The sequence below is a fragment of the Amia ocellicauda genome, chromosome 9, assembly GCF_036373705.1.
Source record: "Amia ocellicauda isolate fAmiCal2 chromosome 9, fAmiCal2.hap1, whole genome shotgun sequence".
Lineage (NCBI taxonomy): Eukaryota > Metazoa > Chordata > Actinopteri > Amiiformes > Amiidae > Amia > Amia ocellicauda.
In genome coordinates, this window is record NC_089858.1 from 8,718,367 (window position 1) to 9,006,724 (window position 288,358).

A 288,358-nucleotide genomic window follows, 5' to 3' on the forward strand; every position below is an offset into this window, starting at 1 on the left:
CTTTTGGATCCCAGAGCTCGCTGGCTGTACAATGTTTATCCTGCACTCACATGGAAGGAGTGGAGTCCGCCCCTAGAAATGTCTTCATTCGCCATAAATGCACGATGGAAATTGGCTGGCAGGCAGAATTTACCAGTGTCGTGGTGGATTTTCAAAAACTCATGTTTTGCTTTTAAAGAGCAAATCATAATAATCAATAAAAAACACAAATTTCAGAAAGAAAGGGAAAGAGAGAGAGAGAAAGAGAGAATCTGACCACATTCTAGAACGCAGTGCATTGCTGAAGCAGTGGAACACATATGTGACGTGTTAAAACAATGCTGCTGCTCCAAAATCATGGGTATTTGGCCATACAGCTCCACACAGGTGCCAGAAGCACATTTTGGAACTGGACAGAGGAGAACACTTGGCTAACCCAGCAAAAAAGAAAATACACCTTTGACTTAGAAGATTTCATTCTGCTTATTTGCTGAGCCTTGTTTTACTTTGACCACTATTATTACTGTCAGGCACGTGCACAGGTAAGGCTCAACACTTCAGCGGCTCCGCGCCAAACCCCCCCCCACCTGGATTGCACTTCGGCGGGTTCCCCCCCCCCCAGACCGCACTCAGGGTGCCCTTTTTTGGCTTGAGCCCATGCCCCCCACAATGTCTGTGCACGCCACTGATTACTGTCCCTGTCCCAGAGCGATGGGCTGTTATCCAAAAATGAAACATAAAAGGAAAAAGCTTTGTCTCCCTAGTTACTGTGTATTTACATAGTAGGTACTCAGTAACTACATCTGTAGTTACTCATAAGTACTGTGTAACTATGCATTATTACAATGTACTTAATGTGTAAAAAGTGGGTCATGCACAGTATAGCATGCCCAGTAGCCTCCCAGTGGGTATCCTTACCAGACAATTGTGTACTTATATATACCATTAATCATTTTTAAACATTAAGCACATTGTAATAATGTATAATTACACTGTAAATAGGGAGATATATTGTAAAGTGTTATCAAATTACACAAACAAATAGAATCCCACCTTTCAAATATTGTCTCACTATTAAAAGTCCACTCTAATACATTGACCACCTAATTTCTTTCTTGTTCCCCATGTTGCCCTAGACCTTAATTCAGGTAAGTAATTTTTAACTTTATTAATTTATATCAATGTCCTCAAAGCCATTTTAGTGGCAAGGAAACATGGTTCTGTTCAGCTAAGAACATGACTGCTTTCCTTGCCATGTTATGAACCAGCATCACAGTTATTCATGCATGGCTATTCAGAGCATTATTTTTGAGAAAATGCACTAGAATCCACCTATAAAAACTGTTACTCCATTTAGTTTGTGTGTCTGAACCCATTGAAATTCTACCATATCCCATTAAGGAGGGGTCAAGGTTCAAACTCCCAACTGCCCTCGAACTCTACCGCTCTCTACTGTCCACATTCTCCTCCTCTCTCACCTCAGCCAAGAAGTCTTACTTTCAATCTCTCTTTGAATCCACTGTCAACAACCCTCGCAAACTCTTCTCCACCTTCTCCTCCCTCCTTGCCCCCCCTCCCCCTCCTCCTCCCCCATCTCTCACTGCTGATGATTTTGCCTCCTTCTTCTCCTCCAAGATTGCAGATATCCGCAGGCTCTTCAATACTCCACCCTCATCTCCCATCACACCCAAACCTCCCACCGATCAAGCTTCCTTTTCTTCTTTCTCGCCTCTCTCAGATGTTGAAGTTTCTGCTCTCCTCCTACGTCACAAACCCACAACGTGTGCCCTGGACCCTCTCCCTTCTCGTCTCTTCCAAGCGACCGCTCCTGATCTTCTCCCCTTCATCTCCTCCCTCCTCAACTTCTCACTCCTCTCTGGCTGTTTCCCCTCTGCATTTAAACAAGCTGCCGTCATCCCACTGCTCAAGAAACCAACCCTTGATGCCACCTCTCCTCAGAACTACCGCCCTGTCTCCCTACTCCCCTTCCTCTCAAAGACTCTCGAGCGTCAGCTCTCTGACTTTCTGTCCCAACACTCACTCCTTGATCCTCTGCAATCCGGCTTCCGCACAGCTCACTCCACTGAGACGGCTCTCCTGGCTGTCACTGATTCCCTCAGCTGTGCTCGGACGGCCTCCCTCTCCTCAGTCCTCATCCTCCTTGACCTCTCCGGAGCATTTGACACCGTTGATCACTCCATCCTCCTCTCCTGCTTCGCTGACCTTGGAATCTCTGGGACTGCTCTCACCTGGTTCTCCTCCTACCTCAGCGACTGGTCCTACCAAGTGACATGGCGAGGTTCCTCATCCACCCCCCAGCCTCTCCTCACAGGCGTTCCCCAAGGCTCCGTCCTGGGTCCCTTCCTGTTCTCTCTCTACACTCGCTCCCTGGGCCCCCTCATTGCTTCCCATGGTTTCTCCTACCACTTCTACATCTTTTCCCTCTTCTGACCCTCTCATCCCCTCTCACATCTCTTCCTGCTTGTCTGCTATTTTCGCCTGGATGCAGTCGCACCACCTCAAGCTCAACCTCTCTAAATCGGATCTCCTCTTTTTCCCCCACTCTTCCTCACCTTCTGCTGACCTCCCCATCTCGATCCCCTTGGAATCCACCACACTCTCTCCTTCTTCTTCAGCTAAAAATCTACGAGTCACCCACGATCCTGCGCTCTCCTACACCCAGCACATCACCACGCTGACACGCACCTGTAGATTCTTCCTGAGCAACATACGCCGGATCCGTCCCTTCCTCACCGACTACTCGACTCAGCTACTCGTCCAGTCACTGGTCCTCTCCTGCCTGGACTACTGCAACTCCCTCCTGGCCGACCTGCCTGCATCTATTACCCGCCCACTCCAGCTCATCCAGAACTCTGCGGCTCGTCTGGTATTCTCTCTGCCCCGATTCGCACACGCTACTCCACTGCTCCGCTCCCTCCACTGGCTCCCGATAGCAGCACACATTCAGTTCAAGATTTTGACCCTCACCTACCGCTGTCTCGACCACACTGCACCAAGTTACCTTCAGTCACTCGTCTCTCCATACATCCCCTCCAGACCACTGCGCTCCTCCAGTGCCAGAAGACTAACTCTGCCTCCTCTGCACTCTCCTTTCTCCAGAGCCGCTCCTTCTCATCCCTGGCCCCTAAATGGTGGAACAACCTGCCCACCAAAGTCAAAACAGCAGAGTCCTTGACCTCATTCCAGCGCTTACTCAAGACGCATCTTTTCTGTCAGTACTTGTAATATTAGTCCTCTATTCCTGCTAGATAGCACTTCACAGTTTTTATTATGCTTCTCGCGTTCTTGATTGTTTTCCTCCTTGCTCCCTTTCCCGTAGCCCTTGACTGTGACCCTACATCTTGACAGCACTTAGCTTTCACCGTCCAGGATGTAGGAAGTCACTTACTGTACTTGTGTAAATTGTAAATTGGAATTTGTAAAATGTATTATTTTGAATTGCTATTTTAGCTAAATTGAATTTGTAATGATTGATGCCTTGTACTTTACTGTATTTCTGCACTTTGTTTGCACTTATGTTGTAAGTCGCCCTGGATAAGGGCATCTGTCAAGAAAAAATAAAATTAAATAAATAAATAAATATATATATAATAATAATAATAATAATAATAATAATAATAATAATAATAATAATAATAATAATAATAATAATAATAATAATAAAATACTCATATTGACATTACGTCATATTCTCTCTTCACCCTATTAGACATTAGCTGCTGTTGAAGGCATCCTGAAAGGAGAAGAGAGTATGTATATATGTTCAAGCTATTGAACCCAGGAGGTCAGGACTAAGCTGGATTATTGTAACATTGCTTAAGCAGGGGAGCTATTCAATGGAGGTCACTGTGCCCAAGGATGTGTTGCGAAACTTAAAGGTGACTTAACAGTTCTGGGCACAATTGATTGAGAGAAACCAGAGTGCTGGGTAGACATGAAATCGTTTTTGGGTTTCCTCAGTTTTTCTTGCAAGAAGGTCACCTGTGGCTGGCTTAGGCACCTTTGAGCTTAAAGTGCTATTTCTCAAAACTGTGTCAGTTTTCTTTCTTACTGCCTACTGTTGGCAGTGAGATGGCAGTGTAAATTAAGGAGATGGCTCATTTCAGAGGAGCAGTTTGTCTTCATTTACCCTGTGCTAATGCATAGCAAAGTGACTGTGATTCTATTCGTTTTTTGTTCTGTTCTTGAGGTAAATTAAGTTATCTTCCTATAGCATTCTAATGTATGCTGTTATGCTGTTATCTGAGATTCAGTCAAAATACATGGCCACAAAGCTCCCACAACACCTGGCTATGATCATAATCTTTAGCATTTTCAAAAACGCCCTTAGCACACAAAGAAACAACGCCAGACGATCTTCCCTTCCTATGGAGATAATGTGATCTCCAGTGAGCAAAAGTTAAAGTATTTAACTCAGCTGGGCTATGAGGGGAACTAGCAATCTCCCAGATGGGGGTCTAAAGAATTGTGACTTTCATTTGATGATTGAAAAGAAACAGGCTTATCATTGTAAGTTTCAAAATACATACATACACACATACTTAAATGTATATCTCAATATGTATATGTATTAAGAAGAATATTTAGATTTGGAAATAACCTGAATTCAAATTCACAGCAAACCTATTTGGCAAATGCCATTTATAAAACTGGTACTTTATGTCATCTGATTGGGCTTACTATGTAATATCTTCTTGGTAGCATAACGTTATACAGTTGATGCTGTGACTATATTTTGTCCTTCTCAGTGGTCTCACCACAGTTTGACAAAGCATTTCTCTCACGAGAGGAGTTCCCACAACTGGCTTCCAGGAAGTGCCCAGGGAGAAGTGAACGGATCTCCTACAAGCCTATTTGTTTCTGCAAAACAGTAATCAGCGGCACTGCTATAATGAAAACTCTATCAAATAATCTAAATTGTTTTTGTCCTTTTATGTCTACTAAATTGTCACAGCCTCCTAGCATATCAACTCAGCATGATTCATGGCTATAATCTGTCTCCGCAGCCTGGGAGGGGTGCAGGCAAAGCCCACCAGCGCTCCAACAGTAGGTGTTCAGATGAATATCCTTTGTCAGGTTTGTCTGCTCTAACCCCTGTGATGCTTGACCAATTGTGATGCCTTGAGATCTCAACCCCAGCTGCCTAATTGAATAGCCAGGATCTGAACCGCAATATCGCCTCTCCGGCACACTGATCGATCACATGCTTTTATTGGATGAGCCCTTCCAGCATGGGAAATCATCTTTGAAGGAAAGAACAACAGAATTCCTATAGTATGCCATGGACCATGTAGAAAGTCACATAACAAGAACATAAAGATTTACTCAAATCAACAGGAGCTTGTTTTACACTGTGACCTTATTTTTCCAGAATACCAGAGTTGTAATTATTCCACACGAGCCAATCAAAATGCTCAAGTTAGTGGAAAAAAACAAAACAAAGCATTCTCTTTAGGCTGAGTCATAAACTCACCAGAGGATTGTTCACGCCAGACATCTCACAGTATTTTAGCAATTATGATGGGAAGATTGATTGTAATAATTGTATTTGTTTACTCAAAACGCAGTTCTTAGATCTTGCTCACAATATTTAACTGCCATCAGTAAAAAGAATAAATAAAATAAACAGATCCAAGTGTTATGCAGTAAAAAGAGGATTTTCAGATACATAATAGAAATTGAAAAGAGTTCATGCGTTTAATGATACAAACTCAAAGGGAATCCTAAAGATATAGCACTTTTTAATCTTTAATCAACTATAAGCCATAACAGATAAGATGCACCACCTCAAAATCTAAGGAATATCTTTAGAAACCAAACAAAAATAATCATCAAACTGAGACTTAACTATATAAAAAATCACAACTCACTGAAAATGAAATCCAGCTCTTCTTTGGAAAGGTTCCAAAACCAAGAATATCTGGATCCAAAATTATGTGATTGAAAGCAACAGGAACTGAAGTAAAGTACAACAATTTCCGCTTTGGTCACAAATCTTAAATTACACCCCCCCTTTCCTACCAATGATAAAGCTATCCTCTGAAGGGATTGCAGCTATGATTCTTTGCATAGCATAACATCATTTAATTATGAGGATGTATAGTAGAGTAAATAGGATCAATCATATTTTGAATTTGTAGGTTTGTCTGGCTGTAAGGGTTAGAAAACTTTCCAAACAGATTTGAGCAAGGTCCAAACCTCACAGAGATCTTCTCCAGATGAATATGTTGTTGTGTGACTGAACATTGACAAATGTCTTGACCGAAAGGGTGAATTAATGGATTTTACAGATAATCCCTGCCGCTTGTCCAAATGTAAGCTATACTATTTAATCTAACCTGTCCAAATATGGAAGAATGAACAAGGAACTTTAACACAGCCAATCAACAATTTTCTGTACAAATCTCTCTTTAAAGAATTTCTTAATTGATGTAGAGAACAATTACAGTGGAACCTGGAGAGAATTGCTGCCATACGATACTGTAAAGTAACACATGTAAATACCACAGGCTTGTATTTTACATTTGCACTGCATATGTAGCGCGTGCAGGTCGGAGCACCCACTCCCCACTTGGGATTTGAACTGCAGTGCATCAGCTCCACCCAGTGAAGTGATAAAACCGCAACACCGCTAAACACGCAGGAGGTTTATAACTGTACTGATTTTACAGAGGGGTTATGTTACCTCAACAAAATCACTTACACGATGAGCTCTATTACACATAGATCTGCATTGATAAGGCTATGCAGCTATATAACAAAACTCAAGCAATATGTCAAAATCTGTCTTGTGTTAAAAATTGAAAAGAAGACGTTTCCAAATAATAACACACAACACAAAAGAAAACGATACAGGACAAACACAAACACAGACACAATATAGTACAAAGATCACAGGTTTGAATCTGGACTATGTCATTAGCTGACTGATACTGGTATTCCCCAAGGGGCAGTGGACAATTGGTGGAGTGCCACCATAGCAGAGTGGACTTAAAGTCAGGCAGGTATTTTGTGAATTACCACAGGACAGTCACTCCTTGGACTCGTCAAGGCCCTCTGGTCTTGCAGTGTCAGTGTTATCACTGGTTCACCCATCTCTTAAGCTCTGCTGACATTGCTGTATGCTTAATATGTGAGGATAAGAAAATTACCTGACAATATATTTTAGAGGACATGTATGCTGTGTTTGTCGCCTCTTTTTTTGTAAGAGCCGTGAGCTGATTTGATAACTACCTGACATTTCCCCATAAATATGTATTATATAAGAGATGTAAATCATCCACTTTGCAGGCGTGACATGGAAAAGAGAAGCTGTAGATGGAAGAAAGTGGAAACAAGTGGGGAGGCCTTCAACCAGCAGTGGATCGATATGGGCTGATGGTTATATATATATATAGCAACCTTGTTTGGCAAGTTTTCTTGTTAGATTCCTGATTAGTTCTATACCAATGTTTAAATATATTTTCTACATTTTCAATAAATTACTTTTCCTCTGATGCACAGTTTTTGGTATGTGTCCGAGTAGACCCTTTTTCTAGTCAAACGCAACAAGTAGAATCTTGCAGGCCTGTCAATCATGGGCACATCACAGAATTATATTGAATTCTGCAGATAACCTATTGCTTTTAGCACCAAACATAGTATTATCCAGTCAGGTTCAATATCTCTCGAAGATGAAGGTCTTTGGGTCCGTCTGGACTTCTTGTCAGAAGGTTAAATCTGGTGAAAAAACTTGATTTTATTCTCCCTAGAGCTAAATACATTGAGGTGATTCCATCCAAGTGTTCTATCGTCAGTGAATGGGCTGAGGAATCTTAAATATATGTAATAATAATTACATGAAAAGGAAGGTTAGACTTTGTTGTGTCACCTCCCCTCTACCAACCAATAGGAGACGTACCAACAGTGTAGGTTTCGTATAACCTAATGCCATATGGAGCAAGCAGTAAACAATGCCATATCTGATTCTTCAAACACAGATGGGACTGGGAGACCTTTGCAGTGGAGAAAATTTGATGTGTTATTGAAAGATTTGTCTTTCTATCAGTTTTTTAACATCCTATAATGTAGCCTGTTCCATGTTATTGTAGCTTATACTCTGTGAGAACTTCGGCATATGCACATGGTAATAATTAACAATTAACAAGGGGAAAATGCACATTTTATGTGCCAAGTATTCTAAAATTACCCTCTGCTGTAATTTATGTTTTATTTTATTTTTTTTAAACTGAACTCACTGCAGGCAGTCCAAGTACTGAAGCTATAGACACCTGAGCCAATATGCTTGACTTATTAATGTAATTTTGTATGCCTTTTTATTTATTTTTGCCTCAGTTTACTCTTAACCTAGTAGTCTTTGAAAATAAACAAAGGCACTGGGCCTAATCTTCAAATGAAATATAATGTGCAGTTACTCTGTAATTCCTTTGAAACAAAGTGTACTTTTGGTTAAAGCTGCCCTGCTAAGAGAAAGGAAATCCTAGTCTAAGGAGGTACTACACACTTAAAGTCATAAAACTTTCTCTCTTGCTGAGTATTTTTTTAAGATTGATGTGCTTAAAAAAGTTAGTTTTTTTATAAAAACTTTCATAAACAAACATCGACCCACAAAAATACAGTTCTAAACATATGGTTTTACAAATTCTGGTATTATAATTTTGCTTTTGTTTGCAGCTTAATTGCCATTGAGACAATTTGTTCAGCCACAATTCCTATCCCATAGCCAGATTAACCAGGGGCAAAAAATATTTATTTTAAATGAGGTTTTCAACTTAAGGCCTTAAAAATCCCCACCTTATCTCCTCCTGCTCTTATGTAGGTAGGAAAGCACCAATATAATCTTAATATTGCCTGTAGGAACAGGGCTGGCACAACCAACTTTTGGCCCAGCACCATAGACACAAACCAACACGTTACAAAGCCAAAAACACAACTGTTTTAACTTAAACAATACTTGCTATAGTATAGTCTATGTCTATAGTCTGTAATAAGTAAAGATATGCATCACACAATTATAGTTACAAAGACTGGGCTGAAGTACAACAAAATATGGCCTCCTAAAACCCATTCAGCGAGACGCTTCATGCTGTGGAATTTATGAACACAAAAAAAAAACCTCCAGCCCTGGAATCATAGGGGGTTTATTTAAACTCCATATGGAGACAACGTGTGCATTACCTGCTATGCTGAATAAACGTCTGTCAACCTTCCTTTGAGTGGTTGAACCCCCCCCCACACACACATCCCTCCTACTCCCCCTCTGAAAAGAAAATAAATGACTTCAGCCATCCACATCCCCTCTGAAAGGTAACAACTACAAGAGGGTTACATTTCATGAGACCTCTGCCGAGGATTTACACACCCTAACATCAGTCCGCAAACCAATGGTGATTGAAAATCCCATGGGACGTTAGACATTTCCCCGGGCTAATGTATCAAATCCTGTTCCTTCCCAGATCCAATGGCTAATTCCACATCCCTAGAGTTTGCAAGTCTTTATATTCCATTAACATTTGATCACAGTAAACAGGAGTCTTATTCTCAGATAATCTTCTGTCAGATTCTGGGTGTGTGTGTGTAATGTAGGGTACACTTTACCGGCAACGTGACTTTGATTACACACAAAGAACTCCACGTACAGACTTGATTGTTCCCCATTTTGGTAATGGTTAGGTACATAGGTGTAGGTTTAGTGGGGGATGCTTTGACACCTCCCTTCCTCCTTCCTGAACCCTCCTTGCTCAACAACTTGTCGCCACCCCCTTCTGAAACAAAAGTTATTCCACTGGTTAGGTATGAATGCACTTTATTTAGGAAGGTCAATTTGTAAGCAGCATTTCACAGTGGCTCGCTCACAATGTGTGTGGTTAAACAGTGGATCCAAATTACACTCTTACCTCCAAGCACTTACATATTTCTGGTGTTACTGCCCCCTCTGAGCCAAACTTGCATTCCTTTCTACTTTAATGCGGAAAGCATGACATTGAATGAAAGAAATGGATGATGCCAAAACCTGCTATTGTGATACTGTGAGGAGTACTCTCTTGAAAATAATAAAAAACGGCATGCAGGAGTGAAAAGGGAACATACATTCCTCTGCCCTCCTCTCACCTAATGCAGCAGAACAGCCTGTCAAACTGTCAAAGCTAGAAACATCTGCTGACTTCCTGCTTTGTCTGAAGACTGGGGCTATGATTTGGGGGAAAAGCAGACATCTCATAGTAAAAGTTATGAAAACAGGACCCAGTTTGAAAAGTCTGCACACTTAGAAAACTCCCACTCTCTCTCTCTGCTGGAAAGCTCCTGAAATCCAAGAACTTAGAAATGGACAATGGATAGATTTGAAAAGTTGCCCTAATACAAAACTGCAGAGCCAATCTGCAGTTAAAGGAAAACATCAGTTCAAGTTACTGCAGTGGATTCCCAACCAAATCCGCCAAAGGAAAAAATGTGCATTCCACATAGTTCTGATGGACCACATCTTTTGTCAGCAAGTCCAGTTAAAATTCTCAGTATTTGTGTTTGATTCAGTAGTGTTTGAATGTATTCAAATAATGGAACTATAGACAGTGGCTAAATTTGAATTGCATATTCATGTTATGCATTAAACTGTGTATTTTCCCAAGATTTAAGAGGTAAAATGTGGATAAACAGCCATAAAACAATGGAGACAGTTGCACACTTTTGTAGCATATTTAATTTCTTTATGCAAATGGTTAGCTCCTCCCACAATGTCATCACATTGCCCATATTGTTTCCTACAATACCATTTTAATGGAAACCCAGCTTAGAGGGAGGTAATGCATACAAAGTTTACAGAACATAAGATTAGACTCAGTCAAGGTATTGTAATTGAAACATCCAAAACTGAATACGCTGAAATACTGAGAATGCATGTTTTTAGTTCTTCCTTTACAGTATTCAGCTGATACGAAGCCCATTCGAATGCAAATAAAATGTTCAGTTTCAAAACGCATTTGCAGACAACATTTAACACTAAGGCACTTCAAGTGTACAAAAATAGGAAACATAATACATACAATTAACATTTTAAATATATAACAATTACATGCTAGCTTTGCTTTGCATGGAGGTTTGATACCCAATAAGAAGATAATGAGATTTAATTGGAGGGAACAAGCCTCTCCCACTTGCCAACTACTAATGGCTCAAATATTACAATAATGAAAGTTTCTTATCTTCAAATTAACATTTAGTAAATTACAGCAAAATAAAACTAACGTAAAAAAAAAAGATAAAACAAAAATATGCGGATGGTATTGTTATTTGCATACCACAGCTGTTTCTAAGCTAGGACTTAAATCTTGAGATATTTAAATGTTCAAAACATTTAATTAGAGTTGAACACCATTTGTTCTATTTAAACAAATTTAGTCTTTGAGTCTTTGGAGTAATGAACATGCAGAAAACCCATAATTGGTGAAGTGCAAGATTTTGGAATTGTTACATCATATAAATGATACCTCAGATTCACAGAGCCAACTTCTTGACCAAAAACACACACTACTGGCATAAGCAGATATTCTTTACTGTACACACATGTCCATTAGGAAATATTTATATGAGTTATGATCAGCCTCTTTTCTGTACATTCATTTTATTAGCAAAAGTAACCAGATAAGCCTCCCTCAGGCCATATGCGAAGTAGAGATAAACACATTGTGAACAGCCATCATTTGGAAGTTGTGTGTGGTCCCCAAACATTTGGAAATACTGTATAGTGCATTTTCAGTTCACAGTTTGAACTATCTTGGCACTTGGGATTTCCCCCTCATCAGACCTGTAGTCTCTGTCATTGGTTACTAGTTTTGCATTACTACGTATCACCCCCTCTCCTGCCCCCTCCAACACACACACACAGACATATGCATGCAGATGCACAGACGCAGAAGGATCAGGTATCTAGAAAGTAACACAGAATAAATCGAAAACTTGGAAGAGTTAAGAATCCGTCTTCGACTGTAGGCCTCCTGCTGATGAGTTTACTGTCAAGATGAAATGTGAAAGAAAAATGAATTATATAAACTTAAAATGTTATGGAATTGGTTTCATATCCATTGAAAGAGAATGTTTTTTTATGAGAGAGAGAAAATACGAGATAGAAAATCCAGTGATGCCTGCGGTCCATACAGCCACATGTCCTGGCGAATGACTGGCCAGGGCCGACACGACTTGAGGGCGGGGCTGCCCTGGCCGGGGTGGGGGGGGCAGGAGGTGTCAAGCAGTTGCACAGACGGCCAGGAGACTGAGACAGAGGCAGGCACACCTGAGGACGAGTCACCTGAGTCCGAGAGGGGGCCGAAGCAGATGAACTTGAAGTCTGCATCTGCATCTGGTGCTCCTTGATTGCGGCTGAAAGCCTACCCTCCATGCAGAGGGTATACGTCAGCAAACAGGCGTCTGTGCGAAAGGGATTGGCAGAGATTAAGGTAGCAAGGGGGTTAAGGACAGTTGAAAAGCTGGTATCTGAAACAAGCCTGGAAACTGAGCTGTCTGGTGGCTGTTATACCACAGATTATTTATTTAATCTTTTAAATTTAATTCAAATTTGTATTGTTATTGTTACTCCAGTCAATACAAATAATGGCCATTTGTTTCATGTTTTAAATGTTTAAACATTTTAACCCCGAAGACTTTTCTTCCAAACTTAAGCAAACAAACAATGAATACACTTAAGTTTATGGTAATTTTTCCAAGAAACTCTTCCAAAAATGTAAATGTATATTAATCAATGCTTCTCCCAGTAAGTTTGATGTGCCCTGGATACTACACATTTATTAACATAATGATGAATCATCCAAAAATAACCTTCAGAATAAAAAAAAAAACTATGACACACAAACACTATATCTTCTGAGCTGATATGTTAGTCATCATTATTACAATCGCGTGTGTGTGTGTGTTTGTATGGGGCCCTTCAAACAGTGTAGGTATTGATACTGACTGCCCAATAAGATTCAGTTTTGGTGTTTTCATTATTGAACTTCTTGGAGTAAAGTGTCCAAACGAGGAAAGTGAATGCACAAGTATAAAATCTTATTTATAAAATTACTATGAAAACAGAAAGAAAGATGTGCTGGAGGTAAGTCAAGATTTCAGATGGCACATCTTTGCATATTGCAAATCCTTATGGATTTTTGTTGAACAAGAGGCTTTTGTGACAGATTGAACAGGACAGGATGCCTTTTCAACAGCTTCTCAAAAACATGTGCATGAGACCACAAACGTTTAGTGAAATTATTCTCTTCTGCTTTGTCAAAATCATCTGCATCATGTAAATGATAAATTAAGATTACGGCTTGTACATTTTACTTGTTCTTTTTTGAGTCACTGGGATGTTTCACAAGCAACTGGAGTGAGGAAAGGTTGGGGGGGTGGGGGTTGTCTAGGAAGGGGAAGCATGTTTGCAATAAAATCTAACACATATTTTCCACTTTCCAGTGCCCAACCCAATCTTCAAATCTGCATTTACCTAATCCCTCTAATATATTCTCCAGAGACTGCCAAGTTTCTCTGATTATGACTTATCTGGCTGGGGCACCACTGGAGTAACCCTCTTTTCCCCTGAAGCACTAACTTTTGTTTAGAAAGACATACCACTAACATTAGCTCACCGTGCAGCAGCCGTGTTTAATTTACAGGCACATGGGACCCCCACCTGCATTTTCATACTAGGTCAAACTTTGGGTTTTGGCTACTGATTGCACAGAGATTCAGATATTCCAACAGATTCTATTTTATAAACAAAGAAAGTCACATAAAAAAACGTTTTAACTGAACAGTACCAATATATCTGTTACATATCCACACCAGTAATGCGAAATGTAAAGTGGTTGTTTTTCCTTTTATATAAATAAAAAATCTGGATGGCAAGCTTTGTTTGTAGATGGAAATCCAAATTTTTGCCTGGTTTGCACTCACGTTCCAGGCAAACCACATATATTATACATGAAATACAGCCAACTAAGAGCTCCTTAAAGCACTTATATCTTTGGAAACTTTGCTCCAAACCGAATGTGTGAGAATTAGTTTTCATTTATTTAACATATTGGAGTCATTTGAAAAGGATTATTTATTGTATTCACTGAATGTTAAAGGGAAAAGTCTCTCATTTCCCTGTCTGGAATCCCAACTTCTGTTTTCCTCATCCAGACAGTAAGAAGAAAAAAAAAATACCATGACAGTAAAGATGTCTGCTGGGAGTAAGCAGTACTGCTTAGTCTGTGGGAGAGAATTGGTTTGTGTCAATTTTTCCACATTCCTGGAAAGTGACCAACTCTCAGACAAAGGGGAGTTATCAGTACCCACTACAATGAAGCCACACATTGGGAGTACTGCACCACAACAAGCACTTTGGCCTACAATCCTTTCTTCTGGGCAGCATTGAATAAAAATATTCTAACTGAGAGTTTCTGTTTCAGCTACATTCTTGGACATTATTATTATTTTGCAGTGTTTCCAACATTTTTCGTCTCTGTTTACAATACCTCAAACAGTCTTCTTTCTCCCAGCCTCGTTACCTGCTACTTGGTGATATAAATTGCCAAAAAGATTCTCTAAATGTTTACTAATGGCTGAATCCTTCCCTCAAAGGTTTATGCAGAACAGATTATACTTAGCTTGCATTTTCTTCTCAATTTCATAACCTGACATGGGTCAAACAAAATGGCAATCCCGAAAATATGTCCCTGGAAAGGCATTATCAATGGCACTTCCAAACTTTTTGCGCCAGTAAAATCCGTCTCAAAATGATATCCAGTTAAAATCTGGAAACTAGCTTTAAATAGTTCCATTTGATCTCTCTATTTTCTTAAACTGTGTTGTCTGTGCCTGTACACCTTTAATCCTGAGGAGCACTCAGCTAAACCTCATTTTATTCCATCTTTTGGGATAACATGCAAATCGGAATTGGACACGCTTGTTGGCTGGATAGTAATGCTTGAAGTGAGTCTAGATGATGAAGATGATGCTGATAATAATCATTCTCCAACACTACTTGGAAACATTCCTCTGAGCAGTAGCAATTCTGCCAATAGACTTCACAAAGCGCTTCACAATTGTGTATGTAACAGAATTCCAGTGTAATGAACCGTTTTTAAACAAAACTAAAGTGAAGTAACATTATTTTGAACCTGATATCTATGAAGACTTACAAGTTAATTTCCCTTTCTTTCCACTAAAAGGTATTAAAAGAAATCTTAAACTTTGCAATAATTGTTTTTAATACATAAATAAAAATCTTGAGCCAGTGAACTGTGTAACCTTTGCTGTAACTGTACAGGAATTAATAAAGAAAAGGTCAAGGCACGACCTATATGTATTCTTACAAAAACCTTGAAAGACTGTCGAGGCTGTACTTTGAATGATGAGATCCGGCACGAAGGGGAAAAATCTAAAAGTTTTTATGTTTCCTCTTGTTCCTGGGTCAGTCCATATCATCTTCCACCAAAATAAGGCCAGTGGGCCACCCAGAACGAGGGCCTAGAAGTAATGGGAGGTTTCCAGGGACCTCTCCTCCGAGGAGTGTTTGTCCTGCAATCCCACACAGCCCGTGGCTCTCCCTTGTATGATGAGGGATGTCCCAGGTTCCCCGGGCTGCAAGCCAACATCCTGTAGGATTGCCCCCTCAGACAGCATGTTTTGCATTTCTCTAAACAGCCCGCGACTCTGCTGGAGCAAACAACCGGAGGAACCAATGAACATAAATCATCAGGGAGCGGCTGATAAACACACAGTGCCGCCTGGAAGTTATCATGCTCCTCGGACTGGGAAACAAATATGTCCATTTTAATAGAGTACACATGCTGATCACAGTGATTTATCAGAACAGCATCCCCATAGTTAGGGTTCACTTACATTCCACATACTATGAGTCTTCTCTCCAGCAGTAATCACCTAAAAATGTCTGCTCTTCATTCTGGTAATTTTGGGATCAATGAGGAAGAATTATTGTCCCTGCAGTGTAGAAGGCAAATTTCCATTACATCATTTAAAGACAACAATTAGGAACACTAAACCTGTAGAACCAACCTTCAAATTTTCTCTCTGCTCATTGAATAGGTTTAATCGCTTTGAAATGAAGCCTGAAGGATTAACGTCAGGTAATTTTAGTTGGGGGAATGTGATGAACAGGGTTTCTTGTTCTTATGTTTTAGACTTTACAAACCTTTTTAACAATATGTGCCAGTAACAGAATGTGTACTGTAAATGTAAGATATGTAAAAATAACACACTTCGTATGATATGTTTTATATATTTCATTTAACATGTTAGTGGATATAGATACATCAAGATTCATGTGATAATTGACTGAGCATGCTGTGTTATTGGTATACAGTATGTTAAAGTATTTGGATATATAGAGATTTTAAGTGAAGCATGAATTAAACATCAGGAACACTGCGGAGGAGGCCTGATTCAATTTGGTTGCTCAGCTTCCAAATATAAATAGTTTTCAAGTTTAGGCAAAACTCTGAATTTCCTGACAGACACTGTTGTGGTCATTGTGGTTGCCTAAACACAAATCAATAAATTGGATTATTCAGATATAATCAGTAGATACAATCAGTTTAAATAGCCAGATTTATTATTTACAGCCCAGATTATTGGAAAAATGTCTTACTCTCTACACCTTTGAACTTTTAAAAGCATAATGAATGAAGGAAACATTGTATTAAATCACTGGCTCACCCTGCTACATTAATGAAATGTTGATTTCATTAATCACTGATCTGATTACCTTCAGTCCTAATGGTTATGTGATTGAAAAGTTAGATCTCAATCACTCTAAAATTCACATTTAAAGTTCAACATGTTTGCAAACTTTATTTTTAATCAAATGTTTTGAATAAACAGCACATAATCTCAAACAAATCCATTTGCTTAGATCATTTGTTTAGCTTAAAAAGTAGTGGGAGCAAGAAATAAGAGGAAAAAAGTCTTAATTCCTTTACCAGGCTCTCAATCTTGTAAACAAACAGACAGATGGCTTGACCTCAGCCGAGTGATGGACTTGCCAAGCTTGAATTCTGCCTTCAAGAAGCCTATTGAACATAGGTCCTCTCAGCCACCATTCCTGGAAACTATCAGCATTCAATTTCAAATCAGCCTTGCAATTTTCATCATCCCACCAATTTAAAACACACCAAACACAGTCAGAAATGGCTCAGTAAGTGCTGGTCATGAAACTGTTTGGCCTTAATGAATACTTCTTCTATCTATGTTGGTATTTTCTTTTTTGCATTCTACCTTGGTTTCAAAATAATATAAAAAACTGTTTTGCAACATGTCGCTCTTTCCCCAGCAACACGTTTGATGTTTTTTGTAGGTTGGTTGGTTTGTTTGGTTTTTGTTTTGTATTTGCCTTATGTCATATATTGTTTTAATGTAATTATAAAAATAAACAAGTACCATAGAGCTTTGCGAATAAATTCTTGGCTCATGAAATTCTTTGATGTACTCAGGCACATTTCAGACAAAAAAGAAAAACCTAAATTAATAAAGTCCACCGTGGAATGCCTAAAGTCCACAGTTCTTAAACTTTAAAATTAAAATAGGTTACAGCTGAATTGTATTTTATTATCACGACTTACAACTGTTCAAAACTGTAAGTGAGTCAATGGTTTCAATTATGGTAAGGTAAACAAGGACAGATTAAAAGCCTCTTAAAAGTACAAAAATAATAAAAATAAAAGATGTTCTTCAGGATTCGTAAAGAATAGCAAACCGCAGATGAGAATCAAAGTAAATTTAGCTTTCAACATTGAATTAATTTTGTACTAAAGTAAAAACTTCCTTTGCAAATCCCCTTTAAACAAGAGTAATTGGCATCGATAGAGGATTTTGCTTCCAGGCTCTTCTAGCTTCTTTATATGGCCTATTCAGTCTCAAAACACTGTACTGATGACTTCCATTGGTCTCCATATTAAGGTGTTTTTCTTGTATAGACATTTCGAGGAGCTTTGGCCCCTGAAATGGCCCTCAGTGGAGCCCATCTGTCCAAAGCTGGCCAGTTCAGCTCATGTTTTGGGATATGATGTAGTCTTCCATGATCTAGATTTGGGCACCCCTTTCTCTTATGATGTAGGCAGACCTTGTGCATGGGACTCAATCAATCAATCAATTCTAATTCATTAAAGCTCCCATTGCAATAAGTTGCCACAGAGTGCTTAACCCTTTGAGACAAACAGACAAGGTACACATGTACATTAAATCACCAACAATAATGATGGGACTAAATTAAGTAGTTGTAATACTAAAGCCATTTTCTGCATGTGAATCATGCCCATGACCGATGCCAGTGTGAGGTTCAGATTAAGCATTAGTCTTTTGGTTGCCAAAGTTGTATCCTATTTAATTTTCATCCAATTGTACATTACACAATGAATTCTGATGTGAGAAGAGAAAATGTTTATCTGAATCAGTATTGTAAGCAAAACAATTAAGCAATAAGTGAACGCCCATAATGTAATTCCTATAGTATAACCATTGTGCCATATTGAGTTAGTTTGTCTCTCCCACACCCCCTACCCCACCACTCTTTATTTGCTTTGGAAAGGGTTACAAGCTTGCAATTTAGAGACTGTCAAAAATAATATAAACTTGCATTCTGTAGCTATAATCAAGATACTAAACAGCACCAACATTGCCATCAAAATGTAATTTAACACTGATACAGCTGAACACACTGGTCTACAGATTTAGACTATTATTTGGCATAAACCATAGCTTACTGTCTTTCACTGATTCATTTGGGATTACATAAAATGAGGGGGTTCTATGAATAATGGAAACATTTCTTCAAGTAATTTAACTTATTCCATAAAAAAAAATCACAAAGCAGAAAGTGATTTTATTAAAATGCTGTGTTTTAAAAGCCCAGAGGGACTTCAGTTTTTAACTTTCTGTAGTTAGCATTATGCCCTTCAATAAGGGAGAAGCCGGGAAGACTAAAATTGAAAACTGATATTTGCCACAGGATATGCTTGATCAAAATGTATATGTATGCTACATATATATATATATATATATATATATATATATATATATATATATATATATGAATACATCTATTTTTCAGCAGTAACCTGGAAAAGAGAAGCTTTAGACTGACACTAGTGGAAACATCTTGGGCAGGTCCTCATCCATCCTGTAGTGGAGAGGCTGCTCAAAGGCTGATGATGTTGATATGTATTCCTCCATCCATATTCAATCAGCTCTTCATCCAGCACAGAGTCATGTTGAGCTGGGGTATACTGTGGGCGGGATGCTAGAGCATCGCAGTGCAGCACACACCCACACACAGCAATTTAGAGTAGCCAATCATCCCAAGCAGCTTGTCTTTGGGAGGTGGTAGGAAACCGGAGCACACGGACAAACCCACACGCCAGGGGAAACACCATGTAAATTCAACACATGTAGACAGCCAAGGCCAGGATCAAACCTGGGTGCCAAGAAATATGAGGCAGCATCACTTCACAAATCAACACAGATGGAGGTCTTATGGAAGAAATCAAAAGAAAAGTGAAAATGGGATGGTGTGTATTTGAGAAGAAATCTATCCATTTGCCCGAAGAGAAAAGTATTTGATCAGCGTATACTGCCAGTGCTCACTTATTGTGCTGAAACCTGGTCTGAACATCCAAACAAGTGGAAACATGTTACGGCGGCCTTCATCCAGCAGTGTGTTGATAAAGGCTGATGGTGATGATGACATACACTTTAGTTTGTCTGTAGAGACTGCAATAGAAAAAAATCTTCTGGTTGTGAGTCTCATTTTTAAAACATGACAGACAACTATCCAGAAAATCACAAAACGGGGAAGAAAAGGATGAAGGATTGAAAGGCTATGTTAGTATGGAAAATGTAATTCAGTTTAAAAATAATCCATATGATTGATAAGATAAGTTGTTTTTCTAACTCCATATTGTGCACATCTAAATACTTGACATTGAGATGGTATGTAATTCAAACATTTTATTCAGCTATCGAGAACTTTATTCACCATGGTAATAACTCATAGTAAAACATTACTGTGCCTCTGCAAATGAAATACAACAACATTAATAATAATAATGCAATTTGACATGGTGAGTTGCTGAGAACCAAATCTTTTTGTCAATTTTACAAGGTTCCAATCAGTATTATATTTTATCAGCATTGTATAATAGCAAAAACACAGACGAGTGAAGCTGTTTGCCTGCTATGAGTTTCATTCAACATCCTACTGTTCATTTAACATCCGCTTTTTCTTCTATAAGGAAAATTAAAGTAACTTAACATTATGCAAATAACTACTGCTTAAAGAATGTCATTAATGGAGCCATGATTTTTAAATAAAAACATTTACTGTCAGTTTTTTTTTTAATACTAAACAGTCAATCTGCAGAAAAGAGTCCATTTTGTAACAGAAATTATATTTACATTCCCAAAGGCCATTTCAGCTGTTCAGTCTTGAGTTTCCTCCACCCCAGCAATCTGCTTCGTCTCCAAGTTTCATAAACTTTACTCTCTGCCAACACTCATTAAACACAGCTTGAATAAAAATGTGCAATTGTTCCTTTTTTGTTGCTGCTGTATCATCTGTATCCTTGTATATAAATTTATTTCTTGCATCCTGATTCCTATCCTTCTGAAAGAAATGCAATTTACAGTAAGAAAAGCAAGCTATGTGATCCAAAATCATGCTGGGAAACTATTGACCTCTGACCTTCGGACTACAGTCATCAAACAAAGGCAGCATGTTGGTTTTCAGGGATGTCGTGGCCCGAGTAGAATGCATTATATAATGACAACAAGATTGTGCACAATTTAACCGCAAGGTATATAAACTGGAAATATATTAAGCAACCTCCTATAGGACAAAAATTAGTCCTTTATTTTAATCTTATTATTATTTTTATATTAAACCGCAGTTAATGGGGCAACAGAGGAGTCATTCATTGCAAAGTAGAATCAGTTATTGTTCTTTCATGTTTTGTATGACGTTCCTTTAACAAAGACAGATATGATCTGATATCCATGTAGTTTCCATTAAGGAAAACCTATGTTAGTAATCCTGTTTAAAAATCACAACTTCACTCATGCCTTAAGATGTAACCCAACTATCCACGACTGTGCTGCCTAAAGCAAATCTGCCTCTGTGGAATCCTTCCAACATTCAGGCACACCCCATGACAGGAAAGAAGCAGAAAAAGGTAAAAAAAAGAAGTTAAAATCACAGAAACAGAGGAGAAAAAGAAAGAAAGAAAGAGTGGTGTGATGGAATCCCTTCTGAATAGGATACGTACAAAGTATGTGCAGCTGCATTTAAGTTTTGTTTTCCTAAAACTGCCCTCAGCCAATAAAAAAGGCAGCGGGACTGTGCTGTCCTTACAAAAGAAAAGTTAAAAAAAAAGTCAAATGAAAATCTGGAAATAGTTTTCGTACAAGCCAGTGGAAAAAAAAAGAGGGAAAAAAAATAAAAGAAACAAGAAATACTGGAGCCGAAAGGAACAAAGAATTAATAGCATTTTTCAGTGCACCATGAATCCACCATCCTCCCTCTGGACCCTCTGCATCTACATATTATGTCAGCAAGCATATGTTTCTTGTAATACATGATAGGTTCTCAAGACTGTATAGGAAACTGTTTATCTCAATCCGGCAGGGAAGAAAAGGAATCTGACTGCTGGTAGGAATGACTCTTTCCCTCTACTGGAGGCTTTCTTTCCTTTTTTTTTTCTAAACGCTTAAACCTTTTTAACTAACCAGCTGCTGCATTCCCATAAAAAGAGAGCTTAAAACACAGGGTTATGGCGAGTGTGGGGGGTAACAACTTCACACTGTACCGATTGGTAGAATACTAACAGAATCTGACCACATTCGTCAGTCAGAAACATTTTCCAGTGGGCGCTTTTTTAACCTGTTTCTTGATTAATCAAATAGGAAAGCCTTGTTAAAAATAAAAATAACAAAGAAATCTGATTTAAAATGTCTCTGAACCACACAATACCCTTTCAGTTTCTATAGTATATTCGAACATTACCTTATAATATATATATATATATATATATATATATATATAAAGGAATGACTTTGTGCATTTGTTCTCTTCCCAGTTTGCACAAATTACATAATATTAACATTTGTATGAACAAGTTCATCATTTATTTTTAAGAACTTTGTTTCATGTAACTGTTAAGAGTAGAAGTCTCACTTGAGTTGTTCCTCTTCACCAGGTTGTAACAACTTAAAACATAATGACTGTTTTTGGGCATCTTCAGTTACTGAGCAGACAGTTTACACATTTCTGTAAACAATGAACACAAAGTCACCTGACAGCCTTGGATTAAGTCATGAGTATATTTCACGTAAATATTTGCTGTGGTTGTAAACCAAACTTAGTGGCTTTCCTACAAATACAGCATATAAACTTGTTTTATCCCTCTATCAGGGCCATAGAGTGACTTCCACAGTAATCCTGTATTTGCCCTTTTTGTTTTTTGTAGTTCAATTATATTCATTGTATGGGTGTTAAATCGGTGTAGTGTGCAAATCAGTACATTGTATCTTATTACTATGATTGCAGCCAAATCCAATTAGAGCTGGAAACCTCATCTGCATTATGTTTTTATTTCAGACTTGTATTTTTTCTGCATGGTTTACAGTTAATTTTCCATTTTAATTGGTTATTGTGTATCATGTGTATCACTTTTCATGTGTAATGACCTTTGTTATGTCATCTCCACGTGTTCTCTGGAGTGGGCCAATCACCCCAATCATGGGGGCCAGGTTTTTAGCAGGTCTGATGCTCAAGAGGTGTGCCTGAGATCGTGATTGGTGAGTAGCTTCCCGGAGAGGATGAGCATACATGTAAGGACCAGTTTCAGTTTTAGAAAGCCTCACAAATGTCCGTCAGGTCGTTCCAATACATCTTTTGGGCCACGAATCAGATAGGGCTTTCCAAGAGGGGGACAGGGCAGATTCTATGGCTGAGTCTCGTCCTGTGTGAAGTCTTGCCAAGCCCTGGCCCTGTCCTGCTGGATGCTTTCAGGAGGAAATTGGAAACATCAAAAAATCTAAAGAACAGAGAAGACATCTGGAGGGACCTAAGAGCGCAGACTCCAGTACCACTCTGCTCTTCATTAGTGAAGACGCATTGATGAGAGGACTAATGTTCTTAAAATACTCTGTTAGCTATGTCATAACTATGTTTGGTTATTGGAGATGAGTTGAGAATAGGTACTTCAGGGGTTCACACAGTACAGCACAGCTCAGGGGGGTTGGGGGATGGGTGAAAGAGTTCTGTCACAAGGATGACTATTATGGAGAATTCCAATCTAGTTCCTATATTGAACACAGAGCTCAAGGTGAAAGACAGGATTCCCAACTTCCAATCAGCTGCTACCATGAATACAAGGTCATTCACCTTTCAAGCTTGCAGGTTCACTTAATGCATTCCCTTTGACAGCACTGAAGTACAACAGACTGCTTGTGAAACATATTGTGTCAAATGTTTTTCTGTAGCCACTGCAGAAAATGGAGCTTTAATGGTGTTTAAATTATCCAAACATCCGTATCTGTGCTCAACACCAGTGATGTCATTGTGACTTATACAGAGCTTTTGGATCTTAAACAGTTAAATCTTAATTATGAATATGCTGCTTAGATTGGTAAAGTCATTCTTCACAGCTAGATATTTTTCAATCTTTTCTTGCTGGTCACACTCAGATTTCTTGAAAGGCAATTTGATTCACACAACATGGAATCAATCAGGCAACTTCAACTGCTGATGATGTCACTGTCATAAGATTTGAAATCGTTTTGTTACAGATGCCTGGATGTGATTTTTCTAGGCTGTTAGCCTGCTTTCTCACAGAAAACTAGCAACAATAACTGACACCTCATGCTTTTGCTTCTAGATCTCTGACATGGGCCATCCTGTGTATTTGCTGAATTCTGACAGCAGTGCCCAACTAAAGTAAGAATCTTCCATTTTTTAAGGTAACTTTGTTGGGAGAGTCCACATCAGACCAAAAATGTTTGAATATAATTTGATCCATTTACTTCTACTTCATATATGGTGAACAGTAAATATTGAAAAGATGTGAGCAAAGAAAAAAGTAGTATATTATGTCATTCTATAGTCACGGTTCTTGTTGACTGAACAGACACAGTGGAGACAGACAACAGAGCGAAGGACACAGTGGCTGGGTTTATTTTGTATTTGTCCTTTCAATGACAAATGCTGGGGAGGTTTATACAAAAAGATAAAAATGAAAATAAAATAAATTAAACCACTGGTCCAAAGTTGTAGCCAGTCTCTCCTCACAAAACAGGGGGAAAAAACACTGTTTAAAACACATATCTGCAACCCTGGTTGCTTCTCCTGTCTCTCTCCAAAACCGATTACATTTGCTGCAGGTGCTGTCTAATTCACCCCCCCACCTTCATGACTCACACCTGACTCACACATCTCCCAGTTCTCTGTTAATTAAGGGAAGCTGATTTCAGGGCCTGATCTCATGGTGTGTGCTGGGTCTGGTGTCTTCAAGCCCCCCATAAGCTCCTCCTAGTGGCTGATCTGTGAACTGGCTCACATTCCTTCCTCCTTTGCTTCGGTATAATCCTAAAACAGGGAGAAGAAGTCAATTTAGGGAGTCGTGACATCACATCAGCATTAACATGGTCTTTACCTGCCTGGTGCTTCACCTCAAAACAGTAAGACTGGAGAGCCAGGAACCATCGCCTGAGACAACGGTTTGAATCTTTTCCCCTGCACATCCAGAGCAGCAGGGCATGGTGAATGTAGAGGGTGAAACAGCATCCCCACAAATAGTATTTCAAGCTCTCTATCACCCACTTAATTGCTAAACACTCCTTCTCTATGGTTGCATACTGCTGTTCCCGGGGCAAAAGTTTCAGGCTTAGAAACAAGAGGGGATGCTCTTCACCCTCAAAGTTCTGTGCCAGTACTGCCCTGATACCTACTCCTAATGCATCAGTTTGAAGTATAAAACCTTGGGGTTCCTCAAGACTGGACTGCAGGGCACATTTCAGGTCCTGAAATGCCGCTTCACAGTCCGGGGACCACTGGATACAGTGATTCTTATGACCCTTGGTCAAATCTGTAAGGGGTGCAGCTCTGGTGGCAAAGTTTTGGATAAACTTCCGATAATAGCCCGCTAGTCCCAAGAAAGCCCAAACCTGCCTTTGGGTAGTGGGACGAGGATAATTCTTCAGGGCATTCACTTTAGTTTCTTGGGGTTGTATTAACCCCTGCCCCATTGTGTATCCTATCAGAATTTAAAACCGCCTGTAACCTCTGTAAATGATTCGGCCAGTCCTGACTAAAGACCACCACATCATCTAGATAGGCTCCAGCATATTATTCAGCATGAGCCTGTCCATCAACCACTGGAAGGTGGCAAGGGCTCTGTGCAGACCAAAAGGAAGGACCACTAATTCAAAAAGACCCTGAGGGGTGAAGAAAGCTGTTTTTTCACATGAATCTGCTGATAATGGTACCTGCCAGTAGCCTTTGGTTAAGTCTAGAGTGGAGTTCCCACATGTTCTAGCAGCTCATCCACTCTAGGCATCGGATAGGCATCAAATTTAGAGACCCCATTCAGTTTTCTGTAATCAATACAAAACCATATCGACCCATCAGGCTTTGACACCATTACCACTGGACTGCACCATTCACTGAACGATTCTCTAATAACACCCAGTTTCAGCATTTTCCTCCACCATGGCTTTCCGTATGACCGCCAGAACCCATACGTGCCGCTGATTCACTTTGACCCTGACTCTGTTATGATTTGATGCTGTATGACATGAGTAATCCCAAGTTCCTCAGAAAAAACATCAGAGTTAGCAGACACCAATGCATCAAGTTCTTTTTGTCATTGGGCATTGAAGTGCTCCCCTCAGCTAATATCTTGTGTTGGTGCTCGTTCCTTTTGTCCTATATATCTTTCCCCATCTTCCAACATAAATAAGCACTCATGCTCTTTCCAGGGCTTTAGAAAGTTAACGTGGTATATTTGGTGGGTTTTTCTTTTACCTGGTTGGTGAACTTTATAATTCACTGTTTCCACTATATCCACTGGGCCCTGCCATTTTGCTACAAATTTAGGTGGGTCCGAGGGGACAAGCGCTAATACCCAGTCCCCCGCCTCAAACGTCCGGACTCTTGTTCCCCTATTATACCGCCTCTCCTGATGGGCCTGTTCATTCCCTAAATGGTCCTGTACCAGTTGGGACATTCTTTCCAACCTGTCACGGAGTTGGGTTACATATTCCACCACGCTGTCCCCTCTTGCTGGCTCTGCCTCCCATGCATCCCGCAAGATGTCTAGCAACAATGTCTTCCAAACAGCAACTCAAATGGGGAGAACCCTGTGGATGCTTGAGGAACTTCTCTGAAAGCAAACATCAGATATGGTAAGGCAGTATCCCACTCATTCAAAGCTCCCTGTGCGACCCTTTTTAACATACCTTTCAGGGATCGTCTGAATCTCTCTACCAACCCATCTGTCTGTGGGTAGTAAACAGAGGTTCGGATTGTCTTTACTTTCAGGAGACAGCACAGCTCTTTAAATATCCATGACATAAAGGGGGTTCCCTGATCAGTAAGCACTTCCTTAGGGAGACTACCCTGCAAAATATTTTCAATAATTCCTTAGCTATCGTTTTTGTAGCCATGTTCCTTAAAGGAACAGCTTCAGGGTATTGGGTAGCATAGTCTACTAAGACTAATATATATTCACATCCTGATTTAGTTTTAGGCAAGGGGCCAACGAAATCTATTCCAACATCAATAATAGGGAGGGGAACTAACGGCGTTCATGGAGGTTTTTTACTCGCCACTTTTTGACACTCAGGACAGGACTCACAGTACTTCGTCACCTCAAGATGCACCCCTGGCCAGAAGAACCGAAGCAAGATTCGGTCCTGGGTCTTGTCTGTGCCCAGGTGGCCCCCTAATATTTGTGTATGCACCAATCTCAGAATGGTGTTCCTGTGTGAGCGAGGCACAAATAACTGGTGGGTATGTTCTCCTTGGAGAGCACCCTGAATGACCCGGTATAATAACCAGGTGTAGAAGAAAGTGGGGAGTTGGTTTGGTCTCACATGTTCTCCATGTTCTCTCTTTACCTGCTTCTATGGCCTGTTAAAATGCATACTGCAAGTTCGGATCCTCCAACTGAGCTTGCTTAAAAAACGGGACGATCTTGCAATATTGCGGGATTCAAAAAATGATCCTCTACATGATCTACTGCCTGGGGAGAAGGATTTCTAATATCAGGCAAGGTGAAGGTGCTTAGTTTTCTCTATAAACTTTCTTCCCTCTCGTTTCTTTTGGGAGCATGTTTTTCTTTCCCCAGGTGGAGACTCGATCTCCTCCCCACTAAATGGAAACAAACCCTCACTCACTCTTTCCCCATCATTTTTTATTTCTTGGCAGACCAGAGGTAGAGGGCTGAGGGTCCTCCTTTTCTCCAACCAGTGTGGCTCCAGTTTTAAGAAGCTGACTAAAACTTCCACAGTTCTTCCCTAAGATGACTGGGAAGGGGGGAGCCAGATTTACCCCCACCTTAACATCAAAAGATCTACTATTGATCTCAATATTAACCATTACTGTAGGATAAGCCTTTATATCACCATGTACACTCAGTAATCTGATATATTTCTGTACCCTTTCATACCCTTACTGACCAGAGTCTCTGTGCTCCCTGAATCTATCGGAACGATGATTTCCTGACCCTCCACCCTCACCAGAATTACAAAAGGATCCGCACTCACCGGGCAGGCATGCCCACATGCAATACTGCGTCCCACTTCGACTTCCATCGGTTCGACATCATCCTGCTGACAGTGTCTTGCAAGGTGTCCAGGTTCCCCACACCGGTAACAATTGAGGAGGCTGGGGACTGGGTGAGCCTCGAGTTTGTCCCTCCAGAGTGCTTTTGGTGGGTTAATCTTCTTTGGCACCCACCAAGTAGCTGATTGGGGAATCCATGATGTGGTTTTTCCAGGACCATCTTTGGGGTTTACCTTTCTTCGAGTGTCCTTAACAAAAGAGCTTGTTTTTTTTCTCTGAATGTCCTTAAAAGGGGACAGTCGTGGCCTCCACATCCTTGGATAGCTTCGGCCAGGCTCACGGCATCGTACAAGGTTGTTGCTTCATTTCTTTGGACACAGGCTGCAACTTTCAAAGGTAGGATTCGACATAGCTGTTCGATCACAAGATGGTCTGTAATTTGCTGGACTGTACTGCTCTCTGTTTTTAGCCACCATTCATAGAAGTACTGTAAAGGTTGAGCTGTCACTCTGGATTTAGTCCCTGCCAGGATGGTATAACTTTGGAAGCGGAAGCGGTAGCTTTCTTCTGTGATGCTGAGATGTTGCAATATAGCCTCTTTCACCTTCTTGTAATCCTGGGCATCTGTGGAGTTCAATGCTCTGCAAGTGGCCTGTTCGTCACCTGAGAGACATGGAGCCAATTTCAAAGTCCACAGCTCTTTTTACCAAGCCGCTGCTTCTGCCATTCTTAAAAATGTTATCAAAAATGCTTCAGGGTCATCTTCTGAGGTAATCTTAAGAAGACAGTCATCTTGGTCATCTTGTCCACTGCAGCCTCTATACCTCCTGGAGAGGTCATTTTCTTGTGAGCTGGCTCACAAGATATTAGGGTATTCAAGTTCTCAACAAACAAATCTGTTTTTCCCTATGCTTAGAAGCCAATCCAGCATAAATATATTTGTTAATTTCTATGGAGAAGGATGCATCACCTAGTGAAAAATGTGTAAAAATGTAAACAGATGAAGACAGTCAAATTCTGGCAAGGTTTCTGTCTGTGATCTCTCTGATAACAATATATTCACACAGAAAACATTTCTTAGAAAGTACTGCCCAGAATAATTATATCGGATAAACATAGTATATATAATCTTAATATGCGATTTTCTCTCAGGTTGTCAGTGCTGAGTTTCATAATTAGCTTGATGGCATTCACTTTGTGAACAATTATATAACTTTGCAAGCTTTTGAGAAGAAATTGTGATACTCATACTGACATATTATTTCAGTTTGTGTGTTCCACATGAGAGGCTATTGAAACTCTATCTGAAAGTACCAACATGTCATAGAAAGTAGACTTCTGATCTCTTGCTCAGATGCAACCCTCATTATTACAAAGCCCTTTAGAAAAATATATTTTCCCAATTATAATGGTGATAATGATAAGGAAGGAGGAAATCTAAGGTAATTTCCTCTGATGATTTCTGAACTTTTAAAGAAGAACAGGTTTAAAAAGCCGCTGAAATGACAGGTGCAAAAGAAAGTACATGTAGAAAGTATGGGGGGAGTAGTGGTTTTAGAAGGCAGAATGAAAATAAACCTTCCAATAGCTCATGTAGTGGGAGATATTTAAAACTAGGAAGGAACATTCTATATTCGTGTAACATAAGTCGATTAGTATATTCAGAGTAAAACAATGAATTACAGTGCATCCGGAAAGTATTCACAGCGCTTCACTTTTTCCACATTTTGTTATGTTACAGCCTTATTCCAAAATGGATTAAATTCATTATTTTCCTCAAAATTCTACAAACAATACCCCATAATGACAATGTGAAAGAAGTTTGTTTGAAATCTTTGCAAATTTATTAAAAATAAAAAACAAAAAAGCACATGTACATAAGTATTCACAGCCTTTGCCATGACACTCAAAATTGAGCTCAGGTGCATCCTGTTTCCACTGATCATCCTTGAGATGTTTCTACAACTTGATTGGAGTCCACCTGTGGTAAATTCAGTTGATTGGACATGATTTGGAAAGGCACACACCTGTCTATATAAGGTCCCACAGTTAACACTGCATGTCAGAGCACAAACCAAGCCATGAAGTCCAAGGAATTGTCTCGAGACCTCCGAGACAGGACTGTATCGAGGCACAGATCTGGGGAAGGGTACAGAAACATCTCTGCAGCATTGAAGGTCCCAATGAGCACAGTCCATAAATGGAAGAAGTTTGGAACCACCAGGACTCTTCCTAGAGCTGGCCGCCCGGCCAAACTGAGAGATCGGGGGAGAAGAGCCATAGTCAGGGAGGTGACTAAGAAACCGATGGTCACTCTGACAGAGCTCCAGTGTGTCTCTGTGGAGAGAGGAGAACCTTCCAGAAGAAAAACCATCTCTGCAGCACTCCACCAATCAGGCCTGTATGGTAGAGTGGCCAGACAGAAGCCACTCCTCAGAAAAAGGCACATGACAGCCCGCCTGGAGTTTGCCAAAAGGCACCTGAAGGACTCTCAGACCATGAGAAACAAAATTCTCTGGTCTGATGAAACAAAGATTGAGCTCTTTGGCCTGAATGGCAAGCGTCATGTCTGGAGGAAACCAGGCACCGCTCATCACCTGGCCAACACCATCCCTACAGTGAAGCATGGTGGTGGTGGCATCATGCTGTGGGGATGTTTTTCAGCGGCAGGAACTGGGCGACTAGTCAGGATCGAGGGAAAGATGAATGCAGCAATGTACAGAGACATCCTTGATGAAAACCTGCTCCAGAGCACTCTGGACCTCAAACTGGGGTGAAGGTTCATCTTCCAACAGGACAACGACCCTAAGCACACAGCCAAGATAACAAAGGAGTGGCTACAGGACAACTCTGTGAATGTCCTTGAGTGGCCCAGCCAGAGCCCAGACTTGAACCAGATTGAACATCTCTGGAGAGATCTGAAAATGGCTGTGCACTGACGCTCCCCATGCAACCTGATGGAGCTTGAGAGGTCCTGCAAAGTAGAATGGGAGAAACTGCCCAAAAATAGGTGTGCCAAGCTTGTAGCATCATACTCAAAAAGACTTGATGCTGTAATTGGTGCCAAAGGTGTTTCAACAAAGTATTGAGCAAAGGCTGTGAATACTTATGTACATGTGCTTTTCTTGTATTTTATTTTTACTAAATTTGCAAAAATTTAAAACAAACTTCTTTCACGTTGTCATTATGGGGTATTGTTTGTAGAATTTTGAGGAAAATAATGAATTTAATCAATTTTTGGAATAAGGCTGTAACATAACAAAATGTGGAAAAAGTGAGGTGCTGTGAATACTTTCCAGATGCACTGTACGATATAGTATAGCTTATTTTGTAGACGTGCAACAATACTTCGATCCTTCTTACTTCATGACTGTTATGCAGTTTGCTAGCTGGATCGTAATGCACTACAGAAACCAACTGTTGAGAAGAAGAAAGGAAGCTAGTGCTGTACCATTGATTATCATTGTTTGGCCTACAATTTATTAAAATTTATAGAATTTACAGGCCTTCAGGATACACACGTAACTTTCCTGCTATCCATCAGTGATACTAATACCATTTGATACTCATCTTTGAAGCTGACTTAACCTTTCACCTTGCCTGGCTCTTTTAACACAAATTTCAGGTTTACAGAGAACCTTTGAAAGAGCCAGGAAAGAAACTGAAGGGAGATTGAAAAGGAAACTACTAAACATGTAAGTTCTAGGACACATTGAGTCCTGAAACATTAGCACTCAATGGTGATTCGATGGAAACAACTCAATACCTTTGTATAGCTGAGCCAGTATGCATTTGAGTTACACAAGCTACAATGCACATCTTACCCTTATTTACATCAGGTAGTGTAACATTTTAATGTAATTATATACATTGTACATTAATATGTATGTTGTAATTTCCCTATATATCAATATAAATCAGTATTGCACAATAAAACATTCAGTAGTATACAGATGTGTAATGGCAGTTGAATTTCAAGTTTGTGTCTTCGTGACCTGAAGACCTTAAACACTTTCTTTTGGTTTCTTGACAGTACTTTTATATACATAATCATAAAAGTAGCACAAAGAAACACAACTCCCTTTCCTTTCTGTATGTAAGTCAGTTTTCCCTTTTTGTACCCCGCTAAATATGTCCAACAACTGCTTTTGGTTAACCCAATCAGATTCATAGAGTGTTCCACATTTTCCTTGCTTCTTGAGAAGGAATGCATTTTCCCTCATTCCTTCGGCCCCTTCGGAGCCCTTTCTCCGAGCTCTGTGATATTCACATTCCACAGTATAGTAATCTTCTGCCATTGTCACTGCCACATCACTTGCCCGGCTTGTTATTGGGACACCACAAGCTCTCTCCACACTCCCAAACCACTACAGCATCCAGTAATCAGGGAACACAGAGTTTCCACATGTGAGTTAAACAACCCTGAATATTTGCCAGCACTGTGACTAACTGAGCATGTTAAAAGGAGTGGCGTGTTTTACACAAGATTTTGTATGTACAGATATACTGCAATATATGAATGATTTGTTAAACAAACAAGAATCATTAGAGGGGTTATTAAAATGTCTTGAGGACTATACATTTATAATTTCATTAGCAATATTTAAATTATGAAGTTGGTATGAATGGTATTCTATACTAAAATAAAAGCTATACTGAAAGGAAAAAAAAAATGATATTGATAAATATATATATATATATATATATATATATTTTTTTTTTAACAGTATTCAAATTAAGTTTGAAGCAATCCAACTAGACTATCACCAATTTTGTTTGATATGTATTTAAATTGCCTGCAGTTTCACATTGTGAATCTTATATATAAGAAAACAAAGGTATCTCTATTTAAGCTGTTGATTATCTTTGCTATTCAACCACCTTAACTTTATTTGACCCTTCAAACTGAAGGCAGAACCCACCTTAATCTTTGGGAAAAACTCACTTACCACAAATAATGCCAAGATGAACCAATGTGCCACATAATCAAAAATGTTAGAAAATGGTGGCTAGACATCCTGGTGTGACGTTTAGGAATAATTAGGAATCACAAAGGCTCTTAAAAACAAGTACTGTTCTACATACACATGTATCTAAGTTTCAAATCAGAGAGATTTTTATTTTCATGTAAAACAAGTGGTGTGAAGGATTTTTCTGAGAACACCCTCCTCTCTGTCATTCAGTGATGGATGCAGTCTGCAGTGGCACAGCATTGTCTACATAATATGTAAAAGCTCACTACCCCTTTTAATGATAAAGATAAATGTATATTTATATATATATATGAGAACATAAACTGAATGGCTCATACGCCTGATTGACCTATGACCCAGCAGAACGAACCACAGCTGGATCTTATCAAAGCATTTCCAGCCGCAGTGAATCACCACAGAGCGCTGCGAGGAACTTTTTGTTAAAGCATTCCCATAGTAATTATCAGGAGATGCCTCATTCAGATCTAGGTGGCTTCCCACATACTGTAAAATGCTCAAATACTAGATCCATTGGATGGTTTTGAAATGTGTAACTTTTATTAATTTAATCATTTTTTCTATATATTTTCCTGGTACTATACATATTACAAATTGAAGCACTTTGTAACCCTATTATTGAACTTAAAAAATGACAAAGACTGTGCAATGGGCCATTTATGGTTTAAAACATTTCCTGTTTTGAGATACATGCAACCTCTTTTAAAATGTCTTCCAGCCTCTAGTCCCCATAGAAATCTGTTTTCTCCCCTTGTAATTTTCTTAATAACTCTTGGAAACTGCTTAATTCTACCCTTCCCTAAGTACATTATTACCCACAGTTTTATTTCAACATTAAATGATTTACAGCCTTTTAGTTTATTTATTTTTGTTTTACTAAACTCCATAGCAGGAATGTACATATAGGCACAGTGGGTAAAGACAGAATCAGAATTTTTTATTTAAATAACTGTTTAAATAAACTGTTAACCAGTTAAAAGTGAGAAGAACAGTTTTACTATCTCTTGTCTATTTTCCTGGCAACGCAGCATGAATAATAGAAGGGATTTAAACAAGAGCATTTCTGTATAAAATCTAATACTCACGTATACATATATATTTTTAGGGATGGCTGGTAGTTTAGCAGACCGCCACACATCTGCTGGATGCTTAACGAAACAGACAATGAAGGAGGGGGCAGGGCCTGTCTAGACTCTTCCTGCCGTGCCAGGCCAGTGCACTTTGATGTCTGCATTTGCGATGCTCAACCGTACATTTGGGGCATGTGTGCTTACTTTTTTTATGAACGCCATCCAAATCTCAAACTTATCATCAAGGGTTTATCTTCAAAGCCTCAGCTAAACTCTGAGGTTTCTGGCAGTGGCTGCAGATGAGAACCTTTCTTTTGTCCCTCAGTGCCGTTGTGTCCTCTTATTGCCTGGGCTGAGCAGCTACTACTGAGAGGCAATGGAGGAAAATGTCTCAATCAGGCCATACCTGAAGTCTCAGCTGGAGCCAGATTATGTCAGCTTTAATCTAGTAGAATCCATATTGCTCCACTGTGCTAACTATAGTTGAACCCCTAGTTGCTTTGGACTGCTGTTACAAGCACCTGAGCTGCACAACTGCAAACAATCCACAAACTCACAAGAGGTTCTAGCAAGTTCCAGCTGTGGATCAGTCCAAAACTCTCCCCAGCTAAACTCTGCAGCAATCATTGTCAAAAACTTTCTTATTCTAAGTTATGGCACAAGTCTTGTATATGTCAACGAAGCTTGGATGAAACCTCCATTACAAAATCACCTCCCAAACCACATAATCTAATCAAGGGACAATTCTACTATGCCAAAAGAGTGGTCTCCGAGCATGGGGCATGAAGTTACAATACTGGCTCATACACACAAACAAGAAAAACAGAAGTAAAGCTGTATTACGAAGGCCACACACTTACAGCATTCAAATAGTTTTAAAACAAGAAAAGCTGTTTCTGAAGCAGATCTTAAATAGGAAATGGTTATCCTCAACATCTTTTGAAGTTGTGTTTGCATTATCAACTTAGTATTCCACATTTATTTTTCATGAATATCACATTGGAATTCTTTGGAAATGACTCGTACTGTGAATTACAGAAGTCTATTCAAATTCCCGTTTTTACTCCACCGCATGGAATTTCTTAATGTTCTGCAAATTTTATACCTTTTCAAAACCTTCTGGCTCCAAGACTGCAGCATCGCTTTAGAAGAGGCAGGGGGGGTTGCTCACACATCATCTTGTGGTTGTCTGCATACTTAAGACATTGGCTGTCTCATATGTCTACATTTTAATAATGATTTCCATGGCCGTATAAACAATATGGGTTTTCCAATATAAAAATAAAATAAAAAAACTTACAGGACTTACTTGCGAATGTTCTTTTCCCCCCATTTTCAGCAAACTGTATATATTTACTTCAAACCATCTGGGATTAAAATCTCTCAGAGAATTACATTTACCATCTGTTACATGACAGCCACTACCCCCAAATGGTATTCATTTGGTTAAAAAGAAGAATCCATCGTTTATGAACTTTAAGTATCCAAATAGTTTACAGTCCGTACACTAATCAAACAAGAGTTGCACAAATTGTACTGATTCTTTTCCTTTTTCTATTTTTTAATCACTGTTATCATGGTTTAAAAATGGTTGCTTTAGGCGGTTGTGTTTAAAGTTTCCATTCAGCTGTTGCCAAGACTGTATAAGAAGATTGAAATGCATCACATCAGATGGAAAATGAATGAAATGGAATAAATAACAAGATTATGCTGACAGCTGAACAGCAGAGGTTAGCTATCCCAGTTTACTTCACTGGAGGGAGATACATTTGAAGTGGTTCTTGGGTGTTTTCTCACAGGCTTCTTACATCAAAGGATGAGGCCGTTTTCACAGTGATAAGCAATATGCACAGAGAAATACTATACTACACATGGTGTTAATTAATAAACCAATATGCTCCTCAAATTGATGCTTGCATATATGGACACATTTATCCTGAATCTATGAATGATTAAATCTGTATATATATAAACAAAAACAATCAGACAAATAGAAAATGTACTGAGCGTTATCTTCCTCAAGTTATCTTACTTCTTCCACTGGGAAATGTTTCAGGTTAGTCTTCAAGTCCATGCAGAATATGTTTAGAATGAACAATGGTTAAAATATGTAAGCTCTTACAATCACCGCTGTGGGGACACAATTATTAGTATGACTGACTCTGTTACCAGTTTGCTTTCTCTTGTCAGTTGGATTAGCAAATGAGTCTGAAACAAATCACAATATGAAATATCAGTAATCTGCCACAATAGAATAATATATTCTGCGTGGGAATGATGGGCCTCATTGTGTCACAACATTAGAGTCAGATGGTTAGTATCACACCACTGAAAAAGATCTGTGGGATTTATGTGAAGAATGACACTAGAGAATTTCAAGGGCTAGTAACTAGTACAACTGATGGGGTTCAGAACATGGAAGGCTAAATGAGGTCACACTTTAATTAATAAATCATATAAGCACTGCACATGTTACTTTAAAGTTGTATAATTTAGTTCATTACACTATTTAATGTTTGTGACAAGTATAAATACCAAAGGGTATCATTACATTATAACAAGTACCTCCCAACAAAAGGTTGCAATTTGGTCAGCTGTTATTTGTGTCCACCGATGTCACAAGAATGTCTGAATGGTAGGTCTAAAGCATTTTGATTGTCACCAGCTGGTCTTCAATTATTTTGTATAAAGCTGGGAAGGAAACTACCTGATATTAATTAGTTTGAATTACAGCAAATAAGTTGGTTTTAACTTAATTAAAAACAGAATTCAATTCACAAACATTTAAGGCCATAGGACAACATGGATACATCATTCAGTAATTGTGTCCTACATAACCTAGCTAATGTAAACTCACCCAAATTGTTTGAATAAGAAGATTTGTTTAGACTTGTGAAATATGAGTGGTTAGTTAAGTGAAAGGGGCGGCTTTGGTAGAAACTTTCTACAGGATGAGAATCACAGACTTTGTCCAGCCTCCAGACTCCACCATCGGCCAGTCAGAGAGCAGTGCTCTGAGCCAAGCTGGCTTTCTAGTCAGCACTGTCACCAAATAAAACAGGATGTTCTGTCAGACCTTTACAGTGATTATTCTTAACAGTTCAAAGAAGGATTTAGCAGTTGTTTTAAACCCAGGTCACAAAACAGTTCTCCACGTTAAATTGGGACACTGAAATTTTAAGACTGAAACTCCATGAAGAATAGAAAGAAAATTTCAAAATAAAGGAATGATAGCACCTAAAATAAATGTAGTTAATTTAGCCAGATGTTCTATAGTATTCTACCACTGTGGATGATGCTAAAATGATTAAAAGCTTCGTCCACAGTGATATAATGAGATTATTATGTATATTCTCTCTTCCTAGGTACTTCACATATTTTAAGAATTCTAACAAGTTCAAGTCAAATGTTTTAAGGATAGACCTTCATACAGATATATAAAATAATGTATATGAACATCTTCATTTGTTGCATCGAACATAATAAACCATGAAAGCCTAAAATTAACATTTTCAAAAAAGCCTTGTACATTTTATTTGTTTGTGTGTATGTTTGTGCATTTGTATTTTTCTAAGGTCTAATACTGTATCCTGCTCTTTCAGTATGGGGCTGACTGATGTTGGAAAGATAACTGATAACAGATAATTGCAGCTTTTGGTCATGTAGTTTATTTTCTTTGTGATCACATCTTGAATCCAATTCTCTGGCAAGGTGTCTCTAACTGCAAGAATTTTAGATGGAGACATTATGGAGATGGAGTCGAGTTTCTATGTATAAAGAACTATCACTTATTCAATTAATATTTCAGAATATTTGCGACTACTTCACCACAACTTTCTCCAGAGTTAGGCTTGAATTTCAAATTAAACAAAAGCATCTACTGACTTAAATGACAATATTGGTCTGGTAGAAACAAAAAATGTACTTATGTAAATGTCCAGAGAAAAACATGAACTGAGAACTGACTAAAACCATATGTAGTTAAAGAAAGAAAAATCATCACCAGAACACTGTTCCATGTTTCCAATGGTAAAAATGCATGAACACTGAAAACTGAAGCATGTTTAGCATGTCTAGCATTTCTAAGTAAACACATGTAAGTATTGTGTTTGGAGCACTTGACCCGTTACATCTTTCAATGATGACTTTAACTGTGTAAGATGTTTGAGGGTGGTTTCAGCTATTCTGGCATTGTTCTGTTATGAGTAAAACTCATGTTATCAGTCAGATCTTGGACTAATAACACATTCAGCCAGCTGTTGTTTCAAACATGTAACTTCAAGTTCAGATGATACATTTGTATCATTATAAAAAGGACAGTATGAACATAAGAGACAAAGATCAGACAACCTTGATATAAAGAGGGTTTGAAGCTTTTACCTCAACAGTGCCTAGTATTGTTTAGGAAGAGATACAAGTGTTAATGAAGCCGGCTCTAAGGAAAGAGTTTTAGGAAGGAAATGGTTTGCATATTTAAATGGAATCCCAATGGAAACCTCCATAAAACACAGGAAAACGTAACTCCCTCTGTACTTTGAGGCCCCAGATCTGGGTCTGCTTAACAGACTTCTCTTTACATTAGATGAACAAATACATCCATATATCGGTTGTCAAAACAAAACCACACTGCCTTGCGTTCCTTTACTGCTTTGTCCTTGGCCGAGGGGGGTTGGGGGAGGGGGAGAGAGAAGGGGCGGGTGTGGGGAGAGCGATGGTTACTCCAACCAAATGTTTCCTGGCTTAGAAAAAATAAAAAAAATACAAAGTTTTCTGGGATGAATCAGAAAGCCTCAATAGATTTGCCTCATGGTCTGGAAATGTTCGGTTTCAACGTGTGGTCGAGCATTATAGGTAGTGATCAGTATGGCAAAAATACGTATTGCTGAGCTTTTCCCATGGTTAGGGTAATGCGATGAGTAATATATTTGAAGTAGAATGTCTGTATGTTTCTTGTAAAATGACAGGAGACAGGCATAATGGAGTAACCTGGGTCTCCATTAAATGTGTCACAGAACATTTACAGGTCAGCAAGTGCCAGTTTTAAATATGGCACAGAAGGGTCTTGACTAAGCATTATTGCATAGTTCCCCATTTCTCCATAATGTGACAAAATTAAGCCTTGATTCACAGGAACCATCTGAGCAAAGTTAATTTTGAACTGTGTTCCATTTTCATATGCTTCCTTCTACTTGGAGATGTTCCCAACTCAAACTAAGTCCATATTTCATCAGCTTGGTAAAATGTTTATCCAAAATCCATTTCAATGTGTGTATCAGGCCCAAAAAGCAATCCAAGGTTCCAAGGGATATTGCAGACCTGACTGACACATGTATTCAGTCCAAGAAATTCACATAAATGATTTGAGACGATTTCACTGAAAGCACATTCTAGTTAGTAGGTTCAAAGTCGTATATATATTTTTGTCACTTGGAAAAGGTGTTTCCAGCACTTCATAATACATGACAAAAAAAATCTGTGTATTGAAACAAAAGATTTCCTTTGAAAGACACATCAAATGAATGCAGAAGAAACAACTGTTTTGACATTTTCAACCATAAAAAATAATATAAAATAGCCATAAATACAGGCTTTCTTTTTGTGTAGATGTTGGAAACAATCACTGATTACAGAGAAACACAATCTTTCACAGATTACTCAGATGGACACATATTGTTTACAGGAACATGTCTCTTTTCCAACAGTGAATATGAATACATTGATTGTGGGGTTGGATGGGGACTGGATGCAAAATGGGATTAATGCAAATGCTTAGATAAATGTGAAGATCCATTTAATGAGCTCAGAAGGATCACAGTGTGCTCCAGCTAGAACACGTGAAACTCAATTGTTCCATCTGACGCACACACTCCGCTGGTCATGTGACCCACACTTCTTCATGGGCCTTTTGATTAGCTTTTCATTTAGTCTTTATTATAACAGCATGTCTGAGATGTTTCATTTATGACATCAACAGCAACAGCTTAAAGACATTGAAGGAAGGAGCGATCTGCCAAAATGGCAAGCTGGGTCCCATATGTCAGCGCGGGGAATTTAATGGGGGCTACTTCAATAAACGAAAAAGGATATTCAGTTCATTCGGCAGAAGAAGATAGAAGATAAACCTGCTTCTCTGTCTGATGCTGAAAGGTAATTATCTGTGTAGCTATGGAAGGTCAGCTGGAGGAGGAGCTAGGCCGCAATGTGCAGCCCATGACCCTCGTAGGAGAAAGAATATCCGCTCTTACGGGAAGATCAAAGGCCCCTGTGAGCACTGAACCCTAGATCTTTTCTGGACATCTGGAAAGCAGATTGTGACCAACGGACCTAATTTGTCTTTGGAAAGGGGGGAAGGATGCAAAAGTAAAGTGGGAGGGGGGATTGAAGGAGGTACGGTTATGATTTAAATTCACCCATCACTGCATCACTGAACCAAAAGCATCCAGCTGATTTCATTCCAGGATGGGATTTTTTTTTCTCTCTCTGTGTAGGGTGGAAAGTGGACTTGAATGTGGTCCTGACTTCAAGATGGAAAGTTCAGCTGTGGAGTGCATTTCAGTGCTTCAAGCCAGCAACCTCTATTTCCTTTCCTTGTGGTGGTTTTTATGGTCCTGGCTCCTGAAATAGACCAGGGGTTCAGACTGAACTCACATACAGACTCCTTCAAAAACTGATGTTTTAATGATAAGCCTTCAGTTGCAAAACTCAGATGATGCAATTCATGAGCTATTAAGGTTTGGTGTGTTCTGCCTTGCAATAGCATATCAAATGGTGCCTGTTTCTGTCAGTTGGAACTGTTTATTGAACAGCATTTCTGCTTTTGTAGACCAAACATAAGAACAGCCTAGAACAAGAAAAGGTCAATCAGCTAATTTGCATATGTTAATCTGAATTTATGGCTTTGTAACTCTGATCCTTTGAATAGGTGGTATAATTAATGGGGTATAAGAAAAACATGCTAACCTGTACTAATTAAGCAAATAAATTATCCAATTATGTCACTCACAGCTCAGCTGGAATGAAAACCAGAAGACACTAGATTCCAGACTATGAGAAGTCTAACAAACCCTCCAAGTATTTGTCACTCATGATCCACTTTTTGTGTACAAAACATTTTTTACATTGCTACATACTTGCTCAATCACGCAAATCAAGCCGGGGTTAACTGTTGGAGTCAATTATTTTTCATATACATTTCCATCAAGCCATCGTTCCCAAAGTTCCCAAGTTTGAAAAGACATGTCTGAATGAAGGTAATCTTTTTGAAGAAAAGGTTGGTCTCTCAGACTGTAGGATATGTTACTAGTGATGGGAAAGAAAGATTGCTACATTTTTAATTTCTAATACTGTTCCACAACTCAACAATTTATGCTCCTTGACCTATACTTTGGGTGACAACATCCGAGCTTCCCCACCACATTTCTCGTTTTTATTCCGTTAGTTATTTATTGTAAAAAAGTCTTATTTATCAGTATTTTTTTAATGAATTCAATATATATATATATATATATATATATATATATATATATATATATATACACATTTTATTTATATTGTATAACTATTTCCCCTCACTCCTTTGGGACAAAAAAAAATAATTGCTAAGATTTAATGTATTATGCTGAAGATAGAATTTTGCAATGTGCAGAGTCGGGTATTCACTATTCTGAATTGAACCCTGATTGTTGGTGGTCAAAACTAGTGTGCTACCCTGTTTTAATTAGAAGCCCCAGGCCGCCTGGGAAAGCAGTCATTGGCAGATACTTATATCCTTGGAACAGTACCAGAGAGCATGTATGATGCAAATTCATAAGTCAGACATTTAAAAGGTCCTTCATTAAAATGGGTTGTGAAATTCAACCAGACCTATACCCAAATGTTTTCATTATTAGACTCTAGTACAGAGATACACATATATGATAAATAGTGATCTATGTTAGCTGATGTCACGAATATTGAAATCCCTGGAAGGCAGAGAAAATATTTTTGGAGAGTTCAGTGCTGATGACATCTTATAATCATCTGTAGCTTTCTTATTGCGGTATTGTGTTCAAGTTCAAAATGACTAAGACAAGCTGCTGAGACACCACAAAATTTCAGGAGGTCCTTGGTACACTGCCCAAAACCTAGATGTGCAATAAAATGTATACTAATGAAGGCATGTTTTTTACAGCACTCTTTAACTATAGTTTACTTGGATGGCAATCAGTGAACAGATTTTAAGGCAAAATTCCTTTGAAGACGATCATGTTCTGTAGAATTTCCATATTGATATTCATATTGAAAGGTTAATGCATGTACATTAGTGTTTGTGAAACAATAAGTCACCTTGGATAAAGGCATCTGCTCAATAACAATAATAATAATTATTATTATAATTATAATAATTATAATAATATGAAGAAGAAGAAAATAATAATTATTATTATTTCAAAACATTCTCTCACTTGAAAACTAGCATGTTTTCTTGAAACTTACATTGTCACAGTTACTGTAGTATTTTCATTGCATGCACTTGTAAATACACAAATACTTACACAGATGGAGAGAGGGGTATAGAAAGACAGAGATAATTAAAACACAATGCTGTTAATATATACAAGATATTTTTCTTGACTGTCTAAAACACTAATTGAAAAACAAACATGCATGCTACATGCACACAGATGTACCAAAATCATAACAGTTTACTCAATTAACAGTATATCATTCTCTGTTCTTATATACAGTCTCATAGCCAGTAGGTTTGGCGAGCTGCTTGGAAAAGCTGAGCCACCTTTCTTGTATAATAACAGGTCTATCATATGCAAGATGTTTCTTTAAAACACAAGTATAATCATATATTTTCTATCTTATGCCATATAAGAGCACAGAACATTACAGACTTCCTTGTGATTTTGATGTGGTTATAATAAATGTATCTAAATATAGACCATGAAATAAATAAAACACATCTATATTTAAAAGTCTTTCAAATTAAATTATTTTACAAGCATCCTTTAAATCTGTGAGAAAACAAAACAAAATATATCTTGTTTCCAAAGTGCATTCTTAGAGTAAGCAATTAAGAAACTTGCCCTTTTTTAGCAGAAACTAGAAAGCGGAACATATTTTAGCTGTAAAATTCTAGGGTTTAAAGATGACAGATAATTACCCTCCTTGCTAAAAATATTCCGACAGGGCGGCATAGTGAATTAAGGGGTGTTTCTGGAGACATGGTTAGTTAATATTGGAGACTATAGATGCATTTGGCGTGTGTCTATGTGTGTGTGTGTTCAAAGGTGGGTTTAAAAGACACATAAATTAAATATTTTGATTGAAATCAGTATGCTCTTACATTCACACAAATATGCACATGGTCAAACTAGGGGAAGACGATAAAACAAATTCAAACAAATCAAAAATTTGACTAAACCAATCTTCAATTTGGGATACAGATCATGGTATTGAATTGTTAAATTTAGGTTGATCAAAAAAGCATAATAATTAAGTTAAGAGACTAAATTAGGATTACAGTTTGGTCTGGGGCAGGGTTAGGGTTAGATTTGAATGTAATGTTAGGCATTTGTTAAAGTTGCTGTTCTACTGACCTGCTGATGTCATACAATGTTTAAATTGAAAAGTTTCTCCTTGCTGCGTTGCATTGCAGTACCAAAATTCAGCATAAAGATTATATATATGATTTAAGTGTGAGGCTAATTATATTCCATATCTGTTTATTCACAAATTTGGATGTTGAAGAAACAAATCACAACTTAATATGATTTTAAATCCCGAAAAGCGAAAATGACAAAGCTAAATTTGAACATGGGATACAAAATAAGAAACCTCTTCGGATACATTTACAGCAGTTTTTGGTATAATTTACCACATTTCTCGACACACCTGTTTATGCCTGATGGCACTCCATTACAGTTTGATTATTTGCAGAGGAATGTCTTAATTGCATTGTCAATTACTGCAACTTTTATATATTAATGTTTATCACCCAGCATAAGTGGTAGGTCAGTAGAAAAAATGTGTAGGCCAGACCTATAAGAGGCAATTCATCCACCACGGAGGGTTCTTCATATTCACCTTAACCTGTATCCTACCTATCATCACCCATTCTTCCTGTGCAGAGATGCAGTTAAGTGCTGTGATGAAGCAGGATTCTTAAAGCAATTTACAATATTATTACTACACTGCTAAAAAAAATTAAGGGAACATGTAATCATCACAGTATAACACCAAGTCAATTAAATTTCAGGCATATCAATCTGTCCAGTTAGGAAGCCTAAGCGATTGCACCTGTTTTGGTGCAAATGAAAGTGACAACAGGTGCACTGGAGAGGCAACAGCAAGACAACCCCCAAAAAGGGAATGGTTTTGCAGGTGGTGGCCACAGACAATTGCTCTCTCCTTATACTTCCTGACTGATTCTTCTCTAGTTTTGCGTTTTGCTAGTGTCCTTGTCACTACTGGTAGCATGAGGCGGTATCTGCAGCCCATTCAGGTTGCACAGGTAGTCCAGCTCCTCCAGGATGGCACATCCATATGTGCCGTCGCAATAAGGTTTGCTGTGTCTCCCAGTACAGTTTCAAGAGCATGGAGGAGATACCAAGAGATGGGCCGTTACACTAGAAGAGCTGGACAGGGCCGTAGAAGGGCATCAACCCAGCAGCAGGACCGGTATCTGCTCCTTTGTGCAAGGAGGAACAGGAGGAGCACTGCCAGAGCCCTACAAAATTACCTCCAGTGGCTACTGGTGTGCATGTTTCTGACCAAACTATCAGAAACAGACTCCATGAGGGTGGCATAAGGGCCCAACGTCCTCTAGTGGGACCTGTGCTCACAGCCCAGCACCGTGCAGCTCGATTGGCATTCACCAGAGAACACCAGAATTGGCAGGTTCGCCGTTGGCGCCCCGTTCTCTTCACAGATGAGAGCAGGTTCACACTGAGCACATGTGACAGACGTGAAAGAGTCTGGAGACGCCGTGGTGAACGTTACGCTGCCTGCAACATCATCCAGCATGACCAGTTTGGCGGTGGGTCAGTGATGGTCTGTGGAGGCATATCCTTGGAGGGTTGCCCAGACTTCCACGTACCCTGATCCAGGTCTGGGAGAAGATTCCCCAGGACACCATCTGCTGTCTCATCAGGAGCATGCCCAGACTTTGTCAGGAGTGCATACAGGCACATAGGGGCCATACACACTACTGAGTCACATTATGAGTTGCTGTGATGAAATTCACGCAAGTTGGAAAAGCCTGTGATTTCAATTGTTTACATTGATTTTCAGTGTGAGTTTGAATCCAGCCCTCAATCGGTTAGTGATTTTGGTTTCCATTGACTGTTGTTACATCATTTTGTTCTCAATGAATTACACAATGTACAGTAAAGATTTTGATCTTTATATATTATTTATATAATATATTTTGTTCATCGAGATCTGATGTGTGATTTAAGTGTTCCCTTAATTTTTTTGAGCAGTGTATTACAACTTATTCTTGTTACTACTATTGCTTATTACTACTACTTATTATTACTATTCTTAACTGTTCAATTTGGAAAATAAGTTCATAATATATAAAGAAGCAGTCAACAGTATTGTTTAAATGTATTCTGGAACTGGAGCTTTAACATTTCTTAATGATTTCTCATCGACATGCTTATAGGAAAAGCATCTCTGTCAAAGACCCTATAGTCTGGCTTCAAAAGTACAGCTGATTAAGAAGGGGTATTAACTCTGCCTAGATGATCCGCCCATTGTTTTGACCGATAAAGGATTCTGCTTGTCATATGCACTTTGCAAAGTGTGTCCATGAAAATGTGCAATTCTTAACAGTAATGAACATTATAAAGAGAATGTATACCTCCCCTTCAAGTAGGAAAATAATGCAAATGAAAGAACATGATCAAAACCATCTGCACTCAATGAAATGATAGATAAGAACCCAGATCCATCTTATCTCTATGGGGTCTGGGGGCTATTTTCTGTTATATCTTTTACGCTTCAAAAACAATAATTTTAAAACATAAATGTAATTATATACATGGAATATCACTTAATTCCGTAAAGCACTGAGTGAGTATTCATTTATCTGCCAAAGGGGGCTTTAATTTAATGAATTGTAGTTCAGTACATGAAAACATTTTAGCTTTTCAATTCCACCATCACTGTAATTTTATTCTGAATTTTGTAGTCATCTGCTTCGAGCACTTGAATGGAGGTTTTAATACAAAAAACAATCAATTTAAACAAATAATGTCAAACAATCCTTCAAAAACGTGTTAAGAAACTGTAATGTATGTAATGTATAGCTGTTTTTGATGCTGATATATTGAATTGTTATTTTTTATGTAATGTTTTGTGTGTGTGTGCACATCAGTAAGACTAGCACATTGCCAAGGCATCAGCTAATGGGGATCATATCAAATAAACAAATAAACAAGACTCATGTAAGAAAACGAGCTGGCAATAATTATTGTTTTCACATGCATGTCTGAGGTCTGTGTTAAGGTTTAAACAAAAAATATGAAAAGTTTTAACTTTCAAGAAGAGAAGGGACAACTCCAATTTTTGCTGTGCCCATGATACTCACATAAACAAGCAACCTACAAGTCAAACAAACAAACCAGACAAGCCTAGCAAATAGAAAACCATCATTGGCATACCTTGGCATCTCCCACTAAGCAAATTGCATCCTCTCACCACTCAAAGACTCCTCTTTTTGTGTTTACACTACTCAATTCTTATTCAGCCAGTTTAGATAGGACTTCTCTATTTGTCTAGCTGGGATAGAAAGGCCTAATATAGAGAAATCAACACCATACGTTTTCCTCAGTGTAAGTCTCATAGCTGTTTAGTGGCAGTGCAAAAAACGAGGGACACCCTTCCTATATGTTCTGGCTTGCAACCCCCAAATTCACATCGGTTACCCGATCGCACAGGTCATGCATTACAAAATAATTATTGCAGGGGAGTCACATAAATGTGGCAAAGACCTAGAGCAAAAATAATATGTCAAGAAAAGTAATACACTTTCCCCCAGTGCTTAATTTATCTTAGCTCAAATGTATGCTAACCAGCACAGACTGTTGGACTTGGAACTGACTAACAAAACATCTTGCGGCATTGAATTTTAATTCAAAGAGCATAATTATAACTACTGTATAATCATTGTATGTGTCACGCAGCAGGCCCCCTGGTTTCCTCAATTTTAATGGTTAAAACATTTATTAGAGGCTGGGACATTTTCTACAATTAATAAGATGAGTAATCTATACCAGGCCAGGATAAAGCAGCTTGTGGATATATCATTATTGCAGCTGTAACATGCAGAGACTAACAAATGCATATGATTTTAATGTGACTGTAATTTTGTTTCTCTAAACATAACAGTCAAACAAACAAACAAACAAACAAACAAAACATTAAAACTAAGCTTCACCTGGGCTCACCACAGAGTAAAAGCAAATGGAGTAATTAAAAAAGCATTAACTATCTCCATGTTTTGCACCAACTATATTTTCCATTATTCATATCCGGATAAGACTGTTTAACTTATAAACCGAAAGACCACTGCAATTGCTTGCACAATGTCAGCTTGCATTTAGAGATGTAAGCACATAACACAGCAAAACAGACATTTTGGAAACTAAAGAATATTCACTGATAGAGACTTAATCATTGCTGTTTAACAAAACCTTCTTTTTATAAACACTATTTCTGGCATTGGGGTCTTTATGGTAAACTCACAAGTGTCATGAAACACAGGTCAGCTAGAGAGCCCTGAGCAATTATTTTTGCACAGTGATTGCTAAAACGTGGAAGCACAGATGGTGAAATGGGGGCAGGATAAGGATGCTACCAATAAATTTGGTGGACACTTTGAAGGAAACAAACAAAAAAAAGATAACAAAAAGGGATACATTTAAATTAAAAAGTACAGTTTATGTGTGTTGTTGCATTTTGCATTTTGAGCCACTGGTTGATAAAATGTTAATTGATTACCGATAGCAAACTTTCAAATCAATCTTGTGTGCACTGGCGAAACAGAGAATTGCGAGTTATTACATCTTACCTTCTCACTCTAGTATATGCGTGTGTTTTCAGGCCTCAACGTGCCATGTGAATGCCTCCAGATAACATGTTTGTGCCACAATGTTTTTCAGATTGACTGTGTTGTACACTCTTGCTCACAATGGATGTTGGTTTATTAACAGGGCCAAAGCATTTAACTACTTATTATGTCTGACAGGTAGTTTTGTGTATGCCCCTAATCTTGGAATTATGGGGGTTACCCTAGTAAAGACTGGGTTAAGTATATTCTAAGCACATAATAAAATAACTATCCCAAAAGCTGCATAGGATGAATAGCTCTGGGACTATTTGATCAAATGTGGTCGTTATATTTATTGTGTCAGTCATTTGAGTTTATAATTGATGAGAATTGCTTAGGTGCTTCTGTTCTTTTTGTTGTTACTCACATCTTCAGAGAGAGACTGAAAAAAAGTTCCTTAATTCCAGGAATATACTGCCTGATAAATCTTAAAGTTAAAAATGCAAGCTTTCTTGCTTTAGCTGACGAAAAGCAGAATTACCTGATTTTGGACTTGTTTTCTTTTGGAAATTGGGAAGAGGTTAAAAAAAAAAAAACTCTAAAAAATATTAGGTGCAAGATCCTGAACAATAAACAAAGACAGATGCTTTACTGCACTAAACTTGCATCCGGCATGCTATCTGCCATGTCTCTTAGTGCTGTGATTTATTACCTTCTGTGTGACTGTCCCAGTATAGCAGTGGTGTTAGTGCATGCAGCGGGCTGCTAATAAAACTGGACTCTGGTCAGCATCACATACCTAATATTTGTGTTGCAGTGGCTGGGAGGCAAAATAAGACAATATTGAATCTGATGAGAAAAAGGGCTTTGCTCTTGAAGAATGTTAGTTCACTTGGGAGTGTTGCCTTCAGACTGAATGAGGCTTAATTTGCTGCATAGCTTTCAGAGGGTAGGTGATGAAGCTCTCTGGGTATCGACAGTGCACAGATGGGTAGAATATACATCACCTAAATGTCTCAGACCTTATTTTCAACAATAGCACAGAAGTGATATACAAATAAGATTAATTATAAGTGTTGTTAACATGAGCTTCCTGTGGGGAGAGTTTCATGCCTAATTGTATGATGCTAACTGATGATTTATCTCTGTCCTTCTGAAAGGTTCAATTAAACCTGGTTGAATTAGTCCAACAGCACCCCCTACAGTTTGGGTCTCATGTCTTTGTATGTACTTCACATTGCTCACAGTGGGAGCTGCTCTCTAAACTGTCTAATAGATTTTATCATGAAAAGAAGGTAGAATCATGAAAAGCCACTATTCTGCCATTTCTGCCTGATAGTAGTTTGGATTTCCCTTTAAGTCCTTTAAAAAAAAAAAAAAACATGAGTTATTACCAAAAAGCATGAAACACCAGTTCTAATTAAGACTCTTGAATACTGATTAATGTTTTGGTTAAGGGGCAAGTGTTGAATATATTACAATGGATGTATCATGTTGATTTAGTATGAAACAATAATAATAATAAATCTTATATATCTATAAATAAACAAAAAAATATGTAAATAGCAATAATAATAAGGATGTGCATGGAACATGATACATTTTCCATCACATCAGGATTAGACTGGAAATTGCTGTTCTGCATTTATCCATTTGAATAGTAAAATGTGGTGGCTTTCTATTGAATCAGCAAAACTTTAATTTAATTCCACGTTGTCTGCCAAAACCCATGTTTGAGAAAGTGTACTGTAGCACAAGCACGTTTTCTGTATGGAACAATGCCATTGTAATGGTGTAAAGCTAAAAATATAAACCTTGCTGCTTGTAAACTGGTAGAACTGTTTTCTTTATTTTAGAAATAGTTTTTGCTGTGCATGGCCACAGCCCTGTAAAGCACTGCAACTCTGTTTTAAAGCTCAGTGAGCATGTTTTGAGTAAAGTTAAAAACTGTATTAAAAATAAGTTAATTCCAAAACTATGCTGTTACTATTTGTTATACAATTATAAACTTTACGTTGTTGTTGTTATTACTCACATACAGTGAGGGAAAAAAGTATTTGATCCCCTGCTGATTTTGTACGTTTGCCCACTGACAAAAAAATGATCAGTCTATAATTTTAATGGTAGGTGTATTTTAACAGGGAGAGACAGAATAACAACAAAAAAATCCAGAAAAACACAATTTCAAAAAAGTTATAAATTGATTTGCATGTTAATGAGGGAAATAAGTATCTGACCCCTTCGACTTAGTACTTGGTGGCAAAACTCTTGTTGGCAATCACAGAGGTCAGACGTTTCTTGTAGTTGGCCACCAGGTTTGCACACATCTCAGGAGGGATTTTGTCCCACTCCTCTTTGCAGATCCTCTCCAAGTCATTAAGGTTTCGAACCTTCAGCTCCCTCCACAGATTTTCTATGGGATTAAGGTCTGGAGACTGGCTAGGCCACTCCAGGACCTTAATGTGCTTCTTCTTGAGCCACTCCATTGTTGCCTTGGCTGTGTGTTTTGGGTCATTGTCATGCTGGAATACCCATCCACGACCCATTTTCAATGCCCTGGCTGAGGGAAGGAGGTTCTCACCCAAGATTTGACGGTACATGGCATTTGTCCTGTCCCCTTAGCAGAAAAACACCCCCAAAGCATAATGTTTCCACCTCCATGTTTGACGGTGGGGATGGTGTTCTTGGGGTCTTTCCTCCTCCTCCAAACACGGCAAGTTGAGTTGATGCCAAAGAGCTCGATTTTGGTCTCATCTGACCACAACACTTTCACCCAGTTCTCCTCTGAATCATTCAGATGTTCATTGGCAAACTTCAGACGGGCCTGTACGTGTGCTTTCTTGAGCAGGGGGGCCTTGCGGGCGCTGCAGGATTTCAGTCCTTCACGGAGTAGTGTGTTACCAATTGTTTTCTTGGTGACTATGGTCCCAGCTGCCTTGAGATCATTAACAAGGTCCTCCCGTGTAGTTCTGGGTTGATTCCTCACCGTTCTCATGATCAATGAAACTCCACGGGGTGAGATCTTGCATGGAGCCCCAGACCGAGGGAGACTGACAGTTATTTTGTGTTTCTTCCATTTGCGAATAATCACACCAACTGTTGTCACCTTCTCACCAAGCTGCTTGGCGATGGTCTTGTAGCCCATTCCAGCCTTGTGTAGGTCTACAATCTTGTCCCTGACATCCTTGGATAGCTCTTTGGTCTTGGCCATGGTGGAGAGTTTGTAATCTGATTGATTGATTGCTTCTGTGGACAGGTGTCTTTTATACAGGTAATGAGCTGAGATTTAAGAGAGTGCTCCTAATCTCAGCTCGTTACCTGTATAAAAGACACCTGGGAGCCAGAAATCTTGCTGATTGATAGGGGATCAAATACTTATTTCCCTCAATAACATGCAAATCAATTTATAACTTTTTTGAAATGCGTTTTTCTGGATTTTGTTGTTGTTATTCTGTCTCTCACTGTTAAAATACACCTACCATTAAAATTATAGACTGATCATTTCTTTGTCAGTGGGCAAACGTACAAAATCAGCAGGGGATCAAATACTTTTTCCCCTCACTGTATGGCTGGGATGATAGTTTTCTCTCAGCAGGGTCTATAAATTGGTAAACTCTTGGATCCATTTTGCTAATCATCTCAAGATTTCTACTCACGTGTGTTGCTTAAAAGTGTGAGCAGCGGTCAGAGATCTGAGGAAACTAAAACTGGCAGCTTTCTCTCAACTCTTTGTCACTTATGGGCTGGGCACAGTATGGACATATTGTGTCTACTATAATTCAAATGGCTTGGATTCATTTACACCGTTGAGCTTTAACGGAATAATTGGAAGCATGTGTGGACATATTCTTGCTTATTGGCTGAAATATCTGAAAGATCCTGAAAGAAGAAATAGTATGGCCAGCACTTAATCCTGTTTAGCCTCTCCCTTTGATAATTTAAGACTAACAGCAATAGACACAAAAGGAGGCTAAACTACTTGTGTATTTGAATGACCAGGTGTACAAAGTGGGAGGGATTGTGTATACGTGCCTTTCCAACATATTGCATTGTATTTAAGCACATGATGATGTTCCAAAACAGTAAAATACCTTATTTAAAAGCAATAGTTGGAAATACATTTAAAAACTCTCTGAGCAGTTTGTAATCTCTAGAAAGTTATTTTGTGAGCAAACGTCTAACAGGAACAATGAGGGAAATGAATGCAATCAGAGAGCTGACCCGATCACATATTGTAAGTCGCCCTGGACAAGGGCATCTGCTAAGAAATAAATAATAAAAGAGTTGTTAAAGTGATGGATAGGCTATACACATTTTTGGGCTGTACTTTCCCTGACATGATCCAAAGACTGAATGGGATGAGGTTCAGTTCAGGACAGAGATACTTAAAGTAAATCTCTGCAACCTGCTTTACTGTGTACATATTCAATTTGTATTCAAATGTAAAAGATTTGACCAGTAAAGGAACAGGCTGTGGTGATAAAGCTGCACACTGGGCTATTGTGTTATCAAATTTTCTGACATGGCTCAGGTGCAAACACTGTTTATAGGTCACATCCATATATTATACACTCACCTAAAGGATTATTAGGAACACCTGTTCAATTTCTCATTAATGCAATTATCTAACCAACCAATCACATGGCAGTTGCTTCAATGCATTTAGGGGTGTGGTCCTGGTCAAGACAATCTCCTGAACTCCAAACTGAATGTCTGAATGGGAAAGAAAGGTGATTTAAGCAATTTTGAGCGTGGCATGGTTGTTGGTGCCAGACGGGCCGGTCTGAGTATTTCACAATCTGCTCAGTTACTGGGATTTTCACGCACAACCATTTCTAGGGTTTACAAAGAATGGTGTGAAAAGGGAAAAACATCCAGTATGCGGCAGTCCTGTGGGCGAAAATGCCTTGTTGATGCTAGAGGTCAGAGGAGAATGGGCCGACTGATTCAAGCTGATAGAAGAGCAACTTTGACTGAAATAACCACTCGTTACAACCGAGGTGCAGCAAAGCATTTGTGAAGCCACAACACGTACAACCTTGAGGCGGATGGGCTACAACAACAGAAGACCCCACCGGGTACCACTCATCTCCACTACAAATAGGAAAAAGAGGCTACAATTTGCACAAGCTCACCAAAATTGGACAGTTGAAGACTGGATAAATGTTGCCTGGTCTGATGAATTTCGATTTCTGTTGAGACATTCAGATGGTAGAGTCAGAATTTGGCGTAAACAGAATGAGAACATGGATCCATCATGCCTTGTTACCACTGTGCAGGCTGGTGGTGATGGTGTAATGGTGTGGGGGATGTTTTCTTGGCACACTTTAGGCCCCTTAGTGCCAATTGGGCATCGTTTAAATATCACGGCCTACCTGAGCATTGTTTCTGACCATGTCCATCCCTTTATGACCACCATGTACCCATCCTCTGATGGCCACTTCCAGCAGGATAATGCACCATGTCACAAAGGTCGAATCATTTCAAACTGGTTTCTTGAACATGACAATGAGTTCACTGTACTAAACTGGCCCCCACAGTCACCAGATCTCAACCCAATAGAGCATCTTTGGGATGTGGTGGAACGGGAGCTTCCTGCCCTGGATGTGCATCCCACAAATCTCCATCAACTGCAAGATGCTATCCTATCAATATGGACCAACATTTCTAAAGAATGCTTTCAGCACCTTGTTGAATCAATGCCACGTAGAATTAAGGCAGTTCTGAAGGCGAAAGGGGGTCAAACACAGTATTAGTATGGTGTTCCTAATAATCCTTTAGGTGAGTGTATATCCATATATTGTGACTATATATATATATATGATATAGGTGCTAATTTGATTTAATTATTTGATTATGTTAATTACACAAACCTTTTATTAAAGGTATAAAGCCTATAAACAATGGGACCACCACCTAGGCACAACCATAACATAAAACATGGCCTTCCAACCAAGGCAATTTGCAGGTCTTTGGACCACTTCTCTGGAATAAGCCGGACCCAACACGACCGCTAGCTAACATATCAGCCTTTAAAAGAGCTGAACACAAATATTGTGGTTTTGTATGTATGCTACTGTGTATAATGTGTGTGCTTCTGTGATGTGTTTGGTTGTGCATGTGTGTGTGTAATGATGGCTATTCTGTGTATGCTTTTGTGTGATGTGTTTTTATCTAGATGGCTGTCACACGAAGTGTAAGTTGTTACTGATTCTATGGAAGCCAGAACTCCAAGTAAAACAGTTACAAATGTTACTGAGTGGACTATCCTGGCTAAATAATATAAATAAATAAATAAATAAATTGAACTTTATATACAGCAATCATTTGCATTTAATTATTTTCGGTAAAATATTCCATTAAAACAGTATTATGCGATGGCTGTTGCGATGCATGCCGGGACCGACGTCGTACCTGTTGGACGCTCGACCAGCTGTGCGTAAAGACGTCATGACGCACAGCGGCCACCCGGGGAATGCAGGGCTGACTCGCACGCCCAGCGGAAATGGCGTCATTGGTGAGCAGAAACGGTGTCTTGCTTTTGCCTTTTTGTTTACGTTTATAATTTAAGGGTTTCCACTTATTTGTATCATTGATATTGATTTATTATTATTATTATTATTACTACTACTTCTAAAAAATACAGCATGTATATAGAAGCCAGACAAATTATAAACATTAACTTGTAATGGAAACCATGTTGAGGTTTATAAAGCAAAGGCGCTTGAAATGTATTTATTTTACACAGTGAACTTAAAGACAACCTAGAAAAGCATTTAAAGCACGATTGCAAAGTGTCACGGGTTATTATCTATTAGGTTGTCTAATTGAAATTACATTCAATTTAGATGGGCAAGTACTAACATTTTGTTTAATCAAAAAATAATATCAAATGTGCATCATACTCTTTATTTTTTATTACAGTTGTACTATTGTTACTTTCTGTTTTAATTAATGAAACAATTACTATAGTTTTGTTACCCTTGTAAAGTTGTGTATAATGTAGGCCTAGCCATGTTTGTATAAAGTTTGTAAAACTTTGTAAGTTTACACAGTAGTACATGCATATCTGGCACCAGCTATAGGCCATTTTCCAAAAATGTTACCAATACAGTGGCCCATTAAACAAAATATTTTATTAACATACTATGTACAGATAAGTGCATTTATTAACCATTACAATTTATATTAAATATTTTAGGGTCTTTTTTTTATTGCACATCCAGTAATAGGTGTCTGGTTGTTAAGTTTAGGCAAGATGCTCCTGGCAATATGTAAATAAAAAAGACAAGCCAATCTTCTTTTTTTACTGACATCTTCTACATTGTATATTGCCAAGCAAACATTTTTGCATTGACAGTGAAACATGGTCACAGTTTCTCCTGCATCTGATATCCATCTCATAAGCAGAACGACAAAACGACTTACAAAACGTAAGAGCGTTATAAAAGTGCAATACAGTCTAGAATTGCAGATTAAAGCATAGTACAAATTACAAGTTCTAAATCACATAAGTGCATATGAGAAATAGTTACAGTTAATACAAGTCCTACATCCTAGATTTGTGAGCTAATAATTACAGACAAGATGTGAAGTCTTAGTTCATAGCTCAGGGGAATGGGGCATAGGGGTAAACAATATAAACAACATGAGTACTAGCAATGTAAAAACTTGTTTTTACAATGAAAACTAGATAAAGTGCAATTTAACAGAAGAGCTGAGCCTGACAGGGGAAAAACAGCTAAGTTACAGGTACAGTCTGAATAGGTGTGTCAGGGACTCTGCTGTCCTGATTTCAGTGGGAAGGTTGTTCCACTACTTAGGGGCCAGGGATGAAAAGGAGTGTCTCTGGAGGAAGGGGAGTGCAGAGGAGGCATTAGTCTTCTGGCACCTGAAGACCGGAGAGGTCTGGAGGGGATGTACGGGGGGTTGAGGGTCTGAAGGTAGCTCGGTGCAGTCTGGTCGAGACAACGGTAGGTGTTCTTTATAATCCTTGTGATGACAAAGACACTTACCACAGGTACTTTCACCAACAATATGCGGATTGAGGGAGAGTGGGATAAGATAGCCTACTTGAAAAATACAAATAAAATGTATTTTTCCTGTCATTCAGGAGTTGAAAGTTGGTGTTCTTGTGCCACATAAATAATTTCCTTTGTGGAGATTAGCTAAACAACATTGCTATTTGCTAAACTGACATAATTTTTAGAGCTTTCAGGATACTTGTGATTTTTTTTATTTCTCAGGGTTTGGCTCTTGATGTAAGTATCTTTCGCCCACATATGGGCGTTGCTAAGCAACAGACGGAGGGTACACGGTGGATATGACGACATATTGTTTATTTTATTGCCATGGCTAACCCCAGGAAACTTAAGACGACGATCCATCTTGCAAACAAGTCAATAATTGAATACTGCGTATTGGGCAACAATAAAAACAATTCAAGACATATTATTGATTTGTGATCGTTTGGGGTTGTGGAAACATCCCACTTTGACGAAGAATGCTGTAGGATCTTCATTTGGTCATTTCAAAAGAGCATTGTGCTGATGTGGACATTGTCGTGGGGTTTTAGTCTCTTCTTGGAAGGGTGCCTCTTTGTGGTCAAACTGTTTTTCCCAATAATAAAGACTTATGAAGGTTAAAAAATTAGGGATGCTCGTGCTGCCAGATTACTTGCCTGCTGTCTTTGACTCTCTTTGAATTAACTCTTGTTTTCCAAAGGTACATTTTATTTGCCTGCTAAAATCACCACTTTTCCTCAGGAAAGCTTTTTTGTTTTTAATGCAGACTTGGCCCAAAGTTCATATGAATTTTAAGTTATGTCCTGTATGTGTATGGTACTGAAAAAGCCATTATTTTAAACAGGAAATGAATTAGTATTCCCTATTTTTCCCCCTCTAAAACCTGGCACTAAACAGAGACAGATTCCTGAATGTTAGCAGCTGCTCCTTTTATATTTTCAGCTGGTTTGCAGAAGAACCACTGTATTAAACTGTCTGATACGAATGAGCACACTGCTCTGTGTCAAGGTCCCTTCAGGAATCTCTCTCACAAACACAATATCATGCCAAGTCATTTAAATACTACAGGGAGCCAGCATATTCTTTTACCATCTAAATAATGTCCTTAAATCTACTGTAACATCTAGATGGTTACATATCACCAAAAACTCCCCTTTTCCTTCCAGAAACAACTTGTGTGCCAGTTATAACTGCTTGATAATCCATTCAGACGGCCATATAATATGATATTTGATTTGGGCAGCTCATCTGTTTACTTTCTATTTCATATTTAAAAATGCTTGCCCAACAGAAGGCTCCTTTTTAGGGGGCTGTGCTACCCTGGTTTTCATGGACTGAGGACTACAAATGATGCAAGGCAGCACATCGGCAAGGAGAGTTATAACAGCCAACTTGATGTGAAGATGTTAGGTTGATCCAGAGGAAGAGGAATGACGTAGAAAAGTAGGTGGCAACATAGGTGGTCATACACTGAAAAATTGAGAGGAGGTCTGATAGGAAAATGGAGGACGAGTTTTCTGGTGGCCCCTAGCAACTATTCAGCTTGCTGGCACAGAATGGCTTCTGCAATCTTCAACCACACAGGTGGCAACAATTCACAGTGCTTGTTGGCACAGCTGGTTCCATCCTTAAGAATGAGCTGGGCTCCTTAAATGTGATGAACAGCACTGTATAATTGTAATTTGTGTTGTTTGAAGGGAATGAAAGGGTTGTTCAGATGGCAAAGAGTGAGGGGGGAACAAAAGGTCCTCCTGACTGTGGGCTGACAACATAGTTTTCATTATTCATTATCAATGGCCAAACGTATTCGTTTTTCATTTTATGCAGCGTTTTATGTTGTTGACAGTGTGATAAAAGCTTGTAATCACGAGCTTTATAATGACTTTCTATTGATTACCCCTTTTGTTAACGGCACTCAGCACCACTGACTAAAAGATTACTGAACATTAGGATTACACAAACCTCCCTGTAACTGGCAAACAAACAAATAAAAAATCATATTCATCCTCAGGGACATCAAATTATATATGAGGTTCCATAGACAATGAATGTGCTACTTAGGCTAATATTTTTTAGGTATGAAAACATGGTTGCAGACTGACATATGATTTAGCTAAATAATGTTATTATGAGTGACAACTTATTCAGATAACATAGATACTCATAATAATAATATAATAATAATGAAAGTAACATACATGAGTTGTTTTAATAATAATAATAAATCAAAACAATAATCAATTGGACACAGGTTTATCCATGTACACAGCTCATATCTAGTGTTATATATTGAGTGATAAGGCTGTGTTTCCTATGCAACATAGGAAAGGGCGTTTAAAGTGTGAAAGCATAGTAAAATGCACTGAAAGAAGAGCTCCAAATATAACTTTAGGTAACCATGTTCTAAATAAGAACATCCTTGGAAATGTCAAAAGATCAACACCTGCTCTACCCAATGTGTTCCAGTTGTCACAAGTGTCACTGCTTTTTCCTTGCACTTTTACTAGAAAAGTACATATCTTTCAATTAATTTAGTTTGCCCTCGAAAAGAACAATTATACATACATTATTGATCTAAGGTTACCATATGGATAATATAAATATAAACACACACATTACTTTTATGATGGGTTTCTTATATACTCAGATGATTAAAAACTGCAGCTGATTTCAATATTTAATGTATACTATTTTAACATAATACTTTAATAACTGTCGTGCCATCAGTTCAATGCATCTATAATTAAACTATTAATCTAACATTCTATGATTACTAATTGTAACGCAAAACCAAATCGTGATGGATCAGTTTTGCTATGTGATTGAACGCAAATGCGATGCTTTGTGCACAACTGTGTTATGGAGTAGTAGAGTACAAACTCATAGTTTGAATCCAGTACTGCAGTGCTGGTTCTGCTTTCCTGTTTGTTTGTTTTCTGGAATGTAACATGACAAAGCTGTAAACCTTTACAAACGCTTACAACACACTTAACCCGATTAAACGTTGATAAAGTTTGCGTTTCCCGCTGCAAACGCCTCTTTTGGGGAGAATGAATTTGGTTGGAGGGCAGGGACGCGAAAGCAGTCGGTGTCTATCTAATACAAAAAAATATTCTATCTTGGGATGTAGGGGGTGAAACTTTCTCCAAACTTTTTTTCCCCCTGCTCCATCCAATGAAGAAGGCGGATTTCCTTCTTGGGAATTCTGATTTGCTGGTCTTTCTGGAGCATGTTGTGAATGACAGTCTCCGGAAAACTTTTTTTTCCCTTTATTTCCAAGATCCTTCAGCGCCGAGTCAGAGAGGGGGCATCACTTCTGATCATAGCCTCAGAGTCGAGCAGATCAGAAGACCGGAGAGGGAGAGAGAGAGAGAGAGAGAGAGAGAGAGAGAGAGGCAGGGCGCCCCATCCATGAACTAACCCCTGGTGGAAGCCAGCCTTGCAGAAACTTATGGCTGTATGAAAGTAACTTTCTTTTTTTCTTTGTCTGGGATCTTGGCTACGATTACTCTCCTGAACAGCAGTTATCACAAGTACTTTGTTTTTCTAATCCAAAATTAATCGATCCACATTTTTTTTGTGGACGTAGATGGTGGTCATGGATACCCATATAAGATGGAAAATAAAACGTTGGATAAGTGACTTGCACCTTACTTTAGCCATAGTTCTTCTGTTTGTAACTTCGCAAGCCAATTCAGGTAAGTGGCACCACGTTATAACTATTCTTTCACTCTGCAGACTTCACTGATCAATGGTTTGTTGTAACTAAAGTTCATGTGTCCAAATCCTATTCTAGGTACTATGTTGCATGCACTAAGCGACAGGCCGTTTCTTTGCTACAGAAAATGGGGTCTGGATTGTTCTAGTTTACAAAACGTTTGTTTAGTTTTGTCTAATGCATTCCAAGCTTTATTTTCCTGAGTAGGTATGATTGGGGGCCCTCTATGGGCTTTAAACAACGTTTTCACAACGTTCATTTGAACTATTTTCTTCCCCAGTAGGAATGCCTGCACTTTCCCCGAGCATAAATATAGGTGATGGTTTTAGATCGTGCACTGAAATGTCATTTTTTGCTGGTGCAGGCAGCTGAAAGAAGTGTTTGCAAGATGTGCAGCTTCCAGTTTTGTTGCTAAACTTCAAAGGAATGTTGCTGCCCACCAGCTTTTCTTTTCTTTTGCTCTCCACTATTGAACCTGGAAACCTGCGCCACCTATTGTACAAACTGTACTGAGCTTTGTTGAAGAAATACATCTAGACATTAATAGTCTATTAGTTTAATTCCCATGTTTTAAGAATACGAATTAAACGCACATACTTTTGGCGCAAGTGCTTTAATTTTTCTTCTGCTTGGACTATGGTATAGTGGGACCAGTTCATAAAGGCAGTCCAAACGTTTAGCTTCATTTCCCATATTTAATAAAGAAGCAAACAAACCAAGACATAAATAGTTCTTAATCAGTATTTGTAAAATAACAGTAAATTAAGTTTAATTTAATATGATGTTCTAAAACATTTATTCAGTTATAAATAGATCACAATTATACATGAAATGTGTTAATTTTAAAATCTAAGGGACAGTGTTCAGAAACTTGTCACATTACTACCTCTTCAGTATCTTATTATTATTAATTTTTTTTACTTACAATTATACAGCACCTATGTTATGGTATATTGGTGGCAACTCAATGAAAACTGTAAGTTGTACTGTCTTTAAGGAGTGTCTTCTGTTTTTTGTACTTTTTGTAAAATGCAAAAATAAAAAACTTCTAAATACAGCTCTTATGGGACCCCACTGGATCAGAATCTAGACAGGGAAAAATCCAGACTGCCATGGGGGGTTTACATACCTGGTTTCCAGAAAGAAGAGTGTGCAGTGAATTAGAGACGGGTGTGAACTTTGTTATAACGGTGCAGGGTGTCTTTTTAAATTATTTGAGAGACATTTGAAAGATCAAATTGCTTGTTGAAAACTTTATTGAAAAAGGTAACCAGACAGAAATTATTATTTCAATGTGTATATGCATGTTTTAATTAATTGAAGTTTAAATTGGCTTTAAGTGAGGATTCTTTGACTAAAGCGAGCAAAACGTCCTCTGAAGTTTCGTACTGGCATTCACAGTAACTGCAAACATTTTGCCAAGACTTAGATGGGTAACATTGCCTGGTCAAAGCCCGGTATGATTATGAACAGCACAGCTGAAGGCAGCAGGGTGGAGTTGACTGCATGTCTGTTTAATAGGTCAGTCACTTTAACTGCACAGAATGGCTTTTAACACTTTCCTAGCAAAAATGCTTTTGATGATAAAGAACAGAATGGTCAACTTAAGTGGGGTGGCACAAGCCTTTTTTTTTTAAATCAGTCTTGGATTTCTAGATAAAACGAAGATGGAAACTAGATATTATGTTGAAAATATGATGAGTAAAGCATGGAAAGGTTCCTTGAGGATACATTCCAGAGAATATAATGCTGGAGAGAAGGAGTGAGGGAGAGGGAGACAGGGGGAGAGAAGGTTTAAGGGTGGAACTGACTAGAGTTCCTTAAATGGCTAATCAGTTTCATGTGTCTCTGCCTGCTGTAATATGTAAAGGAATGAAAACCACCCCTTTTGGAAAATCTGTACAGTCTCATTCCCCTTTTTAAATAAAATCAAGTACTGCAATTATCCCAATGTATTGCGTGGCATCAAAAAACATTTGAAGACTAATTGTTTCCTACATTATTTCAGTGTTTCCGTTTAGGCTTGCATTTCACAAGGACATCTAAATTAAATCAAGTGTACAAGATCTTTCAGCCACACATTTTGAAGAAGTTGAATAAATGTTAAGTTAACCAAGAACTAAATTTAAAAAATGATCCAATTGATGATGGTTATTTTTTAACTGCAAGTCCTAACACCTTTTCCATCTGGTTCCAATTTAGGCATTTCCTTGAGGGTTGATGGATAGCACTTTCTTTGCACTATTGCAATGACAGACGTTTTTTTTCACTGCAGAACCCACTGAGACATGACTGTTTGTGTTGGCTCCTTGCATGGTGATGTCATCATGTACCTTAGTATGAGTTGACTATTCCAACATCCTTAAGTGATTGTTTGAACAGTATGTGTAGATAATAATCCCTACAGAAACCGACTGGCTTCATGTAGTAAAGCAAGTAATGATTTAAATGTACTTTTTCAGATTCAAAGGAAAAATTGAAACAATTGGAATATGTCAGTATGTTACAGGAATCTGGACAGTATATCTCAGTCTGGGGAAAAAAAAAAAAATGTCACTGGTGACTAGACTTGGAACTCTTCACCACAGTGTCCCAACCCTGATGTATGCCAAGTCATTGGCTTTTTTCCAGAAGAAGTATCTTGCAGGTACAGGACACACACTCTGGTCATGACTGTTTTATATCTAGTTTTTATGCATTCTGGAGGGGAAGGAACAGGATGAAATGGAGAAGACAGACAGTGCAGGTTATTATTGGACTGGGCCCCAGACATGAGATATTCTTTGGATTGTTATGAATAAATATTGGACAGTAAATCGGTGAATGTGGAAAAGCAAATATAGAAGCAAGACAATCCTTGGATATCTGCAGCCAGAAGAACCAAGGCTTCCTTAAGTACTTCTCCTCCCTGTGCCATGGCTTAAAATGCCCATGTGCCTTCAAAAAATAGCTTGTGTAGAATTTAGAGGGCTTTCCTAGCTATTTTTAACCTAAGCTCACATGATGCTTCAGATGACTGCAATGGGATTTTAAATATGTGACTCTTTTAAGAACCTTCACACTTTCTGTGACCAAATCAAATGTTCGTGAATTGTAACCCACCAGAAGGAGTGCAGCAGTTTTACATGTATTCATAGTTTTTTCTCCTGGTAAGCTGAAATATCCTACAGTTGCAATGGAATGGGCCACACTTGGCTAGTTTCTCTCATGTTTTTTTTGTTTTGTTTTGAAAATGAAACAAGAGCATTAGACAATGATCAAGCAGAATCACTTTCACCTGGATTGTGAGAGGAAGCTTAGCTTAATTAGGTGTGTGCTTTAGTTTTTTGGTGGTCTATTGATTCCTGCTGATGTCTCAGCTGGGTTTGATCCCATAACCAAATAAAGAGAACCTCAAAGCGAAGTCTTTGACAGCTATGTGGAAGCCTTGTCACTAAAAGTGGCACGTAGTACAACCTATCCAAACATCCTGAATATGTAGTTCAGATATCAAATATTGTTCAGCATTGCCAATTGGAGTTTTTTGTGACAGAGTAATTTGGTAAAATATCTTTAACTTCACACTTCTTCTATAAGTAGGTTGCTGGATCAAGACTTTGTACTGGCTTGACACTTGAAAAATACAAAACAGAGAGAGACTGTTATAGGCTTTATGGCTTTATAATTTAATAAAAAAAGACCACTGGACTCAAAGTAATGGCAATCTTTGAAGATACAAAACCTCCTGACATGAGTGATGTCTTTCTGTTATGTTGATTTGACCTAATGTTACTGACCTAAATAAATAAATAAATAAATTGCAGTTTTGCTTTTAAAAGCAAATTGAGTAGATGGTTTTTCCTAGAATTTAGTCACATATAGTATCATAATAAAGCCCTGAGGGAATTACTTCTGGAGTAGGAGATATTTTTTTTTAACTAACACAGACATTGCCCACAGAAACAACATGAAAGCTGGGGTGGGGCAGGAGATATACTTTTACACTAATTATGTTGAGAGATTTTGGCAGGCCAGAATTTTTAATTTGGCTAACACCCCCACTGCAGAAATATGATGTGATATCTTGAATGCCAATGTGGACCCATGCTTGGTGTAATGGCTCATTTCAAAGTAGTGTGGTGTTTTAAGTGGTAACATTCTCCATGGCTATGTGATTACACATTAATCTGACAGACATGGCCAAGCTGTTTAAACAAAAAAGCTGAAAACAAAATGTAATAAAAAAAATAAATAGAAAAATACATTATATTACTCACCATTAGAAACTTATTGGTGCATTTTTTTCTAGCTTTCCTGCTGGTTGATTGGCAACTTTTTATGAGCTCTGAGCTTTCAAATGGTGTTGTAAAGGAAACTCCTTAGGACATGCTGCTGGTGTGTGTCCATCAAGGGAAACACATTTTACAAATGCATACTAATAAAGGGAGTCTTTGAATGCATGATGATTTTTCTCATTTCATCACTTCTATCCCACTGTAGTATCCTCCCTCTTAATATTGCACAATTAAAAATGACTCTATATCCTTCACACTTTTCTGCAGCACACAAACCACATGCACCTTTAGAAATCTGGTCAACATTTCAGGAAAAGCCAAAACAATGGTGGACATGAAAACCAGCAGCACACAATGAAAAATGTGTCTTTATCCAGATTACATCATCATTTTGAGTATTGTTTAAAAAAAAATAAAAAAAATAATAATAATAATAAAAAAAAAAATATATATATATAATCAAAGATTATAGTTGATGCCAGCTTTTCCCTCCAGTTAACATGCAGTTGTTTTTTAAACTTTAATTGACAAGTTGGACTGATATTACCCTCATAAAAAACAAACTATGAAACACATGAAAGTCCCAGAACCATAAAAACAACAGCCCTGTGAACAATATAAGAGGCACAAATGGTGCTGGCTTTTGGTTGGTTGTAATTCCACGCGCCAAGCATTCTTAAAACTGTGGCATATAACCCCTGGGGTTTTTAAACTGGAAAAGACTATACTTTTCTTATTTGCTTTTGAAGCCCAACCTTAGTTTTCCCAAATGAATGCCTTGTCGCATTGGGCCGGCATCCCTGTAGATGATCCTTTCATTATATATCTGCAATAATTAAAGGGAGGAACAAATGCAAATGCTATGTTACCAAATAAAGAGCACACTTTTGCTTTTGTAAAATGCGCCTTAATGATGGGGCTCCTTTGACTGGACACCTGCTTTGTAGGTCAACCTTTCCCTTGACACTTAAAGGGAAACTACAGTTTATTGCAAACTTCTTTTTCTACCTATTTTCTGGTTTAAGTGTATTGCCGTAATTACTTAATTGGTCTGTTCTTCCTCCATGCTTCCCTGTTTCAAAAATATACTTTTCCCTTCATACCTCCAAGTTAACCTCCATGGGAACCTCTCACTTTAGCTAAAAACACAACCATGGGTTCTTTCAATAGTGTTCAATAGTGTAGTAAAGCACTACAGTGTGTCTTGCCATGACTTGTTTGGCTTGTTTGACTAAAAATTGAGGTGGTTTGTTTTAAGAAGGTGATTTCTTCATTTGAAAAAGGTCTAGGGAAGCCCCTTTAATTTGAACTGCCACAAGGGTATGCTATGTTTATTGGGAAACATTTAAGTTGGAGCTCTTACACAGGGACCCACTTCTTAAAAAAGAAATAAAAACAACTTTTGGCCAGATATTCTTGTTATTTCAAAGCCATGGTTCACCTTTTGCCCTTCCTGAAAAAGGAGAGAGTACCTTTTTATTACTTATTTTATTTTATTTTATTTTTGAGAGCAGAGACTATGGAATATATTTGTTTTAATGCAACTTGATTAAAACTGCAACGAATACAGTTGATCCTGAATTACCCTGTAGTTACATTTGTTACAATGTCAAAGATAAATTAGTAACAAATGCTAATCTCAGGCTATTCATAATCTTTGTATAGAAACAATACATAAGCACCTCAGAAAGAGTGAAATATTATATATTTCTGTAAGTGATGACCTGCATCATAGGTTCAGTTGATTGGCTTTGGTTGTCCCACTGGTAGACAACTCAGTTATTTTCACATTTCAAAGAATGTTTTTACTTTTCCACAGTCTGTTATTAATAATTTAAATAAAGTTTTTAAATGGACTAAGCTGATCTAAAATGTAGAGTAGAAAGTTAATAAAGGTCTGGAACAGTATAGTCAATGTCAAACTATTTTATTCTTTGAATACCTTGTAAATGAGAGATTTGTGGACAGCATCAAAGCTACACCTGCATCACACCTTAAAGAGACATTATTGTAAACTCAAAAGTAATTAAAGTTTGGATCCATTCAGTCATATTATTATTTTTAATCATTGTGACTTTACACTCACCTAAAGGATTATTAGGAACACCTGTTCAATTTCTCATTAATGCAATTATCTAACCAACCAATCACATGGCAGTTGCTTCAATGCATTTAGGGGTGTGGTCCTGGTCAAGACAATCTCCTGAACTCCAAACTGAATGTCTGAATGGGAAAGAAAGGTGATTTAAGCAATTTTGAGCGTGGCATGGTTGTTGGTGCCAGACGGGCCAGTCTGAGTATTTCACAATCTGCTCAGTTACTGGGATTTTCACGCACAACCATTTCTAGGGTTTACAAAGAATGGTGTGAAAAGGGAAAAACATCCAGTATGCGGCAGTCCTGTGGGCGAAAATGCCTTGTTGATGCTAGAGGTCAGAGGAGAATGGGCCGACTGATTCAAGCTGATAGAAGAGCAACTTTGACTGAAATAACCACTCGTTACAACCGACGTATGCAGCAAAGCATTTGTGAAGCCACAACACGTACAACCTTGAGGCGGATGGGCTACAACAGCAGAAGACCCCACCGGGTACCACTCACCTCCACTACAAATAGGAAAAAGAGGCTACAATTTGCACAAGCTCACCAAAATTGGACAGTTGAAGACTGGAAAAATGTTGCCTGGTCTGATGAGTCTCGATTTCTGTGGACACATTCAGATGGTAGAGTCAGAATTTGGCGTAAACAGAATGAGAACATGGATCCATCATGCCTTGTTACCACTGTGCAGGCTGGTGGTGGTGGTGTAATGGTGTGGGGGATGTTTTCTTGGCACACTTTAGGCCCCTTAGTGCCAATTGGGCATCGTTTAAATGCCACGGCCTACCTGAGCATTGTTTCTGACCATGTCCATCCCTTTATGACCACCATGTACCCATCCTCTGATGGCTACTTCCAGCAGGATAATGCACCATGTCACAAAGATCGAATCATTTCAAATTGGTTTCTTGAACATGACAATGAGTTCACTGTACTAAACTGGCCCCCACAGTCACCAGATCTCAACCCAATAGAGCATCTTTGGGATGTGGTGGAACGGGAGCTTCGTGCCCTGGATGTGCATCCCACAAATCTCCATCAACTGCAAGATGCTGTCCTATCAATATGGGCCAACATTTCTAAAGAATGCTTTCAGCACCTTGTTGAATCAATGCCACGTAGAATTAAGGCAGTTCTGAAGGCGAAAGGGGGTCAAACACAGTATTAGTATGGTGTTCCTAATAATCCTTTAGGTGAGTGTATATGAGGTGTCAAATGATAGTCATTTTTCATTCAGTAAGCAAAATGGAAAAATGATAAAATGTGGAGAGTTCTTGGTAGATGTAAAGTGCTCTTTGTCCTTATGCACACATCTGGAGCAGATATGTGCCATTATACTCTGTGTATCAGAAATAAATATGTTCAAGATGTCTTTTATTCCTCTTTAGTTAGAGAGGGGACTACTAGAGCAAAGACAGTTTCACTTAAAAAAAAAAAAGAAATCAACTTACATTGGAAGGATTTCCAGATACCTCCTGGAATCATTGGCATTGTATTGCAGATGATTTGAGTGGACTATGCATGTCATAAAAGCCTACACATTTTGAGTTTGGAGAGAGTTATAAGTGTGAATGATAGACAACTAGGCATTTATAGACATATTAGAGGTCATCAGATGGAATTAAATCAAGTGCTGTTGGGTCTTGTACAATACATAAATAAATAATTACAAATCTAAGATTACTATGTGTTAAATGCTGAAGATAGTAGTACATACTACAGTATTTGGTTAAACATCATGAATATAATGGCTATATTTAGTTTGTCAGCTTAGGTTGGTTATTATCTCTGTGTGTGTGTGTGTGTGCATGCAGAAAATGCATTCATTTTTATGCAGTTTTTTTTTATATTTGCTTGAAAAAATGTAATTTACATAGTTTGCTTTTTGAAGCTTCCATTCTAATAAGGGTTAGACTAGCACTTAAAGACATGTTAAGATTCAATAATAATTAGATTATTCATAATAATAAAATATATACGGGATACTATGACAAGCAAGGATTCAAAGGGTTATTTCTGGCAGTGCTGCACTGCAAAACAAGAACAAACAAACCAGGAAACAACATAAGTACTAGTGAACAGTTATGTCAATAGCATCGATGATTATTGGCATGGAATGATGTCATTGTGACTTATATTTTAAACGCTGAGCCGAGTATGCAGAGGTTTGACTAAGAACTTGGAGCCGGCAAGGACAAATTCCTTATTCCACATTCCTAAATCCACAGAAGAAATTTGATAAGAAATGAAAGACTGTATTTCCTTATCAAGTTCAACAACAACTAAAAAAATCTGCATGGACCATATTGGGATGAATAACAACCAGCCTGCATGGCATTAACTGTTTAAGCTGATTAATCAATTTATTATAAAACCTACCATACTAGTGGGCACTGTGCCCATACAGTACATAAGTGTCAGGCCTTCATCACTCTACCCATCTTTCATTTTCCCCCATTTCTTTAAATGAGAAAAAATATCCAAGCTCTGAAATATTCTCTTATTGCAGTGAAGGGACCCTTTGTGTGTTTCCTGAGACAATAAAAAAGCATACAGAGCTCCTATTAAGAATCTCAACATAATGCTGCAGTGGACCTTCACTGCCATGATGCAGTGTATCTGATCTATGAAAAGACTCCTGTTAGACAAGGTTAAGAGAAGAGTGACACGGGGCTGATGGGAATTCCAACACATCCACTCCAAGTTGACTGGGAGACTGTGGGCCTTGACGGAAGTTCAAGATATAACAAGGTTAGGTAAAGAGGGAAGAAAGAACATAAACGACCCCTTTCCATGCCACATGCCAGGCTTTGAATTAGTCTGAATTTCAGTACCTTTTGTTCCCATGAGTTCAATAGTGTTCAGGCATTCATTGGGGCAAATTCAATAAAGTCTTCAACTGCTCAGAATACTAATACAAACTAGAAAGTATACATTAGGTTCCTTGAACCCCCCCCCAAACCCAAATGGTGATTTCTTTTTTTTTTTGCATGAGTTTTTAAATAAACAAGAATCCTTTGTCTATAGGAGTATCATAAACCTGGATATCACTGAAGCTCTGATTAAAAAGCACACTGCACGAGTAGATATGGTAGATAAGGCCCATGTAAAAACTTATCTACATATCTGTTTTTCATGGTAAAGGAAATATCAAAAGTTTTGAAGTTCAGAAAGCGTGTGCAGTGCACGGAGTTTAACTGGGTGGGTGTCCTTTACACATTGTGATTTAGAGTGGAGGAGCTGGCTATTTAAGGAGGGTGAAACATGAGATATCTGTGTTAACAGGTTCTAACTCTTGGAACTGATAGGAATTTAAAAAAAAACAGCAACTGAGATATATGAACCAAATTGGCACCAATGGAAATTTGGCGTAGCTCCGTCAGGCACGACTGAATGGAATTCATGGCTGAATGCTGGAATGTCATGTAATTTTATATCTCTATCACTGGAAATCTATGAATGATTTGACAGAAGAAGCTTCCGTAAATAAACAGTGTGTTGTGTTCTCTTCAGGATGGAAACTTGGAAGAAAGAAAAGCATTTTCTCTGAAACACATAGTGATATGATTGTGCAAATTGTCTTACTAAGCTGAGACTCTTCTTTACCAGTATTTATTATTTAAGCTGAGAACATGTCAGCAATAATATCTGATATCCACATCCACACTTTTAGTCTATCACTCATTGAAATCCTTTGACAGATGTTCACTGTAGATTGGGTGTCCCACCGTTATGCATTTTGCTTTCTTTAAATGATTAGTTTGACCATCTTTCACAAGGTCTGTAGTTAAGCACCTCTGCTGCAGACATATATGCTATTTGTTGCTGATGTCTTGGCAAAACATAGATATGGCTCCCAGGTCTTAGTTGAATTCAGAACAAATGTTGTCTACAAGTCTTACATCATTGCTTTCCTACAGAATCTACCACTTAGGTGCAGGGATTCAGGCAATGTCTGAAGTTTAATCACAAACAAGTCAGTATGGTAGCACAGGGGCTCTAAATAAATATCTGTCTGCCTTTCTTACAAGTCCTCTGTCACAAGTACCTTACAGCCATTTGGGGGGTTTCTAACAGGAACACAGGCTTTATAATAAAGACTATTGTTTCTCTCAAATCATGCTTAGCAAATGTTGCTTATTATACTAAATGCAGTTATATCATAAACATAAGGCACTTTTTAATGTATTGTGATGTAGTGACATGAACACAAATATGACTTTTTATTTAGTTATTTTCCAGATAGAGCATCTGATTTTTCACTACACTATGTTCAAGTTTTTTGTATAACCATTAATTGTATAACACGTTTTATGAGTGTTCTTGTTTGGCAACTCAGCTGTAATTTGTATGCATGAACTCAGTGGACTGTTAAGCATAATAATATGACTAACAACTGCTGGTTATAATGGTTGTAACTTATTGTGACTGAATTCAGCTTCTTTTTGATTTTGCCAAGTTGCATACATTTTCTTTCTTTACAGAAATGTATCCTTTCATTAGCAGAATCAAATAGAAAATATTATTGTATTATCAACCTTTATTCAACCTTGAAATCCAAACTGTGTGCAACAAATCTATATGTATGGCAATCCTGGCCGAATAACCAGTGGTAGATAAACTAGTGATAAAGCTGTGCTCTGTGGTATCTGCGGTATCTCAGTCAGACCGCGTCAATCCTTGACGCAACCTCTGGACACTGTTGTGCACATCACAAGGAAACTCACTTAAACCTGGATCAATAAGGCTTTTGTCTCTTTTACAAAATCTGCACCTTTAGATCAGTATTAAAAAGTGCTTCCTACACGGTGTAATCCAATGTATTAAATGTATTCTGTGTCAAAGCTTTAAGAGTAGTCATGGTTTACTGCCCCCCCCCCCCCAACTCCAGAAGTCAGGCCTGAAATGCTGTCCTCCCTGCGCCTAATGCATTCCCAAGATATCCACTGGCAGGCACTGACTTTTACAGAGTGGGCACCTCTGAATCTCGGGATCACTTATTTCAGGGCTATTGGGCTTCTCTGTGTAATACTACCACTAAGCCTGCCAGTCAATGGATGTCTGTACTCTGTGTAAACAAGCTATGGCTTCAGTCAGGTCCTGGCCCTGAGAGACACTTTAGGACCTATTGAATTCAAGGTAAAAGCTGAGTATTTCTTTTGGAAAATAGATGACTAATATATACTTAAGAAGATGGTTCTGTATCCCAGAAGGACAATAAATAAATAAATATAAAATTTTCAGTAGAACTATAGCTGTTACATCTTAGCCTTTGCTATACTGCCTGCTATTGACGAGGACAAAGCATCCAAGCACTTCTTAGTGCATGTTAGTTTGATGTGGAGTTACTCATCCACTGCAACTTCAATTCTTAGGCCCAACAATTCTTAGGAAATTAAGGATGCTATTGTAGGACCTGTTTTTCATCTAGCAACCACATTTCTATTGCATATACACAAATATTTATGTATATATCTATACATAATCCTTATTTTAAGTTTAGCCTTGTGTGAGCATGAGGTTAGTCTTGTCTGCAAGCCTACAGCTTAGTGAAACAGCTTCATGTTATCTCAGTTCAGGAGCCCAGCAGGCACTTTTACAGCTGCATGGGACAAGAGGAAAGTGGCATTTTATCTGGTAAGAATTGGGTAAATAGTGGTAGAAAACACGACTGTGACTTTATTTTTTATGGTGAAGAGATGAAAAAGCAGAGCAGCAGAAAAGGAAAAAAAAAATAGATGTTATCTGACAGTATAAGAAAAAATTGCTCGCCTGCAGGCAGACTGAAGCTGTCTATTGTGTGGGAATCGAGCGTGCCCTGGGACGAACAAAAGCAAGAGGCTGACAGACATGAAAAGACAGTAAAATGAGACTTTGGCTTTGAGGAGGCAGTGCAATTAGATATTACACAGCGAAGAGCCAAATTGCAGAATAGACAACTTCACTGTAGATTTTTGTTTTAATCATGGTTTCACATCATTGCTGTGTTTACTGTTCTAGAGAGTAAAAACCTTTTTTTTCAGTCTTTTTTTTAACTGCACCTTCACTTTGCTTTTTGAATTGTATTTTCACATGATGATGATGATGCATATTGCACTTTAGGCCTTTTCTCTCTCTCAATTTTCTGCATTTTCTCAATAACCATAATTCGTTGGTTGTTTTTGAGAGTGTTTAGTTGTTTTTTAGTTTCCTTTTTTAAATACTGTATATATAATTTTCTCTCCTTGTTAACCCACTCTGTAATTTCTGACATGTAATCATTTGTTAAACAAACCACAAATTTGCTTACAATTCAGTGGTTTTGTACCATGTTCAGGGATTTAGAACAGGAAAGAGTAACCAATGCATGTATATTTTAATGTATAGCTCTAAGCCACAAAGGAATATATATATATATATATATATATATATATATATATATATATATATATATATATATATTACAATTTCTGCAGGGAAATTCTGTGTTGTAATATAGCTCCCAAATATCCTTGATATGTTGCTGCAGATGTTATTTATCTAATTTGAAAATAATTGTAAGTGATTAATTGCTGGCATCAAGAAAGGCAGCATAACATCACAAAATAGGTTAGATTTTACTTCATAATATATAGTACCAATGCTACAGTCATCACTCATTAACATCAGTCTTGTAGAACTGCTCTTGACATTGAGCTTAAAGAAAATACTGAAAGTAACTTGTAATTGAAGGCCAGAACGATAATCACTTAGCAGGTGATCATTATATAGGGCTAGCCCGAAACAGCGCTTTCACTTTAGTCATCAGTTTACTGTACAACCAGAAAAGCTGCTACCCAGCAGGACACCAGCAGCTCATGAAAGTAGGACAGGAAGTCGTTGCCATAGAGATATGCGGAAAGATTCAACATATTTGAAAGGGATCTCCCGGAGAGATTGGGAATCAAGATTTGTGGCCAAAATCTCTACAATTTTGGTCTGTTTATCTTCCAACAATACAAAAGCAATTTATTTCAGTAATATTTATCTAACATTTCAGAAGATAATGTAATATAACCTTTCTGATACTCATCAAGTCTTTAACATTTTAAAACAAGCATTTTGGCACATGGGGTTTTGTAATTCACTTTATTTTCAATTTTTTTCATATAACTAAATACATTTAACACTGCCATTATTGATCTACAATGGAGTAAGCACTACATTACATTTGTTTGTAGCACAACAGTGATATTCCATCCTAAAATGTACATTACTACTGCAGAATTGTGTTCCAGTTTGCTATAAGTACCCTTAGAGCATGTTCTTGGAATACATTATGTGTAGTTTATTTTGTAGACCACAACTGACTCTGTGCATATCCAGTTTCTTGCTCTGTGCTGTTTGTTTCATGTATTTTGTTTTGGAAAAATTTTGCAAAATCTGAAACTGGAGGAAAGCATTTGGTAAATGGGGCCTGTCTTCTAATGATCCGTAAAAAAGAAATCCTATTGCAAGGAAAAAAATTTGGCATTTGGGAGCCTTAATAAATCGCCAGCTCTGTATAAACATTTCTTACATCGGGTCTTTCATAGATTTGACACTAGCCAGTTTATGTTGACTATTCTTTAAACAATTGCAAATTGTGTCTCCATTATTTTCTTTTTCAAGTGCATTAGCTAGCATGGTGAGAAATGCTGTTAAGGAGACACCCTTTGAATTAAACTGAATTGAAATGAAAAGCCTCTCAAAGTAAGTCCCCTATCACTAACTATATGGAGGTCTGAAAAGGACAACCAAGGCACTGGAATGATTATATTGCTTTTGTGTGAATAACAGAAGAACTGGAGAAGTTTAGTTGATGGAACATTCACATTCCTTTGCCACTGCAACGTGATAAAAGTGGCATTTAATGTATTGAACAGTAATGCCCAAGATAAACTGTGAAGCTCATTAGTCTAACTTGTTCTGTCGATGCCAGGTTTTGTTGCTTTTTTGGTTGTTTTCTTTGTGTGAGTTGTGTGTGTGTGGGTGTTTGTGTTTTCTTAGACAGTTAGATGTACAGCTGCCTCAGTGGCTACAAAAATGTCTTTAAAGCAAGGGGAAAAAAACATGACAAATCCTCATATCTTTCTGTAAGGGTTACAACACTTAGAATATGGTATTTCCTTAGGCCCCGTAACAAATAAAAACTTTTTAGGTTTTTTTAAACTCTGCATTTTTCTGAGACTTAATGCACTTCTGTAAATGCATTGCTCAGTAATACTACATTAAATGTAGCAAGCTTATTAATATAATGTGCATAACTAAAGATGACAAAGTATGTGTCTGCGGAAAAATATATGGTGTCAATTATCACACAGTCTCATTTTACCCTATTTGTGTATTAGTGAATACATTCCATCAACAACAACCTAAGGTCATTTTGTGGTGGTTGTAGGTTAATGGTTTGCTTTAAAAATGGGTTGATAGTTTTTTCCTCCAAAATAAAATAAGACTTGAGAAAATCAATGAACAACTTTGATCCCTCTACTGGGATTTTAAGCAGTGTATTATTTTTCCTCAAAGTAGTATCAATTCATTCTAAAGCCCACTTATATTTTCCACAAAAAACAAAGGAATCTGGTTGTTTTTGGCATTGTGTTATCAACTGTATTGCTTTACTGAAGTGAACACAAGAAGAATGGGCAGATCCAGTTCCGTTGGAAAAGATTGAGTGAATACACTGACTACTACATTTGTTTGGAAGAATCTTCCAAAATATACTACTAATAAAATATAGTAATATATACTACTTTGTGCTTTTCTGATATCCCTATTCATTACTGTTACTGTTATTATTATATCAGTTTAAGTTTGCATGGTACTTTTGCTCACTACTCACGTTGTGCATTACTTTGGTGCATGTGATTGTGCAGCATTTCAAGCTGTGTAGAAATGTAATATCATATAGTTTCTTTGAAATCCTTGTGGTTATGTTTATATATTTTGTTTGTCTTGGGTTGGGTAAGACATAGATGTCAATGAGTAAGATTTATAATCCCCTGCCAGAACAATCTGGACAACAAATAATGTATGGGTGTACTGTACTTGTTGGGAGATGGATATCAATATATGCAAAAGACATTAATAAGAATATTTCACAACACATGTTGGAGTGGTACCCCAGTGTGAGGTTCTTATTCATGGGATTTACATATCCTAAACAGTACTCCTCTGTCACTTGAAAGCTTCCTAAGAAGCATATTTCTCCAAACCTTAACTGCAAAAGATGGCTATATCTGTATTTGGTGTTTTTCTGTTGGTGTCATCAGGTAGATGGCAACCTTGAAAACACATCTCTGAATGGATACAACCTGACATTGTGAAAGTGACTGTGGTGGTTTTATACCTTTTCATGATGATAATGACAATTCATGAGCAAGTTACTTTAATACTTTTAGCAGCTATAGGTGATGCAAAATGCTATATTTATCTTTTTTTTTAGGTTCCTACTACTTGCTGTTTTAATCTCCAATGTGATTTTGTCCTAATAGTCCCATCTTCTAGTAGTGCATTGCCAGCTGTAGATGATCGAGATCACCATACATTATTGACCATCTCATGCATGAATATCTTCTAATCCAAAGTATGTTGTTCATTGTCTTTTGCTCAGCATCTTTATCATTCAGCCCAGGAAAGTGTAGAACAATTATCGCTGTCAAATGAATGTGACCAGTTGTCAGTCAAAGCAAGGGCCTTGAGTTTCTTCCAGTCACTCACTTCCATCCCCATCGTATCTGACTAATCTGAATTACTCGGTTGATTGCACACAACCACTGTTTTAGGGTTGGTTTAGTAATGATACATTGGTTCACCCTCCCATTCTCCTTATTGAATTAGGTTCAGAGTAATGTATCGAAATACACTATTTTTTACTCCTTTGTTGCCATAGAACGTGACCTTTGTGCTTTCTGACTAGTAGTTGTTGGAGGACTCGGTGGTTATTTATTATGAAGGCGTATCTCTATGCTGAAAGACAACTTACTGGAATTTGCCATAGAGAGAAATCAAAAGTAAACTCAAAATGATGTTGAGAAATGCCTGGTAGAATGGATAGTGAAGCCCTGAAAGACACTGGAGGATCCAAAGGAAGCAAGACTGGAGAAGAAAAAGCCATCTAGCTAAGCGAGTGTAGCCTCCGGAGTCTTGCTGTAAACCTAGCATTAAAAACGGCACCCCAGATGCCTGAGTCAGTTTTTCCATTTTAGTCTTCAGTGGTAGACAATGATTTATCTGTCCTCACTGCACAAGCCTGCTAAAGCTCATTCGACAGACAATGAAGTAAACCATATGGTATCCCCCCTGTTAAAATAATAAGCACAGAGCTGAGCAGATAAACAGAGATTGGAGTGCACAAGATATATATGTGTGTTTTTTTTCTCTTTTCTCTTTTTTTTCTTGAGCTTCTTGTGTCTGTGTGTGCCTGGAAGTTTTCATCTGATAACATTTTTATGGTATTTTGTTTGACTGATTGAAATCTCAAAGGAGAGAGGCGATGAATACAAGTTGGGTTGTTAGTTGATACTCCAGATGAGTGAACCAGTGGAAAGAAAAAGATGTAGAACGTTCCCTGCAAAATGGATATATGTCTTACTCTTGTAGTTGGAAGATCAAATACCATAGTCTGGGATAACCACAAAGACAAATAAAGGGTTGGAAAGTTTTTGTTGGCTATTGCTATGGCATGTAAAGCCATTCAGAATAGGTTAGGTCTTTATTCATACCACACTAGGTCAGTTTAATTTTTTTTACTTAGAGGAATGTTTGTTGCTATTTTATATTGATCACATTAATGATAGTAACACACTTTAGATTTAAACAAAACAACTAATAATAATCTTAAATTAATATAACCATTTATTTAGTAAAAGAAAAAAAAACTATTCAATTTGTCATCTCACAATCCCTAAGTGAAAGGCTATTTCTGACAGCATTGGCCATCAAACTACAACGACTGCCATTTTTAGGTACAGTTTGGTGGAGCTTGAAATAAGTAAAGTGGAAGAGAGTAGTAATCCACACAGAGGAGCCAGTGTAAACACAGTTGGTGTCTGGCTGTCAAGGCTTTGCTGCTTTAGAGTTCACACTAGACTTAAGTGGGGATTTTATAGCAAGTTAAGCGAAATAATTATTGGAGACCTCTTTACTGTTGGATATTGCATGGGACCGTAATTGCTATCAGAACTCTTGAAGTAAAAGTTAGAAAAACTAACCAGGTCACCATTCTAATCATGCCCTATGGCTAGCTATTACAAAAAAAACAAGATGAAAGTTAGCTGATTATTCTGGTTGATGGTTACAAAAAGATCTTCATATTAAAGCCTAGACCAAAATACAGATCAATTCAGATCATGAAATGAAATGAAAACTGGATTATAGTTTGACCCTTGGTGCTGCTGGCAACATTCTGAAGATCCGAATCTTTTGTTTGTGTAACTCTTTCCTTGCACATTGCATAGTTCCACAGCAGCAATACTTTCTGAAGGCTTATTCTGGCTGTGTATAATGCTAGTACATTTTGATTAATTGCAGCCGTTAATGATAATTATCCAGAATAACAGAATGTTTCAGTTATTTGCCAGGGTGACTTTTTGTGTTACCATTTTTTTCCCCGATTCCCTCTCATAATGGCAGGCTACCTGGCACTCCTTTTTTGGAGGCAGACTAGTCCACTGTGGTTTCCAGGAACAAGACAATTTTGTTTGGAAGTCTGTCTGAGATTTTTTTTTTTTAAATGAGTCAGGCTTTTACTTCACAGTCTTTTGTTCACAGAAATTACAGAACTCTTTGAAGGGACAGCGAGTTAAATGTAGCATGATTAATGTCCAGCCTCTTTATGCTAACAGTAGGGGTCGGCCGCACATTATCCAGCTTGTATGTTATTCTTTTTAATAGAAACCTTCTTTTTGTTAAGGTGTATTTGGAAAAATGAATATAACTATTGCAAGCTGATCGGCTGCAATAAAGCAGTCTGAAGCATACCATATTGTAGCTGATATTATGTTACAATTAATTCTGTCCTTTATTTGATTTCTCATTACGAAGCTAAGGCTCAGCTTGAATCAACAATGGAAAACCATCATCAACAGTTGGATTTGGAACTTGCTTTTGGCAGTTGGGCCTGGGCCTATATGTTAAAATAACAGGGTTTTGGTACATTACCCATTCAGAGTAGCTTGAAATTACCTTTCCAACAGATAATAACTTAAAATTCTACCTCTACTAAATGTGACAATAGCCAAATGGGGTATCATAGAGGGAAAGGCTGTTTTAGATCAACATTTTGTACTTTGTTTACGTCAAGATTTACTTTTTCTGCTTAAAGAATGCTTATTTACATATAAAATCCATGAATGTGTTTTTGTCACTAAAATTAGCAATGTACATCAATGTACATAAGAGCATACTACATTGTACATCATTTTATACACATTCTTGCACAGCCCTTATTCTCCTACCCTTTCCTGGAGGGATTAAATGAAACGGTTCATTCTTATTTCTATGCATTCGTAACCACTGACACTTGACAGTTGTTCAGTTTGTTAACTAATTACTCTTTGTCCACAGTTCTGAGTTAAGTATTTTGTGAAGAAACAAAGCTGGCTTAAAAAAAAAAAAAAAAAAGTCTAGAATGTTAATCCCGGCCTTTATAAACTCATAATTCAGTCAATTCGCCCCCTGCTCTGAGACACGGAATTGATTAATTTGAGTGGAACGAGGGTGGCAGCCTCTTGTTTTGTGGTGGACTTGGCGCCTAGCCCCAATAAGATTAAAGCCTGGCTGATGGGGCCAGTCATCTTGAGGAAAGTTTGATAAGAGAAGAGAAATGTGTGGTGATCATTATATTACCTTATTGTTTAGGCCACACATTTTAGACAAAATAGGTTTATAAGAGTCTAAATAATAGCAAACGATTTGAGTAATAGAACGTTTTGTAGCTCAACGGTTATTTTATGGCTGTCTTGGAATATTGCACTTTAAAAAGTTCATGTAAAATCCCTTCTAATTAAAGTTGTAAAATAGTGTTGAGACTTGTTACAAAGCCAACAGTTTGTAAGAATGATCTATTTGAATAGAACCTGCAACTTATTTTATTTGTCAATGCTACTGTAAATATTTTTGTCTAAGATCTTCAAATAAACCAGATTGTTATGTTTGCTATATTAATTGTGTTTTAGGTTGCCAGAAAACCATGTGATGAAAAATATGCCCCCCATCCAAGACTCAAAGGGAAAGATAATAATAATGCTGTCTTTATATTTAAATAAAATGACTGCAACTAGATCCTTAATCACTTTCACAGCACAGAAGATATAACCATCTGATTGAGTCTGAAACTCAACCAGTAAACTTTGCTTTTGTCTCCAGTGACCCTGTGGCTTTTTTGATCTTTGTTAGAGCTTGAAAGTCTCTTGTAGCTGTGGGATAGAACATGTAATTAAACCTTGGCACAGGAATACCTTAGGCAAATATGTCTGATTGCTGGGGTTGTGTGGAAGTATATGCGAAATAAAACATGTAGTTGACAAAAGGAAATATATACATTAAAATGAAATAAAGTAGTGAAACAAACAAAATCTTTGTGAGCACAAGAGGACGACAAAACAAATACAGTTTATTTGTAAGACTTAAGCAGGAATTTCTTTAAAATGTCTTGTAACAATCCTTTAAACATTGAAGAGTGTGTGTGAAAGACAGATGTTCTTTGGAGACATGTTTTGGGTGCAGTGAGCTTCATATGCTATTTATTATCAGGAATTAGAATTGCTTATTGGATTGACATTTCCTCCTCTAGTGAACTGCTATAACCCTTATTAATACACATTTCAGATCGTCCAAAGGTTGTTCTGTGGTTTTAATTTATTCCTCTCGGCGCAGGCAAGGCAGTGCCAGCTTCCCTTTGGTATGGGAAATAACGATCCAAGTGGCGAACCACTGCTGTGATTGACAGGCTTTCCAAAAACACTGTTTGTGATGGCAGGTCAAGCAAATGTGAGGCAATTCCCATATTTGGCCAAGAAAGAGACACATTATTAAAAGTAAATCAGTAGACATTGGTGTATGTGGTTCACTTACTTTAGTAATCAGAAGAGATATTTTTGTCTCTCAGAGCCACATCCAGATATTGATAGGCTGAAGTGTTGGTTGTGCTCCTGCCCTCTAGAAGGTCATTCATCTTCCAAGTAGATGCTAAACAGGGAGGAGGCTTGCGTTCTTGTATTGTTCTCTTCCTTACTCTTGACATTTGGCGTTACGCATTTGAAATGGCTCACTGTAATTAGCTGCTGATTTTTTCCAGGCACCCACCCGACACACACACTGCATGTTCTCCGAGTCCCCGAGATGCTGAAGAATAGCGGCACTGTTTTTCTGTTGAAACTGTAAAGCTGGGAATGATTTGACTGGCTCCTGTGGCTCTGTTCCACAATACGACTTGACAGGTGTAAAAGAAAAAATCCACCTCCATTTTAAATAACATCACTATCCTGTCACAACAGTTAGTCATAAGGGTGGCCAAACCTTTCTTACCCATTCTTACTGCTCTTAGTGAGACAAGCTTGTGCCACCTATCATAAGTTAACATGATATTTCCAGAAATAACTGGTAATATCACAGTCAGACAGTGTGATTTTGATTTTCCTTTGTTTATATATGGAGTCCATAGTCAACTGCTAACCCCTTTGTGATATAATTTAACACAAACCAAAAAAAATTTGCAACCACCAGGCTTTGAAAAAAATATATATGTGAGTTGTTTTAGGTGTTTACATGGGTAAATTGTCTATAAAGATCCTTTTAAGGTCACATAAAGTTTTTATTATAGCTTGGGCATCAACAAGAGCACAATTTTATGGAGTCTGGAGGGTTTCTTCAGCTGCATGGGAATAAATGTTTGTCAGTCTTAATGATGCCACCAAAAACAGCCCCTATTCCCCCTGACACCTGGCTAGGGTGTTGGCAGATGCAATAATATGGTGCTATTTGGGATAGTCAGTGGCTGTGACAATGGCAAAGCTTCAATGCTTCTTGACTACTGTTCCCTACTGTGCCTTTTGATAGCAAAATACCCCCCCTGTGCCTGGTGCTTATTCAGTCACTCAGGTCTATAGAAACACAACCCATCCGTCTTAGAAAAACATTCCTGATTTTATCTTTTGACCATTGGACATGGACTTGAGAAAACAAAGACAAAATTGAGGAAACCGTAAAAAGAAAAAGAAAAAGAAAAAGAAAATGTCTAAGGTCTAGAGTTTTTTTAAGTGGTGGTCAATTTTAAACTCCAAAACTCACCAAGGAATCATTTTTCTCACAAACGCATAATGTGAGAAGTCTCTCCAAATCTAACATGAAGTAAAATATGACCTTGTGTTTGTTTTGAGATTTATATTAATCTAAACATTTACAGATTTTCAGTTGCTGACAGTATTCTCTAAATAGGCTATATCGCTGTATTTATGTATCTATCTATATGTTTATCCTGGCAATCAAAAAGACATGACTGATTATATATATTTTACATCAGTAATTGATAGTTGTAGATTAGTGTACCAGAGGATTAGTGTTGGATCATGCAGTTACAGGCAAACTGACCTTTTCTAATAGCTTGCATGTGTGCTACAGGCATTGTTTTGTTAGACTGGATTTAAATGCACTCTCTGTCTTTGGAAAGAATACAAATTTCCAGCCAAGCTTTGCCTGAACACCCACATGAGCTCAATCAAGAATTGAGGCTTCATCCCACTGTTGCATTTAACAGTGCTGTGGAGCAATTTGTGATTTGTGGCTGTCATTTCATAGTGTAAGGTGGCATTGTTTTGGGGCTTTACCATTTAGCGATTTAAATGATATGACGTATTTTTGGGGTGCCCTGTTTCCATTTGGAAACGGAGAACCCTGTATTTAAACATTTCCACATGTTTTTAGTTCGGGAACATCAAAGCCCAGATTTTTTCAATTTTCGACGATACATCAGAGATTCTTTTTTTGTTCTCTCTCTCTCTCTCTCTCTCTCTCTCTCTCTCTCTCTATGTGAACAGGACACCATCCTGGTACATCCTGGTTTCAATTTAGAAGAATTACTGAATTAAAAGTGTGTGTCTGCTGTCATGCTGGTATAGATAAAAGGAGGTTATCTCAGTCTCTGATGCAGTGTTTTTTCCGGAGTGCAACACTTAGGTTAACACTTCAAAAATGTTTCTTAAGCCTTATTCGCTATCTTCTAGTATTCATGATCTAGTAAGTCTGAAATGTTTACAATGATGCTTCTTTGTATATTTTTAATAATAATTATAGTAATAATAATAATATATATTTAACAGGGGATTGTGTAAGCCAAATGGTCATGAGAAATATTTAGCCAATGAAAGCCCACTCAGTCATTTTTAAATGAATCGTGTTGCAACTTTTTTATGTGATATAAACGTATAAATAAAGTTATACATATTGACTTTTTGTTTTCTTTGATCAAAGTGTGCAAGGGGAAGGCCCTCCAATTTCATATCTCACTTTAATGCTTGTTTTTTTTCACTCTGAAGTCGAGCTTTGCCTTATGAATCTGCCAACATGCAAATAAAAAATACTGGCTTCTAAGATGCAGGGCAGACAGCCAGACTCGGGGTACAGCATATAAATCTGAAGAGTAATGTCAGAGCAGTGTGGGAATATGACATGTTTAACTGCTCTATGCATTCCTTTTAATATTCTTGGTCTTGGAGCTAATTGTTTCCTTTTAAAGTGATCCACACACAAATACATAAATATATTTCCTAAGAAATGTTAAAAAAATACAAAATAAAGCCACAGTTAAATATGCTGCAAGTAATCTTAGGAAATGTGGCCAGTGTCGTTGATCAACAGGTCACTTTCAATTTGCTGGATAGTCTGTTATCTTGCCTCATTCTCTTTGTGAAGCTGTGCCTATTGTCTAGAAACCAATTGTGTGTGGTGACATAGTAGCATTTTTTAGTTGTTTCCATTTCATCTTAGATGTAGTTGCTCTACGATGGATTTTTAAGCTGTGGAAGGCTTTAAGATACTTACTTTGCGATGAAAGACAGTATATGAAATACATTTCTATTCTCTTATTTCCTGTTGGAAAAAACAAAACAAAATGTCCTTTGTATCAACATCCAGGCCTAGCTGATCGTATTGAAGCAATGGCAGAGAACATGAATACTTTGACTTCTCTCAAGGATTAAAGGTATAACGATGACTGGGCCTCCAAGGCAGAAGGGTATAGGCTGCCAGATCCCACCATAACAAAGTTGTCGAACCAGTGAAGAAAGCCCAAAGAAAATCTTGATGTGTGACTTGGCTTAAATTAGACATGAGTGATCTTGATTTGTGTAAGCCACGTCAAACAAGCAAACTACAGGTCTTGTTTCAGTAAATAAGTGTTAAAAAAAAAAAAACAAATTGCAAAAGTCTTTGTGACTGTCTCTAGAAAAACAATGGATAATTCAATGTTTGCATTATATTAACAGCATCTAAAAGAGATTGTTAAAAGCAATGCCTTAATTGTTGAGTATTTTGATTGCTTGACTTGTCTTGGCTTGATAGTGTTGAGATGCTTTTCCATTAAACCTTTTGTGTTTTCTGCTCCATTTGAGGTAAAACACTTTCTTTGATAGCTTAAGCCATCTTTGATAGATTAAGCTTGAGTTTTATAACACATTTTGAACTATTTCCAGTCTTCTGCTGAGTAAAGCTAATATTGCTTTCGTGGTTGTTCATAGCTTACATTACAAAACAATCATCTTCACTATCATATATCTCAGAATACTTGTATTTCCTTAAAATAACTACAGAACGATACCTTTGTTTAACCAACCCAATGATAGATATAGAGTAACATAACTTGGTTAAATTCCTCTATAAAAAACAAAACAAAACACGTCAGCTTAACATTGAAAGACAAAACATAAGTGCCTGAGGGGATTTATTTTTTCATCAATGTTACAGTTAGAAGTCCTTAATACCTTTATACATTTTAAACATTTATGAATGATGTGCCTTTTTTATAAACATAGAGCCTTTTTAAAAACATAGACCAAAGAAACCATGCCCTACAAAAGCCAACTCAGATCTTAAACCACTTTAAAGATACTTCTGTTCTTTTAAATTACCAGCAGATGAGTGCATTTTTTCATTTTAGGAAGGATCTCCCCTGCTGAACTTGTATTTGTCCAGGGCTTTCTGAAGATTTTAATAGCCCTATTCTCCTTCAGTAAACAGTACTGACCTTGAATCTGACTAACTGATAGCCTTACAGCTCAGCAGGGAGGAAGAGCACCTTGAGCAGGAGAGCGGATGTAATTTCTTTTGGCCTGCATAGTTAACACATTCTCCTGCTGGGAGAGAAATAACTTCAATTTTGCAGAGCTGGAAAATGTAAGCAACTTACAAGACGTGAGTTCACTGAGCCTGAGTGATGATCAAAGAAAGGAACCATTACTTGCTCCAATGAATAATGTCAACACAGAGCTGTTCCTGTGAGCGGGCAGGGAGATACAGAGTCGAGCAGTCAGGTGCAACCCCCGGCTTCCGTTTTGGATCATCTGTCCTTGATTGGATTACATCACATCCAGGAAGATCAGTAAAATGACCTTGTGCTAGTTCCACTGACACAGTTGGTGTTTTGGGAGTTTAGATCCTGCTTAAGAGCTGGTGAAGTATGACCAGATGACAGATGACTTTCAAGAAAGATTCTATAATCCCAAGAATTTTGAGCTCTCGGATATAACCCTCTTGTAGTCCTGTGTAGGTTTCATTTATTTTCCTAGCTACAGTTTACATAGAATAAAAAACCTGAACAGCATGAAATATGACCAGTACCTGTGGCAGTGCTGAATATTGGCCTGCTTTGAACGCATGTGCTGAGGGAAACCCAAAGAGGAGCCGTGGAGGCGGTGTGAGCAAGGGCAGGGATCAAGGGCATTGATTTCTCACCTGACACGAGGCTTCAACTTTTGCTCCTCAGCATGGAGACCCCAGCCTCTCACGTGATCAAAGGCCTGCTCTGTATAAATTTCATCAGTAGAAATCAATTAAGCAGTCACTCAACTGACACAACCCATCAATCAACGGCTTTATCAATCAATACGGTTAATTAGTGCGGTGAATAGATGCGCACTAGGCTTGTGGGCATTCGGCAGTCAGCTGTGCAAGTAAGCAGGGGCTCCTCTGAAAGGTGTTTAACTTGTCTCTATTGTTAAAAGGAACGCCTAATACTTCCCAGGAGCAGCCCTTAGGCTCGATTGATCCCAAGTCCACAGGGTGCCATACATCTTGAGCAAGAGGAAGGTCTTACAGAGACGTCCTTTTAGGGTAATGACAAGCCTACAACACCTAAAAGCACCAGAGATGGGTCTTTTTTCTACTTTCTACTGTTTTAAAGAACGACTTTCTTCATTGAACTCCTTCGCAATAGCTCCTCTTGATTTGGGAATAAGGAGTAGGTGACAAATGTTGAATGCAGATTCATAAACTGAGCAGTGCTTGTCTTGCCAGTAAAATTGTTTGGCTTGACCTAGTCATGTGATCCAGCAGAGTTTCACGCTGGACGCAATGACTAAACATGACTAAACACGCAATTAAGTCCCATTGCAATTAATGAAATTGTACTGTGCTTATTAAACGGGGGAGAGGGCATGGGATTTAATTGTGATTATGTGACTGCTTGTATTCTAGGATTATGCATATTGGCAATATGAACATTCTTGTTTAACTCTTTTCTTGTATTTCTTTATACTTTTCTGACCCGCAACCTCAATTTCAGCAAGTTGTTTTCTTTGGACAGGCCTCAGATGACCAGACTTTTTTTTGGCTAGATATGCAAACTTGACCTTAGTGTAGATTGCTGACTCTTCGATCCGTATTAGAACAGTTCAGTTGGAAAACACAGCTACATGTTTGGGTTGCGTCAATATATTTAGACAAGAAATTCAGAAATATTCTCAATTTTTTTTAGTCTCCTTCTCCTGTTTCTTTTATTTTTTCCACCCCTCATGGTATTCCATAGCTAGCTAAACAGATTCAAACACACACAAATCTGAAAACATTCCCTCTTGTGTGGTTGTATCTTTGTATATGGTGTCAAAAGTATGACAACCAAACATATCTGAAGGCAAACAAACAAAAGAAAACAAAAAGAAACAAAATATAAAAGTGCTTAGTTACCCTGGGAAGGAGAAAAGCGTTTTATTTATATAAGAAGACAGGTGACACCTCGTAAAGAACATGGTGCTCCCACTGGCCTTTTTGCTAGAGGACCTCTTGCCATGTAAATGCCGTGCAGTTTGTGGAAGTGAAATGGAACATGACAGGGAGACGTGTGCGCTGGCTTAGTTTCCCACATGTGGGGCAGTGCGGCTGTGAAGTGGCTGGGTCTTGCCCTTCTCGAGAGAATGCACAGTCTCCACAATGCTGGCCTTCGCTTGGCAGTGGTGTGAGGTTTCCATGGTTTGTTTAGCGAGGCTATTATCTTGTCTTGGCCTGGCACTGGAAGGCCTGCAGTCATGGAAATCCTTTCTCGTCTCCTCCCACCCGCCACCAGCTAAATATGCCTCCTTTCTTCTACTTTATGTGACACAATCACTCCTGGGGCTCTCTTGACCCATTTCCAGGTTCTGTGGTAATTTCCCTCTTGTCACCAGCATCTCGAAAGTTAATTTGGTGACTTCAGACAGGTGCAGAAAGCCGTACAAAGCTGTGTTTTTCAGAATGCCAAAGACATTTTTCGAAGTGTGTTTTGCAGAAGGGACGTCAACTGCTGGAGGTAACTTGAGGAAGCGTTGAAGAACATGGCTATCAGAATGCCTCTCTGAATGAAATGCTGAACAATTCTGTAAGAATAGATCTAGAAATAATAATAATAAAAAAGTAAGAGAAAGATTAATTACACATTTTTTAGGTTGCTTATGCAGCATTCTGTTGAGATGCCCCATGGTTTTGGTGCAGACTACATCAAACTGTAGACTTTAAGTGATATCATTTCCACATGATTTAAGGTGCAATTTACCACTGATAAGATTTAGAAGAAGAGCTCATCTAAGGATTTAGCACATTGGCATCGATTGCAAATTGGAATAAATCATGCAGAGCTTGTGAAGAACTTGCATTTTGTTTTGTATTCTCCATTTCAAGAGCAGTACTAAATAACAGGATGGAATAATTGCTTTGTAAATTAGAGCCAGGAGCCCATCTTTAAACAGTGCAGCCTGCAGTGCTACAGCCCATGTAGATTAAGATGGTCTGGAAGTGTAATAAAATATAGGCTTCTATTTCTTTCATGATCTTTGCTTCCAAACCATTTCTTGCCGAATTAAATTTTCATTTGCATGGCAGATTTAAGTAAACATGGTAGTTATATAGTTCAGCAATGAGATGGTTCTCACAGGCAAGCTGGCTGGCAGGGGGACTTGGGAACAGGCTGGGATGTGGGACAAGACATTCTTGGACAAAGTAAAGGAAAGCTTAACCGACTTGTTGTGGCTCCAGTAAAATGTGATGATGCTGAAAATGTATTTTGTTTCAAAACGTATTTTAAAGAAAGGTGTAATTTATGGAAAGAATGATGAAAGCTAACCACGTAGTTTTGGTCCACTGGAAAAGCTTTATGTTGAAAGTTAAAATGCTATCTTGTGAAGTATTGTTTATATGAAACTCAGACAAGACATCAGTGCCCCCTTCCACAGGTAGACTGTAACTACACCATGGTTCACAATGCATCTGGCCTCCTCAGAAGTGCTCGATTTTTATATATATGTTGTACCGTGACGTATTGGTGGAAAATAGAAATTTGTTAGTGATAAATTCTGCTGTTTTACTGCTTTTTCTTGTAAGGAAAATTGATTTCATGCATTTTTTTTCTGTGATCAGAAGTTATGAATGAACAATCCCAGCCACACATTTTCTCTGATACGGTGGTAAGACAGGAGTGTTTAATTAGAGTACTTTGGGGGAGACATTTAACAATAAGGCCTGGAGCTATAATACATCAGCAAAGCAGCCTTCAGATGCAGCTCTGATTGTCCCTTTAAATTGACTGTTAGCTGTAGCTATGTTTTTAAATGATAAAAACCTAACCTGTTTCATTCTATATTAGTGTATTCTGATTAGCAAGCTGGTCAAAGGCTGATTGATGCTTTTCTGTGACTACCAAGACAACCAATCACTTGTATTATCATAAAACAAAATAGATCTTTACAGGGATTGACTTAATACTGTTATTATCTGGGTTTGTCAGTCTTGTGAAGTCCATGATTCAACTGAAGCAAAATTAAAAGTTTAATTCTCCTGCCTGAGGGTATCAGGTGCAGTAACTGGGGCTGAAAACTCTCTCTAACTAAGATATTAGTTAGTACGGCTACAGTAGGTGGATCTTTTATGGAAATACCTATTGAGGTTAGAAGAAAAATAAATATCCTGTTTTCAAGTATTCACATTTGTATTTGTTTAAAAATGCTATGCCAAAATCATCTTTAATATCGAACACTTTTACATTTATAATTTTTTTGACAAATGAAATCAGTAGCTGCTGACATTATTTGTGGTATCTGCTGAGATTTAATGTGCAATACTTTCTTCTGATAGTACACTGTATTGAGTTCATCAGGCTCTAATCTATTGTGAGTGAGAGGGGGCAGTATAGTCATAGGTACTGTTGACCAGATGTGCGTTTTATATCCAGATCAAAGAAATCAGTGCTGGTGAGATTTTTCAGCACAGTGACCTAATACCCACTCAGTGCTTAATAAATAAGCAAATATCTTTGAGGAAAAAAAATAATGATTTCATGAGGAACTCTGAGTACTTGGAGAGAATGTGATGGATGTTTTCCTAACAAAGATACCGCAGACCAATGCAATTTGTGCAGAAACACAACATTATAAGCATTCTTTCCACTCTGAATGCCCACATAATTGTTGTGAATCCCTTTCCCGTGAAATTAAATAATGGTTATATACACTCCAGGTTCAAACTGTAGAGTATAATAATGTACAGAGAGAGGGGATAATTTGAGGATGGAGATGAAGACGAATGAGAAACATTGTGCTTCATTCTCATCCCGGGATTACAAAGATTTTTGCGTCTCTGATCTCTTTTAAAATATACTGCAGACATCGATGAGGAAGTTGCCAGTGTAATGGAAGCCTAGCCTTTTTTTCATTTTATCAAGAAAGCTGTATTGTGAGAGTCCTGATAAATGTTGTCTATACTTTTTCCTCTGAACAGACAGATCCTTTTATTTCTGACCTTTTGAGAGTGAAGTCTTTCCTACAATTTTCTACATTTTCATTTCCATTGCAGTTAAATACAATAAACATTTGCTTTCACCATTCACTGGAATAATGGCTGTTATTTTTTGCCCATGACCATGAGAACTTGGTGATTAAATTGTATTATGTATCTATAGGTTATGAATATAAATGTGTGTGTGTGTGTGTGTGTGTGTATATATATATATATATATATATATATATATATATATATATATATATATATATATATATATCCCCTTCTATTCAGGAAACTAACCTGTTTGATTGGATGTGCATGTAAGATTTTTTTTTAAATTAGTGTTTTTAATTAATATAATTTCTAATTTCATTAAATATATTTATAAGAAGCCCAGCTGTAGTTTGACTATGCTACAGTTGCATGAGACTTTTGTGTATTTAATATCCCTTTGATGGACTGCAAGTTTTGGACAAATCTACCTGGTGTACCTCTAACTGCTTCCAGATTCCAGTGTACCTTTAATTACTGCCAGCTTTTTTGGATGTATCCCAGTAGTATTTTTTTTTTTAAATCGTCTCTTTGCTGTGTGTGGTCTCTCCTGCCAAAATGCTTGACTTTTAACCATCAGATATATTGTACCTGCTTTATAGAGTCATTACAGCTGCTCCTTAAGGTGAAGGTCCATTGAAAACTATTTCAGCCGTACAATAGTGTTAAAAAAAACATTGGACATATGAACTGTTCTAAAAGTGCTATATAAGATTTTCACTTTCTTTCAATTCATGATACCTCCTGTCAGTTACCAACCAGGGTGTTTCTCTACAACTGTGCAAGAGATGTTTTGTATGAAGTAAATAACCCTTCACAACCCTTTATGTAGGACAGATTAACAGTCTTAGAGAAACTTAAGGCACGGTTTATTATAGCCTACATGCTAAATATATGGTCTAGACCGTTGAGAGAGGCTGGTGGGGTTACTCTTATGATGATACAGGTCTGCTCTGATTGGGGTTTTAACAGTCCTTCAGTATTTATTGAGGCATGTAATTATTGGCATCAATGAAAAAGCAGAAAGTTTAGGAGAGTATTTCATCTTCATGAGGGGCTGAAGTCAAAATAAGAAGGGTGACCTGTCAGAGAGTAAATAGATAGGTTAGGAAGGATGAGCTTTGCATTGATCTCAGAGTACTCTCTCAAAGCTGCCACCTGTCTAATGCACTAAAAAGGGCACCTGCTCTTCAGAGAATTTGGGTGTCCATTATGCATGAAGCTTATTAGACTAGAATTATGGTTTGTTTCATGAATGCATTTCTTCTTGAGATGAATGTGCTCTGTGCCTGTACTTGTATTGAAGAAGTAAAACCTAACCTGTCCTCTCTCTCTCTCTCTCTCTCTCTCTCTCTCTCTCTCTCTCTCTCTCTCCCCACAGTGGAACCTGCAGATCTCTTGAAGATTTTAGATTTTCACAGTTTACCTGAAGGCATAACAAAAACAACAGGCTTTTGTGCGCACAGAAAGTCTTCAAAAGGGCCCGACGTTGCGTATAGAGTATCCAAAGAAGCCCAGCTAAGTGCCCCAACAAAGCAATTATATCCTGGTAAGATTATTTTTTATATATCTTCCTCAAAACATCTTTTTGCCTTTACTCATAATTTCACACCTACCTTCTCCTCATTTTCTCAGATTAAAGTTTCAGATTAAACATTTGTAAAGAAAATTGTAGAGTAAATGCTAGTAGGTTATTGAATAACACTCTTATGAAGTGTGTTGTGATAGCGACTCCTAGATAACACTCAAGAAATGCAAAACACAACAGGACAAGTCAGCACTGGTTCTGGAATGTAATCTAGAATTAACTATATTAATAGAATAATGTACTTCTATTCATTAAAGGATTATTATTATTTTAATGGTTAAAACAAAGTAACAATTTACTGTTTCAGAATTTAATTACTTGATATTTGGGGTGCGATTTTACTTTGGATTTAAGAATGATTAACCACAAGGTTTTACAATACCCAGAGGCAAATATGATCTGCGCTCTGGATGTTTTTTGAAAAAGTAATGTATCATATCATATTTATGTCTTGGGTTAGAAATTGGACCCTGCTAGAGCCAGCACAGAGGAACAAAATAAAAATAATGTTCCTAGTTGGCAACAAGCGTGCTTTACACTAGCAATGAGTTCACAGATCAGTATGAACTTGAAATGAATACAAATTGCTATCTCCGTACAACATGTGAAGTGACAGATATATAAATATGGTTTAGTAAGCACATTTCTCCAGCTTGGATTGGTTTGTTGCCTCAGGGTAGGAAAGAAATCCCAAGCGAATGGAAAAAATGATGTGTATTGTTCTTGCCACGGTCAGAAAATGATACAGTAAGTGTCTTTTATGATTTTGGCAAAGCAACACATAGAAGAAACACCTGGCAGGATTAAAAAAACGAAAAGAAGGGAAGGCAAGGAACAACTAAATACTGTTTCCTTTTTTAACAAAAATGCTGAAATAATGAAAAGAACATCATGAATTCCCAAGAGCAAACTAGGAATGTGTCCTGTCTGACCCCCAGTGTAACTATGGTCTCTCAGTGGGATTCATTTCCTCTCCTGTACAGTGCTAGCATGTGCTTTTATTCACTATGGTCATCAGTATTTCCCAGGTCACATTATTAGAAAAGAGCAAGCAAAGCCTTGTTCTGCTACTGACCTAAACTTTATGACCAATGGAAACGTTTTGCATGCAGGGTGTCCATTTTCCCATAATCGGTTAATTTTGGGGTTTTGACTAAACAACACTTATTCAAAATTATGATGATTATTATCTAACTTAAATGTTCAATGTTGATAATGCATGTCCTCATATAATCTTGCAAGGTGTTAACGTGAAGCATCCTGATTTATTTTATTAACAAATATATATCCTAACCACTAATCAGCGTATTCTTTGAAGACGATAGCGATACAGATTAAAAAATGTTAGTATTGTTCCTAAGGCCCATTTCTTCAACGTCTTCATTGCAGTCCACTTGGTTTCTCTGCACTCTCATACAGTCTAACTCTAGGCTGCACTGAGCACGTTCACGGAAGGGATCTGCTTATAGATATTGACATATTGAAATTGGTATTCATAGGCAACGCAGTGGAAAATTGCTTGTATGATTCATATTAATTAGACCGGATTATATTTTCCATAAACCTTTCCCATTCTAATTGATTATTATTATTATTTCTATGATGCTGATAATTATGCCTCTGCACACTTACATAATTCTGTCAACACATATTTTGATTGATGGTGCTTGGGTACTTTCTGCCAGCTCCTACTTCATACCTCACATACTCCTTTTCCTTGGCCTCAATTCTTGCTGCAGTTTTTCATTAAATTAATTCACTCCTGTCAATAATTCTCTTGAACGTTCCTTGTTGTGACAATGCTTACAGCTTAAGAGGTGATATGAGTGATTTGTTTGACTGCTTAGCTAATTTATGACTCTTAAATGTATGGAAATAGAAAAGCAAAGTTGTGCAGCTTCTGTTGATGTTAGGTGGGTTCAGTAATGTCTGCTTCATTCAGCTGGCAATGAGAGTGCTAACTTTTAACAGTTCATGCTGGAGGTCTGACTCATTATTCAAGAATATGACATAAGCCTCCCTTTTTCCATATTTTCATAAATTTTCTAAGGCAAAAAACATTTATTCTTCTTCTCTCTACACTGAAAAAATAATCAATGTAATCTTATGAATGCACATAACATCAGACACACAATACTAATGTATATGCTTAACCTTTCTTTTACTGAAAAGTATTGTGAAAAAACTACATACAAGAACAATTCTTTTGATTAAAGTTTTGACTGAACTAGAGACACGTTGCATCTGAGTCACATGTTTAAATCTCTGAGGAATTACAGAAGACTGAAAGTGCTGGCCTTTATTCTCTTCACCACTATGTGGTCGTCAGAATTATGGGTAATTCATCAAATGGTCTCAAAGTCCTTGGTGGACTTTGTTATATTAAAAGAACAACCACAATTTATCATAATTTAATAGCTTAGTAAAAATTCATGACATTCATTAATTTAATACAGCTAGTTGTGAAATACTTTGTATAATAGTCAGGCTGCAATAAGACAATAAGAGCCTAAATATATATTTTTTCCAATTGCTTGATATAGAAAAGCATATTCTAAATAGAATTAATGTGCGAGCGTTGAGCCCTGTTCTAATAACAATCTTAAAACGCCCCTCGCATTCCAAGTCCTCAGTAAAGTAAAAAAATCCCCTGCAGTTATTTTTTGTTTTTCAGTCTTTTCTTTCTTTCCACATCTATAATAAATAAAACCCATGTTCTAGTACATAGAGTTCTGTTTATTATTCAGTTATTAATATACAATACTATAATAATAATACATCTGTTTTTGGATTTTAAAGCAAATATATTGGTTCTGAATAAAGACCATAAAAAACTGTTGGCCAGAGAAACAGCAGCAAGTCCTTCTGTGTCTTAGCTGATGTGCCTAATGTCTCCTCATAGTTAAAGGGTTACTGAACTCCACCATCAGAAAAGCTTCATTTCCTCTCCTTTCATTACTTTTTCATTCTTTCTTCGCCCCTTTGGGACTCTTAAAGTGCTTTGGGTCATGCCATGAATTATCTGACATAACGTCTGCCGCTTCAAGAAACCTCACTGAGTATGCTTTCTTAAGTGGGACTGCATATATAGACCATGTTATAATCTAGACTAATAATTAAAGAAAAAATCCACTCTCAGAATGAAAATAGTATGATGATGGTGTAAAAAAAATATAAATCAAACTGAACAGAAAAAGCTGTAAGTGCATCTGAATAAGAAAAAATTGCCAAGCACCACAGCCATAACATTTCCAACTACATTTTTCATTTTAAATGCCTGTTATTACAAAATGCTTCTCTGCACTCCCTACATAATATGAGACTGACATTAAAAGTAAAGGCATATACAACATTTATAATTAAATCAAAGTGTACAATTTGTGCAGAAAAATGTGTGCAATTTGTTTCAGAAATGCAAAGTTGTCATTCAATTGAATAGAATATAAAAAACATCCAAAGGTTGGACTTTGCTGTAATTTTATGGAGTGTACTTTTCAATATGGGAACAAACTTTGCACCTAGACTTCCAGACGAAATGGTTAACTCACTGAGAATAATCTATGTTTTCGGTTTATTAAACATTATGAACATAACTACTCTCTTTTTGCTCTTCATGTAGATGAATAATCAAGTACAGCTCTCTCACAACGATTTGTCATTTGCAGTTCATTCTTTTTCCAAACAAATGGGGCCAGCTTATTTAGAATAGATGTGTTTTGTTAATGCAACCCTTAGCCGGAACTTATATATATATATTTATCTGCATATGTATTACGTGTCTGTCCATACTGTATCTAAAAACATCTTCCTAGTGAAGATTAATAGGTTTTAAAAAGCCGTAAAGTTCAACAGCTTTTTAATTTCAGCCTTATTGTATACAATGTCTAAATGACAAGCTTCGGTATGTTACATTTGGATTTAGTTTAAACAAAGTTATTAGTCTCCTCCCTTTTCTGTTTAATTTATTTGATGAATGAGGACTTGGTCACAGTAAATTGTGACTTTATTCTTCTTTGCTTTGAACTATCATGGACAATAAATGCTTTATCGCATGACACCACAGGGGTTGGCTTTTACTAAGCTGTGTTTAGCCCGTCTGTGGTGGTCAGAGTGTGAAGTGTGGTGCGCCAAGCTTGGCCTGTGCATTCGGTCTATACTGCACAGACAGGTTCATCCCAGGATATGGTCACAACTTGGTTTGCATTTCTGAAGCTTTCGCACCACATTTTCCTCCTGCTGCCAGATTAGTTAAAAAAGTAAAGCAAAATATGCTTTTTTTTACCATCTCATGCTGTTGAGTTGAATCTTAAATGCAGTTCAAACAGACATCAATGGCTAAGACGAACTTTGATGAAAAGAATCAAACTCTCTGAAACCGTTAATGTTTTTTTTTTAGTACTCATTAAAGCAATTGATTTTAGAAAAAAAAAAGTTGTCATTAACAATAGAATTATTGCTTAATTCAATTTCACATCTCTTAGTCTGGTGGTTTTTATGTGAAATAACTAAAATCTCCATTTGCAGCCCTAGTCTATAAAGTTTGAGTTTAAGTCACCCAGGAAAATGGTGAAAGGTTGAAAGAAATCTTTTTGAACCATGAAGTCTCTCTCTCTCAGCTTTGTTTGCATGGTCCTTAAGCTTTTCCACTTTTCCAGCTTCTATTTGCCATGCTTGCATCTTTTGCATCTCTTGCATCTTCTGACACTTATCTGATGTCGTCTTGCATTAATTCATGCATATATGTGATTATCTAGGTAGCTTATAGATGGTTTAAACCTTGTTTGCAGGAATAGTAACTATGGTATTAGCTGAAGAAATAACATCCTGGCCCAATAAGTAGAGAATGGAAAATGATCCAACATTTGGATTGCACAACGTGATTGCATGATTTACAGTGGGGTTAGGCTGTGGCCCTCATTGGCCAATTCAGCTTCACGTTTATGGTTTTAAAACAATGCAAACATTCGGAGACTTGTAAACAGGTCTATAAACTGAGTGTGTATAAAATACAGCATGGATTGTGCCAGTCATGTGTTGTCATTTGCATCATTAGTACTGGGTCTGCCTAAATGCTTTGTATTTGCCAAAGGGTTTATATCCTTAAACCAAAATGGGACTCTTGCAGCAGTTGGCTTGGGCTAGTATAATGTATTTGTTTTGAGAGTGACTGTGAAAGAGGGCGAGAGAGAGAGGCAGGGAAAAAATAATCTGTTCCAGAAGGCAGTGAGATCATTTATTGTAGTTTATTATTTTATTCTTTCTTTTCGCTACTCAGTACTATTCAGTCCAGGCTTCTGTTTTGAATTACTTGTCGGCCCCATTCCTCCTACTGCTAAGGCAGTGAAGCACCAACGCCATGTTTCCTGTAATGGAGAGCTTTGTCTTTATTTCAAGAAAATTGTTTATTGAATACTTGTAGAGTCTCTGCACTGTTTATTTCTTTGCTCCAGTGAAGAAGGTCGTAGATTTATTCATATTTAATACTTAATATACTGACATCATATAAGTTTGCAGGCACCAGCAAAATAGCCTGCTGGGAGTTATATGTACTGTTTTGTATCATTAGGTTTAATAATCTATCAAAGTGTTGAGAAAGCAACACTGCTTATAAGATGAGGGTTGAAAGGTATTTTACACCTAGGGAACTATTTGGAGAAAATTTCAAATTCCATGAGGATATTGTAATACAACTGCTCAACTAACCCCTACACTTGCAGAATTTTCAGAAAATGGGCAAAATGTCCTTTTAAAATACTGTTTTATTGCCACCAAGTTGAAACTTGCATCACTAAACCAATTTGATGATGAATGGAAGTACACAGTACACCACTGTTTGCATCAAAATTAAGAAAATTAAAAAAGGTGATTAATTCACTTTACATTTTTATTATACAGCCAGTAGAGGTAGAAGGTCCATACTCAGCATTCAATTGACTGGTTAATAGCATACGGCATATCTGATTGATCAAGTCAAATTGTATTAAGAAAAGGAGTGATCCTTCAGGCTATTCCTATGACAAATAGTCCAGCTTGCCAAGAGAAATCTCTCTTCCCACGTGGGAACATCCATAGAAGAAAGTTTATTCAGAATGAGCCACAGGTGTTGTGTGGAATCTCCTGAAAGTAAAATGACAGGTTAAATTGGTGGTTGTCAAAGATGATGAGCATAAGTTGTAAGCTGATGACACAGAAAGTCATCACATAAGAGTAATTGGGTAAATAAAGAAGTCATTTAGGAATGCTGTTTTTTTTTTTTAATCTAAATGTACAAGCTTATGAGTTGCTCTTTAAGAGTTTGCTTTTTGAAGGTTCCACGGAGACCGAGAAAAAATTCTGATTGGCTGGCGCTCGTGTCAGTCATTTAAGTTCTGTCATAAAAAAACTAAAGTGACTGAATTTAAAAACAATTCACGTTGCAATAATGAAAAAAAAAAAGAAAAACGATTCTCATAACTTATCTGCACAAATTAAAGTAGAAGGCTCAGTGTTTAATTACAGCATGGCGCTTTAAAGCTAGGTTATAATCATCGCAATACACTGCCCTGTGCGGTATGTACATACAGTATACATATATAAATAGCCAAAAAGCATGCTGTTGGTTTCGGTCCAGTGTCAAATCCACAAGCCACCATCATTCTGCTGATGTATTTCTTTCCCTCCTTAAAGGCACACAAAATGATAATGTGTGCTGTTGAAAAAGCTTTATCCTTTCTCATGCTCCTCCAACCCCCCCCTTGAAAGCTTTGCACAGTCAGCAGACAGCAGCCTCCTTGCATGTGGCTTCACATGTGTATTTCTCAAAGGGGGATTATATATACATTGCAGGTTTTCATGGTTTTGCCTTGGCTCAAAAGGGCTGTGTGTAGTCCAGAGGGGGATTATTGCCAAGTGCTGGTGATGCCAAGGTTGTAAAAACATATGGAAAAGGAAAAACTGAGGCGGTAAATTCAACATACAGAAAACTTTCTGAAATATGGGCTGGGATTCCTGGTTTTTGAAATAGGCAGCAGTTCCTGGGTGGTCCCCCTGTCGTTTTCTTTTCTTTTTTTTTTTAATGGATGCTGAAGACAGTGCTGATGGATGGCAAAGCTGATGATGCTGTTGCTATGAAGAAACTTTTTTTTTTTTTTTTTTTTTTACAAATAACCAAAACGTCATTGTAAATATGACTTACCCAAAGCAGTGTAAATCTATCAAGGAAAGAGGGGTGTGGGTACTTGGGTCGCCATTCTATCAAAGGACCATTTCATTCAGGTTAGATAAGAAGATCTGTCCTAATAGGGTGTCTTAAGGCAAGACTTTGAATAGAGTGGAACCCTCTAATAGGTCCTCTTAATTTCATTTAGAAAACAAACATTCCTGAAAGAAAAAATCTGTATGAGGCATAATCAAAAGATATTAGCACATTAAAAGGCAGTTATGGTACCTTGGCTAGAATACAAGGCCCGCAAATGTTTTTTTAGTAATAAGTTCTGCAAGAACTCTGCCTGTCAAGACCACTTTCCCTCCACTTTCCATTTTAGGTCTCTCAACTGTTTGGGTCTACCACTGCCGTTTTGATAAGTTCAGTCCCCACTGTGAATGAATGGTTAAGAAAATGGATTGTTTCAAAAGTGAAAGTTATTTTTCAGTTCCATCTCTTCCTCAAGGCATTTCCGTAAGAATGCACACAACAAACCAAACATACAATCAAATCCTCACAGTCACAATACATACCTAGAGTTTCCTCATTATAACACTTGAAGGGATCCAAAATATGTGTTGGGAGTGAAAGATAGCGGTGGCTTTTGGCTGCCGGATTGCATTTGTTCTCATAATGCATGGTTTAGGCTTGAAATTCATGGAACTTTTGGAGGTTTTGTCTGAGAAATGTGAAGTTAAACCAATCTCCAACAGCTGAGAAGCAATTTAAAAAATGGGGCCCATTTTAATCATGTGATATGTATACAAACATTAATGTTAATTATTGTGCTCACTTTACAAACAATATTTCTTCATGTTATTTTATAATCAAGGGCTTTTAAGTATATCTAATTAGTATCTGCATGAGGAGATGAAAAAGCAAGATCAATCTAGAAAGCACATTTTTGACAGGGGGAGATGAATGTATATGGTCAGGTAGACCATATAAGATAGGTTGCATTTCCCTTTTAAATATTGTATCACTCCTCCCGAGAAAGGCTGCGTGTGATACGTTATACTGGAGCCTAAAGCATAACCTAAGGAGTTGAATTCCTATTGATTTCCACAGCCTTAAAACAGGTAGAGAACAAAAACATAAGGTTATGAGTAAATGACCCCCTGCTTTTGGAGGTTTTGATTGAGAAACGAACAGACAGGACTGATGTCTGTGGAAATTTCCACTAGCCCTGTTATAGGTAGGACTGCGATGTAGCCTTCTAAAAGGATTAGTTTTCAATTATAAGCTGTGTTTCATTAGTATATATCCAACAGATAAACCTTCTCTCATTTACTAAGGAATGATACAAATCTCAGGGATGGCAAAGCCTGCTGTGGTGAAAGTCTCTGTCTTATGATTGTAATTAAGAAGTCTGTTGTGTTTTGTCCTTAGCAGAACTTTACCATGTTTATCAAGATGGCAATGTATTCCTGCTAGAGTAATAATAACTTGCTTGTTATTGTATTGTTGAAGAAAGCTAATGCACAATTCTCTAGTGTTTTGAGTCTCCAGTGGTTGAAATGTTTAGACCAAACACTGTAATTCCAAAGTATCAGTGGCTGATACAAATAAAAATATATGTAATAAATAACCCATGTAGAAATACTAAATTCCAACTTTGTAGTGCTGCAAGGACAAATGTCATGAAGCTACATAGCCATTTCATGTGAGGGTGAATAACAAAGCCATCAATCCTTTCCAGAAAACTTTTTCTACAGTATTAGAATAATATAATACACTCCCTTTAGCCCCAACAAATCTCAAACACTCCTCTGACACCCCAATTAAACAAATTTCCCTTGACATTTTTCCCTTATTGACTGAGAAAGCAGGAGTCAACTGTAGCAGTTGAGACGGTGGAATTTCCTTTTATTCTGTGTGACTTCTGATCTGAAATGCAGATGCTGCCAAAGCAAACCACAGGCATCTGGTTGGCATCAACCACCTATCCCATTCTTTCCCAGCATAGCTTAATTTGTTACACAATGCATTTTGAAGGAGGTTATGAGGAGAAATTGTTAGAAACAGTATGTGTATCAGGTTACCTTTCACTGCTTTGCTGCACCTGGTTGCTTTATGGCTTGAACTTGATTTTTCTAATGTAGATGTACTGCTTTGATTTCCAATCCTTTACCAGAATGCCAGTTCCTTCTTAAAGACATACTGTTATCACTTATAACACAAAAACCCTCACACAGCCCAGTTGAAATCTATATATTAGCATTGTTGCAGCTCCTAGCTAATCAATACAGTGGCGTACTGAAGGTGTTGTATTGAAAGGAGTTTTACAAATGATAATACACAATAGAACAATATTTTTATTCTCCTGAAGACAATCTTTTCTTACATTTTGCATTGTGTAACTTATTCATTGAGAAAATGATGTTGGCATCAGCTTCACTCTGTATGGTACTAATGTTCTTGTAGCTTGTATGTACTCTGTGGTCAGTTAATTTGCACCTGAGGGAGAGCAGTGGCAGCATGAACAGCGAAGACTAAATGAAAGCCCTTTCAGAAGTGGCAATTACTAGACGATAATGGATGCATTTTACTAGTTGACTGTGAAAATTGCTGATGTGGAGGGTCAGCGTAAGGTCAAGTTCTTCAGAACCCTGATAACGTCTGGAAAAATGAATTGCAACGGTTAAGAATAGTGTCTGACCTGAAAGTTCTCTTTTTTATTTCCTCTCCTGGTTTTCTGAAGCTCATGGGCTATTTTGAACTATTGCTCTGCCCAACAATCCCCCCCCGACAATCTCTTCTGCTATTTACTACCATTGTTAAAGACACTTAAAAACAGAGACGTTAAAGACCTTTAAACCAAGGGAAAAGTAGAGTCAAGACAGAATAAACATACATCTTGTTAAGTTAAGCCATTCATGTATGGAGATGGTAAACTTATTAAAGGTTATCCCAAAGTTGTTTTGCCCTGATTATGTCATGAGACAGTAGTACACATCCAATACGCCTCCGTAGTCCAGCAAAACGAGAGTGTATACTTAACTCCATAACTGAGTTCAGTTTACATAAACCTGAAGACTTTTTGTTTGTTAATTTCTATTTTATTACACTGAAAGATATATCGCTATGTTTATTAATTAATTTACAGCATGCTGACTGGAGAAGCCCTTCTTACAATGTATACATTGTGGTATTACATCATTTAACAGATATGTAATATTTTAATTGATGCAATATTCTTGAAGTTTAATTACTTAATTATACTGTTCTGTTTTTTGTGGCAAAATAGGCTTCATGACTTGGTCATATAGATGATTCGAGTCCCTGTTTGCATCTTAGCACTTGATTGCATCTTAATTTTGATTGTAGAATTTCCTTTACTTGAGGTTTTTTAACTACATTTGAGGAGTCCTTTCACTTCCCTGGGTGAGTGTCCAGACTTTCTGGAAATGTGGCTCAATTATAACATAAAGCATGATCAAAAACAATCAGAAACTGAAATTCTAAACTAAAATTTTTAAAATCTTAACATTTAACAACAACAGTTTAATGTTTTAAAACTGAATATAAAACATTAATCACAGTTAAGGGAGAAACATGTTTAATTAAAGGGTTAAGCATTAAATATGTTAAGCAGACCACCTAACTGAACCTAAGAAATTGTTTTATATCTTTCATGTTTTTTATGGATCTCCCTGTACAAAATCAATCTTGCTTCTCTTAACATTGAAGCACATTCCAGTTTCCAACACTAAGAACTTTTTAATGTATCTTTCGTTACCAAAAGCCCTTGGGATACTGTTTTCTTTTAATCATTTTAACATCTCCACACAACACCTAATAGTTGTTGTTTTTTACATTCCTTTTGAAATCCTCATTACAGTACTCTTTATGCTATGTACTATGCTAGGTAATTAGGACAGTAATTACATATTTGTTCAGAAATTGAAGCACCTTTAGTTGATAAATACATGGTGGTATTACATCATGCCATAATAACTCGAATTTTCAATTCACTGAGATAAATATAGTTGATAAAGTTGTCTGGAGGAGAATGCATATTGAGGAGATGCTCCTCCTAAAGGCTCAGTTCTCTAGAGTTTTGCTACTCTGTGATTTTGCACTTCTAATTATTCAGAGCATGACAGGTGACTCGTTAGTACTGGAAGTGTAAGGTCTGTCCTGGTTGTGGTAAGAAAAGAGCATGTAAAGATGGGATTCTTCTTAAAAATCAATGTATGTCAAAGCAAACTATCAGCACTGACAGCCTGGTGTGCTTGAAATCAATTGCAGACCAGGCAGGCCTGTTACAGCTTGTTTCACGTGTCAACCCTGGCTTGCCTTTTCCAGTGACATGTGATTTCTATGGAAACTCTATATTAAACGAAAAAAACATCCGTTGATCAGATGTGAGTTTCTTATATAAAATAAAAGAATAAATAAAATATACACACACATCATGTGGAAATCTTTTGTAATTGTAATTTGACTGTTTTTCTTCATCAGTTTTTGGCAGGTCACGGTTTGCTTAGCTCAGTCAGTTTTCAGAGTCTTGCTTCTTTAGGGTGTTATGTGTATTGCCAAGTTACAATTGGTACGCACTGCACAACACGTGGCAAGTGTCAGATTTCAAAGATCCAAGACCTGCGAAGGGCTACATTCGGTTAGTTTTTTTTAATAAATTTTTTAGGGTATTGATTTAACAAAGAGTTAAAGTGGGGATTACCTCAAGGTATGTTATGGTTAAAGGCTGTCCATTATATCTGCAACCAAGATCTCTCGTTTAATCTCTGAATCCTATTTTGTATTCACTCTTCATTTATCTTTAAAGAGTGGAAAAAAAAGTGCTTCAAAGCCAAGCTAAATTCCACTAGGACAGGTGTAGTCTTTAAACAGGATGAGATCAGCTTCCAAACTGGGAACAAAATTAAGTTACTGTCGTCACCTTTATATCGTAAAACTGAGCAGCGAAAGGTAGTTGCTTTTAATAGCAAATTCCCGTGCAGCATTAGTAGATGTAAATCCTATTCTTTCCTTTGTCTTTCCTCAAAATCTCGGGAGACTCCTCTGGGCTGCACAAGTCCAGACAGCCGGCAGTCTCCAACCTAAGATCCCACTGCGGCATCCTAACCTTCAAGAAGGATGATTGGCTGGGGGCTTCTGGAAGTCTGCGGTCACTTAAGTATTTTAAACGACTCAGCATTCCACAGTCTATCCCCTGGGGGCACACAAAACAGCCTTTATTTTACGTGCCATTTTCCCGTCTGTTTAGAATATCCCTGCAATATTCCCTGCTGCAAACCTTAGTTTGTCCTGAAGTCAGGGGGATGTGAATGATTTGTGAAGAGGTCACAAGGTCATTTGACACAAAAGGATTCTGTGAAAGGTCAAAGGGACAGGAGAAGAATAGGGATAGTTGATTGGTTGGAGTTCGCCTTAGGACAACTTTTTTAATTACATTTTTGTTTTTTGCACCCATATGGGAAAAATTCTATTGTTTTTCTGCCAAAAATGTAATCTTTCTCCTCACATAAATCATATATTTTTCACTTGACCTTTTGGCAGCTCCCTTTAAGCTAACTTTATTGTATGTCGCGTATTCTTCAATGCCACATTAAATTGACCAAAATGATCCTAATTGCAGGGCTAACATTGTAAAGAAGCAAAACCTAGAGATCTGTCTTTGTGTCTAGCTGTTAAATTGTAGCAACAATTGTACATCGTTTAATCTGAGAGGGATCTATACTAATTAGCTGCATATCTGTGTATTAACACATACACTCCTGAGGTTTGGTTTACTTTATACATTTACACCCTCAACCAGCTGTTTCTATTGATACAAAGTGTTCAAAATCAATTCTTATCATATGTGGAATTTGCGTCATTAGGCCTTGTAGTAATAAATACTACTTTTACTACTACTACTACTACTACTACTACAACTTCTTCTACTACTTCTATGGCTACTACTACTACTACTACTAATATTCCAGATTATGTTGCAATCATCCATGTCTCCTTTTCCCAGAAGTGGATAATGTAACAAAGTTAAAAGTTTAAAATGTAGGAATTTTAATACATTTCAAAGGACATAATTACAGCCTTCTCTTCCTTTCCCTGTACCTGGTAAATGAATTAACTCTGCAGTGGTTTGGGAAAGAATTTCAGACTGAAGGTTTGGGAGTGAATGTTATTTTCATTACTGTCTCTTAAAGGGCCAGATTAATGCTGCACACAGGCTCGGAGATCACACATGGTCCTTTTGATTCAATTGAGATGGAGAACCTGTGGATACACGTTACATGCTTTTTCTTCACCCTTTTCTTAAAAATGAAAAGAGATTTATTTCAAAAACCCTTCATGGTATCATTTAAATATATCCTAAACCTCCGCTACCTGGTTTTAAAATATAATTTTGCCTTTCGTACATTAGAGCACTGTTTTAAATTGAATCCCTTTAGCACAACTTTTGGATTTCAGAGACCTGCATCCGTTGTTAGAAAACTGGTTATAACACAATTTGAAGCTGATCAAAAGGGAGGCAAATACTTTAGTTCAGAAATAACCTGGAAGATCTCTCTGTTTGCTTCCCGTTGAAAGCAAGATAGGCCAGGTATATTATAACTCGACTTTTCCTTTCCTTAGTTTCCTCGTTCCCCGAAGACTTCTCCATTTTAGCCACTGTGAGGCCGAAGAAAGGTAGCCAGTCCTTCCTCATTTCCATTTACAATGAGCAAGGCATACAACAGATTGGTTTCGAGGTGGGCCGCTCTCCAGTATTCCTGTACGAGGATCAAACGGGCAAACCAGGACCAGAGGACTACCCACTCTTCAGCGGCATCAACCTTGCTGATGGGAAGTAAGTGCAACAAGCTTCATCCACCCTTGTGCACGTCCCACTCTGCTCCCCAGGAAGCAGTGCGCCCTGTCTCGGTCCTTTTCCAGTGATTCAGTGCCATGGAGGCAGCATCAGCTACCACAGTACCATACCCTACCATCATCACATTATAATTTCAGAATGATCTTGCCTTAATTCACCATTAACCATTAATCAAACCATAAGACCACAAGGACATGCTGACATCAGAACATTCTCTGTGTCTAGTAAAGTTCATGACTCATCCCCAGTTCTTGTCTGGACTGCCTGGCATTTATAAACTACATGACACTACAAATAACAAAATGGTATCCTACACCATAGACATCACTATGGTTACTAAAAAAATAAAATATGTGACTCACTCCTCTAGGTAATTGAAAGTGACTTCCTACATGAGAGTCCTTGATGTTTTTGCAGCTCAGCCCCATCTTGGTTTGGATCGCCATCTTGTGCCAAGCTACTGCACAGCACATAGAAAGCCCTGACAAAACCTGCATTCCAGATGAGAGGACAATTGATCTTTGACTCTTGCAGTCTATGTATCTCCTTGGTTATCACCTGCATATCTGTACACCACCTCTTGAACCACACCCTTGCAGAAATTTTGAACATTATTGTCCAACCTGTATGAGTCTTTCCACTCATAAAATGTTTTTTGTTTGTCTGATGGATTACAGGAATCTCCTCCTTCATAGCCTGAAAGTAAAGTAAAGTATAATCAGTTAAGGATATACTGCTTTCCTGTGATTATTCTTTGTGTTTGATCACATACTTCAAGTAGTCTGAAAGGCTAAGAACTACAGATGAGGAGGTGAAGAGAGATGAGGCAATGTTTGAAATGTGACGACTGGAGGAGCGTACGTTTCCACACAAATCTGAATTGTAAAAACATTGTTTGAGACAATTTATAACCCGCAAATCCTTTTCACCAGGTGGCACCGAGTGGCTATCAGTGTACACAAACAATCCATCACCATGATTGTGGACTGTAAAAAGAAGAGGACGAAGGTCCTGGGGAGAAGCGCCCACCCAATCATTGACACCAAGGGCATTGTTGTTTTTGGAACTAGAATACTTGATGAAGAAGTGTTTGAAGTAAGTGGATTTTTTATAAATTCTATAGTGTCCGATGTTTCTTGATTTTTGTTGAGTTGGGCCTTGATAAATTCTACACAGACAGGGGCCTATTAAAAACCAAGACAGGGATTGTTTGAAAATTTAGAACTTATATCCAATACATTGCCTCAAAGTTTTCTTTGGACTCCTTTTCATTGCACCTTTAGACTTACATTTTGGTTCTCTTGTGGGCAGCTAATAAAATAACTATGAACAATGGGCAGAACATTAATTCTGACTGTTCTTCTGATCGGCCTAACTAATCCAAAAATAAAAAGTAACCTTGTTTGTACTGAAATTTTAGCTTCTATAAATAGTTTGTTTTTGTTAATAGCTGAAAACTAAAGTAACTGTCTCTTCAACCAACATTTGATAATCTTAAAAACTGAAATTTAAAATGAAATGAAATAACTTAATTTAAACCTGTAATAATAAGAGTATAATAATAGGTTGAAGCAAGGTAGTAGATCAACTTTGCATAATGCTGTAGCTTAAGGTCTTAAAACTATAGTGATGGAACATTTTTATAGCTTTTCTTCACATATTTCTAACTTGAGGCATGGAACAGATACTGCCACGTTTATGCATACATAGTATTCTGTAACGGTGAAAGAATTCTCTGTATAACATTGAGTTTATGGGTGATTGAAGGTTTTTTATTGCGCGCGCAAAAAAAAAAAAAAAAACAGAAAGCCAACCTCTTGCTGCACAGATTTAAGATAGTATGTGGAATAATTGGCATAGAGAGCTATATACATGTGGCTGTTCCAGGGGAGATAAGTAGGAATTGATGACAGCCTGTCAAACTGTGTTTTATCAAAGACAAAAAGAAGTTCAACAAGTCCCCTAGAGTGAAATACATTCTTCTCTCATTATAGCTCCATTCTGGAAAGCCAAGGAATTATGAGCTTAAATCAGTGTAATACCCCATCACATTCATTAAGGGCCCAGGAACTAGGTATTTTACTTGTCAAAATGTTATGCTCAAGTGGATTTTAAGGAGTTCTTGCCTTAATCAACCTTAATCATTCCCCAAATGTCTGTCATTTCAGTAAGGTGCTTTTGCATTTGGGGGTTAATAGTTCATCCCAAGGGTTGGGTCCTGTTGAGCCTTGTGGCCATGTACAGTTGGCCCTGCCATATGCCAGCATAACCCAAGATCAGTGAAATGAGAATATTTTGCATTATGCTTTTGTGGAACATTAACAGTGATGGGAGTATTAGACCTGTAGTCACATTTAAAAAATATTCTTGTCATTGTTAATGGTAAACAGCTGCATGGAAATTATTCTTAGATACTTTACTCAGAGTCACAGGCTGGTCAGTTACGGCAGTATCCCCAGACCAGTTCTTGAGATAATTTATGGTTCAGGTGGACTTAATGTACTTCGCAAGAGAGTGCTACAGTGCGCTGTGCAGGACATATGTGGAGCAGATGTTGTTTTGAATCTTTATAAACATCCCACACATATGATTCCTTTTGGTTGTTGTAGCTTAATTGTTCAAATATAATTAATTGTAAGCTACACTCCACTCAAGATGGGTGGATTTGCAGACATGTTTGTTGGAAAATGACATCACACTAACAGTTGCTCTATGTTTTTCCCATGAACTTACTAGTTCAATCTTCCTTAGTCTGTCATTGGGCGATTGTCTTGTCTTTCTTTGATTCCACTTCCAATTAATTAACAAAAACAGGTACCACAAGAAAACCCTCATATACATGAAGCAGATGTGAAATTTGAGGCAGCCCAGTTGTATCCTATTTGTGATGGGGGCTAATGGTGTCGTGTTTAACAGCACTGAGAGCAGACTAGATACACTGTTCTTTTTAAGTCATGCCTGGCACCATCTGTTTTAACTATTTAGTACATTAAACACATGACTATTATATCTTAATTGCAGTCTTACACATAAAATACAAGTTAGCGACTTGTAAAAGGGATATAATGTTGCTCTCATGGCAATTGCAACAGAGTTCTTATTTGTTATAGCATCTGACAGTTGAAAGTGACTGCCCTTGATAATGGTACAATTGAGCAATGTGTATTTGATCAATAACAGACCATGCTACATTCATAGGACTTGGGCATACTGGTTCAGTAAGTGTGCATTGCTTTTCCATATTAACGCTCTTTTCCTTATGACATTGTGAGCTTCTCAGTTTGAGCTTAAACATACTTTCTCTCAAAAGTGAGAGCTGTAGTACAGCTGGTTAGTCCAAGTCAATAATTTAAGTTGCATGATTGTATTATCACTAAGTCTCTGGTCTGATGAGAATAACATTTGTTTGTCATATTGATGTTTAAAACAGAACCATTTATGAAGTTCTAATACTAAAAAAGGTTGTTTTGCTGTAATTCATTTTATCTTTCTGTGGGCCCCCTCTTCTGTCTATGAGGTCATTGCCTTTGAGAATAGAGCAACTGTTAGACTGCAGAAGAGTTGAAATGGTTCACGTTACTTGGCCAGTATGTCTGTAAAAAATAGCAACACAGGGAGCTTTAAAATAATTCCATGGAAAGAGTTAATAACATCCCAAGCTTAAATTTGTACAGTTTTTTTTCTTCAGTGGAAAATATGTCTTCCTCTGGTTAAAATCCAATCAGTCTGGGAGCTGTGTTAATCCTTCTGTTAATATCTAGGGGATTCTGGGTAAAGCAAAATAATGAAAAAAAAGAGTTTGACTGATATGCTTGATAAAGAGCCAACACATCATTGAAACTACAGCTGCTTCTTGTAAGAGAGAAGAAAAAAAAAACAACAAAGGTGCAAGTTGTATGAAATCATAGTCTTTGGAGAGTAAGATGTAGCGTTGGCAGAAAGTTTTCATCCCTTGCCTGGTTTTTAAAGAGGCCTTGTGCTGCTCCAGATTACGGAAGAGCATTAGGGTCACTTAAGAGAGAGAAAAAATACATATATTTTGAGAAAAAAATTCAAAAGTTTTGAGATTTAAAGGTGAAATAAATTTTTGAGAAAAAAAGTCAAAAGTTTTGAAATTTAAAGGAGAAATAAACTTTGTCAGGTTTGTTAATGACACTTAAAAATACACAAACGTAATGGGTAGCATTGTAAAAAAAACTAAAAACAACATAATCAAAAAGGTATTTCAATTCCTGACATGAAAAGTGTCTGTGTAGTTGAAAGAGTTTTTATAAAAGCCATTAGGTAGCCAGATTCAAATGATTAGCTTTCATAGCATGTAAACAGACTGGTCATTAGCTATTGCTTTCTTTAGCATACAATGTCAAGTCATAAAACAATTGACTGTTTAAATGTGAGACTGTATTACTTTGTAAAAAAAAAAAGAATGTGTTTGTTTCTCTAATCATTTCCACCCCCTAGTGCTAAGAACTTCCACTAGTAAATTCCATTGTGTGTTCATCACCTTATACCTTTTTATGGGACGTTTGTTCAATTTAGCAAAATCTGAATGGACTGTTGTTCAAGCTTCATTAGTTTTATGGGAGTTAAAATTATTGAAATTTCTATTTATTAGCTGATTTATTATATTTATAGCAGCTTGGTAGCCTCTACGACTGTTAAACACTCGTTAACGGCAAGGTTTTCAAGTGCAATTAATGGTAATAGTGCTAGCCACATAAAATAAGTTGCATTTGAAAGGCAGGACTACCTGAGGCCTTAAGTAGTGTTCTGGAAGACCCTGGACAGGAGGTGGCTATAGACCATTTTCTTAGGTAAGCCATCAGGAGCAATGGTCATGGAATTGGTTTCCGTGGGAATCTGCAGGAGCTTTCTGGAAAGTTTTAACTTTTACTCATGCTGTGCAGCTGCCAGTTGGAAAAGAAGGGGAGCTCCTAGCACTTGCTGAAAATGGAAAATATGCCACATAGTTTCCAAATTATGTTCTTTGCCTGCCCCCTTCCCCCCTTATGTTATGATTCATTTTGAAATCCCACATCCCGAATTGGTGTATTGATAGTTTGTAATTTATTTTTTGTGTTTATTTCATATTTGAGGCAAGCTGCTCTTTTGTAGGTACTGTGCCTCTAATGGGGAAGCTGGACTGTACAACTTACTGGGGTTCAATGGAACTAAGGAATGATCTATTATTAACATCTGCGTGAATTTAATTGTTTGTTGTACCGAACAGACCAATTACTTTAATGTATGCATAATTAGAAATAATATGTTTTTAAGTCTCTTTCTTTCTTTTTATGTATCATACATATTATATAAAAGGCTCAGAATTTCTTTTAATTTGATAAAAACTATATCTGAACCCTGAGCAGTATGGATCGATGAGAATTATTAGAGCGTGTGACCAATTTTGCCTCTGCGGTCCTGAATCATGGTTTGGAACTGGGTGTTGCCATAACAATTAAACTAGAAAAGTTCATAAACTTGAGGAATGAAGTCTACTGGGCAATTCAATTAGTAAAATAACATTTAAAACCAGAGAAACAGACCAACACGTATTGAGGGCTATACAGAGCTGGGTTTCCTTGAATACCTGAGGCAGACGTTAATGTGGTCTGCACTGGGGTGTGTTGGAGCTTTGCCTATAGCAGTAGCAGCTGACACCAGCAGGCGTTGATACACTCATGACCAGAATGAACGCTGACGGGCTGTGCTTAATCCTAATTTTACCTGTCTCACCACAACACGAGAAAGGGAGACATTAGCACTCCCCTGTCCCCAGAGCAACCGTTTTGTAGTTGGCAAACAGTTTTACGACATAGCAGTGCTTTTAATTCATATTTAGTGGGTTGAAATGTTTATAGGAAGAGATTATAACATGGAAAAGAGGCATGACTAGTTAAATGTCTAATGGATTTAACAGTTGTGTGTGTGTGTGAGTACTTTTTACAAAGACAGAATGAGCTGCCTTTGGCTGTCTCTGAAGGCAGACCATGTCCCCCACACTAACTGACCTTAATAACACTGCTGTTTCCCTTGAAATCTGCCAAGAAAAATGTCAAATAATTTAGGGCCCGTCTAGAGAAAGGAAAGAACATTGGAAAAAAAAATAAAAAAATTAAAGTGTTCAGTTAAGGAGACACAGACTGCATGAAAGCTCTGACAACACTGCATGTTGAACAGAAAGGTGTTTCCAGGGATTTTTGGGCGGCACCCTGTCTGGACAGTCTGGGTATCCATCTCATTTTGGCAGGGCCTTGTGGTGCCAACGCCACAACATGTGGGATGGTGTCATAACATGTTTTGTTTATTTAACCTGGGTTATTCTGCATATCCATGTGTGATGTGTATGAATGTGTTCTTCAAATGCGCTTGAGTCATTACAGATAGGAGTCTAGACTTCTTTATTTATGTGTTTGTTTCATAATTGCCTTGTTGGTTAGGATCATGGAAAGCATTTTTTAATATCCTTCACAGCAAAGGGTTAATTACATTTTTAATTTCCCATTTGGTTTGTTTATTGATCCCATTATTAATATAAAAACAACATTCAGGAAAGCAATAACAATAGCACAGAATTAGTTGTACGCCTGATGAATTACAGGCTTAGCTTAAGGCTAATAGTTTTAACAGAACATCCTTTCCTGGTTAGATAGACAATCAGTGAATTGTAGCTAAAGAAAAGAGTCATAGAAAAGATTGAGCCTGGAAGGTATAAAGATTTCCTTTTAATTTGATGTCTGGAGGATGTGAATAGGCAAGAGATAAATAATACTCTAAATATCTCTGCAGCTTCCACACGTATTCTTTGACAGCTCAGACCAAGTTATTAATGCTAGCATGCTTCCTTTTGTTACGCCTTATTTTGTTCTCAGACTCTTTTTTTAGCAAATTAATCCTCCTAATAAATGCCTGCTGATACAAAGGCTAAGAAAAGCAACTGGCCTTATCTACAAAAGGGATTATAACATGTACCACAAAATATTTGTTTTGCATCCATCCTCTAATGAAACATGCAAGCTGTGCCTAGTGTTAGGAACTTTATATAACAATTCGAAAAAACACCCATTCATTTGATAAAAGAATAAAAGGGATATTGTTAAAATAATTACCAGACAAAAGCAAAAAATGTGCAAAGCAGGATACACATAACAAAACTATGAGACACGTGATGGTGACATACTTTATTTTTATTTTCATTTCCTTTATAAAATATCAGTGGACCACAGCAAACTGGAAGCTATCCAGATATGTCTTAATGACTATTAGTGAAATCATTACTATAGCATATACACGTTCTTTAGTGCAGATAGCCAAAATGAAACCCATAAAAGTTGTTGAAGTCACACACAAGAAGGTTGTCGCATTTTCCTTGAGATTGTTCTCTCTTTTTCAATGAAGACGATTAAATTACTATATCAATGCTGAAGAAATAGGAGCAGATTTTTGTGTTCTACGATGACACTGTATAGACACTACTCTCTTTCAACTTAATTAAACAAAGACTAAACACATTCTGCCTTTTTATTTGTTTGTCTTTTTACTTGACATCCTTAACATAGCTGACATGGCCTGATAAGAAATCCAGTGAGGTAAAATCAGCTTTACTTGAAGCAAACAAGCCACGTCTTGTAACAGGCGGGGACATTCAAGTCAGGCTTTGGCTGTGCTCAGTTGCTGAGCTTGGCTAGGGTCCAACAAGGAGAACAAAATTGGCTTTGGTTTTCAATGTGATTAAGAAGGGAAAATCAATTTAGATCATAAAAACCACACCAACCGCTTCTGAGCAAATGTACAGCAAGGCAAATTAAAGGTAAACCAGCATGAACTTCATCCTCCTTAGCTCAGTAGTTGTGCACCATCTGCAGATTCTGTTAGTGTAAAGAGGATCTATTGACATAGGCATATTGGAGGTCACTTACCAAATTATTTCCCCTTTGCTGGGAGAGTACTATGCAAGATGGGAAAATGTTACCAAAAACCCATGAAACAAGCCCATCATTGAGGAAACCTAAAGGGGTTCACAATTTTCTAGGTTTGTTCACATGGTTGAATGGAAAGTGAATACATTCACCAGCCGTATATAAAACCCAGCTTTTACCTAGGCCTCTCAGCAGGATGCAGGAGGTGGAGGTAAGCTCAGTTTTGGGTCAGGTCTTGGAAACAGTGAGGAGCAAAGTTTTCTGCTTTCATCCCAGACACTGATGTAATGCTTGGAAACCTGGCGTAGTCTGATGATGTCATGCAAGACTTACAGAGCTTTCCTGATAGGAGATCCCAGACTGGGGAGACGGAGCACATGACATGGATTCTGGGAGATTAACAGGGGACAGGGGTGAAGAGGTTTTTTTAATTATTATTTCTGGCATGACGAACAGCCAGGAAAAAGTTGTAGAACACAGTGGTTTGTTTACTGTAAAAATCCCACATGTTTTTCAAATGTCTGTTTTAGTTATGAGGTGGATTGCTACTTTTTGGCATTTGGATTTTAGAATGGCAGAAATTGTTGATCCTGACACCTGTTGATTTACATTTCAGCCTGGCTAAAGGGAGGCAGATGAGATGAATACAGAATAAACCTCTGCTAGTTTTCATTTAGGCTCACAGCCCTGTTCATTTCGAGAAGAAAAAAAAGTTGAGACTGACAGAGTGAGAGAGGCCGACAGAACACATATCAACATTTAGATTGGGACTGCCGGCTGTCTGGGCCTACTGCCAAAAGGCTGAAGGGAAAATCCTTGACTGAGCCAGTTTAATTTTGCTCCCCTCCCCTCTCCCATCCCATCCCAGCTCACCACGCAACCCCATATCCCATCCGCCATCAGGGCAGGTGCACCTTCCATCGGTACAGGAATCCACCTTGCTGTTCTTTATTCAAATCTGAATTCAACAGCTTCAGGTCTAGGCAAGATGCGGATGAAGTGTCAGAAAGTTCATTAGATCCAGGTGCAGTTTTGTTTTATTGCAGCCAAGTGGTCTTAATATTTTAATCATTTATATATTTATTTTTCACATTTCTGCACAGTCTAATAGACTTGAGAACTGCAGGCTTACTTATTATAGATGCAGGAATGTGTTACTGAGTTCTGCTTCATGTGTGCTGTAGTGGAAAGAGGTGAAGGCATGTAGTTTAAACTGCATGAATAGTCAGAGTGTGTGCACCGTCTATTTTTGTGCTTTAGACTGTAACAAAAACTGTGGACCTAAGTAAATGGGCTTCTTAGACTATTAAGGCACGTGTCGGAGAAGGATAATCTTATTAATTTTTTACTTACGGAATTGGTATAGCAGTTACTCTCCACTTGCCAGACCCGTCTGTAACCAGCCAACTTGAATTGAAAGCAAGATAATTTAATATGTAAAGAAGGAAGACATTGTGAAATTGACTCCTATGCCCAGTATACCACAGAAAACCAACATCTTCATATATGTGTGTGTGTTTCTCAATGCATTTATGGAGTTCAGTATTTTAGAAGCAGTCATGTTTTTAGGAGCACAGGTGTATAGTCACAGTACTGAGTGGTTGTAAGTGGAGTGGATTTCCTGTCACATTGGCCAAATGTAAACAGGCACAGACTGATCAATATAAACATTTTGACTTCTAGCTGAGGTCCATGTTGGAGAGTATGCCTTATTTTTAGGATTAAAGACATGGCTGTGCCGTGCTTCCACGGAGTAAATAAATGACCTGGGTAAATCATGCAATTTCCTTCATTCTTAATGGAGGTTTGCTTTTGGACAGGATGCTGCTTAATTATCAGAAGCAGGCTCAGAAGTGTGCCCTCAGCAGTATTTTGTGGGTTTAAGTAAAAAGCCAAATACAACATTAATTTGTTGGATGAATTCAGCTAGCCCCCCCCCCACTCTTCCATCAGCATAGATGCAGGAAATATGAGCTCAGCCTAGGGAGTGCAGTGCTGTATGATCCTGGGCACAGCGCAATGGGAGGGAGAGCTTGAAAATGGTGAGCGGCGATGATGTGGTAGTCACATTGTTAATCTTGGCAACAGTGTTAACAGCTCAGAAACATTTAACATTTCAAGGGAACCCAAAGTATATTGATTTATGGTAGTCCTGTTGAAACTGAGCCTTTTCCAGTTATTATTTGATTATGTGGTTTAATTTAAAATGCCCACTTTGCTCAGCTTCTCTATTGGTTTAGGACAGGCAATACAAATAAGCACTTTAACTGACTGGAGATGGATTTCCTTGAGATCTGCACTCAGCACTTTGTTCTTCATCTTCATCTTCATCTTCTTCGTCTTCTGGGATTATAACAGCATATTTCCCTCTTTTAACGCTGATGTTTTAAAAAAAATATTATTTCTGTTGAAGAAAAGACAGATGGGAAAAGAATAGCGCAGCTGTACCGTGTCTCTGTGTAATGCGAGACAGAGTGCACAAGGCCAATAATTACGTACGATACAGCGCATTCATGCAGTGCTGTACTTTAATATGTGTCAGATGGGGCTGTTGTGTGAGGGAGGGTAGGTGAACCAAAGTATTAGGGACACCCTCCTGTCAGTTTCATAGTGAAGATCACAGTGATTTAAATTTAAGCTCCTGTACCTTGTCAAAGGTGAAAAAGATAGATCAGGCACAACTGAGAGTATTCCTCCAAAATGAATGAAGTGAAGACTTTACCGCATCGCCCTCACAATGAAATCCGTTCTAATACACTTCCTCCAGCTCTAGATAAGAACCACTTTTGGCTGCCTACTATAAAGCTTTACTAAAGCCATACTCACCCATCTCTTGTGTAGTTGAGGAAGTGCACTGCAGCGTCTAGATTAAAACTGCTCTCTGCTCGGGAGGAAGAACGATCCCACATGTGTTTGCAATTGGAAACTCGGCAAGGCTCGAGCTGCTGAAAACGTTTTAGCTACAGGTGTTTTGTCTTCTGGGCCCAGACAACACATCTGGAATTGGAGACACTTTCCTGAAGAAGAAAAACACGAAAAGCATTGACTGAGGGATTGTTAAAAGAGGAAGAGAAGCTGCCCAGCGAATGTTTTCCTCAGTCAATCCCTGTGATCCTACCTGTGTTTAACAGTCGACAGCCAGGTTTGTGTTAGCCAAGGGCAGTGCAAAGAGTAAACCTTGAAAATGGCATGAGCATTTTCAAAGTTCCTAGATGTCATATAAATCGATTTGCCAGGTACATTTTTATTTTAAATAACCTTTTTAAAAAAAAAGAGAAAAATCTGTATTTTATTTGAAGCCAACGCCATCCTTGAATTTCTCCCACTGTAAATGCCTACACTGACACCTGTTGGTAGGAAATTGAACTGCAGCACTGTACACTAAACCTAAATGCAAGCACATGCATATATGCATATATGCAGAGGAGGGAATATTTATACACACATACACACAAGCCTCTTCTTTTGCACAACCACATCGAAGGAGGAAATAAGACAGCTGCTCCCATTTAGGTCAAGTGCATATCCACAAACAGTTCTCCATACAAGCAATCATCTTTGTCTCATTGTTTAAAATGACAGCAACCACAGCTGAAGTGCAGATTATTGCTTTTATAGTAGACTCTTTGTGGATATGGATCTTAAGTGGGAGTAGCAGTCGAACCTTCTCCTTCATTGTGGCTATCCACAGGATGAGACTTGAGGACAGGAGGCTCTGGTAGGCCCAGGATGAGACCCCACGTTTAAAAAGATTTCCCACATGCATTTTTATAGTGACAGCTTTTGGATTGTCATTATGTATTATTTTCTGAAAGCAGTTTTTATATATAAATGTGTGTAACATCAGCAAAGCACATTTCGGATACTTTAAGCTAAAGCCACCACCTGCTGGATAATTGCTTGTAGGTTTTTGCCCGTCTTTTACGTAACTCATTGCCAATGGGTTATACAAGGTATTTTGTGTGTGTGTTTTTTTTTAACCCTACAATGTTGTCATACATACAGGTATATTAGTATTCCAGCTTGTCTGATATGAAACATATACATTTAGGGGTTCATTTAAATTTGTATAAAATTAACAATACACAAAATAGAAGAGTAAGCAACAGTAAGAAATATGTTAAATAAACCCAGTCATTTGTATGCATGGAGATTTTAATGGAAAAGCTGTCCATTAGGGACACACAGCAGAGATCAATGTTTACCAGTTGATATGATGTGATTTAAATGATAACCACTAATTAAAGCCAATCAGCTCTTTTAGGGAAATACAAAACTCTCAATACCCTGATATTGAAAAAATAGACCATTCCCTGGTGCAATTACAACTACACACTTTATAGCTCAGTTTCATAGAAGGAGGTTTATTTACCTCAGCTATGGGTGAGTTTTCCATTGACCTACATCAAGGCCAGCACACTGATAGCGAGAGAGATTTTCGACTTCCTGCCCCAGACTTAATGTATACATTAGTGCTGCTGCTGATGTTCTCAAACGAGCCACACAGGGCTGCTATCAAATGAACCTCATAGCCTCTTTCTAGCCGAAGCATGACGGAGCTCTGAATGCTAGTGAAAATGAATGACGCCTTTGTGATTTATTGTAAAAGCCCGGTGCGCCCATTTATCACTGGTACTTTGTGTTCTTCTTGAACTTGTAAAACAAGATTAATCAATAACTTTAGATAACTGAACCACTTATGTATATGTTTCTGATATTATTGAGGAATTGCTTGTATTCCCCGGTGACTTTATACATGTTACTTTTTTGCACCTCACAGTTTGTTGGTTTGAGGGCAATTCATCGTAAGAAAGATGCATAGACCAGTATGAGGTGGACATCACTTTGAGCTGAGTCACTGGGTTCTGAGGACACGCTGAAATCCAATGGGAGGACAGTAGGCCTTTTCATCCTCAGCAGCAGGCTCTCAAAGGCCTCCTGTTTTCTTTAAACAGATGACACAGTAAAAGGTCAGGGACAGAATGTGACGTTTTTATTGAGATACCCGCAATGAACGTGCAGCCTGTCATTGCAGTTTTCACTGGTTTCAGTGGCAGTCTTGTCTGTACCATACCAAGATCTCATTGCCATGGTGAGACATGGCACAGATGGGCCTGGTTGCTATGAGGGACTTCAGGACAGCGGTACAGTGAGCGTGGCTGGTTTGTGAACTTTGACGCACATATCCACTTGCACACTCTTGAGACATTGGCAATATTTTTGGATTGAGACGAGAAATAAAATATGTTACTAGACTAAAAATCTTTAGTCGAAAAAAGCAGGAAAGGTGGGAGGGAAGGTTTGTACTGTATTTCTAATTCCATAGCAGTGTACATTCTTAATTGACCTTGTTTTCATGTTTTACACCTGCTTGATTTTAAAGTAAAGACTTTTCCTGTGTTGAAAGCTGTTTGTGCTGATGCACTGTTTTCGTCCAGCTATCTATTCATGTATGTGTAAATGTAGTTTTCTATAGATGTTAGCGCAGCCACATTTTTCACATTTCGGCCTATATCCCAGTCAACGTGTGATGGATATGCGTTGTCGTACTTTACGGTTCTAAGAGATTTTTCAGAAAACACCCAGTCGATCCCATGTCAAACCATAATTATAGATCTACTTTGTCAGAACTTAGCTGATTCATGGTACCTAAATGGAACTTGCATTTACTTCCAAATGTTTCAAGGGATGCTAAGAACCATATATTTTGTCAATACCCTTTCATTACAATTCATATTCAAACAATTCTGCATCGTGACAGAAAAAGCCTGATGATGCAAACCATTCATTGCTTAACGAGAACAGAACAAAAGTTATGTTTGTTTGGAGATGAGCTGAAAGTAGGGCTTTGAAGTGAGACGTGATATTTGGAATTATAAACATTACTGTCTGATTCTAAGATGTACACTGCTTAGAAATGTAATCTTTAATTAAGGCTTCCAAATTATATGGCTTTAATCTGAATCACAGACAGTATTTAAAAAAAGAGCTATTCTTTGTGTTTTCTGAATGTTTAAGATAAAGAGAATACCATATGGTTTTGTTTTGTAGGAATGTTATAATGTGTGTTTTTAAATTCTGCATTTTTAATTAAAAATTCTGGAGTATCACTTTGCTGTTTTCATAAAAGTTGTGTTAGCCCAACTGTAAATTAAGGTAAATGCTTATTCCTAGGACACATTCAGGCAGAACTGGCATAAAGTTCCTGTGAAAACAAACAGTTTCCTTTGTTGTAAAGAAAAGCCTATTAAATGTCCTATGTTTTAACCCTGACATTGTTGTCAGAAAATATACACCAATTCTAAAATATCTATTCTTTAGAAACAATAGCTACACCAGATTGTATTCCCCTGATGATGTACAGTTTTTGGGCTCTAAGAGGTGGCCTTGCTGTAAGCTTTAAATGGGAAATGCTTTATACATTTAGCAATCTACTAGGGAGGCCTGGATAATATTCCTCTCTTTCTGGAAGTGGCTTAGTTTAAACAATACACAACATGTTTAGTATTTCCCTTACTCTCTTTGAGGTGGTAAGTTGGCAACTGCTGCATTAAATGTTATGAAAATTAACAAGCTGCACACACCCGCCATGGGAGCCAGTTCTATTAGAAAACAAGCCGTGACAATAGGGGGTAGATTTGAAGCATTATTTTTTCCTCATGGCCCTATTGACAAGTGAAAGGCAGATCACTCTGGTTGATTAACAGAAACACACAAATGGGCAAATGGCCAAGCCAAGCCCTGCATTATTTTTCTGCACTACTCTCCCCTCCTCAACTGCATATCAGTGCTTCAACAGAAGGTGAATATAAGAGCTGAAAATGTACCCTCTGACTATGACAATTTGGCCCTACCATAGTTGAGAATCTCAGCATTACTGTGAGCTACCTTTTACATCAAACTAATGCCCAGAGTTGGTTGCTAAGGCCATTTAGAAAAGTGCTACCTGACTCTCTGGAAAACAATATATTTTTCAGTTGACACACGAGTGATTGACTGAATAATCTCAAGATAATTCACTTTAAGTGTTTATTTTTGTTGGAGAACAAAGTGGAACCCGCAATTCAAGTGAACACATGTTCTACTTGAAGATTTAAGCATTGTGGAGGAATATTATATACTTATTGAGACAGAGCAAATGCTATCTGTATATATTCAATGCGGCAGACCTTTTTGACATTATTAATATTTTGGAGAAACCTGTCTGATGAACTCTGGAATAAAGGGAGGGACCCATCTCAGAGGCTGATCTTGTCATGTTCCCATACCTTTTCAGTTGAATAAGAAGACATGCTTTATGTTTTTGGACATACGTTCAATCAAATACCAACGCATGTGCTAGTAATTTACTTTGGCTGTCTATTGCAAAACCAAGGCAGTTGTGAGGCATAAAAGATGCATGCTTACTTGGCATCAAACAGGCTGGTTTTATTTGCAGTTAATTTTGCTTTGAACGATAGTTGAGGCTGCCACACTTTGGCTTTCAATGCATGCAGACATGTGGCAGGCTTACTACTCCACACTTACTCACCATTAATTATACTTGGGTCTATCACACGTGGCTGTTTGAAGGGAAGCCTAGAAACATACTCTGAAGTCGATTTCTAAGGTATTCATTCACCTATGAGAGTGTAAAATTTCGAATGGCTTCCAGGTTTCTGTGCACTTATCTTCTCTCATTCCTCATGGTGGATAGTGTGCCTTAGGCTAGTTTTTCCCAGTTTTTTTATGTCTCATCTACAATGTAAAATATTGTGCAGCACACCAACCCTTTCTGCCTGCCCACCCTGGGATAGGTAACCCAGTGATGTATTACAATTGCGTGTTGTGTCAATCTGTCCTTTCATCACGATAATATAACATGTATAGTAGAATTCATCTATATTTAGGTTGTTTAGAAAACATGTTTGGTAGTAGTTTTGTACAAAATGTCCAGAGTAAACGTAGGTTGGTCTTGCTTTTCTCCTGCCTTAACTCAGATTTGTATGGCTGTAGCTTCAAATTTTGGTGTTGGCCAAAGTTGGGGTTCAGGCTGTTGTTAAACTACTTATGTAATACAATTGTCTTTGGCATCAAGTCTATCCATTTAACAGTGCAATGTGGTATCACAGTTCAGAATATAGACACTGACTGGGAAACTATTTTAGACAGAGAGGGAAGTGAGGTCTGAATAGAAGAATTTGTGCTTGCATATTTGACTGATTGGCTGTCTGTTTTTAGAAAAACAACCATAACCAATCCATAACTGTGGGGAATCTAGGTAGTGTTTATTTATTTTTGTGCTCTTCACAGTTTGAGAGAAGAGAGACATAATGTGCAAACTGCTGTGAAACTAAATCACTCTGTTTTCAAGAAATCATACTAAAAGTTACTCTTACTCTTGTTAAACCATAGCTTCTCATTTATGCAATATCTCTATTTTTGCATTCATAAAGCATTTCTTTGTATAGTGAATTGCTTCATCTCTCAGTGTAAATTTGTCATAATCCAATTTAAATCGTATAATGTATCATCTTAAATTTTTCAGTCTAATGCTGTTTTAATGCTGCAGATATTTAATATTCAAATAAATATATAATAGCCTTTGGCAGTAGAATTTAATAAAGCACAATCTGAAATGTTGAAATACCTCCAGCAGACAACAGTAATTTATTTTCTTAATTTCACTGTGGGAGGAAAACCGTTGTGACTCAGAGAGTATTTCACATTTTTGACAACATGAGTCTCTGTGTTCCATCCATGATAGCCATGTTTTAGACCTAACAGTTTTATTTAAAACTGGTATTGGGGGAGTTCATGTCAACTGTATTGCAATGATGTGGTCTAATATTACTTAAATGGGTTTATACAAAATCCACTGGTTAACAGGAAAATGTTCTTATAATAACATTGATAATGTACATATATATATATAAATATATATATATATATATATATATATATATATATATATATATATATATATACACTCACCTAAAGGATTATTAGGAACACCTGTTCAATTTCTCATTAATGCAATTATCTAACCAACCAATCACATGGCAGTTGCTTCAATGCATTTAGGGGTGTGGTCCTGGTCAAGACAATCTCCTGAACTCCAAACTGAATGTCTGAATGGGAAAGAAAGGCGATTTAAGCAATTTTGAGCGTGGCATGGTTGTTGGTGCCAGACGGGCCGGTCTGAGTATTTCACAATCTGCTCAGTTACTGGGATTTTCACGCACAACCATTTCTAGGGTTTACAAAGAATGGTGTGAAAAGGGAAAAACATCCAGTATGCGGCAGTCCTGTGGGCGAAAATGCCTTGTTGACGCTAGAGGTCAGAGGAGAATGGGCCGACTGATTCAAGCTGATAGAAGAGCAACTTTGACTGAAATAACCACTCGTTACAACCAAGGTATGCAGCAAAGCATTTGTGAAGCCACAACACGTACAACCTTGAGGCGGATGGGCTACAACAGCAGAAGACCCCACCGGGTACCACTCATCTCCACTACGAATAGGAAAAAGAGGCTACAATTTGCACAAGCTCCCCAAAATTGGACAGTTGAAGACTGGAAAAATGTTGCCTGGTCTGATGAGTCTCGATTTCTGTTGAGACATTCAGATGGTAGAGTCAGAATTTGGCGTAAACAGAATGAGAACATGGATCCATCATGCCTTGTTACCACTGTGCAGGCTGGTGGTGGTGGTGTAATGGTGTGGGGGATGTTTTCTTGGCACACTTTAGGCCCCTTAGTGCCAATTGGGCATCGTTTAAATGCCACGGCCTACCTGAGCATAGTTTCTGACCATGTCCATCCCTTTATGACCACCATGTACCCATCCTCTGATGGCTACTTCCAGCAGAATAATGCACCATGTCACAAAGGTCGAATCATTTCAAATTGGTTTCTTGAACATGACAATGAGTTCACTGTACTAAACTGGCCCCCACAGTCACCAGATCTCAACCCAATAGAGCATCTTTGGGATGTGGTGGAACGGGAGCTTCGTGCCCTGGATGTGCATCCCACAAATCTCCATCAACTGCAAGATGCTATCCTATCAATATGGGCCAACATTTCTAAAGAATGCTTTCAGCACCTTGTTGAATCAATGCCATGTAGAATTAAGGCAGTTCTGAAGGCGAAAGGGGGTCAAACACAGTATTAGTATGGTGTTCCTAATAATCCTTTAGGTGAGTGTATATATATATATATATATATATGTCTATAACTTCATATAACTACATCTGCGAAACTTGCATTTAGCAAAGGCAAAATAGATTAACATCCTTTTCCCCATGATATACATTACTTGTATGTATATACTTTGTAGCTCAACAGGCGCCCCTTAGTCATTGAATATTTTCTAATAATTAAGTCTCATTAACAACTCAACTGCTAAATGTGAGTTCAGGACAAGTTTTGTCAAGGAATTGTTTTTGGGGGGGGTGAGGGCTGAATTGGGAATTTGAGCTTTTGGAAGAACTGAACCGTACTGTTTTACTCCAGATTATATTCTCAGATATTGCTTTCTGGATGCAAATGGAACATCGATTCTCTTTAAACTCTCGGAGGGAAGGGGTTAAGAAGTGGGTCAGGGAGAGGACTTCACAGGCCATCCCCTCGGAGGCTGTTGTTTACTCTTAATGTTGCTCAGTATTATGGAATGCATGCCTTGGATTAGGGGTGGCTTTTCTGTATATGGTTCACCACAGAGTATTTACACGCTATCTGGCCTTCTGTAGTGCAAAACAAATTGGTTTTACTGGTAATCTCCACCACTGAGTAATGTACCCTAGTTCACATCAATCAGCACTCTGAAAAATGTGTTTATATTTCCTTCTGGAGCTCAAGGTGATGGTTCTGTAACTGTAACTACTTCTAGATGTTTGTTTTAATGTTATATAATATATACATTCAAATTACTGTCAGACCTTTTCCATACTATATTCCTTTCTTCACATTGATGTAAAAATTAGTGACTGGTCCAAAAATGTTTGCGTTTTTGTAAAAGTATGTGCTTGTATATGGTTATATAGTTATATAAAATATAGTTATTTTTTTATTTTAGGATGTCAGCTTTTCCACTGTAGTGGAAAGGCACTTTTCAGCTCATAACTGAACACTCTGTTTTCATTTTGCTGTTAAATCGCTGAGCTGATGTTTTATGTTCATGTTTGTCTTCTGTTTCCAGGGAGATATCCAGCAGCTATTGATCGTTCCAGACCACAGAGCAGCATACGATTACTGCGAGCACTACAGCCCGGACTGTGAAGTACCTGTTCCAGACGCCCCGCAGTCGCAGGATCCTAACCCTGATGAATATGTAAGTAGTGGGAAATCAACTTTGTGAATAACATTCGCAGAGAAGCAATAACTTTTAGACTAGTACTGAGCAGATGGCCAAAATCAGAGGAAAGAGTGACTACTCACTCTAGCCCATGCTAGTGACTTCAGCAGCCATTTGATTCAATAGAGGATTTCAAATACCAAACTTGGAGAAGTTTAATGGTGATGAATACACAGATTATCAAACTAGATTCCAAGTCTTATGATGTCATTCCAAAGCAGCACATTTGACTTATAACAATGGGCATTGGCAAGGTATTTAGTTTAGTTGACCTATATTCATTTCTCAAAGGAAGTGCAATGTAACATAAATATGCAGAACTAACAATGCCATATGCACAAAACTTAAAATTAAATTAATTTTAATTCTAGCTTGGCATGCCTTGCATTAATCATCCACGGTACAAGCAATGCCTGATGCATTGTGGTAATGCCAGCTGAGACCTTACTATGGCCCTGCGTTTTATGCAACATGTTTTCTAAGGCTGCATTTTAATCATCCCCATTCAAGGTGGCCATGTAGTCTGCAATAGTAACAGCAGCTACGGGCATTTATTTAAAGGGACATGCATCTAATATGACTTATTTAATTGTATTTGTTAGAATCTGTAAATAAATAATATAAATGCTTTAATTTACTAGTAGGAACACCCATTTTGTTGGCATAAGAGTTAAAAATTAAAATAATAATAATCCTGCAACAGTTTACATAACACACTGAATTCATAACATCAGTGCTGTAACATATTACAATGAATAATGCAAGGCTGTTCGCAAGCAGCACATTCATTCTCACTTACAGTTTCATGAAAGAAAATGTGCCATGCATTACATTTTCCTGTTCGATTTAAGCATCATCAGTTGGTTAACCCCGACTTTTGTCAGAGATTGACGTTGTTCTGTAAACACTTGGCATAAGAAGAAACACTTATTTTAGCATCTGCAGAATTGGTAACAACTGACAAATATCTTGTAGCCTTTCATGTTAAATTGGGAAATAATTATTCAGCTTTAACGCAACTCATTTTAAACTTTGCACTTCTGTGAGCAATTTCTGGAGGTCCTTTAACACTACAGTATTTGGTGAAAAGTGCATTTCATATTCCACAAAAGCCTGTGGATATAGAGATGAATTTGGAATGATGTTCAACAGCAAAATACCAAGTCCTTCATGGATGGCATAAGTGGCATCCAATACATTGGATTGCTTGTGTAAAGTGGTCTTTAAATATTTTTTTTAATATTTGCAGCCAGCTTGTCTGCTTTCAGAAAATGATTTGTCCAGATATTGCTGGCAAAGGCTATTGAAGGCTATTATTACAAGCCAAATGTATTGAGTTTGGCAATTCGAAGAATGTCATTGTATGCCTTGATTATGTATCTGGCATTAACAGAGACCAATCCAGTTACATTATAAAAATGATCTTCATACGCGGTTAAAGATTTCACAATGCCGCGTCACCGATGAGTAATTCAGCGTGAAAATGAATTGTATCAGCAATTAACTTACTTTCAGTTCAGAGATAGTCCTTGGAGGAAAACGAAATGTGCAAAATATACGGATCTTTTACATCTGCAGATACACTGTCAGATATCTTAATTCATTTTTACTTTTCTAGACAAAGCACAATTTGTTGAAATTTTAGTTGTGAATTAAATTACTATACAGACTACAGGGATGCAGAAAACACAGGGCCCTAGACATTACAATACTTTTTTCCAGTGTTTGCTGAAATACAGTTTATGAAATGCAAATCACTACATCTGGAAGCTCACCAAAGAAGGAGAATAAATTCCCTACAAATAAATAGTGCTGATTCATTGTATCCTAAGTTAAAATGAAAATATGCAGGAATGAATCTAATACCTGTTTAAGCTTGTACCTTACTGTACCATGCCAGAAATGGCTTCACAGCAGTATGATTGTAGACAGTATTAAGCCTAATTAATTCATACTGCCTTCACTGAAAACAAAGTTTGACAAGAACCTAGCCCTCAGATATTCACAGCTGACATGTGGTGAGAGACCTATTACATTTTCCATTACCATCTTGAATGTTAGCACACTTTGTACTAGATGTATCTAATCCTTTTTTTGTAGCAGCTGAAGAACAAACTTGTCTGAACCAGTACAGGTTGCACATCTATTCTATCTATTGATTTTTATTTTATTTTTGTGCATCTACAGTTTTACAGCTCTTTCAGGGACAATGCCAATTTTACATATATAATCATTTAGGTTCTACATGGGAAGTTCATTCTTATACATTATTTATGAATAGAAAATCATTGCATCATACTATGATATTGTCATACAGGTGTAAAGTTACTATAAAGAGCTTAATATTTGCATAATCAGCTGACATCGAGCATATATTTTCTTTTGTTTATTCATGTAGACTGAGGAACGGATGTATAGTAATATATGTTATGCACTCAGTAACAGTAAGTAAACTGTTGATTTACTTAGATGGTAGACCATCCAACCCTCCTTGACTTTGAACATTCGAGTACAGTAGAATTTGAGGTGGGCCAGTTTTAAACTGCTCTACACTACTGTGGAGGGAGGAAAAATGCAGTGCATGCAGAACCTGTTTTAATGTTTGGAGTAGATTAAATGAAGGCTCCAGATTGCAGTAATGTTTATTAGGGCTACAGATGAAGGATTACCGGGTTTTATATGCTCTTTATGTACAATTGTATATTAAAATTAAGTTTAAGGTTCAAATTAGGATTATATTTAGGTTTGGGCTATGGTCAGGCTGTGATTCTCTGGTAGATTTAGATTTAAACATTATTTTAAATGTCATGCATGGCATTGAGACTTAAAAAGGTTTAAGTGGTTATTGATAATACTGATTTATATTTACTGACTATGTTTAAGAATCACTGGTATAAGCCATGTTAACCTTTGGAAGATAGCTCAGATCATCAGATTTATAAATAAAGTAAACCTGTTAAACCTTGCAAATGGAATAGATCGTTTTGCATCGTTTTGCTTCATGTTGGTGTTTGTCTGTATACGAGGTCATTAATAGTGTTTTTGTGTATGTCTTTCAGAACCCTGAGGACAGCTATTACTATGAATACCCATATTATGAAGACATGGAAACTGATGGGAAACAATCCCAGCCGTCCCCAGCCCCTGATGAGGTGGCAGGATCAGTGACAGAAATAGAAGAGGTCTGGAACTTGTAATGAATAACTTTTTAACAGGAAGAAAAGTTGTACTTAAAAATTCAGTTTGTAAAACTATAATCTCAAAAATATGTTTGAGGTTTTTAAAATATATTCAAAACATTATACTCCAGTACAGGGCGTCCCATTTACTAGTACAGTACATACCTTGCAGGATTTCAGCACAGCTAGCTATGATGATTGTTACACTAGCGTTATTAGAGAACCCCAGCTCTATTGGACCTTTCCTTCATGATAGCTTATCTTCCTTTCATTCTTCCTGACTTCTACATTCTCCAAAGCTGTAGATCCAGCGATCTTCATTTTTTCATTATGTTTCCATTTTGTCTGTTTCATTGTCAGGAGGTTTCTAACAAAGCCCCAGAGGTGGAGGTGCTAGAAACTAAAGTTACTGTGGAGCCAGAGGAGGAGAAGCCAACGGTAGAGGAATATGATGCTGAATATGATCAGACATACGACAACTATTATGATGAAACAACCAAAGTGACAGATTCCACGTCTACAGTTATTGTGAGTGGCACTGAGCATCATGGATCAAGTGTTACTGATGATTCCAATGTGGGAACAGGAATAACAACCTTTGGACTCGGTACTGGAAAGGACCTCATAGAAAATCTTGACCGCGAGCCGATTGTCACTGTGATTCGTAATGGCACGCGGGTGAGTAGATGTCCTTTCTGTTCCTTACTGTTACTTTTGTCTCTGCTTCATAAACAGAGCTGGAAAATTATCAGGTCTACTCTCATTACAACTTCCAAATGTCAAATAAAAAGCATATGTGGAACACTTAAAGCAAGCACCCAAAAAAAACTAAAAAGAACATTTGCTGAACATGCTTTCCATGTGTGAAAGTCGTGTTGACTGGACTGAAAAGATCCATGTGCTGATGTACAGTAAGCATTTGTTGTCTATTGGAAAGGCTGTCAAATGGTGCATTTTAATTGCTGTGTTCTTAGTAGTGGATGTGACTGTATATAAATAGAGACAGGAATGAAACATGATGGCTCACGTCCCTGTTTAAAGTGTCCTGGTGTGTTTAAACATGGCGAATCAGTATGAGCTAACTTGATTCTAACTGCTTCACACCCAGCTGGTTCATATCCAGTCAACTCGCACGGGCCCATTCTGTGCCTGTAAAGATTTACTACATTGACAATATTATGATGCTTACCCAATGCGAATGCACCTTCTTCCTATCTGTGGGAAAGTGGCAGAATTATCTCAGCTGCAAGGCTTGATCATTTGGAGAAGCTCCCACTTTGCAATAAAATGTGATTAATACATTTTAGGTGCCATTCCCCTTGGCTTTGGGGGATTTGTTCCAGCTGTTGTATTTCTAACCCTATGATGTGTTGTGTTCACCCATGCAGCCTGGGACTTCATCGACTGGAGGAGGCTATGGCGAAGGCTATGGCGAAGGCTATGGGGAGGGCTATGGGGAGGGATATGGGGAAGGAGGGGACTACGGGGTCTATGGGGAGGGGGGCAGAAATAACCAAGGAGGAGAGATCGTCCATGGAGGGAGTGAAGGCTCTGAAGGAGGAAGTCAAGGTGGAGGGTTCTCCCTGGGCGGGGGCAGTTTTCACGGACAAGGAGGCGGAGCTGGAGGAGCCGGAGCCGGAGCCGGAGCTGGAGGAGCCGGAGCTGGAGGAGCCGGAGCCGGAGCCGGAGCTGGAGGAGCCGGAGCTGGAGGCGTGGCTGGAGGAGTTGGAGGAGCTGGAGGAGCCGGAGGGGCCGGAGGAGCCGGAGGAGCAGGAGGCGGAAGCTCACACAGCTCGGGGGGCAGTCAAGGCGGTGGGAGCTCCCGTGTGGTAGGGGGTGGCCAAGGGGGCCATAGCCAAAAAGGCTCTAGGGATCGAGTGACTGGTGAAGAAGAGTACATTGACGAGAACGAAGATTTCACCGAAGAAATCATCAAAGACTACGAAAAGGAATTGGGGAATTATGATCATTATGAACCGTACCCTGATGTTCTTGATTACGAAGTGGGTAGTCAAGAAAACGTTAAGGGGCTCCCTGCTGTGACTGATGAAGATTACGGCCCGGTACATATCCTCTTTCCTGATTTAGAAAGGCTCTTTTCTGTAAACTGTGCTTCATACTTGAACCACACACATTTGTGCTGGTGTATCAGGCAGTGGGTGATCCCACTTTTGCTTTAGAAATGTAATTGGAAAAACATTCACTCAAAATATTGTGGTATTTCCAATGGCTGTCTTTAGAAAAACAGATAGGGCTGTTTGACAGTTTGACATGGTGCTGTGGCGCTACTGAGGAGATGCATCTACCCATGAGAGTAATGTAATTAATTAGGGAAGGTTATTTTTTTCGCTTTTAATTTGAAGAACTTCTGCATGTTTGGCCTTTTATTTTTTCCAAGGATGGCATTCTCTAGAACTTGTAATGTACAAATAAATGAAATAAACTTAACCAAGACTGATAATGGTTTATTATATGTGTTTTGAAGGTTGGTGGATCAAGGGGGGAGAAGGGACAGAAAGGAGAGCCTGCCATCATTGAACCTGTAAGTACCACAAATCTATGATTGACTCTGTACTATATTATATATAATTAGGCCCCCATACAAATTACAATTACTGTTTCTGCTGTGGTGACACAGAACCTACTCTGGGTGGCAGAATTATTGATGTACTGCGTCATGTAATTCAGTTTTTTTATATATTTTTTTATTTATATGTAAATATGTATAATAACTACCATAGTTATAAGCCTAATAAGAACATTTTGAGTATTGAATTTGAATATAACCCTAAAGTTTAAGTCTTTAAGGCTTGTTGATCAAATCTTAAAGTCTTGGTACAGAATTTGGAAATATTTGCCATGCATTTAATAGGTGACTAATTTATGCATAGGCCAGAGGTAGAGAGCTTTGCCTTTGGGGTAATGGAACAAAATTAATTGATGTTTTGAACATTAAACTAGTAAAACACACAAAATTGGAAATCAGATGCTTTTTTTTGGCAATATCAAAATCTCTTCTTGGAAATTTGGACCAATCAGGAATTGCTCTGGCTGTGATTCTTCAGCACAAAAAGAATGTCACTCTTAGTCTGTGCAGTATCTGTCATCTATTCACCAGCCCTGGGATATACACATAAACACATTTTCTCTGTGTTTCTGCTGATCTGCAGGTTAAGCGCCTGGAAATATAAACATTTGTAGACTGTGTTTCATAGTTTATCCAGACGGGTTCAGTGAAGGATTTTGACTTATCACTTAGATTTGTACCAGGCCGTATCGTAGATGATAAGCCAGAATAAATAGTGTAGGTATCCAAACTGTTGAAATGTGCATGTACCTACAGTTTAGAAGAGGTGTGGGTGTATGTGTGTTGTTTTCTTAGGTTACAATGCACAAGTGCATACACATTCCTGTAAATAACTGGGTTAGGTTATCTGCAAATGTGTACATGTTTCTTTAAATTCTGGTAGGTTCCAGGTGTTATCACATTATCAATTATCCAAAATCCTTTTAAATTTAACTGGAACAGGTGCAGGGTGTGTTCAGCCATGTTAGCCATACATTTCATCAATGTTTTGAATAATTTCTTCTTAGTTTGACAATCTTGGCTGGAGACTCACACCAAGCACAATATTTACATTACATCTACTCTTAGAATAAGGAGACAAAGTGTTTGGATGTGGTTGGATGTGTGCTGCCAAACCAAGCCTTCCTGCTCACTCAGTAATGTAAAGTGTTGCTGGGTATTGCTGGGGTTTCTCTGGTCCCAAAGAGATTCATCAGGTATAAACATGAACCAGAACAAACAGGGAGGGACATCTCAAGATAGCTGTTGATTCTCAGAGGGGGCATACAGAGATCTGAAGAGCTAAAGCCTGTCATTATTCTTCTTTATTTGAATAAAATACAATGCCATTGACTTATTTTCTGGCTTAAATAAAATACAATATAAAATTTAAATGACTGTGGAAAATCGCCCCAAGCCTTTCTAGACTAGCACATCTCCTTTCCTCAGGGGAAAGTATGGGCTGAAGCATTTGCTCAGAATAAACATCTTTGAATAATACAGCTGCTATTATGCCTTAAACAAACTTCGGACTGTATTCTCCATGTGTACGTTACCACCCAGTGTCAAATCAGTACCTATTGAATTCCTTTAAAGCATTTTACAGCCAATCTGCAAATAAACTGCAAGAGACCCATGCTCAGTGGTATATTGATGCTCTTGTTTTAGTATGTCTGTCTTATATTTAATGTATGGCTATTTACACAATTGCCTTGGCTAAATGGGTGAAATTGCTGATTTTCTGAAATATCAGAAACAAATGAGTTCCACCCTGTACATCTGTAGGCTTGGTAACAATTAGCTATAGCTTAGACCACACACACATGCAGTCAGTGACTCATTCTGTCCAACAAGGATGTATACATTTTGTATACTGGAGCTAACATGGAATTTAATTTAATCCAAGAATAGTTGTTGATGACTTCTCCTTAGTTTTATCTCGACTCGACTATAAAAGACATTCTACAGAAAACATAAATGTTTGACTTCACCCAGAGCATTCTTGATCTATCTTAAAATATAATAATTGGCAACTCTATGACTTTAGCCTTTTAAAATGTATAATACTTGCTATATATATATATATATATATATATATATATACATATATATATATATATATATATATATATATATACATACCACTTATATGTATCTATAATTTAAATATGATCTTGCCTTCTTCTGTATTAATTAATAATAATTACCTGGTAACCAGTGCTTTAATAAAAAAAAAAAAAAAAAAACTTCATTCAGAAATCTTACCTTCAGCATTATTTTCAGCTGTCCTTGTAGATTGCTGTGAAACACAACCATTTTATTTGGAAAATGTGGGTTGGATCAGAATTTATGAGATATGTAGAAAAAAAGAAAAAACTGCTATAAAAAAAAGTATTATATTTAACCTCATTAAAGAAGCACAGCTTGACTGAGTCACTAAGCTTGTGAAAACTTTTGAGCTGCCCTTTATACTTTAACATTCAACACAAACATTCAGCAGATAAGCATTTTGTAATTGTGACTGAATATAAAACTGTTCTCTCTATTCAACAGTGTGATGAGCCTGTTTGGAGAAGCTCTTTGTGATAAACAAATTTGTTTTTGTAATGTTTTTTGTTAACAAGTTGGAAGTGCACTATTGGCTCTTCAAGCTTGGCCTGGTTTATTCAAAAGTCTTGGACAGGCAAGCTACTCTATTACAAAAGCAAATTGTTTTCCACAATCTAGTTTCCACTGGCCATGCGTGGATCACATAACCTGGTCTACCACCAAAACAGATTGTTGTGTGTATGTGTTTATCTGCAGTACATTGTCTGTAAATTGCTGCAGCTGAAATACTCCTTCTCCTCTTATTGGCACTGTAATGATGTGTATTGATATTATTATTTCTCTTTATAGGTTTACAACCAGCAAACCAAATAAAAATTCCAAGGCCAAAATGATTCAACAGACTGAAGGGAGATAATGGGATTTTTCAAAGTAGTTCTATTGTGTATTTTAATATGGGATTCATGAGAATTGGGGGAAAAAAGGATAATTTCTTAATATCCATCAACATATTAATTTTAACCACAGTGAGAGAGAGTGCAATAAAAGGTCTGTTTTCATATACTTGCCAACAAGTGTATCATATTTCTGATCTTACAATTCCCTAACATTCACTTCAAATGATGCCTTGCCACATTAAGATACATTTTTGACATAATGTTTTGTTGTAATAATAATGTTCACAGGAAGCAGCAATCATGTTTTGACATGGTTAAATCCTTCTTGCGAGATTGCAAACATTAAGATTGCATTTTAGTCACCAAGTAACGTTACTGAAGTGACATTGCTTTTGCAACATGTAGGATGACATTTGCGCCAATATGTGGTCGTGATCCAAATCTAAGGCTCACATTAGATCCCAGGCATGCTATTGCCTTTCTAGACACCCTCTTGAGCTGCTGACAACAGGTTTTGATTATAGAGCTTTGTGCCTCATCTCAACCCTGTGTGCTTAAGGTATTTCTTGTATTTATTTATACATCCTCCTGTTTTACCCAAGTCTTGCCCAAGCAAATATAATAAATTGGTGTTAATGAATTAAGCAATCCTTGCAGGAACAAATACTATCCCCCAGGGAAAGAGTGTACATTTTGTAAAGCTGTTCATTAACTGGGGGGTGGGGGGGGGGGGATGTATTGAAATCCAAAGCTCACGCTATTTACATTTAAACCTAACCCGTACGTAAGGTGTTAGTTTTCATGAGTGACTGAACCGCAGGCTTGTAATGGGCTAAAAGCTACAGCCATGGTTAACCTGTTTTAAAGTAGAAAGAGTATATATTCTGACTGTAATAACACACACACACACACACACACACACACACACACACACACACACACACACATATATATATATCTCCTTTCCACTGATTTTCCCCTGAAAGGTTCATACACTGAGAGTTTTAGTCTTCAATTCACAGAGTGTATTTGTTGTTCAAGGGCACTCAGACTGTGAGAAACTAAATCCCTATGTTAGGAATAAAGCCACAGGTATAATCCAGCAAAAATCAGGTCCATCATTTTGGAGTGATGGAAGAGGATGATGTCATGTTATTGATAGCCTCTGAGCCATTCTATTCACCTTTTCACAAAGGCGTAATGTGATCCGAGCGGGTCTTTTCCCACCCCCTCGGATAGATGAATTGCCTTTATTATTTGTCAAAACTGAAGTTTATATCAACTTTCTTTGTTCTGTTTTCTTTCAGGGAATGTTAGTAGAAGGTCCCTCAGGTCCTGAAGGCCCTACTGTAAGTGCCTTGCCCGATCCCCTGGAGGGATATACCAAAGCAAATCACACATTCATTTGCATACAGCTGCTTTCTCTTTTCATTTTTCTCCCATTAGTTCCATATTGTGTGCTGCACACACTTCTGCTTCACTACAATTGTGTTTAGAAATATGATCTGCATCTAATTCCTTACAGTTAAGGTGGAGGGGAGCTGATATATACCATAAACACAAAAATAATGTATTCTCTGAGACTTCTGCTATTGGGAAAACCAAATTGGTATGAGAATAAAGGTTTATAGAACTGTTCAACATTATAAAATAATAGTCTGTGTATATTTATATAAAAATTACACACTTTTTTACTGAGCTTAATCTCTTAAATACTATGTATTTCCCAAAGTACTAATCAAGCAAGGGATTTATGTGTATATTTATAGTTCATATTTTCAATTTGTGTGAAATTTCAGTATATCAGGTCTTAACCTCTTTTAGTGTTTTGTCCTTTAAATTGCTCAAAAAAATGCTTAAAAAAAAAAAAAATCTTATCTTGTTCTCAGGGTCTCCCCGGTCCCCCTGGCCTGACTGGCCCTCCTGGCATTGCTGGAGATCCAGGCGAAAGAGTGAGTAAAAATACAAATCAGTTCTGTACAGTATATGGTAATCTGTGAGCAAGTGGTGACACGATTAGCTCTTTAGTATTGCTGAATGAAGCCAGGGAAAAAATGAGGCAAAATATTTCTCCACACTCAGTGCAGTGTCAATGAAACATTCAGCACAAATCGTGACGACAGCGGCAACATGACTTATCTTTGTGAGTCTTCAAGATCCACTTCTGATCTGTGTTCCATCTTGAACTGAGATTGTTTCATTGCCTTTCATTGGTTATTTACTGGGTCTAATGCAGTTGAAAGATGCATTGTATGCATGGTGTGGAACCTCTTCTGTTATGTGGACATGGAAGTAATGTAATAGCTCTACTGAGAGTTCTTCTTCTTCTTCTTCTTCTTCTTCTTCTTCTTCTTCTTCTTCTTCTTCATAGCAAAACAGTGGCAAGTCCTCAAGTTAGCATACAATTCGTTTTTTTTTATTTTTGGATCTTTACAGTTGGCTACATTTAATACAATTCAGGTGATTATTGAAGTATCAGTGACGTCCCAGAGGAATGCCCACACAAGTTTTGATTCTGGATCTGGTTCCTGGCAAAGCATGCCACAGCATGTGATACCCCTGGACCCAAGCTATGCAACTCTCAGCTAGACAGCCATGCAATAAAATACAATGACTGCAGTTTACAGGGCTTAGTTTCTTAATGGCAGATATTATCATAAGGAAAGCTAAAGAAATCCCCCCTAAAAGTCAATAACTGTACAGTAGAGTGGAAATCAGGAAGTAGAGTACAGATCTGTAGGGCAGACATATCCTTCATTGTACACCATGAGACGGGGTCTTCGTTGAGTCATCTGATTGCTGCTGCTTTATACTTTTGACCTGGAATCTAATCCACAATGGAAATTTCCCCTAGGTCACCTTGGACCAGTTTTATTTTTCAAGGGGGGAAATCTCTCAGCCAGATACCACTTTCCCACGGGTCTTTCGAGTAGTGCAGAAATCACAGGCCATGCCATGAAATGCCTCTCTCTGGAATAACAAGGGAGTGAGTTCCTCTTCTGAGCTCTGGGATGTTTTGTCTGAGATCCATCGGAAAAACCGCATCTTCCTCCCACACTGCGCTGCTTGAAGTGTAATGGATAGACTGTCCCGGAAAGCTCCTTTAAAGACTACCCAGTTGATCTCCCTGGCTTGGGCACTAATGATTATCATATCTGCAGCTCTGTAGATATCCTACAATAACCCCCTGTTGAGTTAGATATCCATTTAGCTTTTTTTAAGACCATGCAGTGGTCTTTTGGGCTTATTCTCAGTCATCAATAATCCTTTATGTTTGTCCTGACATTACAAAAACACATTAATTAAACATCAGACTAACCTATTGGAATATCGGCAACAACAAAACATAAATATATACAATTTAACATAAATGTTTTACAATCGGTCCACTGTGACTTTATAGGCAGTTAGTTATCTTTTATGATGTTATTATTTTCCCTTTTGGAAGGATGCAACTAAATATAATTGTCGACTCAAAGGCTGTATGACATCATCAGCCCGGAGAGGTATTGTCATTGTGCTCTTTTTACTCTACCTGGGGATAGAATGGGAATGCAGTGAAATGTGAGTTTTCAAACTGTTATGTGCTTACAAATTAGCTGTGCAGGTTCGTCACTAATGAAGTGTTATTTTTGGTTACCTTAAACAGGGCCCTGCTGGAAGGCCGGGTCTCCCAGGTGCTGATGGATTGCCAGGACCCCCAGGGACAGTTTTGATGCTGCCTGTAAGTATGCAGACTGAAGTCCATTTAGATTTTTTTTTTTTTTAATTGTCCCGTCATTCCCTGTGGTTGCGTTGTTATTTAGAGAAGTATGCATGGTCTGGTCTTAGAAATCAGAGTGTTAAACAAAGTATGAATGAAGAATAAATATGCAGAACAATATACAGAACATGAAATTTACGAACTACATCGTGAGGATTTTAACATTTGAAACCTGTCTAAATTCTGTACTGCCACCCGGTGGTACTCTTTAAAACTGCGTTTGCAGTTGCGTTAACAAACTTTTCTTTTCGCAGCGCTTTATGAATTAAAAAAATCTTTAAAACATACTACATATGGCATACATCTAAAATTGCTCTAACCAGAACATTTCAAAATAACATACAAGTCACTAATTGGCTTCAGCATTACTGGCATATTCAAAACACTGTTCACCTCACAACACATCACAAAAGGGTGAGCCAATGGAATGGCCTTCCAAAGGGTACACTGACTGCAAATAGGTACAGCAATAATCTTAAACTTCAGTACTTTACATTTACAAGGTCTCAGTGCTGTCTCGAGCTTTTAAAACAAGGTTTGATAAATTATTTTAGAAAACATGATCCTGTAAATTGATGTCATGTTAGCTCCACAGGACTGCGTGGAAAGCATGATGTATCTTGGCTCAGGCTGTAGTTCTCTGTGCCATTGCAAGCTCTTGTCCAAGTTCCAGATGGCTAAAGAATTGGTGCCACGTCTCTTGTCAGTACGCCACATGAGGCATTAATTTAATAAGTACTATATACAATAGTCCCTCAGCTGCACACTAATAAATTGCCCCACCGTGTCCAATTAATCCATAACATCCTGTGACAAATACATCTTACTGATTCAGTATTCAGGGTTATTTCTCATTGGTTGCCAAAACAAACAAAACAAAAAAAGAAGATGCTTCATTTAGGACAGATTCAACAATTCAAAGTATTTGTGCTGGGTTTTTTCCAGTTATTCCTACTAGTGTTTGTAAAATGAGGGCATTGCTGGTGTAGACATGGAATTTGTTGAGGTCAAACTGATCCTTTGTTAACACTCACAGATATCCAGCTAGTGCTGTCTTACTGCTGTCAGAAATCGAAAAAAGCTGTCCAGACGAGGAAAATCATGTTATGTGACTTCTCAGCTTATCTAAGGTTATGAAGGGTCTGTCAGTTGAATTCACTTACCATAATGTGGGGAGCCCTGAGCACTTATCCAGTGTAGAAAAATACTAGCCATTTAAAGCAGAGGCTAAATGACTAAATCGATTAAGCCTTCTTTTCTTCCCTGGGTTAATTGATTCAGAGTTTGGTCTTTTCAAAGCCACCTGCAGTCTATAATATGTCTCCAGTCCTTCTCACGACACAGCTGTGTTACTGACTAATGAACTACAACTGCTCATTGTTTTAGTATTACTCCTCAAGCTCCATTGCCAGAAAATACAGAACATGCAGTTTGCATTTCTCTGCTCTGCAGGAGCTCCCTGGCCGAGCCATTTCCTTCGGGCCACTGTGTCAGTTTCATTATCTAAGCCAACGCAACTTATGTGCAGTGCTTTCCAGTCAGAGAAAGCTGTGAGCTGGGGAGCAGCGGTTGTAAAAGATTCATGACAATACAGTAAGCCCATGGCATTAATCCTTATTAATTAATTAATGAGGTAATTGATGCACTGACAGCTCTAAAAGAGAGAACCTCCTAAAATCAGGGGAGTCTTTTTAAAAAGGGGGGGGGAATGAAAAATACATGCTGTGCAAAGAAGGCCAAACCCTTTCCCACATACATAAGGAACTCATTATGCACACATAATAACAAATAGCAAATCCTTCTTGCCTTTTAGTGCAGAGTACAAAACAAGGCATAATCAGTTCAAAATGTTCTCTAATAGAAACTGCTGCTCCAAGTCTGTGTTGCCACAGAGCACGCTGAGAGAACATACATACCCGAGCTCCAACCAACTCCCCATCCTGTCTGCAGCAATTACACCCATCCCAGAGTCATCCTCAAGACGGCCATATTTCAGGACCCAGAAAGCCATTAATAATGTGAGCGCCACTCACTTCTGAAGGCTACATTTCTCCCCCAAACTGCTTTTGCAGATTTTCTCAGGCAAACCCACGGGGGACTATCAGGAAGTGCACTGGAATCCCGATACCTTTCGACACCGTGGCATTTAATTCAATAAACAGCCAATCCCTTCTTGTGTTTCAAGTGGAAGCTATTTGAAATCTATTTTTATGTATATTTGTTTTCCTGTTGATTGGAGTAGGATAGAGAAGGAGATCTATGGGAAAGGTACGTGTTTTCAGCCAGCTCGGAAGGTGAAGCGTATTAGCATCCACAGACATGCGGAAACAATTAAAACGGGCAGATTAAGTCATTTACTTGCAAAATGGACTTTGAAATGGTTGCTGATTGGTAGTGTCCGTGCTGTCATGTTGTTGGTGTGAGTAATGTACTGCCTAACACCTTCTAGCACATGATAGTTGTACAGATTTTAAAAGGACTGAAAGATTAAGAAGAGACCAGAAAACAGGAATTGGCAGTGTGCAGAGCTCTGGGCCTAGTTAAACTTGGGAATGTTGCCAACAGTGAAATTGTACATTGTTTTGTGTGTGAGAAGAAATGCTGGCGAATGTAGAATTGCCGATCAAGCCCCTTGAATCTTCATCTATTGTGCGATTGTGTTTGTGTTTGATTTCACATGTCAAGACACACTGTTGTACATGGGGATGGATAATTACAAAAAGTGCGGAGGAACAAACATCCATTGCTGAAAAGAATACATACATCCCAATATTATGAGTACCATTGACTTTAGATCCATTGATTTTTATGATGCCTGTTTTGAAGACTTTTTGTTGATAGTATTTTAAAAGTCTAAATTGTTAGTCACCTCTCTAATAAGATACACTATCAGACCGTTCCTTTATATAATCCGAACTTCTCCTCACTTACTATGTTCCATCTTCCTCTCTCTCATTTGTAGCTGCTATGATTTGCTTGGCAGTGACTTACGCTTAGAGTCAGAGGGCTTTTGCAGAGAGTGTGTTAGATTCAGTGACTGGTTTCTGTATCAGGTCACAGCGTGAGGCATCTGAAGGGACCTTGCATGTGCTGTATGTAGAAGTGGATCCATCTTTTCAGTGGGTAGCCTTTGTAAGAAAAAAACATGCACATGCAAAACTGCCCCTAAATACAAATATTTTGCTTCACATCTGGTCTGTAATGCCCTTCTTCCGCCAGATGATGGCAGCAGCTGTTTCAATTATGTAAACTTCCAGAAACTAGCAGGTGTACTAGGATCTAATGGATGAGAATATACATTGAAAGAAAATAAAAAATAAAAAGTCAGTATCAATTGAGTATTTCTCAAACTGATGACTGAGTGTTTTTTTTTCTTCTTCTAATTAAGGAAGTAGTTCAATTAAAGGCTCAATTAGCTTACATAAGTAAGATCTCTTTTGCCAAAAAAAACAAAACAACAGAAAACCAGAGGAATCCTGGGGACCAAGACTGAACATCGCTGGTCTTGAGAGACAGTTGAAATCTGAAAGAAACGCCTCATTATTTTATCTTCACTTAGATAACTCAGCTTGTTCATCTTTTTTATTGCCCATATGGAGTGGGAGGCGGACAGTGCTAGTGGATTCACATTAATGGGAATGACAAAGACCAATGATTAAGATAAAAACAAAGAAATAAAACGAAACATCTCCCTGTGGGTCCCGAAAACCACCAAATGTTGCTCAACAGACAGGAAAATACTGCTGTTTTCTCAGACAAACAAAGAGGTTTGCTGCTGAGCATGTCATTTGCTGCTGCTCCCCGGTCAGCTGTGTATATGTGTCTGTGGCCTGCGTGTGGCTGAATTCTTCTCTCTTGCTGTTTTGCCAGTTCCGTTTCAGCGCCGGAGGGGATGGCGGCCAGAAGGGCCCGGTAGTGTCGGCACAGGAAGCCCAGATGCAGGCTATCATGCAGCAGGCGAGAGTAAGTGTGGGCACGCTCTCCAAACCATACCCATACACTTCACACTTTACAGGTCACTCTGTTTGTTCTGCCCCTGCTCAGCCTGCAGGAGCACTGAGCACCTTTTTGGACCGATCAGCATCAGTGGAGACACAATCCCCTCCCTGGGAATGGCAAACCACTAGTCTTAAGCTTAATTCTGAACAACAAGGCTTAAGAGATGAACTGATGAATGTGGCTCTGATTTCCATTCAACATATCTATGTCATTGGGCTCTCTTAAGGGATTTAACATGGTATCTGGGTCTGTCAAATCTATGCACATGTCATCCATGGCTTTGATTTGTTATGCTTTGTATTGTGTATAACTGTAATTCTGTATCGCCTACAGCTAGCAATGAGGGGTCCAACCGGTCCCATGGGTCTTACTGGAAGGCCTGGTCCTCTGGTAAGTCTCCTGCTTGTATGTTTTTTTAATGCCATATATATGGTGCTTAAATATCACCAGTTCATGACAAACATGTGTCTGTCTTTACATAAATAATGTAACCATCTTTGATTTCCTACAGACTCTATAGATCCTGTATATATGTGTGTATATAGTTCACATACTTAAGGATGTTTGCAGATCTCAACTTAAACACAGTGAAAAGGCTGTTGATTGGTAGACATGCCTAATGCAGTGAAAATGTTTTCCTTTCTTCCACAGGGCCCACCAGGTGTGAATGGATTGAAGGGTGAATCTGGAGAAAGTGGTCCTCAGGTAAGGATGCCTAGTGTATTATTACTGTTGCTCAAAGTGGGCCCACACTTTGGATCAATCAGGAAAATGAACTGTATTTGGTTTGCTTCTTCTGACAATGCACCTAATCACAAACATTTCCATCAGAACTGAAAATCAGCAAGGCTTTGATTGCGGGAAATGGTGCGTTACAACACATGATTTACCTGCAGGATTGGGATTTGTTTCTTAAAGCCCAAAATAACTTATAGACAGATGTCTTTCAGGACATTATTATGTTCCAAGCCTCGCAAAGAAGATCTTAACTAAAAATTGCTGGGTGCGTTTGAGTCTCTTTACAAATGAAAGCCACTCCTTTGACTTTATAAATGACTTTATAGTGGCTAAATGTCATCTTGGATCTATGGCTTGAAGAGCGGATCATGCTGTGCTTACTCCTTGCCCCTTGCTCACTTCGTATTTGTTCTTTGTGTTTTAGGGACCGCGTGGTCCTCTGGGGCCTCCTGGACCAACTGGAAAACCTGGAAGAAGGGTGAGTTTCTTTTCAGTGTTTTTTTTTAATATTTTCATCTCCCCATTTTAAAGTTTTCCCTTCCAGCCTGAGCTCATCTCTGGGCCCCCCAGTCCGTTGGCTAAATCAACACAAATACATAAGAATAAAAAATCATTGTTCCACCTCAAATGGTGGCTTCCTTTGCCCAGCTGCTCTAATTATTTTGTACACAGTCTGCTTATTCATGTTGCTGCAGGTTGTTTTGTTTAGGGAATGTGAATTATGAACTTGATAAACCAATCACAGTGCACTTACGAGGGAAACACTGCCAAGAACCACATTATCTTAATATTAGACATTACCGTTTAGTCATGTGTTTCTTCATATTTGAAGTCTGAAATTGATAGTCAGTTTGTGTAGCTGAATGCCATATGTCTGCTTCAAATGTATGTGTGTGTGGTGTTGTTTTTTAAGCCACACAGAAGTGTAACAGAAACATGTTTTCTTGTGGAATGCCAAGAGTCAGGGCTTACAAGAGGAAATGAATTTGCCAGACCTGCACTATGTGAATCTGAAAGGAAATATGAGACATATGAATTTAATTGCCGGATATCTTGGTATCAACAGGGTTTTGGTCTGTTAAATGTACAATTCTTCTCACTGGGAAGTAAAAGAATGTAATTAAAATGACCAGCAATTGCAAATAGGCATATAACAAATGTGCGACCGAAGTGATGACATTGGAACCTGACCCAAACTCCCATTCTGTTGAAGCAAAATAACACCTAAAAAATTAAATCTTTCTGAAAATAGAGCTACTTATTTCAACTGTAAAAATGTTACCAAAACACTCCGTATTAGAACATTAATTAACAATCGGTTGTTGTCTAAACTATCTCAATGAATCCTTGAGAAAAATTGCTCTGCTTTTGAACAGATTGTAGTTGTGTGGAAATAAATAAATCATTTTAATTGTGTTAATGTCTGTTCATAGGGTCGAGCTGGAGCTGATGGAGCGAGAGGAATGCCTGGTCAAACCGGACCCAAAGTATGCTTTAAAATACATTTTCCTGGTAATGGTGCAGTAGTAGATTCCTTTGTCGGTGAAGACCTGATGTTTTATCTCAGCAGTTGCCACAGATAACCACATGTTCAGAAACTTTTCATGTGTTTTATGTCAATACACACTGGAAGCTATCACCACAGCTTTAGCAAATCACCCCGAGGAGAAAATATTTACTGAAATTATTATTTGATTGGATGCCGGGCCAGAGTGTATAAAAATATAAGCATTGGAAGTCTGACTTTTTAGTTTTTTACCCCATTTTGCTCAGCTCTGCTGTGACTGCCCTAGATAAAGTTGAAAACATGATTGCTTCATGGTTACACTTACTGAATCTAACACCCAAACAGTTAGACATTAAAGATTCTGAGTCAAAGCATCGTCTAGACACACTTTATCCTCAGCTGTCAACAAATTATTGCAATAGTCACTGGAGTAAAAACATTACCGGCGACTGGAGGACCTACTGCAAGAGAAGAAAATCTGTTAACTGGACATGTGATACTTGACAGACTTAGCATGGTGTTACAGGACAAACACAATACTCAAATTTTAAATCTCTGAGCTGTGAAAACATAATTGCTCAAAACGTCCGGGGCAGTGTGTCCTGGCTACACGTGCAGAAAAATCCAACTAACACTGACCTACTGGAGCAATAGTGTAAAGCTTGAATGAATATATATTGTTTTATATATGTTTTTCCTCTATTAGGTCATCATTTAAAAACACTGTTCTCTTTGGCTGTGATCCATAATGACGGTAGCATTTTAATATTTAGTGAGACTCTTACACTTAGTTTTCCTGCATGATGTCATATCTTTTATTCCCTTCTGTGGTAAACCAAATGGAAAGAACAGTCATAATAGTACAGAACTGATGTTTTTTTTTTCCTTTTCCTTTTCTTCCGTTTACAGGGTGACCGAGGCTTTGATGGATTGGCTGGGTTACCTGGCGAGAAGGGGCATAGAGTAAGTCTTTCTTCAAGTCATCTGCTAATATCCAATACCAATGTTTCAAGATACCATTCAAAATAAATTAAAACTATACATTGTGCAACTGTTTTTAATGGAATGATGCTGAAGAATAAGAAAATGACCAGGGTGATACGGAGTATTATATTGCTTATCAGATTATTTAATCTAATAGGGCTTCATTGTTCGGTTCAAAAGTTTCAGTCAGATGCTGGTTTTCAAGAATAAATCCTTTGCTTGTTTACACAAAGCAGAGGTTTAAGCAGTGTTATTTGACAAGTTGTAATAGGGGAATCTTTCACGGTTTTCGTTGTTTTTAAACCTTCGTCAGAATCTGTGGTTCTTGTTGACACGGCTGTCTGAAGTTTGAAATTAATTCAGGTTCACGAAAGCAGATGTTTACCCGTTGACAAGTGGCAGCGATTGCCAAAAGTGACATCAGTATCAGCAATCTCAGAGGGTGTACTGAATATCGAGAACATTGAGTCAGATTTATACCGTTACGTAAAGAAAAGTGTGCATAAATATTCACTTTGTGAGTTGCTTTAAAGTTTATACACTATGAATCCTACTATTTAATGTATCCCTTACTTAAATAATACATAATACACAATACACATGCCCTAAGGCTCTTCGTAGCTGTTTCTATAAAGTGTTATTATCTTGGCAACTGGGTCTTCCAGATGCATGGCTTGTGAAAAGACTTTTAAAAGCTGATTGCTAGAAAGGGTATATAGGAAACAAATGACCTCTGTACTGACTTGGAAAGCTGACATGCATGGCTGCTAGGATGTGCATTCTCATGTCTGTAACATGGTTATCCCTAATAAAACATTACTGTGATCTAATATAATTAAATAACAATAAAGGTCAGTAAGGACAGTGCGATTGCATACATTATTTAGAACTCAGACATCTCCAATGGAACGCACACCTGTACTCCCATTCCCCCATAGGGAAAAAACGGAATAACCCTGAAGCAAAACAAAAAAAAGAAAACAAGAAAGAAACTCCCTGAATCTCATCAGATTGTATTTTGCCATTAAATAATTTATCAATCTCGCTAATGGTATTCTATTTGCGTACACCCCTCATGGCAAAATGGATGTATATGTGCTTCTGCACTCACTTTATATTTGAACTGCTGACGTTGATCTGGCTTGTTTTACCAGTATAAATATCACACAGTTTCACAACTATTTAAGCGAATAGGTTTCCAAGTAATTGTTGTAGACTTTCTAAATTGTTGGATCTTACATAAGAAATGTTCAAGTTTTCAAAGAGTTATAAAATCTGTTATCATCCCCCTGGGCCCCTGTTTTTTCTTTATTACTGTGCTGAAATGGTTTATGACGTATTTTTGTCTTTCACAAACTCTTGTCACTACAATTTGTAGTCTCCGTAAATTGCACATATTATTATCACTATCCAAATTAACTCAATACTTTTAAATGGTATTGATGTAATACAGCAATGCTAAATTATTCCTTGACCCCTGTGATCCATTCTTTTAATCTTACCATAATGAAAGGAAACTGAATAACTAAAACATGGATTTACATGGATAGCTAAAGCATAGCACTTTTCATTTCATTATAGCGATGTGCTAAACAAGGTCAATAAGGAGAATTCAGGTGACGACATCTTGTGTTGAATCACACTGTTCCTAAAAGTTTAATAGTTTTATTTGGATAATCTACTGATTTTAATTACAGTCTTCAACGTAATTGGTTGTATCTTCTAAGTGTAGTGTGCCAGCCATTAGAATCCTATCAGATCTGTTTGGACATAAGACATTTAGCATGTGCAACGCAAATGTTGCCTGCTGAGATATTCTCAATGCTGATAGGTAGAAACTCCTAGATTTATAATGCTGAGCTCCTGTGATGTCACCTCCATTATATAGCATATGGCAGCTATTATGCTACCATATAAGAACTGTTTAAATATTGAGAATTGTGAGTAATGGCCTCGATGTGTGTTATTAACAGAATATTATTGCAGCCTAAACTATGCACAACTCACGGACATTGTTTGTTATGCAGTGGGACTGAGGTTTTTCAGAGCCAGCTGTTGCTGATTTTGTGGTGATAGATTCTGAAAGAAAAACAGGACCCAGGCTGCTCCCCCCCCCCCTCTCTTTTTGTCCAAATCCTCACCATTTTTATAATGATGTCTTTGTTTTGATATGTGACGAGGTTGTGCTCATGTTTGACATGTGCTGAACACTGTGCTGTTCCATTATAGGGGGATTCTGGGCCATCTGGTCCTCCTGGCCCACCAGGAGAAGATGGTGAAAGGGTAAGAGTGTTTCCCTCTTTCCCTCTCCTTCCCTCTCCTTCACTAGCTACCCCTCTCTTCCTCTCTCTCTTTTTCTTCTCCTCTCCCCACCACTGTCTCTCCTTTTCCCCCTTTCCACATATAAAACATGTTCCTTGGTTCTGTTTCAAAACCCCACAGTGCTCACATGTTTCTTTGTTTTGTTGTTTACCAGGGGATTCTGACCCTGGAACGTGGCATATTTATAAACTGATTTACCCCGCTTCCTCTTTTTCTCACACATTCAATTTCCTTAGTCTCCTCATGTATAGTTTGTATATATATATATATATATATATATATATATATATATATATATATAATAGCAATATCACTAGTCGATTTTTGTACAACATTCAGTTAAAGTGATTCAGTCAGCTGGTTCACTCCACTCCCCCATCTGACTGCTGTACAGGTGCTGGGAAAAAATACTGATAGAAATGTTAATGATAACATTGCTGACCCATTGGAAATTGTATTACAGTATAAATCTAGTAAGTTAGGATGACATTTTGAAATGGTAAGAAATCATCTGTTTGGGCACTGATGCATTTCCACATTGATTAAAACATTGTCAGTGCTATGAAATCGCATGGATTAAAGACATTTTATGAAATACAAATAGGTTTATCTTTATAATTCATGTTTGTAGGTTCATAGGTATTAGTGACAAAATCCTGACGATTCATCAGTTCGTTTTCTGGAAACAATTCAAAATTCTGTTCCTGTGGAAACCAGTGATCTTTGACACAATCTACTCTCAAGAAGTAGCTGATGTGATTGTTTTCTAAATATACTTCAAATCCCCCAGGGCGATGATGGTGAGGTTGGACCAAGAGGACTGCCAGGTGAACCTGTAAGTTTTGTTCTTTTTTAATGAAAAAATATTGTAAAAGAAATCGCTTTACCTGGTGTTGCACTGGTTTACTGTGTATGTTTTCTCTAAAGCAAAAAAATCCATCATTCCATTTTTTTAATGGCATGAAACTAGCACATTGGAAACAATTAAGCCACATGATTTTTGACACCATAGATTTGGAAATTATCAGTCCCAAGAGCCTTTATTACAGAACTATTTGGAAGACGTTTTTACAACTGACTAAAGTTTGGGTCTTTCTTCTGTCTAAACAGCGCAGTCTATTTAATTTATTCCATAACCAAGAACTTAAACTGACACTTTCTCATTTCTTCTTGGCTTATATATACACGTTTCAGATAAACCATTGTATCTGCAGTAGCAGCTGAATTATAATATAATGGAGCTACTAGTTGCAGTTTCTACATGACAAATTGGGCATCATTCTCACTATGTATATACACCCCTCCCCCCATTATTTTGGAGGAAAACAAACAGTACAGGTTTCAGTGTTATAGAGAATATTCCCACAGTGGAAAAAATACATAATGCTACAAGTATTAGCTATTGTTGCCACAGGCAGAACTGCATACAGTTTCTGCAAATCCTATGTACATTTGGCATGCCTATATTTAAAAAAATCCCACTAGAGGGCTTCAGTGCTTGTTAGTATTACATGTGCACCTGGATGTGCTGGTGATTTGTAAATATCTGTCTTTGTTGGGTGAGTTCAAGAATGTGATTTTCTTCTTCTTCCACTCTACCCTTCCTTTTAATAAGTTGCTTGCTCTTTTCTTCTAAAGTGCTTAATTTAGTAGTTTCTCACTAATAGTATACATAAATTGAATTTGGTGCTGGCCCAGCATGTAGGGATGCATTGTGTCACAGATGTGCACGCTTTTATCATAACCTCCATTTCACACTTGCTGTTCAAGCCACTGTGAGGTATCCAGCTGATAATAGGTTTGCAAGAAATTGCTCAGTAAGGAGTCGATGAGCAGCCCGAGTCTAATTCATCACATAGAGCAGCCTCTTCAATCTCCATAGCCGTCGGCTTCCTCCCCTGTTTTTGCTATAGCTTCTTTGTCATGGCATCATGTTTTAAAAATATCCCTTGTGGTTATAATTGTGTTGTCTAAGCAATATCCCCCACAGAGCGCTGTTCTTCCAATAATGGAGAAGCCCTTGCCGTTTGCATTACATCTATAATACAGGCATTTTAAAGCATTGTGTTAAATGCTAATAAGGCAAACCACAATTCCATGGATTTGGTCTACCATCACACCACGAAAGACATACAAAAAGTTGCTCATTAAACAGAGACATATTTGCATGTTCAGACACATATTCCCCATCTGCTCAGTACAAAACAAACTTAAAACATGGCAAGAATGAGCTGGCCATGTTTTTACTCAGAAGTGTGTAATTATCTCGGTAGAGAACTCGAATCCTGGATTGCAGAGTCAAGGAACATCCAGCAGAGGGCAAGGGCGCTTAGATACCGTGAAACGCTCAGAGTTTTGCAAAACAAAGTGCCAGGCTGGAAGCCAAACACAGTTAGACTGCAGTTTGATGGACAGACCAGCAGAGGGAAAACACTGAGCTGTTCCCTCCTGCCAGACACTATGCAAGCATTACATCATAAAATACTAAATGTGCCGACAGGACCAGACCAGGACCACAGCCTGCAATAGATTGAGTTCAAGTTTTAATTTGCCTGTTTTTCTGCTGATTAATACAACCCCTACTCCCATTCCTAATGACTGTCTTCACAGTTGGAAAAGAGTTTTACAAACTGTTTTATAACCTTTGTCTTTATTTCAGAAGCCAAATAATGTGTGTGTTTTGCTTTGTTTGTGTTCTCCTAAAGGGACCTCGTGGTTTACTGGGACCAAAAGGACCACCTGGGCCCCCTGGCTCTCCAGTAAGTACTGAGTTGTGCGCAGTAAAAGTCTTACAATTACCTTGTGTTACATATGGTATCCCTAGTTTAAAGAGTGAACACTACCCAGTGTTAGTTTTGTTTTTAGTTACATAAACGAGTAAGACTATCTTAAATTACACCCATCGTTGAAATCCAGAAGTCAGTTATAATTACCAAATCTGTTATTAATTGTGTGTTTAATAATCACATTTTAAATAAAATGTATTGTTACTGTAGTGTGGGACATAAGGAACTGGAGAATCTGTATTTTAGACATTTTCCTGTTGATATTAAGCAAACTTGGTTTAACAGATAAATGGTGACTTGCTTAGTGCTCTTGTGCAATGGTTTTGCTTTCTTTATCCAAAATTAATTGTGTGTGAATGTGTGTTTCTCAGGGTGTCACAGGAATGGATGGCCAGCCCGGTCCAAAAGGCAATATTGTAAGTAGGAAAGGAAACTAAATATGTATTTATTTTCTACCATGTGATCAAATATGATGTATTGTTTTGCTTTTCATATATATATATATATATAATTAAAATATATGTACCGGAATGAAATGTATTTACAGCACAATATTTCCTTTTGGTAATTTAATGCATCAGAGATTAAGATTTGCACAAGTACACACTTATGATATGTTGGTTAATTGCAGATACATTACCTTCATTAGTGGGAACCAATGGAAAGCACGATTGTGTCCTGAACTCAAATACAAATACAAAAAAGGTCCTAATGAGACCCTCTCTGAATGCTGACACACTTGGGAGGCATCCTCTCATCCATTATGCAATGCGCAGATTTACGTCCACAATCAGCAACTTTCAAGGCCCAATGTTGTAATTGATTCTCAATTAGCCTGAGGTAGACATTTGAGGAGCAACAATTACAGCTGATGCATAATACATGCACCGACCACAAAAGCATGCTTATTTCACAGCAGAATAATTGGACGCCTTTTCTGAGACTTTCCTAATCAAGTGCGATTCCAGCTTGGTAACTTGGTATCAAGGGTTTTTAGCATAATACGGTTGGAATGCTTAACAATTTAGTGTTTATCATCTGTTCCTAATTTTAAAAGTTGCCCAAGGGCATAGCACAAACTGCTTCTGTAAGCTGTATCATGTAAAAAAAATATATATATATATATATATATTTCCACTCTTTCTCTCTATTTTAGTAGAGCACTTGGGAAGCAATCATGCTACAGGTTTAGGTGAAACAATAATGTAAATGTGTGGAAACAATACAATTATAATTAAACCCTTGTGGTGTATAGGTTAACCCTCAGGAAGTATATTTTATGGTATTCTACATTGGAAAAAATATAGTTTTTTTTTTTTTCTCCCATTGCAGTACGTATTACATTGAACACAAACTAAGGGAAATTTTTATTTCATTGAGCCAGGGGAATGTGTTTCCCTATTTTCTGTTAATTTTAAAATCATATAGGTCATGTGAAGAAGAAGCATCATTTCAATGTCATAACAATGAAAATGTTACTTTAGAGTCCTATGTACAATTTGTCTCTTATAATGGCTTTTCACAGCTTTTTTTTATATAACATGTGTCTTTTCAAACAGAATGCTAACAGTTTTGTGGTTTATTTTCATAAAGGGAATCTAACACCTTCCTGGCAAACTCTGTTGTATTCACTTTGTTGTACCATATAGTGCTGCATGCTGTCTTTGTTCAGGGCTGATGTTTAAGAAAATAGCTCTGCTTTTTTAGGGTCCACAAGGCGAGCCTGGTCCACCAGGACAGCAAGGAAACCCTGGAGCTCAGGTGAGGTTTTGCAAAAGCCCCATTCTTGATTTAAGTGGTGGAATTCAATGTGCATCGGTATTTTTCTGTTCACTGAAACCTGAAATTTGTGTTTCTCTTACGCGTCAGTGAACATGGATTTAATCTTTCCATCTAATGGGTGCAGAATCAAAAGGTTTCAATCTATTGAATGCATGCATCTTTCCTCAGGACATAATGTAATTATTAAAATGAAAGTCTGACAAGAAAAAAGCTAAATGGAAAATCGATCATGAAGGATAAGTTCAAGAGTATGATACAATTTCCCACCACTTTAAACTCAATGAATTAATTAACTGATATGCACTATATTATCCGCACTCTTTAACTTCAACAAAAAAAAGCTATAGGATCAGAAGAACAGTGTGCAGTTTACCAAATTTGTCAGAATTTTGTCAAAAACTTGATTAGCCTGAAAAAGGGCAGATCTGCCTTTATCCTGGAGTGTCACAGGGTTTTTCAGCAGTTACTTTACTCCCGAGTCAGGTTTCTTTTGACACTGCGAGTCCCAAAATACAATTGGTGCAGGTAATACGGAATCTTACTAGATATGTATTTCTTTTCACAGGGTCTTCCTGGTCCACAGGGTGCAATTGGCCCCCCTGGAGAAAAAGTAAGTCAATAAGATTATGTACAACAGTCCTGCTGTAGCCCAGGTAGAAAATGAAAAATCAATCATGTTTCAATGCTGGCATAAATACAAAATGTTTTTTGGTTTGTATTTTTCTCCAGCTGCACCATTTAGCATGTAACATTTTAAATGGAGGACATTCATTATACTATAATGTGCATCAGTACTTGCATATAGGTTAGGTTATCATCAGCCACGAACAAAAGCTTTCAAAAGCATTGATTGAATTGATTGTGCTTTGCAGAGTGTTGGCTGTTTGTTTTACTTTAGAAATATTGATTCACAAGAGTAAATGCCGAGCTTACGTTCAATCAGAAGCAGAGCAAGTGCACCTTTATAACAGTTCTAAAAAGTGTAAGGTTTGTGTTTCTTATATTTGAAAATGATAGACCCAATTAAATAAATAATAATATACTTCAAAATGATTCCTTTCCAATATTTTAAACGTATTGGTTTGTACACCACACATACACACACGCGCACACACATGTATATAGTTCCAAATGTCACAATGTTCCATGAATAATATGTAAAACATTTATTTTATAAAGATAGCGTTGGTATTCAGAAATGTACAATGCCTTAGTCCCTGTTTGTTGCATATGCAATACACATAACATGTCCAGAGTGTTTGATGGCTGGGTACTTATTAACACTCTGGTGATGCTGAAAAAACAAATCAGATTTCTTCAGCTGTAGAAAATGACTCTCTGAAGAAGATCATTAACTCTGCTAGATATTGGCACATCACTAATCACCATTTGTACAAACTATCATCAGACTTGTCTGATCGGCTTAACAATTGACTGTGAATACGACATTCATTTTGACATGCTGCTTTTCCCATAGATGCATCTACTTATAAATCGCAATGAGCAGTGTAAAAAAGCACTATGGTACTTGGTGTAAGGTAATGTTTTCCAATATAATGGCATCCAGGACTACTTGCATTTCACTTATTTTTCAGACCGTTTGAAGGTCTAGGATACAAACATTATTTACTCTGCCCTACTCCCCTCTCCTCCCTCCCCACCAGCACTACAGCTAAAATTGCCAAAGAATGTCCACCCAGCCACCGGACAGACAGGCAGCTGGTCTGGACTCCATTCAGGGGCAAAACAAACAAACAAACAATCCCATTCCAAAGTGACCTCATGAAACCACCCTACTCTGGACGTTGAAAGCCATGCTTGGTTTGGTTTCTCTTCCTGATGACTGTTCCTTGCCTCTTTGCAGGGTCCCCTTGGTAAACCAGGCCTCCCAGGCATGCCTGGAGCAGATGGTCCGCCGGTGAGTGTTTTGAGTTTCTCAAGCGCAAATTGTCTCGACCCCGCGGATGCTTTACGCTGAAGGCTGCAGTGTCTCTAGCCCACATTCGACTACCCTAACCTTTCACTGTTCTGTAGGAGTCGGTGTATCTTACTGAAGGCCAGCCATTCAAGCTCATTTTTGTATTTTCCCAATAGGAATGTAGTGCCTTTTAGCAAGACACACTGCCTGTGTTCCAACAATACTTGTATTTTATCCATTTTGCTGAGAAATGGTCAGTTTGCTAGTGAATGCATACTATTTCTTCTTCCATTGTAGGGTCACCCGGGCAAAGAAGGACCTCCTGGTGAAAAAGGACACCTGGTAAGTCGTCTTAATCATGAGTACACTCTCTACAAACTTAAACCACAAAAGCAAATTCGGCCCAATTTTTCCAGATCCTAGGCCCGGCTTTCATCCTCTTATACTGTTAGGCTGCAGCTGCCTTTTCCCCACAGTAAACAAAAAGCTTGTGATTTAGTGAAAGTTGACAAGAACATAAAACATAAATAAATAAAACAAAAAGGAAAACAATTATTGCATATACCTTGACATTCTCCGTTAATGTTTACGACATTTTGACACAGCAGTTTTGAAATAATACTTAAAATAATAACAAGTCTTCGCCCGCTTATTGTGCAGTATAGCATGAATTGCTCTTGACTATAAAGTGCATTTAACTCCCACTCAAACTCTACCACAAGGAATCAGAAGAAATTAATACATACACGAAGATCACATACAGTGTCACTAATGCCTGTGCCGTTTTTTGCAGGGACCTGCTGGTCCACAGGGCCCGATCGGTTATCCCGGACCCAGAGGAGTCAAGGTAAGGCAGTGTTCAAAAATGGTGCTTGTTTGTTACGTTCTCTTTACTGCATCATATTGGGAGCTTGGGGACTTTGGGAAATTATGCACAGAGAAATGTCAGCTTCAGCAGTTGTCAGGAGGCAGATTGTACCTGTCAATCTGTTTCAAGTGCCGTATGCCACTTAAACTATGGGGCTGCTTGCTGCTTTCTCCGGTTGTGTGCTGCTGTGTTTAATATTAATCAGGACATCAGTTTGTGTGAGGTTTTGTGCAAGAGCCTTGACCATGAGAGGTTTAATGTATGGCTAGTTGTAATGCGGTCAGCTGTATCCGTGGAGATTCGTGGTATTCAAAATCCCCATCCCATTCGGGATTGCTGTGTGTGTGTGAGCGTAATCTGCGGAGAATGTGTTAATGCCAGAGCATGTGTTAAACCCACAGCAGAGGTCAACTTCAATTTGATCTTCTCCTGTAGTGCGTAAATATTAATTAAATTGTCTCCCCTACATGATTATTAAAACAATACAAAGGTTTAAATCTGGTAGCAAAGGTTTGATTCTCCCTAGCACTTAAGAGAACAAGACAGGTTACTCTTAATGGATTGACTCGGGCCCTTGGCTCTCATTAAACACACATTATGTATGTAGTCTATCAAAATGCATACCTTTTATGTTCTTTGAATAAGCGAGAGTGAGTGCTAAACTGCTGTGGTACCACAAGATGGCAGATGTGTAGCTCTTTTGAATAGCTGTGGGATCGTACCACATTGTACAGTATATGACTTCCAAGAAAGCAATGGCATGTGTATTCATAGCAAATTGATGGCATCTTAAAATAAATTATATCCAAATTGTATTTTTGCTTTCAGTAGTTCAATAAAGTCGGCCTTCACAATGATTACTGAAGAATGTTTTACTTACGTTTTTGTCAAGGGGGCTGATGGTGTTCGTGGCTTGAAAGGACACAAAGGTGAAAAGGTAAGAAGCTAGAGTCCAGTAACAACTATTCAAACACAGTTTTCCTGAGTTTAATTTCTAATGTGAGTGTAATTTGTAAAGATAGATTTTTTTGCTTCATTTTCTTCTTCGTCAGGCCGGTAAAAACTGTTTTAATGTCACATATGACTACTATAATTAAAATCCCTAACCTCATGATGAAGGTTTGTTTTTTACCATTGTGTGCCCCGATATTAAAAAATGTATGAGCCGTGCTGATTAAGTGTAGGTTTTGTTTTCTTGTTGAGAAGTTTTAACATCCAGCAAGAAAGAATAAAAAAACCCACAACAACAAAAAAACACCCGCCTGCTAGGGTTTCCATAGCAACTGACTGCAGCGGGTTTTATTAGTCTTCCAAATGTATGCCATGTAGAGATTAATTAGCCTTTCTTACTGCCGTGATGCATTAAATAATAGTTTTTATGTGCGTAGAGCAAATCTTTTACCATTGTGTAGTAGTGACCTTGGGCCTTTTGCACACCCCTTGACCTCAAATTGTAATATATTTTTTCCACAGGGAGAAGATGGATTCCCAGGCTTCAAGGGTGACATGGGACCTAAGGGAGACAGAGTAAGACATTGTATTTTATTTTATTTTATTTTATTTGCTTCGTTGGCTCCTCTGCCGATTAACTGCGAACAGTTGGGGGCCTATATCAGTGTTAATCTATCCAATTAATTTGCATAAAGTACATCTGAAATAACTGTGCCCCGCATATTCATTCTCAGTTTACTCATTAGAGGATCTGCTGATTACGAGGGAGTCATTTGATAAAGTATATTACATTAAAGCAATGCTTAAACGCAGTTTATACAATGTAGGATACTAGTTTCCCAATCATTTTGAAGCAGTCTTAATACTGTATTGTCCCATATTTATAAATAAAAGACAGTGTTAAAGGAGTGTATTGAGGAGATGTTCCATCAAAAGACACAATAACAGTGCAGTAAATGAACAGGTCACTGGAAGGATTGGTCTTAAAACAGAAATGTGATTGAACATTGTATTAACAGGAAGTACCTCCCTGTAGTTTCCTCTTATTAAAGATTGGGAGCAATGCCAGGTCTTTTGGAAGACAAATTTGGGTACCTGTCCCTTTTTTATTTTTTAACAGATTCATTGCACACATAGTGGAGCACTAACATTAGATTGGACATCAATTCTTATCACATTGGCCTGCACAGGCCTATTCCCCACTATACCCTGGCGTTTCAATTACTTTTATTATCCCCTCAGACGAGATGGCTGTATGCCTTGTTTTAGCTGGAAATTCAAATCATTTTCCATGCTGTGACTGGAAATATTGCTGCAATAAATGTTAATGAAATCCTTGTTGATAAGATGTGTGCCTTTAATGGGGACAAGAGTGGAATTGACGATCACGATTCTGGGCAACACAATGTAATTTTTTTAGCAAATGAAAGTCATAAGAGAACAGTATATGAGCTTCACCGATAGTTGCCAACAGCATGTGCATATCAATGATGCTCTTGACTCAGTTGTGTAGGAGACGTGCTTTTCAAAAGGAGGTTCAATTAAACTTTTTTTAATTGTGTTGTTCGCTTTTGTTTTTAGCAATTGTAGTGTCTTTTTGTAAAATGCTTTACCTTGACATAGACTGATGTGTGTATTGATCCCCTTGTTTTCTTATGTTTTACAATGAGTCTTTACTGCTGACTCATTGTGACTTGTGTGATGGTAAGTAATCACTACTGATTACAAAAAAACCGCGATTTGAGTTATTTTGTGAATTTGCCTCCTGCATACGTTCATTCTGTAGTAATTTTGTCAAGCTCTTTAAATGTTGAAATGTTACAGTAAGTTACTCTAGATTTGCAGTAATGTAAAAACAGATTTAAGAAACCTTGCATTCCCAAGTCACAAGAATCTTCTAAATAGTTTGTGTCTTCCTTTAAACAAGAACATAAGATGGCATAGATGATATTGGTAGATGGCTGCTAACAAAATTACTGGAATTTACTGTATACATCGATCAGTCACAACTGCTGAAAAAAGCAAAATAAAGGCTATGGCTTGTGTCAGCCATCTTTTTTGACAAATAACAGATATCTATCTGCACTCCATGCTCTCTCTATAGAGCATCAAGATTATTGACTTAAACTTGACATTAATTAATTTTGTCTGAGTAATATCCATGTCAGCCTAGTTTCTTGACATTAACAATTACATTAAAAAGTGTTGAGCCAAGACAAAGGCTAATTAAGTGGGGAGATGGTGATATTAAGGTCCCAGGGAATTTGACGAGTGTGTGTCTGCACAGGGTGAGCTGGGTCCAGCTGGGCCGAGAGGCGAGGACGGTCCTGAGGGTCCAAAAGGTCGTGCTGGGCTTCCGGGTGATGCAGGTCCACTTGGTCAGTCAGGAGAAAAGGTATGCTTTCACCTGGAGTACTGTCTGGCTTCAACTAGGTGGGATTCTTTCTTTTTAAATTTGTTGATAGATTCCATCTATTTTCATTGCCCCTACCTGGATGTTTGAAATGAACTAGATTCCTGATTGGAAGCAAGAAAACACGACGAAAAACCTTCACCAGCTTCTCTGCATGTCCACTAATTCTTTCTCAGTGTAATTTTCCTGTTTCAAACTGTGGCTGACATCAGTTCAAAACACCAGTCCCAATAATCTTCTGCCTATATTTTGTTAGGAAACTTGTACTATATTTTTAAATTTTTCTGTTCAGAGATGTTGTCTCTAAGATACGGATACTAGGTAAATTCACTCATGTTTTTTATGTTTGTTTGTTTGTTTAGGGTAAACTTGGTGTTCCAGGATTACCAGGATATCCTGGAAGACAAGGTCCAAAGGTAAGTAGGTTCCTTCAGATTACCAATTTGTGTTTTAAAACATGGAACGTGAAGAGCCTGCAGCTAAATAATACATCAGAACATGTTTGAGGCAATTAATTCCAAAGAATGTGATTGCATGACAGCCAGAACACCTTAAGTGATACACAAGCTTCATAAAGGAATTCAATGTTGAAATATTAGGTTTTTTTAAATTCTTTTGATCAAATAAATATCTGATTTATCATGCAGTCGTGTGCCAACAATGTCACTTCGTAGAATCAGTTGCTGTAAAAACACTTTTTATTTCTGATGAATGTATGACGACATCTTTTTTCTTTTTATTGCTTTTCTAACAGGGATCTCAGGGATTTCAAGGTTTTCCAGGAGCCAATGGAGAAAAAGGAACAAGGGTATGTGAGAAATGATCAAATGTTTTCAGCACAAAACTATAATATTTAAGATATAGAAGTGCAATGTTCCAGCTCCTGTCATGTGCCGCCGTGTTTATTTTTCTTAGGAATATTGAAAATACATTACTGTTGGGTCCAAGAACATTTCAACTCCATTAAGACAACACAAAAAATATGTCTTTGGAAATGTATGCCAGTGCTTATTAAACACTTAATGAGATGTGTTGCAAAGCCGTCAGGGTCCTGTGTATTTATCAAACAAAATATCCATCTGCATTAAAGCACATTTGAATTGCATTAGTAACATATTGAATTAGTATTAGTCCATTTGCTCATACTAAATAGAATGGTTTGTCAGAGTGCACAGATATATGTATATTAGGAAAAACCATTATGCATTTTTTACATAATATGAAAAATAACAGTGTGCAAAAAACAGTTTGGGAGGATTATGTCTCAGCCCATTAAGTTCTGAATTGTTGTCATGTTTTGATTGTAAAGCCCAGTTTAAGCAGTAGTAATTTGTGTATTGATTTTTCCATCAGATAAAAGCACTTTTGTCATTCAAGAAACATTAAAGCCTCCTCCATTTGAGCTAATGCTTTTATAGTTTACTTCACCTTTCAGAAGACATACAATTATATAATATATATATATATATATATATATATATATATATATATATATATATATATATATATATATAATGAAACCTGCAGCAAAAGAAGGGGGAAAGATAATATATGAATACTTCAGACAAAGAACCCTATTTGTGCATTCCAGATAGCTTTGGCATATTCTATATTTTTGCTTTAGATAGTAATCCCAAATCCCATTAAACAATCAAGACATTCATGTATAATTTAGGTATATTTAATAATATTCAAATTGGACTTTGAGTATTGTCTGTTGGATCTTAAATTTTAAAAGACAGAACATATTAAATCTAAAATAACTACTAAAATCTACAGTAAGGTTCGGGTATTCGGGTATTTCTGAAGATTACTTAAATCATAAGCAAAACAGGCGGACAAAGTAACTGGAAGGTGTAGGCCTCCTACTATGATAAACTAAATACAGGTCTAATTAACAGATGGATGAATAGATGTGATATTTGTTTAATTTTCATATGTTATCAAATATTGCTAATAAAAGCTATGGAGTTATGCTTACAGCTGATCCCCTTCTAAGTGCAATCTAAAGGCAGCTTTGTTTTGATCTCTTGGTGAATTTAATGCTCAATCAGAATTAGACATTGTTCCCCTTTACCCCCTGAGGTATGTCCATTATGTGAAAGCCTGCCAAGGAGTTTGTCCATTGGTCCCTGTGTTGAACGACACTTTTGTCAAGCAGTCTTGATTGAAGACTTCTTTGCCTATTTTGCAAAACAAAATGGCACGGGCTTGTGTTTTTTCATTTTCTGATTTAAGCAACTTGTTTATTTCCCTTTTCCTCAGGGGACATCGGGAAAGCCTGGCCCAAGAGGACAGAGAGGTCCAACGGTAAGCAACCTTCCAGTCGGTTTCCCTTGCTTTCAGTTCCATCGTTTTTATGAGTTGTTCTCTCTTTCAGATTTAATGAAACCATTACTATGAAAACAACATCTCTAAATATAGCAAAAAGTAATAATGCTGTCCACTGCCTGCATGAGTGCTTTTCCCCGTGTGCCTCCAATCCGACCATACAGCACATGGTATTATTTTCTATGAGATATTTAGAGAGGGAGACAGGGAGCTCTTTCCCTCTTTTTCTCATTTAATTTGTGTTGTCTTTTAGGGCCCTCGTGGAGAAAGAGGTCCAAGGGGTCCAACTGGAAAACCAGGACCAAAGGTACGCACTCCTGAGCTTCATGACTATTCAGTGGTCTTTAAGAACTCTCTTCCGCCTGGATTTGAGAAAAGAAAAGAAACCTATTATTTCTTGAATAGCATTTTATGTTTGTTTGTTTTTTCCTGACTGTTTTTCCTACTCTTTTTAATCTCTGCAGGGCAACTCAGGCAGTGATGGTCCACCAGGGCCTCCCGGAGAAAGGGTGAGATATTATCATTGTTTTGTTTTTTCTTTTCTATTCAGATGATCTTTGCAGATGTATTTTTTTGGGTTTGTTATCGATTTCCTCTGACATACACGTTCCAGTTCGAGTTCTATACAAACCACTGTGATAAGGTCTGCTATCAACTATACTCTATTTTGTTTTGTTTCAGGGATTGCCAGGACCTCAGGGACCTACTGGATTTCCAGGACCGAAAGGCCCTCCCGTAAGTGTCCCGTAAGGTTGACGAGCTTCCCAGACACCCTCATCTAGTATTGAAATTGAAAGACTGAATATACCCACCGAATACACCCATTTATTTTACTTGTTGACACAAATCTCCTGCAAAAGGCCTCACTAGGCTTGGGTTGCAAAGTCTATCTTCTGAGAGGAACATGTTTCATCTGCTTTCACAGCTTTATACATCGTAATATACAGAACAATACTGTAGACACTATTTTCTTTCTTCTATTTTAACTTAATAGAATACTTCACTGATTTCTTACTATTGATGTCATATTTATTAACCGGTTAATATCTGTTTTTCTCAGGGTCCAGCTGGAAAAGATGGTCTGCCTGGACACCCCGGTCAGAGAGGTGAAACTGTGAGTGTCTATCTTTTTGAAGTATTACTGCCACACTTCCTTCTGTGGGAGACAAGACTGGGGACAGATGAATGACAAATAGGATACGATCATTACAGCTATCTCTCTGTTCTTGAGAATGCCTTTTACAGTGTTAATTAAAAATATGTCAAGAGTCTTGCCTGGCAAGGTGCAGCTGACGTGTGTTAAGAGGCAGGGGAGGAGAAGAAAGAGAGGAATGATTCCCAGTGATCTGCTTACACAGCCAAACATCAGATAGATCATCATGAGAAAAGTAATTATGTTTAAGGGAAGAGACAGGACGCACGAAAAATAAAGCATTGGATCACTGAGAACAAGAGTAAGGAAGACACTCTTTGAACAGCAGTATGTCTATATATGGCTGCTTCTAGCTTATGTCACCTGCTTTGTTGACTTTGATTCTTTTGTCTTTTCTTCAGGGTTTCCAAGGAAAGACGGGTCCACCTGGCCCACCAGGTGTAGTTGGTCCCCAGGTAAGTCCAAGCTGCACATTATAAATTGTGAGGTAATCGTAATGAGGCAGCTAATATTGCTCAACAAGAGGGGGCTTTGTTGGTTTTAATGGTGCTGCCAGCTGGTGAAGTCACGACGTGCCCTTCATCACTGTGCTTCAGCAAGCCTGTCTCATAGATAACCAGGGAAGCTAGCTAAGCAGATGCCTTATCAAATCCCAACTTTCGGCAAGGATAAAAATAAATACATACATACATACAAACATAAATCAGCAGGCAGCCTTTCTGGTGATATTTCTTCATGTATTACAGTGCAATATGTAGGTCATAGACCTAATGTGGGCTCATGTGAAGCACTTCAGCACACGCTCAGTTCAGTGCTGGTTGGTTTGCTATCACACAAGTGGGAGTTATATCCACACTGCAGTTCAAACACGACGGAGCTCATTTATAGGCATTGTCGTGACCTTTGCTCATCCCTTTTGTTTTAGACATTGACTGTACACCATGCAGAACTAATACAAACAGGATGACAAAGAGCGCCAATTATTTTGCATATAAGATATGGCTTATAAATCTGAAGCAGGATTTCAAAAGAGAATAGTAGATCAGTTTTATTTTGTATTATTAATAAATATTAATATTCCAGGCATATGATAAATTCTCATAGAAATATTTATAGGCAGCTCTTGAAGGAGGGAAAATCCTTTTTTCAAAAACATCCCTTTAATATATTTTCTTATGTTGTCTACCATATGTATGTATCTGTATACATGTATAGCATATTACTGTTATTATAATTATTATTATCATCATCACCATCATCATTGTCATCATCAAAATTACAAAGCCAATAACTATTAAGACTGTTTCTGGCCAAGCAGGGTGGCTTCGTGACACATTTCTCATGTGCTTTTTTCTGCCAAGGAACGCAACATTCATAGATTCTGTTATTAAGGATTCAAGAAGTATTAATAATTCATGGGCAGTTGGCAGTCTCTAAAATGTGAAGGCTTTTCCAGAATATAATTTTCAGCACAACATTTGTTAAGCTGCTCTTTCCCCAACAAACTGCATTTTGAAAACACTGTGCAACATGCCCAAAAAAAGATGATTGAAAGTTGGTAACCTTATCTCATGGGAGAGGAAGAAAATTAAACAACTTGTAAATTAAACCAGTTGTGTTATAAATATTCACAGCCAGATTAAAATTTAAATATCCAAATCTCACCCTGCCGGCCAATCATCAATTACAAACCCTGTACCTGATGGCAGCTTTTTGTTTGCCAGAGGCTTCTTGCCTTTATTGGAAATGTGCCATCAGATGCTGGATTTGTTATTTGCAAGACTTTGCTTTCAGGTTAAATTTGTTGTTTTTGGTGTTCAATTACCATACCAGACCAAGTCTGATTTGTTTGTGATGATATATACTATTCATTTTGGCAGCTACTGAACAACACATTAAATGTCATTACTTGTTTACAGATTTCCATTCAGTGAGTTGCAGCTTGTGTATCATTTTCATACTGGTGTACAATTTAAGCTTTGAGCAGAGATTTGTAAAAGAGATTTATGTATGTAGTTTGTCTTCTATATCTAAGAGAGCTCACACCTGCCAGTTGCTGCTTCTACTGTTCCCTACTCTGTGCGCTCCGCAGGGGAGAAAATAATCTTCTGTCACGAATACAAAATTAAATGTAATTAACAATGTAATTGAAATGTAATAACTTTCTACTCGATGGCTCATACCACAGCAGATTGGTCAGATATGAATTGAACTATTTTACTCTTTCTTTTATATAGATCACCTGCTGATATAGCCTCATAGATATTTGGCCTGTTCTGGTACATCACATGTATAGCCCAGGGAGATTAGAAGACGCCATCTCACAGGGATTCAAAAGTCGTTTCATATAGACAAATCGCCTCATTTTCATGCTGTGAATTGAAAGGAAAACTGCAAAGTGTAATGTTAATTAGATTGTGGGCACTGTGCGCTTTATTGTGTAGTTACATAGCCAGTTAAATGAGTAACTACTCTGTGATGAAGCCCCCTGCTAGATTCATACAGTGACCTCAGTCGTGTTCTGGCCCGATGCTGGAGTCTCCAGGCCACAGTTGGCGATTGGCAGTACCCTGATTCAGACTGGCAATCTCCAAATTACAGGCTCGACTTTCTCTCCAGGCAGAGGTTTTTACCCAATGAGCTGATCTGAAGCCCCCGTTGTGACTTTGTAATGACATAAGAGTGGAGCGTACTCAATGTTAGAGGACATTTCTGCTTTTCATTATTTATGCCTTCTGTTCTTTATTACTGAGCAGATTTAATGAGTGCAAAGAGGGTTTTTAACTTCACAGGGAATTTGAATTTCCCTTCCCAAATAATACAAATAATATAATAATATTAATAACAGATTTAGAAGATAATAAAAATCTTAAATAAAAGTCAGCTTCAAATGTTAATTGTATTATTCCCAATGCTGGAATAAAAAGACCCATACTATTGTATTAACCTACACATTTATCTGTATTGTTATTTAGTACATGTATTAATTTATGAATCTATTAATTCTGTAAAGAAGAAAACAATCTCTTAAACAAAGGTATAGTTTCATCATGTTTCCTCCTACAGTTTTCATCCAGCGATATTAAAATGAATTGTTTGGTGTTGGTTCCATTTTTAAGTTTAGTTGAATGTGATGGCATTTTCTCACTTATCTTTTTTTATTTCGATGTATATATTTCCAAAATAACCACAGAACAAAATATGCAGTCACTTTCCTCACCTTGATTATCTAGATGGAATTCATTTCAGGATTACTCCATTGAGACCTCATTGTCAGTGGGCAGCAGGCCAGAGTCTCATTTGCATTCAAATGCAAAGCTACCCATCATATCAGCGCCATTCACTGCAAAAGAATGTGGCTTCTGAATATACTTATACAAAAGCCTTGCAAACCCTCTTGAATGTTTAGGATTTTTTAACTGTGATAAATGCGATGATGAGGCTAATTTTCCCCTTTTGCTTCCCAGGGTCCCACTGGCGAGACTGGGCCGATGGGTGAGCGCGGTCACCCAGGACCTCCTGGGCCCCCAGGCGAGCAGGGCCTTCCTGGAGCAGCTGGTAAAGAGGGTGCCAAAGTAGGTCCTTTCAAATTTGGCATGACTGAAGACTTACACGTGATGCTCTTAACCAAAATATGATGGTGGCCCCAGTTTTAATGTGGCCAATATGTAATAAACAACATTGCAGTAAAAAAAATAAAAACTCTTACTTTTACTTTTGTACGCTGTGTGTAACAGGGTCTAGTGGATAATTACATATCTTTATGCTGTTATGCTTTTTTCACAGAAAACATAATAACAAACAATAAACATCAGTACTGCTTTGCCAAAGCTAAGAGGGCTGCCTAGTTTAAAACAAGTAGAAAACACTGGAGCTTGGGTTCTAGAAAGAACCGAGATTGCCCGTCTCCGCAGCTGTTAGCTACCAGTGCAGTCTGTACAGTATTTGCACTTCATGAGCCATAGGGATTATTCCGGTGTTGTTTGCCAGTTGTAATGGAACTATCTGTGTTATTTCAGGGTGATCCGGGTCCTGCAGGTCCATCTGGTAAAGATGGGCCACCTGGTCTCAGAGGGTTCCCTGGAGACAGAGGACTGCCTGGTCCGGTGGTAAGTAACACCTGTGCAGTTCGTGGCTTGAGAGAATGCTTAATTAGGATTATGTAAAGCACTCTAGGCTAATAATAGTCATCATCCATCTGTCTGATTGGTGATGCGTGCCTTTTAAACAACTGTCTCAAAAGCTAGCTCTCACCCTTCTCCCAGGGTGTGAAAACACAAGTTCATTGTATTTTTAATGTCAAATACGTTCAAGAAAGAACAGGGGGGGATCAAAAATCAGAGCAGTAATAATAATATAATAAACTTCATTAAGATGCAAGAAAGATGCACAGCTGTAATACTTTGACTGATGAATGCATTTTACTGTCCATCGTTTAAATTCTGTATCCACACCTTTGCCCTGGATACATTAGTAATTACATTAGATCAGGTAAAAAAATCTTTGTCTGTTTACTTGGGAAGACTATGAGCTTCCAAATATTGCCCATCAGAAAGAGTTCCTGTTCTATTTTGCTGAGCAGGATCTTTGAAATGATTCATTGTAAGGGGATATTGCTCTGTGTGTATTAAGTGATGGCTGGTTTAGAAGTCATGTTTGCTTTAAAGTTGATTTTCTTCTCTGTAGGGATCTGCTGGTCTGAAAGGCAATGAAGGGCCGAATGGTCCCCCGGGTCCTGCTGTAAGTAGAGATGGTTACCTTTCTTATAACCATTGACTGTGTTCCTTGAAATATATATGTATGTATGTTTATATTTAATAGTATTTTTTACTCTTTCACAGTTTGAGCTTTGCTATTTTCCAAATCTCTAACAATGCAAGGATAGTTAATCCATGTTTGTAACTTGTGTATCCCTAGAATTTAAGTAGTCATAAAATGAAAATAAGGCCTGGTGATTATATGAAATTCAGAAAATGTATTATAGTCATAGCAAGCTTTATAGAACTGGACATAAAAAATTGTAGTAATTTAAAATTCACGGTATATCATTGATAAATGGAATAATATAGTACTTCTGCATAACTTCAGGGCTGGAGGCTTGTCCAGAAGGTAGAAGATTTAGCATTTAGCATTTTTAATAAGAATATTTATGAAGTCATTTTTCTAAATCATTGAAGAAAAAAAAAATGTCTGGGAAGCAGGTGAACAATACATTATACTGCATGCATTATTTGTCTCGTAGCGTTTAAAATGCATTATTCAATTCCCAAAAGATGAAGTACGATCTTCACCAGGAAAGCTCTGTAAGGTTAGAACTAGAAAGCTATTACTAAAAGTAGGCTATACAACCTATGGAAAAGATTCTCTAAAATAGAAAAGTAACTTTCCTCATCGTATTCAAGGTTTCAGAAACCAGGTTTAACTCAAGTCATTGGTCTTCCAGATAAGAAAAGATTCACAAATTGTTGTTATATTTACTGACACGGTTGAGTGCATGTTCACGTATTAAATGTAGGTAGTCATTTCTGAAACCAGAAGTAACAAACTGACAGTTTACTTTTCCTTGGACTTGTCTGTGTTCTACACATTTGATTGGATGATAACTCAAGTAGTGGAGGTGGAAATGGATATATTAACCTGTCACTTGTTTGAAGTTCTCTCTGGACATCTGACCTGCCTTTCTGTCCACAGGGATCTCCAGGGGAGAGGGGGCCCGCTGGACCTGCTGGTCCAACTGGACTTCCAGGCCGACCTGGCCCCCAGGGACCACCTGGCCCCTCTGGAGAGAAGGGAGCACCCGTAAGAAATGTGTTCTGTATTATAAACCAGTCTTTATTCTTTTTCGGGCCCTACCAGTATCTATGCAATCAGTATCTTGATCAATGAAGAATTTAAGAGGAATAGGTAGTTCCCATTTTCAGTAGTATTCTTTCTTTGCTCATTGACAATTCAACAGATGTGATTTGGTTGAGTCCTGCCTCAGAAGTACTTTCCTTTACAACAGTGCCTATTATTTGCAGCACACGAACTAGTAAAATATCTCCATTTGTCAGCATGATCAGTCTGTCTGCTCTTGCAAAACAGAGTCATTTGTGCAATTTTCACAGCTCTGATTCAGTATTGAGTCAAGGGCAAGATTAGGCATTTTATTGCAGCGACAGTACAGAGTAGAACACAATTTCACAAATGGAAGTAACATGTTGAACACCTTTTCAAACTGAAGGTGCTTTGCTTTCATGTTTGAGAAAAATCACGTACGCACTGTGGTTTAGGTGTTTAGGAGATAAGAAGCCAACTTGTGGTTCCTCTTTTGATGCTAAAATATCACGTTAGGTGTTAAAGACAGAGTATTTAAAGGCTGTGTGTTAAAGACTGAGCTATGATTCATATTTTTATGATACTGATATTTAAAAAAAAAATTGTATCATATTTCAAATGATCATGATGTGACTGACTTTTTAAAGTTAAGTTCATGCTTTTTAATTAATTGTGTGAATTATTGCTCTTTTAGTTAAACCCCGACAAGAGCATTAGACTCAAGTTAGTAGGTTTATAGTGCTGCAAATGTAAAGATCCAGCCTCAATTCAGATCAGCTCTTGTCTCTTGAAGTCACATGGAGCTGGGGATAAACACATTTCCATTTCCTCCAAATGGCTGACTTACAAAAGCTAAACAGTCCCTTCCGTTTCAGTCCAATCATTACAGAATGCCTTCCATTGGCTTAACAAACACCTTACATGTCATGGTCCCAAAATGATGTGTTCCTGTCGTGTGTTCCAGGGAGAGAAAGGTCCTCAGGGCCCTGCTGGAAGAGATGGTATTCAGGGGCCTGTGGGCCTGCCAGGCCCAGCTGGACCTCTGGGACCACCTGGAGAGGATGGGGACAAGGTAAGATAGACACAGACTTCCCTGCAAAATAGCATCTGTCAGAGGGCTCAGAAAATGCACATGTTTTATTTCGGACCTGCATAGCAAATAATTTGTGATTCATTCATTCATTCATAGATTATTACTTCCATGTATGTGAATAAGTAAGTAAATATGTATTGATTTTATTTAGCCATATTATTTTATCCAGGGTGACTTACAAGTGTGTGCATGAATATAATCAGTTTCACCTTTCCTGGATATACAGGACTTCCTTTACAAAGGCCACAGTAGGATAGCATTCGGATTTAAGAAGAATATATTTGTTTTTCCATTAAGGACGTAGATGTTGAATAAATCACAATATTTAATTATCATATTAAGCGTGTGGGTGAGGAAACAAATTAAGTTTCCAGAATATTTATCCTTCCCATCAATTTCATGTTGGAAAATTAATTGTCCTTAAATAATTAATGAGTTGCTCACTTGTTTTAGGGGTTATAATTATGGAAATGATTTGCATTTCAAATTAATCCATCCATGCGAGACCAAATATATATATTTTTTATATCTCTCATCAACTGTAAATATTTCTCACCAGCAATTGTTTATTACATCTAAGGGATGCCATCAAAGCAGGGACACATATTTTTAGAAATATTGTTAAGATAAATAAAATGGAAAATGGTCAATAACCAGGCAGTTCAAAAAACAAAACAAGTATAGATATTTATGGAAATGGTATGTGCCAGTGTATGTATGTTCATATATATTTCATCTCCAAAACCAAAAATTTGATATGTGATATTCTAAGCAATACATAAGCATGGAGATTTTAATTGTTTGTTATTAAGATTCAGTGCTCTTAGAGACATCTGCTGTCAACAAGAAAGTGCTGTGAGACCTGAACGTTGCTGAACATATAAAGCTAAAAGGGATAAAAGAGACTTTGATTAATGTAGAATAAGGTTGTGGTTCACTCACCTGGGTGTTGACAACCATAATCCCCCTCCTGCAGCCAATTCACAGGAAATGTTCAGTTCTGCAAAAGGATTAATGGTAACCGACACCCGTGCACAAGGAGACATCTGCTTGCTCAGAAAACGAAACTGCAGACAAGCGCCAAGTATCTCGGCACTCGTCCCCAGCGGTTCTCGGTCCCTGACATTCGGGAAAAAAAAAAAAAAATCTATACTGCCTGCATTGCTTTGTCAATACAGAGAGAGCACTCTCAAGAGCATGTGGCAGGTAAAGTAGATAATATGAAATTCAATGTATTATTTATGAACTTTATCTGATTTTAATTTCTCTCTTCCACTAGGGTGAAATTGGTGAGCCTGGCCAGAAAGGAAGCAAAGGGGACAAGGGAGAACATGTAAGTGGTTTATTTTATTTTTTTCCCCCAGACTTTGATAGGGACCCAAGAAAAAGAGGCTGGTTATTATAAACATGAACCTAATACCTTGTGATTTGTGAATGTCAGAACTGAATCTAATTCACTCTGATTCAAGATAATTTGGATCTGTTTACCTAGTTAGACTTAATACGAGTTAACCCTGTACTGAAACAGTTATTTTCATACATTTTTCAGAGACTATAAATATTTGACAAGGTGTGAGCAGCTACCAAGAATACTAACACTCTGTTCTTCTTCCCTTAGGGTCCACCAGGTCCCACTGGTCCTCAAGGACCAATTGGACAGCCAGGCCCTGCCGTAAGTGTCTGAATCTCCCCATGTTGAGCTCTGTCAACTCACCAACTCCTGTTAATCTCACGCCGCTCCCGAGAATTTATACTCTATAAACACATTGTGCATATGCAGCTCAGACAATCCTCTGCTGCAGTAGTGTTAAGTATAAAAGCCACCTGAGATGTTTTGGTTTTGTACTATCTCATCGTAAAGCATTTCGTCTTTTGGTGCTTTTCCCCCCCAATAATGGATGTCTTTTTCTGTGCATATCAAACATTGCCCTCCCTAATATGCAGCACTTTTGGACAATCAAGCTTAATGGTCAATACCTGGAGGCTTGTAGATACGGTAGACAGAGAACTGACAGTTTAAGGGGTAGACTTGAAGAAGATCTTAAACAGAATCGTGATGTTCAAATGAAAGAGAGGGCAGCCCAGCCCCAGGGTTGCCCTAGGGCAGGATTTATTTCACATTATTTCAATAAGGCTTCATTCTCACAAATGGATGTTTCATTCTAGAAGGTTCTTCTATGTGGACGTGTTGTTTTCTGAGACTGGTGGACATGTACTAAGCACTAAATAATCCCCAGTGTACTCACATTTATTGAGAGATACAATCTGGGAATGTTTCACTGTGAGCAAAAATTAATTATTTTTAATCCTGCATGACATACCTATCGGATGGTTTGGGGATCAGTATAAACTGGTGGTAAGTGACAAGAACAAGGAGTCATGGAAAAACATTGAAACTGATCATCATCCTTTAGTGCTCGTGGGAACCCTCAGATAGATACAAAAGAGGGTCAGAGATGTGTATGTTTGCAGTGGTTACAGGCTGTTAATGTATTGCCCACGGATGTTCTGTGTCTGGTGACAGGGGGCGGACGGCGAGCCTGGACCCCGTGGGCAGCAGGGTCTGTTCGGTCAGAAAGGTGACGAAGGTCCCAGAGGATTCCCAGGCCCTCCCGGCCCTGTTGGTTTGCAGGTAAGGTCTGATTCCATTACCTCTAGCACGGGAAGAAAGAGACAATATGACAAAATGACAATACCCCCATTGAGAAATGTATGTCCACTTATAAATTACAAGAGGCATATAGGGGTGTACTTTTAAATACCTATTTATGTACTACCTTTTCAATGTCAATGTAATTTAAATTGCAACCACATCATGTTTAAAATATGCAGTGTGTGCTTACCGAACATCACCACAACAAAACAAGTATAAATCACCTGGGTATCAAGTATCAAGCAACATGTTTTGTTTGATTTCATACAGCTGAGAAAAATATAACCATTTAAAGAGCAATTCAATTGAATAACTGTGTGTTTATTGTTTCAACCCAGGGATTGCCTGGCCCACCAGGTGAGAAAGGTGAAACAGGAGACGTGGGTCAAATGGTAAGGGTGCATTCCCCCTAAGCAAGTTCATGTTTTTATTATTTCCTTTTATAAGCATTAATTAGTTGGATCCATTCCCAGTTCAGGTGCAACATAGACAAGTAATCATATTATTTATTCGTGGAGCATTTTTTTTTTTTTTTTTAAGAATTCCATTGATAGGAAGTAACAACAAGACAACGTTACTACAAACTGGATTGAACTGTAGATTTCAAATGTGGATCAGGTGGACTTTGTATTTGTTATTGCTTATAGTGTAGCTGAAATCTAATAAACAAACAATATGTGTGATTTTTAGATGCCAATTTTGTAGAGGAATGATTCCATTTATCCCCTATGTTTTCTCTTCTCTTCAGGGTCCCCCCGGCCCTCCAGGTCCTAGAGGACCATCTGGCCCCCCAGGTGCAGATGGCCCACAAGGACCTCCTGGTGGCATTGGAAACCCTGGATCTGTGGGCGAGAAGGTAAAAACCCCTCTAAACACCACAATAACTTAAACCATTTAAGCATTTAAATGTAAAAAATATAATGCCATTCTAATGGTTTAAATTATCATCTTCAGTGGTCATGGCACTGAAGGTGTCGCCATCTGGATTGTTTGTTTTGTTCCATAAATTTAGCCCTGAACAGGTGTCAGGATTTGTTATGGAGGGGCTGTTATAGAAACATATTTTATTTGTTTTCATTGGTTCTGCTGGGTGCCACTTGATGCATTTCCTGAGATAATCGTATGATTTGTACACTTTGTGTTAATAGAATTACCTTCAGCCTTAAGCCTCTGCCAGGAGTTCATTTCCACTGTCCAAGAAGGATGTTGACTGCATAAATCTTACTATTTCCTTGATATAAACTGATATAAAAGCCCTTTCCAATACAGTTTACAAATAGCTAACATGAAAGAAAGTTGCTATGAGCTTTTACTGTCAACGTAAAAGTCTTTGTTGATTTACAAAGCTCTCCTGGATTGGTAAGAGATTATTTTATTATTGAGTGCCTTTCAGTTGAGGATCCAATGGATAAACAGCAAAGAGGGAACTCTTTTCACACCAATCTAAACCCAGAATTAATCATGTCAACCTTTTCTGTTGTATGGAGGCAGAAATGTGACAGGAACCAGATGGATTATTTCTGTGGTAAAAAAGGAATTCAAAATGGAAAGTGCACCATCATCAAATGCGTTGTGTGTATCACAGTGGCATAAATAATGGGCAACTGTAATGAAAAAAAAAAAAAAAAAAAATATATATATATATATATATATATATATATATATATACACACACACACACACGTGACATTCTTTTTCTTTGTATTCTTTTTCTACACTCAGGGTGAATCTGGCGAGACTGGAGAGCCTGGTCCTCAAGGAGATGTTGGCCCACCAGTAAGTCAGAAATGATATTGCATCCTTGTGTTTTTCTCACAAGTGACACTGCATTAATCTCTATCTATATTATAAAATAGAAATGGAAAATGGTGGGATTCTAGTGTAAATAGAGATGGAGGTAAATAAGTGAGATAGGAATTGTAAAGATTTTTCTTTTTTCAGCAATTGAGATTTCTAAGAGAAGTGGAGTGGATGTAAAAATGTTTTGATGGAGTGTCTTATGGGTCTCTTTAGGGTCCCAGAGGTGAGAGGGGCGAGAAGGGTGAAGCTGGCCCACCTGGTTCTGCAGGTCCCCCAGGTCCAAAAGGTCCTCCTGGAGATGATGGTCCCAAAGGTAGCCCTGTAAGTATGGTTCTTTATGGATCTATTTCATGATGGTGTTGTATCATACCCATCATGAATGGGTTGTGAGTTGTGCAGTTTAATTTGAATATACATTTAAACAGCTGTATAATAAACCACACATGTTATGAGGTGTCAGTGATTGTATTTTCTAATCCAGTAAAGCTTTGATAGTTGTACATAATCCATAAATCCAGGTTTGTATTCCAATAATATCACAAAAAATGTCAGGTCCATGACAGGATTTCCTGTCATTCAAAAGCCATAGTTTTGTCCCCACGCCACCATCTAATGTTGCTTTCCATGACCAGACTTTTTAGCAGTACAATTATTTATCTGACAAACATGATCTTAAGATTTACATCCTAATTTAACTTTATCCCTTTGATATTTGACCCTTTTTCGATCCACTTTTCCACATAATCACTGTAGGTATGTTGATCCATTTCCGTCACTCATTTCACTAATTATGTAAAACTGTAATTTAGTAACCACCTTAATTTGACTCTGCATAGTCTGTGAATATAGGAATATATATCTTAAAAAAACTAACTTAAATGTATAGCTAATACAGTATTTTTTTGTTTCTGTTGTAGTCAGAATACCTGTAATACTGTAGAGAATGTACAGTCTTTTTTCTCATCTGCATTGTTTAAGGAGTTTGCTAATTATCAAGTTACTGTTACCATTACAAACCAAAAACACAAAAGTTTTTACAGAATTGTATTTAATTCCCAACATTTAATGTTTGTTTTATTCTGTAAAGCATCTTTTGTCCGCTGTTATTCTACAACACTGCCGAACACTGGCTGGTATCAATGCTTATTATAACCTGAACTTCTCTCATTTCAGGGTCCAGTTGGATTCCCTGGTGACCCTGGTCCTCCTGGGGAACCCGGCCAAGCTGTAAGTCCATTAATGAGCAAATGAATAGATAATGCCCAATGTGGCCTACAAGTCATTCAGTATAAAACAAGCAAATCCAATACAACATCAAGCAGCTATTTTGTGATTAAATTACACCTTGTATCTTGCAAACAGGGTCAAGATGGTCCTGCTGGCGACAAGGGAGATGATGGGGAGGCTGGCCAACCTGTGAGTTTGACAGTCACTTTTTCTGTTTGGGTTTTTAATTGTCTTTTCACTGACTGACCTTTTATCTTGTGAATCCTTTTATCTCAGGGGTCTCCTGGTCCTACCGGGGAGTCTGGTCCTTCTGGTCCACCTGGAAAGAGAGTAAGTTAGTTGTTATTTGCAAAATTTTGCTCCTGGTCTTCAGTCCTCAGGCCAGGCCACTTTAAGGCAACTGCTCCATTTTACTTGTTTTACAGGGTCCTCCTGGTGCTGCTGGCCCCGAAGGAAGGCAAGGTGAAAAAGGTGCTAAGGTAAAAATATATTTTTTTAAATCTTAGTTTGTCTAAAGGAATTCCTATGTCTAAGGTAAAAGGTCAGGCCCATTCATTGGCACCACCCTTTTGATAGAAGTCTGTATACCTTCTTTGAAACAATTGAGGGGAAAAGTAATGGAGGTACTAAAGGCACACACTCACTCCTGGGCTGAAAATAAAATGCAGCAGACAGGACTATGCAGTGTTCAAAATCACTGTGCTAATGTTAACACATACACATTTCTAAGATGCTGTAAGCCTTAGTCCCAGCTGTTCTACTGATAAATACAAAAAACAATGTGTTTATATTTTAGTGCTGGGCAGCAGAGGAGCACTCACTGCTATATATTTGACTTAACTTGAAATAACCTGCTGCCTGTCTAAATCCCTCAGGGTGAACCAGGCTTGGAAGGTCCTCAAGGCAAAACAGGGCCCGTTGGTCCACAAGGAGCTCCGGGAAAGCCCGGTCCAGAGGGTCTCCGAGGTATCCCAGGTCCCGTTGTAAGTAATTCCTGATTCTGCTTATTAATACAAAAAAATAACAATGGTCAGCATTTAGAGCTGTATGTTTATTAACGTATATTGAAAAGAAAATGTTATTTATTTTGTAGGGTGAACAAGGTCTCCCAGGATCACCTGGCCCAGATGGCCCCCCTGGACCAATGGTATGCAAAGCATCCATTACACGACATAGCATGATTGTTCTGGTTTCCTATGATACATCTACAGATCGCAATAGATTAATAACTGTGCATATATGGTTAAACTGTTTAGTTTATTAACTGCATTTATCTCCTCAAGGGACCGCCTGGCTTACTTGGTCTGAAAGGTGACTCTGGCCTGAAAGGTGAAAAGGTGAGTTTTTAGATTCTGGAATTTATTTTCTTTATCCAGGTATTGAATAATACAGGGAAAAGAGGTACTAAATTTGGTTATTTTTGTCAATCCCATTACAAAACTGTCTATAGCAAATTGTACTGCAAGGTACTTGTATTTGTTTAATACTTTTTTCATTTATCTAATTCAGGGCCACCCAGGTTTGATTGGTTTGATTGGCCCTCCTGGAGAGCAGGGAGAGAAAGGTGACCGAGGTCTCCCAGGCCCACAAGGAGCAACAGGTCCCAAAGGAGACAACGTAGGTTACTAAGAGTAAAAAGAGTTGACTACCACTATGAAGCTGGTTGTGTAGCTCATATTATAACATGGCATTGTGTGAATTTGGTGAATATCTAAATATCTTGATCTTTCTTTTCAGGGCATTTCTGGACCATCTGGTCCATTAGGTCCACCTGGGCCTCCAGGATTGCCGGTAAGATTACAATTCAGATGCTACCACAGTAGAGTTCATAATTTAAGAGTGCATTCATTCATTTTGTTGCCTCAGTTTAATTTATTATCCAAATAAAAATGTATTGTAATTTAACTGAAGTGAAACTTGAGGGTGTTGTTTATCCTTAGTTATTATTCAACACCATTTGCATCTCGCCATTCATCATACACTACCCCTGGCATTTCAATTTCACTTCTCCAAAGGCCAGCATCACATTTGAACTTACATTTAATTTGGGATGTGACCTTTTTCATGTTAAATATTATATAAAGGAAAATAACTTTCACCTTTAGAAATGGAAGTGCCTTAATATCTGTGTAACACATGATGTTAATGTAAAATTATTAATCTGCAATGACAGATGACAAGATGATACATCTTCTCTCTTCTTTTATCCTTAAAGGGTCCCCCAGGTCCAAAGGGAGCAAAGGGTTCATCTGTAAGTAGAATTCTTCACGTCTCCACTGTCAAGATCTCTCAAGATGTTCAAATAGCATAGAATAAGTAGATAAATGTAAATAAACGTAAGAGGTAGAAGGCATAACACACTTGCCTGTTTTGTCTTCTGCAGGGTCAGACTGGTCCTAAGGGTGAATCAGGTGTACCCGGTCCTCCTGGTCCTCCAGTAAGTCTATTTTAAATATTTAAACAAAAACTCACACTCTCTCTCTCTCTCTCGTTATTAGCATGCGTCTCTTTTTAATTTCATCAAAAGGAATACCATGGAGACATCCTTCGATACTGATGATATGAATGAGTCTAGCTACCTCGGTCTGCTTTCATTGTTAGTTACAGACACGACTGTTCACACGATTCGACTAAGCAGACAGCTTCTGCTTGCAGCGGTTTGTTCTCTAGCTCAACTGGTGCGTCTTTCCCAACTCCAGGGTCCCCCAGGCGATGTCATCCATCCACTGCCGATCCAGTCTTCCAAGAGGAGCAGGAGGAACATCGACGCCAGCCAGATGATGGACGACCCCAACGTCGACAATTACAAGGACTACGATGATGGCATGGAGGAGATCTTTGGCTCCCTCAACTCCCTCAAGCAGGAGATCGAACAGATGAAGCACCCACTGGGCACCCAGAACAACCCCGCCCGCACCTGCAAAGACCTACAGCTCTGCCACCCTGAATTCCCAGATGGTGGGCTACTAACTCATGAGAGGGGCCAGAAAGCATCAAGTGTCCCACTCAATGCTTTTGAGATGGGCATTACCCCCCCGATCCCCCCCCAACCCCAAAAAAAGGGGATCACATAATTTCAAGCCCCCTGCATGACCACAACATCTGTATTTGATTGCATTGGGTATTGGTATTTGCTATTGGGTAAATTACCAGATTGGGGAAACCAATCCTTGTATTAGTTTCCAGACAATTCTTGCAATATCCCTGAATTTAAAGCTCTAAATTGCTGTTCTGTGTCTTATAGGTGAATACTGGATCGATCCCAATCAGGGCTGCTCCAGAGATTCCTTCAAAGTGTACTGTAACTTCACAGCTGGAGGAGAGAGCTGCATCTACCCAGACAAGAAATCTGAAGGAGTAAGTGGATTTCTAAAGAAAGGGCAAATTCTTGAAGCTGATGGAACCAACTCTGGCACCTTAGCAGAATTGCAGACAATCAAGTTTGTTGAAAAATATACAAACACATTTGGGCAATTTAATTTAGAGATGTTAACTAACAAGTTATTTTTTTCCATTAACAATACGTACATTGCTGTGCATTATTGCAATAAATGATGTAAGGTAACTTTACATTATATTCATTTAGTTGCCTTAGTTTGAGTTTCTCTTTAGTATCCTCACTGACATTCCGTATACAATTATGCTTGGTTATGGATAAGTTAGACAGATATATTTGGGGGATTGCCACAGCATGTCCACTATTCAGTCACAGTTGTTGGAATGAAGATACATTTAATTCCCTGTGAATACTGATTTGTTACCCAGCCCTGGTCTACTTTTTATGACTGCAGACAGCCTTTTATATTATTATAACCATGCTAGTTATTATTCAGAAAGCCTGAAAACCATCAAAGCACTATTGTATGACTAATTTATTTTATTCAAGTCCTGCAGAACAATTACATTTATTAAATGTCTTGCTCTATTACAGTAAATGGAGCTTGGCAGAATGTCTATCCCAGGACACTGGCTTATTTTATGATATATGAAAGTGCAGCATTGAAAGACACAATGGTGACAGCTCCATCCATTATAGATTGTTGCATGGGTACAGTTCTGAACATTGTATATTTGACTAGAGCTCTCTTACCCTTAATGTGGAAAGTAAGGTAAACGAAAGTCCTCCATTTAGTTATGGAATATTTGCTGGAAAAGCAATCAGAACTACACTGAAAAATAATTTTAGTGAATCAATTAGTTTTGCTGTAATGATATAAGGGACTAGGTTTCCATAGACTCTTATGAAATGTACAGTGCAATAGGATGTGCTCTACAACTTCATTTCTTGTCACCTAATGCACTGTTATGGAACTCCATGCGGTGAAGTGATGAAGTCTGTCACACAATGTGAAGACATTTCAAGATGAACATTATCCATGAAGTTAGTCAATTTCTGCTGTATTTACGTGTCATTCTGGTTCTATATGGAACACATGGGACTCGTACAAAGCGCATATGCTACCTTTGAAGTGAAGTAGATGTATTATGTAGGCGTGTGTCTAGCATAGTAGAGGACTATTATAGAGACAGACTCAGGGTGCAGGAAGGTTAGAGCAGAGTGAATAAAGTCTAAGAAAGAAAACTCAAAACAATCTAAGTACCACATACACACAAAAGACCTGGTACAATTTCAGAGCCAGTTACATATGCTTCTGGAGAGGTTTACTCAGGAAAATAGTTTGATAATGCTTCTGGTCATTTGCTCCACAGCACAAAGGTATCAATGGCTTCTGGACATAAAAACACTGGAGAATTGGCACTATAGGAGCAAAGCAATTTTCAAGAGTTTTTGATGAGAATAGTTAAATAAATATATATATGTGTATGTGTGTGTGTGTGTATATATGTATTTAGAGAAGACAGGTCAGATGAGGAAAGGTACAATAGTAGATTTCTTCATAATTCATGATCATTTGGAAGCTCGTATGCCTAAAGTAAGTGAATCCCAAAACCAAAGTGAAGGTCAAGGTAAAAGTGAAGGTACAATCATGGGGGGGGGTGCAGTATGTTTCCAGATTCAGACTACAACAGAGTTATATTACTATAAACTCGACTACAGGCCTATTATTAATCTGAATGAGCCCCTCTGAACTTCAACTCAGAACAGCACAGCATGGTATTTCCTTCTTTAATGTACCTTCTCTCCCTCTCTGTCCCACCCCACACATCAGGCTAGGCTCACATCCTGGGCTAAGGAGAATCCAGGGTCCTGGTTCAGTGAATTCAAACGTGGTAAACTGGTAAGCCACCCACCCATTTGGTTTCTCTTCCTTTAACCCGTTTTATATTTTACAGAGTAAAATGGCTCGTTGGCCCAAAGACACACCTGGTACTTGGTATAGTCAATACAAGCGGGGGTCACTGGTAAGTTGCATCTCAAGGGCTTGTACCTTGACTCATGCATGTCCTTGGCACCTGCTTCACTCGGTAAACAGCATGGCGCACTGGTTACCAGCTCAACTTGAGTCTGCTGGTTGAGGTAGGTCTTTATTGAATGAGAGAAGGTGTGGGCAAAGCTGTCTACTGAATATTTCCTATTATGCACTTTAGTTTCTTGAGTGTACTATATTTGTGAGCAAGACTGTGTTCCCTCTCTCACATGGAGAATGCATAAAAAAAACAGACAACAGTTATTCCTGTTCTGTGTATGGATATAAGAAATGCTACAAATCTTAGTAATCTAAGTTTTAGTTATTATCTGCAGGATTTATCAAGTCAAAATATGAGGTATACAAAGTAAGATTGTAGTAAGAATGCACTTGCCCCACAGTCATTCTTGTCATTAATAAAGATTTCACCTGAAAGTGTCTGTATGTCCCAATTAAGCTTATAATCATTTTAGTTTAGTTTAGTTACAAGCATTAACAAAACATTTTTTCAGATACAACTGACTATGAACCAAATTTCACAGTAAGACAACAAGTATTTAAAAAAAAAAAGTATTTTACTACAATTGCTCAAGATTACAACCTTCTCATACATATTCCACCTGGTTATACTGAGGAGCTGATGATCAGGTGTAATACGTCACCAGTGATTTAAAATGGCTAATTGTGAAAAGCATGCAGACACTTTAAACTGGTCGCCCAGGATCTCCAGCCACACTTGAAATGCAGCAGTGCCTGAGATTGAGAGGTAATATATCCATGGTGATGGCTTGCTCATCCAACACCGGGGCAGCAGTGGGAAGGCGGGGCACGCAAGTCTTTCAGTGCTTCACCTACTTTATTTCAGTGGTATTGAGTGGGTGTTGCACTTACTCGCAACCACAGCACAGCCATCCAAAGTGGAAGGGCATGAGAGGACAACTTGCATTGTATCTAGAATTTCCCTAGTTTCAACATAGTTTTCTGACTGCATTATTGTCCACAGAAAGTACTGCAAATAAATGAAATTTGGAAGCTGTTTCACTATTAATTGAAGAGGTTTTATTGCCATCTCAAATGTTATGCCCTATTTGAAAATATCTAGTTTTTAGTCTTGTAGTTAACTCAGACAATTGGTGCATTTTAGCTTCTGTTAGTGTGGTCTAGACTACAGAATCATTCAAATTGTTAGAACTTTTATTATAAAAGACACCTACATAAAATAGGTTTAACTCCTAGTATGTAGATGTTAGGTACATACCTATACTTCATTATCTTTTAGCTGATAGTTTCAGAAAACAAGTGTCCAGTTTGGGTGGCTGTCTTTGGCTCTAGCAGTTTGCTCTGCATGTGCTTCTTTCATGGTCAGTCATGTTTATCTCAGAAGAAACCTTGTGGATCAGACGGAGCAGAAATGGTTGGTATGAAAATCAGTGTGTTCCCTGGTCATGTGGAACTCTATTACAAAAATCGGGAACTTTAAATCCTCATGGAGACATGGGTCTTCTATACACCTCGGGGAATATTTAAAAGTCAACAACAGTAAAGCCCAGCTCTTTTACTCTGAATTGAATCATTAATTGCCTTCATGTTGACTCTGAAAAGGTTGTATTGCCTGCAGGGCTGAGGTTCATTGTGGTAAAAATTCTAATCCCCTATTCAGAGTGACTTAAGGGACCGAGACGGGAGAATTGCTTTTTTCCTAATTTAATTTTGTAATATAATTTGATTTAATTAAATCTTTAATTCATAGTGTAGATCTGTTTAATTAAAAAAGAAAATAACATTAAAGTCTTGTTATCACGTACCTACATTTCAAATTGATGTGTGTGGTTAAGAATTCTAATTAAAATGAGGAACATGAATTATGCTGGTGTATTTTTTTCTTCTAGAATAAACTTAAGTGAATATTTAGAATTAGTACGTACATGTAAGACATTTGTTTTCTAAAAACACTATTACACTTTTTTTAGGGCCTGTTACTTCAAACACTTAATCATATGGGGGAATATTTTATTTAAATCATGTACTCCTTCAGAAATCAGTATGCAGGTATCTAAACCATGTATAACTACTGCTCCTACTCAAGTAATACACAGTTGTACATAGTACACTTTTCAGACATAGATTAGATTTGGATTTCTTCTTGTCTTCATTAAACGTGAAATTAGCAGTTAATTGAAAGCATTCATTGTCTAAATACCCGCACATCCTTCGTTTGGCTTCATTCAGGAATGTACAATAATAGACACAACCAACGTTTGAATTTCTTCATTAGATGTCATTCCACCGGATGTCACTCCCATTAAACCTTTGCTCATTAAAGGTTCTTTTAAATAGAAATTCACCAGGTACTTGCAAGTGTCACATCTGTAACTATTCAGGAAAACAACAAGCTACCAGTTCTACAACATGGAGGAGGTGTCAACTAGAAGAGTCAGACAGATAGACTTTTTTGGTTTGTTTAATCTGTGTTGACTGCCTTTTTTTTTTTGGGAAATTAGTCCAAGTGATCTGTCAATTCATGTGCTATGCATCTGCTAGATGACAGCATCTTTCCATCTCCTCTGCATAGGCAACTACAATTATTCTCAGCAAACGGATGCAACATAGAAACCATAAAAGCAGATCTTCCAGACTTACTACACTCTACATTGCTAGTGGTTTATTGAACCTGAATATAAACAGCAGCACAAAGAACGATAAGCGCTGAATTACAAAAGAATAAATAGTTCAAATGGAATACTTGAACACACTAATGCGATGCTCCAAGGGATTAATAAATCACTGTTGTTGGGGGGAAGCTTCAGATATTTAAATATCTCCCTAGATGAGTTGAATCCTTGTTTTCCTCTCGATTCCTCACTGAATCATCATTTCACCTGGATTTCAGTATAGTTCCATATACCACTGTCTAGACTTTTCCTCCCTGTCATTTGTCGAGCAGCTCTCCTATGTGGATTCTGAAGGCAACCCTATCGGCGTGGTCCAAATGACGTTCCTCAGACTTCTGAGTGCCACCGCCCGCCAGAACCTCACCTACAACTGCTACCAGTCCGTAGCCTGGCATGACCGCAACTTAGACAGCTACGACAAAGCCATACGCTTCCTGGGATCAAATGACGAAGAGATGTCCTACGACAACAACCCCTACATCAGGACCATAGTTGATGGCTGTGCGGTAAGTCCTGTGAAGGTGTTGTTCTGAGGTTAATGACCGGTATTGATCAGGCAAGGGATTTCCATTATCATTAAGCTCTACCAGTGAAGAACACAATTTGCAACACTCACCACCTGCCACAGTTACGGGAGCAGTTTTGCTGTATGTGGTCAACTCTACATGAGTTAGTTAGAATCCATTACTGAACGAGGTACTCGACTAACAAAATGAGCATCTAACCATTTCCTCCATCCCAAGCTGGATGTCTGACCCTCTTTGGTCTGGGGAAGACCTGGGAAAAGTCTGTGTTAATAACGCGTGTTGTTGTTGTTTATGTTTGTTTTTCCAGTTGAAGAAAGGATATGAAAAGACGGTACTAGAGATCAACACGCCCAAGGTGGAGCAAGTGCCTTTTGTTGACATCATGTTCAACGACTTCGGTGAAGCCTCGCAGAAGTTTGGTTTCGAAGTGGGGCCTGTCTGCTTTATCGGTTGAGACTTTGCCAATTGAAAAAATAATTATAAAATTAAAAAAGACAAAAAAAATCAAACAAAACACACACACACACACACACACAAAAAAGTGAAAACGTCACATTTGTTAACCATTGTGTCTCCAAAAATAAAGTTTTTTTTTTTTTTCAAGACAAGGAATATTCGATAAAAACAGCAACCTTGTAACCTCAGCGTGCCTTTTTCCGTCACATGCAGGTTTTGAAACTGGACCGATCTAAGTGTCAGCTGTGTTTGCTATGTTCTGTGCACCCCACGCCTCCTCTCCTGCCCTCTCCTGTAACAGAACATTTCTCTGGTGTAGGTCAAGAATCACATGGCCCAAACAGCCCTGAGGCATGCCATTGGAAACAATATGCATTGGGATGGTGGGCCTTTCTTTGGCCTCCTCCTTAAATGGCAGTTTTTTTCCCATTCTTTTTTTATTTTTTAATATTCCTCAAGCTTAATTTTGTGCATATTGTCTACCCATTCTCCAGAATGGTGCTTATATATATATATAAATATATATTTTTTTGTATGTTTGTAAGTAAGTTTTGTATATTTTTTTCCTTGTAATGTTTAATGACTCTGGATTCAAAACATGCATGTGACCTTTATTTTATTTTAGGACAGGAATGCAATAAAAGCAGATGTGACCAAGTGCTTTTTTTTTTTTTTTTTTTTTCCTTTACGTGTTTAAGCGCAACCTTTTGTAATAAGAAAAATTATAATTATAATAAAGGTAAAAAAAAGCACACGCTATCATCTGAGCGTAAATTTGTAAAAGGAGCATTTACCACGAGAAAATTCATAGTTTGTTGAATACCGCCCTTTTTTTTGTAAGATGTCTGTTGTAAACTAGCTTAGTTACAATTGCAGATTTTAATTTAATTTGGTTAATGCTTTCTCTTTTATACTTCCATATTGTTCTATAAAGTATATGCAATGGGAGATTATATATGGGAGGGATATCACGCTATTATAAAAAAAAAGAAACATAGGTGCTATTTTTTACTTCCTTCTGTGGTGCTATGTATTTTCACTTTTTAAATGTAAGTAAAACACTGTTGATGTCCTGCCATTGCCAAATCTCCCAAGATCCTTAGCTCCTGCTCCCTTTACAAGAATAAGGACTTTACTTACTTGCAGGGTCTTATTGTTATGCATGCCATTTTTCATATTCATACATAGGACAGAATTTTTTTGTTTTGTTTTTTTGGCTTTTTCCAGTCTTTTTATTTTATTTATTTTTTTGCGTGTATGGCCCATGTAGAAAGAAAGCAAGAGGAAAAAAACAGAAATAATTGCAATATTAGGATTGTAATAATAGCAGATTGTAATCGATTGCTGAATGTGGTGCTAATTTATATATTTGATGTTTTAGTAACAAGATAAAAAGAAAAATCTTAAAAAAAAAAAATCTGAAACGCTTGCATATCATGGCTCCTCAACTATGTGTTTTGTAAATGGATCTCAGTGAGCAGTAAATGTGCAATGGTTTATATTTCTATATTGAGCCTTATTGGGCTTTTCCAAGTAGCTTTTTTTCCTTTCACTTTTATATTTCTGCAGACTTCATGAGTCGTATAATGAACCAGCGAAGCATTTGTGTGGCAATATACATCTCTAAGAAAGGTAGTAAATTACAGGTTAGGCTTGCTCTAAGATACCTTTCTAGAATAGGTGTTGACATCTTATATATTGTCTTATTAAATTTACTGTACCATTGTTAAATTTGAATTAGAAAGTTGAAACTTGCTAGGTTACTAGCATTTTTAGGCATAGGTATAGATGATAGTAAACCTTCAAAGGAAGGGTGAAAAACATTGTAATTTTTTTCAAATAAAACAACAGGTGGTTTTCTGTATTGAGCTCAAAAGGATACATATGCGTAATCTACTTGAAACTATTAGTTTTTTTCATGAGTTCCATCTCTGTTAGTCTTATCATTCGAAAATGAAATTCATCATGTATCAAGACAACTTTAAAATGACGCTTTGAAAAAAATGGTGTTAAGAAGAGCAGAAATAGAAAAAGGAATATTACAATGTGCCTGTGATTCTTCGTAAGAGCATTGATTTCCTTAAGGAAATCCATGACATAGATCTTCACACATTGTGGAGTTTGGAAGACATGCGAAAATGCTTTGGAGGAAAATTCAAGATCACAGTGTCTGTAGCACAAGCCCTAAATTTCAGCTTAAGCGTAGTCAACGGCATGTTTTTCTTCATTTTGAAAAACTTGAATACGAGAAGGCATGCTGTCCACTGTTATTTATGGGATTCCGCACTACCTGGTTTCTGTCGATGTGCAGATTTCGATTTTGGTTTCATTTTATTTTATTCTTTTCTGCACGTTCTAGAAAATCGTGTGTATGTATATCAGTTGACAAGACTGGGGATCCCAACTGATTGCACATCCTTCAGTTGGAGGTTATGCCAGGCAGAGCTCAGTTTTAACCTGTTTTGGTCATGTGATTCTTTTATACCCCTTTAAGTACATCATGCAAAATTCAGACTATTACCTTTTGCCCTGCATCAGACCACTCAGCATTTATTACCTATTTTTTAATGTCCTTCAATTTCCTTTTATAACTTTTGTTTTCTTTTAAGATATATGACTTGAAAAAATATGTTAATTAAAAACAAACAACCTATGGAATATGGAGTTTTGGTACAAATGGCCCGGTATAACAATGCTGTTGATAAAACCTTTTTGTAAATTTATTGAACCCACAGTTACGCTGTCAAAACTGTCATGCCAATAAAGTTTTTTTTTAAAGAACTTGTTAAACCTGTGTAATAAAGGATAGAAGATATATTGGTTTTTATGTCAATAAATTCAAATTTACTGTGCCCTTCCACTCTTTTGAGGTTTGACTCTTGTATGTCTTTTGAAGCATTAAAACCAAACTGTATGCATGAATCCTTAAGATTTTTTTTTCCTGTTGTTATAATGATGTCTGGATCTCTTTTATATGCTGACAGTACTTTTTTTTGTCCTGTTTTCTGTTTTTAAAATTAATTGAATATCTTAAATGTCCAAAATTGTGAAAGAAAAGGAGAAGATGGTTAAACTGTAACCCTAGTCTCTCCCAACCTCATATCTTTATGTTACTTTGTAGTATATTTATTGTATTATTTAAGAAAATAAATGTTAATTGTCATAATTAGTGTTAATTAAGGGCCCACTGCTTTCATCTACAGCATAACACTATTTTATCTTGGTATTGGGAAGAAAATATCTCTTACATGCAATTGATGCATCAAAGAAAGTTTTATAGTTGGATTATACTAACTGGGTTGCAACTATAAATAAAAAAATAAAAAGAACTACAGACAAATGTAATAGTAACAGTGTTATATAGTGTACATTGTGGTCTTTTTATCCAAAATACCTTATAAAACTATATGCCTCAATTTCAAAATCCTAATCCAAATGGCAAATGAAAATAATGGTCAATAACAGTTAAATGAATATAATATATTTATGTTGTTGACACTTTAAGAGTCTCAAATGTACCTACTCAAATTGCTATACATGATCATACTGTGCTAAAGGGAGGAGGAAGGAATACATTTTTGTTTTATTTCAGTTTGTGGGTGATCTACATAAGAAAATGTTTCAGCTGGAAATAATACTTTAACTATCCATTAGTATAAATGGATATTTCATAATTATCTCACAGTTGGTGTGTTGCTTACTGAATAACTATTCTGTGTAGTTGCTTCATGTAAAATGGTGTGATTGAATGCTTTAGGTTTCTGCCTACAACTGAGTCAACCGCGTCAACTTCAGAACATTCAAAACAAACTCATGCACTTACACACCTGCAATAATCAAACGAATCTGATCTTTGAATTTACCACAATCCACAATTGTGAATACTGGTTATAAAGCATCTGCATTTAAGTCAAATTAACAGAAATCAAAGGGTTGCAAGGATGTCAGTTATTTCAAGTGATTTTTAAATACTATAGGTATAATAATCTAAAGACAGGTTTTGTATTCACGCTCTGAGCACCTTTGCAGAACCTATTGGGATTCACAAAAGCAGTGACGTCCTGCCAACAAAACAACAGCTGCATAACAAAGAGAAAACAGAAAAAGTAAATCGTCCTTGGGAACCGCTCTGTAAAGCTGCAGGATGTGCGTCCTGTAGGTTAATTCAATAAGAGCAACACGATAATCTGAAGTGATTTTCACATACAATAAGATAATGCCTCTGAACTCTAAAGCACTAAACTGCAGTTGGACATAAAATGCTTTTGGCACCCTCCGAGATTACTTTCCTCCAAAGTTCACCAGCTGTACAGTAAAACACTATATACAACAATCCTCTTAAATGTCTCATAAATAGTCTCAATGTTCTTCATGAATTGGGGAAAAAAACTAAATATGTGTTCCTTTGGACAGTATCCATCACCAGGGTCCTCTTTTTATTAGATTGAAATACAGATTAAAAAAACATGTAGGGCCCTACCTATGACAAATATTTTGCAAACCCAACCCTCATCAAGTAAAAGCCTGTAATAAATACATAAAAAAGGTCATACATTTGTTCAAGACATATTTTAAACTAAAAATAAAAAATAAAAAACCAAAAACCAAACAAGTTTAGACAATTCTTGAATGTTGAGTTTAAATAGAGACACGATTGGGAATTTCCACGGCCCATATAGAGGTGGAATTAGACAGTGGCATTAGACTCACCACCCATATTTCAGGATAATCACAGCTAAGCATGTGAGGCAATCCAGGACAAATCCCTAGCACTATAAAGTGGTCTAATGAAACCCATCAGTGTCTATGGAAGGTTATGGGGTGATTAGAATCTAGAGTTCTGAGTTCCATTCAGTAGCCATTCTTAAAACCTTTACCTAAGTCATTTATCGGTTTAAAAACATATAAGTGATGTCTGTAATCGTATGGAGTTTGAGCTACAGTGTGCGTTGAGAACCCTTGGCGACGCTTGTTAGTGTTCAGTCACAGTGCACGAGCCAGTTGGACCCAGATGGTGCAGTCCCAGGAGAGGCATCGGAGTCACATGTGCTGAAAACTGCCAGAGCCAAACGACGATACACACACACCAGCCCTGAGCCCGGTCTTCGCTCACGACACACTGAACAACCCCCACACAAGCCACACGTCAGAGCGCTGCCGGCTCCCCACCGCCAGCTGGGCCCGGAGTGACAGGTGTTTATCAGGATGAAAGACAGGTACCAGCAAATCGGCTGCTCCCAGATCAGTCCTCTTTTTCAATGATCGCAGGTGTCGGGCTGTGATTGCAGATTGATGGGCTTTAATCTCTCAGTGGCACAGCTAAGATAACAGACGTGAGGCACTGCTTTCTTAGTCCAGGCTGTCTGTAAATGACTTTTCCCCGCTGGTTTGTCTCGCTCATTTTAAATAAGCAAGGGTGGTGCTTATTTTATTTTGGTCCTTGAAATTTTGGTTGGTCTTCTCACTCCTGGTGTAGCTACAGATTGTACAGCATTTTGTTCTCATGAAACACATGGTCTCCTTCAAAGCCTCTTGGAATATGACTCTGGTTAACAACTAAAATATAATAAAAATTGGCTAAACCAGACAACCAATGTAGCTCAGTTCACAGATCCTTGAATGTCATGCTCTCACTAATAGCATTTTTTTATTGTCGTTTTAAAGGGAGGTATCTAAAGGCCAGATGACGAGGCTTTGAGAAGGAGATCTATATAGAGGTTGGGTTTGCCCTCTCAGGAGAATACAGCTGGACACGTACAGTAGAGCCACCTGGCCTTGGGGGAGAGAAGCACTACAGCTTGTGTGATGGATGGGCAAATTGTGTAACTCGGTTTGACACGATCAAATAATGCGGCCTGACAAGTCAACTTTCTCTGCCATACAGCTGCAAGAACCTGCCTTTTCCCAGACCAAGACAAATGCCAAATATCGAATAACAGTTTTGTTTTTCAAACAGATCATTTCTTGTATTTGGGAACTGCAGATATTAACCGTGAAGCATCTTATTTTGGAAACTAGTTCTGACATGTTTGTGTCTATTGTGCGACAAAAAGATACTTTGGAAAATGCCAATTCACTTGACAGCACTGTGTAAAAACATCATTTAGAGAGCGCTTGCCTGGCATACAGATTCCTTTGTCTCTTCATGCCTTTTGTGTCACTGATGTGCATTTAATATTTTATACCAGAAGATAATGTGGTGATCAAATGGGGACGGCTTTTGTGTCAAGCTCAGCCACAATGAAAAGAAAAAGCAATGTAGTATAGAATAACTGTAAAAAAACATATTGAAAAAGCAATTGTAACTTGTTGAATTTTAAGTGGAACGTCTTTTGTAATTCATGTTTAATGACATTAAAAAGGAGGTGTATATAAATAGGAAGTTCCCTTTTCTACATTCTGAAATAGACGGTGGTATTGATTGATAATTGTCCTCTGTTAGAAAGAAAAAAATCTGTCTAATCCAAATATCTGTTTACCTTTATATATACACATATACATATGTATACATGCGTGTGTGGGTGTTTGTGTGAAGTTGTACAACTTGTGTTCAGTCTCCGTCACCATTTATGTCCACGTGAGCTAAGCAGTGACCTCTAGTGTTGGTACTGAGAAGTCTTTTCACCTAATAATTCAATTTAGATTACTTAATAATAATAATATAATAACATTAAAATTAATGACTTTATTAGTAGTAGTAGTAGTAGTAGTAGTATTATGTAGTTTTAATCCTCATTATTTTAAATTTACCCTAAATATAGGTGTACAGTATATGAGAGGGAGTCAGATAAGCAGTACACATTTCTCACAGTGTTGTTCCTGAATGGGTGATTGTGTTTAAGAGTGCTTTACAGTTTATATGGTTTAAATATGTATTTTATTAATTTATTTTTAAGAAAACACAATGAATTATAAAATAGACTATTTAATTTCCAACATTTCTCATGCCATGGTGCCTTTAATGCAAAATACTATGATTTACTTATTTTTGATTAAGATTATTTGTATCCTTCAACTACTAAACTGGATGCATCATTGGGAACTAAGAACACAAAAAAAACACAAACAACCTTTCCTTACTTATAGAACTGCTTTACCTTCAGAGTGTAGGGTTGAGGTCAATTCATTTTTATTTCCCCCGATTCCAATTCCCATTTTCAGACCCATTCCATATTCCAATTCCAATTTTGTTTTGCCATTGACACAACAGGCTCTACTGGAATTGGAATTGTTTGAAATAGGAATTACAAACAGAACTGCAATAGAAAAAATGGATATGACCCCCAGTCATGCTTAGCAGGTCCCTGAAATATCTTATTTGAGTTTTTAACCTATCAGAATGATTCTTCAGAGTTCCAAAATATACACATAACGACATCTATGCACCTTAACATTAAAATTACTTGAGGGCAGTTATTAATTTGAAATTGTATATCATGTCTCTAAACTGTAACTGTAAAAATGTAAATTAAATAAATACAATTAAATAAATACAGTTCTCTCCTTCTGCCTTCTGTAAAATTGGTTTACACACCACACCCAATCAATATCACTCCAGGGAAACCTGCACAGTGTGTAAAGACACAATTTATCAATGCTGATGCTCAGCATAACCAAGATATTATAAACTGCAGAGGGGTTTTTTGTAGGTCAAACAAACAAACAACAACAACAACTTTTAAACAAAAATACTTCTTTACACCAGTACAACAAGGCTTTAAGAAAAAATACAGTGCTATGCTTAAACAATTACTACGCGTGGAGTACAATAGTGCTGAATGTGTGCCCTATTTAAGAACCTCTTCCACGTGGGTCTTTCTTCTGGGCTCTGCTGCCCTCTAGAGATATAGGATTAGAATTTAGATCCTTAAAAAAGAACTAGCCTCTATTTTTAGATCATTTGTCTTTTGCCTTGTGCTTTATTCCCTCTGAATGAAATGTTACTTATTTTTCTGAATCCCACATCAATTTCAGAGTATTAATTTTCCACAGGGAAGTTATGATTTTTGTATATTTATAAAACATAGCATGTATACTTTTTTTTTTCTTTTTTAAAGACTTTATCCTCGAAATACCTTATTTTTACTTAGTAGAGTCAAGAGTCAGGCCATTTTAAATCAGTCACTATCCTCTAATTGCACCTTCTGTTTATACACAATAGGCCTAATCACCAGAAAGAGTAAGCAGCTCAATTTGGCCTCACCAGTATCTACAAGATGGCACTGATTTTCCCCTCCTAGTCTATTAGCATCTCCCTGTGGGTCGGCAGTTGAAATCAGAACGGTTTAAATCAACCTCAGATGATTTGTGTGGAAACACAAACTTGCAAATTAAGGCACAAAGATATAAGGCTTAAGCAACCTACTTTAAAGTTCAGTTCGTCTTCGCAGCATTTGAATTCTGGCACAACAAAGGTCCCAGCAGGCTTCAGGCGTCTCACAAGCCTCCTGTAAAATTCAAGTTGTGAGGGGCATCACTAAAACTACAGTGTAGCTCGAATCTTGCTACAAAATGTTGTACTCCGAAGAAAGACTGAAAAGCACGAGGGCATTGGCCTTTTCATAGGAATAGGCAGATACGGCTGACAAAAAGTTTCTAGTTCTCTGTGTAAACCGAGAGCTGCGAGCTTCAGGGATAGCTGGGTTTCAGTTTTAACATCCTATGCCTTCATCACAATCTTTAAAGTGAACATAAAAAATACAACAAATGGAAATGTCTTTGGCAGACAACGGGAAATAAACAGCAGGAAAAAAAACTAACAATACTGCTAACAAATCCATGAATAGCTACTTTGTCTGCACTTACTAAGCACCATAGACAGTACAAGAACAAAACAAACAAAAATTGCATGCACGGCTCAAGGAAATGAAAAAATCAGCTTCAAGAGAGTGAGCTTTGTATTGTTGCATGTTTGTAATCTTCTGACTAATTTAATTTGATTTTAAGCCTTTTCTCCCTTTATGTATAATCTCTCTGGAGAACAACATCCCCATATAATTTGGTCATATATTTCCACCACTTCTCTGTACTGTCTTGTTTTACTCATTGTTACAACAATGATTCATCTTGTGTTTTTTATTTATTTCATTTCCTTAATGTTATACTTGCTTACTACAAATGTTTGTTTTTCTCCGACAGCCATGAAGTAAAAAAAAAAATGTTTCCACCTCCTCGAGTTTACTCTTGCCCAATTCTAATGAGTTATTTCAGACCGATGCAGGATGCCGCTGTGCTCTGTAATGGCAGCTTCCACTCCACTGCAAGAGATCCACAGTATCTCATTGCAAATCGCTCACAGGGACCAAAACCTGTCACATTCACAGAGTCACCGAGCCTACACTGACAGCGTGCGTCTTTCAGACAGTGATGCGCTTAAAAGCTGGACAGCAGCAGATGGTGGTTTGGCAAGAAGCAATCCAGAGTTGGGTGGAAATGACATGAAAAGAAATCAGGCACGTATATGAATACAATGAAGGTGCAGTAACAAGAAGGGTGACTTTGCCACAAAGTTCAATACTGGTTTGATGCACATCTTTACAGTGATCACACAAATAGATTTCACTCAATATACAGTGAGGGAAAAAAGTATTTGATCCCCTGCTGATTTTGTACATTTGTCCACTGACAAAGAAATGATCAGTCTATAATTATAAGTGTATTTTAACAGTGAGAGATGGAATAACAGCAAAAAAATCCAGAAAAACGCATTTCAAAAAAGTTATAAAATTGATTTGCATGTTAATGAGGGAAATAAGTATTTGACCCCTTCGACTTGGTGGCAAAACCCTTGTGGGCAATCACAGAGGTCAGACGTTTCTTGTAGTTGGCCACCAGGTTTGCACACATCTCAGGAGGGATTTTGTCCCACTCCTCTTTGCAGATCCTCTCCAAGTCATTAAGGTTTCGAGGCTGACGTTTGGCAACTCGAACCTTCAGCTCCCTCCACAGATTTTCTATGGGATTAAGGTCTGGAGACTGGCTAGGCCACTCCAGGACCTTAATGTGCTTCTTCTTGAGCCACTCCTTTGTTGCCTTGGCTGTGTGTTTTGGGTCATTGTCATGCTGGAATACCCATCCACGACCCATTTTCAATGCCCTGGCTGAGGGAAGGAGGTTCTCACCCAAGATTTGACGGTACATGGCCCCGTCCATCGTCCCTTTGATGCGGTGCAGTTGTCCTGTCCCCTTAGCAGAAAAACACCCCCAAAGCATAATGTTTCCACCTCCATGTTTGACGGTGGGGATGGTGTTCTTGGGGTCATTCCTCCTCCTCCAAACACGGCGAGTTGAGTTGATGCCAAAGAGCTCGATTTTGGTCTCATCTGACCCCAACACTTTCACCCAGTTCTCCTCTGAATCATTCAGATGTTCATTGGCAAACTTCAGACGGGCCTGTACATGTGCTTTCTTGAGCAGGGGGGCCTTGCGGGCGCTGCAGGATTTCAGTCCTTCACGGCGTAGTGTGTTACCAATTGTTTTCTTGGTGACTATGGTCCCAGCTGCCTTGAGATCATTAACAAGATTCTCCCGTGTAGTTCTGGGCTGATTCCTCACCGTTCTCATGATCATTGAAACTCCACGAGGTGAGATCTTGCATGGAGACCCAGACCGAGGGAGACTGACAGTTATTTTGTGTTTCTTCCATTTGCGAATAATCGCACCAACTGTTGTCACCTTCTCACCAAGCTGCTTGGCGATGGTCTTGTAGCCCATTCCAGCCTTGTGTAGGTCTACAATCTTGTCCCTGACATCCTTGGACAGCTCTTTGGTCTTGGCCATGGTGGAGAGTTTGGAATCTGATTGATTGATTGCTTCTGTGGACAGGTGTCTTTTATACAGGTAACGAGCTGAGATTAGGAGAGTCCCTTTAAGAGAGTGCTCCTAATCTCAGCTCGTTACCTGTATAAAAGACACCTGGGAGCCAGAAATCTTGCTGATTGATAGGGGATCAAATACTTATTTCACTCATTAACATGCAAATCAATTTATAACTTTTTTGAAATGCGTTTTTCTGGATTTTGTTGTTGTTATTCTGTCTCTCACTGTTAAAATACACCTACCATTAAAATTATAGACTGATCATTTCTTTGTCAGTGGGCAAACGTACAAAATCAGCAGGGGATCAAATACTTTTTTCCATCACTGTAACCCACCACACAGACCTATCCTAATTAAGAACTAGAACAGCCACTACTACCCACTGCTGTGCAGAGTTTGTTTCTCTCTCTCTCTCGTTTATTCATGAGCAAAATATGAGTTTCTGGATCACTCGTCTCTCTCTCTCTCTCAGTCAGACTTATGGACCTGGAGTGAGTCGACATTTATCACAGGTACTCAGTCACAGCTGAGATGGCATATGGCATAATTTCTGTATCCTTTTTTTGTTTTGTTGGCTGCCACGCAAATCTGCAGGCTTCCAGGCAACACATCAGAACTCCATCTCCTCAGCTCTCGGTACACCAGTGGGCTGTTTCTCTTAACAGATGGAATAGTATTCATTGGTCATTATTATTATCTTCAGAAGACAAATGAATAGAAAGGGAGCTAGTTGTTTATATATTGTGCTGTAATGCCCCAAGGAGAAATAAATTAGTACTGATATATACACATGTTTTTTAAACTAACCTTATACATGGACTATGTGATGTTTGTAATAGTCATTTAGTATTTGTTATATTTTACTCATTTTTTCAATCTTCAGCAGGGCTTTTCCACAGCTCAGTTTCAATTACTCTAATGCAACTTAACAAGGTCTAAATTGCAATTAACACATTGTGATGAGAGATCATCACGAGGATCCCAGAGAAGGATACAGCATTTTAGCTCTTGTCAGATCTTGTTAAAAAGCAGTACAGCGTGTTAGTATTGAGGAGGGGGTTTAAACAGCAGGCCAATGTGTGAGAAGGAACACGTTTCTGACTCTTTTCACGACAAGATGTGTTTATAGCGGAAAGATTTAACAATAGCAAACACGCATCTTTTTTGTCTGTAGTGAATGTCATGCAGTGCACTACAGCTGATTTACCGATGGTAGTATAAATTATTTTCTTTGTAGTTTATGTACAGAATGCTGTAAAATGCACCATTTACATAAATGGTGTTATTTACTGTCTTTGTGTTTACACAAGGGACCAGCAAAATCATATCACAGGCAAACAAAAACATTTTTTTATGTAAAAGATATATTTTACAGTAAATAGCACCCTTCTGAATGTGTTCTTTTCTCTCAATCAGTAACCACATCAAAGCAGTGTGATTATACAGCTGTGCAGTGGCGAGAAACCAGGAGATATTTGCTATTAGCTCTATGCTGAAAAGCAGCATGTACAAGAAACACTGTGGAGAGAAATCCCGACCGGCGCAGTCGTGATTGAGCTGGGATTTAGATTGAGATTGAGCTCCATGTAGAAAAAAGGGCCTTTACACAAAAGGGCACAGAGATTACCGAACAGCAGAAAGCCTTCCGATAATAGGATAGGGTCAATAAAATGCCGAGATCATTCAGCTATAAAGTGCAAAACAAGGCCTGTAGCTTTCATTAATGAACCTGAAAGGTCTGTGTGAGTGGAAGGGAAATGCAGAAAAAAATACTAAACATTTCTTGTACTCCACCACATTTCTCAAGTAATATGTGCCAGGGTTTATTTCAGTCCAATCTCTTTTCATTCCCTGTCACATCATAGTACTTTAGGGACCTTTTTTGGAAACCTAATCATGAAGTAGATTCTTCCCCAACAAAGCAGCAGCTGGCAGAGTGAATTAGATTGGGGGTGGGGTGGAGGGGAGGGCGAGGTGGAGGAAAACGCATCGCAACTTGCAGGCATTTCGTATATGTTACCCATGCATTAAGGTATAATCCCACTAAAACAAAACGCTTTGGTATATTATGAAAGATGAGCTTTTAGTCTTGAGAGAATTTAATCATTTCGCATTTAAGCAACAATACTGTGGGGTTGCAGCACGTACACAAAAATGTGTTGCTCTCCGCACACTTAAATCTGCATTTGTATTGTAAATCAGATACTATTCAGTCATGAGCAGCCTGTGTATTAGGAATCCAATCACACAACAGGACCCAGTGCACATGCTGCCATGTCACTTCTTCATATGTTATGAAATATCCCAGAAGCATTTTGAAAGGCAGAACCAATCGATGGAACAATGTGGCTTATTTGCCTCTTCCCCTCTACTGTTAGAAACAATTTTGACCACTGATGCTTTTCTTCAGGATATTTTACTAAAGACCAGAAAACCATAGCGCACTATAGCCCATTATACCCTTCCTGACGCCTTTCCAGTAACCTACTAATGTGTATAACTTCCCAAGAGGCGATGTTATAGAATCCAATGCTTAATTTCAGTCGGCGCACGAGGTTTAAACACGTTTAATGTGTTGAGAGGTGAATCCCTTGGGTTGGTAAGTGTGTGACATCCCACATATCATGACCAAATTGGGCAGGGTATAGCAGGCTTAACTGTAACACTTTAACAGGAAGGATAGAGGAAGAGGTGCAAGGGAAACTAAGAGAAGAGTAGAGACAGAGAGAGACATATTGTATGAAGGTTAGGTACAAGGTTTTCTATCCCACTGCACCACCAGGCACAATTCAGCCCTAGCCTTTATGATCTGTGGCATTTGCAAGATGCAAAACATATGGGTCAAGGAAGTGTGCTGAGCATTTGTTAACCTGAAAATGTCAAGAATGCTGGGGAATCTAGAAAAAAAAAAAAATCTTTGTCATGCTAATAAATGCCAAGCTGGCAGAGTGGGAAATGACTAACTCCAACTGACATTATGGACAGATGGATTGGCCTAGATACGACATCACAGGGGAGGAAGAGAGACATTAGAGAAAGATAGAGTAAAGTGCAACACCTGGAAGTGTATCGATGCACTTGATCAGGTGATTTCACACATGTACACACAGAGCATGTGGGAATTGTACAACACCATATCACTATATTTTAACAATTAAAATAGTTATATTTCCAACACGAGAAATATTATTCTCAACTAAACTATAAATATACACACAGCACTTTATGAGCTTAAATGAGCTGATATTGTATAATTGAACCAACAACATTTGACAAACAAATAAAAAAAGCCCTGGTCTCAAAATCCACAAAACACTTCTATAACTTCTACTGTTAAATGCAAATCTTATTTTTCACCTTCATAGTGTGGGGTGCTGAAGGATTTGCTAGAAGTTTAAAGGAATAAAACGTAGTCCTAGAGATCTAGGTACTAACCAGAGACAGATGTTAAACTAATTAATTTCATAGAAGATGATGAATGAGATGCATCCTGAGTTTGGCATCTCTTTGTTTTGAAATGTTAATGAGATTGGTGTGTGCCATTTGGAAGAAGCCACGATGCTATAAACAAGTCTTGCATGAGAGCGTATTTATGTTATATGGCTTGCATTGTTATGCAGGGAGGAGCTGAATGTTACATTGGGGGCAGAGGGAGGCACAAGTCAACAATTTAGTGGCATTCCATCTAGAAGAATAAAATCAAATTACCCTATTTCCCCCATTAGGAATGACATGGTTGAGTACATTACCACCATCATTATGGAGCCATTTTGTCTATATACATTACTCTTTAAACTGTCAAAAAAACAAAACTGCACCTGAATGCTTTCTAGTCACTGTGTAGTACAATGCATGTTTATGAGAGAGACAGAGTAGACTAACAATTAAGCTGGAATACATTCTATGTTAGATCCCTTTGAAGGAACAAGTCAAAGAATAGTTGGCATCTGAGGATGCCTTAGAATATGCCTTAGAAGACTGGTAAACACATTTCAGTGTATCCTCTAAGGGGAACTGAAAAGCAACGGCTGCCTGCATGGACCAGAAAGGGAAGAAAAATAACTAAATAATGCAGGGTTAGTGTTAAATATACAAACAAACAGTAATGAGCATAAACAATAAGGGCTGGATGTACTAAAGGATGGTGTGTTTTGAGACAAACCAGTCACAAATGTGTCATAAATAGCAGGTGACATGAGCTATTCAGCTGTTTTGCGGACATAATCAGTCTTTACGGTTAAGTTGTTGATAGATATTTAATTTTGTGCGTTTCTGCAAAAAGTTTGTAAAAATGGGGTGGAGATGGGGTGTGCCATTTATTAAAATCAGATGTAATAAAGCTGCCAGCCATAGCGATGCTTACAATTGTGTTAATTTGTTCGAATTTGAATGTGCTTTGGAAAGCATGTTTCAAACTGTTGCAATCAGCAATCCTTTCAAAGGAAATGTGGGAAAAATGTCACCAAGATCAAAAGAACAAATCAGGAACAGGTACAGTCTCACCAGCCATACAATTATTGAGCTCCTGGATGACATAGTACGGATCTCTTCTTTTGCGACTGCACAATAAGGAAATATGCTGTTTTTCTTAATACAACTACCCTGAAAACTTTAATAACTGCAGTACAATACTGTCTCATTTAATGAGGGGAGTATTTTTTTATGTTTAGAGAATGGATTTTTGTTTCAATCAAAAGGGATTATGGAGTCCAATTCCTCTGAGCACTTGCCAGTATGATCCCCTCCCTGCTGCTATCCAAATCTGTTAAGTCAAAGGAAGCTGATGTCAACCTAAGACAAAAGTTTATTCCCAACAGTTTGATTCTTAAAGACATGATATCATATAATAAAACAAAATAAATCTTAATGTCTTTAATCCTAAAATTATAAAATATGGTGGTATAAGATCAAATACACTTAAAATTGAATACTATTTGATTAGCTAGCACATAACATTGCATAACCAGAAGCAAATCAACACCACATCTGCAACACTATTATCTGAAATGCACATTCAGCCGACCATACTCTGCATATGAGGTTACTGTTCACAAGTCTACGTTGAAAATTGTTCGCCGTTAGTATACGCATTTCTGGAGAATCCATGCTTTAAAGTGTGGGTTGCCAGACCTCATTCGATGATAACTTCAGTCTCCAGTCATGGACACCTGTGTATTGAGTGTGATTTGGCCTGGAGTCAACACTTGTGGCAGATGGGACTCGCAGCTTGCCGTTAGCTGCTGGAGAACTAATGTAACCTGATGGCAGAAGCTGTGACCAAAGGAGAGGCGCTTTTAGAATTTCCCCTAAAATATTTGCACTTCCTGAGACAACCCGTTGGCTCACAGAGCTGGACACAGAAGCCAAATCTTCCTACACTGTCATCCAAATTTAATGTCGTTGTCACGTACAGTCTCTTAGCCGTGAATGAGGCTTAACTGAAGATGACTGCTCTTGGATCACCTGAATTTGGTGGCACAAGCCACACAAACATACGTCCAGGTCCACCTCCCCTCTTTCCAATGCAGAATCCTGTCCGACCTTGCAGGTAGCCTCACAGGTATCTGGAAACCACAAATAATTATTTCCTCACAGGGCAGCCAGCTGGTCCCATAATCTCCCAAAACTTTGCAGGTTTAAAATGTTTTTTAGCTTTGTCATGAAAAAGAAAGTTGCCTCTTCACCATACATAGACACACATTGTATTTCCTCTCGTCAATTCAAAGCTTTTTCCTTTAAAACAGGTAGCCAATTCTTCCCATTAAGAGGTCAGCCCCCCTTAAACCCAAGATGCAAGTCTAAAGTCTGTGCAGCATTCATATTTAGGATGAAGAAACAGGCAGCCAAAATGACAAGACATATGCTGCAAGTTTTCACAGGAACATTTATCTTTGTCACGGTAAATGGGGATTTATATCCAAGCTAAGGTTCAGTTTATGGAGCAACACACCGAAAGCCAAATATGCTATTTTTCACTGACTTTAAGAGATGACTGGATCCATTTCACTTAGGAAACACATCTATATAACAATCCGTGAGATATAAGGACTGCTCAACAGAGAGAGCTTTGCGAGTTTCCTGTATGCAGAAATAAAACTGATCATTGATTCCTTGCACAACATCCAATGATGACGAGTACAAATTATTTTTCTAAATAATTATAAATGTCTGATCATTTTCAAATAATGAGAACGTTGATAGCTGATATGCATATATGTGTGTAATATATTACCCCAAAGAATACAAGTATATTTTCAAAAGGTAGTTATCAGCCAGCAAGGATGTCAAAGTAATAGAACACTGTGGAAATAAATATGTATTGATTTACACTCACCTAAAGGATTATTAGGAACACCTGTTCAATTTCTCATTAATGCAATTATCTAACCAACCAATCACATGGCAGTTGCTTCAATGCATTTAGGGGTGTGGTCCTGGTCAAGACAATCTCCTGAACTCCAAACTGAATGTCTGGATGGGAAAGAAAGGTGATTTAAGCAATTTTGAGCGTGGCATGGTTGTTGGTGCCAGACGGGCCGGTCTGAGTATTTCACAATCTGCTCAGTTACTGGGATTTTCACGCACAACCATTTCTAGGGTTTACAAAGAATGGTGTGAAAAGGGAAAAACATCCAGTATGCGGCAGTCCTGTGGGCAAAAATGCCTTGTTGATGCTAGAGGTCAGAGGAGAATGGGCCGACTGATTCAAGCTGATAGAAGAGCAACTTTGACTAAAATAACCACTCGTTACAACCGAGGTATGCAGCAAAGCATTTGTGAAGCCACAACACGTACAACCTTGAGGCGGATGGGCTACAACAGCAGAAGACCCCACCGGGTACCACTCATCTCCACTACAAATAGGAAAAAGAGGCTACAATTTGCACAAGCTCACCAAAATTGGACAGTTGAAGACTGGAAAAATGTTGCCTGGTCTGATGAGTCTCGATTTCTGTTGAGACATTCAGATGGTAGAGTCAGAATTTGGCGTAAACAGAATGAGAACATGGATCCATCATGCCTTGTTACCACTGTGCAGGCTGGTGGTGGTGGTGTAATGGTGTGGGGGATGTTTTCTTGGCACACTTTAGGCCCCTTAGTGCCAATTGGGCATCGTTTAAATGCCACGGCCTACCTGAGCATTGTTTCTGACCATGTCCATCCCTTTATGACCACCATGTACCCATCCTCTGATGGCTACTTCCAGCAGGATAATGCACCATGTCACAAAGGTCGAATCATTTCAAATTGGTTTCTTGAACATGACAATGAGTTCACTGTACTAAACTGGCCCCCACAGTCACCAGATCTCAACCCAATAGAGCATCTTTGGGATGTGGTGGAACGGGAGCTTCGTGCCCTGGATGTGCATCCCACAAATCTCCATCAACTGCAAGATGCTGTCCTATCAATATGGGCCAACATTTCTAAAGAATGCTTTCAGCACCTTGTTGAATCAATGCCACGTAGAATTAAGGCAGTTCTGAAGGCGAAAGGGGGTCAAACACAGTATTAGTATGGTGTTCCTAATAATCCTTTAGGTGAGTGTATAATACAAATGATTATCATTCGTTTTCAAAAATGCTTTTGGTGACTGTAATTAAAAATGAAATGCAACTTCTTGATCTTAACTACAAGAAATACTGTATCCTTTAAAATGGTTGAGTGAATGTGATCTCTGACACAGCAATGAAACTATGTACAATACATACTTCTCCTGGAGTCAGGAAATAAAAGGGTTGGGGGCAATTGCAATTCCCTTTTTCAGAACTATTCCAAACTCCAATTCCAATTATCTTTGCCATTGACATAATAGGCTCTACTGGAATTGGAACTGAATTGAAAAATTAAAAACAGAATTGGAATGGACAAACTGGAACTGGAAACCCTGGGGAATACATTCATTGTTTGGCTTTATTTTTGAAATGATATTATATTATCCTATTTGTTTAAAGCAACTGCTATGTATCTGCTGCTCACATTTTTTTGACTTTGCACAACCAATGTAAAGAGGTCCATTTAAATCTAAACCATTGCTATGATGGTCAATAGAAATACATAACGAAAAGCCCTCCCAGAATCCTTCCTATTGTGATTGTATATGTCTCATAATCCAAGGGCAAATACAGACAGTATTATAAATGGAATGCTATGAACACATTTGGCGCTATCCTTTGAAAAACAGCAACCTGTTTGGTCCTGATAGCCTGGAAGCAATGAAGCTTGAGCTCGACTCACGTGGGCAACCCCCGTACCTCCTCTAGCTTTACATTCCTGGGCATTCACCAAGATCTTACAAAAAAAAATCTGAATTTAGCCAGCCTTCCACACCAAAGGGAAAAAGCAACTCATTATCCCAGATGTACTCTTAATGAAATCAAAGCATCCAGAGATTTAAAATTACAATGTATTTTTGAGTGGTTCTGAATTGGCACTTTTAAAATCATCAAAGGTCTGGTTTACTCTGAAGCACAGCATAGTTTACCAGCAGCGAAAAAACAGTTTCTCTTCGCCCATCAGCTCCTGCTGAAATCCTAATAATTGGTTTCAACTACATTGGTAACTCAGCAGCAGTAGTTGACTCATGTAATTATATTTTGCTGTGCTTTGCAAAGCAGTGGATTGTCACTCCGATCAAAACGGATTGTATTATTAATTCAAATGCATAACTTAGCAGTGCAAAGGATAATGGCGCTTTGTATGAAACATGTAAAATTGAGCATCTCATTTGATTAAATGATTTTGCTTCCTGCCATAAGGAGGAACATATGGTGTCGTTTTTTCACAATGATACATGAAAATGGCCTTTTACAGATTTTGGATTGTACTTTTCAACATCACCGGTTTTGCTGTATTGCACGGTATGTCACCATCATGTAACTCCTGCCAACAAGAGTAAATGTCAAGAAACATCTCCTTGCACCCTAGTAGTTCAAAGAGCTTTCCTCGAGTGTACTGATTAAAGGCTTTCTCTGGAGCCGTGAGGTACACAAGGTGGTTAGTTCTGCCTGATAGACTTGCAAGCTCAGTATTCTGCAGATAGTTCTTAAAGAATGGGTAGTGCTCTATTAAGCTTGAAGAAGTCACGTGTCGGCTGACATCAGCTTTTATTGATGCTCAACTGAAATGCCAGAGTGCTGCTCATCTCACAGATATCTCCTGCTCTACAAGGATGATTTATAGTCCAGAGCAGGGGTGCTGAAGCACAAACTGCTGCAGGAGCAAACTTTCTCAGGACACGAAAGTACTCCTATAAAATCCTTCTTGTCAGTTCTGTATTTTTGTTTTCTTTCTCCTACAGCGAATGCAAGCCCTTGTTCTTTAAAAGCTTTTAAGAGAACACCTTGGACATCACTTCATCCTAGCCCAGGATTACCTCAAATCATAAACTTGGACCCAGAAACGTCTGGCACCCGTAAGGTAGCAAAATCGAACTGCAATATATAAAACTGAGAAAGTCTGATATCTTTAATAAGTAAATGCTTGGGAGTGTACAGATACATCCTTCAAAGTGCACTGTGTTAACATGGTATTTGGCTTGGGGTATTACACCACATTAGCCCCCCTTCACAAGTTGATTTCATCTTTAAGCCTCATGTAATCTCTCACTAATACTGTGCCATATACAAAAGAGTGTGTAAACCAATTACTGAGGTTATATGTATAAGTTATGAAGGAAATAGTCGTAGAACTTGAAACCAGGAAATGTATTCAAATATATATATATGTTTATGTTAATTTGAACAGGCATATCATGGAATATTAAATTCAACTATGTATCTGAAGAACATCAAAGCAAAGCAGCAGCAGTTTCACACAGAGTGTCGAAGCCTGAATATAAACTACACTGAACCAAAGAGTAGCATCCTTCCACATTATAGACGAGGAAGTGTTTGGATAAGCCATGGCAATTACAAATACCACAGACCAATAATTCGTCGGCTGAAGGGAATTTAAAAGCAAGCCTTCTGACACTCCTAATGGAGTATAAATCCGATTTGTGGCTGCCCTTCCTTAAAGTACTTGAAGTGAAAAGCAGACTAAGAATGTTTACAATTTCTGTGCCACATATTCCTCACATATCTAAAGTGCTGCCTAACACGTGTCTAAAAGAAACTAATATCACTCCATCGATTTCTGGTTCATGCTGGAGGACTGAACAACTCTAGCAAGAGGAGAGCTTTTATCAGTGTGGAGAAAAAGCAGGTATTGAATGTCGGGGTCTGTGGAAATTTTACAAAATATAGACTTCAAGCTCAACTGACAGGATATTTTATGAAACAATAATTAACAAATAAAAACTACATTTCCTTATTAACATTGAGCATTTCTTTGCTTTGTCATGTTAGGAGCTCGACATTGAACGATTATTACATTAAAAAATATCCAGCTACATCCCATTCAGGGAGCAGAAGAGAGGATTATGCTGTCCCCTCACTCTCTCCTTTTTATATGTATTATTCATAAAAGTAGAACTAAAGAATGCCATAAAGCAGAGCTGCCCAAACCCAATCCTCAAGGGCCCCTATCCAACAGATCTGATAGGTAACCTTTAATTATGAATTTCATTACACCTGGAACCATTTCAATGTGATCAATTAAGTAGGTGATTTGTGAAATGAAGTTATGTAGAGATCTGGTGTGAAGAAAATGAACTACCCTTTTCAGCCCTCAATGACCAGAATTCCCTTAAATAAACAAGTTAATTGCTTAATTGATCAATAACTTCCATGTGGTCCCAGTCAGTTGAAATTAGCGATTTAGGGTGACTGACAAAACTTACTGGATAGGGGCGCTCCAGGACCATGTTTGGGCACCACTGCCATAACACAAAAGAGGACACATTAGTGACACTAATTACAAAAATGTCCTCCCCAAGAAATACTGTTCAGCTGACCTTTAGGATGCTGAGGGATTTGTTTTAATATTCCACTGAGGTAACTAGTTAGTTAAAAAAATATTCCATAATGCACTCCTACCACTTTAATAACTTGAGCTGCAAAATGTATAGATCACGCACGTCACACATTCTGCTATTCGGAAATTCACTGTGAGAAGTTATCTTGTGGCAATGACTGACATGGTTACAAATAGATGTATGACTTAACACACTCCAGTGGCAATCACACTAGCACAAAATAACACTTCATTTAAGTAGCTGTTTCTAACAATTGAAACTATCAATTCAAGCCAACCAAAGGAATGGAAATGCAGGAAGCTTTCATAGGATGATACTTACTTGTTCACTGTGGAAGGACTGGACATTACTGACTTTAGTAAGTACTGAACATTGTCATTGTTGTGCTTAGTACCTGAGACACAAGCACAATATGGACACAAAACCTCTTCAATCAAATTATTAATTTTGGGCTCACCAAGACAGTAACCAAAGCACACCTAAGTAACTAAGAAAACATTTGTTCGCTCACTCACTATAATGTGGTTTCTCTCCCCTTGGTCTACAACACCAGATGGCTCTCAGCTTCGGGGCAGATTACAGTGAATAAATTAATACAAGATTGCAGAACCTCTTAAATAATAATGACTCTTGTTTTATCACTGTGACAGTGAAAGGTAATTGTGTTTATTATGTCTGTTGTGACAAGAGATTTTGGTTTTCAGCCATCAGGTTCAAATGATCCTCATTGGCGAGGCTGGAAAAGAATTGGAAAACATACAGTGATTGTAATGAAATGCAAAAGAATAAAAAAAATAAAATGCAGCAAAATCAGTAGGTGGATAATGTATTACTGAAGCTGGAGGCATTTTGTTTCAACGTGAAACATTTGAAAACACACATTTCTTATTTTCTTTCGTTAATGGAAAAAATGTATACATTGGAAGCAGGAATAACACATTCATAAGTTCATAAATTCTACTGTTTCAATAAGTAAAGTGGCAGAGATGGGAGAATCCACATGTTAAAATGTCAATGTATTTTCTTTAACAGGCTGTGCATATCACGATTTCACTATATCACTGTGTTTACAGTTGCTAACATGCCATTAGGATGGAGATGCAATATACCATTTCATCAGTACTAAGTTTAAAAAAACCCCAACAAGAACAAAAAAACATGCATTACAAATTACCATGCTGTACTCATCCACTTGCCTAATACAGTTTTTGATAGGATTTATAAACAGAAGATGTGTATTTGTTAGTGCACCAGCAAACTAAATGAACAAAACCGCAGAGACACACATGCATCAATCAGGCTGAGAGATGGAGGAACGGATTACATAGAGTATGATAAACAACAGGAAAGGTCAAAGGTATGAGAAATACAATAAATCAACAGGAAGAAGCCTGACTACTCAAGGCCAACAGCAATCTCCATCAGTGCTAGAGAAAGCTTGGCTGCCCCTTCTCCAGTGATTGCAAAGTCCAAACCTCATCAACTCTGTTGCTACAGCATGGCAAGCTTAAGCATTTCCCAGGACTTTCTAAACTTTCCAGGCCAAGAAAACCATAGTATAACAACAACCTTTCAACTTGTAAACATTAACAAATATTAAGGTTACAAGTGAGTTACTATTGTCACAGGTAGTTGGTCTTTTCCCAGACAGCCGTGACTCTTTGTGTAAAGACCTTTTTTCAGCCATGAATACATCAGGTCTTATTTTATTGCCATGCTTCAAGTAGTACCGTGTCATCACTTTAAGGATTTTGCATACTTAAAAGAAATCCACTGGCAATCGCCAATTTTCAAGATTACAGGCGCCTAGTTCCTTTGATCTCTTTATTTATGACATTCCTTTGAGACCAAGGAATTAATCTGGTTATTCTTCCTTGAACAATTTCCAGGGTCGTTATTTCACAATGTGGGAAACACGTTTTTAGAACATCTAAAAGAAGTAAGTTACACACCACAAGCACAATTATAACAAACAAGGCGTATCCATCCAGGCGTAATTAACTTTAGCACCACGGCTGAGGCTAACTGACCAACAAATAACCCATCTAATGAAAACCATCACTGAGTCGATAACTGTAAGATCTGGGCAGCTATTTTGCCAGTCTTGCTTTATCTATTGACAATAATTATATCTAGCTTTCTTAAGGACTATAGGGCAAAGCTGATGTGCTGTGAAAGGGTAAATCAATACTGTGATATGGACCTTGTCTTTTCTTTCCAATTAAACTTTACATCCAGAGTAGACAGTACCTGCCCATCAGTGAATATTTAACTTGGATATTCCCTAAAGGGGAAATAAAATCAGAGCAAGAGGAAAAAGGGAAAAATAAAATAAATACAGGTCATAAATAAATAAATACCTACATAAATAACCACATGACCACATAAATAAACACATTACTTTTGTGCACTTTCTTGCCATTGTTAAAAAAAAATTGCCCCCAACTGAGTAATTTGTGATCCTGTTTATTGATCCAGAATAAATGCGTCCAGGAAGTTCCTGATCTAATAAATCACACAGAGGGAAATGAAATTATGAGCGCTTACAGCACACTTCAGGTCAATGCTATCCAGCCATTCATCAATGTCTCAACACTTCAGAGCTCCATCAACTGGCGAGAATTGCTCTCTGATTAAATTTAAAAAGGATCAAAATTTCTGAAGGCTGCCAAGGCAACTGTTCTTGGTCTCTGCAGTATTTTTTTTCCAAGGTGCTATTTATGTCTTGTGAAATCAGTTTTTTTTCTTCTCAGGCTAAAAGATTAAGTTCTTAGAGTGGCTCCTCCTGGGGATATTTTATTAAGCGTAAAAGGCTACAGCGGAGTTGTGGGAAATAACAGAACCCACTTGTAGTTCTTCAGCAAAATGACTTGAAAGAAGCAAAAGAATGAGAGGAAAGCTGATTTATAGCATCAGCTTATCCTTTCAGCAGTCGGCTGACAGACTTGTATGTGAAATATGTCCAGTAACCCTTTAAATTATGCTTGTTAAATTTCAACACCTTTTTACTCTCGATGATATGTGGTCTCTATACTTCTAATGTTTGTGTGTGTTTAAGATCTATGTATTAATTAATTAAGTGCACAAAATCCCTCTTTTTACATACACATACTGTAGATTAGCAGACAAAATTGGTCAACAGTTGGTTCATCTCAGTCCTTAACCATGTTTGTGGTTATTCTTGGCTCTAATTATTTTATTTTTAAAAGTTTTGGATTAGTCAATTTTATTATATTAGTTCCCCCAAACCTTTGGAATAAGCAGCTATAAAATCCGCTCACTAACAGTTGTACTGGACAGATGAAGACAGCTTACACATCTCCACCCAAACACTCGTTCACAGGCACCTTCTCAAACACCAAGCCTGCAGTTCACACAGAAAACCACTGACACAATGATAACACTACAAGAGCACCTGTCAACCTGAGGCAGGCCAATTTGAACAGAATTGGGGAATCCCTGTCACAGCTAATGAAACAGCCCAGGTTTGAAGCAGTGATCTCTGAACTACTACAGAGGAGGCCTGGGCCACTAAGGAACCTGTAAGACTGATTTTCTATATAAGGATTACAATCACCTAAGTCAATACTGGTTGCCCATTTTCTGACCATGGCTCAAATACACCCTGAGCGAGTGGTGTTTGCCTATAGGAGCCAAGACTGAGATGAACCGTCTTATGTTCTCAAGTGACTCGAACTGCTGGTGTTAAGATGCATCCTTGCTAGGAGCACAAGGAATTTCACATTTATAAGCATCGAAGGCAGTGGGGCCAAGTGACAAATACATTGAGTTCAAAATGAATTATAAAACATTTCTCTCTGGGGCTCAGCATCTTTAAACGGATGCCCAAAACCGTTTCGCATTCTACACAGAATGTATTTCCCATGCAGTTATTTAGGCCAGTTTATTACTGTATTTTCAATATTATTTCTAAGTCTTTAATTCATCTACCACCATTCTCCATGCCAAAAGTATGGGAATTAAAGCTGGTCTTTTTTAATGAGTGGCAGATGTCAACAAACCTTTGAGCATATGCTCCTTCTTACTTAATTATGCCACTGAACTTTACAAGGCCGAACTGAAAATGTAGATTTATTATACATTCTCTTTCTAGAATAAATGTATATTACCCCTAATTGGAACCTTGTATACATTTTAATATTTTTTTTTTTAGCATGCTGCATTGACTGGAAAATAATATACTATTTATATTTATATGTTTTGCTCTATGAAGAATGTGTTTTCAATTGATGCTCTACCTGCTATTAATCAACTGAATAATTACATGTGTGTTCAATATAAAATAACCTGCAAATGATCCCTGCTTTTGAAATAGTGCCCAGAGGCCTCTTATGGTATCCTGAAGCTTTAGAACTCTTCAATGTAAAGAAACATATTCTACAAATCACCGGTTGTATCCTAAAATAGCTATCATCATTTCATATAGAAGTAATACAATAAATCATTCATTAGGTTACCTGCCCTCATCTTGAGAACACATGTGATTCTCTAAGAGCTTATTGTCCAAAAATAATCCCAGAGAGCACAAAATAATAAAAAAAACAGTTCACAGTCAGTAAGTTTGAGAAAGTTAACAAGTTATTTTTGTCTGTCTGGAAGGTTGATTCCCAGGAGTTTACATAGATAAGAAATTGAAGAAAAGAAAAGCCTGCTTTATCTGATTTATAAACATGTATCATTACTAATGGCAATGTCAGGTTTTAGGACCTACATCTGAAATAGCTGTAATAATTAGATGACATAAAAATCAAAGAGGTGGAAAGTCATCTCAAAACTGTGCACATTTTATTTAAAATACTATTACAATTTAATTGACGTTCATAACTCTTCAGATAATTATCCAGGCCATTCCGATTAGTTGACATTAATACCATACATTGAGCTTTCACCTATGCTTTTCTCTTATGAGAAACTGAGATAATATTGATTCACTAGCCTGCTTTAGTCCTGTGCTCAGACTGGAGTCAGTCCATCTTTTTTTTTCCTCCATAGTCAACCACATGTGTGGGTGGGTGCTAAAACAAATACAAAAGTTCAATCTGCAGTTTGTTTCTCCAAATAATCTGGTATCCACTTACCCTCTATATAGTTCTTTCTAGGTCAGAAATACTGAGAAGTGTCACATGATAAAAAAAAAAACCAGCAATCAATAGGGATGTTCAGTAACAGAGAGGATTCTACAGATGTGAGATAAAGCATGCATGGTGAAATCTAAACCTGCTGCATGACATCGGCTAGCAATATACCACTGAGGGGTACAAAATCACAAATCACAAATACCTATAGCCTTTTTATATTGTCTCCTTTTTATAAAATGAGAAGTGGAAAAAGAACAGATGTTCAATAATTACAAAAAAAACAATGTATGTGTTTCTATAAGAAAACTTTAAAACAAATGGAGCAACTTTACTAAGTTAAGGAAGAGGAATTAGCTTTTAAAGTTAGTTAAGGAATTTCATAATCATTCTAGGCAGGTCATGGAGTGCATCAGTGCATGAGAGAAATATAGAAAGTTCTTGCTCATGAAATCTCATTACACAGAGTACTGAGGAAACTGTCAAGAGAGACAGAGGAGTTTAACTCACCAGAGCAAAGCAGGACTCCAGGTCTCTGCAGTGCGCTGAGAACCAAGCGCCACCCAGACCATAATTTGACTGTTACTTTATAACAGGGGGAGGCCAAGACATTAATGGTGTATTGCATATAATTTGTATGCTATTGAGATAATCTAAGATTTAATTAGTAATCACATTGCTTTGTTCAGCTTCACTCAAGGGAGAAAGGGCAGCTTGCCCTTTTCTATTGAGTTTGTAACAGATATGCAAATGCCTCGCGATTGTCACATCAGCTAATTGCAATTTTAAAAATTTTCCATCTTAACATCTCTGATCTCAGTTGTGAACCACTGGGACCTTGCGGTATGGAACTGAATGAATAGAAAGCAGAAGAAAAAAAAATCTAATGTGTATTTACATGTATAAAGAAATGTTGGGGAGGATAAAAAATTTTGGAATCAGTTGCTTTTCTAGCATTGTATTTTTTAATGAATCTCAGCAATTGTCCCTCAGTAGCTCACTATGCTGTTTTTATTTAATTTTTGCAAGTTAATATTTAACAGCCTTGGCCAACTACACTATGTGAATCTCTATTAAGCGATCATTAAATCTCATTAAAAATGTTCCATGTGCAACATATTGCTGGCATTAGTTTATCAAAGTAAAACAAAGAAATACAAATAAAAACAATGAACAAAGCAAAGACTTAGAAACTTCAGAGAACTGGGCTTTTTGCTCTTGCAACATCAAAAGAAGAAAAAACATAGTAATTATAGTTGCAGAATTGACAAGTAGGCAATGCAGTCTAACCCAAAGTACAAAAAGCAGCAGCCACGTGGATGAGCAGTTGCATCAGTCCCTAATTACTCCATAAAAATCACTGCTCCAGCATAAATATTCAAAAGCGTGGTCCACATTTCCCAGATTTAGAGAAGAATAGAACTACATTGTCCCAAAGGTGTATTTTACAGCCCACAACATGATTCTGCCTCAGTCCAAAGAAATGGCAGATGCTACTTCCAAATGTATTGTTGTCTGAAGCTCAATATACTTGCATGATGGAGATACATTTTTTGCTGTCCTGTTCTCACACATCATTATTTCAAAACACATCCTTCTGTGCTGACAGGTTAGGCCCAATTTCTTTCTACACGCAGCACTGATCTGAAATGATGGGTCTGTACAATAAGATTAAAATTGTAAGTAAGTAACGTAAAGTAAGTGAAATGGCTAATTTATCTCTTTAACAAAAAGCAATTTCATATCCTTTTGCCTTCACCTGAGTACAATAGAGGTAGATAGAAAAGATAGAGTGGATAAAGTATGTAATTTTATCAATGATAAAAGTTTAAAAGAAAAATCAGAACTTATGTATTTGAGATTAAAAAAACTATCAAATCAATGTCCATTTGGCTTTCCGAAATATTCCGTTTGATCAGCTGTTAAAAGTAAATTAACGGATATTGTATTGATCATAGTTCATGGTAACCTTGAACATCTGGTACAGAATGAAAGACACATTAGGAACAGATAAGGAAAAATCATTTGAAGTGTTTACTTACCCTGCTGGTTAAGAACAAGCTTTCAATATTTCAAATATTGTTAAATATTACCCAGAAGTTGTTGAAGTTGTTGTCAAGTCAGTTGATAGTGAATTGAAATGCAAAGTTTCTCTTTCCTGAAAGCCTTACTTACATCAAAGACAAAAAACATGTATAATTATTTGTCATTAAAATGCATGGAAATATACACTCATTTTTAATCATCAAGGTCAAATGAGCCTTTGGGATGTCTAGTTAGATTGAGCAGGTGATTTTGTATATCCTTCAATCACTTTTAGACTTTATATAGAGAATTGTACTTTCTTGTTGCAGTCTGTTATTTTACATGAATACAAATCTTTCCTTTCAAACTGTATAAACACAGAGACTTTGTAGCTTTGTGGAACAAATAAATATCATAGCTGTTACAACCGAGATCTGTACAGGAATACCTATTAAGAGACCTTATTGCGATGAAAACAAACATTGTAGCTTCTTAATGTGACAAAAACAGAAAAAAAACATGTTCTTCAAATGGCTCGACGGTCATTCTAGTTCATTTGCTTTTCTTAAATTAAATATTTAGAATAACATTGACTTGCATGAAAAGAGTTTTAGAACTTAACCTCATTTATACAGTATTACAGAGCTATCATATTGGCTTGGTTTCTTTCCCCTTCAGTTAGCCAAATCAAGGTCTGTGGTCTGTGGTTCAGTTCTGTTTAGAAAATCATAAAATGTTTGAAAAGCTTCACATTTTTTTAAAAGGCTTTCCTTTATTATGTCCAGACTAGACTAGAAAGACTAAATGAAACCCAACAGACATTGCAATAACAAAGAGGGGAAAAGAAAAGAAAACATGTACTTGAGCCATTGTAAGAGTAATGTAACCATTTCAAATACCACAAAGCTATCCAAAGTCAAATCACCCAAGACACCACGTGTCCTATCACAGCTCCTCTCCATGGCCACAGTGCTGGATTAATGGAGGTGTGTGCATCCGGTTTCTGTTGCTTCACTTATTGCTTGCTTCAAACCCTATTAAAGGAGATCAGTCTGATTATCTCCTTTTATTTATTTTTAATCCATCATTTGCCATGTTAATTTCCTGCCCTGTTAATCGCATCTGAAGACTCTTCAGTGCTGATGACTACCGAGTTGATAGGGAGTATTATAGCGCTTCCCAATGACGAAAATACAACGGAATGAATCAAACTCAGAAATGGTGCAGCAGGCGATTATCTTAAGTCTCCTAAACTCAGATTTTACCTTCTTCTGCATATTATTGAGCTTCCTTACATGTACTGTAGGTATAGTATGTATTGCACTAATTTATTGAAATTTCTTATATCCACTTCATGAATAATTAATTTGCCTTGAAACACCGCAGGGATAGAAAACTAAGAATCCCATTGCTTAGCCATTTTCATGTTTTACACGTTGTTGGCTCCTACACAACCATACTAAAGGGCTTGACATTTCAAGATTGATTTGGGACCAAATGTCTGCAGTTAAAATAAATTGAACTATGCTTTCGTAAGTTTGTTTTATTTGCTTGAACAATTTGTGCAAGAGCATGGTTGATCAGACTGCTAGGCAGAATGGTGTGTGGTCAGATAAAGGGGTCAGTTGGTCTAAAACATTAATTTGACCCTGCGACACCACTTTAAAAACAGTTTTCTGTGGATGTGCAAGGTTTGAGGTCAGAGGGCTAGGAACAAACACACCCACACAACCATCAACATAAATCTTTATGGATCAGTTCAAGGCAAATGCCAATTCAACCTCAGTGAATATATTCCTCTAAGCTTGTATATAAAGAGGCAATAAAGAGCCCTTTCCTGCCCTTATTAGGAGCTTGTTGACCTTTGGAACATATCTCTTCTTGAGTGTTTTTATATTGTTGCCTGATTTAAGCCTATTATTGACCCTTGTGTAGTAAGAAAACCTAATACATCATCCACTTTAAGGAATCAGCAGGACATTTTAACTGCCCAATGCCACGCGTCATCAATTTTAATTCTGGGCATTGCTTACAGGCATTTTCTTCCCATATCTCGCAGGTTATTGAAATATCAATGTTCATGTCATTAGTGAGACATTTCTCAGCTGTGAGATAAGCATCAGGTAACTCATGACCCAGAGAAATAATAATGGTCCAATAATAATGGTCCACTTTTCATATAACCAAATTGTTGTATAATTGTAACATAAGGGAACTGAGAAACACTAAATCTGGTTTCTAACAAACTTGTAACTGCCATTTGTAGAACGTGTGTGCAGATATTGGCCAGTTAAATTTAAGACTTTTTCATACTTTTTAAGGATCCTCAGACACCATGTGCACTTAACCTTCTCTCCAGACACATAGCTTTGAATGGCATGAGATTAAGTTCTTACAGATATATGCATGTGTGCATATGAATGCTGAGCACCTAATACTAACAACTGAATGTCAGAAATGTCCTGAAAATTCACCAAGAATTTAATTTCCACCTGCAGGCACTCAAAGTAAAGTATCTGACAAGCCAGTATATGGCATAATAATTTGTATTGACTACTCATTCATGAAAAAAAAAGAAAATATCAACTTAAGTTTACATTTCAAAATCAGATTACAATTGCCCCCTGGTGATCTCATCTTCATTTAAGTTTACCATTACGACAGTACTTAATCGACAGGGACAGCATCACAGCACATCAGTCAGGTTTATAAATGCAATTAGATCTCTCGTCATGACAGGTTTAAACTGGAGCATAGCTGTACTGTAACTATTTCAACACAGTGTTTGTTCAGCTTCACCTGTGTATTTTGTGCAAGCGCGGTATGCCATGTTCTGGTTTTACAGCACACGCTCAGGTAATCTGTCAAACTGGCTTCTGTTTTGTCAGAACTCTGGGGAAGGAGGATGCTAAACAGAAGGAAGGAGGACTTTTAAAAACATTACCCAGAACCAATACTAATTGTTAACCTCTTACAGTCAGACTGAAGGCCCAGAAAAGAGACAGCAACCTCTCCTTCTTTGGCCCAGATCATGTCACAAATCCCACTCGATTCACGCAATGCCTGTTCAAAGCCTAATACTTGACAGAACCTTTCCATAGCGTGAAGGAACCGAACAAGCAAGCCACCATCAAATGATGCGTGCTGAATCTGCTACTGGAGAGGTGGAAAGAGGTTTTGATTTCATGTGGGTCTTTGTGTAGTTCAGAGTTAAGGGCAATCCAATTCAATTCCAGTTTAGTTCTGGAATTGGTGTTGGATAAAATTGAGTTACAGAACTGAAATGGAAATTGACTAGACTGAGTTTGTGTGGAATTAGACAAAATGAAGTGACCCCAATTCTGGTTCAGTTTAGAGAATTTAAGGCATGACCAAATAAATTATTGGAAAATCTCAATGTAGTATTATGTCCACATATATATTAATATTTTTAATGATTTTGGCATTATGGGAATAATACTCCTTTCAATTGCAATGTATTACTTTTTTAATTATGGTCAACTGAATGAAATAATAATGAGTGACTCTTTAATTAATAGACAAGCTGTAAGACTTAACCACACAAACACACACAAACTCTGCAAATGACCACATGTTATTGACTAACCTTTTATTTTCCTTAATACTTTTAGGTTTGCAGTGTATTCATTAATGAGGCAATATGTACAACTGCAGGGAAGAAAGGAAGTACATCCAAGCGGTTATTGCTGTTGAGTACGAATCAATAAATCCTAGAGATTGCCTTGATTTTGTGTTAGGATTCCACACATGACTTCTGTGCATTTCAGACTCCTCTCCTCAAAGAGGTGTTGGTTCGAGCACCGTGCGGCTTCGTCTCCAGAGAAAAAGTTTGATTGTGGCTGCTGATTGTGTATTCACCTCCTTTGTAGGTAATTGCCTGGACTCGACACAGGCAGCTCTTTATTAAGGGTGTTTTACAGCTTTCTTGTTTTTAGTTTTTTCTCTGGCCTCAAGGGAATTATGTATGGTGGCGCAACAATCTCGGTTAAATAATTCCAGACCCTTTCTGTATGTGCCTTTAATTCTGGCTCAACTTAATAAAATCACCTTAAATAATGCATGATGATGTCCAAATTTGACATGTAACCTAGTGGTGAACTCTAAAACAACTGTAAAATAAAGGCACTGGAGGGAAATTACCATCTGTGACTAATAGCAAATAAATCCGAATGGAAGTTGTGTGCATGTGGGACTGGGAGGGGGGGGCTTTTGCAGAACTTGTTTATAAAATGGTTTCTCTTTTCTTAGTGCAGGGTGTACTGAAACGACTGGATTGAACAATCCTTGCACAGTACAGAGAGGCTGAAGTCCTTCTATAGAACACATTACGCCCCTGGGATTACTTCCAGAATGACACATCAATTTCCAGCTGGACTTTTATTGGGGACTAATGCTTTATTTTACTGCCATATTTCATAACAACAGAGTAAAGCACAGAAAGATTTACTTACCAAAGAAATAGCCAAGAACAACTTTGATTGCCATCGCATTGTCAACACCTGGGCAGATTTGTACCGTGAGGGCCTGGGTGCGTTTCCACTAATAAATACCCAAGCCGAGCCAGAACTAAACCATGAAACTCTGGCCTCGTAAGATATCTGCCTCTGGCTCCGGGCAGAAGGGAGCTGTGGGTGGGGTTACAAAAATGATCTCAAATTCTGAAAACCCACAAAAATAAATTAGTAATATTTGCATTATTTATTAATCATGAATTAATAGTAAATATAATCCCTACCTAATTTTACACTATACAAAACCTCACAATGTAAATATAAAATATACATGTTTTTAACATACATAATGCATCATCAACTTGCTACTCAGCATGTTCATTATTTGCGACATCAATTGATCGGTGCTGCCCCAGCATGGCTCGGGTACACTATCTTAAACCCAGCATTAGTTGTTGTAATCAGTTCTTTGCGTACCTATTATGAGCCCGGGGAATGATAAAGGCTTAATTACCGAGGGTTGTGTTTGAACTAATTTGAAATTAAAGAATCTAGAGCAAGTACAGCACTCCAGACAAAAGCAATAACAGCAGAAACTGTATACTACATCCCTAAGCTGCCCTAGTGCAGTTCTCATATTCTACTATTACATTTATTTTATTTTCCGCCTGCAGTGAAAGTAACAACCAAAAGACAGCCCACAAAATCTTGATCATTATTTACCTCAGGCAGCATCATTAAGTAATGACTGATTGCATGCTTCTCTCCCCTAAAACACAAATTTAGATTATACACATGGCCGTTACCAGAGGCAATGAAGTATCCTATTAATATCAGAAGAATACGGCAGAAGGAATCCTTTCTCAAACCCTGGTGACCTTGAGGCACACTTTTAAACACACATTAATAAAAGAGAACAGACAGCATCAAGTTAGCCGTTTAACAGGGTGAAACGTAAGATAGTCTTTCCTTGCATTTTACGATGCTCATTTTGTGTGCACATGATTAAAATGCATTAACTTTTTGCATGTGGAATATTATTCTTTCTAGGAGACACTCTTATATAATTCCATTTCCCAGCTACAGACAAAACAACATTAGCTGAAAATGTTCTTTGAGATATGCTAATCCCCTCTTGGTAAAGAGAGCAAAAAGACAAAGCTTCGAGAAAGGTATCAGGTAAAGCATTCCCCTCCCCTACCCTAGAACAGCATTTTTAATCCCACTGTAAATGTCACTCTTCCCGGGTTTAGTTTTCACAGGTTACTGCACGTGTAAATTAATACAGCTTAACAGCAAAACAGTTGCGCTTTAACAGAAATCAGCCATGTCACAAATGACACCCGACACCCAACAATGGCAATAGACACCACTTTAAAGCTTTCTTTAATAATACAATATAAAGGCAACAGTATAATTTAAATCTGTCTGTAATCTGCGTGTCTGTCCTCCTGCTCTTAAACAGGATTTGCATTGTGTCTGTGACAGATTAAGGGAGATTCAATCACAGCTGGGGCTCATACTGCTCTTGGCTTCTGCAGAAACGTGGACCACTTCTGAAGCACCAATATCAACTGACCGACTGTACTTTATGAGTGAGTGAGTGTGCATGTGTGCGTGCGTGCGTGTGTGTGTGTGTGTGAGAGAGAGAGAGAGAGAGAGAGAGAGAGAGAGAGACAGGGTTAATGGCAGATATTACATCTAAATAGACACAGGTTCTCATGTATATTATATACATATACACACACTTTATTACATATAACTATTCTTAGATTTTATGTATGTTTGTAAGAATAAAAATGCTTTACTTTTACAAAGGGTGGCTCCGCTCCTTCCCCACTGGGAAAAAGACTGACGTTTTTAGATTACCTAATTTCTCCTACAACAAACACTTTTAACACCTCAAAGCCTTTTTGGTAATTAAAACTGTTTCAAAGCCTAGGGATAATTTTTTATATTTTTCCTCAGGGACCAGTGTATCCGAATGTCACACCACCTGTGCTTTTCGTTTTGTTTAAGATGAGTCATACGGTGTGATGGTCACACGCTTTGTAGACTTTGGTTATCGTGAGAGACACCACGACCACCAGTATGTATTGTGATGTTTTATAGTGAGGGCTGAGACATCTATTAATGGAATATAACCCTGCCACCGAGCCGGGAATGTAACACAGGGGTTCAAGGAGAACAGACTTGAAAATATTTCATTGCCACCGCAAAGTGCTGACCTCAATACCAAAGAACACCTCCGAGTCGAACTGAAATGGCAAATCAAGATGAGATCGGCTTCCTTCACTGTGAACCTGCACTGCTAGAGGAATTGCACAGGAGAAAATCTGCCCGTCTATCAAAATGACTGCAGCAGCAACTTAGGCCAAGGCTGGGACTTCACCCTATTATATACATTGGGAACAGCTGTCTTTTGATATTTGTCTGTTGTGCCAGTATATCGGGTGATAGTGTAGACATCACCCTTGACTTTTCAGACTGATTTCAAAAAGCCATCGTTGCAAATACATTTTTTAATGCTTTCAAAGTGACAGCTATGTCCATGGCTGAACCTTATAGGTGTGCTAATTAGATTGAGTCCTGTTTCCTTTCCATTATCTCTGAATAGTTCATGATGTCTTTATTGCTTCTCTTAAAATATTCAGCATTCAATGATTCAAAAAGATTACCACAGTGCACTTTATCTCCACAGGCTCTGAGAAGCCATTATCATCTCTTTGATTTTCCAATCAGCCGTACAGCGGGTCATTTTCTGCTGAAAGACACTGCACTGTAGGACAGCCTAAATTATTCCCTATTCGAATTAGTACTTTTTAAATGTTTCAGGTGGATTTGGTTTTTATTCTACTACTTTTAAGATAGTTTTGACTTGTTGGGGGTAAATGCAAGCAGTGACTACAGAAGGTAACACTTCTGGAGCTTCAACAGTATTTTTGTCTGGAATATAGGCTATTTAAAGCACACCAAGGTCCTTGACTTGGTCCACCTAAGCACTAATAATCTATTGTCTAAGGCTTCCAAAAAGATGAAATAGTAAAGCTTATAGGCAACATTCCTGTATACAATTTCCTGACTCGGCCAAAATGAAAAAGCTAATTATAGCTGCATATGAAAATAATATTGTTAAATAGTTGTGTGTGTGTGTGTGTGTATAATTAATTGTAGGAAATGTCTTATTGTTCTCTCTCTGACATATAACAAGATATCTAAAAGCTTGTAACAAAAATAAGAAAGTCATAATATTCTATGTCAAATCTAACCTATGAATAAATATTAATACTTTTGTGTGGATTGTAAAATATTAATCAAAACAACTCCTACTATGTGAAGAAATGTGTCACATTGCTGCCTCATTTGTAATGTTATTTGTAACTTAAATCTCCCTTCTTACCAAACTGCATAAAGACTGTACCCATTGCCATCACAACCTGAGGGGTCTTTGTGCTGCATGTATTGGTAGGCTACCTTTTCTTAAATCATGCATAACTTCTCCGTTATCATCTTTATACCTTTATCACCAAGATTCACAAACCCAGCTGCATATCCCAACAATGTAGATCGTTCTTGATGCAGACATCTCCATTCCTTTCCTGCTAATCTGTGTATCGGTCTATTGGACCTCCTTCCAAAGATTGGGTTCGCTCTCTTGCTATAACTGGTATGGATTCTTGAATGTCTCCTTCAAAGCAGATTAAGGGCTGCAGGGCACTTAATGTGCAGACGATGCTAAATGCTTTCCCATTAGCTGTCTAGGAGGCAACCAGAAAGTAATCTTGATGATTAAAATCCCTCAAAAGGCTTCCACTACAGTGGTAGATTTTTCACATTGTACGCCTCTTGTGAATTCAAGATGGCTGTTTTATCCTCTTGCATTCAGTGGAAAGTGGGTCATGGTGTTGAATTTCTTATATTTTGAAACTTGTCCCAAAAGGAGATGTGAATAAGGCATGCATGAGCACACACACGCACACCCACAAACATGCATAATTTTACTTTGGTTCAGATGCATTTACAGTTAAATGAGGCACGTTGGATCTTAAAGATAGAATGCACTTGATTGTTCTCATACCTTGGCCTATGCTGGATCCAATGGCATCTTGGCAGTCAGGATCCATGTCTGCTAGCTAAAAGTTTTAAAAATGCATATGGGACTGATTTTACTTGCAATTCTGTGGGGGGAGTATTTCTGAAATCACATGGATGGTTCTAGTAAAGTGTTAATGTGATTTTTGTGCTTTAAAGCTAATGAAAACCAAGCAACCAAAATCCCCATCTGTAAACTTTCTTTAAGTTTTGTACTCTTTAACGGACAAGTCTGAGAACAGCCTTGACAAACCAATAAAATAATTGTCCTCCTACTAGGGCTGAAAAAAAACACGCAGGTCTTGAAAGCAAAAGACAATGGAGAACGTTTCTTCATTTGAATAGCCTGTGAAGACGTACAGCAGCAAACACATGTCAGGTTCCTCTGGTGAAGCTTCTTTATAGAGCTGTCAGCCAATATAATTGCAAGCTTTTTCGGTAGCTTTTGCCGTTATCATTATTGATTTTCAACAACAGGCACAAAAGAACAGTTATAAAGCGGTGCCAATTAATTGCTGACATGTGTGTGGTGCGTTTCTTTTGTTTGAGCTGTAGGGAACAGACATTTATGTTTCCCTTCAGATTAATGAGCCCTCTGCACATGCACAATAAAAAATAAGATTTTCATATGCACACAGCAAGGCACTCCTCCACTAATCCCCACCCATTTCTCTGCATTCTCACCTTCTGCAGTTCTAGAGGCAGGATGGGAGGCAGACGCAATAACACTGACCTTGAACAGAGATCATTTCTGATGCAACATCAGAATAGGAGGGGAAAAAAAGAAAAAGAAGATACACTGGCCGTGCCTTGCCTATACTTCGCTTTCAAGGGAGGTTCACTGTCTTCTTGAACAACTTTATCTTCCTGTCAAAGGCTGCAGCTGTCCCCATTCGTTGTGCCATATCCAACTCAAAGATCACAGAAACATCATGTCAGTTACGTTGACTGATTTATGACTCTACCGCATTGCCAGCTATAAGCAAATATATTTTTTTTGTAAGAAAAAAAGGAGGTTGCCGTTTCTGGAAACAAGAAGAAAAAAAAAGGTAAAAGATAAAACTCCATTGGACCTGGATGATTGGAATTCAATTGGAAAAAAACAAACATATAAAAATAATCTATCTGGTGTGGTGAAGGACAATGCAGTAACAGCTAGGCCTTCATCAATACACTGGTGATCTGTTGTCCAGATGTGAAAGACATCTTCATTGTTAATATACAGAACTGCACAGTCAAAATGTCCAAATATTATGTGAGACACCTTCACTGTACTGAAGCACACAACTGTGACTAGTTTGTGTTGTTCAGAGTCTACAGGTAAAAGTCCTCCACCCCTCATCAAACACACAAAAGCTTAGCCATGCTCTGTTAATTCAGAAAATGAATTATACACAAATTACCTGTATACGTACAATAGCAGCATGTACTCCTGGCAAAAAACACTGAAAATCTGGTCTGTGCTTCAGAATGTTAGGTTTAAGATCAGGACAGTTAATACAAAAAAAAGCTATGTAACAACTTGTAGGCTTATATGTTATAACTGCTTTTAATTTGAAACCCTCCTTTCATGGAATAAACAATTATTGAAATATCTAATAGCAATGTAGTACACTACCATATGACAAGACCCGGTATGTTTTCCTAATATAAAGACATAAAAGATATTCGTACATATCTTTTAGTAGGCATATATTTATGGCAAATTGAAATCATGTATTTAATATTTGCGCCAAGTTGTAATCCCACAATGCCATTCTCACTGTTGACTTAGATGTGGGCAATGGTGCATCTAGTAATGGCCATCATAAAGTCACGCTTTTAGGTACAGTAATAAGAATGGCCAGCAGGCAGACATTGTTCGTTCATGATCCTGCAAAAACTGCTGGGAGTTGATAACTGCAATTAATTTTGTTCACATTTAAGGGTCATTAAATTGTTTCTTTTAAAAGGTTACCCTGGCAGCAATATTAGAATAACTGATCTAAACAATTCAGATACCTAATTATAAGGATGCCTTTCGCAGAGTAGAAACAGGACTAGGAGGTTAAAAAAAGAATTACCAAAGTACCTATTTTGCTTACAGTCATTGCTTATATAACATTGAAGGACATATTTTTTGTTGCTGGCAGATACATACCTAATTGCTATATAAATACAAATGGAAAATTTGAAAATAACAGAGTTTACCAGTTACTGCCTTTGATACTCGGTTATTGCAAATATTATGAGACAACTTGCTCTTGATTGGCATGTTCTTTTTTATATTATCTGTGCTATATTTGAGTAGGTTGTGTCAATTTGTATACAAGCGTGATGCTCAGCCCATATAAAAAATAATAAAAATATATCTCAAAAATGTTATAGAATTAGTACAGCTAACCACATGTATTTGATAATCCCACTGGAAACAAAAATATCTGTGCCAGCTGAAATCAAAGATGGGAGGGATCATTATTGCCTGCTCAAGCTGTTTTGGATTTTTGAAAAGGCTTGTGAGCTGGAATGGCTCTGTGGCTTCTTGCCAGCTGCTATAATTTCACTGGCTCCGTTAATTAGATTTCTGTATTTACACCAGAAAGTACAGTTTACTTATCTTTGCAGGAACCTTCTCCCAATGTCTGGAGAGCCCATGCACACACATACATTAATTAAAATGTACAGTATGCCTCTTATTCAGTCAAGAATCCTGCTGTCCAACTGAATAATCAGATAAGTGTACAAAGGAATGCATAATTAATCCCCATATGTAACTACGGCTTGAGAAAGAATTGTGGGATGTGGATCATACACTAAAGTCCTAAATATTCTCTCTAAATACTTCCAACACACACGCAAACACACACACACAAACACACACACACACACAAAACACACAAATTCAAAGTTAAGAAGTTCTCACATTGTACTTAACGACAAATGTGTTGCCCATAATGTTATGGTAAAATGATGGCGACTTATTTTAAAACTCCTTCTTTGGATAAAAGTAAAACCCACTAGCCCTGTTATAATGGGGTCTAGTGCTTAGATTTTGGTTAATTCATTAATTATTATGGGTATGAGCTTGTGTGACAACAGACATACAAAGTTTGAGCCTATCCATTTAGGGATTATATGTATTCAAAATCATTAGTCGACTGCTGCAGATTATGCCACATCGGTGAAAAACCTTTGACCACAGTTAAACCTACATAACTGTTCTGTATCTACCTATAGACATCTTTCTTATCTCCCTATATATCTAACTATATTACTCTCAGTAAATTCTATGATAGGCCATTTCAACTTTGGATGTAGTCTTCAGCAATAGGGATTTCTTTTAAAGTTTACCGTTGTGATCATGCATGTAACCAAGAGCAATTTCAGCTACCCAACGGGACAGGAAGCTAGCTACCTAGAAGTGGAACTGACACACTATCATTCAACAGTCACTGTAACATTTTTTGAATCTTCTCTCTCTCACACTCTCGCTCTCTCTTTTAAGCAAACATCTCAGTTCTCTGCTGACCTTTAATGAGCTTTTTAATGGCCGTGGCTTATGCATGGCGGACTGGAGCATTGAAATTCACAAAGAGCCTGTCAGAGCTCAAGCCTGAGGATTTTAAAAACCAGTTCTTAAATATTTATGGATGGGCCACTGCTGGGAATTGCAAGGCTACAGAAGAGAAAGAAAAGAAAAACTCCTGAGACCAGTGTTAAAGAGTCTCATGTTAGTTAGCTTGGATCTTAGTTTTCCACAATTTGTTTCTAAATGAAAGTCACATCTCAGTCAGCAACATTTGGTCCCTTATAACCAAGAACATAACTCTATATCAAGGAATACTATTTAACAGTTGTAGACCACACCTATACCTGGCCACCGATCTACTTCTATTAGATTCACAAAAATATGCCTTGAAAATGTTCAGTTCAGGTGTGTTAGTAATCTTAAAGGCAAATGTGAGGTCCTGGTACCAGAAACAAAGCTACCAATTTGTGTTTATACAGTCCATGCATGATGATTGATTCTTATAGGCCGCTAAGTCAAATATTCCAAATGACACTTAGAACAGGGGATGTGCCAACTGACTGGAAGACAGCAAATGTCATACCAATCCACAAGAAAGGGGACAAAACTGAGCCAGAAAAATTACAGACCAATCAGTCTCACCTGCATCACCTGTAAAATGTTGGAAAAAATGATTAGACAGAAAATAGAGCATCTTAATGAAAACCATATTCTTGGAGATAGTCAACATGGGTTTAGACGAGGCAGATCATGTCTTACTAATTTATTAGAATGTTTTGAACATGCAACTGCAGCGGTAGATCATGTGAAAGCATATTATATGATATACTTAGATTTTCAGAAAGCTTTTGATAAGGTTCCACACCAAAGACTGATCCTCAAATTGGAAGCTGTAGGCATTCAGGGTAATGTAAGTAGATGGATTATGAACTGGTTGATGTCTAGGAAACAGGGTGTTGATTAGAGGAGTTGCTTCTAATTGGAGTGAGGTTGTTAGTGAGTTCCACAGGGATCAGTACTAGGGCCTTTGCTTTTTCTAATCTATATTAATGATCTGGACCTGGGATAGTTAGCAAACTTGTCAAATTTGCAGATGATACTAAAATACGTGGCTCAGCAGATACAATCTCGGCAGCACAGGCTATTCAAAGGGACTTAGATAATATTCAATGTGGACAAGTGCAAGGTAATACATGTAGGTAAAAAAAATGTCCACTATAATGACACTGTGGGAGGAATAGAACTAGATGAAGTATCGTGTGAGAAAGACCTAGGAGTCTATGTGGACTCCTCACTTTCTCCATACAAACAATGTGGGGAAGCAATAAAAAAGGCAAACAGAGTCTTAGGGTATATTGTCAAAAGTGTAGAATTGAGAACAAGGGCAGTAATGTTCAGACTGTACAATGCACTAGTTAGACCTCATCTGGATACTGTGGACAGTTCTGGGCTCCACAGTTCAGAGGAGAGCAACCAGACTCATTCCAGGTCTGAAGGGAATGTCCTACTGAGAGACTGAGGACCTGAACCTGTTCACCCTGGAACAGAGGAGACTACGTGGGGACTTGATCCAAGTCTTCAAAATCATGAAAGGCATTGACCACATCAAACCAGAGGAGCTTTTCCAGATCAGCAAGGACACACACACCCGGGGACACAAATGGAAATTGGGCTACAAGGCATTCAAAACGGAAAACAGGGGACACTTCTTCACACAGAGAGTAGTCACAATCTGGAACAAACTCCCCAGCAATGTGGTTGAAGCTGAAAATTTGGGAACATTTAAAAACAGACTGGATAGGATCCTTGGATCATTTAGAAATTAATGGACACCAAACGAGCACGATGGGTCGAATGGCCTCCTCTTGTTTGTAAACTTTCTTATGTTCTTATGATATAGCTCCCCCAAAGAGAACAATGAGATTTGAGCAAGAAAACTATACTAACAGGCGAACGGCATTTTGAATGCTGTTGCAAATTGTCCCGAGTGCTTACCCGCTTACCTCTTTTACATCACAGGCATAAATCACGTAGCATTTATGCAATATGTCATGTATCTCACTCTACCCCTTCAGTCAAACAGTGATGAATGGAGGCATTTTTATAACCTGTTCATTCTTACATGGGAATTGTTCCAAACATGCCCAAGTCTTCAAATTGGGAGGCTAATAAATCATTCCACATGAATGTTTTCAATAACAATAACAGCTGATCTAGCACCTGTCAGGGTTTCTGTATATATAAAATAAGAGACTTACAGTTAAAAGGAAGTATCGAGAAAAATACAATTAACAGCCCAGAGCTCTTTATCTTTCCCTTGGCTTCCTTCTAAGCCTTCGATCAGACAGTAAACAAACTATAACCTGTATTACCCAAACAGGGAAGCAATGTAATGATCCACCTTAAAGGTTTAACTTATGCTGACCATTTAGAAATCTAAGGTTAATCTTCTACAAGAATTGGCGATTTCCACACCATGCTTTTGTCTGCTAATGCCCATAGCATCTCATCTGCGGAAGAAGGAAATGTTTGCAAGACCTGCAAAGAGGACAGGAAGAACAGTTTGTGAAACTGGACGTGGTTTCTTCAAAGGTGGCAACTCAAAACACTGAATACAATATTCTGCAAAATAATAAAACCAAAGCTACCATGGCAGCAAGACACAGACCAGTCATACTTAGACTGTTTTCTTGTTTGATTTTGTATCTTATTCTATTAAGTGGAATGCTGCCCCTACAACAGCAATATTTATTTTATGAAGGGGATGATAACCTAGCCACAGTACTCAGTGATAGGAGAGAATTAGTACATGGCTAGAACAGGAAAATTTATGTTTTTTTTTTTAATATAATGCCATTTAACACTGCTTAAATGCAAACATAATACCAATTGAAAAGGAACATTTAAAAAAAAAGAATTATTGTACATTGAGAGACTATAACTTGCCTATTCCCTCATTTAAAGTCTATGGTTTTAATATCAATCAACGTTAATAGAAAGTCTCCGCTATGAATCTAAATTAAACGATTTCTCCTCTCATTTTACACAGCAAATTCTTTGCTGATTGAGACCTGACCATTTGATTTATTTGTTAATCCAGGATATGGGATACAGGAAAATAGCAAAAAATAAATGTATGCAGTGGTATTTTCAATTTCCTTACTGAGGACATGCAAAAACTCCCAGTTACTAATCAAGTTTGTCAGAAGTAAAGCAGCATTACATTTTATCAGTAAATGTCTTAGTTAGTATCCTGTATTATAAGCCTGATATAAATCAGCCAAAATCATACCTTGCAAGCATGATTAACACATAAATATGTTATGTTGTTCATATCCTCTCAGGACACTTACTTTTAATTATTGAATGGTAGTGAAAGTGTGGGAATAGGCATAACATCTGATCTTTGCATGAACAGGGTTGTCTCCAGTTTAAAGTGAAACCTGCTCTCTTAAAAAATCAATCAGGAATATTCAATAAAACTCGACTGCTGCATAGCCTGGGTAAAAATGACATAATCAAAAGCCTGGGTAAAGAACCAAAATGACAAAAAACAGAAGCCTAGCCCAAACCACTAATTAAAGAAAAGCACCCTTGGTGGCTCAGATTCCAAGATAAAACGCGGAGACGGTTTTAAGTATGATATACAATTCTGCAGTTAAAAAAATACTACAGATGCCTCAAGTCTTCCCAGGATTCCTGCCAGAACCAAAGAACATCAAGAGATATTCCTATATCTGCTCAGTATTTCACAATGAGGTGTATACTGCCACAGTAGTAATACTGAGCAGGCCTGGAAACTCATTCTTGGCTGGCAAAGAAGCAGACAAAGCAAAACGGAAACCAACAGCGGCCAAATACAATCTTGGAGCCCAGATCACAATAAGGAAAGATTGAAAAAAAGGGAAGGGAACGGGAGTTCTTTGTTATAGAGCAGACGAACAGAAGTGTTAAAATGGACCAACAAAGAATAGAAATAGAAATAATACAATTCATCTTTTTATATTAGACAAACAATCTTGTGAAACACTTATTTTCACAGACATCAGAACAATTTCCTCTGCATTGATAAAAATATTTAAAAAATGAACATTTTCAAAATCAGTCAGCATATACTCAAATAAAAGCCTTATTTAATGTCTTTGCCAACCTTATGATTTCTTTTGAAACTTAACATATTCCCTACCAACCAGGTCATGAAATGATAGCTTACGTTTCTTTATAGAGACCAATATATAAAATGGGAAAGAAAAACTCATCCAGACTTCCATGAAATGAAAATCAATGGTTCCCACCTCCTAATGAGTCTGCGTGATGGTGTGTAATGTCATGGAAATCGTGTTCTAATAAGGCTGTGATGAGACATTCAGAAATGAAAATGACAGCAATAGGCAGAAAAATAACACCTTGATTGCGCAAAAACCTAATCATTCATTTTATTTCCACATTTCAAATTAGTTTTAACATGAAAGATAACATCACCATCACACAATATTACACGGATGTAGGGTTCCTTTGAAGCTCCAAAAATACGTCAAGCAATTGCCTATTTCATGCAAATCAGCCATTCACTGGCAGTTTTCAAAATCCTGGCACACAGAGAGAGAGAAAATAATAATCTTCTATCATTTAAATTGGCCCTCATAACTCTAACCGGGAGAGGGAAGCTTCATAAAGCCCTAGTGTTGAACGAGCAATACTAAAACTTTAAATGGAAAAAAAGACTGAAAACAATACTGACCATCTCTCAACTGTTTTTGCTCCACAAAGGACTGATGCAAGCATAGATCAACAGATGCATATGTAAAAACAAATCTTGAACAATATTGTCACAGCTATACTGGTAATTTGTTTTTTAAAGAGAAATACATTCTTTGAAATTAAGCCTACTGTGAAGGCTTTTGCCAAAATGCCCCATAGAGGATTTCAATTATTTCATTGGGTCCCAGCACGGTTAAGCATTTTTCTGCAAAAGGGGTCTCTTTATTTATTAATTGTAAAATGCTTTGACATAATCATCTTTGTTAATCTTATTAAAAAGAACAGAGAGACACACATGGTGGTCTGTGGAAAGGTTAAATAATTACATGAAGAGAGTAGTAGCATTGCGAGGTTTAATTAAGATATAATTAGTCTTACAGTTATTCAAATTGCTTTTAATGTAATGTTTTAACTAAATAACTTAGTCAAAGCTTGTACTAATATTATGTTTAGGGATCAAACCCTGCTAACATTTTGGTTTGGATAAGGTTAGTGTTCGATTCCTCAGCAAATTAAGACTATAGAGAGGTTTTTGATCCAACTGTACTATTGATTAATTAATTGAAACTGTACTTGAACTTATAATTTGTTTGATTTGACTTTAAAAATGGTTTTAAAGGGTGGAGAATGCGGTTAACTTTAATATTTACCTCAACATCTCCAATGGTTTAAAATTATGAATAGGCCAATCATTCAATTAAGGAACTGAGATCTCAGTTGGAACTAAATCTAGCAGGGCCAGGGTTGGTAACCGCTGCTTTAGGGTAAGGGTTTTCATTTCTACCTAGATAACTTAAATGGAGCTGGTTGTGTATACACTGAAAAACTACAGAATATTTCAAGTACATGCTTGGGATCCTTCTGTCTCATAAGACACTTGCTGCCAATTGTGTTAAATCAATAACTAATTTCCTATTAAGAAAGTGATGCCAATCAAAATATAAAAGGATGACCCTGAGAATCATGAACTTAATTTAATGTAACACAAATAATTGCCTCAACATCACTGACATCTTACATCATTGGCCATGCTGTGGTCTGCGTTTTACTGGGTGTATGTGTTGTATGCAAGCTCAGGGTTTACACTTCATTGATTACGTTCCCAACAACTATGGAAGCTGACATCTGCTTGAAAATCACATCAAAGATCAGGATTCTAAAACTATGAACCTGACCCCATAAAGATCACACAAATAGGCCCTACAGACTGATCAAACTGGATTGAATTCTGTATTTGGGGGGGAAAAACTACATATAGATTATAAATTCTAGCTTTGTGGTTTCAGTCAAGGCTTGTCAGTTTTGTGGCTCACAAGCTCTTACAATGACAGCAAATACATTTTTAGGTCATTTCATAAAAGTTTAATGTTCACATTGCTCCTGTGCTTATTTTAGATTTGTTGTCACCAATGCAAAATAACTGGCAACTTTCTAATGTATCCAAAAGCCATGATGCATGCATATGAAGACAAAAAACAGAGTCCCACGCCCTGAATCCGGATTTTGCCCTTCTTGGCATTGATTTTAGGCTATGTAAAAATGGGATAAAGAAAATAGAAGAGAGAAGGTTTATTGATTCCGTGTTGATAGCTATTAAAAAAGTGCAGCAGGCAGGATTGGAAATTCTAAACACAGTCTCTCATAATTCAATATTTCTACAAAATACACTAGGGAGTTTCACCCAATCCCAGAGTATAGAAATCATATGGCTGTCTGAGCTCAAGAAGTGTAGGATAACAGGACTTTTCAGACGCAATGGTGAGATACTGTGCAGCAGGCAAGGATATGTTTTTAATGAAAAATGGTTTCAACTAAGATAACAAACCCTTTTCTCAGATTTGAGTACACAGGAGCTATGGTCTTAAAACACGTATGGTGGTGGTTGGTTACTGATTTGGCCTGCTGCATACTGAGCAAACCTACTTGTCTCCAACATATTCAATTGTTTTAACTTGTGAAACAGTGTTGACTCTCATGTATTTATTTTTGTATTTATTGATTTGTTTGCTTGTTCTGTGAAAGTTGCACAGTCGTTCTATATGGTCTGATGTAAGAGACACACATATAAGGCTTATAGATCAGGCATTATAGGCACCCATGGACAGCAATATTTTTAGTCATGCATATAGAATAACAACACCAATAACAAGACCATAACCATAAAATTATCTGTACTGAAATCTATGGAGGTTTAACCACATGCAATACCGTTAATATATGTTTATTGCTTCCATAATAATTGGTATACGACAATGATATGGACTACGGCCCAGTCAAATATGGAACATGTACATGTCAAATATGGAACAAATACATGCTCATGTACTGCATTTACAACCTGAACCAAACAATATAGGGTGTCTTTATGATGTTTGCAAAACCCAGAAGCTAAATTATCCACATCCCACATAACCAGTGCCCTGTATTCCCTGGACTGTAAAATGTTTAACTGCTGTGCTCATCCCATAAGCCCCCACTCGTTCAGTATTATTATTCAGGTGGTAGCTTTTCAGAAATGCAAACTATCTTTTCAGCCTGTGCAGTGAATCAAATGCATTTTATTCTTACTCTGTGGACCAATTTAATGGTTTTTCAACCAAGCTAAATGCCTTCAATTCAATGTAGCCAAAAGATTTGGTATTTGATTGACCAGAGCTACTTTCTAAAGGTCAGCTTATGCACACAGGCCCTTGTTTAGGCCTACCTGTAGAGTAATCAGTTTATGAGGCTCTTGTCATTTATTACCTTCAGTTTATGTCAAGAATCACACAAGAGGTGGACTGTGTGATTCATCTGCAAGGTCAGGAAAAAAAATATTTAGACAAGTGGAGATTTTGTTTAGTTTTTTTTTTTTTTCTAGCCCAAGCCAACTGGGTCATATTAGTTCTGATTTATTGATCCTTCAGAGACAGTGTAGAGCTTTTAGGAGACAATTAAGAGACTAAAAAGCTTTAGGGTTCTGAAAGGCCATTTCTCAATCACAGTGGTTTATGGCCTTCTAACCTAGGAGGACATAAAAACAGGATTTATAATTAGTATGAAAATAAAGTTCTATCTATGCATCTCTATATAAATACTTATTTACTTTCACGCCCGTAGATCTCATATATATCTGTGTGAATGCATGCTTCTGTCATGCCCTGTCTTTCTATTTGTCCGTCTGCAACCTTATCTTTGTAGTCATCATCAATATTACATCAAACTAAACTCCTTCAAAGGACTGCAAGTAAAGTCCCCATGCAATACACTGTAGAATATCCACCAGCCAACCAGTCTATAGCCCTGAGCAAATATGTTATTTCAATTATTTAACACACAGGGACAGAAACTGTGCATGGCACTGGCTTGTGAGTGTAGGTCAGCCCTTGGGTAAATATGCTTTGAAGCTGTGTCAGTCTGCTTCCAGCGCAGTGTGGAGCTCTGCCTCCAAAAGAAACAGGGGAAAAAAACAAGCTTGCTTTCTTCATGTCCAGAGAACGTGGACTTTTTATGCTATTGCAGTGGCAGCTTGCTTCCCAAATGTCCAGCAGGGAATTGTGGCCTCACCATAGAGCAGGAACTATAAGGTTTATGTGCAAACATGTGCATCTCGGTTGGCCAATTACCAGTCATTTTTGACAAGCAGCATTGGATATCCAGATGCAGAGAAAGTCAGCATTACAGCAAAACAAAAACCAAGGCAGTCTCCATCACCAAGAGGCGAGTGAAAAGGAACATACAAGAGATGGAAGGAGAAGGGGAAAAAGAAAAGTGACAGACAGTACAGGCAACTGTGGCCTGTCAATAATTACCAGCTTAATTCCTTCATGCATTATTTAGTGGATCGGATGGCGACAGGCCTGGGGAAAGACCCCTCAGGATGCCTACCACATTTCAAATTGCTTTTCTTTTCCCTCACCACGTTAAACAGCCCACTGACTGCTTGGCCTTTTGTCTCGGTCACACGTATGCATTACATTACACAAACTCCCCCTTTGTAATTTCGGAAATTAATTAAGTTTTTCATTCTGAAATTAATTTTGGAATATGCAATGAGGTTTATTTTTTTTTAAGCCCAAAAGGCAGGTTTTGGGGAATTAGGCCGTTTCTCCCCAGACGCTGCAATTTTTTTTTTTGACGCTGCTCATTACGGCATGCCTTCTGCCCAAGTTTCGTCATTTTTTATTTATAGTAAAATTCCCACTTTACTATTAATCTGTATGCCTTATCCCTAAAAAAGTAAACGCTCCAGGACAGCTGTAGGCATAAATAGGATTCTTCATAAGGATACTCATTGAGTCACTGTGCTGTCAGGACTATACTAATAATTGTAATCATCATAAATATATTTAGCATCTACTCTCCAAGTTGACTAAGAATCAGTCTGAAAACCTTCAATAACATGTGTCCTCACATGCACCTACCACACTAAACTCTTACATATTCTGTGTGAAACACAAATCAAGAAGGCCAGTAAATCCTTAGCAGTAAGTCAAAATTATAATGATGATCACATTATAGTTGATTCATTAGAAATAACCTTCAACAGCTGACCCTAGTATACATTAAATCAAGTTATGCAGAGAGATCCAATGCCAAAGAGAAGATCCAGAACTATCCTACTGAACCAAACAAAACCTGGTTTGTCTCCACACTTCCTGCAATAAATACTAATTCTCAACAAATCTGATAACATATATTATAGAATACACTTTTTTTATTATTTGAATTTAGTGTGCATTCACCAATCGAGTGTCTGACTAAGCAGAGACATTCCCTGAGCTTACACACATTTTTTATGAAATTAAGTGTTATCTCCTGTGGCGCTTCCAAGCAATTCCCATTCTCTTATGTGTCTCTTTATGAACTTTATTTTCCATTTGAGAGTACTGTATAATTTAATGTTCATTCTTACATCACATGCCCCAAAGGCAGTCGATTCAACGACATCAAAAGTGTGCCCTAGATTTAACGCAATAACAGACCAGTGCAGCTTCCCCCTCAGCTGAAGGTATTGAGAACACTGCGGCTCTGAAGGCAACAACTCAACATGGGTTGGGAAGGGAAAGGACAAGAAACATTTTCCCAACTGTGGTTTATATAATACACATGGTCCATCCTGTTATGTGATTATCCCTCAATCTCATCTACTCATGTACCCACCCCTATACTGTTGCAAACCTTAAATAGGCCAAGTCGTGTTAACATCAGGGCAAAATGCAAATGCACACACAACAGAGGGTCTTGTTTGCTTATCTGATGTTAATTTGACAGCTGTATAAGACAACAAGACCATTTTCAACGTGATTTACAGCAATTATTTTTTTACCTTCACTGATCACAGCAGCTGTCACACTAGGAATAGCATAATGACACTAATTCTATTTCATTAGAGCTGCCTTCATCAAGTGTTGCATCAAGGCAAATCAATGTGGACCTGCGGTGGCTTTTTAGGGTGGAATCAATGCAAAGGTGTAGTATATGCCATTTCACAGTAATGTACAATAAACCTCTATCAGATTGCTTGTTTGTTCAAAAGTGCATGTTAAACAATACACCAAGGTAAAACATCTGCACATCGCCCGGTGTTGTAACCTTCGTTGTGTTTTCAATATGTGGACTTAAGTGTGTTGGCAAACAAGAAGAGACACGTATGCTTCACAGAAATAGAAACTTACATGTTTGTAAGTCTACGGGGAAATTAATTCAAAGGGTCATTTTGTGCTCCATGCCTAATGTCTATGAGCTTCATAAAAACTATTTTTCCAGTCTTGCGATTTCTTTAATATGATGCAAAGCAACAGAAGTGTAAAATGAATCGATAATTAAACTCACCGGAGGGGTTGCCATCGCGTTACTTTCTGCAGGCAATGTAGTGTAAAACGTGTGGGGATGGGGGCGCACATGTCTTAGTATATAACTTTCTTCTAGAGGTTGGATTACACGCCTAATTACATTTAACCAAACATTATTTAAATGGGTATAGCGACAGGCAAGTCCTAAAACAAGGTAAGTGACACTTGAACCACCATGTTTAAAATGGTACATGCGCACTTTGCCCCATCACCCCCGAGTTGTGTTGGCGAATAAGTGGAATAACGTGTAGTCTGAGTAAATGAGCCAGGATCCTGTTGTGGAAATCTCTGTTTAAAGACTGATGGGTGAAAGTCAGATTCAGAATTTTAAGGCTAATAGATCTTCTGAAGATATAAATGTGAGACTGTCTTGGAAAAAGAGAATGGGAATTGCCATCTTAATTTAGACTGACTAACTGAGCAATCCTTTCTGTGAAGAAGAAGAGCGGAATTATATATTCCAAGACCCCCCTAGACACACACCCCCACCACCAAAAACACACACCGAAAAACAGTTATTTTCCTACCCGACGAGCTGTTATAATACAATAACACAGTTGCTTGAAGATGGCGTTATGAGCATTGATGCTAATTGTAACATTGAACTTGATTTGGGTGATTCGTTAACCACTCCAAAGTTAAAAATAAGCTACTGAAAGGAACTCTGTTTTAATTAATCACACTGGGGCCCACATATCATTGTTAATAATTTAATATTTTAACAGAAACCCTTATAATTATATGCTTCTCCTCATGGTTGCATGGGAAGTCTCTTGTCTGCAGGATTAAAAAAAATAAAATTAGGCCTGCCGCTATTTATAGAAATTCTTAAAAAAAAAAAATGTTGTTGTTTTGTTAAATACATTGTTCTATTCATTTGAAACACTATTGAGAATAAATATCAAATGAATGTTGGAAACTTCATTTTTCATTTTTGTATGGGTTCTGTGGGAAAATCTTTTTTATTGCATGGCTTATTTGGAACATTTTGGTTTCTGGAAGTATAATATGTACACTGAGGTCACAGGCAGAATTAGATTATTATTGATGGGCTGACCTGTGTGAGATAATACGTGAAAAAAGCTATACTGCTAGAATGCAAATGTTTCAGAAGTTCAAGATGATGACATGAAACTCTTCATAACCAAAAAACTAGAAAAATAAAACATAACAAAATGCTACTGGCATGAGCTTTGCATTTCTAGATTCTGTCTTCTTTCAGTAGAAAAATCGAGAGAGCACAGGTTTCAGTACTAGCTGACAGCCCAACACTGGAGTTAAATCCTTTGTGGGAAGGGCCTTCAAACTCTGACCTTGTAAATCCCAACGCCATTTGTAGTATCACAAGCAGTGTTGATTCATCTTGATCCATTTACCACGACCCTTTAGATTACATCTATTATGTGACCTGATGACCTAAACAAAGCTTTGCACTTTCTGCTATCTGTGGCAGTGAAGTTGTATGATAAATACCTAGCAGTCATGTTATTCTGTACAGTGCGTAGCCCCACCAAATCTCCAGGCTCTATCAATTATACAGCATACACTCGGTGACCTTGTAGGGCTACAGAAGCTAATACCTTTTGAGTTGTAAAAGATCAAAGGTTAAAACCTTTAGGATGGAAATTTAATTAAATTCATTTGAGAACATGTTCAGGGACATAACCCCTAGCTATCTTTGTACCTTTATATCCTGGATGGAAGCATTTATTTTCCTAAATATGGAGGGTGAACCTAATCTTAGATCTACATCATTTTTGAGTCATGCAATCCGAAGTCAGCACGTTTAGTGAAATAAATACAAACACATGATACCAGTGTTAGTAGGAAACACAAGATTATTCTTTTTTTGGGATGCTGTGTGTTCAACCAGGTCGTATTACATGGTATTCTCAAAACTATCAGCAATATTGTAGCTTTATTATGTTGGGTGCTGGATGAGAGTGCTGCAGATTTCGAATTGCACTAAAGCTAGCTTTGCAAGCAATTGATGGAGCCATTAAATATCCTCCCAGTATAAAAAGCTATTACAAAGAAACATAAAGATCTGAGCTGCTTATCACTAAAGAACACTCATATTTTTAAAAATTGACTTCATACTGACAAAGCACCTGAAATCTTTATTTAAAAAAAATATATATATATGAAAGTAGAATCTGAAATGAATGTGAAGACTTTTGCAGATGGTCTGAGAAAACAATCCAGTTTTAAAAGAATGAATAGATCAAATTATTGATGAGACTGTCAGTACAGTGTGATGCAGTTTTATCCTGCTTCAAAACAATATAAAATCAAATTCAGTTGCACAGATGAAAGAAACAAAACATTCAAAACAATAACCTTAAGTTATTTAACTGAGCACTCAAAGTGGATTATACCAGTTTTGCCATTTTGTGTAAGCATTTGAATTACAAAATGCTTTTGGAGGGAATAAGCAGAATTGTAAAATAAACAATTCCAAACACAAAGACACCACCTAAATAAAATGGATTGCTCAAAAAAAAAAAAAAAAACAATTTAAATACGAAAGCACAATCAAATCGATCCATAAATCAAAGAGCAGGCAAAAATCAACAGCTAAAAACTTGTGTGTTTCTGTGTGGATTTCTATAATGTTTGTGCTTTTTCACTTCTTCTAATTGCATTCCTCATTGTGAGCTGCAGTGTGGCAGAGGAATTGTGTTTTATATCTCTTTACAAAAAGGCTAGCTTTTAGGTCCCGTTATAACTTACAAATAAAAACACTTACTGTTCTGAAGTCAATTACCCACAACAGAGGCTGCTCCCTTGGTGTCTGCAGGGATATTTACCTTTACACTTGAAAGCACACATCATATTTTCTCATTGAAATCTCTCATCAAATAGAAATGTGTGTAGATGCTCTGATATCACAGAAAAACAATATTATTGACTGAGGTGTGTTCTTTATATCTATCTGTCTGTTATTTACTCATTTAAGTATGGTGGTGCCCACATCACAACTAATCCTGAAAAAGGGGGAAACAATGTTGGGTTGTTCTTAGCTTATTCATTCAGCTACCCACAACACAAAGGAGAGATGTTTAATAAGCCTTTCATAGATCATCTCTTCAGTTTATGTCAGACAGAATTATGCAGACTTTGATGGGGGATTGCAGTTTTTTACCGTGTCAGGAAATTCTGGAAAGGTGCATTATTCTGGAGAAAAAGAAGCTGCGGAGAATGGATAACACAATATGGTCCTCAATTGTCAATCCAACAAACCATGAATGCCTTAGTTGTGTTAGACACCACCACTATGTTGTATGGACAGAGAAAAAGAGCACTGTTTGAAACTCTGACTGCCAGGGAAGACAGCAAGATAACTGAATTGACAGAGGTTTTAAAGACCATCAACAGTAAGAAACACAATTTAGACATCCACTCTTAGTCCTTGATTTAATTTACCCCAAGTTTTGGAATGGTTCCATCATATTTTATTCACACAGATTATTCACAAGCAAAGCAGAGACCTTATAAGACCTGGCTTTCTATGTTTTGGTTTTGTCAAATTCAAGACCAACTCCAGTCTGTACCTTACACACCTTTTTAACTTTTTGGAAACTGAAGTCTAAAAAGCAATATCACAACACATTTTCAGTGCTGTCACAATTATTTCAACTATGCAGCAGCAGAGCCAGGCTTGTTCAGCACCTTGCTAGAGGAGATATGTGCAGTTAAATTAACGTGTATACGGTTGACTATTGTGGTCACTACTGGTGACAGAAAGCAATCAATGTGTTCAGTCATTAGACCATAACATTTAAATCAATTCCACTAAATACATATGCAAGGAGAAACAAATATTATGCTATTAAAATTATCATGATGAGACTGGATAATTGAGGAGTTTTCCATGCTGCTGTGAATATTATTGGTTCTTGGAATTACCAAAATGAAAGGCTCTTCTGCCAATTAAAGTCCCATGTGCTAAAAACTGCTAACAGAAAGGGGTAACTGTCACTCTAGTGTTTCCTGACCACTGATGTATGTAATCACATTCTGACTCACTCTGGATGATTAGACAACAATACATCAAATAACATTTCAAATCAATCATGGAAGAGGTTGGACAAACCTCATTTTTGACCATTGACTAAAGCTTGAAGAAAATGTTTCTCATTTAATCTGCCTTAGGAGCTTGCTTTGTCAGAAGGGGACACAACCATTCATTTTCAAGGGCTCTATGGCTTGGTTACTACTTCTCTATTCACTCTCACATTATAAAGTACTATCTTCTTTCACCAGGATTTGTACCTTATAGGATAACACATTTCTAGGTATAATAATCATTAATATGTATATATAACCAACCATAAAACAAAGGCATATATTAGAAAGGAAGAATCGAGTTGGGCAACAACTTAAATTGCACTATGAAAGAGGTGTCTATTGCTTCTCCTCAAATACTCAAAAAGCAGATCATTGTTTTTTCTAAAGTTGCACGTGAAGGGTCCAGGAAATGAGCATAAAATTAATTAAAGAAACCTTGAGCTTGTCTCTCAGACTCTAATATTGCTGAATGAGGGAAAATCTTCACATACAGACAAATGGAGCACAGGATTGATCCTGGGCAGTCACCTCTCCTGGCATTGTAGACTTCACAAAACAGCTGAGCATTCACATATGCTGACAACAAGGAATATAGGTGCCAAAGGATGCATATGTCCTTGTGGAGGATATGAAGTTTCAAGTAGTGTTGTGGAAAGAGGGAGGACAGTAGTTGGGGAAAACTATTGGGGGAAAAACCATTAACATATGATATGTTACATAATGCCTATATAGCTGGTATCTCTGGAGTCAGTCTGCTTTTTGCTCACTCGAGAGCACTATGTATGGAATAAACTGGCTCAACTGAAGTCCTCTGGCCTCTTGGTTCTTCTTTGTTCATTGATCGCCTCTGCACGGGTACTTTGTAGTTATTTTCTTCTGAATGATGAAGCAGACTTGGATTGGAAACAAAGAAACACATACAATATATTTTGCAGCACTATAGGAACATGGACAATCTAGACCAAACTCTTGTTAAGCATTTTGTTAAGTTTGCTTTTCCATATATAATCCATGAGCACCAAATGTTGGCGTTATCCATTATTAATAAAACAAGATTTGACTTGGTATAGCTCAGTGATGGGGAAAAAACTGTCTCCATAGCAACTCCACTAGTGCCTGCTACAACGCTCATCATGATCGACCTCTCCTTTGTGTATTGCGCATCATTTGGGCTGGCTATATATAATAACTGGTTGTCTAAAACATTATTAAATCTGTCATTAAAAAAGACCCGATGAAATCAACCCGCGTTTACCCCCCCATCTCTCTCTCTCTCTCTCTCTCTCTCTCTCTCTCTCTCTCTCTCTCTGTTCGTTCTACTTGAATTTCCCACGCCTGCCTGATGTCATATCCGGTTTCAGCACCGTGGCTAGCTCCTGCTTTCTCAATTTTTTCCTCTCGCTCTCCTGTCAGCCCCCCTCTCTGAAGCAAAGTTTGGCAATAGGAGAATCATCATTTCGTGCTCCGTTGCATTCCCTGCCTTTGCAAATGCCCAGCAATCGGAGCAGCAGCCATTGAAGAGAGGAAGAAAAAAGAGGCACTCACACTGAGAAACTGGGGATACAATAAATATGCAAAGTGACGGCTCCGCCAGCCAGATTTCTTGCTTTCCTTTATTTCGGTGCTGAAGGCTGCAGAGAAGACTGCAACAAGAAAGAAGGGGTCTCTCCACAAGGAGAAGAAAATAGTGTGGGGGGGGAAAAAGACCTGCATGTGAGAGCGTCGGTCCTGGCATCGGATGCAAGACATGCAGCCCGCAAGCAAGCTTTTGAGTCTTATCCTTCTCATCTTGATGGGCACAGAACTCACCCAAGTAGGTTTACAAACGCCATTTTTCCCCCATTTAAAGCTATACGAACCTCGATTAGCTCAATAGCGGACAGATAAGCTGGTCTGTCGTTAAACCAATCTGATGAATTAGGCAGATTGTGCACCAAAGCTGATCAGTCGAGTGGGATTAAATGCCCCTAATATGTATGTGTAGGACATGGCAGGGTGCAGATTCACAGACGGTGGGCTGATAATGTTCTTGTATAAGCGATAAGACTAGAAAATACTTGTATACAGCTCACAATAATAATTACTACTATTACTACTACTACTACTACTACTGTTATTATTATCCATAACAGTTTTTATTTACATTTTAATTGTTATATTTATAATTGTATTTTTTGTTGTTTTTGGAGTGGGCATGGGGAGGGGGTGGGGTTGCCTCCAGGTATATCTCCTTCGGAAGTTTGCAAAAATCTCAAAATAAAGGGTTGCTTTATTTAGTATGGGGGTATACGAAAACTAAAGAAAATTAGAGTGTGGAAGTGTTTACGTATATTCGACATTAGTTAGCTTTCACTGCTCAGTGTATTTTGGAAAGTAACAAAGTGTAGGTGTGTTGTAAAAGCATTGCCATTATCTTCGAGAATTAGCTTATTCTTCTCTTTCTTCTTCTCTTTCTTCTCCTTCTTCTTCTTCTTCTTCTTCTTCTACTACTACTACTACTACTACTACTACTTTTAATATTGTTACTACTTCTACTACTACACGATGATGTACAGCTTACTGTAAGCTTAGACCAATCCTCAGATCTCGTATTTTCTGATGTTTTCCTTCTGTACTGTATTATTATTTAAATATTGCATTGATTATAGGTTTATATATCCATTATAGGTGTTTAGTCTGAACGCGGAGAGTAAATACTGTGTATTACGGCTATCACCCGTTTCAGAGGGACTTAGACTTAGGTTAGGGACTTAGGTTAAAAAAAAAATTGTATGTATCATGTAAGTGCAATGAATAGGCTACCATTGTCTCCTGAATGGCGAAATAATATATTGTATCTGTGACAAATATACGATTTTTACATGCAAGTTACTATATATATCTTTTTATTGTACTTAAGTAATCATATTGTCGTACTCGTACCTTAACTACCCCAATCATTTTTCCAATTGCATATACTATTTATCATACACAAGCAGAATTATATATATATATATATATTTTTTTTTTTTTTTTTTTTTTTTTTTTTTTTCCGCTACTTAATAACGACTACAGTTGTACAATTCAATGTAGACACCTTGCTTCTACGGACAATATGTATATTTTAAATGCATCTTATTTTGTTTGTCGGTACAAATTGAAACAAATATCGTATTGTAAGTTCCATTTCTAGATGGTGCACATTAGTGCACCCTGTGTACTCAGTTTCCAAAAAGTATAACCATTTTAAATATTCATGCTGTTTGAAAAAAGTCAAAAAAGCTCATATATTTTATCCATAAGGGCACAATCTCACTGAACACATAGGAAGCGACAGGATAATATTTTGGTCCCGTAAGCAGTTTCCTTGTATTGTATTGTAAGTGACACTGGTCCAAGAAGCGCAGTACTGTGGGTTAAACAAAGGTTATTCTTTTCCAGCACGATTACCATGTAAAGTTCAAGACAAGATGCTCAGCGACCTATGAAACAAGCCACGATTGATCGGAAACTTAAAGCGACATTAACCTGAGACACATTTAGATACATTTATACCATACCATCAGGGGCGGACTGGGACTGGGACCAAAAAACGGCCCTGGACTTTAACCCAGGTGGGCGACGACTGGTGAAGACTGGGTCCCAATAAAGTGCGGTCCGAGAAGGGTGGGGGGGAGTGGGGGTTGCAAAAGTGTGGTTCTGCGTGCAGGCGATGTGCGGTCCGGGTGTCTACACGGGGCGATCGGCCCACATGGGAATTAAAAAATGGACCGGCCCTTCTGGCATTTGCCAGAGTTGCCCGAAGGCCAGTCCGCCTATGCATACCATATAGTCATCATCATCATTATATTATTATTATTATTATTATTATTATTATTATTATTATTATTATTATTAATAATAATAATAATAACAATAGTCATATTCACATTCCAAATAACAATAATTAATGACTTGATTGGTTGATTGATTAATTAATTTGTATAGCACAATGCAAGCATTACACAGTTTTATTATTATTATTATTATTATTATTATTATTATTATTATTATTATTATTATTATTTTCTCATCGTTGGAGATGCTTTAGATACATCTATAAGGGGAGGTGATGGACATCCACAGAAATCTGTACTGGTCCAGGTTTAGCACAATGATTATGTAGCTTGTAGAGCACCTTGGGACTTGACTGTGGCTGTGTCCTGGTGGGCAGCGCTACGCTGGTATAAGGGTCATAGGTATCTTGGTATAACAAAGCTTTGAAAGTTTACAACCATATTTCTTATACTTTTGTAGCTCAGGTCTCGATAAGGCAAATTATTTGTGTCATAAATTTCACAAAACGTCCGTACAATTCCGAATTCGGTTCCTCCCACCATTATAGATTTGTTCTTCCTCTCCCTCTCCCTCTCCCTCTTCTTCTTCTTCTTCTTCTTCTTCTTCTTCTTCTTCTTCTTCTTCTTCTTCTTCTTCTTCTTCTTATTGATGTTCTTGTTTTCTTTTCCATTTTCTTTGTAAAGATTAGTGTAAGGGGAAGTACAAGTAAAACAAGTCAAAAACAACATAAAAGGCTATATGCACATGGTTTCTTAGTAGTGTTTTAGATTTCATATTTTCTAAAAGTTAAGTGTCACTTTTATCAACATGCAATCAAAAAAGTTCTACACAAGATGTTATTTAATAGTGCGTACATATTGTAAATATATAAGAAACTATCAAAAGTATAAACGGTCTTTCGGTTCATGACGCTAATAACCATCACCAAGTATATGGTCATTGTTGCAAATACTGTAGGCTGCATTTCCCTCCTCGTTATTAACCCTGCAGCTAACTCGTCATTTGAACTTTTTTCCTCCCTTGAATTGAAAGCTCTTGATGCTTCATTGAATGAAGTCTGTTAACATGTGCCGCCGTCACCTTTAGTATTTTCAGTTAAAACTAATAGTGTCCAGAATTAACGCCTTTACTTACGTGAAATTAATTGCATTCGAGGTAGATTTAAATGCTGAAATACGCAATTTTAGACGTTCAACCAAACAGATATAATTTGCTCTGAATAAGTACCTTTCACAACAATAAGGCTGCAAATGCATATATTAAATATAAACCATCCCCATAGGACACATATTGGAGTGTCGTCTTAAAGACCATTTCAGAAGATATATTTATGTTTATGTTAGTTTACTTTTATTATTTATTATTCTAATGGATTAACGACATTTACTGTATATATATATATATATATATATATATATATATATATATATATATATATATATATATATATATATATAATGCCTCAAATAAAACACAACTTTCTTTAACTTTTATTAAGGATAATAGCTGCCTGAATGTGCTGCCCTACAGTATAATAACATCTGTGTCTTTAGGGAAATATGATGGAAGAAAAAATATAGTATTGTCTACAAATGAAATTCTAAGCATATATATATATATATATATATATATATATATATATATATATATATATATATATATATATATAGAGAGAGAGAGAGAGAGAGAGAGAGAGAGAGAGAGAGAGAGAGAGATATTAATCTGGTTATGTCAAATAAATATGCTTGGTTGATGCTTAAAGAACATACTTGAATGTACTTGTCTTGTCAGGCTCAAATTTATGGATTTGAAGACTCACATTTCCAGTAAAATGTCACAAACCAGTACAACATTTTCCCACCAAATTCTTCAAGGCACATCAAGAGATGACAAGTCATTATTATTATTATTATTATTATTATTATTATTATTATTATTATTATTATTATTATTATTATTATTATATTCTAGATGGTGCAATATTCTTGCACTGTTTGTGTCCCCAAGGGTGAATGTGCTTGAAAAAGCTAGTGTTATTGTTAGCATGTAAAGATGTATCTCATCGACTTTGGGATCTTTATATTGCTGTTAGCATTTATTTGACTTTAGGGAAGTCAAAGGGAGTGAAAATTTAGCAGGGAAGCATTGTGCTTTGTTTATTGTCCTTTAAAAAATCCATTGATACGCTGACATTTAGTCAATGTAACCCCTAACAAAGGCATGACTGACTTTGCCTTATTTATGTTGTGCATACTAACACCATTAAATTATGGATGAAATAATATAGTATCAGTATGTATTGCCCTGTAAGCTTACGTTACAAAACACAAAGCTTTTCAAGATATAAATGTAACATCACAGTTGTAAAATCAGTATTATATATATGTGTTTGTGTTATATCCACTTTCACACAGACATACACACAGGAGCCTACAAGGCATCTTATTTGTTTAAATACTGATAATTGTGGTTGTACAATTTATTTTAGTACCTGAGAATATTATATGGGATTCAAATGACTTAAATTGTAATCTGGCCAATTCTTTCAATATGATCATCAGTTGTATATGATGAACAGACTATCTCTATCTCTAATTTAAAAAAGTGTCCCAGATTTTAAAGTGTCCTTTCCCACACAAATAAAATAATGTCCATAGATTTTGCTAATTGGCTGTTTTAGGCTCTAGGCATGCAGCAATAAATATGGAGAAAGTGCATCATGCAAATCAAGCCTGAACATATTTCACAGTTTACTCCAGTCATTTTTCATAACATAAGGTTACAATTTAAAGTGGCATATAGGCATGAAGAAGGGTTTTATCCTTATTACAAGACTACCATGTATAACAAAGGCTTAACACATCTACATAAGACTTTCATTTTATGTGCCAGAATATTCCCATGATTTAATAAGTAGAAGAGATGACTAAAAATGAGGTATTAGAGGTTCACATAAAGTGATAGTGCTGCCTATGCATCACAGAATTTGAAATTACTTAATAACATGTTACCAAACAAACAATAAAACACAAATACAAACAATATTAGGCAATATCCCTTATATGTATAAAGTTTGATAACGAATTTGTTAGAATTTAGAATTAGAATTAGATGCCACAACACTTTTGGTCCAACAGTCTTTCAAATCAACAATGGCATTTAAACTTTCAATAATGTAAAGAATGCTATGCAGATATGACACACATTCTAACAGTAAGGTGATTAATTTTCCTTCCCCCTGTGGATCGTATTCAAGTGAACGGATTTTAAAGGTGGGATGAGTCTTAATGAATACAAACCTCCTCATTAGGAGTGTTTGGAAATGACAGATTCCAGATACAGAAACTCTTCTTCTATATATTTTTGGATTGCAATTGGTCCTAGCTACCTTCATTCATTAAAATGTTTCTTAAACTGACTTACTTGGTGCCTGCAAAATGTCAAGGCTGGCTTCAGGATGGAAACAGACAGTATCAGACCCAGAGTGACAGTCAACATGCCAAATCAAATAAATTAATGGTATTTTTGAACAAACTGAAAACAATATTTGTACTGTGACTTATTTGTTAATGTTTAAACTTGTACACACAAAGCATTTACAGTTGTCTTTTCGGAATAAGTTTGATAGTAACATTTGATATTAACATTTAATTTCAATCCCTGCTGAAAAGGACTCGTGCTACAACACTTTTGAATGTTTTACAGTGTATCATTGATTGACACAGACCCTTAGTCTGTCACTGCCAGGCGGCTTGCAGCAGAACCGCGGCGGAATGACAACCACAAGAATAAAAAAACAGTGCTTCGTGATCGTATTTGTATATTTCAGGTCTTATGGATTACATATGAAGGCTAAAAATATTGTTGTGTTCACCTGCTCCTACCTTTAGTATCTTACTGTTCTTTCCATTAAATTGAAATCTGATCTCACTGTGCAAATTAACTTCACAGTTTGATAATGTGAAGTCCAAACAACTTGTGTTGCACAGCACTGAACATAGGACTTGCTGACTGCACAGTTATCACTTCCCAACACTCTCACGCAAAGCATGGTGCTAAAGTTAATTCGACTCAGCCATTCAGAATTTTGTGCATGAGTAATGACACCAGTTCCTTTAAATACATTTTGCTACCTTGAAAACCTCATGGATTGTCACAGAGATACTAAAAACTGCTCCTTGCGGTGGGAATTCTCATTAATCACTGTCATAGCTTTACACATCAGGAATTATCCGAAACTGCTCCAAACAGAATTATTGCTAATATTGTGTTTGCCGCCACATTAAAGCAATATTACTTTCCAATTATAAATTATAATATCATATACAATGGAAAACAGCGAGGGAAAGGAACATTTCAATTTTTCAAAGGAATATGATCAAGATTTATCTAGGATTTTATTAACAGTGTAATCAATGTACAGTTAAAACCCATTGCATTTTGAATGTATTAAGAAGTTGAATGTTATGGAGTATTGATTGATTTAGTATAGCTTTCATATTTTCCTTCAAGTCACTTTTTACTATAGTATTAGTATTTTCTGCACACAGTATACATAGTACAAAATATCCCCTGATGACGCAGTCCTGTACTTAGTTACTAAATATTCTTGTCACTTTATTCCAATCAAGCCATATATTCTTTGGTTTGTATCTTATTGTATCCATCACACAAGAAAGACTATTGTATCCCTGTGTAGTTTCCCCATGGGCCTGTGTTTTACATGTTTCAATAGGATCGGAGAGGGCTATTTAATAATTTAACACAGAGTGCTCTGCCATTAATCAAACACTCAGAGGCCTCTATTTATCAAATCATGTTACTCCAATGTGCAATTTACATTGTTCTTGCACTGCAAAACTAGTTTGCATTTGCCATACAGTGAACAGACAACACAAACGATGAAAAGTTATGAAAGTTAACTTATGAAAATTCTTGCAAGTCAACATTTGTTTGTTTGTTTGTTTCCTTCGTGTTTTCTTTTATATGTGAATTTTTTCCATACATTATAATTTTACCCAGACCATTTTATGAACAAAGAGCTGTGTTATGTATTTGGAATGTGAGGTGTGTCTGAAAGAGAGAAAAAACGAAAAAAACAAAACAAACAAACACAATTTGAGAGTATGAAACATGCTGATACCACGTTTGCTACATTGTGCAACATTACTGATACACCCTTCTCTCACCTTCTTAATGATTGACAATGAAAATGTATGGGAATGCATGAGGCCACATTTTGACCATTCAGCTCCTGTGCATCTGTGCTTCACATCCGTTGAAAAACACAATTGTTTTAAACTCATACACAATTAAGACCACAGGAGTTCCTCTTTGAACATCAGCAAATGTTGTCGCCCACATGAAATGGCTCATTGTGGACACTGAGGTGATGTATGTGCAGTTAAAAGCTGTTTCACATCTAATGGAGTTGGAACAGTGGGTTCATTTAGACGATAAAGGTCAGAGAGACAAACTGCGAGGAAGGATTCCTTAATAAATTGAGACCTTAATTGACAGCTCGGGATGCCAATGATGAAACAATGGAATCACAATGTTTCTATTCACAGACACACAGTTTGTTTTACACTGCACACATTATACAGAGCCCTCAGGTTTCTTTGCAGTATATTACAGGAGGGGAAGGATGTTGTGAAATTGTATTTTCTGCACAATTGGAAGCTAAATTTGTGCAGAGATATATACTGCATTACCAAACATATCAGGACAACAGAGCGATAGCAAAGACAGATACTCAGTGATATTCAATGGGCTGTAGGTTCACACTTGGGTTTGATTGACTTCTATACTCTTACTGATAGATGATTGGAGAAATATTGTACAGGACAGTTTTTACTGCAGAGAGAGACATTGATTTGCCCCGCCAATTTATTCCAGCATTCTTCTGTGGGATATTCTTCATGAAACACTGTGTTACACATTATTTTTATTTTTATTGTTTACATAATATTTCATGTTGGAAGATGTACAGGCCCTCATTATGAAATTTCACCACTGTTGGTACAATACAGTCAAAACTATTACTATATACTGGCAATCATAGTGCTCTCCAATGACAACAAAACAGGAAAACAAATCAACTTAAAAAGAAATACAAAAGAAAATCTTCACCCTCAAGAAATAAACTACTGCATTATTTTATTTTATGTTTTACAGTCTTGGGGTTCTGCTGCCAGTGAGGTTAGCTACACTCTTTGATTTATTTGTAATCCCGTAGTATTTACCTTTTCACTTTCAAGAAAACAACAATTTTCTTAAAAGGTCACACTTGGTAAAGCAAAATGTGCTTTATTCCAAATGGTAAAACATGAGTGGACAGGAATTGAAAAAGAAAAAAAAAACTTTATTGACTTTACTTTTATGAAGAAATCCTTATAATGGATTCATTTAAATGATTTGTAATTTGTATTACTTTAAATTGCATGCATGGCTATGAGGGGGAAATGCTTTAAATAGAAAACAGAGAATACTCTTGTTCATTGTCATTATGTCCTGGAAGAAACATCTCCATTCCTGCTGTGTGACTGATTAATCAATTTGTGCATCAGGTTTCACGTGTGAAGTCTCCATTACTGTAGCAGAGTATGTTGTTTTTGCAGTGGTATTGGGCCATATAGACAATTACTGTATTAACAACATTGCATTCACAACTCTGCAACTCTGGGAATTCAGAGAGGTGATGTATTTTAACTGTCTATGGAAATAACAATGGCTTGGTTCTGTCTAGGGACTATGCATTGACAAGCTGGATAATTTTATTGCTGGTCCTAAAATAACATTACATACTTATATGAGCACTTTCCCAATTGTAGCATATTATTTATATGAGTACTTTCTGGCAGGATTTATTTGTTTGTTTTTTGTTGCCCAAGCTGCATTTCAATTAGTTACCCTTTCAGAATATTCTTATTCCAACACACATTTCGTTTTTATATTACGTCTTTTCTTTTCCCATGTCCCAGTGTGGACCTACAACTGTAAAAGTAGTTCTTATATTGGGATTGTATTTTACTTTATTTTACTTTTTCCAGGTCTTTAGCAGTTTATTAGTGAACACCAGATTAGAACGCACTTTAAATTAATATCGCAAAGCTCCTTCTGTTTTAAAATCATTAACAGCAGGCCTGTGAGTGGGTCAGATAACAAACGCCTCAACGCAGACTGTGGGTCAGGCCTTACAGTCCAGAGAGTGTTGGTTTAAGAGTGCTGAGATGCCCCCCCCCCCTCCAAAAAAAACACAAAGACACAATAGAGAATAAATTATAGATTTTCTTTTAATAAATCCTGCACAAGATTTAGGTGACCTTAAAATGGAATTTAATGCAGCCTTACCCACCCCCCCACCTAATTAATATTAGGGATTAATATCCCCTTATGTCTTAAGTTCCAATGAATACATATAGACTTTTAAAATATTTATAATGTTATTTCTTAGGGCAATTCACCTAAAAGGGCTCAAATAAATGGTTTACATTACTGGTTGTTTAATTCCCTTGCAATCTGGAAACAAATTGAGAGGTGTTGCGTGAAAGTTTGCACCATTTTCAGTCTTGAGATTTTAAATGATATGCATCCCCTACACTCTGGAAAAATATTAAAGTTTTCCTTGTTTTACAGAGTTGCTTCAATATATCTTGTGTGCCCATATTATCTCATTACCCCTAGCTTTTTAATGCATACTTTAGTTGGCCATTAAGGCAGTGTGCAGTTAAAAAATGATATGCTGCTGGTTAGAATTATAATTTTCTACTTGAACTATCCAGCACAAAATAGTTTTATTCTGTACCAGTGAGTGTATTTTACTTTTTATGGATGAGCTGCTCAGCTCAGAACACCCTCCTTACCAGCACCAAACAAGTCACAACAGGGCTTTTATCTGGAGTTGTCACTAGATTTGAACTGTGTAATGACTGAGCAATCATAATTTCAAACTAGGTAATTCATTTTGATATTTTTCAATATTTCAGGGATTACACATTTGGAGGATTGTACAAAACGTTGCCCAATTCTCCAGTCCTATTATTTATCTATTTATTTATTAATTTGTTCACCTTGTCCAGTGCATACTCATTGTAAGTATGCACTAAAGTTTGAATCTGAAGTTTGGAATACCCATGTTATATTTTCACCATGACCAAAATGTCAGAAAAAGGGCTGGGTTATTGGGGGGTGTCGTCCAGTTTCTCCACCCAGACAAATTCCATTTGTTTTCGGTAATGTTAATGTGCAGTAATGGTCAGATTTTTGGGTGCACCAGGTGCTTGCTCACAGGGATCATGGGGAATTGGTTAATCAATTCCATATTTGTATTGGCCTAAATCATTGTCAAAGGAATGAGTTCATTTTTGTAACATTATTCCAGTTTTAAAGATTTTAAATCAATAGTTCTGTTAATTTCCCTTAGAATTGGTAATTTCCAATTAGATTTCACACAGTATTAATAGGCCAGCATGAGAAACAATGGCATTTTCTATTATGCATGTCTAATCTTAAGTGGTTTAATCAAACACGAATCAAGTAATCATAAAATACTTATTTATTATATCTTGACCTGATTTTTTTTTTTTTAACTACGAAATGTAAAAAGTTTTTTTAAGTTTCGAGATTTATTTATTGTCTGAATGAAATATGCTTATAGGGTCTTATAGGGTTTTCTCATTAATATATTAAAGCACACTTTTTAAATTAAAAATAATGTCTCAGTAAGGGAAACAATACAATAAAATAACAGGGCATTAGGTTCCTGGGTAACAGAGAAACAATAGCATATAAATAGATAATATAATGTGACCTAGTTTTTTGGATATGATTTTGTCTTACGTTGTCAGAGCTATGTTTTATTTAAAGCAGTCTTGAAATGCCTGCCAAATGTACCCTGGGATATCAGTACTGCTAATCTTACAACTAGTATTTGAAAGCAAGGCCAATTGTGTATTGATGTGTTGTAATGTATATGTATAGTCTTGTTCCCTGAATAACAACGTTTATAAGGGGGGTTCTTTTATAATATAAATGCACAATCTAAATAGGTAGAGTTCTACAGAACAGGATACAAAAATATGTTAAACAGATTTCAATATATTTTTGTTTGATTGTTCAATACTAGGGTGATGTTGCGATGTCGCCGTTTTCAGGATATAGTGTTTAAAATGTATTTACGTCTATGGTGTATAAAAATGTGAATCCCAGTAGATGTCAGCGCTTACAGTAAAGTTTTGCATTATATTGAGTGCAAGTGTGTATTTCTTTACCACCCGTACATACGGTCATTTTCAATAAATATGTACGTATTTAATCTGCAACGTTCAAATCATGATAACGACGATGATAATGACGAATTTAAGAAGTTGTATTACATAATATATTGTACATTTTTTAGATATTCGGAGAGTAACTAGATTACCAATCGCACTGTCAGAAAAAAGCTTCAGACGAATATGGTGTAACCTACATAAACGGCGGGCCTTCTTCTTGTATGATCGGATTATAGGGTGTGGCACTCTTTTTCCGTTTTCGAAAAGCAATTTTAAAAATGCCCAAATAATCTGATTAAAGGAGAGAGAGATTATCAATTCTCTGCAAACGTTCAGAAGTAGAGAAAGCTTCACAAAGAGACGATGTTACACAATAAGAACAAGGATCAAACGGATTATGTTTACAATGGATTGTATTTCAGCACCACCACTAGTGGACAGCACCCCGCACACGACCGAGCAGAGCAGCAGCGACGCTGACATTTTGTAAAAGGACTTGAAATTTGACAATTTCATACAGATTAATGATTAATCATAACCATTAATCATAATTAATCAGTGCCTGTTGACCCCAGAGTGTACATGTTAGTTTTACTACTTGTTAGGAAATCTTCTCTAGTAGGTTTTTAAGTTATTCATCAATAAATTGTGTATGTTGTGTTCTTTTACGTTTGTGTAACTTGGTTTATGCTGACTTTTTGGCCAGGGCTCACTTGTTAGATATCAATCTAAAGTAAATCAATCTGGTAAAATAAAGGTTAAAAAAAAGTAAGAACATCGTTTTGATATCGCCGTAATGCATTTTAGTACAATTTCCAATTTCTAAAATTAGTAGATTCCAAGAAACACATATCAAATTCCTCTCACTGCTCCTTTCTTTCAGCTTCAGTGCATTTTTAATTTCATGTAGCATTATTTAATGTATGTATCCGATACACACACACACCGATTGCCACGATTAAATGGTTTTTCAATTTGAGTGATTTGTATCATTGAACACCTAGAGGCTCCTGGTGTTCAGGTTAAAGTGTACAGTACCACAGGACAGTATAGTTCATATCAGGATATGGGACAAAAGTCAAATTAAACTTCCTGCAATACAACGTTTAGCTACAAGGGGGCGACCAAGTCCATCCATTGACGGAATCCCTCCAACCATTGCATAATAGAAGTACAACCACTGCACTAAGACTGAGATCTAAAACTAAGGCTTTGTGGTGAGGTGTAATACCTGTCACCGCAGCAAACATGTCAATTTTGAAATTAACAACCAAATAAAACACCAACAAAATACTTCTCACTGTATGTTGAAATCATTAGACACCACAAGAGGTAGGTATATTTTATTGTGCGCTATTTTCTTTCCTGTTGTCTAACAAAAAACAAACAACAAAATGGACATTATTACACATATATTTTAAATAGTAATCGTTCTACATAGTTAACACTATACATGGTAAACATTCATGTTCTGGTAGTGCTTAACTGCAATGATAGAATCAGATTTGTAGATATGCATGATACCAGTAGAGGAAAAGAAAGACCTGCAGGTTAGGTTTAAGATCGGGGCGATTGTGATTGTGGTTTGCCGACCAAGTGTCACCTGACATAATTACGCGCCCAGCATCCAGAAAGCCAGCTAGAACAAAAACCTGCTCTCCAATCCACATGGGAGGGATCGAGAGCAATAAAACCCAATTTAAAACGCACAGGCAGCGACTCCCTGGTGGCACAGGGGGGGCGTCTCGTAAGCAAAGCGAACCTGACATCACCATTGCGCTCCGTTACATAGATCCATCGTACCTCCTCCCCCTGATCCATTTGGAGCAGCCCGTAGTCACTTTCGCACTTTCTCAACAGCGCACCAGGCAGGGGCGGATCAAGGGTTTCATTGAAATGAAAAGGCGACCCTGAGAGCTCTTAGATCAGTGGAGAGGGAAAAAAGAGAAACGAGATTTTTGTTTTATTATATATATATATATATATGTACATGTTTTTTTTTTTCTCTTCTATTCTTCATGATCAGCTAATACTGCTGCAGGACAGCGTCCCACCTTCCCTCAAGTAGCTATACTCTGCAGTAGTGTCGGGCTAGTATTGAAAAGAAAAAAGCCTCCTTCGCTTTCTTTATCAGCGATGTCCAAGGCGAGACCGGCCAAGCCAGGGGCACGGGTGTTGCGCCAAGCGTTCCCAGGCAGCATGGATTGCCAACAGGGCTCTGCGCCGGGATGCTTAGCATGAAGGTTTTGGTGAGACGCAGAGTGCAGAGATGTCGGTGCCTTTACTCAAAATTGGGGTTGTGCTCAGCACTATGGCAATGATCACCAACTGGATGTCGCAGACCCTGCCATCCCTGGTTGGGCTCAATACCACCAAGCTTACGGCAGCGCAAGGGGGGAGCTTGGACCGAAGCACGGGAGTAAGTTAGGCATGGGTCCCTTTACGCATGAGTGTGGGTTTTCTGAATACATGCTTAAATGATGCTTTGATGTTATTGTATTGTTTTACCATAAGGTGCATGTCTTTGTGGATTTGTATAATAATACCAATAATAATAACAACAATAATAACTATTATTATTATTATTATTATTATTATTATTATTATTATTATTATTGTTGTTGTTGTTGTTGTTGTTGTTATTTTTGCAGAATGGTATAATCGAAATTGTGATTAGTTTAGGTTCACAGTTGGCTCCTCGCACTAAAACTCCATATAGTTGTTTCATTGCAACTTTAATATAAAAAGCGATGGTGCTTAAAAAAATGTGCTTTAAAAACGTGGATATCCAATGTAAATTATATCTATATCCTTCGCTGTGAATCGTACACAGGGATTTAGTAGGATTTCCTCCAGCTTGTGCTCAGTCATCTGTCATTTGGACTCTATGGGAGCTGCTTGCACCCAGTTGTGCTGCAGTTTCAGTCTGCAGAGCCCGTAGACTGGAGCTGGAGTTGGAAGAAGGGCGCACAAAGGGCACCCACTCATAAAGATTGATTGCATTTTGAGAAAGGCAGAACAAGGGCAGGTTAAACCACGGGGTTTCAGTTTGCTAGCTTTAAAGAAGCAGTGCTCTCTTTCTTTACATACATTGTTGAGATTAATGTATGATAAGATTTTCTTTTAAGTAAGTTAACACTGGTACATTTACGCAGGTAACAATTTAACGTTGCAGCAACGTCGTAGTAACATTACAGAAATGGTGTAGTAACGTCGGAATGTACCGCTGTTACGAGTTGTGTTCATGTTGTCACAACGTTGTGTGTGACGTTTTGAGATAAGATATAGTTCTACAAATACTTGTTGTATGCAACTTTGTGTGGAGATGTCCAATAAGATATGTTTTCTTTAATTCCTTCCATCGCCTTCAATAAGGATTAAGATTATGATCAAGAACAATTTGAAGCGCGTAATCCTCGATTCTATAATATTGCTCAGAAAAAAAACAATTGTTTTAGTCTATTTGCTACGATATTACGGAAAGCGGTTATAACAGCACTTTGCTTTCCACCAGTGATTGACTATAATACTAGCACCGACCCTATATAGTGCTACTCCAAAGACATGCTTTCTGTCACACTGCCCTGTAAACCAATGGCCAACACCAAAGCTCAGATTTGAACTCTCTCCGAAAGGAAAATCTTTCTTTTTGCATTATACAAATAACCCATCCTGTCATAATGCACCTCTTTAACTTAAATATTTAAATATTACGTAGCATCGTCATGTTTTCTTTTTATATATTACAAATCAGTGCCAGTTAAATTGATTAATGATTGGATAAAACGTGAGATATTGAAAATGCATTCACAGAAGTGGGATTGGATTTCTCCAAAAACGTTTGCTTGCGTCATTCTGATGATCACTGACTCACTTTAAATGTGATCCTGCTCATTGCTTTCGTCATTGCAAAAAAACTCATCTCATATTTTCCATCAGGTTCAGTTATGTTATAATTCAACAGGGTATTTTCCATCAGAGTATGTAGATTTCTGTTGTTAATAACTCTTTATGGGCAGCTGTTAGTTGGTTTTAAGGCAAAATTATAATAATAATAATGCAGATTTGAGATTGTTGACTGAGATTGAGTTTTGTACTGTTTCTGAAATACTTAATGGTTTAAATTCCTTTCTTGTTTAAAAAGAAAGTCACCCTTGAATCAGAAAAGATTGTCTTCTGAAAGAGAGGTAAAGATATATAAATACATTAGATGACTCTTAACTGACTGCCTGAGTGGGGGTGAATTGAACCTTGAAAGGATCCATTTGTATGGCCCATAAAAAATATTTTTGTAAAGGCACAGGCTACACGGTGGGTCTCCCTAGAGAATGGTTTGTTCTGCTGTGAAAATGTTAGCCAAGAAAAATGGTACCTTTGAGTGTCCCAGCATATCAATCATCAATGAGGATGGAAAGGATGTGTATGCCTGCTTCCTGCATTTGATGTTTTCTGGCATCACTCAAAATGACAATACAAAAATAAAAGCAATGCAGCTTTTAAATACCCAGCAGATTTTTCTTTGCAAATTTGAAGTTAACATGGCTTCTGATATAAGGCAACTGTTTCCAAGTACATTTCAATATAATATCCCACGCTACTTTTCTTTTAAATATAACCGCCTAAAAGATCTGTGAAAGGATAGAACTGTGTCATTATTCCACTGAATAGTAAAGTACAACCGCCAGGGTGTCCTTTCCACAGGAGAATGATTGTGTGATAGGAGTTGTACAGCTGAAAAGCACTTTAAAATTCAAAAGCTGTGTGTGTACCATTCCTTTTATAGTGCTCCCAATATCAGATTATGACTTTTCTCAGAATTTCACAGAAGCTATTCAATAGATTAACCTTTATTTATTCATTTTATTTTTATATTTTTTATCAAAGACACCATGCTCTTAATATGAAGAGAATGAGTTTGATTATTGCAGGTCAGGATGACCATATGCAAAAGTTCAAGCCTCCAGATGGTTCTTTACATAATCATACATGATCATCTCATGAAAGTTATGTAAGTGCATACGGAAAAAAAAAAATACAGTTTTAAACCATCCAAATGAAAGCCTGGCACTGAACCTCTTTTCAATATCTCTTCATGAAATTCAGCCGAAAGGAAAAATTAGCAGGGCATTCAGCAAAGTAATTTAAACATTGCTTAATGTAGAATATAGAAGCTGTGTTTATGACTGTTTTAACTGGTTTGTATCTCTTTTCTTTCCCCACATCTCTTGCCTATGCCCCATCTACCAATGTCTTCTTTTCCACTGCCTTTTTTCCCTTTTGTCCTCCATTTTGGTTTCTTTCTGATTAATTGCATGTGCACTTTGCTCTTTGCTTTGCCAACCTGGCACTTAATTCTCCTTTCCTCCATTTCATTTATTTTTCTTCTCTCCTGGTGTCCCTGAATGCCATTCCCTGACCTCCTTCCCCCTGGCACCATTCCTCTCTGTATTCCCTCCTTCTGTGGGCCATTTATTGTTAGGTGCTGCCAGCCAACCCAGAGGAGTCCTGGCAGGTGTACAGTTCAGCGCAGGACAGTGAGGGAAGATGTATCTGCACAGTGGTGGCGCCACAGCAGACGATGTGCTCCCGTGATGCCAGGACAAAGCAGCTGAGACAGCTCCTGGAGAAAGTAACCAAGCCAACCCCATACACCCCACTTCCCTCTGGGGGGAGAGAGGAATTGTGTGTAATAGTGTAATAGGTCCCCTTGAAAGTAACCAGTTTTACTGAAGCAGATGTCGACAGCAATTTTCTTTTCTGTCCAAGCACTTTCATTAAAACTGCAGCCTCCAGATGACCTCATTTGAAGCCCGATCATGTTTACAAGGGCTCTCGGTCACTAAGAGACACTTGAGGTTAATGTGTTTTGTGCTGTGCTGCTGAAAAAAGGAAAGAGACCAGTTATTAAGGGAAATATCTATTCCCTGTTTTGCTTTTTCCACCTTTCAGGAAAGAGTCCTGTTGGATAAGAATGAAAATAAATGGCTTCTTTGCTTATATTGGCACCAGGAGCACAAGAGACTGCATCTTGATTTGTTGCCTATATATACACAAATTCGTCTCTCCACATCAAATCTGTCTGTGTACTGTGCAAAGATAGTTGGACGAAAACTAAATATTTGTAGTAGTTAAATTGATAGAATGCTGGATTTGTGTAATCAAATATATTAATGACCAGGTATTTCAAAAAGCACAATCTCTCTGAAAGATAGCTTCAATTCCTAATTAGAAGATATCAAACCAGTGATGAATTTTCAAATAATGTCTTATTTTGTTTTCACCCATGAATGTAATTTCTTTAAACATTCAGCAGATTAAAACATGCAAATGTCCTCTTGCAGCTTAGCAAGTATTTATGGCAAATCATCATGGATAGCTGACAAATGTACTGAGACAAATCAGTGGTAGTTTAAATTTGCCCATTGTGACTCTGGGTTTGTTGATCCAATGTAGCTGTTTATTTGACAAAACAATTTATGAAAAGAATGTGGTGTCAAAACCCAGCAATTGAATTATTATGTTTAAATTAAAAGCACAATTATTACAATTAAACAAGCACTGCCAAAATGATGATTTGAATCAATTCTTAATTATTCATGTTTACTAACTATCTGACAGAAACATGTGTGGATCATTGCCAGTCTGCTCCCCCTTACTACTTAAAGCTCTCTCTCTCTCTCTCTCTCTCTCTCTCTCTCTCTCAATATGACTGGTTCAACTTGAAACTGTGACTTTATCAGTGCATAGGTAATCTGAACCCTTTTATGTTCTTCTCTAAAGGTGCAAAACATGACACAGTCCATTGAGGTCCTGGACCGGCGGACCCAGAGAGATCTACAGTACGTAGAGAAGATGGAGACGCAGTTGCGTGGTCTAGAAACAAAGTTCAGGCAGGTGGAGGAGAGTCACAAGCAGAACCTTGCCAAGCAATACAAGGTATGTGACCCCCTGTAAACGTGACCTAATTTACATCTTCCTTACAGCCTTCCCCACAGCACCATCCCAATGAGCCAGGGTGCATGGGCTGGCATAATCTCCGATATTTCTAACCTGCATAACCCGCTTTTCCCACCCAAAACCCCTTGGATTCTCCCACACAGTGTAGTAAAATCTGATTAAATTAGAGAATGTATCTATGATTTTGCAATTCACCTAAACCTATGTATATACGAAACATTTTAATCAAAATTTTAACCCACTTGCCAAGCACAAATTATACACCCAAGATGGCAGCTTTCTGTTTGCAGATGGCTTATTGCTTCCACATAATAGGAAACCATTGTAAAGTACTGAGTTTACCTGCAGTTGGCTTGTGGATCAAAGTTAGGATTTAGTTCAGGTTTACATTGTAAAATTGAAAGTAGCATATTTATTTATTCTGATATTTAAATACAAGCTATTTTCCCTAACACCCTATACATCAGGTGCAGTTATCTCTTACATACAAATATTTTACTATACTAATGTGAGAAACTGCCAAATATTGTAAAACTCCTCTTGGGTATGGAAATTGTAATAATTATTTGGAGTGTAGTAATTTTGGCAGCGCTACAGTACTTTTGCACGTGGGAATCAATGTGTAATTAGAGATTTCACATCTCTGAGTCGCAAAGACTCACAATACTCAAGATAGCAGCCCTTTGTCTTGGTGAATCTGAATTTATTGGAGAATTTGGAGGGTTATGATGGATTAATAGATTTGAGGTGACCATTATTATGGCACTCGCCTAAACAGAAGCTTAAACATGCTATAGATTGTCCGTATAGTATGTTTCACTATGGGGCATAATAATAGATCTCATAATGATATACTGGAGTAAGAAAGCTTTGTGAGTTACCTAGAGACGGCACTGGAAATGCAATCTGACAGTGCTAGCTTTACTCCCTGCTGTCCCCAGTACCAACACCACCCCCTCCCTCACCACCCCAAACAAACAAACCAAATATATATAATACAGATACATCTATTCTCCCTTATAAATTAAATTAAACATATGAATTATTCTAGGTTGTTCAGTATTTTGGGGGTTTTAATTCACCATTTTAACATTAAAGTTGCATGACAAAGCATACATTTATTGAGTACTGAAATGTGCAAAAAAAAAAAAGCGATACTTCCAGCAACTCTCTCATAGTTGTCACAGATTTTGAAAAGGCCTTTAAAAAATCCAACTTTATATTGTTTAAAAAGTACCACCTGGATGTCAGAAGGTGGCTATTTATCAAAGTCGAATTTTGCCTTTGAAAAACAAAGTTTTGCTTACTATCTGGAAAAAACAGATAAAAATAGGATTTCATCACCTGCTAAACCTAAGCAGCTCTTCAATGTTTTGATACGAGATCTTTTATCTTTATTTTTTGCACATCTCAACACAATATTCATTCCGTATCCTCTTGTGGTGTTCCATGCATGTTGTAAGTCTCACAATCCCTCTGCGTATGGTATGACTCAATGTGACTTGATATGCATTTTTGCGAATGTACTGACATTTACTGTATATGTGTATTAGATAGGTTAGTGAGCTAGATCTTCAACAGTATCTCGTTTTCTTGCTTGCAGGGCTAACTTTAAGAAATTTTATCAATGCTGCAGTGACTGAAGATGCAGGTCAATCCATTGTAACCATGAACTGGGCTACAGAATTTTTGCACCATGCAATTTATTTCAAATTAGCACCTTTAACACCTTTTAAGGAACCTGACCACAACTGAGCTCTTCCTGCATGCAATTGTAGAAGCATTCCATGAATAGTTTTTACCTTTTTTAATTTTGTTATGATTATTTTTATTCTTTTTTTGTCGATGCATATTTGATTACTAAAGAAAAACCAACAAAAAACTTAAAAAAACACCCAACTTTGTTGTATGTGATCTGAAGCATGTAACCCCAAGATGTTGCATTTTAAAAGATGATAAATAAAGAGCTTTCCCAATTGTTTTTGGTGTACTGAAGACTGTTTAATACTGCTTGTTATTTATAATACAACATCTGGTCTTAATGTTTTCCAAAAGGTGGTTAGGCACACAGCGTTCACTATTAGGGAGACAGACAGGGATAGAGCGAGGCAGGGTGTTGTAGATTTTTGCACGCATGACACTGAACCAAGCTTATTTTAACCTTTCAGGCAATAAAAGCGAAAATGGAGGAACTTAGGCCTTTGATACCAGTGTTGGAGGAGTACAAAGCCGATGCAAAATTGGTATTGCAGTTTAAAGAGGAAGTCCAGAATCTGACGTCAGTTCTAAACGAACTTCAGGAGGAGATTGGAGCCTATGACTACGAGGAGCTTCAGAACAGAGTGTCAAATCTTGAAGAAAGGCTCCGTGCATGCATGCAAAAATTAGGTAGGCTCAGAGAACACAATAACACACGGGCTGCTCGAAGGGTGAGTGGTCAGATGGAAGGTAGCTCTGCTCAAGAAGACAGACCCCCTTCTGTCCCCCACACTGTTTCACAATTGTATGTTAATTATATTGCCCTTTAAATATTGTCCCAGCTATGCTGAGTGGTTAACACATAATTATATATATATATGGCTTTTATTCACCTACTGTAATATATAATGTTGAGCAGACAGATATTAAAAGTCCAGCCGGGCATACTGGCTATCACAAACCATGAAACAGACAGCAGGGTCTTCTTGTGCCACTAATTAAACACACACATACACACACACATAGGACATTGATATTATTTATTGAATTCATATACATTTTCAGAATGGTTAAATGTCCAATGTCATTGCAAATATAATGATCATTTTAGTAATCATGACATATTTAGCTAAATGAAACAAAGATGGCAGATGTCTGCTCAACTTTCCAAATTAGTTAAGTTACAAGCATAGCATGAATACTTAAAATGATGTATTTATGTTATTATAATACTAGTATAAAACATCAACAAAAATACTAAGACCTTATTTTCAAGGGGGTCTGTGCCTTTGTTTTTCTAATATACCAGTTGTAATTGTAATCTAATGCTAACCTGGTGGCACTGTTTGCATGCACAAATCAGTTAAAAGAAATATGAAGTCACACTTCCATATTTCAAATAGCCTATGTGTGGTGTGCCACAAAAAAAACTGTTTTAAAATGGGGATTATGTTTCCACAACATTTATTTATTTATTTATTTTTGCACTTGCATATTAGAGATCTGAACCAGACTCTAGCTGTGCAGAAAAAAGGGCTGGTTTTGACATTTGCATCTTTAAGATGTCTTTACTTGACGATAATGTGGGAAATAAGCTTATTAATAATGCTGTAAAGTGCAAGGCTGGGAAACAGTACTCACCCTAGCCTCTTCTAGTCATAATTAATGAGCAGCCTTTTTCTTGCTGGGAGTAAGGAGAAACCCTCAAGAGCCACAGCAAATTAGGCAAAAGTCAAAGCCTGCCTTTTCAAAGTGTCCAATCAATATGCTGTCCCTTGTAGATATTGTTGCCTTGTAGATATTGTTACTTTTTCTGATGCACTTAAAATATTCCATTGTGAAGTTGAAACCAATGGACTTAAAGTGCTAAATCCACACACAGCATCCCTTTATAACCAAAGGTAAATAACAGCACGCATGCAGGATATGCCATTAGATGAGATCGAAAAAAGGTCACTCTGCAGCCGGGCATTTCCATCTCTGAACAGCTCATACATCCATCTCATCTTCAAATCTGCTGCTTTCATTGGCTAAGCCTGGTTTAAGCACATACAGAATAGAAGCGTGAATCTTTCATTTCCAGAGTAATTGAAATCTGTTTTAATAGCAATGCTGCTTGTGAAAGACTGAGGCCATTGTATTGGAATTCAAACAAGACTGTTTGCCCAGCACAGCGTGGCTTTCTGTAAAAACCACCGATGTGAACATTATTGTTAATGAAGTAGGCCATCCACCTTAAGCACCTGGAGACTTGCAGCTGTCCCTTAAAAACACTGACAGCACAAATACCTATTAATTTCCTGCGCTGAGAAAAATATACACATGACAATGACTGATGGATCAGGTCTGCAATCTTAAGTAACAAATTCTTACAAAGATACCCATCCTCACTCCCTCGACGCATAGCTCTCTCTCACTCTGTGCCTGAAAGTATTTCCTAAATACTTATAGCTTTCCAATTGTAACCCGTCACATTGTGCTTAGGCACCCTTGCTAGAACTGAGAGATGAAGGATTTTCTTCTTAAATCATTCATTTTAGTTTATGACCTATGGAAACATATAGCCTGTTATTACAAAAAACAAGAAACAGTTTATTAAAAAAATCCGCACTCAGACGTTCCTTTTGCAGCTCGGAACAGAAACTGTTATGAGTAACGCCTGGCTATGACCTGGAAAACAGCTGTACACTATGCACGAAACAAGATTTAGCTTTTTATGCAACTCAGTTGGATTTATAGTTTTGCATAATTTAATTTTATTTGACTCCTCTCCATTAGTTAGAAGCAAAGGGTTAAGAAGCACAGAGACATATTGATGCCAACACAAGTTAATGGCTGTTTTTGCCCTCTTTGTGCCACTGCTTCATACACAGCCATAGAATCAACAGTCTAAAAATAGGAGATGGATTAAAAAAAATAATAATACAAGATTACTACGTCGAGTAATCCCTATACTGCGTAAATTGCTTACGATATGTTATGTAATTGGTTTTCACTGCTGTAAGGATTATGGTCAAGATAGTATCTGAATACAAATTGTCTTACATTTGAGGCCTCTGGAGTTATCAAGAACAAAGTGTATTTGTGTTGCAGGAAAATGAAATTAAGACATCAGCATGAACAGCCCACCATTTATAAAATATTAATCAAATGTTTCCTGCAGAAAAAACATTGACCATATCATAGTCATAAACCCCTCTCGGAATATTGGAGGTTGATAACTTATGGCCGTTCAAAAATAATACTTTCTTTACTGGAGTACATTTCCATAGTGAATGGGTAATCTCAGTTTGCAATCCATTAGACCAAATGATTATTTAAATCTGTGTTCCAGAAATTTGTCATAAGAAAAAAAAACATTCAATTTCTGTTCAGTGATGTCTGCTTAAGATTAGCTGCTGATTTAAACTTGGAAAAAAAATAAAAAATGCAGACATGTAGGCAACATTTATTTTAACACTAGAACAAAAGAGCGGGTTGCAATTAGTAGCCATCATTGGGGGTTGCTGGGGGGGGAGCATGAACAAATAATGTACACTTTTTTGAACAACTGCATAATTGTATTCTATAAGCTTTCTAATCATCCTCAAAGACAGAACACATGCAGTCAGACAACAGTCAGACTTTTTTGTGTGAATCTGTAGCAGTGAGTGTAGTGGATGAAATTACTTGGCTGCACTGAGCTTGGGAGAGATTATGAATCACCCAAAAGTCTATCTGAGGATTATGAATGTAAAGACAAGAGCACTCTGAATATGAGAATGGCACGACAGACGCGGTCATACGTACAAGTGGACAAGGCAAACGAAAGGGAAGGCCGAGTTTCAAATGCTTTTCCCAACCAGAAAGGAGAAAGGACAGGATTTAGCAGTAATGGGACATTTTCAACTACTGCGTATTGCATTCAGAATACAAGATATGACATTAATTTATCTATTAAGCATGGTTTTGATTAATTTCAATCACATTTACTCACATCGCCAGGTCATTGGGGGTGCAGCCCACATTTACCTTGGCTGGCATTTGCAATTAAGTCTATTCCTTGTGGATAATTGTAATTTTAGACACTGATAGGAAGAGCACATTTCATCTTCTTTTAATTAATTGTGTTATTACCGTTTCTCTTCGTGTTTAAATAGTGACTTCGTTTTTTTTAAGTGTAATAGAAATCCTGCACGCATCCACGACAAAGAATAAACCCAAACCTCTCAAATTAAAAGCCCATAGCTTGGTGACAGGTTTTTGCCAATTAGAAGCAAGTACCAGTTCATAAGTTGCAGAAGTAACACTTTATTTAAGTGTCTTTGAAAGCTATAGGGCTCTTGTTAGAAAAAGAGCAACAAACCTATTGCAGCAGTTCTAATAAAATAAAACAAATATTCAGTGGACATTTTATGATATATTTCAAACTAACTCAATAGGCTATAATATCAGTAGCTAATGCATCTTCTGTCTGTGATGCACAAAGATGCACCATACATTGTGTTAGAGTGATTGTGTAGTAATGAGAGGAGAAGGCAAGGGAGCACACAAAGTGGAGGGCTCTCGTCTAATAAGCCCATGGTATGGAATGGGTATTTCTCTGATTAAATAAAGCCCTGACATTTATTCCGAGCACTCAACCAGTTCTGCATGAACACCTCTGCTAGGAACTGCTGTGTCAACCAGTCTGTGAATCTGGACAGGTTTCCTGACAAGCGTGAGAGCAGCATTCACGTCTGTTCTCTGCAACAATATGAGGCTGAATTACAAGTAGTCCCAAATGCTTTTCTAACTTGTTGATTTAAGTGTATATATACTGCATAAAAACACAATTACCCTGCCAAGTCCCTGCGCTGTTATTCACTTGTACAAAATAGGTGGAAGTGCTGAACAAGTCAAAGATTGACAAAGTAATAAAACGGCAACTGGCGTGGTTCAATGTTTACAGTGTATTAATCACATCAAGGATCAAAACAACCCAGTGGACTCATTAAAGACAGATAAAGAAAACAGATAACTCATTTTATCTATTTAGAAAAAACTCAAATGAAAGGGATTTAAGGGTGGATTTTTCTTACCTCAATTTGTAAATGGTAACCAATGTATAATCCTGTTTAGGTTAGTCAAAATGTGTTATATAAAAACATATTCTAAGATTCTGTGTAAAAACAGCATATAAGTATGTGTATAAATATGTGTGTGGAGAATGCTGTATGTGTCCTGAAGTGCAAAGATAAAACTTTTGTTCCACATTTACAGCTTGCGGCAAACTGACAGGAATAAGCGAACCTGTTACTATTAGAGCATCTGGATCAAGATTCGGATCGTGGATGACTGACCCGTTGGCGCCAGAAGGCGATACTAGGGTAAGCTTTGAGCATAAGAAATGTAGCAATCAATGGCATGTGTTTGATTCTGCAGTGTACCATCCATTTTGCTCGCTCACATTGTAAATGGCCTAAACTGATTTATTAGACACAGCGACTGCATTAGCAAGCCGTTAACTCTCCTATATCTATATCTGGTGCTTGCATCCAGCGGTGTGTGAATGATCCTTTCCTGGGGAGACAATAAAGTGCAAACCAAGGGTAGATTAATCTGATGACATTCCCCCCCTTCCCTGCTCCTAACAGGATTCACATGAAGAGGAATGGACACTGTGTTACAGAAACGCATTAAAATGCAAATTGCAGTAGTAAATCTCTGGTCCTTTTACAGATGTCAAAAAAGCAAAGTCTGTAAACAGCTTAAGATACTTTCACACTAATGGACAGATTGGTGTCTGGTGGGATACATATCACATAACCACTCTAAATGGATAGACTACAGATACCGTGATGACCAAGCCTAGCCCGCTGTGTATTTAAATGCTTTGTGTTTATTAGTTTAGTGTATTAGTACAACACAATGCAAGTGAGCAGATAATACAGGCTCGCTCGAACACATCAACCTCATTAAAAGACTAGAGTTTAACATGGTTGTGTGACAAGTACCGGTTTTTAAATAAAAACAAAAATTGACAATAGTGTAAACGTGGAATATAGTAAATATTTTGTGGAAAAGAAAACAACACGTATAGATTATTTAATGTGGATAGTGACTTAAAGAGTATTTTTACTGAACAATGCATGGATACATCTGCCAAGAAATAAAATAATAATAATGAATATGTGAGTAAACCCCAAAAAATGGAAGTTTAGGAAGAGGATAACATCAGTATTACCCTAACCTTCATCTCTCCTCCACCCCAAAGACATCCTTTACAGCAGCTGCTTGATTCATTCCAACCTAGAGTTCCAGGGTTGTGGGGGGAGTACATCGGACCGATGGCCGTTTCCTCATGGCCAGGTCTTCATTACCTCAGTCAAGGGAGTCTAGGCCAAAATAAACTATTATGATTGCTCAAAGTCCTGAAATAAACACGAGGGAAAGGGCTCAAACATCAAGACAGCCATTCTCCATTCAGCTGGAATTCAGCCAAGTCCTGCAAAATCCCAGTTATATAAAATGCATGGTGATGTAGAGCTCCAATCCCCGGCAGCCGTCCTGTCCACGGCAGGCTCTTTAGCATGCACACAACACCTTTGGAGAGCAACGCCAGAGGTATGAAGAATCCCATCTTTAGCTTGAGCTAATGCTACCGGGAGAGAGAGAGCCTATAGGAATGCAACAATTTGTGTAAGGCATAATTAATTTATTTAAATCGTGCCACAAATACATTATTCATTTCCTTAAGGGGTTCCTGCCTTCATCAGCAGCAGATCAATTACAGTTGAAACTGCGAGCAGAGAAGCCTTTTATGTGAAGGAATGTGTGTTATTAGTTCCAGTGCCTTGTTAGGAGTCGACTGATGACCGTAATTTGGAATTCTGTAAAAACCAAATGGGTTTTTCTGTCCTTGGTGTCGAACGCTTATAGAGCTGGGAAACAGGTGAAGGGAAGGTGTTTCCCAAAAACTCAGAGCGAGTTAGAGCTCAGACCGGGAACTCCTTTGTATGCATGATATGCATTAGAATTAGAACTGTATCGAGTTCTGAACTACAGATAAGCTCTATGATTATTTTGCTTAAGGTACACACATTATCTCGGTATCCATTTTGGCATAATAGTTTATTTGCCCATGATGACTGTTCACCTGTTCTGAAGGTTTATCAGGTTGTATTGCTGTACATGCAATATAATAAATCAAATAAAAATGTACACCTCACCTGATATTTTTTGGTAATATGCATTTTCATAAATTTGATATGTGACTATTCTTCTGCTCTTCCAATGCAGGTTTGGTACATGGATGGGTACCATAACAACCGTTTTGTGCGGGAGTATAAGTCGATGGCAGATTTCATGTCCTCGGACAATTTTACTTCCCACCGCCTCCCTCACCCATGGTCTGGCACCGGTCAGGTGGTCTACAATGGCTCCATCTACTTCAATAAGTTCCAGAGCCACATCATTATCAAGTTCGACTTCAAGACCTCCTCCATCAGCAAGTCTCGCCAACTGGAGTACGCCGGCTATAACAACATGTACCACTACGCCTGGGGTGGCCACTCAGACATCGACCTCATGGTGGACGAGGGGGGATTGTGGGCTGTCTATGCCACCAATCAGAATGCTGGGAACATTGTGATCAGCAAACTGGATCCCAACACCCTTCAGATTCTGAAGAGCTGGACAACAAATCACCCCAAGAGGAGCGCCGGGGAAGCCTTTATGATCTGTGGCACTCTGTATGTCACCAACAGCTATTCTGGAGGAACAAAGGTCTACTACGCCTTTCACACCAACTCCTCCACTTATGAGTACATCGATATCCCTTTCCAAAACAAGTACTCTCATATCTCCATGCTGGACTACAATCCCAAGGACAGGGCCCTGTACGCGTGGAACAACGGACATCAAGTGCTCTACAATGTCACCTTGTTCCATGTTATTAGGTCTGATGAGTTGTAGACATGCATATCCAAAGACCTTCTGCTATCTATCAAACAACGCTTAATGTGGTGGAAAATGCTATAAAGGATTAAACGACAACAATAACATCTATTTACAACACGTCAAGATAATAATAAAAAAAGTAGTTAAAGACAGCTGCCTAAAGGTCAAGCCTTTAAAAAAAAAAAAAAAAACATAAATACTTACATAACAAATCCTTATTAAGACTGTGTTGATGAAGCATTACCTCTAGTTCTACTTTTGCGCAATGTGCATTTCCATGTAGTCTCATTACGAACTGGAATATCATGATTTGCAGATCGGGAGGCAGCTGGAACTGCACTTAGAGGAGAACACAGTTAAGAACATTATCAAGTCTGATGCTTTTTTTTTGATAGCAAATAAAAACCCACCAACTAAAGAAATGAAGGCAATGACTGTTGGAAGCACTCTGTTAAAGACTTTGTCTTTGTGTGTATACGTGGATATCTTTTTCTTTCTTTCTTTTGCATGGGCATTTTATATCACCGCAATCAACTCTTCTGGATGTATTTTGCTATATGACGCTGTATGATAAAAGTTAAAGGGGGCTAGTCTAGCATCTTGTGGGGCTAATATCTTTTGTTGTTTTTTTGTCCTTTTGTTTGATTTTCTGTTCTTGTATGACATAACTGTTAGTGTTGATATAACTGTGCTAATATGTCTTTGTTAGGTTGGACTGTGCTGAAAGAACTATCTAGATCATATCTTTCCTGTCTAGCGAAAAAAGAAAAAAAGAAAAAAAAATCACAAGAGAACGTATCAAGTAATGTATCTATGAGACAATGATGTATCCATTGGCTCTTCTTTCTAATTGATTTCACAAGTCTGCTGTTCTATGTTTCCTAGCAGAGATCATTGGTGGCATCTTAATCTGTTCAGCTTACATGAATCTGTGTTGTACCTGCGATGAGGTAGTTTGTATTAATAAATGAAGGTTTTTTGTTCCATAGTGAATTAGCCTTGCCTTAAATTCATCAGGATCTTTATGGGGAGTATTGGTTCCATTTTTAAATGTCTTATAATGCAATAGTTGTAGTTGTAGTTAAAGAGGCATACAAATTTGAAGCACAAGCTTTGGTTTTATTTGCTTACAAATGTCGTGGAGTTGTCCTCCCCCTTCGGTCTTGACCTGAAACAAATAGAATACTTTGATTATATCAGTTAGATACACGATCTTAAAATACATTGCCAATGAAGGCATTCTGCTACAACATTGGGGGTTACCCTAACTATATAATCGCATTCATGGTTTGTGACTTGTTCTTCTGGAGATCATTCAAGGACTACACAAAGAGTTCTCTTCAAGGAGAGAGTCTCTTTCAAGATCATTTCACAAAAAAGGAAGCCATAATGGTTTTATGCCAATAGTGCTAAAATTAAAACGGAGCCCCCGAATGCAGGTAACATGAGAAAACATGGCACTATCAAGGTGCCCTGAGCACTTGAATTATTGATCAGGTCTGTACTCAGTAATACATGAATCGTGATCCGTATAATTTATGAAATACAACTCCCACAGAGGTGTTAAAGAATGCTGACAGCAGTCGAGTTATACAAGACCGTGATGGAGACTTTTTAGTTATGTGTGCTTAAGATGAATAAATATGATAAACGATTAAACGATTGAAGTAGCCTACTGAGGTGAATTGGACTCATACTTAACAAAATACATATCAAAATCTCACCTTTAAATATCTCTAAACTGCTTTATTTGGAAGTACATAAATGCATGGGATATATTTTAACTAACAGCACTGTTTTAATTCAACTTTAATGATTCAGTTTCAATCAATGCACTATCATGACCCTGTAAACCAAATTTGATCTCCGCGATTTGAAGCCTAGTGGTAAAGTCAGAAACCAGCTGATATTCAGGCAGGCTTATAATATTCAGCAACGTTCCCTGAACCTGGAATACAATCCTTTTGCCTTTCTTTCAGTCTCCCTCACTGATGCAGCAAATTAAATTGCCTTTAGTTAAATAAATAAATAAAGCACATAATATGCTGCACCACTGAATGACAGAGGGATGATGTGACTAGTGGGAAGCACAAAACCTGCCACAAAATGTAATTCATAGCCTGGGTCACATTGACCATGCTCTGTCAAGATCTCCGTATAATGCTATGAAATTTATAGTAATTGTGCATCCAGGCTGGTGAAGGGGGTTGGAGGGGGGGAGGTATATCAGACCCCGTGTCACTAAAGAATTACTGATGCAGCACATGTCTGGCCTGTCAAATCATGTGAAAGAATTGAATAAAAAGGACAAAGGCAGTTGTTTCTTAAGAGCTACAAAATTCCTAATACAATCGTTTCCCCGTGGGTTCTCGGGAGTGTACGAATCCCTGTGCTTGGGGAACAGCCTTTTGGCATATTGGGTTTGTCACTCATTCAGGTTGTGGCATGATGATCTTATAGAAGTATAAAAGCTGATGAAGGGATTTGGAATTCAGTTGTGGTGAATTATTTGGAAATGATCATGCAATTATTATGAAATTAAATTATGGCATGCAAGTCCTATGTACTCTTTATAGATATCCTTCAGCTGGCTCCAGTAATTCCAAACAATACTATACATTGCATAATCCTTCATTCAGTTCACCTGAAACAGAGTACAATCTACAATCTGTTATTGTTTAAAAAACAGGCAATCTCAAGAGATGGGTGACAATAACAAGCATGATTTGCCATGTTTACTTCCCTAATTATGCATACATTAATCACAAAAGAGCATCCAGCAGCAGTGCTTTGTTTGCAGGTAGAAACACAAGGACATTACAAAGTCCAGAAAGACAGAAAAATTGTCAGCTGGAGCACAGACAGAAACCAGACATTACAAATGCAAGTTTATAATAGTAATAACTATCTGCTGCAAATGATGGAGCAAACAATATACAAGTCCCTGGCAGGGAGGCAACTGAAGGCAGAAACAACACTGAATGTGACTCGGTTAAAGGGGATGATGTCACTGAGATGGAGCAACACTGTAGTCTATTCAACCTCCAGGTTAGGCCATAGAGGTAAATAAACTCCAGAATCTACTTACTGGGATAGATGCAATGGCAGGCCCCACAGCTTCATGAATATTCTGCTGATCTCCCGGTGTGTCTCTGAGGTATTTCATCCTATCGACACTCATCTTTCTTTTGTTTGTGTTTGATTTACTCCAGCTATTTACTGAATGCCACTTTAGATTGCTTTGACAAGGGACACGCAGGACCACTCAAGGGCTCTTCCTTGTTTTACGGAAGGGCAGAATTATGCTCGCACACCTCCCCCCTCCTCTTTCTCATCTGCTGCAGTGCCGCAGAGTTTTTTGATTTATTTTTTAAACAAATGAAAGCTGCCCATCGGCATCAAGACACGAATATTGAAGAACAAAGACAATTGAAGCCAGAGGGAAAAATATAATAATGTTGATTCTTCCTCTCATTTTAAATGACATTAACCAATGTAAATGTAGTTGAAAAATAGCTTTATGTCCTGAGTCAGGGATTGGAGTCAATATGTTCTTGGTTCATCAATAGTCACTACTGGAATTACATTTTTGACAGTCGAAATAAGATCAAACTCTGCAAAAGCAGCTAGTTATAAGCCACAAAGTATTGTTCCCCATGATTTCCTCAAATTAATTCATACAGATCATTCCAGTACAGTACATTTTCTCCTTTTAGAAAAAAATAAAAATAGAATCAAATAATGATATTTATATCCAGGCATAATACTTCAGACATATTAACAAGGAACAGAACACTTTCTTCTCTTAGTTCTGTAAATACAAGCCTAAAGAAAAACTGTTTCGTTGTTTTCAGAGTACTCAAAATGATTTAATAAAGCAGGATTAAGAAATCAAAATCTCACCTCTGTGCAAATGTAACACCACTGTTCTCCAAGTACAATCTTCTTCAATTTTCAGAATCAGAGAACCCAGGGGTGTTCTGTGAGTAAAACAAACCTGAACTGAAGAGAATGTAATGGCCATGACAGTAGGACTCTATTAAGTGTTAAACATAAAGAAAATACAATTATAAATATTTTTACCAACATTATACTTTACTTGAAAGAACACAATAGTTGAATCATATGATTTATTTCTGATTAATGACCTACATTAGACATAGTTCCTGCACTATGCCTCTAGCCTATTTCAAACGTAGGTTACACTTGATTCCTCATTAATCACATGTATAACAGGGTTAGGGTTAGGTTTTAGGGTTAGGGTAAGGGTTATGGTTAGGGTAAGGGTGGGTTAATGTGCTTAACATCAGAACTCAGATGATGTTCATGATGTATTGATTGTTAAATCATATGGTATTCATATATTAATTCATGAGGAATCACGGTACCTTATTGTAAAGTGTTAGCAAACATATTATGACATTATGAGTTTCATGAAACGTAAATTGTTACGTAGTAAACGTAAATCCAGGCCATAGCTGCACCATAGTTCCTCAACAGAAAGCCTTACAGAAGTTACCTGACATTGGAACATTTTGGAAAACAGACGAAAGGCAAAGACCGGAGCAAATCCAACAAAACAAAAAACGAAAACACCAAAGACAAGAACATGCATGGGTCTTATTCAAGCACTCTGGACTGAAAAAATATTTTTCACTTTAAATGCATATAAATATGTCTGCTCTGACATACAGGTGTTATGTTACGGCTTCTCAATTCCCTGCTACAGACATTTATATTTAACATGAGTATTCTAGAGGATTTATGATTGTGTTTTCTTCCTAAACAGAGATTTACAAACAGTTAATTAACTACCATGGGTAAGTAAGCATATGTTTTTTCCATAGTTTTCCAACTATTTCAGAAACCCACTCTTGGTTTGTACTATTTTTCACAGAAAGCTCATCATATTTAATCTAAAAACACATGAATACAAGCTTAGTTGAATGAACAAAGAAATAGTAAATATCCTGTTTATTCTCTGTAATCTAGTTACTGAACCACAAATACATAGCAGGTTTTGTATATATATACACAGTTAGTTCCATAAATATTTGGATAGTGACACAATTGTCATCATTTTGGCTCTGTACGTCACCACAGTGGATTTGAAAGGAAACAATCAAGATGTGCTTTAAGTGTAGACTTTCATTTGAGGGTAGTTACATCCAAATTGGGTGAACGGTGTAGGAATTACACCAATTTTTATATGTGGTCCCCCCAATTTTAGGGGCTCAAAAGTATTTGGACAAGCTAACATAATCATGAATTAAATTGTGAGTTTCAATGCTGCCTGTAGTCTGGAGCCCATAGACATCACCAGATGCTGGGTTTCTTCCCTGGTGATGCTCTGCCAGGCCTGTACTGCAGCTGTCTTTAGTTCCTGCTTGTTTTTGGGGCGTTTTGCCTTAGAAATCAAAACAAACCAATCAAATCAAGTATTTGGTGCATTCTTAAAAAGAAAGAACGCACTGGTGAGTATTACTGTCATTATTTGTGATGCACTCAAACCTCCTGTATTTCCTTCAATCGAATGTCCCAATCTATGAGAATGTTACTGAACATTTGACATTTTTTATTTATCCTGAAGAATACATATACATTTCAGGGTCTCCAGAATGGAAACAGGTTTGAGCTCGATGGATCATTCCATGACAACAAGAAAATCAAAGTTCAAAACATTCTATTCCGAGTGAAGAAAATATACCATTATACACATCATGAATATTTTAAAATCAATTGTCAGGTAAAGGTCTGCTCAAAATTTCAGCAATGGTGGTCATGACTCCAGTCCAATGGTCTGACAGGTTAGGGAGTATATGGGAATGGACATACATTGCACCACACTCCACCCAACAACACCTCCAAAACATCTGAGTCATCCAGCCCCATTCTGCATAAATTAATAAGGTTACATGGGCAAGGCATAGGAGGTGGAGCGCAGGGCAATGTGCAAGAGAGCGAGAGGCAGGGATTCAAGGAGACAAGCCATATGTTTATTGTCGCTGCTATTGTTTTGACTACAGGGTAACTGAATCTTTAACTGTGAAACACTGGAAAGCAGCCAAAAGGAGAAGACCAGAACAAATACAACTAAATGAAAAAACAAAAACAGCAAAGACAAGAACGTGCACAGGTGTTATTCAAGAACCCTGAATTGATAGAGTATGTAAAGACAAAAAGCACACATCACCAAAAACAAGTCACATGTTCCACCAGGACAAATGTCTATGGAATTTAACAGATAGACACCCGCTTAATTGTTCCCAACTTCAACAATTAGAACACCTCAGGTTCAGCTATTGCATGTAAAACAGTCCAACAATTCGATTGCTCACTGGTTGTCAGCAATATAAGAGGGTTTTCTTTTGTAATAGACTAAGCATGTGGAATGCTTCAAATATCATGAACTTTAACCTTTGCATCCCGAGATCATGCTTTGATGGGACGTCTGTTTCTTAACACAGAATTAAATCTGGTAAAACTCTGTTGTAAATCTGGTAAAACTTTTAATCCGTGACTGCTCATCTCTCAACCTCTTCTGACCAGAATGTTGCATTGCGGGATTTTCCACTTTAAACATTCTTTGTTGTTGTTCTAATATTGAAAGCATATCTGATCACTTCCCAGCGTCTAATGCTTGGTGACAGTAGGTTTGCTTATTTCAGTTCCTCCACTCAGTCTAGCTATCCTGGGAAGGATGGCTCAATGGGACTGTGATTGTGATTCTGAGTGACAAACCAGTGAAAAGAACATGCTTACCAACTCCATGATAAACTAAGAAAGAACTGCCTTTCTGTTCATATGCTTTAAAACCTTTTGTAATAAGTGTGGGATGAACAACCACAGAGAATTAACCATATGCACAACAACTAATTCAAGTTAGATGGTAATGCTTTACAATTTATTAAGCTCCAATTTACAATGTTCCCTTGCAACACCCCCTGCTTCTAAACCATTCAGCCATTTATGAATTGTATATTGTAATTGTAAATGTATATTTATGTGCATATTTTGTGACAACTATAAGTCACCCTAGGTAAGGGCATCATCTAAGAAATTATTGTTATTATGAAAATATTAATATAAATTATTATTATTAAGAAGACGAAAAACAAGAAGAAGCAGCAACTATCAGGAATTGATATGATACGATATAAAATTAATACAACTGTTTTGTGTTTTCTATGTAAAATACACAATATAATTACATATTAATAATTATACAATTAATATGGAAATCTATATTATGTATATGAAAATATCAGGTTCAATCTGGGAATTTTTCCTATTCTATTCCCCACAGAAAAATAACCTATAAAAATAAACTTCCCATCACTGTTTTCATGTCAACACTTCTGCAATCTCTTCTCAGTAATGAAATAAAAACACTTTTCTGTTTACTTTCCCTGTCAGAAAAGCCTTTAATCTTCTTTGTTTGTTTGTTTTCGGTTTTCTAAGTCTGTTTTCTGCCACACGTTCAAAAATCTTAATTCTCATGTCACAAACCTCGCTGCCAGCCATGTCCCCATCGATTCAGCAAGCATCAGAAGACCCAGGACTCTTCCTCATTCATCAGAAGCTTTACACTCATTATTTGTAATCTCAATATTTATGTCTGAAGTCAGCAGTCTTCTTATCAAGTCAAGAATACCTTTCAGAATACAGTCAAATTGTTTCTTGAATCCTTTATATATTATATTATATATATATTTACAGGGGAATGCCAAACTTTCCCAGAGCACCTGGGAAATCGTCATTGAGAGAAACAAACAAGAAAACAAATTGAATGGAAAATACTGAAAATGTTGTCGAAGAGGAAAGGTAAAGTCTGTGTTAGGTATTGGAACTATGTATAGAGTTGGTGGTGTACTGAGTGGAATCTACATAAAGCACAGATTTCCTTTGAATTAAATATATTTAAACATGCGTATGAAAACTGTCACATCAAACACTGTTACCCTGCATCCAAAAACAAAGGAAAACTAAGCAAATTTGAGTTTAATGGGGTGCCAATTTACTTTCTCCCTTTGCTACAGACACAGAGGGATGTCTGATTCAAAAACATATTGTAGTGGCAACTCATCTGTGCTCTGTGAGACCACTGGGGGGTGTGGAGGTTGGGAGGGAGGCTATATTTCTGTCTCTGCTCCTTTTTGCTCTTCATGCAGAGTACTTAGATTCATCACGTACTTGTCTCCCATGGCAGCCACTGACTGCTGGTAGATGCTTGGGGTGGGGCAAAGCAGAGGTCAGCGTTTGAATGGAAACAGCCAACAACAGACCACAAACCAGTTAACAATATTTATAAGAAACCCAGTGCCTACTTCTGCTTTTCCACAAACACTGCTAGAAACACTTTCAAGTTGCAGTTTCAAAGCTCACGGTTATTTTCCAAGACAACAATGGTTCCTCAATTACCTTCTCCGGCCTCCTGCTACTACCAGTGGCTAAACTGCTGGCAACACGACTGAAGTGTTCTTCTGTCTGTGTTACATTCATGCACTGTTTCGTGGAATCATAACAGTTCGTCAGTTCCTCATGAAACCAAGCACGCTCCGAAATATTTCAACATCTGTTAACGATTTCATTATTGTTAATGTTAATGACTAAGCCTTTAAGATTTGCCCCTAAGAAAACTGCACTAGCCTGCCGAGGTGCAGCAATGTTAGAGTGCTTGTTATCTGATGGGATCTGATTTCGTTAGATGCATTTGGTTTCAAAACCAAAGAAACGAAAAACAGAAAGCCGCCTCACTGCCTTTTTTAAACAAGAGTGCTTTAATGCATTCTCAAATCTATGGAACGGCAGGAAAAAACACAACAGTTGATGTTTTTGCTGCTAATTAGTTTTCAGTGATGAGATTAACAGTATTTACATATTTAGATTGAATGCAGTCCCCTAGATTTGTTGTAGTGTTCTTTTTTAATTATTCTACACCCAGCAGCGTCACCTGAACAAGCAGATAGCAGTGCTCCAAAGTCCAAAGAAAAATAAAACCAGGGGGAAACCGCGTGAACCGTGGCCTAAGGCAACAAATGAGCAGCACAGTTAAGGATATACTGATTATCATAGCATCTGAGAAAATAAGTGATAAGGATTCTGAAGATCCTCAGTACTGCTGGAAAACTGAACACATTACTTGTTTTTCTTGCCCTGTAGGATCCTCACTCACTCACTATGTATGTTATATCATTCACAATAGTGCGCAACATGTCAAATCCTTCATAACCCATCATATTATAATAACTGAGCTATGGTGCATTTAATATATGTGTGCACATTCCCTCTCTGTTGATTTCCTATGAACAACATGGGATTTATGTACTAGGTATGGCGCTTTACGTTCTGCTTGTATTCAGCCTCATTGGCAGTGCTATTTTAATTGGGTTTGTCCTTATTCATCAAATCCTACCATTCACTGAAATGTGGTTCATCTTTAACACAACAGGCATCCTTGGGTTTTAATTCCAAAATAAGTAATTACAAAATTATTCTGGTAAAGTCAACATGCACTATGAAACATACATATGATAACTTATCTGGTTTACAAAACAAGTAATTTGCTTTAAATTCCCCTTTATTTGCTAAGGGAGACTGCTGGATGGCAAATAAATTGCCAATTGCAGTACTATAATAGCAGTGTGCCTTATTTTAAGATGAAGGTATCTATATGGTTGACAGCCTATTACAATTTAATCTTCATCTAGTCGTATGTTATGCTCTGGGGGGATATTAGACTGAATAACTAATTTCAGCTTATTTTATGTTATTTATATATTTATTTATTTGGTCCTCTGAAGCGATAGATTATTCTTGGGTCACATAATTATCACCATGGAAGGAAATCGATAGCTTGAATACCTACAACCCCATATCAAATACTGCGAAAAACAAAAGCATCTTAATACAATCAATTCCAACATCTCTTTTGAGAGCTTGTGGCTTTACTGTGAGATAAGTACCTAACTGTGATCAGAGGCATTAAAGGACATTGAGAGGGAAAGTTAAAAAGCACCCAGAAAGTGTAATTGAACTGTAGATTTGTGATAAAGGGGCCCAGTCCACATGCTGCGTTATGGTAAATGTATGTTTTAACCTGTGTCGGGCGATGATAAACCATGGTTGTTAATGTAATAATATGAAAACATAGATACCCTTGAACCAGTTACTGTCATGGGAATTAAATGACTCAGGATACAATATTTGATAATGCTTTGGATTACATTTAATTGAAGTTACGACAGAGAAACAAAACAATAAAACACACACAAACGTATTGTGAACAACCACGTTATATTTGCAACCTCAGTGTTCTTAATCCTGAAATCAAATTAATTCACATTTCCATTGCATATGATTTCCAGAGAATTAACTGCAAATTGATGGGCAGCTCAAGTGGCACTCAGAATTAATTAACAAAACTTAAACTAAATAGCTAGCAAGAATTTGTGATTCAATTCTTACATTCTTTCCAGGGGATTAAAATAAACACAATGTGTGACAGCAGGAAAATAAAAAACAGAGTTCAAAATTGTATTTAAAAATGCATACAAACACACACAAACAAAACAACTGTGGCAAGATGTTAGCAATGAAAAGAAAAAAAGGACGTAAAAGCATGCAAAATAGCTGTAGCACCATTCAGGGAGGTACACTGCTATATTTCTGGGAATACCATTACTATGTATTTTTAAGCACACATAACCTGCAGGAGTTTATGTGTGTGTGCGTGTGCGTGTGCGTGTGTGTGTGTGTGTGTGTGTGTGTGTGTGTGTGTGTGAGTCTTGGTCTAATTATAATACATGAATTAGAAATTTACAAAAAACGGAATTTGATGTTATATAACCTGCCCTCCAAACTTTTTCTCACTTTTCAACAGAAGGCAGAAGGTAAAGGAAAGATGCTGATTGTTAAGGAGAAAGGAAACTTCTAGAGCACCTTTGTCCTACAGGATGAGAGATCCCTGCAGAGCGACTGCGACGCTGTCAGCCAATCTGATGGGAGCGTTACAAGCTGGATAAAGCGACCCCCTCCAGGGCATGCCCAGCTGCGACAACTTGCAGTGGTCAAATGTGAGTATTTAGTTCCAAATGTGAACTAACACCTCCACCCTCCTACGTTTACAAACAAAATAATCAAAGTCAGATCTGGGTGATAGTTTGACTGGGAGCCGAGCTGGCGTGAGCGCTCTTAGTCAGATTAAAACGAGGAGGTTAGGTTAAGAGTGGACAGATGGGCTTGGTTTATGGTTTTAATGAGCGTGCTTTGGCAGAGGCTTGTCACCTGCTTCATTTCACTGTCACAAATGACCCCCGAAACACAGTCAAGCACTCAACGTGGGACACAGAATGGATTTGAATTTCGGAAAGGAAGCAAAGTATGATTTTCATTTTAATGCCCATGGATGCACACATTCACTTCTCTGCTAAAGAATCATTTTAAACGTGTCTGAAACACACCAGCTATACTAACGCCATGTGTGTCTCATCATGGTGCCTGCTTTGTTGTCATTCTGCACTATTTTTTAAAGTACAATTTTCTTTCCTGTCATAGAGATATTGCTTTATAAAGATAGCTATAAATGCATGCATAACACTGGAATTCCCAGTAGTTTTTAATAATAATAATAATAATAATAATGATGAGTTTAAGACTTAATTCATATAATTGTTTTGCAGGCTAGAATGGTAATGGAATATCCATAATCCCTGCATATTTATTTCCCAAAGAGGCATCACAAGAATATACATTTGTGTGTGTGTGGGGGGGGTGACCGAATGACAGACACCAGTTTGACATTGACCCTATTAGTTTCTGGCCAGACAGCTGCAGAATGAATATTTCATGCTTTGCATAGGTAGACATGATCTCAAGTAAGGGATACTTACAAGCCTTATAAAGGCAAAACAACCCTGATCTGCCATCTAATTATACAGAAGAAGTATGCCCTGCAGTATTGAAATAATACATTTAGGAACTTAATAAGATTCAGTAGCTGCATTTGAACCCATTAAATTTCAGGCTTTGAGATTAACAAAATTATATTTTTACATAATTTAGCAGAGGTACAAGTTTTAATTGTTAAAACTAAAAAAGTGCAGTATGCTCCAATCCATTGTGGGAGGACTGAATCTGATTAGAAAACAAACTTTAATGTGTTCTGTTCCCTGCTCTCACCGTTATGGATAACAATTAAAAAAAAAAGATTGTTCTTTTTATCAGACTTTTAACAATGTATGAAATAAGTAAGTAAACATCAAAGAAAACAATATCAAAGCATTGCAGAAAAACAATTGAACACTGCAAATTCTATACATACATAAACACACATACACACTCACAGAACACATACATAAATACACACACAAACAAAATCATATATATTTGGATTCCAGGGATGTACTGCATGCTATATATCAGTATGTATAACAATAAGTATTCACTGGCAAAGGTAGACTTTGATGGAAACCTTTGGGTCTTAGAGGTCTTGATAGCTCAGTTTCAGCTGAAGAGAAGTGGATCTAAACATGTGAAAGAGGCTTTGAGCAATCTAGACATGACACACTCAGTATCAAAATGGAGAGAACAAAGGTAAAGTTGGTCTATTTCCCCTTCCTTGATGGATGCGGAGTATGGGCCTAGGAATTCTTCTCCATAGCAACAGAAGCTGAGTTTCTAATTACTACATCCCCAAGGCAGCAGCCAAACAGCTGGTCCAACCTCAACACTGCTAGTATGCTGCACACTAGAAATCATTTTATTAGCTCTGACCTGCTTTCCAAAACAAAATACATCTCTAAGAAATAAAACAAACTGAGCTGACACCTAGATATAGAAAAATAACTGCATTCAATTAATAGTCATAAAAATGGGATCTTTAAAATGCTACAGTGCAGTGACGGATGCCTCCGATTTCAAAATGTGTTTATTAATATGAGCAAATTGTACAGAATGCTTCTTCAGCACATTTTAATTGCTTCTGATATGATGGCAATTAAGGTTATTTACAGCACACATTTATGGTTATGCTCAGCATACTCAACTAACCAGTAAAAAAGATACAAAAATGTTTTTATACATCATAATATGACATTATTAATATCTGTTTTTTGTTTTTATTAAACTGATAAATACAGCTTAATACTTTCAGATTCTTGTGGTACTAAGGATGTACGAGGATACAGAACATATTATTTTAAGACCGTGGTCATCACTTGTATATACATAAAACTATTAATATTATTTAACCTACTTTATTGTTAAACAAAGCAGAATAATCAATAGTGCCCACATTGTGCCATGTTTGCCTATATCTTACTTATATCTTACATTTGTATTTCCCTTAATTGTACAGTGTAATATATAGATATATATATATATATATATATATATATATATATATATATATATATATATATATATATATATATATATATAAATAAATAGATACAATTCAATTGAGTTATTACAGTATAATTGCAATATATTTGTTCATATTATAGCTTTAGCTATAACATTAAGCCCCTACAGGGCTGCACTTACTTTAGGTTTTCATTGCCACAGAGCTCAGAACTAGCACTTAAGCTAACTTTCCCTGAATTAATTGTACCAATTTCAAAAGTTTTCCCACTTTTGTGCTTGACTGAAGAAACTTCTCAAATCCAGAGACTTGGGATTGTGTCAATATTCAATATTCAATATTACCCCATCCTTTAAGTAAACCCACAAACAAAGGAACTATGAATGAAAATATTAAGTCCAAGCCAAATATCTGTCTGATATCCTGAATAGTCAGTCATGTGCTGATGCAAATATATCCAGATTTGCGGGTTTATTGTGATTACTTTGTCTGACATAATACCCACTGATAGCATTACAGGAGCATGCTATTTAAATATGATTATCACTATACAATGTGATTATTACTATAGTAACACGGCCAAATGATTTTAATTGCAGATAAACAACATCACTACAATTGAGATATTGATTTAGAAAAATATGTAAAAAAAAAAAACTTATGTCAGAGAAAAAGACAGTACAAATAACATTGACGCCAAAGCTTTGTTTATTTCATTAGATTTTTCAGTTTTTTCTAAAATGAAAATCATACTTGTTAACAAAGTTAGAAATTCATTACATGAATCTAATATACCTAGAAGATATCTTAGATCAATTTACACATGTGATTTAAATACAATTATAAATTAGATAATTTTTCACTGTCATCTCTCATTGCAATTTCAAGGACAAAAGAAAAATATCAAATGCCTTTTTGGATGTATTCTTAGTAATGGTAAGAATTTTGAAGGAAGAGTAATTTGGATAATGACAATGACTCGAGTGCCATGTTCTGCTATTGAATTTCACCTTTCAATGCACAGCAACAGATACATTGTAATTGAATCTCTAAAACTTCTCACAGTGTAGACCCGAATTTTTGCTTTTCATTGCACCTGCATCTTTAATTAGTTATTTTCACAACCTAACCAATTGAACACCTTTTTTAATACAAGTGATGACAAAAAAAGACCCATAAAGCTTGTAGGATTGTGGCCCTCAAGTCCTGGAATTGAAGGACACTGGTGTAGATGTTTAAAACAGAATCCCACAATGTAATTTAGCTTGATTGCAACCTAGTGGAATAAACGCGATATCAACCATTGCTCTCGCAGACTTCCCTTTCAATCAGAGGGACGTTATTATTGTGTTTTATTTCTGACCAGTTTAAGAAGATGTCCATCTGACACCAAGCAATAAGAGAAGCAACGCCTCCGCTGCAGGAGATCTGCTGGCTGGAAGTGAGCCAGAATTTATATTAACAATAAAAAGACTAGACTGCAATTGGGGACTTATGGTTAGATATTGGATTGGTCCTGAGAACTCGAGCTGCTTGGAGGGATTCCCCACCTGCATGAAAGTGAATAGTATGTAAAAAGAAAGAAGAAGAAGAATAGCAATACAAAAAGCAAAACATAAAACAACTGTAACTTCATTGCAGACCAGCACTAACACAACTTCCTCTCTTTGAGCAACATTGAGCACTACAGATAGTTAACATTGGATTCATAAGAGACTCTAGTGTCCTGTGGTACAGACTGACAAAACTCAAGTTGCACCTTTTAATTCAGGATGTCCTAGATTTCAAGTCATAACAGATAGCCTTTGCATTTTACAGGCCAATTTTATGTGTAAATTGCTTTAAGGTTGTTAATTTAGTAGTACAAATCATAAATAAGTTGGTTGTATAGAGTATCGAAAGCTAATGGACCCTTTGCATGTTGTGATTATAGATAAAACCCATCAGCTTAGACATGTTGGCACGCAATGCATAAATCACGCAGGCATTGTCTGTTATTTTCCATGCAGGGTACTGAATCATCGTACAATTTCCAGATGAACATTTAGCACACTGAATGATAATATTTTTCTTTGGATAGACAACGAAAGACAGAATGAGAGATATCTTGCAGCCTTACAAAACATGTAACTATTGTAGAATGACATGCACTGTCTGATGATTCATTTCATATTATCTTCTTCCTCCTCATTACCCCATTCTCCCAATGAAAGACAATATCCTGTGGTGATATATGGCTAGGCTCAACAATCCAGCGAGGCACAACACAGGAAACTGCTGCCAGGTAGTTTTATAGTCATTTAGTGAATTGGCATGAAAGTGATAACTGGACTCCTTGGAAGAAGTGCTGAGTAAAACTCTACCCTCGAATGGGTGCTCAAACTCTTGAGATCAGGCCGCGGAAGGAGAAGAAGAGAAGAAACCATCGTATGCTTCTCACGCCTTTTACACTGATGTTAATAAGACAAGGCAGTCAGTTGCACTTAAGCTTAATTTTACAGATGTCATAGAAGTCTTATAGGAGTCGTGTCTCACATTTCCTTTTCTTCTGCATTGCTGCTGATAATGTGTGTCCTTTGTGGAGTTTCAGTTGTTTATGCTTAGATGGTTTGACATGCTTTAAATAATAAATAAAAAATATTATATAAATAAAATCATAACTTTGTGTCGGGTACAATTGTAGTTGCAAAACAAGTATACATTTATATCCTATTCCCTGGAAATCCCAAGCCTTGTTGTGTAGTTGACCCTCTATGCCAGCTTTCAATGCTTTGTTGTGCAGTGCCGTGTGGGGCACAAAATGGCCACCAGGAATGGCACTAGTCACTCCTGGGAAGCACCTTTATTTGTATATTGCCCTTCGCAGTGTAGCCACAGAGTGCTTTACAGATATATGAAGCCCTGGCATTGTGTCCATCCCCACACGGTGCCACGGCTTTTAATAATGAACATTCTTAAAACAATGGCACTTGTTAGTTTGTTATAAAATGTTATAAAACAGCACCTTTTAATGCAAATAAAGTGTGTCCGTTACAGTTGTGTATTATATTCCAACCTTGTGCTATAAGCTATAAGCCTTGCACCCCCAGTACAGTGTGTTCTGGTATGCAATCAGGATATATGAGAGCATTCACTCACACATTTCAAATGCATATATTCCTTCCATTGTAACAATTAAGTAAAGTCTCAGCAGTGTATATACTTTGTATTCAACAGCATCAACCTATGTCGTCAGCAGACAGAAGTGCTATAAGCTGCAGAGACCATTCCCCAGTCCACCTCTTTGTATTGCTAACATTCCAGCTGCCTTGATTATTTATTTTAAGCAATGTTAAACTGTGAAACAACTGTTCTAGAAACATGAGCAAAGCCTTATTATATGCTTAATTATATGCCATAGGCCTCTGTAGGCATCAGTTAACTTTCCTGATGCACACAGAATAATTTCTTTCACACCAAATTCTTCTTTATTAATTCATAAACTTCCCAGACTAGTTTTGCTAATGGCCTGCCATCTGGATTGCTCACATTCTGTGGAGTTTACATTTTCTAATTGCTTGTAAAGCTCTGCCTCAGAAAAGGTTATATACAAAAATTGGTACAATGTTACAGAGTGAGCAAAAATAATACTGTATACAGGTAAATAAGATTTTGGTATCATTATTTTTAATGTCCTGTCTAAGTTCCCTAAACATCTGTTTAGCTCCTAATAATATACAGATATAAGTACATTTGATGTACATTTAATCTTGAACTCTGCTTGACTTTCCTTCTATCTTTATTGTTTGGACACTTGTAGTGAATCCTTTGCATGTTTTCATTCACACAACATGTGCATCTCCATAGTGTCTCAAATTCACTTTTTTCCTTCAATTAAATGGAAACAATTAATTGGGCAATATAATTACACATTTCCTGAACCACTTTATATCACTTTATAAAACATTTCTCATATTCAATTTAGTCTAGCTGTTACTGAGGGTCAAAATGTGTAAACCCAGTACAATCCAGTCAGGAACATTTCACTGACACACTGTATTTGTGGAAAGAAAATGTGATTAGACTACTAACCTTGAGTATTGATTTTGCATGATATTTTTAATTATTCTGAGATTCATGAATCTGTTTTGCTTTTATTTAGTTTTCTGGAGAGAAATCAATATTGAACCAATAGCAACAGCCGAAATCTCACATTGTCAGTTGTACAAGTGTGCTGACGCTTTGTATTTCTCCTTAACTTATTTATGTATCAGACTGGGACAAGACTGTGACCTGTATATTAACAACTAGACCTGTTTTACGTCTCTCCCAAAGGACAGAGCACAAATAGGAGCACTGACCCACTGTACTGTACCTTCTAGACCTGTTGTCTACGGGATAAGAACCATCATTAATTGAATCCAGTGGCGAGCAGTAACATTTTCAACTGAACAAGCTATGCCTCCCATGCAATGTTATGAGGCCTCGGCGGGCCAGAGCAGACATCCAAGCATAATAAAATATGATACTAATATATACCTTATTTGTAAATAAAGTCCATCCTGTGATCTTTTTGGAAAATTCTCCAATGACTCATAGAAGCTGCTCTAAGAGAAAGTGGAATTAGGAATCTTCTTCAAAATGATGGAAACCACCACTGAAAGAATCAGAGTTTCTTCCCATTCCAACAGGTTACTTTTGATGTGATGGACCAGTTCGATTAGAGATTCACGTGCTCTTAATTTATCTGTGTTCACCAAACAGGACATGTATCCACCTTATAGGAGCAACTTTGGGGAAACATCTCTAAACAATCTAATCCAGAGTTGAAACAAAATGAGGCTAGGTAATTTCAAGTAGAAAAAAGACCTTACAGTCTTTGACAGTTCTGCTTGCTTGTGACAACATTAAATTCAGGACGTGCGCACAGCAATGAACGAAACTGGCCCATGGATATCGTTCCCTCACCTTGGTCTGCAAGACATTTAGTTGGCTAGACATAACTGCGGCTCAGTCATATGATTGACTAGCTAGTTGACAGTGCTCATGCGTGTTGCCTAAACAAGCGTTTCTACACACAGCTTTCCAGACAGCTTATAAGGATGTGTGTGTGATGGTAGCTGATACGAACCAATAACACACATTTGACAGAGAGGCACACAGAGCACATGCACAACGCAAGCTAAACCATCTTTACCGTTCGTAGAGAGCGTAGTGCTGTTGAATAATAATGTAATCGCAAAATGTAAGGAGGTCCTTATTCTTTGAAGAGAAAATAAAAGGGGCAAAGAAAACATACTTACATGAGTTTAAAAGAAATATAGTGATAAGATTAAATTAAATTAAATTAAATTGATATTATGTAGGTTACATTCTCTCGTCATTTTAATTCTGGCCAAGTGCTACTTACCTAGCTATGACCGCTCGCCACTTTCATCTATTACAGTTGTCACATATTTTCAGATTCTGTGGAATGATTGGTCACACTTTAAAATAAGGTTGTGTGATTCCTTTTTAAATAATGTATGATTTCCACAGGATTAACACATCAATTTGTCATGCACTTCATCTGATCAAATGTATATTAGCAACATAAAAACTAAAAAGATGACTTTCATAATGGGAGATGCACATTCTTATAGTAGTTAGTATAGCTCATACAATTGCACAACAGTAATGAATTATTTGAGCTAGCCCTATTTTTAGCAAGCTACATCAAGGGGGAATGCATTTGATTCTCCACACGCGATTAAAAATGCACTTTGGGATGTGAGAAAAGTATTTGTTTCTTTTTCAACTCCACGGATGGTATGATGCTATAGGCAATTTACCCTTAACTTCAAATACAACTGCTCGGCTGCAATACAATTTAAAACAAATTTGTTTGGCTAATCAAACGTTTCAGCAAAGCCACTGCTGTCAGTGTCAGGAGAATGGAATACTATGCCTTTTCCGAGCACAGTTTTCATTCTCTTTAAAGCTGAGGGTTAGGATGTAATTGATGAATCATGCACAACTACATTTAAATTCATGACAATAGTTTGGAAATGTTTTTGCATAAAAGAGAGATAGAAAGATAGTCAAACAGAAGAGCAGAAACACGCACACACACACACACATATATATATATATATATATATACACTCTTATCATCTTCTTTGTAGAAGCTTCTGCAGATATTCAGCAAACTATAATTGGTATTCACCATTGGTGACTTTTATAGGTCCTCTAATGAGCACCCTTATAAGACTCTTAATGTTCTGCTCCTGAAGTTCCCCACACACAGCATAAGAAACAGAAAGACTTGTACCCCATACTTGTCTCCTACACACCTTTCGTGTCCATTATAGTCTATTCTTTTAAATATTCAATCACATGTATCAACTTCTTACCAAAATCCACTGCTTTTAATTAAAATAGCTGTACAAAACTTTGTGGAACACTAAGTAAGACATTGTTTTGAAGTTTAACCTTAAAAACATGGAATGAAATGTTCCTTAAAATGCTTGATCTACAAGTCCTAGTGTTTGTCTTTGTTTCTTCCATGATTGAAATCTTTCAAACAAGGTGTCAATAAACAGTCAATTACTTCTGTCTCAAACTAAGTTATTATATCTCAGCAAGTTAGTTTCTCCCTACCTGATTTGTTTTCAAAAATATCAGTTTCTTCTGCCTGATATCAGAGAAAAAAATTGTGGTAGGAAAGCAGATTTGTTTGCGACATGTACAGATTATATACAAAATTAGATATAAACAGTGAGGGAAAAAAGTATTTGATCCCCTGCTGATTTTGTGCGTTTACCCACTGACTAAGAAATGATCAGTCTATAATTTTAATGGTAGGTGTATTTTAACAGTGATGGTTAACAGTGAGAGACAGAATAAAAATAATCCAGAAAAAAATCCAGAAAAATGCATTTCAAAAAAGTTATAAATTGATTTGCACAGATTTTCTATGGGATTAAGGTCGGGAGACTGGCTAGGCCACTCCAGGACCTTAATGTGCTTCTTCTTGAGCCACTCCTTTGTTGCCTTGGCTGTGTGTTTTGGGTCATTGTCATGCTGGAATACCCATCCACGACCCATTTTCAATGCCCTGGCTGAGGGAAGGAGGTTCTCACCCAAGATTTGACGGTACATGGCCCCGTCCATCGTCCCTTGGATGCGGTGCAGTTGTCCTGTCCCCTTAGCAGAAAAACACCCCAAAGCCTAATGTTTCCACCTCCATGTTTGACAGTGGGGATGGTGTTCTTGGGGTCATTCCTCCTCCTCCAAACACGGCGAGTTGATTTGATGCCAAAGAAATCGATTTTGGTCTCATCTGAACACAACACTTTCACCCAGTTCTCCTCTGAATCATTCAGATGTTCATTGGCAAACTTCAGACGGGCCTGTACATGTGCTTTCTTGAGCAGGGGGACCTTGCGGGCGCTGCAGGATTTCAGTCCTACATGGCGTAGTGTGTTACCAATTGTTTTCTTGGTGACTATGGTCCCAGCTGCCTTGAGATCATTAACAAGATCCTCCCGTGTAGTTCTGGGCTGATTCCTCACCGTTCTCATGATCATTGAAACTCCACGAGGTGAGATCTTGCATGGAGCCCCAGAGCGAGGGAGACTGACAGTTATTTTGTGTTTCTTCCATTTGCGAATAATCGCACCAACTGTTGTCACCTTCTCACCAAGCTGCTTGGCGATGGTCTTGTAGCCCATTCCAGGCTTGTGTAGGTCTACAA

The 288,358-nt window shown here is 37.6% G+C and overlaps 2 protein-coding genes and 1 long non-coding RNA gene across 5 annotated transcripts; 2 read left to right on the forward strand and 1 right to left on the reverse strand.

Annotated features, from left to right (window-relative positions):
• Nucleotides 1-24,561: 24,561 nt before the first annotated feature.
• LOC136758238 (uncharacterized) lies at nucleotides 24,562-32,975 on the reverse strand. Its single transcript, XR_010819930.1, has 3 exons — nucleotides 32,776-32,975; nucleotides 27,808-28,796; nucleotides 24,562-24,628 (listed from the first exon to the last, which is right to left on the reverse strand). It is a non-coding gene; the product is annotated as an uncharacterized LOC136758238 (long non-coding RNA).
• A 26,183-nt stretch (nucleotides 32,976-59,158) lies between these two features.
• On the forward strand, nucleotides 59,159-184,942 carry col5a1 (procollagen, type V, alpha 1). 2 transcript variants are annotated; one of them, XM_066712992.1, is made up of 66 exons: nucleotides 59,159-59,653; nucleotides 90,718-90,885; nucleotides 104,711-104,924; nucleotides 105,878-106,040; nucleotides 124,046-124,177; nucleotides 127,261-127,383; nucleotides 127,741-128,058; nucleotides 128,769-129,443; nucleotides 129,866-129,922; nucleotides 134,199-134,240; nucleotides 134,781-134,843; nucleotides 136,541-136,615; nucleotides 140,525-140,617; nucleotides 140,987-141,043; nucleotides 141,305-141,358; nucleotides 141,816-141,869; nucleotides 142,825-142,878; nucleotides 143,808-143,861; nucleotides 146,112-146,165; nucleotides 146,995-147,039; nucleotides 148,910-148,963; nucleotides 149,362-149,406; nucleotides 150,698-150,751; nucleotides 151,338-151,382; nucleotides 152,637-152,690; nucleotides 152,988-153,032; nucleotides 153,484-153,537; nucleotides 154,451-154,495; nucleotides 155,032-155,085; nucleotides 156,797-156,904; nucleotides 157,285-157,338; nucleotides 157,677-157,730; nucleotides 159,188-159,232; nucleotides 159,507-159,560; nucleotides 159,718-159,762; nucleotides 159,935-159,988; nucleotides 160,314-160,367; nucleotides 160,808-160,861; nucleotides 163,874-163,981; nucleotides 164,426-164,515; nucleotides 165,093-165,146; nucleotides 166,098-166,205; nucleotides 167,188-167,295; nucleotides 168,596-168,649; nucleotides 168,935-168,988; nucleotides 169,841-169,948; nucleotides 170,308-170,361; nucleotides 170,718-170,825; nucleotides 171,692-171,745; nucleotides 171,983-172,090; nucleotides 172,943-172,996; nucleotides 173,132-173,185; nucleotides 173,273-173,326; nucleotides 173,422-173,475; nucleotides 173,872-173,979; nucleotides 174,090-174,143; nucleotides 174,280-174,333; nucleotides 174,506-174,613; nucleotides 174,734-174,787; nucleotides 175,212-175,247; nucleotides 175,380-175,433; nucleotides 175,696-175,954; nucleotides 176,241-176,353; nucleotides 178,292-178,360; nucleotides 181,310-181,543; nucleotides 181,872-184,942. In XM_066712992.1, the coding sequence occupies exons 1-66, from the start codon at nucleotides 59,545-59,547 to the stop codon at nucleotides 182,016-182,018; spliced, it is 6,090 nt and encodes a 2,029-aa protein (XP_066569089.1). In that variant the 5' UTR covers nucleotides 59,159-59,544; the 3' UTR covers nucleotides 182,019-184,942. The 2 variants fall into 2 exon arrangements, with proteins under 2 accessions (XP_066569089.1, XP_066569087.1); XM_066712990.1 differs by lacking the exon at nucleotides 178,292-178,360 and adding an exon at nucleotides 178,168-178,236 and having other exon boundaries at nucleotides 59,162-59,653.
• A 54,023-nt stretch (nucleotides 184,943-238,965) lies between these two features.
• On the forward strand, nucleotides 238,966-268,274 carry olfm1b (olfactomedin 1b). Of its 2 annotated transcripts, none has more exons than XM_066712994.1 (6): nucleotides 238,966-239,428; nucleotides 256,186-256,335; nucleotides 257,487-257,642; nucleotides 259,832-260,051; nucleotides 264,603-264,709; nucleotides 266,622-268,274. In XM_066712994.1, the coding sequence occupies exons 1-6, from the start codon at nucleotides 239,354-239,356 to the stop codon at nucleotides 267,294-267,296; spliced, it is 1,383 nt and encodes a 460-aa protein (XP_066569091.1). In that variant the 5' UTR covers nucleotides 238,966-239,353; the 3' UTR covers nucleotides 267,297-268,274. The 2 variants fall into 2 exon arrangements, with proteins under 2 accessions (XP_066569091.1, XP_066569090.1); XM_066712993.1 differs by lacking the exon at nucleotides 238,966-239,428 and adding an exon at nucleotides 252,512-253,125.
• The last annotated feature ends 20,084 nt before the right edge of the window (nucleotides 268,275-288,358 follow it).

Excerpts from the sequence above, each read along its gene's own strand:
- col5a1 (XM_066712992.1), top strand. The coding sequence starts at position 59,545 with ATGGTGGTCATGGATACCCATATAAGATGGAAAATAAAACGTTGGATA. Across the intron at positions 170,826-171,691 it reads CTGGATCTGTGGGCGAGAAG|GGTGAATCTGGCGAGACTGG; the intron begins GTAAAAACCCCT and ends TTCTACACTCAG. Across the intron at positions 174,614-174,733 it reads CAGGTCCCAAAGGAGACAAC|GGCATTTCTGGACCATCTGG; the intron begins GTAGGTTACTAA and ends CTTTCTTTTCAG.
- olfm1b (XM_066712993.1), top strand. The coding sequence starts at position 252,976 with ATGTCGGTGCCTTTACTCAAAATTGGGGTTGTGCTCAGCACTATGGCA. Across the intron at positions 253,126-256,185 it reads GCTTGGACCGAAGCACGGGA|GTGCTGCCAGCCAACCCAGA; the intron begins GTAAGTTAGGCA and ends ATTTATTGTTAG. Across the intron at positions 257,643-259,831 it reads ACCTTGCCAAGCAATACAAG|GCAATAAAAGCGAAAATGGA; the intron begins GTATGTGACCCC and ends TTAACCTTTCAG.